Source organism: Melospiza melodia, chromosome 15 (assembly GCF_035770615.1).
Source record: "Melospiza melodia melodia isolate bMelMel2 chromosome 15, bMelMel2.pri, whole genome shotgun sequence".
In the NCBI taxonomy this organism is placed as follows: Eukaryota; Metazoa; Chordata; class Aves; order Passeriformes; family Passerellidae; genus Melospiza; species Melospiza melodia.
In genome coordinates this window covers 8,090,116-8,378,473 of record NC_086208.1, presented here as the reverse complement: position 1 = coordinate 8,378,473, position 288,358 = coordinate 8,090,116, and the positions used below count along the sequence as shown (strand labels likewise).

Genomic DNA, 288,358 nt, shown 5'->3' with positions numbered 1-288,358 from the left:
AATTAGTATTATCTTTAAGGTACATTAATTCTCCCCTGAACACTGTAGTGCCACCTTGCTTTAATCCTTTCTCATTTCAAAACTGATCAAATCTTGGACAATCCATATTTCAGCCCATAACTGGTGTTGAAATGACTACAGATGGTTTCTCAAGGAGATACTACACACCACAGATTGTCAAACCTGGCTCCTTTCTGAGTAGATTACCAATTTCTTTCTAAATCTCATGCTGGGTTCTGCTGGACAACATTGAGTCTAAGTCTATGTGGTTTTAAAATGAATAGAGATTTACAATTCATTGGTTTCAATTATTGTAACATATACTGGTGTTCATTTCTCTGGAAAAGATGAAAAGGGAATGTAGTTCAAATCAGGTATATGACAGTAGTTGAACTCCCAAGGAATCTTGGAGGAGTGGAGTGTGCTGAAATATAATCCCCCAGACATGGGTCCTATCCGGGTTCTGAGATGACTTAGGGGACCTGACATGGATTTCAGACTGCACCCTTTGACTGAAAATTAAATCTCAGCAGTGTTCCTTGGGGAAGGATCAGGGGACTGTTGGCAGCTGCCCCCTGTCAGCACAGGCTGCAAGATTTGGAAATCTCTTAACTAAGCTGACAGGCCGCAGAGACGATGAATCAAAAATATGATACACGGATCAGCACACAAAGATGCAGGAGGGTACAGAGAAACCAGATAAAACAGGAAGGAAAATACCAAGTGAAGAAAGATGTTTAACTCTTTCACTAATGAGGACTTTGCGCAGGTTATGTTTGTGCTGTATACGGATCAAGCTCACAGTTTGCTTAAAAGATCTTGGTATTTAGTCGCACAGAATGTTTTTAATCAGCTGTGACTCGATACAATTTATATTTAATTGTTTCCTTTTGGGATTCATTTAATAAATTTCGTAGATGTTCCATAACGAGAAAGATAATGAAACTACATGAAGATAAATCTTTCGGTTACCAAAAAGGATGCACTTTATGGATGTTCCTGTATTTAGCTGAATCAATGTTAAGAGTCATTAAAATGAAATAATGATTGTGAGCTGATTTAAAGGAAAGAATCAAGCTATTTAATGCCACCAATTTGCTTTCCTCCAGAGATACGGTGTTTAAGTGTCCACTGCTGCATTCAGCTGCAGTATATACAGTACTTCTAATTTTTCATAATCTCACGCTACCTTCAAAGGGTCAGACATCGTACATATATTAAGTAAGCAGTGTAGTCCAAAAGTAATTATAATGAACTAGTAGTGTCAGCTTTCTTTTTGGTCATAAAGCCTTTATCCTTTTTCAGACCTGAACTCCTGATGAAAGAGGAAAGGATAACAGCTCCACACTGTGACCCCTGGAGGTGACCATTAATTTGACATTGCAGCTGCTAAAAAGGAAACAGCATTACAATCTGCTTTTTATACAGACCCAAAAGCTGTGTCAGATTTATCACTTGATACTTGGTGGTTGTCTTTAAATGCCTCTCACCTGGACTCTCAGACTCTTCCAAGACACATCTGTCAGATGTATCCTCCACATCTTGGAAGTTTGCCGACTTGGAGCTCTTGTCATGCTTCAGCACACTGACTGCTGCAATAAGAATAAAACAGAGGGAGAAATGTAATGTATGCAGAAACCAACACTTCCTGCTTTTCTGCAGAGCCTTCAATGCTGAAGACATAATTTGTAAACACAAATAATAGATTGAAAAAAAAAATCCCAGAAACACAAACTACTTATATGCAACCACAGGACAGTTGAAAAATCTAGAGACAAGAATGTGTGCAGTTTGAGGCATCAGCTTAAATGAGGTCTCTTTGAAGTAGTAAACCAGTTTTCTCTTACAGAATCCTAAAATAATAAAATAATTAAGAAGGCATAAAAAATGCTTATCTGTTTCACCAAAGAAGCCAGTAAACAACGTAAAAGATCAATCAGATGGTTTTGTAATTACTGGAGTCATTCAGCAGGGAGAGAAACGGTGTATGTTTTAAAATGAAAATATGTTGTATACAACAAGCTGGAATGTGTAAGAAAATTACTCATAATTCCAAAATGCAGTAAAACCCAGACTGAGTTGCAGTTTAAGGATTACCAAATTTGGTTATATGTTTTACTTTACTAAAAACATTTCCATTTCTGAGCATTCAAATATTTTCAGGGCAACAATTACCAGTCTATATATGACTTTTTAACTCACTTGGCTTTTGAACAAAATCTCATGTAACTTTTCTTGAGGAGAAGTGGAGTCCTTCCTTTGTCAAAGTCCATTTCCCTCCCTTCTTCTTAATATCACTACATGGAGCCACAAATACAGCTTGAAGAAGGAGTACAATTATAAGTAGTATATTATAGAATACTAGCACAGTAAAGACTAGATCTCCATTTTGCTGTTCTGTTAAAACTCTTACCTGATCCTATTTCCTAAGATAACAGCAGTGGCTAGAAAACACTTCTTTTTGTGTAATATCTAGAAAACCAAGCCAAATTCCAGACTTCTGGGGGATGGAGATACCGATGGCTATGCACAATCCCCATGTTCTTCTGTCTTCTTTTCAAAAGAGAAATTTCTTCCCTTATAAATTTTGATAGATTTTTTTTTTTTAGAGCCATTGAATATTTGCTGAAGGATTATGTAATTTGAACACCTATTTAAATTTTCCAGGATTATGAGTGAATCAACAAGGCCTCAGGGCAGTATGCAGACATGAGGAGCTCAAAAGACACATATTCCACTTCAGTGCTCTGTGCTTTCCATGGGTTTGCAGCTATTGATCCCAGGTCACCAAAAGGTTCCATCATTCTTGACTCTTGCAACTACACAGAGTCTGTTTGAAGCAATCAGGGCTTCAATACTATTGTGGAATTAGAACATTGAAAATGTAATATTAAAACATAATATATAAAAAAATCTATGATAGTGATACCATGCATTTCACCTGAAAAAAACAAAAACCCAGTAAATTTTGCTTAAAAGGTTTGCCTTGGGTAGCAACAAATCAGTATGTAAAACCCTGCCCAGGTAAAGCATGAAGTGTTGACATGATAATCTGCATGGGGTGAGTTGACACTGAAGAACAATTACAGTAACAAATAACAAATGTTCCTTTTCACACATAAAAAACATCACATGTAAAGGAAGAAATGTCTTTAAAGATATCTGTGCTTTTCTCTCTTTAAAACATTTAAATAATTTTTAAATACACTAAGTGAATATTCCCCCTTCAAAAGAAAAATTGGAATATACAAGTATTCATATTATATTTAAAAACAAAATAATTTTATGCCAAATTTTAGAACACTTTTTTCTAAAACAGTTCTTCATATAGTGGAGTCAGCTGTACTGCGCTAAGTGACAGATTGAGTCATTACAGCTGCATAAATTTAAAAGTCAGAACTACTCAGAAGTAGAACAATAGGAAAATTTCCAACAGAGTACCCTGTGAAGAGAGAGAGAAAATAAAAAGTACAGCTATACCTTTGGAGGGAAAGCAAAAAAATCACAAGATCTGTCTGTTTTGGTCTAATAGTAGTCACCTAAAATTCAGAATCAGCCTTTCAAAATGAGCTGTGTATTTTTACCCAGTCAAGAACTCTCATAGTGAACCAAAGAGGGAAGACACTTCCAGAGCGCCAGAATCAGTCCCAGGCAGGAGCTGGCAGAGACTTCCCTAACTGGAAGTCTGTGCTGCAACTGCCTGCATGGGACTAAAACAAACCTGCTCAAGCGCTCTGCTCCTTCCCAGGCCACGTCAGCACAAGTCAGCTAATTTCAACTGAACAGCTGGATTTTACAACACTGTACTGAACAGTGTTCTTAGTGAAGATACCAGATTCAGCTGAGCGATAACTCAGAGCATAACAAATAAAACCCAACTAGAAGCAGGTCCATACACAGATGAGGTAGCTCACAAGGAAGGTGTGAAATGAGCAAGACAGAAACCAAGACAGGACAGCAAGATGATTGGACAAAGCAGGAGGATTTCCAGTTGGTCTATCTGATTAGATACTGCAGAGATTTGGGGAAATCTGGGAGAGGATGGCGTCATTAAAAGCCAAGAAAATAAGAAAAGGAATGACAGGCAGTGCTGACAGAGCTGAAATATACCAAAAAGCATGAAACGCAGTAATAGCTGGTCATTAGGAACAGTTTAAGGGGAATGGAAAGCAGGGGTGGACAGGGTTTTCGTGGGGGACAGAGAGACAGAACTCTGGACAACTTTTGCAAAAACAGCTGCCAAAGAAGGCAGTTCAGCAAGTGTGAGTGAAAGGAGGGAAGTGCTTGTTTCAGAAAACCAGGAAACAGGCTGGGATGGGGTCACTGGTGCGACTAAGGGAAGTCTCCCTCAGCCCTGTCACCTGCTCAGAAGGACACACACCTCCTTAGGCAAAACCAGGCAAATAAACTTCACACGACCCTGGTTTATGAAGTTACATAATAAGTACACGCAGTGAGCAAGAAAGGGACCAAGGCAGAGACCTTCAGATCTTTCTTTTCTGAAACATCACGTTATATGCCCAACTGGAAAAAAAAAGTTTCTTAAAAATATCGTAGAAGAACAAAGGGAATTGAAAAGTTAAAAATAAGGAAAGTACAGTCTGGCCCAAATAAAGAGTGAAAGTAAAAATGGCATTATATAATAAAGGGAAAATATAAAAAAAAAAATCTCAGCACTAACGCCTATTTTTCTGCATGTTCTCTTAGGGGAATAGGACTTTATGTACAAATATCAGCCAGAGAAAAAGTGTTCTGAATTGTTTATACTGAGAATGCTGATGGAATTTAGGTTATTTAAACATAAACAGTGTCATCTTTATTCAGAAGACACTCTGTCCTACTTTGGGTTTAAATGGACCTTAAAATTACTTTTGCTTCCCTCTGAAAGGTAATATCTGTAGTCAAAGCGACATATATAGAGTATAAATGAGCCCCAAATCTACGAGTCCTAAGCAAGTTAAAAACTATATCTGATGACTCCAATAATATTTTCTTTCTATTCAGTGCAGTGTCATTTCCATTGTTACATGGACAGTAGAGATTACCTTTGTTAGCATGGAAATGAGGTAAAAGCACAGATTTCATTGAAGCAAATGACCTTGAACTTAGCATATAAAGATGCACAGGATTCTTCATTGCACAGGATCAATCTTAAGAATTGTAGTATTTTTTTCTGATGTTTCTTATTGAGCTCTTAGGATTTGTTTACTGAACTTGATACCCATTTTCTTACATTATTAAAACAGAAGAAGTCTGTCTGTAATATAGATATGGGATTTAGAATAGTAAAGCAGTGTCATAGATAGTAGCATTTAATGAAACATTTATGTACCTAGTTTCAAAATATTTAAAACAATTCTACACAATAAAAGCAAACAATTTCCAAAAAGATACTGGTGAGATGTCATTAAAAAACAGCCTCTGAAGAAACTGTTGAAGCTATTCTTTGTGAACATAGCTTAATCACAAAATACAGCAACAACTCACCATGGTCATTTATTTCTACACGTTTGGTTGAAACTCTGAAAAGCCTTGTTCCACTCTGCAAATATCCTACACTTAAGTTTAAAAAACATGCTCTGCATACCAATTTTTAGAGGGCAGACACAATGGAGAAAGAAGTTTGCATAACTCAGGCAAATAAAACATTTAGCATTTTTCTGATAAGATGCCTGTGTTATTGATAAAGTGGATTAGTGACTTAAAGACAGTCTGTCTGCAGGGAAAACAATAGATTATTTGTCATTCAAAATGACTGGATAGGGCAACAAAAATTATTTTTCATTCGAAGATGTTAGGCAAGAGAGGATTCAGGTGATAAATATATTTAAGCTTCAATATGAAATACAAAGCAACCTGAATCTAAATAAAACTGCATGGAAAAAAAAAAAAGCTGTAAAAGGGAAACAAAATGGTGGCATTTTTTTATTTTTGTAAATGAATAACAGAATTGTGATGCAATGTGACTTCTGAGCTGTTTGGCTTCTAAAGGCACTTACTGTATTATACTTAAGAAGCTTGATGGAGCAATAAATGCTTTGAGTACTATTTTAAAAGCACATTTCATAGATATCATAAAAATATAATGAAAAGTTTAAGAACAGCCATATTTGCTGAGACTAGAAATTATCAGTTTAAGAGTCCAACAACCATAAAAAAATATTTCATCAGAAATTTCTCCTTAAGCCCAATCTGAAACTCAAGGAATTACAAAGAATTTTTGCCCCTCCTGTAATACCTCACAATAGATACCTGTTTCATAAATTTCTTCAGTTTTTCCTTAAATGTGTAATTTTTGCATCCTTTACATCCTACACCCTAAGTCACTTTGAAATGGCAAACTCCATAGTTTTCTCACACAGGAAGGCACCTCATTTTGTCTGTCTGCTTATTCCCTGTTGGCTTAATGTTCAACTTCTCGTTTGAGAAAAGGCACAGGTATGAGCCCAGCATACTCTCTCCATAACCCCTGTGGCTAAAATTCTTAATTTTCCCTCTTTTCCAGACTGATGGTTCCTAATCCACTTTGCTTTCTCCATGTATTTCCAGCCAAACTAAAAGGGTAAGATTATTTCACAAATATTACAAGAAAAGCAGAACACATTGATGAGCTGCCAAGAGAACTACCAGCAGAAGCTCTGCAGTCCCAGAGACACAGGAGAGGCAGACAGGGAAGTGGCACGGTGCAGATGGAGCTCCCACCCTACCCCTGTGCATGTGATGCTCCTGCCCAGCAGGCTCCCAGCAGGCAGGAGTCTGCCCGGGTGGGGCTGTGCCCCTGGTGCCACCAGTGCTGAGCACAGCTCAAGGATCACTCACAGTTCTCCAGGTGACACTCCCCGGTGTGGTGCTTGCTTTTGTTACCACGCCAGGAATGCTGTTGACTCATGCTCAGCTTGTGATCCTGAGAAATCCTTGTTTCCTGAGAAATTGTTATCTTGCTTTTTCTTCCCCATCCTGTCTCTTGGCAGAAGATTAATCCTACCTCAATTTAGATCCCTGTCCTCATCCTTATTGAATTGAACCATATTTTCTTCCTAGGCCATTTCTCAGGCTCTACAAACCAAAAATTCATTTCAGTGACAGAAGACATCAGATGCTGGTCATTTCATAAATTTTAGTGTAATTTGAAAAAATCTGCACAGATGTATGTAGTTGTCATTTAATTGAGAATGGCTGGTTTTTATCTTCTGATGATTAAATATCACATTGGCCCAATTTCCATTACATTTTAATTTAAAAAAAGAGATGAATATATTAACCTAAAGAAACATATTATTATTCTGAAGTGAATGCTGCAGTACATGGAAGTTGAAATAAGCCAGTAGGGAACCAGCCAAACTGGAAGGTCCTGGACTTGAATCCATTACAATGAATGCAGAAGTAGGACCTGATGGCAGAGCTCAGCTTGCAGAACAACCAACCCAGGAAGCCTGAACTGGCTCTTGCACTTCAAAGCCACCTGCAAACCGAGCTCGTGCCACTCGCCAAGTGAATTACAACTAAAGAACATTTTTTCTTCTGTATGTGAGAAAGGTTTTAATATATCAAAAAACCCCTCAAAAGTCCATTTTCCTCTCTCCCTATGTCTGTGAGGGCAGCATTCCTCCAAACAGAAAAATTGAAATTTTCAGCAATTCTTTTCCCAATATACCTTGAAGTTTTATTCACCCAGAGGGACTTCTCTACTTCTCTCAACTAAAATATAATGGCATGTAACAAATTATGCTCTCAAAGGACATCCCATTTTTGTTTCATTAGTGCAATGAAACATTCACTCAATTTTAAAGCAGTTGTCTTGATCTTAGTTGTGATTTATAGCAGATTCTGTCCATGTATTCTGTGTAGTATATATTATAAAACACCTAACTAGTTAAATTTGTCTCTGTGGGTTCTGCTGCAAGAAATAAAATACTTTCCCATAAAATTCCACACAGCATCTACTGCACAGCTCTAAAGCACAAGCTTCTACAAAACTTGGGAGGATTTTAAAAAGAAACTGCAAGCCCAAACTGCTTCTTATTAATTTTTCTATTGTTATATACTGTTTCTTCTTCTCAATGTCCTCTCTGGATAGAAGGCCTAAAATTCTCTTTTCCAATTTCCCTAAGTGTGTCATTTAATCAAACATGATGTAAGACTGAATTATTTGATTAACATTGTTTATCCCTCTCTCATTTTTTTTTTCCAACCAGTAATTGGGAGACAATAGGGAAGAAAAATTTGATTACAAAATTAGTAAAGAAAGCCAAAATCTGCTAGTTACTAGATAATCAGTCTCCTTTTTAATTAAAGTACATAGCATTTCCTCACCTATCCAAATTTCTAAAAATATCACAGAATATGCTGAGATGGAAGGGATCCACAAGGGTCATCAAGTCCAACACCTGGCCCTGCACAGCACCATGCCCAAGAACCCCACCCTGTGCCTGAGAGCATTATTCAAACTCTTCTTGAGCTGTTTGGTGCAGTGCCCACTTCCCTGGGGAGTCTGTTCCAGTGCCTGGCCACCAATCACCAAGAATGAAGAACCTTTTTTACAGAAATACAGCAAAATTTCCCCTGGTTTCTGTACTTTAGATCAAAAGTGCTGCAGAACACACAGTGCAGATGTGAATCCCAGAACTGTGTCAGTAGCACCCACAAAACCAACAAAGAAATACTTCCTATTTTTAAAATGGCATACTTGACAGCATAGATATTATTATTTTCATGACTACAGATTGATTTGGTATTCAAATATAAAATCATAAATCAGGAAGCTTGCTGAGGATTCTGGTTTCGTTCCTTTGTACAGAGAAATTCTTGCTATAGATTGCATCAATTTGCTTTTAAAACCAAAACTAAATGAATGTGTGCAGCACGGTTATGACACTGACACATCCCTGTGCATAATATGAGTGTTACAGCTTTTATAGTTTTCCCATCTCTCGATCAAAGCTGTCCAAATAGCTTAATCCATGGAAAAAAAAAATACACAGAGCCTCTTTATTAACCTCTTCTGGCCAGATTATTGTTATTCTTTTGCATTATGGTCTTGGAGATGTATTACTGATAGGGAGGTAAAGCCAACAGCAGCACAGCATGACTCTGCTGAATGGCTGCTGTAGGAAAGTGGAAGTACTTATTTCCAAGACATTTCTGTGATGCTCCCTACTGTTAAAATGTTATCTGACTTTAAAAGATTTTCAGTTCAATTGTAAGCAATAAGTAAACTCAAGCAGTACAGAACCGTATACCAAAGAGTTTCACTAGCTGGTCAAACAGGCATTATTCCAAGACACTAATGTTGTATAGGACTGCTTCCTGGTGGCTGAGACCTCTGATTGGCAAAAGACAGTGGACTTTTCAGTCAGCAAGCTAGTTACCCATGGATGTGGCTCAAGGCTGACACACAGATTGACTGGTTCACACTAATTTACTTCACACAGATTCCATTTATCTCCTAGAAGATCCCCTGGCAGCAGCTTATAATGGCATATCCTAGGATGCCTGCCTGCATGAGTTTTTAAAGCGGCAGAGCTTGATGAATCTAAGTCCAGAAAACAGTTCACAGATTGAGGACTAGGTGCAATCAAAAAACATCAAGTAGCACAGCTGGGACTTGCTAGCTTGCTTGACTGGTTTGAGCAGCTGAGCATTAACTACGCTTGCTTTCCTGCTGGCAGCCCTGTGTCACTAGGACAAATCGGAGCACTAGGACAGAGGAGCAGAAAAGAGAAGGAAAAAAAAGAGAGGAAAGGAGAAAAAAGAGGAAAGGAAAGGAAAGGAAAGGAAAGGAAAGGAAAGGAAAGGAAAGGAAAGGAAAGGAAAGGAAAGGAAAGGAAAGGAAAGGAAAGGAAAGGAAAGGAAAGGAAAGGAAAGGAAAGGAAAGGAAAGGAAAGGAAAGGAAAGGAAAGGAGCACAGATTATCGCATCGCATGGCTACTATTTATAGATGCAGGAATAACTGCATCTATAGATTTAATTTTTTTCCAGCCCTAGGATTAATAAAGTAAATAATTCACTGTTACAAAATAATGCATATTTTCAGGCTGCAAATGTGGAAAATTTTCTTTTGGTCATTGTGACAGTTCCTGGGAAAAAGACCTGAATGAAACTAAAGTTGTTCTCATTTCTTTCTTATTGAAAACAAAATATATTCAATGTACAATTCATGTATATTGAAAAATAGTTATCAATATAGTTGATTATTCATTACAGCAATGTGAGCTACACGTCAATGCATTGCCTTGCCCCGATGGAGAACAATAGACTTCAATACATGCAAGTTTGTAAGCAGTATTTTTAAAAGGACTAAAAATAAAAGGACTGAAAATACAGTCTTACACTCTAGCTCTCCAAACTCAGATAGAGCCTATTCTAAAAGTACTTTTTAGAAAGGAAGCAAAAATTAATATTATCAGAGAATAATATTTGGCAGCAAATGTATTGTGAGAGATCCAAAGCACATTTAGTACTTAGAAGGTTAAAGACTCAGATGTAGTGCTAGTTGATGAAAAAGTAGGATTAAGGCTTTAGTATGAGTCTTGACATGATCATGTTGTCTGCCTGCTGTCTTAAGCTTTGAAAAACAGCTGGGATCATCTTCTTATAAGCTCCAACTCAAAGATGTTTAAGCAGTTCCAAATCCAATTAAACAGAGGTAAATATAAGGAAGGGCCCTACTGAGCCAAATAATCTTATTTTTTTAATGAAAACCAGCATAATTGCAGGTTACACAACTCCTTAATCTCACTTTAAACCAACAGACTGCTGCCTTGCAGTGCACATGGCAAGTCCAGTTAACGCAAGCATTCTGTATTGGTGCGCTTAATTTTTGATCATTATCCTTTATTATGTTACTTGTAATCCTAAAAGCCTATGATTGTGTCCAGATATTTGGCAAGGATTGTACCTGGATATACAGGGATTCCTCTTCTAAGAGTAATGGATTAATTGGATAGCACCGTATGACTAGTAGATGGTTTGCAGTGAAACTGCTGCGCAGTTTTTAATTTGTGAACTCCACTTCCTTCTCCTTCTGTGCCCATCCTTTAAACAAATTGCCTTTTTGAACATTAGCAGTGTTGCTGGAGTAGCCTATCTATTCTCACCCCTAAGGTGACAATGGATTAGCAATAACACTGCCTTTTGGAGTGGGCTGCTTACTAAAATCCTCTTCATAAAAATTAATGGAAGATATGGAAATGGTATTTTTCACAGGGAATTGCATATTCAATTTAAAAGTAGCTATCTTATGAACATGACCCAATCAGAATATGATTACTTAAAGGCTTAGAGCATTAGACCCTTTATTTTCCATAGAGTCAAAAGATTTTTGAAATGATCATACTGTACCAAGGTATGTATTTCTTACATTAATACATTTAATACCCTAAAAGCAAAAAACACACATAGGTAATCCTTCTACTTTGTCCTATAAATATGTACAAGGGCATTCTCCAAGGATGAAAAGGCAAAATCTCATCAGGGACTACTTCAAATACAAGCTCATGTCGGTAAGAGCAAGAAGGAAATTTAAATGATCAGGAGCGGATTGTTTGCAGTAGTTGTGTTACATTATGCATGATTCTTGGCTGCACAGGATTTAATTAATGATTTCCAGTTACATGGCTAAGATTTGTAGCGAATTAGTGTTTAGGGCAGCAAACTAACATCTCACACCATAATTTTGTGATTTTTCCCAAACACCAGTTACTAGGGGTTGCTGTCTCCCTTGTTGTTTTGTAGCTGAAAATCAGTTTTGTATATATGGACAATAAATGTGGGCTCTGTTAGAGAAGCATGAGTTTAGATTAATTTCAAGGCAGTTATTCTCCTGATGCAACTTAGAACAAAATTTGGACTTTGCTATTCTCTGAATTAATGAGCAATATCTGTTGCTATGTGTAAATATCAGAAAGGTGCTTGTTGAACTGTCAGGTGATACATAGTTGTATTGGTAATGAATGTGGATCATCTGCTGCAGTTACCACAAAGCAGACAGGTTTGGGAAACAGGATGTCCACTTTCAGCATCACTGAATGTATCTCCAGAAAACAAATATGACACTTCCCTCAAATGAATAGACAGCAAGAATCTGTGAAGTACTTAATGGGTAAAAGATGACTGCTGCCAAATACTGCACCTTCACCTACACTCAGCCCTATTCTTCAGGCCATCAGCAAGACCTACCTGTAAATGAACAAAAGAGCCTGTAGCCTCCCCTTTGGGACAGGTAATAAATAGGCAAGACAGACACCACAGGCACTTCCAGGAAGCTGGACATCTAAGGAGGTGACTGACAACTGTCTCTGTGCTCCAGAGGCTGTGTGAGACCACATGCGCAAAGAACTAAAAAGCATGGGTCCAAAAAAGGTGACTGATCTGCCTTGCCAGGTAAGACTTTGTACAAGATCACATTCTTATTGGAGTTAGGTGGATAAAGAGCCAAGGAGTAGCACAAGTGTGAGCTTTTTCATGAGCTCTTTGATGCATTCAAGTTTCATGAATATGTGAGGCAAAAATCATCTAGATGGAGAAGTGGCAGGATATTTTAAATATTTTAATATGTCAAACTTACTTCACTTTGCTTAAATAAGGTGGTCTAATGTAACAGGAAGATGCTGCTCAATGCTGCCAAACTGAAAAGTCTGTAATCAGTTTTGGTATTGCTCACTTTCAGTGTAGGACTCAAGCCTCCAGAGGTATTAGGTTAAAAAAAAAAAAAAGAAGAAAAGTTTTGTTTAGGTACTGTTTTCACTTGTTTTTTAAGTGTTAGCCTTTTTGGGTCTTGAGCCTTTATTCCTCAGGAAGAATGTCTGATCATTAGCTTTTTGTTACTTCTGAAAATAAACATTTCTATTGCTTTTTTATTGCACCTTGTCAAAAGTATCTGGAATACCTTTATTTAGGTGTTCTGGAACTTAAGTTTACTAGGGTGTTGTTTATATATGCACATCTATATTCCAATTCACATATAGAAAAGGTAGGTATACACCGACTATTGGGAAATTATCCAGTTCTCCACAAGAAATTGCAAACGGAAGTGTCCTACCAGTCTGCTGCAGATACTTCAAACTGTATTGCTGGAATTCTTCTCTTTTACTGGTTGATTGGTTTCTGTTTCTATTTCCTTTCAACTACCAACTTGTCTGCACATTCAGAGGTGAATAAAGGGTCAGTCATATATATCCTTGTTCATATGGAAGGATAAAAACAAATTTAGTGTTTCAGGACACAAAACTGCCAGTTCAGGAGATCACTGAAGGTTGCACTCCAGCTTGTAAGATGAGTGAAGTGGAAATGCCAAAAGGGCTCCTGCACAAAAAAGGTACAAATGTGCAGCAGGACCTTGACTGCAGTTTCAAAAGCACTGTGCAATGGCTGTAGCATAATTAACAGAAAGCACAGCAGTCTTGTAAAATAAATCACAGAATGCTCACTCTCTTCTTCACCTCTGTGTTGACTAGGTGCACTTTTATAAAAAGCAATAGAGCTGCTCTTGATTTAGCACAATCTGAGTTTGGCCAAGGTGACCGAGATGAAGCAAGCAGTGTAGAAATTCTAATGGATATGTGAAAAGGACAAAAACAGATACTGTAACAGTAGATGACTTTCCATAAGTATGTTCAGAAGAACAGAAGACAAGTTCACTTATAACTGGCACTAAGGAATCTGCATAGTATTTTCCAAAATAACCCAAGTAAAATCTGAGCTTCAAAACAGAGCTTCTTATTCCATTGATTTGAGACTGCACAGCTGTAGCACCACAGCATAACTGCTTTCAATTGTTAATTAAATACAGAACCCACTGAAACTCACAGGCACCCCAGTCTTTGCACATCTTTTATCAGAAATGACAAATGCAGGTGAACCTCTAGCCATAAACTGCTCCCACAACCCAAAGCTTTTTCCACAGCATAATAGCCTACACCTCTGGCAAGAGAGCTCCACACTTTTACACTGCTGCAGAATTGCAAGAATTCTTGCGGCAGTCTGTGAAAAAACACCTACTGCGCATATGGCCTGTTGCACTTCAAGAGGGTGCAAACAGATCCACAGCTGTGTAAGGCATTAGTACCTAGGAGTATTAACTTAGTTAGAGACCCTATTTTTCTTAGAAAACATGAAAGGCTAAAACTAGATTTAAATAAGTGTTACAATGGGAAATGGTAAATTAAGTATTAAAAAATTGGGATCAGCAGTATTTACCATACTGTATTGTTATGAAAAACATTACCTCTATCTACCTAACACTTTTATAGTTGCATACACCTGCTGCCACCTCAGGTTCCATTCCCAGGGAATTACTCATTCAGAGCTACAGGAAAGTGAAAATGTGGTTTAGAAGAACAAATTACTTGATTTGTTTCAGCTCATGAAGACAGCAACAGAGTGTAAATGAATAGGTAGGGCTCACTTTCCTTCTTGTCTTATTTTTTATTCTAATAATGTCACCTTCTAAAAAACTGGTTTTTTAAATTGGTTTCTTTTAGACTACACCCTTTTTTGGATACATATGTTCTGCATGATATTAAAGGCTGGAATAGGATCCAGGGTTAACTCACATATGGCAGCACATGGCCATGTTTCTAGAAGATGCAGAGGGAACATTGAGAACTCTCCACACAGTTCACCTGTACTAAAAATAGGTTACTTGTTTGGGAGCACAGTGTGTATGTAGAAGCAAACAAAAATGATACATAAAATTACAGAATACTTGCAAGATACAGATATTATTTATGAACAAGAGAAACACTGCACTTCAAACACAGAGCAAAATTCTGCATTTCATTAATACCAAATGGCTTTAACTTTCAGTTTAAAACAACCCAACCACAAAAACCCTAAACGTGCCATCAAAACTGCAATGAGTACAAGGCTGTTTTTAAAGCTAAGGAATCTGTTAAAAGTACTCCTGCACCCTGTTACAACTCTCCCCACAACAATCAGACTTTCATCTTACCATAGTTAGAAGAAAACACTTCATTCCAACCAAATGTTATGCACACCTTGACATCTTACTAGTATACACTTTTTCTCTCCTACAAGAAATATCAAAAGAAGAGGGCTAATAACCTTACTGAATACTAAGGAGTGACAGAGCTGCATTTACAAAGGTGATTGACTAAAGGTATTTGAAATGCTAGAAATACAGTATTTGCAACAATTTGAGTATCTACACAAATACAGATGTTCAGGGTTTTTTTAATATAACCTTATCACTACTTTTTCATAGCAATTTTCTTCATTTATGTGCATATGATTGGTCATATTTAAGATAGGTACAAATACTATTATTTAAAGAATTTATTTTACAGCAACACTTAAGAAACCATAAATTTATGTCAGTATTACCAGAGGAAATCAATTTCTATGAAAGCTGCATATTTTCAATGCATTGTTGAAGTATATATTGCATTAATACTTCACTGTGCTTCTAAGCGTTAATATAGGTTATTTGTTTATTACTACGTCAAGGTTATTCATCATATGCAGTGTCAGAAAGCACAAGCTGACATCTCATATTGTCTGCTTCAAGGGCAAGACCAATGTGACCTTTGGCTCCTTCTTTTAAAAAGGATGAAATCATTCCAGAGGGATAATGCTGAACTGCACAGCTCCCTTCAAGAATCAATCTGCCATTTATGGTTTCCAATTTTCCATACTGTAGTATGGCTTGTTAAGATCTCATGGCTAATTTTCTCTTCAAAGTTTAGTGTTCAAAAATTCCCCAAATATCTTTCTTACTGCAATGTCACTTATGCTTACTATTTTAATCATCACAGAATTAAAATTTCAGATCATCAGCTCTTTTTAATTTTGCTAGGGTGCTTCTGGATTCTGTCTGGACTAAAATCATGCTGACCAGTGACTTCCTAGATCTAGATCACACCTTGAATCAAAAATATTTTAGATTCAATGGTTTTTTTCTTTCTAGATTCTGTTAAAATCTCCAAGAAAAAGTCTTCTTATTTATTGACTTTTCTTGCTTTACCATGCTTCTAAGCTCTCCTATATTCAACTGACACAGGTGTGCAAGTGATGGTAGAAGATACAAGTGAAAACCCATCAGAAATAGAAATAGCTAATAGGTAACTGTGCAAAAATATGGGAGTGATAAAAATGAGAGGTCATCTGTTAACTATGGAGCTGTGCCTTCAGCTGCCTCTGTAGCACACCAGGGGAAAGCAGATGCACAATCAAATCATGACCTAGATGTGAAGCTACGTGTATTATTTCACAAGGATGACAAGGTGCCTCCAGGATCTTGAAACATATTTGAACAGGCAACTCTTCCAACTTCATCAACCTCAAAGTAAGTACATTTTTGGAGAGAGAGGGATGAGATTAACATGTATTGGTAATTTTATTATCTGTGTGTGATACTGATTTCACTATAAAATTCGACCAAGGAGAATTCCGCATTCTTTGACCTAGCTGATAAAAGGTCAGAAAGCAATTTTGAATAATAAATGAGACCTGCTGACCTCATGACCCAAGTCTGGCAGGGTCAGCAGCAGCCCTCTCACCAGATGCTGATGGCAGATATACAAACGCAGACAGCTCAACTAATGAGCTTCCCGGATAAAGGTTTTAGATCCAGTGACATTTAAGTGCTATGCAGTATATAAAATAAACTTACAAATAATCTGTGCCATAAAAAATTAAAGTGATATTTACAGTGAGGTGCAATATGACGTACTTTGTAATCTTCACTACAATGATTATTTTACTGCTTCTCCTAGGTGGCCATTAACCAGAAAATATAATACCTGACTAACACTTCCTCTAAGGTCTTTTCACGCTTATATGGTTCCCATTCAGTGGATGTACTTCGAAAAGACAGACTATGATAGTACATTTTCTTGGCACCTCATTCAATAAAAGTCAACAAAAATTACTTTTAAGACAAGTTTGAATTTATTTTATTTAAATTCAAACCAACATATTTCTCCCTAGTGACTAAAGGCAGGCTTAAGGTATTGTAAGACCAAGAACTATTTTCTTTGTATTGCTTCATGAACACTTCCACACAGAAATGAGTTACACAGTACATGGTTTCTGGAGAGGGAAGTGTGCTAAAATTCATTCTCTCCCCTACCTTATATTTCACTCTGCAAATATCTTATTTCATTCCAGAGCTCAGAAATCCTGAGTTTCAACAGCACCCTGGGTGCTGGGTCTGAGTTCCATGAGCTATCATCTCATTCCTCAGGTATATAACCACTGCTTGTTTGAATTTGTAGGAATATAACTATATATTTATGTTCTGCATGAACTAGCAGTCTAAGGCCAAATTTCTAAATATCATTTTTGAGAACTGATTTGTAAGGAAAGATAATTGATTAGGTTCTCTTCATCAGCAAATAATTCACCATGAATACAAATTAACTACAGCAACCACAAAAATTAGTTTTTTTGTCTTTTTAAAGTCACTATTATTAATTATATGGAAGATGTCTTTTAGCCACTTACTGAAGTCTAGAGACTACATTAAAAATGCTACAGAAAAATTATTGTGCTCTATTCAATTCTGTGTTCCTTTGCATAACTAATTTTAACTTATACAACTGGTGTTTAAAAGTCAGAAAAATTAAAATACTAGGTGGAGATGGAGGAAAAATACTGTCCCATTTCATTGAAGAGGAATCTGAGACACTAGGTTACATGAAGAAATATTTTCTTTTAAACTTCCTAAAGTTTCAGCCTTTCAATTTAATTGCATTCCTCCATGGTCTTGAATTGTGAAAAAGGATAAAGAATGATTAGCTGATATAATTTTGTCAAACAATATGTATACTTCTACAATATTATTTCCCATTTATCTCCTCTTTCAGCTAACCAGCTTTTTAAATTACATTTATACTGTTAATTTTTCTTGCCTGTATCTAAGGTGTCCTCTATTTAGGCCATAGCTTTTCAGAGTCAGTAAAAAAGAACATGAGCTCTCCAAAAGGCCTCCCAATCAATGTACACAATAAATTTGCAATATCTGCAGTGTTATTTACATTCTTCTTATATCTTCACTGTACATCAGCTCTTCTGAGTGCCACTGTACAACTTTTGACTGAAATGTTACCCCTGACATTTATAGATGGAATTTACCTACCCACTGGTGACTGGCATACCACTAGGGAGAGAGCATCTGTATCCTTCTGATCCAGGGGCTGCCAGGAGCCATTCAGATCTTTTTAATCAGTGCTGATTAAGGCAAGTCAGATGACTACCCTGAAATTTATCACCGCTTCTAAAGACCTTGTAGCTGCCAGTAGCTTGGGTAGCTCGCGCAAGGGATTGTCTTGGCCACTCGCCTTTCCTCTGCACTTGTGAGGACTTTGCAAGGGGAATTACACACTGTCTCTACATAATCTATCCCAATTTTTCACTGAGTCAAGTGTGTGCTCAGAATACAATTTCGGGACTTCAGTACTTCGTGCAGATACCAATTAAACTCATTGTTAGTGAACCCAGCTTCCAAATCTTAGTGCATTCATTTAGGGGACCAGTAACAGTAACCAGCTCCTGCACTCTCAGCCTGCATGCAATTGAAATAGAATTTGATTATAAACATATTAAATTATAAAAGTTGCTCAAAAATCTGCCTGCAGCTTTGCCTCATGTATTTAAAAGAGCAGTAGCTTCCACTACCAAGAAAGATTTTCTTACTGCATCTAGTGCATCAGTAAAATGTACTCAGTCTTGATGCTTCAATTTCTGTCTTGCCGCTAGACAATTAAGTGTATTGTAAGTCTGCTAGATTTCCTTAAAACATTACATTCAATTTGCCTTAAAATGGCTTCTCCATTTCATAACTATAAGAGTACAAGGAATTTTGGAAGTCAAGAGCTGTTCACAGTAGCTTCATACCAATTTTCCCAGAACAAGACACTACAAAGCTGTGCATCAGCAGAACCTTCTGCCTGGCAGAGTAAATCTTTCATTACATAAATCAGCTGGACTTATGTTAATTATTTACTGGTGAAATAGTGCAAAGCAGAACAGTGCAATCTGGAATTAGATTCAGGGTTTGGAGATACATCTCTTAATGAACACCTGAAAATGTAATCAAAGAGAGAGAGGAGGACTCATGAGATCCATCCAGTGGGATCACCTATGAGCAGAAATTCCATTTAGCTTTGCTCAGCAAAAGAAAACAAATGCAAATAATAGAGTTGATCTCACTACAGGCTTGCAAGGACATATGTATGGAAAAGAGAATCAGAAAAATTACTGTACCCAACTGGTACTATAATAACAGGAAACTGTTCTCTTTCAGAAAACCATCCTAAACAGGTAGCACACACTAAAATTGTTAAACAAATCTAGCTGTATTTTGACGTACCCTTTGCCCCTGCACCATTGTAGTGACAGCTAATGCATGATGGGCTGCTCTTTTCCACTGCTTGTCCTGCTTTTCATGCAATACAACACCACCATCCCATTTCATTTTTTATTCTGCACATTTATGCTGTGACTACATCCACCAAAGGATCCATTTTACCACTGTACTCTAAATGAAGAATGTGTAAATTAGTTCTGATCACTAAAAATCAACATGCTTTTCAGAGTGTACAATATTTATTCTTTTTAACCTGGAATAGCTTATTCCCAAAAGCAATTAACATGCCTTATGCTCTTTCCTCTCCTCCTCCTAAACTCACTACAAAGAAAACTAGAAATTAGATTTTCATCTTGGTATGTTTTATCCAAATACAGGCCAAAAATCAAAGCCCTGGCTGCCAGAGTTCTAGCAAAATTATGCTTGAGAGGAGTCCTGTTCACTTAGAGCAGCTTCTGCTGTGGCTTTCATTTTCTTTTAAGTAATTACATATGTCACTTTTCCTTGAAAAGATTGTTTTATTTTGATTCTGAATGTGTACTACAGTTTTGCAACCTGAATGAACTAATGAGTTGTGAATTTTCAAAGTAGAACTTGTACATTATCACAGTAATAAACATACTGTAATAATTTTTCTTTTTTTATTTCAAAGAAACAGTTTCTCTGCATATAAGTTCCAAGATGTCTAACAACCTAAAACGTAAAGCTTTTACTTGTATTCTGGTTTAGGGACATTAATTACTATGACAGATTTTATAAACATTTTGTCATAAGTCATCATATTTTCTCAGTTCTTACACTGCACTTAATTTTTAGTCTTCTCTTTTGAATTTCACTTAGGACTGACTCACATACATACATCTAAAAAAGTATTAGAGATTTATACTTCTTGTTCATACAGATTCCCTTTAATTTTATTCTTTATACTAGGCAGCTTATTCACTGAGTAAAATCTAGTTTTCTAGGAGTCCATTGTATGTAGGGAAGCTTTCAAATATTACCATGGCCACAGGATAATTGAAAAAAAAAAAAGATAATCAGAGCCTCTGGAATGAATAATAATGGGTAAAAAAAAAACATTTCTGATGAAAACAATTAGTTACAAGCACTACGAGTTGAAATTCAGTTCAGTGTTAAAGAGACAGTTTAGAAGCACATGGTACATTTATCACAGCTCCACAGACAAGTTATTGAGCTGTCTGTGAAAAACAGAGCCAAACAGGAAAGCTTTCAGCAGAAAGCAGTGGTTGAGGTCCTTGATTGATAGAGTTAGATGATGCAAAGCTGTCTGATGGCCTTTCTGCAAAATAAAGTGAAGGAACTCAAGGTCTTTCATGACGATCTCTGACCACAGATGAACAGCTACTTTATTACAGCACAGATTGAGGTTGCACCTTAGTCCATATTCTGCCACTTTTGGATGCACACGGTTAACTTTACCAACAATCCACTGTGTTTAACATAAGTGTCTGCCATCTTTATACCATTTTAAAAGGGCAGCAGATTGCAGTAGTTAGAAGCTTAACCTCTTTTCTGTTTAACAGTGGTGATTGAAAAAATATAATCAGTTTCATCACAGGGTTCTTATTGCAGTGATAGGGCTGATTGTTCAGGGGGAATTGCTTCATTTAAAAGATAGAGATAAATCCCTGCTATGTGTAAGAGCCAAAATCTACCCGTGCTTCCTCCCTCAGAAAGGAACTAATTTACTTTTTCCAAAATGTAAATCCTATCTTCCTAAAGATTTGGCAGTGATTCCAATCTTCACTGATGTGATGCTACAGGTATCATAGAACACATCTTTGCAAAGCCTGAGAACAATTATAGCACATTTGCTTTCAGCAGAAATTGAATACTTATCTCCATGATTGTGATGTTTCACAAAAAATTTTTTAGAAAAAGATACTACACTACCTGACCAATATAAAGTACTTACAATCACCCAAACAACCCTGACTTGGGGGGCACAGTTCAGACAAGAGCAGTGACTTCTATTCACAGTAGAAATTGAGGATATTTTGTCTGGGGTTCTCACAGCTGCCTGTGATTCACACTGGCTAAGGCTGCACTGCCTGCTTCATTTCGAAGTACAACCTAGAGACAAATAGTATGACCCAGTCACTTCTACTCTTACCACACTGACTGACACTTCTGATTTTAGAAAAACAAAAAATTCCACAAAGAACTTTTGAGTACAGGGGTTTAACTGAGGGCTATATTCTAGTTAAAGTTTCTATTAGCTTAATTAGCTAATGGGGTCGCTAAAGCAACTTTCCAGAAGTTACTCTCATTCACTCTCTTCAAATGTCCTTTGAAGAAAAATATGTTTCCAGATATTTAAAGTCCTTTCTCCTTAATTATAGGTCTCTTTCCCTCATTGACAAGGCCAAAGTAGAGTCCTGGACTAAACAATTGCTGTAGGCTTCTTCCAAATGAACTATTCCAGTCTAGGGCAATTTATATTTGAAATGCTTCAATTCATCCTCGCATTCATTTGTAACTTTGTTCTAGGTTTACTCTCTCAGCTCTAGTGCTCCACTGTGAGCATCCTCAGAGCAGAACAAGTTACATTAAAGCAGAAAACATCTCTCCCCAGGAAGTGTCTCAGTAAAGAACCAAAGCGTCATTGATGGCAAAAGCCTCAGTTCTAACAAGGACAGGTCCATATATTCAGACACTGTCTACAAGAATTATTCAGTTTTCTAACATTTTCTGTCCTGCAGTGATGAGTCTTGCTAATACCAACACATCTACTCCCCATGTCTTTGACATCCTTGGTTTTAAAGTCAGTGTTAATCACTACTCCCCAAACCCTCTTCCTCAGAATACCTTTTTCTTTCCATTACCTTAGTTTAACATTTACTTTAGAGGCTGCTGCCTAAATTGTCTGGATATGGAATTCAGTGTGTCATCCATCAAAGGACTGACAAGACGAAGTCTGCCCTGAAATTCTGACTTTTGAATTCACAGAACTGCCTAGCTCCTTTTTCATGGTTGAAGTGGTATACAGATACTATGACCTATGTACTCAGCTTTCAACTCAGTTATTTTACCATTTTTACAATACAATACACCAGTAGTAGTTTAAAATTTTAACATTTTAAACACCTCACTTGATGTTATTTGGTTGGATCTATTCTGAGTGCTGAAACAAATGCTGCAAGACTTACAGGATTTTTACGCAAAATGAGAGAGCATTATCTAAGTTTTTCCTCCTGTATCATAAAAGACTCCTGAGCACAGTGCCACCTAAAACTTCCTAAAAAGCAAGATGCTCTCAATTTCCTAGATTTGATACTGGTCCAACAGAGTTGAGGAAAATAAAAACAACACTGAGTGTTGTCAGTAGAGACAGGCGCTGGGGAAAAAAAAATATTTCCGTCTTAAACTTCAATCTGATGTTACATGTTTCTACCCACAAAACTGTAAACAACTTTTAAAGCATTTAAGATGATCTCAGAGTAGTCTTTCTCTCTGATTAACATTAAACACGTTTTGACATACTAGAGGCTGAACTATGAAAAGGATTGCTTTACTATACCTGAGTTGCGGAAGTTCAATCTTGAAATAAAAAACCCTTTAAAAACAAAACACCATGTCTGATTCATATAAATAAAGGTGTTTTAAAAACATGTATTGACTTTTCCATGTTATTAAGCTTTTTAGATTAATCCAGTTGTTAAATGGTTGTTCTAGTAACTGGCCTGTCATCTGGAAATGTTCTTAGATTGTTTTTTTGACACAATGTCCCTGCAGAAAGTTGGGCAGTGTGACACAGAGAGCACAGGTTTGCCTATCACACTGATTACTTGATGTAATAGTAAGCAAGCTTAAGTGAACTGTGTGTCTTCAATCTTTCCAATCACTTAGGGATGGGCACCAGAGGATACCATCCATCATCCATGGCCTGAAACATATGGTGCATCAGCAATCTTAGGCTGACCTAAATGATAGTAAAAGCTGCTATGCTGTTCACAATAAGGAATTGTTGTGCACTGAATTACAGGATTGTGATTAGATTGCTAACACGGCCAACTTGATGTATAAGTGAAGTGTCCAGGAAAGATATTCCCTAGGATCCTTTGAAGATTAATTTATACCCTTGAAATGTGCACCAATCACAGAATGAAAAAATATGTCAAGGTATTTTTCTTGTGAACAAAAAAAGCACTGCAGTGGTAACAGCTATTAATTTATTTTTGGCAGTTTTAGCTAACAGAATTCAATAAACAAGGTTCTTAAAGGTTTTTGTTTTGTTGCAAGGTTTTTACTGCTTGACTCCTAAAAGCATGGAGTTCTACAACAATATATTTTATAAGGGGTCAGTTCCCCTCACATTCTATTCTAAAATCTCATAAAGAATTGTAAGTATTACACAAAGGCAGCAAGAAAAAGACTGAAAATTCTTCATTTTGTATTATTGTATTACTATGTAATGGGCATGTAAATACACTGCAATACTATGTACTTATTTTTAAGCTAAAAAACATACACACTTGACCACTGATCCCAAAATTATCAATTTTGTCTCTCCATAAATTAGATTATGCTTGTCATGTTATTCATTCATCATTTTAGGAAAAAATAACCCACATCACAGAGCCAAGGCTTCAACTGCATTATGAACTTCGGTGCAACTTGGGGCAGGGGGCAACAAGGAAAAGGGGAGGTATTTTTCTAGAGTAGCTCTATCCCTTAAATCCTCTTTAATTAGTAAAACAGAGATAGTGAAAAGCACATTTTCGGAAGCACAGGTAAAGAGTGAAAAAAGAACATTATCTTATAAGAGATATGAGCTGTATTAAAATGTAACTAAAAACCAGCATACATTTGTGCTGACCATCCAAGACCATTCAAAAACCAACTTAGTCTAGGCTGAAGTACATTACTCCCTTATAAGATACTGAACTTTAAAGAAATTGTTTTGCAAATATGTCAACCATATGCAATTATCATGAGAAGACTGGAAAAAATGCTCTTTTCTGTCCCATCTTCCAGTCTATTTTTTTATTTTTTTGGTGACTTGCTTTGCTTTTCATGGAACATGTGAGGCAGATGTGCCTGCTGTGCCTGTTAGCTCAGACCTTCTCCTGGTGCATTTACTTTATTTCTAATGTGCTTGTAACCAGTGTAAGTCCTTAACCATGTACAAGTTCTATTTTAAAACATTCCTAACCATGCAACTGAAACATGAAATTTCATTACATAAAAGCACAGGTTTAAAGTCATGGACTTTTTTTTTTTTATATACTATTCCCCAATATAATCTGCTGACAGAAGTGTAATTCATATAATACACTATATATCACACCTTGACACAGATAACAATGGTCACTAGTGAAAGGAAGCCCTATTGAACCTTTCAAGAGGACATACTAATTAAATAATAAATTTCTTCCTGTGCATTGAGAATGGCCTTAATCTGCTAAAAATATCTGAGACACAGCTATTAGAACAATTTGCCTAAAACACCAAAATGCTACTTTTCACTTAAAACACAAGCTAGGACCAGTGACTGCTTAACTTACATTAAAAAAAAAGATTGTATTTTCAGTCAAGACAAAGACTTATGTTCATTGCCAGCATTAAACTTGACAGTTTGGTGAGATGCAAAACCCAGACAGCACTTAATGTCCAAAAGAAACAGAATAATTTTTAGCATTACCATATTATTAGTACATTAAATTGAGCTTGCATGCTTTAATTATGTCAGATAGGTTTTGCTTCTCTCTTTTTACACTTCTGAAGAGAAAAAGAAAGGAAAAAAGAAATCCAAAACCTATTCAGATAAATGAGTGGTAGAGAGGAAAGAACACACAGACAAGGTACTAATTATTCTACAGGAAATACTTCCTGGATTCAGGTTCCTACTTCACCCTCTTCACTAGGCTATCTGAACATCTCCTAGTAGTGCAGCAGGTGATGTGACTAACATCCATCATAGGAGAACAATAGTGGCACCTGGTCTTTAGGGAATTAGTGATACATATCTTCAGTGTGATATAAGTTGGATTTTTCCAAGAGTAGGGAGAAAAAATTCTTCAGCTGAAATTTCCTCAGATACACCAGCAAGCTTTCTGTATTCTTTAATTCTTACTTCATTTGAATAGTCATCTTTACCAGCAATGCAACTGAAGAACTAAAACATGATGCTGAAGTAAGATAGGATACTTGGTGGACATAACTTTGGTCCTTAAAGCATACAGGGAAACGTTAAATATGAACAAGCCATGAGAGAATGAGAAAATACTGAACAACTTAAGATTCAAAATCTGGAAGTCATTGTGTGCTGATTGGTTCCACGCACCATGCAAATATGAATTACTATTTCTCTTAATGATGCTCATTTGTTTTGAAACAACACTGAGTTTACTTTTATATAACAAAGAGAAACAGATTCTATCTACGAGACAGGAAATACAAAGAGATGCATTAAACCTTCTAAAAATGTGTACAGGTGCAGAAGTGCACCTAGAGATGAACACATGGTCCATCCTGAAATTTAACAGCTCTGTTGAGAGAGATTCTAGTGGTGATGGATATATGTACCTCCAACTGGTTCAATATTTTCTTGATAAAGAATACTTTTCTTGGTAGGAAAGAAAGGCTTGTTTTGAGCCATTTCCATTTTTTGTTTGCTGAGACAGGTGCCTTGATCTCATTATTAGAGACAAGCACTGTTCAGTTGTGTCAATTTGCTGCGTGCTAGCTGGGAATCTCTATTTCCATACTAATAATGACTTGTATAAATAAAGTAGTTTTACCTTTCAGCATGTTTTTCACAAAACATGTAATGAAAAATTTCCATCTTACTGAAAACTATTGGGAGCAGCTTGAAGTAATTTCTCTTTCTGCAAGTTTTTTTTAAACAAACAAAACTATTAAAACATTTAACTTGTCTTACTGCCAGATAATATTAGTAATTCTGTTGGTTCGATATTTGCATGATTAATTTTATAATTTCATTCCAAATAAGGTAGGTGAGTCTGTTAATCTGGAATTCAAGGACAGAAACATTTCAAATATATGCAGTTATAGACCAAGTTCAGGAAGTCATTCTGTATCTCCTAAAAGTTTAAAAAATAGAAGATGCAAAATTCAAAGGTACCTTGCTTCATGTATCATAAAAAAAATCCCTTAAATAAATTGTATTCCCATTACGTGACAGAAAACTAGCTAAAGCACGACAAAAATTGTTCACTGCACGCTGCAGATTGTTCTGCCTTCACTACTGCCCAGTAGAAGCCATAGGTAACTGCAGTCAAAATGTCTCAGATTTTATTCCCCATGATAAGGAAAATTCAGACAACAGAGCCTGAAGAAAATATTGCCAAACTCTTGCAAACATTTTTCATGCGTTCCAGCAATATAATCATATGTTGTTGAGAAGAGAACTTCTGCCTGGGGGTCATCCCTTTATCCATGCTGTTCTGAACCACTCCTCTCTCAGAAAGGCATCCAGCTCTACAATCTTTCTAAGGTAGAACCTATTTAAGTCTTTCCTGCCCTATGTGCTCCCATAGTATCCTACATAAATATCGAACAGCAAAGAAATTAATAAAAATAGTATCAGGAGATTACAAAACATCAATACAGCACAGAAAAACTCTAGATGATGTCTTATAAATATCAACAAGGTATTCTAATACTGTGTTACCTATGGCTGTTAGCACAGAGCTCAGTTTCAGTTTTAATTATGGACTATACACAGTTCTACTTTTTCTCCCACCTCAGCCTGCCTCTCATATTAGGCCCATCTAGAAAATCTCCAGCTTTGCAAGAACTATTTGCACAAAAAATTTTAGGGGAAGCGCTAGAATTTAAGTAATCTACTTTTGCTATTTTATTCACAAGATTTTACAGAGGCCGAGTGAGCAAAAAAGCACAGAGAAATAGGGAAACATCACTAAGGCCATCATTCTGTCCTCTTTATTGTCTACACTCCTTAACAGTGTGGACAATAAAGAGGACAGAGTCTGAGCTGTTAGAGATTACTACCAAATTAAAACAGCAGGACAAACTTCAAAATATAAGCTAACCAAGGTGCAAACCTCCAGGTTTTGCTCTTTCTACCTTTGTGAATAAAATCTGTGAACACTGTGTTCAACTAAGAACAATGACATAGGCAAGGAGACATTCAGACTAAGGAAACAAGATGTGACAAGGTGTGGCTCCTCAAAAAAAACCCAAACCAAAAAAACCCAAAACCCTACAAAAGAAGAAAAACAAACCAAAACCAACCAGTATAAAACAGTCTTAGAGGAGACTAAATAACAAGGAGTATTTGCAGTTCCTTCACACATTATTTTGAAGCCCCAAGTCAGAACTGTGAAATCTAAGATGAGCATTGCACTTTACCTCACCAAATGAATTTCTAAATAAGCAGAAGAGATTAAAAATGAACCAATGATTATTTTATATGTCTGTATTAACAGCTCCTCCCCTCCCAAAGTATTTATCTTTAAATATTTAAGTAGAGCATTAGAAATTCTTTGCATTCAGTAAACACTGAAAAAGCACATAGAAATCAAAACTGACTAAACTTTATTCCGCATTTGAATTTAGAATATATATGTGATCCTTATGCCTCCTTGACCAGCGAATCCTATCTATCCTAATGTTTTGTAGGAGTCTGAGATGGCGCCTTTTGAATTTGATTTTGTGTAAAAATACACACCAAATCTGATTTCTTCTACATTAAGGAGTCCTCTGGTAAAATATATGATGCATGGAATGAAATAAGCTGTAGTTCTAGAATGAGTCTTTAAGCTTACTTCCTTTAGTACTTGACCATTAATATTAAAGACTACTGGATCAAACTACAGTTTTAATTGGACATATAGGACATGATACAGTGGTATAGTTAAACTGCAAGTTAGATGCTAAAATATGGCATTGATTTGTATTCTTTTACTGGAAATATTTGTAATATGAAACTAGGATACAATATACTCATTTGTAATGCATATTCCATACAGAGGAAAGCTACTGCTGTCACCAGGTTATGCCCAAAGTACATTCTTCAAATAAATGTTAGATTAATTGGTTTGCTGTTTCTCAGTCTAAAATGAGATTACAGATTAATCTAATTCACAGTAATAATGATGAAATGTTGATTATACAATTCCTACACTACTTATTGCTAATGCACACACACAAAACTGGCCTGCACATTATTTTTCAAAATAGCCTGATGTCTAATAATTTAATGAATTGTTACACATAGGAACTTGCCCAAAAGCACAAAATACAAGCTCCACCTAAAACCTTTGTTTTATTGGATGAAATGTTTGTGCTAATAAGAAGACCAGATTGGATAAAGAAATTTCATTTTGGAGATAATTTACTGATTCCTCAGGTTCTGTTGGAGTTTTCTGCACATTTAGTATCTCACCAGAACACAAGCAATATAAATTATATAAAAGTGTCTATAGTTGAACTGTGTCAGTGCATTTATCCCCCAAAAAGTTGCTTCCCCAGCAGCCAGGCAACAGAAGTTTTCATTGAAAGCTTGTATAACTTTTGTTGGCATCAGTGATCCAAATGGGTTAATGCTCCAAGTCAGGATTATCTTTTGGGTCTTTGATTGTTCAAATACAGAGTCAGAATGCATATCTGCACTACTATGAAAAGGAAGTAGGTTATAACAAAATGACAATGCGAAAGAATATATCAGAGACAGAGCAACCCTCCTCTTTGGACAAAACCTTCAGACAGCAAGCAGGCAAGGAGTTTCATCTGCTATGTAAAAAGACAGACACAGAATTATTTCCTAAGAGCTGACATAAAAAAGTCATCTGCAACTGGACAGGTTTCTGAAAGGCTGACAATGGAAGTGTTTAAAGCCCTGTGCCGCAGGTCACTATTCCTCTCTAGCGAGCAGGAGCTGTTATATCCCGCCCTGCATTGATTTACCATTACTGAACGGATTCCTCATTTTAACAAAACATATCGTTAGATTCTAGGTAAGTCTTTGACAATTCTTTACACTGGCCTATGGAATTCAATTGCCACCATTAATTTCACTATGGTATTTATCAGCAGAAGCTTTTTTCCTGCATGAACCAATTTATTTAATTGAATAGTTTAAAGGGCTCCAAAACCACATACAAAAGATGAGGTTATAGCTAACAGCTTTCAAATATACTTAAAAGCTTGAATCATTAGCAGTTGCTTAAACTAGGAATTTTTAAGTGCAAGCCAGAATTTATTGCAAACTAGTCTCAGTGTTCTGATTTTTTCACATTTCATTTTTTCACAAATACATCAGGCAGTTAAAATATTATGCTATATTTAGGAATAAAGCCTATACTTTGCTGTCCTTCCACTTTTCCAGTTTTTGGCACTCCTGGAATATCACATGCATCATTTCCTCAATTTATTAACTGAGTATTAAGTTCCTAAACGCATTTATTCACCACAATTTTTTAAAAATGGTAAATAAATCCAGTTCCTCAAATTTGACAAAAAACTGAGGCACACAGTTCCAAAAGAAATGGAATGCTGTAATGCTGTTCCAGATAAGAAATTTTTGGTTCCCTATGTATTAGAAGAAACAGGCATCAAAGGATGGCACATGGGAAACTGTTTCAGTGCAGTAGCTATTGGGAAATTGCAGTACTACACACAAAATGCACCTTAACTGTGCAAATATTTTGATATTTCCACAAAAAAAGGAAAAAAAAAATCCGTAGATGACTCATTGCTGAATGCCCTGAGGATAAGCAATGAGTTACCACTGAGAAAGATACAGGTTCAGATCTACTCCAGGAGGGAATATCCAATTCCTTGTGTCCAATCAGTGGGCTAGGGAATGACAACAGTGGTATTATCCCCACACTTCCTCTGATCAAAGAAGTTCTGCACGTGACTTGGTATGGATTAGGTATGTATGCCATAAGATCAAACACTACAAATGAAAAATGAATGCCAGCATAGTTCCCCTTAGCTTTATGCTATGTGGATATAAAAGTGGATAAATAAATTTTCAAGACCTGAAAATCACTGCCTGTGACTCACATGAGAGTAGAAAACAACCATACTGACAACCTGTTAAATGGTACTATTAACCTGAGATTATTGCTGTGTAGAAAAAGGCACGAAGGGATAAAGTCCAATATACTTTTTCAGAATTATGATGAATGTCAAAAAAATTAGGGAAAACCTAAGCTTCTTTGAAGAACTGAAGAAAACCTTGCAGAAATCAATAGTAAGATTGCTATCAATATGTTTGGAACAGGTCCAAAATTATTATCTCTGACATTAACATAAAGAAATTGCAGCTGTTTGCATTTATAATTCCTTTTAGCAACAATGGAAGAATGTACTAGGACAGAATAGAGTTAACCCTTTCTCTGGCATGCATTACATGCACAGTTTGGGTTTTTTAAATTCCTTATGCTGGTTTCTGAAGAAATATGAGTTTGGTGACTTGGGTTTTCTCTTTTGTTGTGGTTTTTGCTTGTTTGGAGTTTTTAATTCAAATAAGCAATTCTGTCTGTACGGACCCACAGAAAGATATGGTGTTTTAAATTATTCATCAAGTGAAACTGTTGTCTACATTTAATCACCCTTAGCCATGAAGTAAGGATGCAGGAGCTTCAAAGGAATAAGTACCTTTCTAAAAAAAAAAAAAAAAGCCCTAATTATATATTATGAACTTTAAAGATTAAAACTGAATGGCAAATTCTAAAAGTTTGTATTAAAAAAACAAAAAAACAAAACAACCTTCTATTCACTTCCATGGAAATTTGTTGAGTTAAATAAGATTAAACATCTCTAGATCTAACTTCTTAATTCCAAGTAAAGAAAAATGCAATGCAATACAATTCAATGATGATGGCAGCCAAGATTCAGATTCTTTTACTTTGGATCAGAGGGCACAAAGCCAGTCTTGAACTATAACTTAAAAACCCAAAACAATATTTAATCTTTACCTTGATATTGCACAAGATGCCAACTACTGTACAGCCCATAAATACAGAATATTTAATAAATTATGACATATCTATTCCACTGGTCATGGACTTACTCCTGCATGGGTTTTTAATAATTTCTGCATTTCATTTCAAGACACAAATAATTATACTTTTTCATATATTAGTAACCATAAAATGATTTGTTCAATTCCCTATAAACTCATCAAGTTTTACAATACGTATGTCAAAACCCTACAAGCCAAAACAAGAATACTTCTGCTATTACATAGTGATAAATAATGGAAGAAACATAAGTGGAAATGAAAACAAAAAGAAGTCTAATGTAATATTAAATACAGTGCAAAATCTCTTCTCCAGTCATTCTGTATGTTTTCTGCCTCTTTCAGACTACACTAAATTCTGAATATGTAAAAACATCCACTCTTCTTTGCAGCATGTATTTACATAGTTCAGATCATGAAGCATGAAAAATTCATAGCCAGTACAAATTTTTATGCCTGTTGTTCTCCTATCAAAGCAACTTTCTAGCTGTTTTTTGAATAACCACAAATAATTAGGTTAAGAACAAAATTACAGTAAAAACTACCTGTTACTAGACATACAAAAAAATCCCCCTTTCAGAGAGTGGAAGTAACTCCACTGAATTCATAACCTGTTTGAGACTTAATTAGAATTAAACATCAATCGACTACTAAAATCATACCAGCACTTTTTATGTAACAGAAATGTTTTTTTCATCTAGTACAGGAAGTTTGGAAATAAACCCAAAAATCTAAACACATTTGGAGTTTAAAGACACCTGTATTTTCAACTTTCAATTAGTTCAATTTTAACTGTAAATCTCTGTCAAAATACTTGATTGAAATATGCCCTGAAAATTCAGGAAATTGAAAATTAGGTCCATACATGAGCTTTACAGCTGGGGCTGCTTTAGTTACAATGCAGGTTGAGCCAAACCACATAAAAAATGATTTGAAACAATATTAAATGTAAGCAAAGTATAAACTCATATATGACAATCACTTAAAGTGTTTTTCATTTCAAAGTTATAGAGACACCTCTTTGTATTGTGGCCTGAAGCAAGTCTCACTGATCATTTTTAGTATGCTGGAACAAGGATATTGGTAACAAATTTTCATGACAGACACATACACTCAATGAGATAATAAATTAGTTTCCCAAGTGAAGGCTCACTAATAAGATTGGATCTAAAATTTAGGTCACTTAATTTTAAGACTCAGCTAATGGGCTAAAAAAAAAGAGTATAACTTCATAACATAAATTCAGGTTCAATCTTTTTTATCATAAACATTAGCACCATTGTAAAGTTACAAAGAGTAAGCTTCTTGTAAAATGAAATGATCTAATTGTAAAATGCATTTGATATCTCCTTGCATGGAGGTTATTTCTAAAAGAAAAATAAAATATTCTGTATTACATTATGAAGTTATAAAATTTGAGCAATTAATTTTTAGTGCTGTGTAAGGTCTGATGTCACTGGAAAGATAAATTTGTAAAACTTCTTTCCAATATGATTTATTGATTCTATTTCAAATACAGTGCTTCTTTTATTTGCAAATACCAGACCTATTATACAATCAAAGAAACTTTACCTTTTCTTCTTTAGTATTCAGAGGTGATGAGAGAGTGTGAAAGTCCTTTAACTCCTTGACAATCATATGAGAAAACTCCTAGCCTGATAAACTCAGAAATAGGCCATTTGGCTTGTCTCACACAGAAATAAAGTATTGTGAGCTCTACTCCCACCTTGCTCTGCCTTCTAGAGGAAGTTCTTTTAAAATTATATACCAACAAATTTTCCACTTACAAAGAAAAGAAAATTTTATGAGAGGGATGTTTTACAAGGTTCTATAGTGATAGAACAAGGGGGAGTATTTAAAGTGAAAGAGGATAGATTTAGCTTAAACATAAGGAAGAAATTCTTTATTGTAAATCTGTGAGGCACTGGAGCAGGTTGCCTGAAATTGGGGACGGCCCATCCTTGGGAGTGTTCAAAGCCAGACTGAACAAAGCCTTAAGCATCCTGGTCAAGTGGAAGGTGGCCCTGCCCATGTCAGGCAGTTGGAACTAGATGATTTCTAAGGTCCTTTCAAATCCAAACCACTCTATTATTTTTAATGTATTGCAAATCCCTCTCCTCAGTCTTTGAGAGTGTCCAAAACTTACCATTTCCATTCTCTACTATGGCCAATGGCTGTCTGCAAATCGCTGTCTTTCTCAAAGGATTAATAGTCCTCTGAACTTCTGCCAGCAGCACTGCTTGCATTGCTTCAACAATCTGTCATAAATGCAAATTATGATTGGATTATATCAGTATCCCAATTATTTATCAAAGTATTTGACAATTTTAACCAACTTGCACAAACTCTTGAGATTGTCCTGGTGAATGTCATTAGAAAAATCAGTCTTTCAGACAGTGATAATCATGTGTGTCTACATTCACACTGAGGAAAAAAAAGGTTACCTAGATGGCAATAAAATAGTGTATGTTGTCAGTCAGGACTGCTTCCCAATAAACATTCATTTTCTTTAACGTGAAATCTAGAATTATTCACCTACTGCCTCCTTGATTTCAAGGATAAACAATTAGTAACAAAATATGCTAGTAACACACAAGGTGATAACAGCCAACAAGTACCTTCATTCTTTCTTTCTGATGTGTGCAAAAGTGCTTGATAGACTGAATAATGACCTTGTTGTCTCAGGGTGACTTTTGACTATTTTAGAATTTCTGGCATCTAATGTCTCTGATAAAATTAAAGAACATTTTGTCGTTAGGAGTGATGCTCTGTTCCTCTAGCTCAAACATAATACCCCCAAATTTTTTGTCTAACACAGAGAGAAATATCATTCCTCAAACCCCTCTTATGGAAAAGAAACATCCACTGGAGTTGTGAGCAGCCTGTAAATGGCACTTGCAGTAGCTGATGTACCTCATGCGGGCATTAGGACAGTGCAGTGTGGACACCGTCTGAGTTAATACTACCCTTCACTCTAGCAAAGGGGTACCATATAAACTAAGGACATTTTAAGATGTAAAGACATTTACAAAGCACATGAAGACCTTAGACAAAAGATCCCAAACCTTTGCAATTCTTAGTCTGAATTTCAGCATGGTGTACCTTCCCTGCATTTGGTATTTCCTTCAGAAAAGGAATACAATTTTTCCCATTTGGGAAGGTATTCATGCTCAAGTACAAGAAATTTCCTGAAAAATGGGGTGAATCTAAGGTTTCAACTTAAATATGAATTTAAATGGAACACAAAACCTTTAAGTTTAATATATGTTATTATAAGCATTTTAAGCTTATACACTATTTATATTATAAAAAAAGCTATTAAAATTATTTGAGTTTCACATGGCTAAAAGCTGATATGCAGGATCCTTCAAACTGCCTGAAAGAGAGATTGTTTCAACTCACTAATCAAGTACTTGCCCTCAAAAATATCAATAACTGCCCTTGTAAATTCAAATCATCAAGTGGAACAAAGGCTGTGGGTGTCCTTTGTGACAAAATCCTTTATTGTAGACAAATATACCAGAGTCAGGTCCACAATGTAAAAGTTCACTGCGAGTGAACCCAGCCCTATGTGATTCAATATAGCACAACCCTTCATCTTGTTATAATAGAACTTTGTTTTACAGGGGACACTAAAGGCAGGTTCCACTTCCTCACATCTATACAGCCCTGAGCTTTGGGGATTGCAGATCCTGACTTTGCAGCAGACTCTTACAATATATCTATAATAATTAAGAAAGAGAAAGAAACACGGACACATTTTCATTGTCCTGGGGAGTTCCACACAATAAAAACAATTCTTACAGAGGTACACAAAAGAGATCTGCAAAGAACCTGTCACTAATCTGGATCAGATGCTCTTTACTTGTATCACTGCTGTGCATGCCAGGCAGCATCTTAAATCAAAAAACTGTAACAAATGGCACAACACGATCTTATTGTAGAGGCACCTGTAGATGTCTCAGCATGTTTCTTGACTGTGTCTGTCTTTTGTCAAATGCCATCTGCATTTCCACATGGCTTGGTGTGGTTTCATGTTTAGTTTTGTCTTCTCATGGAATCTTACTCTAAAATTTATATACCTCATAAGAGCATGATATTTGCAGTACTTGACAATTTCAGTGTCTTACATTTAAAGTCTTTTCAGGTGAAAAACTGTGGAGCAGCTTATTCCATACCTTATCTTTCAGCACACTAACCTCCTGTGCTAGATAAGATCAGTATCATTGTATACGCCGGTCATTTGCTAAATGCACTCAAAAATATAAATACATAGATCACACATAATCAGTTATGCTACAAACACAACTTCATAAATACATTAACTACTTTCTCAAGACTTCCAGTGCCTGACCAGGTCAGCAAAAGATTTTATGCATTCCACATGACAATTGCAATTATTAAGGTTTGAAAAGGAAAGGAAAGAACTCTTATTGTAAGAGAAAGGGGAGAGAAAAAGAATTCAGAAGTAATATGGAAGATGTGCAGACAGCAGGAATATAATAAACAACTGATAAGCTCAAGATAAAATGCTGGAATCAATTGAATGTGAATATTTGCAGGAACTATTTTTGTCTAACAGAACAGGGGACTATTACTGGAGCACCCCTGCAAAACTCAGCTCTGGAAAATATTCTTTGCATTTGAAGTAGCAGAGAGTTGCATTCAATTTCAAAAGTAATATCATAAACTAGATTTGTAGCAGGTATTTCCCCTTTCTGGAATAAAATCCATTGTTGTCAGAGTATAACATCTTGAGTTTTGTATCCCTGAATATTAACTCACTCAAACAACAACACAACTTTATTTAAATGCATATTTCTAAAATGAAAAATGGTCTCTAGATTTCAATGCTTAGATTGTTTCACTGCTGCCTGTCAACTCTCAAAAAGTTATTTACCTCTCAAGAGTTCAGATTCTTCACTAATAATAGGGATGAGCATCATCTGACCTGAAGAACTCATAATTATGACCTGCAAGTTGTTCTTAAAGACTGTTGTAATAATTAAAGACTCAGGATTTTTGCTCTTCACTAAAGCATTTTCAGTCCCTTCTATAATAACACATTAACAAAGGACACTGCTCTTATTCTGGCCTTTTGTTTTCCTGGAGCCAAAACCGGCATTTTTGATCTAAGTTACATGTGGTTGTTAGGAAAAAAACTCATTCCTTAAATAAATGCTATTAATAGGAACACTTAGATGAAAGATTAGTAGAAGAGTTAGTTTGTCACATCTAAACATTTACTTTAAGGCATACTTCTTACTGTAATGCTAATCTGCTTTCCACAGACCTGAATGGCATGACTTATGTAATAGTTTCCCCATAAATTATAACTATTAGGTCACATTACTGATTCCAAATACTAAATTACAGCAAATGGCACTTAAGGATAACATTGCTACAACTGACACAGGCCATTTCCTACCTTTACAGATTCGTCGTTCCAACAACAAATGAGTTTCAGCAGTGAAATGCTCCCCAAGTCTGGGGAATGATATCTACTTTTACCTGAAAAACACAGATAGTTTATGAACTGACAATATATAGAGAAGCACACAAACAGGAAAATATTTTAACATCTTTAAATTTTCATCAACATACCTGAAAAGATCTGAAAAAATGTGATTTCTTAGAACAGGTAATAAACACAGTGTTCAGATAATCTATTGCTTTAACATTTATTCTCATTCTAAATTAAATTAGTCTTGGGTTTTGGGGAGATTTTTTTCTGGTTTTTTTTTGTTTGTTTTGTTGGTTTTTTTGTGGGGTTTTTTTTGTGGGTTTTTTTGTTTTTTTTTTTTTTTTTTTTTTTTTGTTTGTTTGTTTTTGGGTGGGTGGTGTTTTTTTTTTTTAAGAACTGATATCCCATGGAGTATTCTTTCACCACAACTTTCTAAATACAGTAAGAATACTTTCTGTTTTGGACTACTTACCTATGCATTCCCTATTCTGCTGTCCAGTCTGTCCTTGATGCTAAAGAACAAGTTGTTCCTAGAATCTCTGCTATCTGCAAGTCTCAGATCAGATTTTAATTTGTAAATCTGAACAATTGTATGAACTAGGAGATATGACATATAAATTAGATTACCTTAGAATTTTTATGTCACTCAGTAAATCTATTTTTATGTTCCTGAACATTTTAGTCACCATTTCCATACATTTCCACTACTTATTTTCTCTTGTCATTTGATTTTATGTTCCATCTCTTTTTTCCAATATATATTTCTGCTATCATTTTAAGTTCTACAGTTGAGGTACATATAAGGCTCAGAGAAGAAAAGGTAACTAATTTTTGATTAAGGTATTAAGGTTTACCTACACGGCACAGCATCAAGATTTGATGTAAAAGAAATTTTCAGTCTAGACATAGCTTATTCTGTAAGGGGAACACTATATTTTCCAGGTAATATGTGCTGAAAAATGTCCATATTCTGTTTAGGTTTTTATTTAAATGTTTTTTGGTTAGTTACATACTGCAAACAAACCAAGGCTGGCTTGCAAAGCCAAGACTGACGAGCGATGGCCTGTGGGACATTAACAGGAACAGATCACTTTATTCTGCCCTGAGCCAGAAGTCTAAAGGCATTATTGAACAGTCTCTTGTATTACTAAGGCAACAGTTTGCTTGGAGGGCTGTATATATTATTGGGTGGGCACGTAATGGTGATGAGGGAGATGGGGGAAGGGGGTGAGGGCAGTGTTTGTCTTATTACATTGTTCTTTTTCTGATTGCTGGAAAGTGTCTTTGGAAACTCAACTAAACGTCTTGTCATAACAGGAAAAATATCATTGATTCCAGTTAACACTTTGTTTACACATTTTTCATGATATTCACAAAAGAAACAGTAATTCAGTTTCTCTGTTTGCAGATTGGAAAGCATAAAGAGCAGCATTTTTTATCATTATTGAAATTCAATTCTATATTTTATCAACAAAAAGCATGCAAAACCAGAACACTTCAAAGTTAATACTGCCAATTTATGTACTTACTGCTTGGTAATTCTGCATAAAAATTGGGGCATGAAAGTGTTATGGCTTCTACATTTCGCCATTTGTCATGTACAGATTCGGGTTTCTGTGGACTTAAAGAATATGAAACTATTAAACAAAATCTGAATACACAGACAAGAAATCTTATGTACTAAGGAAGGTTTGGGGTTTTATTACAGTAGGTGCTCTGATATCAATTATTATCAACCCCAATTAAGTTTCTCCTTAGAAGTCATTCTTCCGTCTACAACTTGGTATTGAAACATTCATAAGTATATAACAGTGAAAAGTCCCATCCAAATTCAGGAATTTAAGTCTAATTAACTTTGAGCCAAATGCGAAGCTTTATTTTGCAATAAAGAAACAAATTCATATATAAAGAAATGAATTAAAATACCATTTTCACAAAAGAATTTGTATGGTTTTTTTCCTAATACACAGGACAAAAGTTCCAGGGAAACTAAAAAGCCTTTTTTTATAGGTTTCCCTTTTTTCCACAGTGGTAAATAATTTAGAGTATCATTACAATACTTGGGATTTCAGTGGATGGCTACAATTTAGGAGACTAGCACGTACATATGCTTGCTCTTTCTGAGTAACTAACTCAGCAACCTAACCCTTGAAAACAAAGGATATGGACGGTGGAGAAAGGGAGTAAAAAACCACTGAAAATCCTTGCACAATTTAGAACTTTCTTTCAAATAAATCACTATAGTAACCTGCATAAACTACATTTATGTGTCATTTTAAAAATAATATATTTGCCTTTCAAATTCACTACAGTGAACAGTGAGTTGTAACATTTCAAAAGACTTTACAATACCAAACCACTCTGAAAGCTTTCAGCTTGAGAGCTGTAAGCTCGAGACACAAATGTTAAAAAGCAGGAGAAAACAAATTTGTTGAAGATCTTTTCTTCCCAGCTTCTTCCTATCTTTGTCCTACTTTTATCATCTGACACATTTTGCTGCAGGTTCCTTCATTTTCACAGGCTGTGTCAAGTTGCAAAAACCAACAGATAGACAAACACCATGCAAGCTGTGAGAGTTGTCCTATTACCTGCTTCTGCAAATACTGTGGTGAATTAGAATTCAGTATCTAGGTTTCTTTTCCCTTGAGCAAACTGTAGTTTTGGATAAAGCAACTGTCCAAAGAGATTTGGCTGCATACTGTACTTTTTGAAGGAAAACTCACCAAAATAACATTTGTTAAAGATGGTAGGGTTTATATCTTCATGAATCCTAGAGAAAACTTTAAAGTATATAGCATTGTTCTGGGGGGAAAATCAAAAAACAAACAAAAAAAAGGGGATTTTTTTTTTTCATTGCAGCAACTTTAATATTTATAATTTTACAGGATATATGTCCCAAAGCCAGGATGTCCATGTCTGGCAAAAATGCTTGATTTTGGTATGCTAATTAATTTCAATTACACAATGTCTTTCCAAAAGAGTGCTTTCCAAAAGGCAAGCATAAAGTACTTTTTTGCATGGAAAGGAATTCATGTTCAAGCTGGAATCCCCAAACAAGTATTAATGTAGGTGTTTGTATTGAACACGGACCAATAGGCAACACGATTAGCAGCAAAAGTAAATGAGAAATGTGCTTTTGTCCTGCAGGACGGTGCATATGTCTTGAGAGAGGCTGAGTGCCTGGAGCTTTGTGGGAGATGCAGATATTTGCTGCAAGATCAATATTTTCTGTCCCCCCTTCTTGCCTTGGGGCCATAGCATCACCGACACTGAAGTTAATTGTCCCTAAAAAACTAAATACAGACCAACACTATGTTTGCCAAACAACAAAAAATTCGTGGACAATATCCATTGCCTGATTAGCATGCTCTATTTGGCTTGGTGAAATAATGTTGAGCATGTTATTTTTCCTTTAATGCTGAAAAAGCATTTAGTCAATAAATTTGCTTTGAGTAACATAAATGCTATTTGAGATGGTTTTCACAACATAAGGGCTGATGAGGCATTCATTCCCAGGAGCTGCCATGATTACTGGGGGCATTGTACTTCAGATAGTATAACTAGGGCAGACTATTCTTCTCTCTTATGTTTTACTTATCTGTGAAGTCAAGGGTTCCACAGCAAAGAAAGTATATTGCTTATAAGGAGTGGAAGTTTAAACAGCACAAATGTGCTTAATGCACATCTCGCTATGTGCCTAAAGAGACCTCATTGTTCTACTTAGTTTGAACTGTAAGGAAAAGAGTGATCTCTGAAAAACCTGGGTGTGAAGCCAGATAATTCAAGTTCTTGCTCTTATGAAAAAAATATCTTGCATCAGTTCTCATCTGTTAAACAGAAAAATGTAAAAATTTCATCCTGATCTCCTTTTCTTCAAAGAACATCTGTCAAAGAGCTCTAGAGAAAGAACACAAGCTCCATTACAGAAGTACATATTTAAGAAAAGTTTGGTTCATTTTTCATCACTACAAAGGAAGAGAAGACTCAGACTATTCTTAGCTGTAAGGGACCCAGAAGGATCACCAAGCCCACCTCTTAAGTGAATGGCCTATAGAGAGATTGGACCCACAAGCTCAGTGATATTAGCATTATACTCTAACCAACAGAGCTAATCTCAGAGTCCTACAGGAGTGCAGAAGCTGAAAGTATGGAGACTTAATTGTTGAAGATCCTCTTCACAAAAAGTATGTGACTGTGTGTGTTACCTAATAAGCTTTTCAGAGACAAGGTTTGGGGTAGGAATAATACTGATTCAATAATTTAGGCTTAGAGATTACTCTGCTGTGTTCAATTACTCTGTGTTTTTGGGACAGAAAAGTATAACCAGGTGCATTAGTATGACTAGGAGGAATTAGGTTTGGATGTAGAGGCATTAGAAAATATAATCCACTCATAATGAAGAAGTTCTTACCTTTCAATTTCATCTGTAACTGCTGAAGGTGTGTTAATTATCCCGTAGATTAAAGATATTCTGCTAAATAAGAAAAATACTGTTTCCAAGTCCCTTGTTCCATAATCATTATTCTCATGTCCATCCTTCTTTCCAAATTGTCCTTCAGTTGCAGCAAGGTATTTATTTGATAAATCAAGGACTCTTTTTGAAAACAAATTGAAAACTCCATGTTCTCCTAGCACACCACAATCAGTACATTTCCATCCTGGCAACATCAGTGAGAGGTGGCTTTCATCTGACACAAGTCCAAAAGAAACAGGACACCGAAGCCTCAAGATGTTCAGGTGTCTTGCACAGAGATTGTCTATTTCTTTATCTACACCCCATGGTAGGAGACATGACAGAAGCAGTTTGGCCGTATCAGTTGCCATGTTCACATCGATGTTTCCTGATGGCTGCATTCTGATCTTTCTTGAACTCTTCATTTTTTTCCATCTTTTTATGCCACCACCTTCTTCCATAGGCCTAGTTGCATTATTATCCCTGTGAACTTGGTCTGAACAAACAGTCTCTGACTGCCCATCTACTTGAGGTACAAAGGCAGCAGTTTTATTTCTTTTTAATGTCAGTGCCCTTTTCTCAGTAGTACTTTTAGCTCTTTCTAGAGTGTATTGGTTGTGGAATGATTTTGATGACTTTAATCCATTGAGTTGAGATGAGAGAAGTTCCTCAAGTTTTTCCAGGTCAAATAAGAGAATATGAAAGTTTGCATTGTTCCATTTTGTCTTAGCTGGTAAAATAGTAAAGGGCTGTTGGATGCAGCTGGTATCAGTCAACTGAAAGAAAAATATTAAATGTCTAAACAGTTCTTTGTAATTTTCAAGATATCAGCACAGAATTGCCTATGGAATAGAGAAAATCTATTAACTCCATTAAGATCAATTAAATTATATGTATTCAGTTTTGATTAAGTAAAAAAGATTTGCTTCCAAATAGCTTAAGACACCCAGAGATATCTGTGTGTAAATACTATAAAACAGGCTCCTTCAATTACACATCCATACTGTAGGTAGCACATATCTTTGCAAAAACTCTAGGCTGGTATTTCCTCTGCTAAGTCTCATTTCAAGTTAAAAAGATTTTTGGAAAATTTTAAAGCATGAAACCTTTTTTATTTTCAAAATAAAGCTAGAGAAGCAAATGCTACAATGCTGCAAGTTTCTTACAAACCCTGAGTGTCCGTATGCCTTTTTATAATTTGCTGTATGGGACATACATATAGAGGATTTGTATGGGTATATAGAGGATTTGTATGGGATAAAGACTATGCCTTTTGCTATTTCAAAACATGCAAAGCCACCTCCTGACATAAGTCACAAAGCAAGAACAATAAGGAACCTAGGTAAATAAATCTCCACACAATTAATTCACCTTAGTGCCTTAGCTGAAAATAATTAAGAGAAAAAGTTTACTAAAATGTTTGTGAACATCTGACTTTATCTTGTGCCACCTTATTTCCTACCTGCATCTTTTCTAGAATTTTCCATACTTTTCCCCCAATTTTGAAGCCCGTTCACAGCAATGGCAATTTATGAAGCATAATTTCAATTCTACATACTAACATAATAAACACACATGGCTAATTACTGTTGTTAATAAATGATCAAAGAACACAGTTTTGGAAACCAGAAGTTTTGAGAACAGCTACAGCTTCTCTCAACTTTAGAATCACATATTAAACCGTAGAAGTAACTTGATGATGATGAACTGTCAGCTAAACATCAGGAAATGTTCAAAATCATCTTCAACAAAAAAAATTAAAACTTACTCCATTTTAGCCTTGCAGTTTCATTGTTTAATGATAAATTGTCATTAAGAAGAAAAGTTTACATCTTTTCTTTTACTAGTGCCCTTGGCACAAGGGGGACATTATGCTGTGACAAACTCCAGTGGAAGGGATGTCTCCAGGCACTTTGAAAATGACCTGATGAGTACACAGAGTGACACAACATCTCATATCATAATCCTGCAGCATCTACCAAAGTATGTTTTACCTTCAGGGAAACACCAGAAGTGAGGGAATATAAACTCCTTGTTAACATTTCTGCCCTTTTCTTTAAGCGTTTATGACTGGCATGTTTTTATTGTCCTGCACAAGCTTATGCTCTCAGCACCATGCTCAGCCTATTTCACCTCCACAAGCAGAAAGACACATCAAGAAGCAGCTTTTCATCTCAGTAATACTTCTGCAAACCATCATGCCAGCTTCCATATCACAAATGATACAGAATCATCCAGATCACTCTTAGTTTTAATTTTCTTCTGATAATTTGAAGCATTCCACTAATACAAAGAACTTTCTGTTGAACATAGTTAAATTTCGAAATAACTCACCATGTGTTAGTAAACAGAGCAGCTCTGCTCTTGCTGGAACGCAACGTTGTTTACCTCATCTTTCTCATGACCACCTTACCCAACTTCTTTTACATTACAAACTATGATTTTATAGGATTAGCTATTTTAAAACTGTTAATTAGTGTTTTCCTTGTCTTATTAGTACAAATAACACAAGGAAAAAATTGACTGCATAAACTCTATGACGTGACTATTTAGTTTTGGGCAATAATATAATTTGGCTTTTTGTTATTTAGGGAATGATTCTCCCAACCAGATGAGAATGTACTCTAAATACATAATCTCATTTAAAGATCTCCATAGGGAGTCATAAGTAAGAGATTATAAGTGCTTGTTCAGATTTTTTATCCCTTTTTAAAAAAATAATACATTGCAGTTAAGTACTAGGATTATTTTAATCTTTAATTATGCTGTTTCCTAATAGATAGAGAGAACCCCATGGAATGCAAATACTGGAATTCACAGGCTAGCTTTGACATTAATTGAAGCTATTATTATTTAGCCTATCATTTTCTTCTTCTACACACTTATATATGCTTGATTAACACTTAAAAACCTTTAGTGAAATCAGCATCCAAACAAAGGAAAACCCAGTGACGATGGCAATCCATTGAGACATCTGGTGATGCTACTACATGTGAAGTCACAATAAGTATTCATGTTTTATTGGCAATATGAAAGCTTATTGACATTGATCCTAAAACTGTCTGCCAAGTTAGCTCAGCTCTCTGCCACAGGCATTTCATTCCAGAGCAAGAAGGTGGGCATCTAAAGCTTTAGACATAAAATGCCATTTAGGACATATAGGCAAGCTATTCTCTGTAATAGAAGAATACAGAGAATGGAAAGACACCCATAAACCTAAACACAAACCAGAGAGCTGGAAACGGAATTTTTTGAATACTGAAAATCAGATGAACAGATATTTGCATTACATATTGCACCTTTCCTTTTCTAGTTTAACCATTTCTAGTTTTTAAGTTTATTTTTGACATGGACAGCCTACTGTTGGCTTTAAAGAAGCAAAAAGGCTGACTATAGACTAAAATTATATCCTGAAACTTGTGAACCTCTTGTACATCACTGACCCACAGCACAAAATGCTTTCTAGATCCAGGAAAGAGCAAGATTCAGGGAGGCTTTGAAAAGCCAAGCTATTTTCCATGCATGGCCAGCATCCCCTAACATCTCTCCAGCTTGCCACTAAAGATGTTTGAGCCAGGATCAGACAAGAGCTAGAACAAACTATTTAAGTTGGAAGGGAACTACAAGGATCATTTAGTCCAACTAGGCTCTCCAAATGCCCCTTAAACACTCACTGGCTTGGGGCATTGTACACATTTCTCAGAAGCCTATTCCAGTTTTTTGGCATGCAATTCATCACTGCTCCACAAGTTACAACCCTGTTCATTCCTCTACATCTTTTCCCCTTGACTCATTCTTAGCACCCAAGGAAAAGTTTTCCTGTGACTATGGGGAGGGGGCAGCAGGGGCTGTGCTTACTGTGGACCCCAACGGCATCAAGACATGCCATTATCTTTAACAGATTTAGGACAGACATATCACATAAAAATTTCATGGGAAGTACAATTCAAGTGTTATTTTACCTAGCTGCCTTCTCATCTCTAAAGGCTTTTTTCCACTGGGATCCAACTTGTTCTGGGAATGGTATTCCACTTAAAATACACACTTCCATTAGCTGACAGGAATTCCCATACTTTTTCAGCTCCTAATATGTATGCACTTGCTCCACGTACCTGCTTTCTTTACCAGAAGTGTTCTATTGTGGGTTTTGTACTAAAAGCAGATTTGACAGGAATGATCTTGACATTCATTTTACATAAAGGAAACAAAGTGGTAAAAAAATCACAAGGTAGAAATTTTAGAAGGAAAAATACCAGCACCAGCATTCAAAATATACTCAGAATACTGAGTAATAACACTGAAGAGCAGTTGCTCAGTTCTCACAGCACAAGTAGTACCAACCCCCATGCCAAGCAAGTCCTGAAGTATTAAATGTGACTTTTCTTCTAGACTTAGACTTTATTCATTGCACTCTCACTTGTCCCAAAACCTAACAGGACAGAAGTGGCAGAAAATTGGTCCCAAAGTTCCCAGTACCCGCAGAAGGAATCACAAGGCACAAACCCTAAGTGAGAGCCATCCTGTTGATAGGTCATATGCTGATTCTAAGTAAGTTTTTAAATTATGTAATATTTAAGGTGTTTAATTCTGTTCCTTTGAGCTTTCCCCTTTGAAAGAACATACTTTGATTCATAAACATTGAACAGGTTCAATCCCCTCCTTTATGCATTGCTTGCCACCTGCAGGAAAATATTAGACAGAAGTTGAACAACTCTAATGGGAATTTTTAGGTAGATTAGGCAGGGGGACACTGGAGAGATGCGTGGAGTTTACATGAAATAATGCCAAAGAGACTGGAAGGTTGTTTCATTCACAGAAGGTGCACCACTGTTTTATTTTCCTTTGGGCCAGGGATTTTCTACTTCTGATTTGCTTGAGAGGATTTTTTTTAAGATATATACACCTTTATATTTTGACAGCAATTAGGCCATTGGCTTTTAATACAGATACAATACAACAGCTCACTAAAGGACATGATAAAAGAGTAAGCCTTACCCAATGGACTCTTTGAGAGTGTTTCATTATTAAATGTATTTACTATCAATAAAATAATGCAAACTTAATCATTAAAACACCAGCACCCAATTGTTTGCTCAGTGGAGCTATTCTGTGAATATCCAATTGTGTGAAGGTCAAATTGACACATTTTCAAACAAGATTTTCTAAACAAAACCCAACACAGAATCATCAAAACCACCGTATCTTATAGGCTCCAGGAAGTTTTTTGACATGATAATTTTGGAAATATCACAATGATGTTTGATAATATCAATATGCTTATTTCAATGAAATTAACAATTGTTTTTGTTATCTGTCTTCACTGTGGTCTTTTTATGACACTAAAAAGAAAACAGAAACCGTAAAGACATATATAATGTCTGAAACAGTCTTCATTAACAGTACACATTTCGCTTTTAAGAAACTGAATTGTGGAGAACCTGCTATAGAAATGAAAGAAGAGGGTAGTAGAATTTGTCAAACAAAATTTATTGATGGGTGAGAATTTTTTGTGTCTTGATCAGGCCAGTCACAGGATTGTCAACAGAAGTTCAGAAGTCATAACTTTTCCGAATCACATCTCATCACTGATCTGGCTCTGGGCTCACAAAAAATAAGGACAATCACACCTGCTTGTAAAAGCTATTTAGGTACTCCTAACCTCCTGTTACATTTGCACTTTGTGGAGATTGAAGAACTCTTAACTGAAGCATGGTTACCACACCTAAAGGTCTTATACATTACATTGCCAATGACAGCTCTATTTTATTCTACATAATGTTTTATCCTTAATAGTGGGAAGGAATATATCTGTTAGCTTTAGTTGGATTTGAATTTGCATTTTTCATCTGTTTTTAACTACTGAATGGGTTAAAAATCATCTTTTCTTACAAAAATATTTTTCTCTTCAACCTTTTTAATGGAAATAGTAGCGTAAGAGTACCTGCAAATGTGTCCCCAAAACATAAATCTATCTCAAGCATAGTTTGCAAAATAGGAAACTTGTAACTGTCTCTTGAATTGTCACAGAAAACAAATACATAAACAACGCACAAAATGGCTGGCACAGTGTAAATTAAAGCATTAAATTTATTTCTAAATCCTCTGAGCCCTCAGTTGCTAGAGATGGTAGTCGATAGGAGTAAAAAAAAATTGCCTCCTTGAAATGTGCTTGGTGAACAGCAGCTTGATGATTGGCAGCACAAATAGAAGACAAACGAGAAAGCCTTCAATCTGCAGCTGATGCACAGGAAGAACATGGGGAGCTGAGTTTACAATAGAGAAAACATTACCAAGCTAATGGCACAGGCAATCGTTTGACCACCATGCATCTCTGATAGCAGCAGGGCATCCATTTTCAGTTAAGTGTTAGAGTACCTTTTTGCTTTCTCTGACCACTGCAGGGGTAAAACAACCCAGTGCGTGAAACCCACTGACTGGTAATAAATTACTATATTGGATACTTTTTGTTTTCTTTCAGCAATGACTTTACTGTGTATTCCTGCTATCATTACCAATTAAAGTGGAGCCCACGTTAGCAAGCTGTATCTAACTGTATATCAGTCCCACGCTCCAATTGCTTTGGCAAGAACCACGGGGTCAAGAGGCTCCTTTGACCTTTATCAGCTACGTCTCTCTGACCACTCACTATTTGAAGCAATCTCGACTGAACAGATGGACACTTCTGCAGACTCTATAAAGCTTAGAATATAAAGATAAATGAAATTGTGTTTGGGGCTTCAAACTGGTTTATGAGCATAAAATACAGTTAGCAAGTTCCACAAAAACCTCAGATTTCAAATAGCACATCTTAAACCTATGCCATGAATGGAACACCTATTTATCTGCTGGGAAATTTTATCTCTTGGATGTGTCTTCTACATATAAAATGAAAAGCTTGATGTAACTTATGTGTTCACTTAGCATTAAGTCACTTCCAAATTTAGGAAGCCTAATTTACTTAGATACTGAAAGACTAAAAGCAAGAAGAAAAGCTACTATTACCTTTTCCCATGACAGCACAGCATACAGCACATGATCAAACATCATTCAGTGGAACAGTACTAAGAGAGTGAACACCACTCATCTATTTTGTGACTAGAATTTTGATGCAATTATTTAAAAAGCAAGTTCTGTAAGAAATGTAAGATAGAGAAATCTGAAATGGGGGTCCAAGTTTTCCCTAAAAGAAACTTCAAATTCTCAAGGTCATGCTTGAAGAACTGTTAACAATTAGATAGAAATATGGTCTTTCAATCCTATTTAGGTATTTGTAGCTTAAAAACAATCTAAGCATTGAATGATGTCTTATTTCAGGTAAATCCCATCAGCAGAACTGCTTTCTTGAGTTTATAATCTTTTTGCAAATACACAGCTATCTTATTTTCTTGCTCTGCTGAAAGGTCAAGCAATCTAGGATATGTGCAAAGATGCATTTATTCAAAAATAGTTACAAGCAGCAGGTATATAATTGAAATAGCACGTAAACATACACCATACAACATCTCTAAAATAACCTGCTGAGGAAGAAAGGATGCAAATTACTGGCTAGACTTTCATCTCCCCATAAAAACCATATGGACTTCCTAATCCAATATTAGCTCCTATCAGCAGCCCACATATCACACCCCTGTCTAACCCTGCCCACATCCTGAGCTTCAAATTTAGGGAGCATGTGATGAGTTTCTGTCACTAAGAGTATCAATGCTCTCCCAAAGGGTACAAAGAGGCCAGCCTACCTGCCAGAAAGCAAGGCTGGCTTCTTGCACAGGGTGTGCATCACACAGTTACAGCATCACTATCCCAAAGTCATTCATATTCTTTACCTTAAGACACCTCACCTAGTCATAGGACATAGGATCCTTTGATGGGAGCATTCAGAACTTTTTTCTTTATCATTTGCCCTTTTATAGCTCAGTACTCACATAAAAAGGACTATCTGTAGAAAGCCTGGAGTCAGTAGTAGTGCCCCAGTTTGCTTTCACATGCAATTTATGCTTGACCTGAGGCTTCATCATTTGGACAATGCAGTCTTGAACTAATGTGTCAATTCATGATGAATTTTCCTATATGAACTAGTATAACAAGCTGTTTTGAACTTGCCTTGCATTACTTTTATTATGGTATTCATTACAACTCTGGTCATATTACTGAGGATAGCCAAATCCTCCTAAGAATCCAGCTCCCAGGAAGAAAAGGCTACATTATTTTTTGAGTTTGCACCAGTGTTTATCTATCAACTTAATTGCAATATAAGCAGAGTTACCTTCTTTCCTCTCAACTCTGTAATCTTTCTTTTTTCTTTTGTTAAGTCCCAGTGGAAGGCTTTACTATGCTCACAGCACTTTGAACAGTAACTGTAGCATCACTGCTGATGCATCTGTGGCACAATGTAAGTAATTAAGCCAAGGAGTCTTCAGACTCAAGCTGTGTGATGAATAGTCTAAGCAACTGAATAAACCCTCTTTTTATCATGTATGGAAGGCCACTGTCAGGCAGATTGTAGTCCAGATGGATCTGCTGGGCACAAAAATTTCAATTGTTCAGGAAGAATTGCTAACACATCTATTGAATTGCTCAATGTGGTGGTCTGGTATCAAAATTTAGTGTTTCGCATATTCTGTTTTCAACCTAACACCCTCTCTCTCTGTTAGACTCATCTTAGAGTTTTCTATTGGATTTAATTAAAGTGTACATATAAAAGTGATTCTGGAGACAAATCTTTAAAAGATATCAAAGACTAACAGGTAAGTAAAACTGACACCCTGAATATCCTTCACAACTTTACAACACTAGGAAACAAATCTATCCTTTATTTTTCAGAAAAATATTTGAAGAAATGTATGACTTTTTTTACAGACAACTTTTGCTTTGCTCTGGAATTCATATCTCTGGCTGTCTGGGCAATATATCAGGCAATTCTAAACGCAACACTTTTGACAAAATCTTGTGTAATAATTTTATCATAGAAAGAATATAAAAGTAAACTGTAAATCCACTCATCTCTAACATCCATTTCTGGCATGAACAGTCTTGGCTGTGAAAAGTTTAGATAAAGTGAAGGAATAAGATGGTGTGTAAAATTAAGTATTATTTATATACTCAATATTCAAATACTCTGCCTACATCTTAATATATTCATTATTTTGAATGTAAAAGTAAATTTCCTAACCATATCTTTAGAAATATTTACAGCTCAGTGCCGTGTGGTATTGAAAAATTTCCATCCTCACTCAGCACTTTAGAAAAAAAGATGGAACCTCTCCAAAGTTTTCTTGATCATCAACTGGACAAGGAATGCTACAGCAATCCAAAGCCACAGACTGCTGGCTCAGGATTTAGGAATTATCATATTGAACAATTTACTGGATGAATGAACATCCTAATATCTGTGAGATATAATGCTGAACATAGAGATACTGCCAACAGGACCTTAACAAGAGCTTGAGAATATAGCTTTGTCCTAAGAAGGACTGATGTGTATAAAAATTAAGTTAGCAATATATGTCTGAGTGCTGACTCCAACTGAAACAACATTTTCCCTAGGCTGTTCTGAGTGCATTTCCCATCTTGAATTATAAGAGTCCCAGCCAGAAAATTTACCTACATAAAAGTTCTAGATCAATTCATAAGCAAGTGACTTTCTACTAAAGAAGAAGAAGCAAAACCCAAAAAATCCTGTGTATTCTAGAAAGTGCCATTCTTGAGATTTTAAGAATAGGCAGGCTGGACTTTCCTCAGATCCTATAGCATTCTGAGATATATGAGGATGGCAGCTAAGTTTCTGTACCCATAGATTTCATACTGTTCTTTCCTTGCAATCTGTTCAGTCTCACTGCAGAGACTTCCAAAAGGACAGGTTTTGGAAACATTCTCAGGTGTCTGCTTGGATGACTCATCCTTTCCCCTAAGTATTGCAAGAACCAAACCTGACTACTGGAACAAATTAAAGTTTGAGTACTAATATACAAAAATAGATATCAAGAGAATGGATGTATAACCACTGCTGTTGCTTTGTTTGTTTGAAAGCAAACCAAAGGTTAGCCAAGGATTTTATTTCTGCTCTGTAACTGAGACAAGAGTTTCAATTAGCTATCAGAAGGAAGCTAGCAGATAACAAGTCTTCCTTTTTTGTGTAAGATTTGTTTTCTGCAATTCCTGTTTCTAAGTTGCATGTAAGATGATGATGTGCTTCTGAAAAAGTCACTGCTTTTTTTTTAAATAGATGTGTGAGGCAGAAACCTAGGAAAAAGTCTCACACTGAATTCATTCTGAATTCTTATTAATATTTTTCTTCACTAAAATAATACTGATTAAACTATAAGAGGCCAGAGAATTAATGCTTAGAATAGAAAAGGTGATTATCAGAACTTTAAAGATTCCACCATATCACTAAACCAGTGAAGAATTTAAGGAAGACTATTGAACAACATGCAACATGAAAATATAAAGGTTAAAACAAAGATCATGTGATTTATTCTAGAATTAGGCAGAGCACTTGGAAGGAAAATCAGGCTGATCAACAGAAAAGTCACACCTTCTAAACTACAAAAGTAGTAAAGGTAAAATCCAAGATAGGAAAACTCAAACTGTGCCCAGCTCCACAAACAGACATAAGAGAAACAGTCCTAAGTGGCAAATATGTCATGAACACCACTTCCATAAGAGAGGAACCGCATGTTTTTAACTATAAGTATAAATCCCTAACCAAAATGCAAACTTTGCAAAAGATTCCAAGAGACAGAAGGGAATTGCAGCATGGCAGAGGGATGGGAAAAGACAAAGACAACAATAGCTAGGTTAGCTTCAATAAATCATCCTTCAACATGAAATACTTCACAAGGACTGTTGATATTGACCTTAGATTTATTTCTAGGAGGATACTATAGCAGTCTCTTTAGCTTTATCACACAGTCCAATTAGCTGTCTAGGAAGGGAAAGAAGTTTTAAGTCAATCACCTCCAGTTTAGTCACAGAGTAGAAAAGAATCAGTGTCAGAAGTGCTGAAATAAGTAGTTAAGACTTATTATTAGATTTCTGACACCCTGTGTAAATTGCTATCCATGTGTGTAAGTTTAAAATGTGCTACAATATCACAATGGCAATGTTTTGGTTTCATTTTGCTTTGAGGCAATCAATGGAGAAAACACAAATCATCAAATTCTTGACTTGGTGTGGCAGTTCAAAAACTACACTAACTTCCATAAAAGATGGCATGTGGTCAAAGCTATCAACATCCCTCAGGATCATGGCTTTTTTTAACTGCTCCCAATTTAATCTCATAACTCCCAAGTTATTACTTCACTGTAGTTATGTTGCTACCTTGGTCCCTTGATAAAATACTTAATTGTAAAATTTCACTGGAAATGTAGTACTAAAATGTTTTGCAACTGAATTACAGAGAAAAAAAACCCTGCATATATTGAGCCCTTTTTCTTCACTCATTTTCCTATTACATTTAATAAACTACTAAATATAGCTGCAGAACACTAGTTCCAGAAAAAAGAAACAAACCCTTGCAGCAGCAGTGTGACATTACCAATTTTAAGGAGAAATACTCTACTACTTTCTATTTTGCTTTGTCCTTAATAATCCACTCCACATAAATCACCGAGATCTGTAATTCCCCATAATAATGCTCTAAATATTATAAAAGGAAAGAAATTAAAGGAATCCATGTCTGTGACACCATTGTTTATGGTACCACTCCTGATTTCCTATTTGCTAAGTATTATTTTGTATTTGTGCTTGTATCTTATTTCCATTTTTCTATCAATTTTTCTATCAGTAAGATTTAACTAGCAGTGATTTTCCAGACTTCCAATAACAATTTTATTTTCAAATTGCTTCTCTTGCCATACTAAAACAAATAGCTGCTATTATCCTACAATCTTCATTTGCCTCTTACTTATTCTATGCAGCAAAGTAGATCTTTCTTTTATTATTTACAACTTCTGGACATTCTTCCCTTTACATATTTTTTGCTCAGAGCAGAATATGTATACTATTATGTAAGTGTATATCAAGTTCTAAAGGACTCCTATTTACAACAGATTTTAAGAAATTGCTGAGTTAATATATAAAAAAATACATATAACACGTCCACATATAAAATAATGTTTCTCTCCCCCATCTTTGTCTTATGTACACAGTAAAAAATTCTCTTTTCTGATCTAGATTTTCAGTAGTATAATTTAAGAGTTCAAGCTTCAGCAACCATTGCACAGATTTTTATAATCTTCCCTCCAATGTTTTTATCCAGATCATTCTGATTACTGAAATCACGAGAAGCATTAGTGCATGATAAACACAGGCTTATATCCAAAATATTGAAGCTGAAAAGGTAGGAAACTTTCAAACATGAAGGGTTTCTGGAACATCAGGAAAACAATTCCCAGACACATCCAGCTTTTTATGTGCATCAATGAAATCTTCATATGATGCACTGGAGCATTTCAATTCTTTTTTTTTTTAAATCAGTTTTTCACACAGCTTCAATTTTCAAACAGAACTATGACTTAAAGCTATAATGAGAGCTGGTTCCATATGAACACCATGAGCACAGTCTAGTGTGTATTCTATTGTAATTAAGAGCCGTGATTCAATACCGATTGCTACTAGCTGGGTATCATAGCAACCTTGTGTCACTGAATACTGCTGGAAAACTGTTCAGCACTAGCAAGACCATGCTTCAGGAAAATCTACAATGGCACTACAGATTGTCAACATCTGTGGGGGTTGTTACAGGGAGAACAACAAAGAAACCTGCTTTAAAAAAAGCCCATACTTAGAAAATTGACAGGGATTCTACAGTAGCACTACAAAAAGAAAAAAAACAGAGGAAGGAAAGAACATTTTTTGTCATTCGTTACACAACTTATGCACCCACATTCTAACATCTACCCCTATAAATAGAGTTGCAATAATGCTGCATCATCACATTGTTTATGTATGTCCACAAAGCACTGCCTTTTACTTTTTAACTAAACACAAGCATCATTCACCACCAACATTATTCTGGAAATAAAATAGCCTCACTTTCAAAATAATATTTAAACTTTCACAAATGAACTCTAGATAGTCTTGTATAAATCTGCAAAAAAAAAAAAAAAAAAAAAGAGAAAACAGGTTACTATGAACAAGAACCCAATATTGATTTTTCTGCGGTGCAGTAAAGCATCTCCATTCTATTTGGCTGCTGTCAAAGCCACTCTTTAACAGCTGGAGTCAAATTGCACTATTTACAGCAAGAGCCCTTGTCAAGTGGACCATAAGTATTCTAACAATACACTATTCAAATGGCACTTTGCCACACAAATTGCTGACTTGATGAATACCCTATGTCAATGACTAAGGCCAATATAAAAGTTTCATTTTTATGAGAGGTTTTACATTCACATATTAAGTAAAGCTTTCTTGAAGAACTATTAAGCTATATATTTTGGGTCTTTTGACATTAAAAATAATTAAAATCTGTTTAAATATATCAAGGGGATTTGACAACATTAATATGGATCTTGTGTTAACTGCATTTGTCACAGTCATCTGTTATTGGTACTCCCACTGGCACGTGCAGCACAATAAAAGAATTAAAATGGTCAAAACACCATGAAATCAAAACATTCTGCTTTTGTATCCATGATTTACATGATGGCAAAAGTTTTGAAAGGAAGCCTTTGGAGCTGGACTACTATGCGAGGATATTTATCTTTTTTAGGATGGAGGAAAGAGACCATTATTTTGAAAACATTCTTTCGTCTTAACTATAAGAGGAAGGGTAAAACAATTTAAATATGGCAAGAACAAATGCTGAATTTTACTTGCAGTCCTTGTGTGGATCACTCATTGTACAAAAGGATCACTGTCATTTACAATACCAACAGGACAGAATACCCGCTCATTTTTCCTGTCAGATAAATCTTCTGAAATTGAGTTCCTTAATATATACTAAAATTGATGATGGGTTTTTTTGATAGAAAAGTTATGAAAAATTTAGTATGTTGTTAAATTTCTAATACACAATTTGCCAAAGAAGGAATTTGAAAACAAAACACTCAGTCGATATTAAAACCCTCTGATAATCAAAGTTTTTTGATATTTTTATGTGTGTAGTAAGTATATGCTTTAAATTAATAGAGGATGAAATGTTAACGTCTGATAGCCGCAGTTGTCACACTAATTAAATGGGATCTGAATTTCTAGACTATTTCAATATGCTAAAATACAATGATGTAAAAGAGTCAATACAGCACTTTTTGAAAAACCTAATAAAAACTTTTCTACACAAAACTTAAGAAAAAACCAGACTTCATAACAAGCCTTCAATTTAGCAATAACAGACCAGTGCTAAAAAAGCTGCAGAGTTCTACGCTCCTTTTGTGTAGCCAGCCCTGGGCTTCTGCAATAGCACTAAGGGGACTTCCATTGTTATGTTTTTCCCTGGTTCAGCTACACTAAATACATTTAGGCTCCAACATCTCCCACACCAATCTACAGAACCCTCTCCAACGCAGATACAAGTGGGAACAATCTCTGAGTGTACTGAATGACCCACACTTGATGAAAGAAAATTGCTTTCCTAAATACAAAACTTAATTTATTATGAATTCAGACAAACCTAACAGGTCTGTAGTGACAAAAAAGAATGTGAAACAAAAAAAAGAGATTTTGACATAAAAATTCTAAGAGACGTCAAGAGTATTCTTAATAAGTTTGCATTTGGACAAGGCAATTAACGAGAAATATTTAAAACACAATGATAGAAAATTATTTTGCTAAATCAGAGCAGACAAGATGTATATCAAATCAAAAAAGCATTACAAATTACTATATTTCCAGTTTCCTGTTGCGGTATTTCTCTCAATTTAAGATCATAATTCCCAAAACATGTTAAACTCCACATTTTAAAGTCTACAAAAAACTCTTTTCCCATATTCCATAATCAGCATATTTTCATTCCTCCCACCTTGTTAAATCCATGCAATTTTCAATTTAATAGATATACCTAAAACTACTTACCGAAGAACTACCAAAACTTTTTTTCTTTTGTTCCTATTTAAGAAGGCAAGAAGAAACTATTCCTTTTAACAAACTAACAGGGAGATCAGATTCTGTGTCAGTGGCCAACTAGTGCACCATCTGCCCCACAACATGCTCAGCAGGATTACGCGCTAATAAGACTTTTCAGAAAATGGGATCAAAAAGAACTTTAGAAATCAGACTAAGGTTAGTAAAAGGTCAAAGAAAAATATTAAGAGTTAAACTACAATCATTAGAAACTCAATGTTATATGTAAATTTGATACAAGGAAGTAAACTTCAAATTCCAGAGTGAGGACTTGGATCAAGCTGTACTTTATCAGTTTTGCAATACCTGCTACTTCATTTCCTGTAATTAATAAAGCTGTAATAAAGGCTAGAGACCATTCTGAAGGCTTTTCCTATGTGTGATTGAGGGAAAGCATTTTTTTTTCTCAATACTTGTGATAAAAAACCTTCTATGTACACTGAGGGTTGAGGAATAGCAGACATGACTTCTCTGTATTGCAAAGAACAGAATTCCCAAAACTCATTAATTACAAAGTGGTAAGCAAGAACAAACAACATAAAAGCCCTATTCTTAGGATACACTCCAATCAAGAGTTCAGTGAATATATTACCTCCTGATGCATAAATAGGGTTTAAGAAAATAGTTTTGTACCATTTTTTCCCCTACATGAAAAAGGCAATATCCATCTCATTGAATTTGAGATCGTATTAGAGACTGTTATAATTATCAGTTTTATAATTAGAAAATTCTACATTAATTTTTAAATATCTACAAATAACTGATAAAAGTATAGATTTATCTAGGCCACAAGAAAATAGAGTGACTAATACATTTTTAATCTTCTCGCGATTTGATGTCTCAGTATTCATTTTCTCAGTTTTAACATCACATTAATACTACTTTAAGCATGATATTTCCTTCTATTACTTATTCAAAACAAAAAAGAGCACATCTTCTCCATCAGTCTCAATTAGTTGGTTTAACAGTTTTGGCAGGAAAGTATTTCTAGATAAAGCTAAACACAAGTCTCACCCTGGCCAAATCTTTCCTGAAGATGATCATATCCATTTGCAGCCCAGTACCTCATACAAGCATTAATTTAATCACACTAATAAAAACATAAGGCACTTGCCATGCATTCTGTGATGATGCTAAGAGAAAACACACCAAATAAAAACTACCTCTGAATGACAAGAGGGATCTGTGGTCTCATTAGAAGAGCAATAAGAGAAAGTCCATCAGCATGGGATCTCTATGTGCTTGTTCTCAAGACATACACACTTGAATAGGTGCAAGGTGTATTCAGGGTACTCCTGACAGGTGCTGTCACTGCCAGAGGCATGAGGAAATAGGATCTAACTACAGGTAACAAGGTCTGAGAAAATCCTTTTGAGATTAGCTACTAATGACCTTGCATAAGGCCCTCTGCCAGAAGAAGCCTTTATAAACTTAAAACCAAGCCACCATCCCATTTACTCATCAGTGAGTGAGAGGGTAAAGAATTGGAATCACCACTAATTGCTCTGAAAAATGCTCTACTCTTCACTCTTACCTTATCTGAAGTTTTCTCTGTATGAGCTGGATACGGGCCCATGCCATGCTTATATGAGCTGGATTGTTTGTATCCAGAACTCTTGTTGCATTTTGACTCCTGAGACACAGGAAGTAGAGCACCTGCCACTAAGTATTCTGAGTCTTCAATGGCAGCCAGAATTGCTCTTGCTGTGTCACCCGTTTCATGTCGTTCCAGTGTGCCTAGAGAAACACAACAGAAGTTGTAACTTTTTCAATAAGCTATCCCATCACATCTCCGTTTATCATTGTATTAATATTGTACACTACATATAAGCAAATAAATCACAAAATATTTATAGATGAGGCAAATAAAACCACTTTTTAAAACTAAAAATATATTATACACTAGTACTACTATAAAAATATAAAGCTCAATTTCTAAAGAAATCACTGCAGCAAATAAATTTGTAGCTGACCACAGGCAGCTCCAGATATTTTATACATTTGGAGTGAGATGCAGTTTTCAAAGGGAGCCAAAGATATTCACAAAAATATCACCTGCCCTAACTGTTCAAAACAAATTTGTTTTCTCCTCACAAACCCCTCCCAGAGCACCTATATCATTAACAGTGTAAACAACAACACATTTATGTAATATTTTAGTGCTGTCCTCTAGTGTTCTGGATTAAAAATAGCAAGAGATAGCTCAATTTTTTTTCATTACATTCCTAAAAATTTTCAGGCATAAAGAAGGTTTCTACTTAAATATACATGTAGCTTAGTCATCAGGGATATGAATGTGATGTTTCAGAGACTATATCTTCACTTGTGTTATTCTCTGGAATCTAAATCCTCTAGATGTTACAGCCAGTTATATTACTTTAGTAAAAATTTTATCTAGCAATAATTTTAGTAATACTATTTTAATTATAACTAACATTAAAAACATCAAAACTGAGCTCAAATGTACTTGAAATGAGCTACTATTACATACTACGCATTTCCTATAGGAATTAAAAGAAATTGCTGAAATAGCATGTTTCCTATAAATATCAAAGATAAAATACATCTGAAGGGTTTTTCAAGTATTAAATATCAGCTATAAAATGAAATGTTTTTCCCTTAAGTTTGAATTCTTTCTACCCTCAAGTAATACAACATGAATTTTCCCTTTCCCTGCTACAAGAAAAAAATGTGTAACATTGAAGTTCTATCAGTAACACCTGCTAAAAATATTGGACTGGGATTGAGGGATCTCACACAATAAGTGTTTGTGTGTATATGTGTGTATAAAATCTCTTTATCTGAAATTATTTCTCTGAAACCCATCCATTTCTTTTCACTGCAGTATCACCTCTACTACTTGTACAACAAAGTCTTTGACTTCAGAGCAGAAGAAAACAGGGCACCTCATTTTTTGTCCCCTAATAAAAATCAGTTGAACACCACAGATGACTGCAATATTACACTTAAAGAAATAAGAGTCAGCCCCAATTGTTTTTAGTGTGCTATTTTCTTAATTCCTCCCCAGGACTGCAGCCAGTGCCAGGGACCACTACAGAGCAGGATGGTTATTGAAAGGAAAGTAAGTGGCCCAAAAGGTCTTCATAGTTAGACTGTCTACAAAGCTCCCAAGCACTGACACATTCCAGGAACACAAAGACCATGCTCTACAAGGGATGACTGTACAGTTCACGCTGGACACGAGCAAGCATTCTTAAAAGTACAACAGCATTTAGCAAAGTGAAGAAGTTTGGAAATAATACAGTCACTTAGCTAATATTATTTTGGCTTCTTTATATAAGTAAAGTTGCTATTCAAGCTATAAACATGCCACAGAACTATGTGGATTATTCAGAGTTCAATATGAACAAAATTCAAATAAATCATTGTTCTTCTTACTTTTAAGTGTAGGGGCTGAAGCTTTCTCTATCCCTTTCTGTGGCAAGTCCACTACACAGTGAATCTTTGTATGCATGTATACACATACATTTATCAAACCTTGTTTTCTATAACGCTCTCTTCACTGAAATTCACTGCTCGGGTCCTCAAGACTATCATAATTATCTCTGTGAAATTACCAGGTCTCATGTTCCTTTTAAGAGAAATTACATTAAGTTTTTAATAAATCCAAGACTTCTGGGGGCATAGTATGAAATTACAGCAACCTGACTATGTATAGTCATTGGTACCATACAGAACTTCCAAACATGTCTTGGTAGCACCACATGCATATGAGTGCTTCAGCAGCAGTCATTGCCCAGAGTCAGACCATTCTGTGGGATAATCTGGTGGATATATAATAGAATATAATTTAGTTAAGGCTATCATACTACAGACAGACTTGGGTTATTTTCCATATATCAGAATGGCAACAGTTTCAGGGCCAATTTTTCAACTTCTGGTTGAAGAGAAAAATTTTAGTTGACAGAAAAAGATACACACCAGAAGTAGTAAAAGGTACAGAAAATCTGACAGCTGAAATTAACCTTGGGAGGCAATGGCCCAAAGAGAATATGCAGGTATTCTCAATGAACATTAAAGCAAATTCATGTTTTATGTATTTAACAGACATCTTATTCCAAACAGATGACAGATATGCTTCTATGTATTATAGATTTAGTAGATGCAAAGTGAGAAGCTCCCAACAGGTTGTTGGGTTACTGAACATTTCTGCTGCTAACAAACTCTTCTCTAAGTGCATAAGAACAATGCCATTGCAAGCATACCATTTTTGAGTAGTTTGGAGAAAATTAACATATTATCAGCTGAAAAAAGCTATTCTGAGTTTACACTAAGCAAGAAACAGGGCTTGTCTTTTCACATAGAGAACTTGCAATTGGTTTGTTTTTTAATTTTCATTTTTAATGTACATTTATAAAGAGAAACATTGAATAGCAAATGTCCTGGACAACCAGCTTATTTTCTTACTAACAGAACATTATGGCACCCTAAAATCAATTTGAAAAACTCTTGTTACATCTTTAAATCATTTCTCTATCTCTCATAAGAGCTATCTGAAATGCCTTTTAAGTAGCACCTTCCAGAAGATGTCTAGTTTCTTTAAAAAACCCCATCCTTTCTTGCATATACTGCCCAATCCCGCTCCCTATTATGAACACCTGTATGTACAGGTTTGTGTGTACAGCTGGGGCTGCAATAAAATGGCACAAAGTACATAGGAAAATGTGTGATGATGAAAGTGTTATTCATATTATAAGTTTAACTTTAATCTTCTGAATAGCCCAAAATATTCATTTACAGAGCAAATAGTTGGCAGAGACAAAATAAAGGAAGATATCTATATTCTGTGATGCCTGAGTACATCTGAGAAACAAACAGGGAGGAGGAGGGGAAAGGATTTAGAAACCTGTATATATGACGAAGACCTTCTGACTACTACAAACAGGCAAAATAATACTGGGGCAGGGTGCTTATTGGTCAGAAATTGTTATTTGTTAGGAATATGCTTAAAAGAAAATAAAAATAAAGAGTAAGAAAACTCAAAGGTTGTAGATCAGAGTACAGGAAAGAGGACAGAAACAAAATTCACACTCAAATCTGAAGTATTTAAATACAAATAAGTTGAAAGGATTTTGACTGAAGAGCATAAAATAACAATGGATGAACAGGAAGAGACAGGGGTGTCTACACAGCAGCAACACCACTGCTATGACCCCCTACTATACATACAAAATACAGGAAAAGAAAGTCTTTATCTCTCTAAAGCTGTGACCATGGCAACCAAGTCTCAGGAACAGACAAGAGTGGAGTATTTCACTCTCCTGGGCAGCTCTGGACCACCAGATGTGACTGGCGAGAGACTGCTACAACATCTTATTCTTCCTGTGGACCAAGTACTACAAATCGTGTCTCTTGGTGTTAGCGCTGTCCACACAGTTCTCTGGGTTCTGCATACTGAAGGATGCATTTTTACTGGAGAGGTCACACAAATCTTCCTGCCTCAAGATGAGGCATTCACTGCTATCACATAACCTGTCATATCATCAGGCTCCAGTGCTCTCTGTTTGCTGTCACAGCTAAAGTATTGAAAATCCTCAATATTGCACTGCTGCTCTGACCTAGTAACTCAGATGACTCTTACAGCATAACAGTGCTCTGTGAATGAGAAATTATTTCAGAATTGATTGTATTTAAAAACAGCATATGGTTGAGAACAAATCCTTTCCTTTACTAGTAGTCAAAACAGAAAACTCAGCATTCAGAGCAAGTACCATCTGTAACATTAGCTGGTTTATCTTCTGTTAATATATATTCTCTATAAATACCAGTTTCACCTGAAAAAACCTCTCCCAACACACTTTCTTCTATGATGGTAGAGTATGGCATACAGAAACGTTATGTTCCGTGCTACTACAAAAAATGCTTGAATTTTACAATACTACAATCTTGCTCCAAGACAGCTGGCAAGCACTTTGTTTAAAAAATTTCTCCTTATTGCTAGTGCTACCATTCCACTATCAATTGGCCCAAAACAGATGGAACAAACATTGCATTAAGAATATATATTCTAAACAATACCAAGACAAAAGTAAATGCCATCTAGCAAATAGAAATGGGATAGATTACACAAAATCCAGCCTATTAAAACAGTCTAATAATATTTTAAAAGTTATTTTACTTTAAGGTTGAGATTAAAAATAGAGATGCCCTGTGATGTGTCTCTGCAGACCCTCCTTACTCATTTGTGCATTTGGAAGATTTCTGTCATGTCCAACTCTGCATGTTATTGACATTCTTCAGAATACACACTTTCAGAAAAGCATTAGCAAACTACTGTCAATATCCTTTGGCTGAAAAAAAGCAATGAAAATCAACACAAAGTAAACCACTGAAATGCAATTTATAACGTTAGTTTATATATGTGGGTAAAAAGAGCAATTCCCCAACACAGCCAGTCCTTACATCAGGATTTCTGCTATATATATGTATATACATATACACACATGCAGAAAAAAACCCCCTTTATTCTTAATAAGATCAACTGCCAGCTGGAGGGAACAGATACATACAGCTAAATTCCATACATGTTCCCCCAAGTATACATAAAGTACATAAACGTACATGTCTGTATGCACACAAAGATACACTCTTGTACACTGGCAAGAGTGAGGTATCCTCAGCTTCTGCAAACTAGGGAGAAGATGACACTCTCTTTATTTTTTACCCTGAGACACACTTTCCCAAGCTCCACTACCTTTTATTATTCTACATCAATAAGTATTTACTGAACAATGACTCAAATTTAGAGAGCTATGAAATATTCAAGTACAAGCTACAGATTGACCTGAGGCTTACACATATAAAATATAAGATGCAATTAAAAAAAGGCAAAACATTAGTGAAGTTTTACCTTAAGACTGACAAATTAAAACAAATGGAAAAAAGCCCCAAACCCAAATGCTAAGTTCCACAAGGCATATATATTCATTTTTAAGTCTTATTTTGAGATTTATACATCTTGAGGCTATGCAAAACTCATTAAAAAGAAACAAGAAGGTAGTGACTGCTATGACTTCGACCCTACATCATGGCCTCCAGCAGATGAAACAACTATGGGATTTATCAGTTACGCCACAATCACCCACTCAGATCTAATTCTGACCAATGACCTGAAGAGAAAAAGAGAACAAGGGAGGGACAGGGAAAAAGAAATCAAAAGAGACTGTAAATCCCTAAATTTTACAAGGAAAAAAAGTCACAAAAATCATAATTGTTGGTTCTACAATTATCTAGGCATAAGTCTTAAAGTAATGACCAAATTTACTCTGAGTTCAAAGTTTCATTAAAACTATACAACTTATTTTCTCACAGCCTTAACTTTCTAAACAGTTTAATCCCTAATTTCAGATGCATTAAATAAAGGCCTACTTAGGAAAAAAAAAAAAAAGCCAGCCAAACAACCCAAAACCTGCCCCTCACATTCTTCAAACTCATGTGATACTTGCTGTTTACTACAAGTTTAGAAGTCTCACTGTTGGCACCAATGAAAAAAATATTGGAGCATACATAACTACAAAAAATTATCTTTAAACAGTGTTTGAAAACCTTTCAGCATGTTTGACCATTAATATGATTCATCCATAACATCACTATCTGCAGAGTAATTTCCTTTTCTCTATGGCAGGTGGACTTCTGAAACAGCAGAGGTTTTATGCAAAGGTTTATTGATGCGGCATCAAACGCAACAAGAATTACTTTCAGAGTATTTCTGAACTCTCTTCTATTTTTCATAAGGTTTTTTATGATCATACAGATGGATTTGACTAATTTTAGACACTGCATATTTTATTAGGGCTTAAAAACTCATTAAAAGACTGGTTTATTTTATTGATACCTCTGTAGCTTTTAAACACTTGAGGTAAAATTTTCCATGATTGACAGCTATCTTAAGGTGGTATGACTTTTTTTTTCATTCTCAGCAGAAGTGTCTCAAGCGATTAATCATTCTTGCTGAAGTCATGGAACACAAGTGTTTCAGAAAAACTTCATGCCTTAAAGTATGGACTCAAAGCTGAACATTCACCTTTTGTGAACCGAGCCTCCAAGCTGACACCTTGCTCCCACCAGAGTGACAGCACTGCTTGAAGCACTGCTGCTTTTCCTGCTTGCTCAAGGAGAGTTCCATACAGACCATTCCACATGGTGACAAAAGATTCCTTACAGTGAACAGACTCACCTCTACCAAAAACCCTGAGATAAATACATCAGTATCACCCTGATGCTGCATTTGCAAAAACAGGTGGAAATAGCAAAGAAAACCTCTGAATTGAGGTAGCAGTTACTTCTATGTACACTCTCTGGTATACTCCATATATCAAAAAATGGAGGGTTTAAAACTACATACCAGCTAGAGAGTTCTCAGAGTAATTCTGTAAATAACTGTCATAGGATTTCTGGTATGTTGAGATGCAGACATTAGAAGCCAAGACAACTGTAACACTTCTGCACTTATAAAGAAAATGGCAGAACTATTGTTACTAAGCACTCAGATACGGTGATAACAAACATGTCAAAATACAAGGAAAAGTATTCTATTGGGAAAAGGATTTAGGTACAGCACAAATAGGGAAAGTGATACATGAACAGTGCGGATAAAACAAAATACTGTATATTTAGTTATTGTCTATAATTTATTGATGATTTTTGACCTTTTCTAGAAAGGATGGTAAGCAGGGTTAGTTTTGACTAGTCAGGAAATCTGACCTCATAAAAATATTTTTAGGCATATGTTTCAATGTTTTTTTTTATGTTTGAGCTAGCAGCATGTAAGATAGCTCTGAAAATTTGCACTCCCTGGGGGAGTATGAAAAAACCACAAGATAGTCAGTGTAAAGCTAAATATGTAGTATGAGAACTGAACAATAACTTGAAGTTTTATTAAGTGATCTTATTCTATCTTTAAACCCAAACTAAACATATCCTTGATGAAACAGAGCAAGGCTTGCAAAGCAAAGTAAAGTAACAGGAAGTTAGTAAATTACTTATTCTGCAAGTATTATGAACTTTGAGCAATAAATTCACTTTAAACTCATACTAATTGAAAAACAATTTATCACTGAAAAATGAAGATTATTAACTCTGAGCAAGGAAGATTGCTATTTAAAGCCCACCCATTCATTCCTCACTCTTTATATACTTTGGATCCAAAGGCAGCTTGGTAGACATGCTGCCATGTGCTGCACACAGTAAGCAAAAATCCTTTGATCCTTTTATTACTGTATCTTATTGTAATGATATTTACTTTTCTAAAAAAGCAAAGATACCAAATGGTTAGGAAAATGTAAAAGCAATACAGATAACAGCTAATTTCCTTATTGAGGGGGTTTTCAAGTGGTGGCTATTGGAAGAAATATTCTGCACTTTAATTAGAATAAAATTTGTTATTGATTTTCATATTTGTCTTCTAGAACACAAGTTTGGAGAATATCCTGTACACATACTATATTAATATTCCAAATGTATGATTAGATCAATATTCATTGTCATGGAAAGATATTCCACTGTAATGGAAAGTTGCCGTATCCATATATTAAAATTTAGGTAAAATGCATTAAACTACACTGATGATATCTCATGGCCTCTGTATTATTTTCTGTATCACTACCCACATGCAGATGCAATATCAACATTTAAACTTCAAATAATTTCACTTCGCTCTTTAAATCAAGGGAATAAAGGATTTAAATGAATGTACCTAATTCTAGATCTGTAACAGCAACAGGCAGTTATCTTTTTCCTTTTTATCCCCCACCTTTTTTAGACTTGGTTTGTAGTCAGTGGAGAAGAGATACAGACTTAAATTACACTTGAAGTCAACCATACTCCTAGTATTTAACATTTCAGCATAAGCTATGCTGAAAATCCTATTTATTTAGAAAATACGTAGACAATTGTTCTCAGAAAACTTTCCAGTGATCACATAAAATAAGGCCATCTTTGTAAATCTCATGGAAAGTGAGTACGAGTCATATATGAAGTAACACTGGTTTAGAGTTTAACCTAGGACACAAAGTTTCTTGTGCCTCAAAGTGATAATCATGAGAGTCTGTTGAGACAAATATTTTTAGCTCTTTTGGAACGCTTTCTGTACAAATGTGTCAACCTCTGTCACAGGAAACTGGACAATGACAAAATCTTCCATCTGCTCCAGGGGCTACCCTATTAATTACATGATGGAAGAACCATTCTAGAGTCAAAGGGGTACTAAGTCTCTAAACTTTACTAAAGTCTCCTGTCAAATTCACAGAATTATTGCTGACTCTACAACAGTGTAAATACTGAAATATTCATAGAAATTTCTTAATCCACAGCCTGAAATTCTAAACAGACTGGCTGTTTTCCCAGCTATCCATTACCTTTTGCACAGGAACACTGTTCAGATCCATTTTTTAACTGCACAGTGATATATGAGTCTGCACAATACTGCACTGACTTTAACTTAGAGGCAAAGCCTAAGTCATGAAGCTAACTGCATAGCCAGAAGAAATATAAACACTTTTTGACTGCAGAAGCAATAAAAGCTATCTTATGTCCCTTCCCATAACAGAATTCAAGCACAAGGCTACCACTCAGATTTTATCGTATTTAACTGAGTTAGGGAACATGTTCAGAGGAAGCTGTGTAGGCAAGTGGGACTGCGTGGTTGCCCATTTATTTGCCAACAGATAAATCCTAATGAAAGGTGCTGTGCTCCTGCAGAGGTGCCTCAGTGATGCTGTGGCATCTCTGTCACACATCTGAACAATGCTTTGTCTGCCTGAGTGCCACTGAAGTATCTACATAGCTCTTGATCTAGGTCAGGCCAATTTCAAGGATCAACGCCATGACCTCTTGTGTTCTGCTCCAATACAGATGTAATTCAACATTAAAGTAGCTACAGTATATCCTACTAGACTTTTCTCAGGTATTGACCCTAGATGGCACCTTTTAGTCAGCAATGCATAACAGGAGCAACAACAAATAAGATTTGTTAATTGTTACTGTAGAGCAAATAAAAGCATCTCTTCCTGTGTGAGGTGGTGACTGTGGCACTCATGCTTCCGTGATACTCATAAAGGCATACTTTTAGCCATCTCTACCCTGTCTGAATATGTAATATGCATGAGCAGTGGTATCAATTTTACTTCCTCTTTAATCTTGAAACAGGCAATGGTTTTACGAGTAAAAGGGGGACAAGTTCAAATATACTCTAATTTTTCCTGTTTTGTCTAAAGCAAACAGCGTAGATAGTGTGTTGTAATAACCTGTAAAATACATTGTGATCTCAGGGCTCAGTTAGCAAAATTGCATTTTGATACAGTTTTCACATGCTGTGCATTTCAGTGGCTCTGGACTCAATGTACCTCCCTCCTCTCAAGACACACAGCTCTGCATTGCCTGCATACTCGTAGTGCCTAATGCCATTATAACCCCTGATAGTCCTGTCTGTCCAAGCTCAAGTAAGTACATTTATTACCCATATGAATCAGCACTGCATTCTCAAATCACCTGGGAATCTACAGTTTAACCTGAAAACATTTACCTTTAGTTTTGCTGTCTACACAGTTATGAGCTTTGCAATTATGTCCCACTATTAACTGATCATCAATTAAATCAAAAGATCCAAGATCATGAGTTTTTGGAAGAAAGCACAACTTTGTTCTTCAACTTGGGACAGTTTAGACTGAAAACATCACACTTTTTAATAAGTTCAGTTTTTATTTATAGCTGTCAGGAGTATTCTACTCAGTTCACGTTTAGCCACGTCAGCTAAACTTCTGACAATCAGGATGAGACTTAAGCCATTCTATTTTACTAGCGGCATACCTTGAACTGTAAGAAAATTTTCTTTTTTTCTTGCTTATATAAACATTGAAACTCTCCCATTCATATAATCAATATGTTAGCATTTCTACTAATGTTTTGGCCTTCTATAAATAACACCATGGGACAGAAAAACCTTCAAAGTGACCAAAACATCCAAATAAATAGGATGACCCTTTGTGTTATTACCTGTTTCAATTTCCCAAATATAAACTGAATTGTCTTCACATCCAACAATTAGCACATTCTCAAGAGGGTCAAATTTTATCTTCTTCACAGGAAACAGATGCTTTCTAGCATGTAAGAGACATTGTCTCTTCTGGAGGTGTAGAATTGCTACTGAGTGGTCACTGCACAGACAGCACACTATACTCTGGTCTTTTAACTGCAAAACAGAAAACTCCAGTTTCAACACTGCAACCACTATAATTCATAACCACATCATTTAAAAAGGCCTAGGAAGAGTATTCCAGTGATTTCCTTCCCAGAACATACTAATTTTAAAAAAATTATATGTTATGTCAGCCAACATCTTCAACTTGTTTTAGCAGGCTGACTATACAACTAATTTCCTGACAGGAAAACATACCTCCATCTTTTTTTTTTCCAGTATTTTAACTATAATAATTTAAATTCCATTTATTCACAATATTAAGCATATCAAAGCAGTGATTATATAACCAACTATACAGTAGCAGTTGTCCTAGAAGAGAAAGTAGTAAAAAAATTACCTTAAACCAAACTGGTGTTCATGTGATATAAAATTATGTCAGGTCTAAAAAGCCAAGAGTAATGTATTTCTAAGAAAAAAAAAAGTTACAAATTCCTTTCATACTGTATGGATCTGATACTGCAAAACCTCCCCTTCCTGCAAATAATTTTTGGTGACACACAGAGGAATTCCCCCACAGCACAATTCAGCTCTTTAAACAAGACTGAAACACAAGCCAGGCAGGCACTAAATCCTATTCAGTCTTCAGAATAAAGAGTAAAAGGTGTTTTACAAATATTAAAAACTTTTTTATTGGAAACCATTTTTTGCGTACTTTATCTTGGCATGTAAGTGAACTGTGAGTCATTGCTAAGTATCAAATCTGTCTTTGAAGGCTTTGTAAGAGGAAAAATTGAAATTCCAGCCCCACAGAATACATAGTTCAAAAGTTACATAGAACATTCAGTGCAATACATTTTCACCTAAATTTAACTTCAAAATTTAATTAATTAGAACACAGCTTTAAATTATTCTAAATATCATAAAATGCAAAAACATACACACAAAGGACCAAAAAGATGTGTCAGGAACCAAAATGAAGTGTATATATTTTGAACCAACAGAGAAGATTAAAATACTGTGTTCAAGCTCCTAGCCTCACTGAGTAAGTTTTTAAATTTCAGGAGGAGTTAATCAGATTGACATATAAGTCAGTAATCATGACAATAAAAATGGTGAATAGAATGTTAAGAGTTTTAATTTAATATGTTACAAACTCAGAAACTCAACTCCCTGCAATTAAAAGCAACTTTCAAAGACAACAAATAAGTGAAGGTAAATCAAGCATAAAGTAGTGTGGGCTAAAGTACTGCCAGATAGTGTTTTATTTTCTCTTGCATATAAATATACACACACAGATGGGTATACAGAGGGTTTTTTGAGACATCATTTTTTATGCTTTTACTTACTCTGTAGTGTTCTGGGGACCGCAAGAGCTCTGTCACTGCACCAGACTGCAGATTAAACAGCTGTAGGATGCCTCCAGTAAATATATCCCACAAGATCACAACAGAATCCTGGCCCCCTGATAACAGCCAGCTGGGATCAAATCTTACTGATTTGTCATGTGGATAAAGTAAGCAAGTGACTCTGCTACTGTGACCATTCAGAACCTTATAAGGTAGATTATCTGAAACAAGATGACACATTATTTTTGCTCTTTAAGAGTAGGAGTTCCATATTTTACAGCACATTTCCTGAAAGTCAGGATAAATATAACCAGATTTTACATGTTGTCAAAGAATGCCAAAACAGTGACATGCCACATATCTCACTTCTAGGGGCTATCCAATCCCACAGCCATTCCCAGATTCCTACTACTGGAATGCACCTCGGTAGTACTAAGCTGTGATCCAACAGATCAGTTACGGAAGGAGAGAGATCATCATAATCTTCCATTTTCCTCATTCCATTCCTGACTGCCAGCCCTGCTTTTCACAGAATTTTTACAAGGATCACTGGAAGTGATGCCAGAATTATGAAGTCTCCTGTGTTTGAGATGAATCTGAACAAATTGCTAAAACTTACCTTTAAGAAAAGATATGTTTTCTAAAAGTCTTGCTCTTGCAGTTTCTAAACCTAACGTTACAAAAATTTTTCCATTTTCACATCCACATACAAGCTTATCAAGACCAGGTATGTACACAGAGGAACTGACAACTGCACTTCCAAATCCATCTTCAGATCCACAAAGTTCATGAATAATCCCCTCTGACATGGAATGATGTTTATCAAAATTATCCTGAAGAGTCCACATGGTTGTAATTGGGATCTCTAGAGGGTAGAACAAGAGAGGATTTTTTTATTTATGCAAAACAAAATATAAAAAGTCAAACTAAACAAAGTACACCTTTTCATCTCTTGATCACTTCCCTTATCCTTTCTGCAGTCTAGGGTTGGAAAGCCAGCAGCTGCTACTTCTCCTAACGTCAAGCAATCACTACACAATGAATGAATGAGCATCACTTTCTAGTGTAAAAAGTTTTTTATGAGAATTTTCATTTTCATGAAAATTGACTCCAAGACATAATGAAATAGATGGTAGTAAGGAGCCAGAAGTGCCAAACCTTTTGGAGAACCATCAAACGTTGACACAGGAACATCAGGAACGTGCCACAAAGTGATCCGTCCTGAAACTTCACCAGAAAAAAGAACCTTGTAGAAAGGCTCCTTTCTTTCATTCATGAAGCCCATGACAGAAGGAAGACTCTGGCAAAAACAACAGTAACTCAATATTTAGAAAGAAAACAGATAATATAATAATTGTAAATGTGAAGAGGGTTTCTTTCATCAAAAGCCATAAAATTACAGAATAAACCACAGCTGATTGCTTATCTGCCACTAAATCCTGCTCAGACCAAGTCTACTCTGCCTGCTACAAACCCCTCAAGGATCACCCCTGCTTTGCAAGTATCCTTGGCTAAACCCATATCCTAAATGGAAAAGTAGACTGGGAGGTCTCTCCAGGTTTATAGTTCCACCAGCATAAGGACCAAGGGCAGGCTGAAAAAACAATGCACTGAAATATTGACAATCTTTGCATCAAAACAAATTGAGTAAAACTTCAGTCATCACAGCCTGCATGACTACAAATAATGAAAGGTAAGAATTATGCTTTCACACAGGTAATAGCCTCTAACACCATCATTCAGTCATCAGGTGGTCAAGCATTTCCAAAGAGCAATGAAGCTGCTGCAGGGTGTGGAGCACAATCCTGATGGGGAGCAGCTGGGGGAGCTGGGCTTGTTTACCCCAGAAAAAAGGCCCAGGAGAAAGCTTATCACTCTCTAAAATTACCACATAAACTTATTACCTCATTACCTGATAAACTTAACAGTTTTACAGATTTTTTTTTTAACAGATTTCTGATAATCAGTTCCAAAATAATTAACTGCCCTGTAAAATAGTTTGGTTTATAGTCTCAAAATGGAGTTCAAAACAGATCACACAGATGATTTGGTTCTCTCACAAATCTGCTATAAAAACTACCCAGGCAGTAAGACAAGTATTAAAGCAGAAATATTAAAAAAGAGCAGGTCATTATTTTTTAAAAAACATATATTTGGGGGGAAGCATATGTGAACTTGGTACCACCACCATAACCCTATTATTTGCTAAGCCATGTGTTTTGGCTGTTTCTTTTCCCTCACCTTTCCTGACCTTTTGGCATCCTTCAGCAGTTATCCTATCTGATTTTTAGATCACAGCATTTGGGGAAAAGCTGAATGGCTTATGTTATTTCCCTTCAACTGAAAATTAAATCTGTCAGGCTTCACAGGATTATGCAACAAGCATGCTTTCTAAAAGCCTACATTTGTCAATAGAAAACACTAGAAAACCTCACACAGGTATATATTTAGCAATGTTTCTAGTCAGCTACATGTAAAAATCTGTTTCTGTTGAATATTTTCAGAAACTGCTTAACAACCTGCTTGAACTGTCACACACACTCAAACTAAAGCAATTTCAGGCAGGAATTAAATCCACATCTTCCAACAAATGTAACTTCATTAACAGCATTAGGAAAAACCCAACAGAACCAAAGCTACACAGGATAATCTGTTCTATTTGCTCTGGTTCATTTTTTGCCCAAATAAGAAGGCCTCCCACATATCTTTCCTTCCCCCCATTCCCCAGCTTCCCAATTACCCAATTATAATGAATTTTCTTCTTTTCAAACCATTGGAGTTTCCTTATTTATGTGTGATCACACAAAACGCAACATAAGTGAGTGAAGATGTAGGTTTTCCAACACAGCTGTGTCCATTTGCGATACCTGTCTATACAGTAACTTCAAATTTGAAATTGGTGTGACATGCTCTACTAAATATAAATTCGCAAACAAAAGTGTAGAGATGATATACTTATTCAGCTTCCTCTTTTCTTAACATTAGAGACTTCAACCCAAGACCGTGGACATGAAGAGAGTCATATGTGTCTCATTTTATGCACTCTGGGTACATCAGTCTGCTCACAGTGCAACAAAGTTCTGCATGCGATTCTGCCTCTGAAGGCTGCAGCCCACAGTACTCTGGATAAAATGCCACAGATTCTGACCATTCAATTTCAGGTGGATACACAACCTATTTATATTGTTACATTGAAACATGCATACATTCCTTAATAAAACAAGAACTAAGTAACTTCCTCACATTTTGCTCATGGGTTACCTTTTTTGATTTTGGTTTTAGGGCATAGTTGTACTTGTTGGGAGATTTTATTTATTTTATTTGAAAGCAGAAGCTTCCAAAATATTTTAGACCACATCTTTGTTAAAAATATTTTTCTTTTTGCTAAAATTAAAGAAGAAAAACAAGAACCAGTCTGTATAGAGTCAAAGATAAAGGCTTTTTTTGACTGTGAAAAAAACCCTAAATATAGCCAAAAATCAGGCAAAATATGTCACGAGCCTCTTCAAGTTTGTAAGCAACAATTTTAAAATGAAGGAATAAACATTACTACTTGTTTTTATGGAAATTAAATCTGCTGATGAATTCATAAGTTCTTTTGGGATTATTCAGGTTATTGTAAACAGACAATAAATAAACTTTCAAGCCATTACAAATTTACCTTATTTTCCTTCATACCAGTAAAGCTGAGTAAATGAGGATAAACTGTTTCCTTCAGTGCCTTCCCATCAGCAGGGTACATGCTTTTAGAAAGGCCACTGTATAATTAAACAAGAAATTTTAAACATACAAGCTTTAGAAAGTCATTTTTCAGAAAGCAGAACAGTAACATCCAAGATTCACAAGTTCAATTAAAGGTAACCAAATAAGTAATTACAGGAGACTTTTTGAAATCACAGCACCAGCTGCCCAAGTTCTACATGGCTAATCTTATTCCTATGTCCCCTGCTGTGTCAAACAAAGACTGAGGGCTGTCAAACTCAGGGTAAATCTTTGAGTGCCAAAGTGGTTTTGTTCTGGTTTTTGATCATTTGCAACATGCAGAGATTTTCCATAGTAACCCTCCCAAAGTTCATCTTGTACCTGAACTTTTTGTGTGAATTTCCCATCTGAGCCCACCTGTTTAGCAGCTGGTAGATGTAACTGTGGCCATCTTCTGTCCAGATGATAAGTCTGTAAGCTGCCAGCACTTCCCCACCAGCAAAGCACTGACCACTCTTACAGAACTCAGTACAAAGCAAGGAGAAATCACAATAATCATAGACCTAATTCAGAAAAAGAACAAAACATACACAAATATTATTGGCAAATTCATTTTAACCTAAACTGGGTTTGGGTAGTGAATCAGAAAGTAGAACATGAGTTCAACTCTTCATAGTTGAACAACTATTTTTAAAGCCTAACATGTTTTGATAAACTACTGCAAAGTCAGAGTCAAACCATACAGTTCAAAGTTAAAGAAACTGACAGTTAAAAAAAACCCAACCAAAAAGTAGCATTAGGGTCTTATAGTCTCATTATAGAAATTAATAGAAATCAATGGATGTTACAGATATTTTTCCATTAAAAGTGAAAAAGCCATTCTACACATGAACTCTCTCAATAAATGCTTTTGTATAGAATTTAAGTAGCCCAAGAGACATCTCAAGGATAGTCTACAAGTACATTATCTGAAGTTAAGACCCAGATATTTGTGAATTTTTTTTACCCCCTCCTGTACCCACAGAGATGTTGGAATCAGGTTACATGTTAAAATAATTCTGATTAATGTAAGAGAAATTTTAGCCTTGGAAAAGAAAAATACAGATTTTTTTACAATAAGTTTCAGTTGAAATATATTACTTTTTCTCTAAAACTGTTATTTTTTTTAATTTTAGTTACTTTATTATAGCTTCAAGAAAAAGAAATATAGCCTGGGGTCTTTAGTTTTGCTGCTGCTATCAACAAACAAAGGTCCCAGACTACTGAGGACTTGCCAATTGTGAGTACTTCTGTCATACTTAAACAGGGATTTTTATTCTTTGTCTCCCTTTCAAATGCACTGTGGAGGGGAATATAATGCACTCAGTGGTCTAAAACTGTCCAATACTTAAATCCCCCTTCTATCCAGCCAATTTGGAGTTAAACTTTTACAGCAGAAATACATTCATAAAAAATAAAGACTTCATCTCTTTCACACAGTTAAGATAAGCCAAGAATTGTTGCAGGCATAATTATATTCGACAATTTGTGAATGCTTTCTTTAACATAAGGAGATAAACAAGTATCTGCATGTAAAAAACGTATTAGCTTTTCAAAATTAACAACATTAACAAGAAGTGTAACTCTCAATAATGTACCTGCCAGCACATGGAGGACACAACAAGAAGGAGCCTTTCTGTGTAAGTACAAAATCTTACTGCTTGACAGTTTATGCAGTCCAGAGATTTTGATTCCTTCTCGCACACACATTGTTTCTCCTTTACAGCACAGAGGGGGAAAAAGGCTATAAAATTTGTTTCAGATATCTGAGCTTTTAGTACAGAAACAACCCACTTTCAAAATTCAAAGCAAGCGATAATTCTCAACAATAGAAAGACAACTGGTTCACAGCTAACATGTAAACAGAGCAAGCTATAATTCTCAATTAACAAAAGAAAGAAAACAGGTTCACAACTAACATGTAAACAGAAGAATGTAAACATTCAGTGTGGCTCAAACTATGATCTCACTTAAAGAAATTATAATGAATGTGGAGAAGGACCAAAGGCAGGCCATAAATACAAACTGCTGCAATGAGTATCTGCCAGGTATTCTTCAGTCAAAAAATAGCTACACTACCCATAAAACAGAGGATCAGATTCAAAAAAGCTGATGAATATTTTACTTTCCCACTCATTCTTGTTGCAACCAGAACAGTCCAAGATGCTGGTGTTGCCAAATGTCCGGTTTGCTCTTAACACCTTTAAAGGCAGTGTAAAAGTAATTAATTTTCTTAGCTTTGTTTTGCTACATGTTCTGCTAAAAACAATGTATGTATTTTCATACTTTTTGTAGGAATATCAGAAATATTAAAGTAATCACACTCAAAATTATTATCTTGGAATTACAGTTATTAATTATTGATTAAATCACTTTAAATGGATATTTTCTGTTTTTTAAGATACCAACAGTCTCAAAACCTCTCAGAGAAGGGCTATGTATGCTTGGAATCATGCCTATAAAACTGAAAGCCATTTTCTAACATCTTGAAGCTTCAGTTATTCCAAGTAAATCCAACAATATTTATTAAAATACTGCTCTTTAGAATTTAGCAGATTGTTGCAAACTCTGCAGCAGTCCCTCCACAAAAGGTGCCCCCAGGCAGTAAAAAGACTGCACCACACCATATGTTCCTCTGACATCTGTAATCAGTTGTTAGAATCCTCAGAATTTTTACAACAGAGCAGTGGGGTTTGCTCTAGGAATGTTGAAAAGATGCACCCCAAAACACCACAGATAAATCAAAACCACCAGGATGGTATCAAACTGGACAGACTCTCCTCAGGGGCCTGATTTGACCTATAAACAAGTAGTGCTGCCCACACCCTGCAGTTTGTCCAGGCAGTGGGTGAGTTAGCAACATTCAGAGAAGTCTGTTGATATTTTGCCATTTCTGTCTCACTGTTGAAGCCCCTTTGTGAATCTAGCTTTTAGAGTATAACTAGAACACAAAAATTGCATCCCAATTCTAGCACTTGCTCATAGAAGGTGACAGCTGCTGAGAATATTAACCCAAAAAAGAGTGAGTTTGAGGGTAGAAAAATAGGACACTTGACACAGCAAGAGTGAAGACAGCATTGTGAAAAGCAGACCGAGGAAAACAAAATCTAAAGGACCATTTTGAAGAGAGTAACGAGGGCGAAGAGGGAGTACAAAGGCCAATATTGAAGAGCTTTGAGTTTAAAGGACAGAATGAAGGGGTTCAAAGACATTATGAGGATAGCAGGAAAGCATTGCAACTTAAGCATCCTGGAATACGAAAAGACAAGAAGCCTGGCCAAAAGTTAGTACAGCTGCCGAGGCAAGAGCTGTCCAATGGGCCAATTCTAAATAATGCTATGAAGACATGTTTTCACAATTTTCTAACAAAAGTAATAAAATCTATTTCATACACATCCAGAAGAAGGAAATTTATTCATATTCTGTTTCAATACAGCCTTTACTTGAGAACATTCATGTTAACACTGACCTGAATGCTACTCAGAGATGAAGACAGGTCCCATACTTTGAGAACTCCAGCTACAGACACTGCAACTAAAGAGTCCTCTGTGAAAAGTTAACGTGAAATAGTCAACATGAAGCCAAGTTCAAACAGCCCCTATCTGTTCAGCACCAAAACAGGGATTCTGCAGGACGCCGCTTAGATGAAATATCAGTTTTACACACAAAAAAGTAAATTATATACAGAAATACAAAAGATGTAAGCAAGCAGTGAATAATGTATTAACAGAAGGCACAGAACTGTGGTATTGTGCTTTTAATTTATCTGATATTACAAAACTTATTTATACTTAAATCAAAGAACTGAGCCGCTTACAGCCCATATAGGTGTTTTTTCTCTAAAAACATTAAATAAAACAGCCTCAAAAACACCTCTTGCACTATTGTACTAGCAATGAAACCTTAACATCATCTCTATAACATCACTGTTAAATGATTTGATATTAAATCAAGCAGGAATATATCATCTATGCATAAATATTTGATCAGAATTTAATTAACCTACATAAATATATGTAAAACATATACCTTGAATTCTTGCAGAGTGTACAACACACATACATTTTATCCAATCAGAGGACTGAGATGATGACAAAGTGTGAAGAACACCCAAAGTTTTAGCATCAATAATAAGAACATCTTGATATTCTCCACAACAAAGAAGCCAGCCTTCACCTGTCATTCGGAATGAGCAATGGTAATACTGTCCAAGTGGAAAGCAGAGAGTCAGCACACAGATACACAAATGGCATGAAGATTTTTCACACTGAACATGTCATAATCAACACTTGTGGCATCACTAAAAAAAACTAAGGCATATGTCAAACCATACCCAATATTACTAGTGACACTAGCAAGGCACACAGCTTAGTGAAAGGTGCTTCAGACTGAAAGCAGCATCTGTCCTTCCTAAATATTAGGATTTCTGTAATTTTTGGAAGGAAGTCAGGTGTTAATTTTCCCTATAAACTGCTAAAGAGTTTGAGACTTGTTTTTCTGAGAGGCCCCTCTCCAAATATTTCATAAACCTCCTGTCATCAACAGTTGTATGAAAAGGAAGAATCAGATGCAGAATATTCATAATTAAATTTTTCATAATTAATTACTGATTACTTTCCAGGAAGGATTTCTACTCCATAGGATATTCTTCATTCTGACATTAAACACCCTAGTGCTCAGAATCTTCTGAACACTATTCTCAGCAATCACAAAGGGAGAAAAACCAACAGACAAAGCAAAGGGGACGGAGTGCAGAGTGACTATGAGGATTTTTTTTTGCTGGGTGTTCTATATGTGCAATGACATCTGCATTGTATGTCTAGCTGTAATTTTAAACAATTTCTATAAATGCATACACAGCCACCTAAAAACAGATTTACATTCATTACTAACTTTAAAGGGAACAATCATCTAGTCAGACAAAAATATCAGACAACCCAAAAAGCCGCACCTCATTTACAAATTTTCTGTACAGTTTTGGTTATATAATAATTCTTGGCTTTTTTTCAGTAAATTAACTGAAGTGTGTAGTAAAAACAACTGCAAATAGGATAAATAGTACTACAGATATTATGAATAAACAGAGGCAGAAATACTTAGAAATTACAATTACTGTTACCATTAAATTAGCCTTGAAATAGAAGATTTTTATAGTCAGTAATTCCTCTGAGAAATTCCACACTGGTTAAGAGCCACAAATGTTTAAATGTTGACCCCGGTGTTGAATTTCATTTCAAATGGCAAATATTCAGTTTGCACTACTTGACATCTGCCATTCATAGTTAAATCATCTACACTAAACAAAAGGAACCTACTAGAGCAGATAGGTTAGTAGTTCAATTAAAACCAAACATTAACTACAGCACAAGCAACCATTCCCCACAGAACAACAAGGAAAAAATCTACAACAAAAAACAACAGAAAATCTGCAACAGAAAAACACAATTTATTGCAATTATCAGAAGAAGGCATTTTAAGAATAGTTTCCCCTCCTGGCAACACCTACTTTTCCCTAAGCTTTCCTGTTAGATGTTCCTGTTTTCTATTTTGCCCAAGTTATTAAACAAATATAATTATTAGCCACAATTAGGTTTAGCACATTTTAAATAGAGAGGAACTACCAATTTTCTGCAAGTACTTGCTACACCTACTTGAAGGGTAAGTAAAAAAAATTAAGAGAAGTTAATTTTTCATAATTTTTGTCAGCAATATATCCAAGCTTTTTCCTCTTCCCTTTACAATGAACAACTGTATTTAAACTCCTCATATTAACCAAAGCAGTGTCAGGAAAAATATTTTCTTCTGGAAGGGTTAAAAACTTTGGATTCCAAATTGGCTGCGCTTTGGAGTTACATGAAGGCTCGGATACCCATCATTTGGAGCCTTAGTTCCACCTTAGACTTCCTCACTGAAGAGAATGAGCATTTTAACTAACACAGGAATCCTGAGCATCTCCTCTACTAACACATCCAGAAATAAACCATGTCCCAGAATCAAACCTATAGAAGTTGGGCCCCTCAGTCTCACTCACAAGTGTATTTCAAACCCTCCCACACTTGAAAATCTAGATACTTATTTTACCTGGATATAGTTTCCACTGGAGACACCTGAATTATCCAAAGCAATATTGAAAGTTTCTGAAAATAAGAGATTTGTCCTAAAGTTCTGCAGTGAATGAAAGTGTATTTTTGAAAACAGGGTGAATTATTTTGGAGGTCAGGAGTTCAGCACCAAAACCATTCAAAAGCTTAAAAATAAGTCTTTCAGCAGATTGTATCACCATGTTTGGCCAGATTACTTGTACTTTTAAAATGTCATGAAAAAGCCAACATCAAATTTGAAGCTTCCACACAATTTTAACAAGACAAGAGCAAAGACCATTTTTCACTTGGCTACCTGATGCATAAACAGTAAGTTAATCAATACTGCATTTCAAATATTTGCAGCTTAAAAGTTATCAGCCTGATTTGATTAAGGAATGCAGAGAAACATAAAAGTCTCAATTCTTTTCTTAGAGGAAAAAAACCTGAAAAAGATAAAAAATACTTATTTTGTGACAGGGTCTTTTTTTCCTACATTACAAGCTATACGTTTAAAACTGTTTCTGAAAAATACCATGTTAATAAAGCAAAACTCTGGTAATGAACAGAGAACCCATGAAAAGCTGCTATACTTACATGGATTGCTGTGTGCCTATAAGGAAGCTTTGCGTTCTCAATGCACTGTCCACTAGTGACATTCCAAACACACATCTCCCTGCCAAAGATAACTTCATATTATTCTCTGTCATTTCCACTCAATTGGCTGGAATAATTTTGTGCCACCAAGTTTTTCTTTAGTGCTGTATTTAAGTGTAGTCTGGTCATTTATAAAGCTTTTTGTTACAGATTGCTGGGTAAGAAAATGTAGTCATTAGCAGGGGATGACATACAGTATCTGTTTCTTTTTGTTTTGGTAATTACACCCTGCTGCCTTGCAACCAACCTGACTTTAAGACCAACTCTGGTCTACAACAAATTGTAGGTATACTGCCATTACAGCTCGTCAACATGTCACTGTAACTATCTGTCACTGGAACTACATCCTCCTGAAAATGATTCATTTCACTGAACTTAAACCAGACGTTTCAAAAAGCATCATGCATCTTCTCCCACATCAGACTTCAATTCTTGAGAAGAACAACGTTTGTGAAGAAGAAACAGTGCCATCATGAGGCTGTTCCCAAAATCTGCTCTCAATACACTCAACCACCTGAGTACCTGTGCAACACTACAGCTACATTTGGACACACTTAAGGTTGTTTGAGGAGACTTTGGCACACATGATTCAACATGCTGTGGGACTGGATTACAAGACAAAATCAAATTAAATGCTGTAAATGAGGCTGTATGAGATATCATAGCTCAGCAACTGAATGGTAAACTTTGATGCATTTAGATTTTATTAAAAAACAAGCACTACTTCCAGAACTGAAAAACTCATTTAATTATTTCTCACATTGCATTGTAAGAAATCTTCTGTATCAAGACTTAAAAGAATACACTGGGGACAGCATTTTATTATATAAGAAATACTACTTAGTGATTTACATTTTAACCTACCTACTTTCCCATTTGATGCTAAACTCAAAGCATTATTTCTTAATATTTTTCAGCTGAGCAATAGCAGCATCAAAGTTGGTAGATCCAAAGTCACAAATTAGGTGAAAGCTTTATACTGTTTGTGAAACCTTTCAGAGCAATGCTTTTTTCCTTGTTTATATGAGAACAAGACAAAGTCACTTAAGAAAGCCCTTAAGGAAGCAAGCAGGTAGCTCTGTTTCCAACAGATGAAATCCTAACAGGTCTTCAAAACCCAGCTGAAAATGTTATCAAATACTCTTAAGTGTAACTTAGCAGAAATGTAGGAAATAGTTTGACTCAAGTGACAGGCTATGTCATAACACACACATAGCAGACAAGGTGCAAGATCAGGGCCCTCTGAAAGTATATTCTCCAAAAGAGCACATCAGATCTAAATACAGAAAAGGAGCATATGCCTTTAATTCATGCCCATTCTGTTTCCATAGGTACTGACTGAGGAACCATAAACTCGATCAGAGTACATTAGCCTCTTCTACTGCTTCAGTTCTCGAGTCTGAGCTCAGGAAGAAACACAGAAAAACACCATGATACTCAAATGCTGTTGAATTGCTGATGCCCCCCAATAACCCATTAATTTCTCTTTGAATAGGGTTTAGTCGACCCCTTGAAATAATTCCTTTTTTCTGAATACTAAGTGGATATGTAAATCTGCCAAACCTTTCTGTTGTCCAAGGAACACGCTCTTAGTTGGACTATTGTATATTAACAACGTAGTCACTATCCTAAGTAGCTGCTATCATTTTAATATCATGGAAGTGGACTGAAACATTTCTGCAAATGCATAATCTGACCTACACTTGACACACATTTCATAATTTAAGAAATGAGTAATTGAATATTCAGTTACCTACCCATTTTCAGTAGCACTTACTACATATGGCTGTTTCTCAAACTCTCTTGCTTTTGCCAAACAAGTTACAGAAGCAGTATGGCCAAAGAGCATTTCTTTAGATGAAATCTAGGAGAACAATATAATGATTTACCTTAAACAATTTCTATATAAACTAAGGCTATCTAAAACCAAGAGAACTTGTCCATCTATATAACTGCCGATCTGCTTCATAGTCTTACATTCTTCCATCATGTTTCTGGAATGCAGAAAGATGTGGAAGAATTTTTATGGAATTTGCATAAAAGCTAAGTTTTTGTATTCACTGCATTCATCATCTGAAGAATGGCTGGAACATCAAATGTTATAAAACAGGCAATGTGCAGGACATCTCTGGCCTTATCCCTACAGCATGCACCAAAAGTGGCACAGTGAAGTAGAAACTGGTAAACCAAAGCTCTTAAGCATATGTTTGCTACCACAAATTTAAATAACCTGATTATCATCACTGCATGCAAAGGTCTTAATTGGAACAGGTAGTCTCATAAAAGGGCAAACTATCAGACTGTATTTGAGTCCAAATGGGACAACTAGATATAAAAAAATATAAACATAGTTCTAGAAACACAGAAAAAAACCAAACAGGAAGTGTTTTGACTCTGCTCCATTGTGAGAAAAATAAAGCAATAATTTGCATCTTGGTTACATCAAAAATAAAAGTTTCATCTTGCTGCTTCCACCTTAGTAGATTTGGTTTTATAAATATTTTTTCTTTAAATGACAGGTCATGCTTAGCAATGATTTACAAAAGAAAAAACCTTCACAAGATGCGAATCATGATAATTGTATATATTTACTTGCTGTCACTGCTCAGAGCACAAAGTCTCAAATTATAATCCACTGGGTGTGCTAATCTGTGAAAAATTGTCCAAAGTCTGCAAATTACAGGTTGCTTATACAGGCATTTCACTTTCTGCTTCATGAGTTTCCCATAACAAATATCACACTACCTTTTAAAATTCATCTAAATAAGCACGAGTCTGGATGATCCTATTGCCAATACTAAAAGATAAAACTGCTGTCTATTTGGCAAATTTTAGCACAGTGGACACAAACCTGTAAGTCTGATGAAAGATCCCAGAGACATATTTGTCCTTCTTGGCTCCCTGTAACTATGGTCTGCTGGTCATCTGTGATCATCACAGCAGTGATGCTGTGAGAGGGAGCTGTTCTCCCCCACACAGCCACAGCTGGTACTGATGCCTTCATGATCAACACCTGAAAACAAACAAGTCATGATGATCCTAAGTGGGATTAAACATAAGGAAAAAATCACCTAGAAAAAAGGGGGAATATAATCAACATTACATTTCTTACATTAATTTCCCTAGAAAGGGAAGCTATAAAATATTGCTGTAAGACACTGATAAGGCATTGAAACATTTTCTTGCTTTTGCCAACATCACACTAACAATTTCAGGGACCAGTACTATGAGAACACTGAATCATCAGCAGCAAGAGTTGTGCTGCCCCACACAGCCTGGCTTAGCTCTGAAAGGCTCACGTTTTTCTCCCCTAACGGGGCTGGTGGAATACACAACATTTTCCTTGTTCCCTCAAACCAGCAGCACTGCTCACTGGCAACAGCAGGAGCCAACTGCTGGAGCAGAGGTGGCACAAGAGCAGGGTGCCAATAAAGACTCTGTGATTTCAAGGAGGTTACCCTCCTTGACAAGAGAAACATAATATGGCCAAAATGAGAGAATGGGTGGTCGTGGGTCAGGGAGGAAGAGTAAAATGAGGCCCAAGATGGCAAAGCTATATACCTAACTATATACCAAATCATTCTGTGGCACATCCTAGAGACAAGAAAAAAAAGTAGGGTGACAGCAGAGTTGCAAGCTGACAAACAGAGAATGAATAGACTTTGTTGCTCAAAACATGAGTCCCTTGCCCAAAAAAATTTATCTAATAGATTTCTCCCTACTAAAAAAAAATTGATTTAATGGGGTTGTCCATCTGGCTGAGAGCAGTTTTGACTCCCATCAGCTGGGCAATAGACAGACTGAACAATGTCAAGATTGTTTGTATATGTCAATATGTTGTTCTCAGGTGTCACTGAACAAGAAGGAACAGATTTTAAAGCTGTTTCAGATTCACCATTATCTAAGGTCACTTAAATACTTTAATTTTTCTTTTCAAAAGTACTGTATGTCACCTATGTCATCTTTCTTTTAATCCAGACAGCAATAATATGATTGAAGGCATATTTCAGAGCAACCACTTTGTAGCCACGAAGCAAAATTCACCTTTCAGAGAAGGTGTGCTCCAATTTGTCCTGGACAAAGAAGAGACACCAGAGCCCTTTGCACATCCTTAAGAAAGAGGTTCAAAATGAAACAAGATGATACAGTAGTGCAACTGGGACAACTCAGTCAAAAAACATGACAGCAAAGTTAGCTTTTCTGAGGAGAGACAGGAAGTGGGCAGAACAAAATCCATGACAGCCAGTGAGTCCAAGGAAGTAACACAGGGATTATGAGAAGTGACATGAAGAGCAGGTCCTGTGATAATTCAGAAGAGACCACAGGACAGAAATGGAGCACAGAAGCAGCCTTTTAAGTTATGCTTAAGGAAACTGTAACCCAGCACAACAGCAGTTGAAAGCAGGGACACGGACAAGAGGTATCTTCATGACTACTACTAAAAGCCTAAAGTGACACAGAACTAAAGGAATGGTCTTGCTTCCTGACAAGAAAATGAGATAAAGGGCTCAGCTACTGAGAAAAAAAGGCTGAAAAGACTGGTATGGCAGACTATTGAGGTCCTGCCATATAACCTCGACAGGATGCTGAGGGCAGAGGAAGAAGAATCTAAGAAAAAATTGAGGTCATGAGTTCATTAGGCTAAATTCCCCTTAGTTCCATATAAAAGCTCCTCATGGATATATAAAAATACTGAGACATTTTTTGTTCCCAGCATTAGAATCTGACTTTTCTAAAACTTTTTTTTTTTTTTAATCAACAGTCATATGAAGCTACTGGTGAACACTGAAATCCTTTTATCTTGCAGTTTATGCCCTGAAATAAAAGCTGTTCTGGACAATCTTTAATGGCATGTTTTTAGTTATCAGGTAAGCTAATAAAGGTTGCCATTTTCAGAGGGCTTATAAAGGGATGGCTGCCAAAAGAGTTTGATGAGCCAAATCCTGCATCTTTAAAATGCATTTGCTTGCATATCACGTAGTCTTTTATACTTGTATCATGGGAGGGTTCAATTAGTGTAAAACAACACAAGGAAGCACAATTCAGGTTTGTACTGCATTGAATATTGAGTCATAAATTATATTTTCTTATAAGGGGAGCATAGAATCAAGCTCAATATTCTTAGCCAAAGACCTACTGCTGAGCAAGTGATTTGAGAGAACTCAAATCAACAGATGTTAAATAGAAAACAAGCTGATAGAATTTGCTAATGTGGAGATGATTTATCTGCAGACTTTAGTTACTCATCAGTAACACGAAGAAAAAACTACTGCTACTGACAAAACACTGGTTGTAAGAGAATTAATTTAGATGGAATGTTACAGGAATATTTTGTATGCTTTCCTTTACATTATGACTGAAGCCCAAGAGAAGGAAAGCAGAAATTATATGAATTTTTGCATTAATACAGTCCTTAACTTTTTTCTCCACTTGCTTCTTGGTTTTTTGGATTATGATATTTTGATGCACAAGCAGTTTGAATGAAACCTTTGCTTCTTAGTGTAGCATGACTTCACTAGAAATACAGCATATCCACATGGACACATTTTGACAATACTTAGCTTTATGAATTTTTTTAGTGATACTGATGGCACCTAAAGCAAACTTTTTTGAAATAAAATCAACAGATATTTATCAGACTGTTTCTTTTAAAAAGGTAAAAGCTGTTTTCACAAAGTCAAATATTGCCCAAGGCATATCAGAGCTGCATGTAGCTTATCAGCACGTGTCAAATTCCTCCAGCTCTGCCCACTCAAGCATGTCTGATTTGCAGTATTAACCCATAATTCAACTAGAAATCACATTTCTCAGTCCTACTGCCCATTTCTCCCTGCTTACAGCCTAATAAGCTTAGTTGTGCTGCCCTTAAAAGCATACTGCCAAACAGTGCTCTCTCATTACTGAAAAGCTCTGGTTTCAGTTAAAACCATACCAGCCCATCTCACCATTAACTTGTTCCATCTCTACTGTTCTGTCTCCAGTTCCTTTCACACTGAAACCACACCATAACCATTGTTAACTTGCAAAATCATCCAAATTTGCACAGCTTCAAGGACTTTGATTGTACTACTTTAGTAACTTTGGACCATTTGTGTAGTATTAAATCTTAATTTGGAAAGCTAAATACACAATCACTTATTCTACAGGAGTCATGAGATATTTAAAAGTCTAATCAAAAGCTTTAAGAGGCCAGAAAGCTGAAGGTCTGACCCTGAATGCCTTACTAAGCACATATTTATGCAAGGTCTTTTCCTCATCACTCAGCTTTTTTGACTAGGACTGGTCATGAACTGATGAGAATGAAAAAGGTCAGATTATACCACAAAGAATCAGTGCCATCATAACTTAACATATACTTCCCCCATATATACTACTTCCCCCATATATACTAAGTGTATCTTGACTTTGACTCCTCTACTGACCTCAAAACAAAATGAAACAATTGTTAGCTTCTCTATGGGGCTCATCTCAGACCTTCCAATCACTGCTACATAATCAGTGCTTAACCTCAGGCACACATCCCTTCCCTGAGCTGCATTTTCTCAAAATAAAAATTATAACCTTAAAGCCAGTGGCCTGGGAACATAAGGGGTTAGAAGGGCAGAGTGGCTGGGGTCTCAGGAGCATGCACACCCATGCACTCAGGGGTCTGAAGTGAGAAATCTGGGCTCTGTTTTGTCCCATTGAAGACTGCAGCACACATTCTCTCTAGTGCTTGCTCAAGAGCCTAAAGGAAGCTTTACCAAATGACACATCCTCAAGATGTTAAACTATTAGCTACAGTTGTAAGAATGACACTTCTTGATAAGGAAAATAAATACTCTGATCTTTCAATGAATTCAGAAATAACATTTCTGATAAATATATATACACCAAGGTCCTTAAAATGAGGAACTAAACTTCCCCCAGGGACCTAATCTCAAACAGTTCACCTTATAAAATGCTGGTTGTGACAAATTCCTTTCTCATCACTATAACCCATAAAACCCGCACCAAATGCAAATTTATAGTTTATTTATAAAAGGAGAAAGGCTTCTTACAACGCAACATCACTTTACAGGTAACAGTTAACCTGTCAAAACAACATTTTTGAATTTATAGCCACACTCATTTGATGTTTCCTACACCTTCCAAGCTGTCAATTGAAGGTCACTTTCTTAAAATCCCAGTTAAATGTCAGGCAATCCATGCAGGCACAAAACAAAACCTTGCAAAAATTTGCTTGCAGACCTGAAAACGTGAAGATAATAGCAGAATTTTGCATTGGATTCAATAAGCACCCCCCATGTGCACACCATTATATTCAGGTTTGTAGTAAAAGAAATCTTAGGAATTAAAATTTAGGTAGAGCCTAAATTTTTTAATGACCAATTCCTATGGTTTTAGTGCCTTTAATCTCATTCTTCTGTTCCTGTCTGTTCTTTGATTTAATCTGACACATTCTTTGTTTCTACACAAGAAAATAAATTAGTTTTACTCTTAGTAAAAAATGAATATTTTTTCTTAAAAGTAGCTTTGCAGTCTGCTGGTCCATTCTACACTTGCACAGCTTCCTATATTTTGTGATGTAAATGCTGCACACTATCTCTGGTAATCCATTTTAGGATATAATGGGACTTTCCTCAAGACCTGTTGGACTTCGCCCTGGAGGGCTGGAGGCACTGCTGAGTGACACCCACAGCTCCCTGGGGATGGGGATGTCCTGCTCCTGCAGTCTGAGGGAGCAGGGCGCTGGGACCAGCAATCGATACAAGCCATTTTAACTAGCAAGAAGCACCTGGTAATACCTTGTTTGTATTTCTTGAACGAGTGACACAAGAAACACTTATTTCATTCCACACAATAATTCACCACAATCAGAAGGAGCACAGTAAGGGCAACACCATCTCCCAGCTGCTGATTACATCAAAGGTTTGCAGCACAAATTCAATTTTATGATGTTAATCTCAACCTGCCACTCAGAAATTTTCTCTGAGGGATATGACTTTTTTTCTCTGGATTTCATTTTAAGAATGATTTTCTTCTTCTACAATCAATAAAGATACGTTTTCATCAAAAGACTCTATCTTGGCAGAATTCAATTGGCCGTCTCAAAACCTTTTGGTGACACAATATTAATTAAGATAGTTTATGTTGCACCTAAGCTGGAAAACGGGGCAGTTGAAAATACAGCAACTCAACATTTGTGCTTTTCACACTGTCATAGGATACAGTAAAACCATCTTCACTTCCTTGAAGTTCTTTTTTTACCTCATAAACAGTTACATTATATTAAGCTCCCCAGAAAAATATCACAGCATGCTTTTCTTGCTAAGTAGATAAATCAGAAGTGTATCCAAAGCTATAAATTTCCACTTTCTTCAATGGTCATTAAAGGCTTCAACAACATAATAGCTGTTTAAACACGTTAAACAAAAATTAAGGCATGTGAGCAAACTTGGTTTTAAATCCCATGTATCAAGGATATAAGCTAAGTTTAATAAAGTAATAATAACATATCGAGCTGTGAAAGAAATCTTCTCTTAAAGAAAAAAAACCCACCACATTTACTGTCTGAAATAAAGTGTCTGAATGTCCTATCAGCTACAAGAATGGATATGTCCAGGAAATGGAACCTTGCTTAGGCACTATGCAGAACCACACAGGTGAGTTATCTCTCACTCCTAAAGCATCAAGCATAGAGAAAGTGTCACCTTCAGCCATCTCCAGTGCAGTTACATCCAAATGGTGAAATGCTTTGCAGCAGCAGACTTTCCATCAGGTTTTAGGACAATCGCACACCCATTCTTACAGGAAAGCACATGTGACAGGAGAGCCATCAGTCTTGTAGAACATAAGCTTTGATTTCTGTGAAATTGCATTTTATTCAAAGATTTTACCCTCAGTTCTATACATGTTCAGTCATGCCTGGGTTTATTGAAAATAACAGTTTTCCCTGCAAGAAAGTGCTCCATCCTTAGGCCAGTAAAGAAACATCTCCTTACATTTTCTTACTTATACAGTGTTTTTTGAGCAGAAACACAGTTATGCCCTTTAAAGAGTCCATGATGCCAACATAATCCCATGTGAATCCAAGGACCTACTAAATTAATGCCGTCTCCAAGTTTATGGCCTCCAAAACTTCAAAAGTGTAGGGAGTGATAAACCTTGGGGCTGTGTCAAAATATCCCACAGATGTAAGCAAATTCACTTGTAAATGACAAAAACTTTGACTGACTTGCATTTTTAATGGAATATCACAAATTATGGCCAGTTCATTACAGAACAAGCCATAATGACAAAATTCACCTTTATTTACACTGCTATAACACAAAAAACATACAATCTGGTAAAGCCAAGACACATGAAAGCTAAAACCAAAATTTACAAGGATCTCAAACTGACAGGCAGGGAATACGAATCAAAGTTTTTACATTAAAAATTTCATCTCCCTTATGTGACCTTGAATTCATTTAAGACAAAACCCTGTTGATCAGAGAAAGGTGATGTTTTTGGTTCAGCTACACTGTACCCCAGAATGTTTAAATAACAAACAAAATTGGAATCAGATGGCTAAAATAAAACAACCAGAACATTTCTCCAGCCCTTATTTTTTCAACTGTCATGTAAATAATCATTAATCAGTGGTGTAAGCACATCACAGTGAGGATTTCTAAACTCTGACAAGTTACTTTTTTGTCAATTTCACTCTTTGGATACTCTCAATTAACAAACAGATCTCTCTACAGTGTTCTTTGCTACAGGTCACGCAGCTGTTTAGTGTAAACAGCTCTGAATGACTTGTTATAGACACAGTCTAACCTGCTCTAGTAAAAAGACACTGTTTATTGGGAAGCAGGACTGAAGTCCAAAACTTACTCAATGTATTGCAATGCATGGATTGCAGTTTTCTCGACTGTGAACTTCAAACTCTAGCACTGAAAAGTCTTTAAACAACAACACCCCCTAAATGTCATGTAATCAATCCTACTGACATAAACCTTTTGAGCAGACCTACCTCAACAGAACAGCCATTTTTGCCACGAGTAAACCCAAAAAGACCATAGTTCTGTACTGGGGACATCACTGACATTTTAAAATTTCATTACATATTAAGACAATTACTACTATTTCTAGCACCAACTAGAAAAGTAATCATCACAGAAATGCCCCAAGACTTATACAATGCCCCCTAAGTGAGCCATCCTAATTAATTTTTAATTGAGCAAGTCTCAAAAACATCCCACCCTTCAACCAGAACTATTTGCAAGAGAAAATGAGACTGCTGAAAAACAATTTGTACGCTAATGCTTTGCGTATACCCAGTCAGGAATACTCAATAATGACTCACCAAATTAGCACAAAAGCATTTTCACATTTCAAGGAGCTAGCATTTTGCAGTGTATGTGTTCTCACAATACTAGTTTTCTCCAATAAATCCAGTGAACAGATACATGCCGAGGCAACCAATGGAATCTGTGAAATTTACGAAACTACCCTGAAAACAGAAGAAACTGACATCTAACGTGACATACCAGAGCTGAAAGTTACAAAGCCGATGCTACACGTGCAGCAGACCAACAAAACCTCCCAGAAACAGACGAAATTTGCCCAAATAAGAAAGAATAAACACTGCACCGGCTAAAAAGGCTTCTCACCCACTAAAACAGCTCTGGGAAACCCACTATTGCCAAACCTGACCTGAGGAAGCGGAGCCTTACGGCCGCACAGGGCACCCTCAGCGGGATGAGGGGCTGAGGGGCAGCTATCCCGGCAGGAACGAGCGGGGATGAGGGGCAGCTATCCCGGCAGGAACGAGCGGGGATGAGGGGCAGCTATCCTGGAGGGAAAGAGCGGGGATGAGGGGCAGCTATCCGGGCAGGAAAGAGCGGGGATGAGGGGCTGCAGCTATCCTGGAGGGAAAGAGCGGGGATGAGGGGCAGCTATCCCGGCAGGAAAGAGCGGGGATGAGGGGCTGCAGCTATCCCGGCAGGAAAGAGCGGGGATGGAGAGGGACAATGAGGGGCTGCAGCTATCCCGGCAGGAAAGAGAGGGGATGGAGAGGGAGAATGAGAGGCAGATATCCCGGCAGGAGAAAGGAAGAGTGAGGGGCAGCTATCCCGGCAGGAAAGAGGGAGAATGAGGAGCAGCTATCCCGGTAGGAAAAAGGGAGAATGAGGGGCAGCTATCCCGGCAGGAAAAGGGGAGAATGAGGGGGAATGAGGGGCAGCTGCCGGGAGCTGCCCTTACCTCCAGCGGCTCCCAAGCACCGCACACGGGGCAGCGAGGCTGCTGAAGGGATGAGGAAACAGCCGGGACAGGTTTTATCCCGCTCGGGAGCGGCAATACCCGGCACGGGCCGGATCCGGCTGGCTGCTACCCAGTGGCACCGCCGCCCTCAGCCCGGCGAGCTCAGGAGCTGCCCCGGCTGCTTGAGTAAATGCGTAGGGAAAAGCCCGGCTGCAGCCGCCGCGCTCCCCTCACGGGGCCGCACCCAGCGGGAAGGGCAGAGAGGCCCAGCCTGCCCCCTCAGAGCTGCCCCACAGGGCGATGAGGCGCAGGAAACTTCTCCTTTGCCCGCCCTGCCTTAAATACGGCGGAAAGAACATTTCTGCTGGCAGGAGGCGGGTGGGGTGTGATTTCCCGCAGGTGTGGGAGCAGCAGCAGCAGCTGAGGGAGCTCGAGGGCCTCACCCAGCGCGCTGTGTGTGCACCTGGCGGCGTGAGGGCTGCGCATCGGCCACGGTGCGTCTTGTAAGTTTCTCTTTGAAAATAATTCATAAACTGCAGTGAATGAATACCGTAAGAATGTGAAACGTGATGTATGTTCACGTTTCTTTTTCTTTTTTGTTCAAAGGTCACTTTCAGAGAAGCTCAGGTTTGCAGGAGATTTTTGTGAGGAGCGGAGCTGAATGGGCTGTGCAGTGCACAGGTGAGTTCATCTTAACCACAGAATTATTTATTCACAGTCTCATCTAGGGCTGCAAACGACATCATGAGACTCATTATATTAAAAAAAAATTCTGTTCTCTAAAATCGTATCTTCCTACATTTGTTTGCCTAAAATCCATAGGGAATTGAAAGGATGTCAAAAGATTTAATTATTTTTATTGCCTATGGTTTTCCTATTTTAGTTTAATAAATTTAGTAGCTGAAGTATGCAATATTTTTATTTTAGTATTATTCAATTGATTTACACCAAGACTATTTCCCCAAGATATCTGCTTTGACCTAAATAGTAATGTTCTCAAATATGCTAATGTGATTATAGTCTGCATCAATAGGTTATGTTTTCTAGGTAAGTGAATGCAATAAATAAAAACAAAAGCATGTAAAGTTTGTAATTTTTTGAAACATATTTCTTGCAAACTTTTTTCCTAGCACTTCTGGAGTTTAGATTTCAAAATATTTTTAATACACTAAAATAAAAAAACTTTGAAGATGAGACTTCTTAAATCACTTCGCCATATGAATAATTTATGTAGACAACTTATAAGTTATGAAAATAGAGCTTTAATGTAAAGAGTGACATTTGATTAAGCTGTATCAAGCCAAGTATTGAACACTGAAATATGGTAAGACAGTTGAAAACTTACAAAGGTACCTCTTTTTGTGGCCTTGCTTATGGAAATTTTAGTAACAATCATATTGAAAGTAAAATTAGATGATTCAAGTCAACATACTTTAAGAACATTAATACTATTTTCTAAAAAAAGGTGAACACTGAACCTAAGCTAAAGTTTTTGTAGTCAAAAAATGCTATCAAGAAAGTGAAACAATTGTATGAGACTGACTAACCTAATGGATAAACAAGATATTGCTTGTGCTTTTTGACACCTCATGTGAGTCTGTGAATTCTGCCTGTGAACCTAAATAAATTATTTTGACAGCTTCTCCTTAATCATTGATACATGGAGGTTTCCATAACACAAACTGTCACATATGTTTTAGCACAATTTGACATAAAGGGAAGGTCACACCAAAGACCTTAATTGCATCTTCTGCTCAGACAGGGTCACAAAACTGTGTTTCTATTTTGTCTTTCAGCATGGCAATTGTTGTCTTGGGAAAATAACTCACTCCATAAGAGTAGTACACATTAATACCATAGAAACATATTTCATACAAACCTGGAATGGTTGGGGTTGGAAGGAGCCCTAAAGACCATCTAGTTCCAAGCCCCTGTCATGGGCAAGGATGACTTCTACAAGACCAGGCTGCTCAGAGCTCCTTTCAACTGGGCCTTGAATCCTTCCAGGGATGGGGCATCCACAGCTTCTCTGGGCAGCCTTTTCCAGTGTTTTACCACCCTCATAGAAAAGAATTCTAGTTATTTTCTTAATTTTTAGTCTGCACACCACTTCATCTCATTTTATCCAAACATAATTCTACATAACAGAATGTGTAAAATGAGGTTTTGGGTTGGAAAATTATTTTTCAAATTCTTTTGTTGAAGAAGTTTTATTGTGGCATGATGACCTACTGCTTGATTCAGAAATGCAATGTTATATTGCAGACTTAAGTGTTCTTATACTTGGCAAACACTGTGTAGCATTTGCACATTTGCCTATCAGTGGTTTACTTTTCCCATCTCTAATTTTATCAAAAATTATATTTACTTCCTTTGTGTGTAGGAGGATAGAGTACAAGAAAATAAAGATAGTGTAGAAAGGAATCTTACCCCTAAGGAGTTGCAGCTGGGCCAATTAGCAAAGATTGGGAGCAGGCCTGACTTTAACAGGCCACAGCTGTAAGCAATGAGAAGAAGATGCTATAAAAGAGGGGGTGGCTGGGTGAGAGGGGAACTGGGGTCAGTTGGTGCTTTTGTGAGCAAGGAAAGAGTTAGCACTCTGAGGAGATGCCTATGAGAAACACCACGAAGGTATGGAACCCTTGTAGTAAGATGACAGCAGTTGTAGAAAGCTTTGCCAGCTATTAATGAAAAGCACTTCAGACTTTTGAGAAAATCTGATACAAATACAAAAAACTGAGCTTGTTTCTAATTATTTGGGGTTGTATAGGTACCTGTGCGTTCATACTTCTCACAAAAAATAACACTTACTAATTTATGAGTCATTCAGACAATATATTAATTTCAATTTCTGTTTTTATTGTTATAATCGCCCAATAATTAATTTCTCTAGTTTTCTTCTCTTCATCTTCTTTTAAAGATTTTTCTCTTTATCTGACTGGGTAGCAAAGCAGTTTCAATAAACTGAAATATTTATTTGGTCTCAATTAGCAATCAAGACATGTTTCTGAGATGAATAAGAGCAATTAGTGGTTAACAACATTGTTGACAGATATCACATACTGAAATATGAAACAGCATTAGCTTAGATTGCATTACAGGATAGTTGTCAAGTAGTGAGAATTTATTGTATTATCTTATGTATAACGTGATGAAATATTGATGAAAAAATGTCACGTTTCATATCAATGGAGGTATTGTTTTGCAAAGATAAGCTATGGGTGTGTTCACCATTGGCTAGACTTCTGGAGAATACTGTTGATTAAATCAGCAAACCTTTATGAGAATAAATGTAATTTCACAAATTGTTGTCAGATAAAAGGGTGAGATAAGCCTGTATTTGTTACATTGTGGGAATAAAGCCAGGCAGCATTAGGTAATACAGAATTCAACATCTTAATAATTTTCTTGTTGTACTTACAAACTGTAGGGGGTTTTTTTGAGTTTTTCCCTGAAAATGATAAAACTGTAGACACTAGAGTCGTCAGAGGGATACGTTCACAACGTTATTAATTTTAAAATATGAGTAATAAACACGAATTTGTTGATTTATTGTGATTATCAGGAGTGTTGTCCTCAGCTTTAGCCACGAGAGGGAGCTAAGTGCAAACAGGGAGGAAGGTAAAACCCTCACTAATTCTTTCTGTTCGCCTGGTGACTGGTTATTGTTGAGTTGCAGTTTAACGGCATTCGGAGCTCGCTCCTTGTTTTGTACTTCTCGTAAATATTTTTAAGCGCTTTTTTCTTGCTTTAATTCCTCGCTTCACGCTTTTGCCTTGCGATATTGTATGTACAAAATAGATGTATTATTCATTCTTTGTGCTTTTCTGAGGAAAAGTATAGAAAGGGGGGAAAATGTAAAGGAATTTTTGTAACAACCTGTCCACATTTAAAAATGTCTCATTGTAAGGATCATGATCGTGCCTTTTCTAGTATTCTTGATCCTGTAAGACCACATATATTTGTTTTTAAGAGTTCCTTGCTTAATACTTTGTGGGACATGAGAATCCGAGTGAAAGATATTATCTATTGTTTTTCTACAGAAATAGTATGGGACATATTTGCATTTCTTGTAAGTATATATTTAAGGTGGCTTTAGGGTATAAAGTATTTTTTTAAAAAATAAAAGGCTGAGCTATTATGGGTGCTTTAAAATACTAATTTAAACATTTATTGTTTATTTATTTAACAGATACAGGAAGTAAAGAAGCTTCCAGTTTTTTTTTGCTATGGTTTCATGGCTTCTTTTTAACATAAATATTTTAAAGTAAGTTGAAGAGATGATTATGATCATAAAAACATGGGTACAGAGTTGATGTAGATAGAAAGCATTCATTGAGTGTCCCAGGAACTGAGCATTTTTGTTAGCATTAAGAAAAGGTTTGTTAAATTTGCAGTGAATATAACTAATAGTAGACAAATAAGATTAGGTGGGTTAACTGGATTAGAAGAAATTCTGCTAAGTATCGGCGTAGTCAACCTCAAACTGTTTGTTTGCTTTGGGACTTTTTTTTTTCATTTAAGATGGGAGAGGAAGGAATTACTGAGCCTTACCTTACTTTTTGGTAGGGGCTTTTTTCTGCCAACTTTTTTCTCATACAGAGCAATACTGACACCAAGAGAGCTGGTCAGGTTCAAGCACTCCATTGAATCGAAAGTTCAAAGGAGTGTATGTGTACAAACATGCATGGAACAAGGAAAAATGGCATCTATTTGAGATGATTAAGACAAGATACAGAGGCCAAAGTAATAAATCTAGTGCACAGGATGAATAAATTTGAAGTTTCTGGAGAAAAATAATTAAGGTCCATTTTCTATGGTATTAAAACAAAATAGATATGCTTACTCCCTGGGTATGAATTTCAAGAAGAATGAAAAAAGGGATGATTTTTGTTGCTGTTGTCTCAAACTTTTAATGTGTACTATGAAATAGAGTTCTGTGTTTTAGTAATTTCTTTTGTGATGTTAACTGTTTACTATGCTATGGTTTAATAGATAAATGAGATCTGGAAACCCACAAAGTTGATTTGGAAATATGAGTCATTGCTGCTTTCCAGAGCAAATCAGGCACAAGCCACTAGGTGTCTCTAAATGTAAAATAAAAGCAGTCAAGAAGGTGGGTGAGGCCATGTAAGGGCACATGGAGCCGCAATGGCAGAGACTGGAAAACATTTCCTTTCATAGGTAACAAACTGACAATCAGTTTCTGAGCACAAATATTTGATCTGGCCTCTGATAAACTAAGATTGCTTTGAAACTTTTTCCTTCTTTATTAATACAAGTACAGTTTAATTTTTGTGTGACAGCAAGCAATTGTACATAAATCATACCAATGAGTAGCAACGCTAACTCTCAAAAATAAATCTTCAGAAAATCTTGGTTAGCTTAAAATAGGTTGTAAAAAAGAAAACACCTATTTTTACAAGATTTATATTTCCTTGTGTTATTTAAGGTCATTTTTTCTGACCCAATGACTGCATCATTGAAGAGACAGAGGTCACAGGGGGGTCAGAACTGTCCCCAAATTTAAGGACCATAGTTACATACTTTGAGTAGGTGATCCTCTGCCTGGTTAGTGTAGTGGTACAATGATAGCTTTGTACCTGTTCAGTTTCTATTCATGCAAAATATTAAAAATGTTTCTCTTTCTTTTCAATGCATTCTTGATTAGAAGATCCAAAACCACTTTACAGATAGTAATTTTAACACTATTTGCAAAAGATAGATAAGTGGTAGTTTTCTGAGTCTTTCTCAAATTTAAGTCAAGGAAGCGACATGGAAAATTTGTACGCAAAGCCCCTAAGGTTAATGAATGAATAATCTATTCATTTCTAAAGTTTAGGACCAAAATAAAAATTATGTGGTCTTCTCAATGCCTTAAAGTATTCAATTATACAAAATTCTTAATTTGAGACACTTATTTTTAGTTTGAATACCGCTTTTCTGCAATATAGTAATAAACTTGTGAGATAATCTATTTGTAATCTAACAGCCTATTATCTCCTGTGACTATCACAAATATGACAGATACAAGAACTTGTCATAGACTGCTATTCTAATTTTGTTTATGTTAAAAGTTTAGAATTTTTTATTGCTGTGGCTTGACTTCACTACAGTTTTGGAGATTAATAACAGATACTTCAATAAAATTTATGTTCTTGATGTTTAATAATGCGTAACATTTTGAAGGAGGACCCTTCACATGTTTCCTCTTGGAAAAGGGTCAGTGGAGGGCTTTGAACTCATTTATCAAGGTGATTCTTGTGAAGCCCAGAATACATAGTTGTGCCTATCTTTTAGAGGCAAGGACAAAACTGATCTAATTTGTAGTTCCTATCTTCAATATTGCTCATGGTATTTCAGGGTCAGAAATCAACTGATTGATTTTCTGCTTCTCCTGTCACTTTGATGATGTATCTCTTGATAGCATATTTTGTTACAGAGTTCATTATTTCTATCTTTTATCACTTATGAAGTCTACTGAAAATTATAGTATACACCTGGGAATGCAGAATCTATATTTCTGAAGGTAGAAATGAACTGCCTGGGAAAAGTGATTTTTTTTTTTCCCTTTTCTTGCTTTGCTGGTTGAATTCCTGTTCATGGGTTTCAGGTTTCTGTGTCAGAAGGATCACATAATGATAATATAGCTATTTATCTTTGAATTTGATCAGAAGAGTGTGTCACTTGTTTTTATTCATACCAGACAAAATTCTTCTCCCACTAGTTCTTATTTTAAGCCAGTAACTGGCTTCAAGAGGGATGCAAAAACTACTTCATGACCCACTCTTCTCAGATGACTGGCATGTTTCTTCATGGATAAGTGTTATGGAGGTTCTGATGAATTTTGGTCAGCTGAAAAATTCACTCTCTGAATTAATTTGCAAAGGAGCAAATTTGCTTTTTCCTCAAGAGAAGAATTTCAGAACAAAGACAGTTAAAATATTGGTGTTCCAAGGCCATAAATTCTTTAAAACCAAACATGGGTCAGCATAAAATTAGCCAAGAAAAGAGAGCTTCATGATTGTCTCAGACAATAATGTAGGGGATGTAAGGAGACTGTTCCTAACGCTCTGTATTTGTAGTAACAATTGAAATTTGAAATTTTTTTTTCTCAACAGTGTTTTTTAAATATTCTCTTCTACAACTGAAATATCTTTAAACAACAATATGCTGTTTTCCTTTCCCTGTGAAGGTTGGGAGGTTGTCTTGCACATTTTTTCACAATCAGTATTCAAATGTGCTCTGTTTTCCTTTTGCAAAAGAGCATATTAGAATCTGTGAGTTCATGACTTAATTATTGCATTACAAATATCCTGTAGAGAAGAAGCTTCCTGAAAAGAACAATATGTGGTTTTAATGCCAAATAGGTGAATCATCAGAGTGAAACACCCTAATAAGACGTCTTTAAAAACAGCATTATACCTAACTAGTGTCTTCTATGGAATAGTGAACTGAAACTATAAGCAGTTTTGAGGTAATTTAGTTTAAAAATGCAATGTAAACAATTAATTTTGCATTTTTAAATTTTTTTCTAAATTCTTAATTCTGCATATAGGTCTGTGATGTTGGGAGCTTTTAACTGAAGCCAACATGTGGGACTGAAGTATTAGATCAGGCATTAAACAATAATTGTAATATTGAAAGGGGAAAACCTTGGGGAAGGCGTGGCAGAGTGATAGGGTAAGTACTTCAGGTACTGAAGCATGGATGTTGTCCTGCAGCTTCTACTCTTATGCCCTTTACCAAACACCATCATGACAGCTTGTTCCAGCACAGTGCTCCTCACTATTCTTTTGTTAAATATAATAAATGCTTTTTCCAAGCAAAAGAGCATTTGTGCGTGCCCTGTTCCCAGTCCACAGTGACCTTCTGCCTATGTTTGGGTGTTCTCTTCTTATTTATTACCATAAAATCATAACATCTTTCTTAATTGCTTATGTAAAAAATAATCATGGCATCACGGTAAAGTAAATGAACAATAATGGCCACAGTTGCAGCTGCAATCCAAGGATTCAAGGATGAAATCATCATTCCATGTGATGGGCCCTGATATCTGAGAATGGGCATGGAAGAAAGAGCCAGGTTTGCACAGTTCCAGATGGATACAGAGATGCACCTGTGTAAGTCTGATTCCTGCAAAGGCTTGCTGTAAACTCTGCTTACCTAACCTTACTAAGCAGGGATTAGGTTTTTGTTCCAAGTAAATATTGTTTTTCTTGGGATCCAAATGCAGGCTTGGCATCAGTGTCTCATCCTGTGTGTACCAGACTAGCTTTGGTAACTTCACTAGAGCTCCATTGTTTGTGTAAGGTGGAAACCTGTCTCTAAGACTATCAGTCTGCTGTGGGAGACTTGTTCAGGACAGAACTCAGAGAGAGATATGCAAATATATTAATCTAAAACACAAGACCAAAATGTAGTAGGTTAATAACTTCATAGTATGGCATAGTAGCATGACCCTGAAACAATATAAATACTTCTTATGACATTTCAATGGAGGGAAAAACCTGCACACATTATGTATAGAGACTGTAGGCTTTCATCATCTCCCAAATTAAATTTACTTCAGTGTTGCTCTTAACAATTTGACCTTGTGGACTATCACAGAATCACAAGTAAGGAAACTCTCAATATCACCTGGTCATAAAACAGGGTCAGCAAGAGCAGGTTTGGGTTCAGTCATGTCTGGGGTATTACCAAGGGCAAAAAATCCCCACAGCCTTTCTGGGCAACCTATTTTAGTGTTAAACTACTCTCACAGTAAAAAAAGGTTTCTGTGAGTTTCAGTTTGTGCACCTGGCCTGTTCACCCACTATTAGATAATAATCAGAAGAGTCAGTCTTGTTTATACCTCTCATGAGGTTTTTATAAACATTGACTAAACTCACCCCACCTCCCCAAGCTTTCTAACAGCCTGGCTAAACAATCTCAGCTCTTACCTGTGTTTTGGGGTGGGCCATCTCCAGACCCAGTTTCTTCAAACTGCAGATAGCCCCTCCTGAACTCCCCTCTGATCTAAGGACACTCCCCTACTTGAATTCAAGACCTCAGCCTTCGCATATAATATGATGGACACTCAAAAATTTACAAAGCAAAATATTCTGTCTGTGGAAATATATATACTGTTACCCACAATTAAAAACAAAACAAAAACCAAACCAAATGAAAACAAACAAACAAAAACTCCAACGCAATATAATGTGAACAAGTAGCCATAAACCCCACAGTTTTTGTAATAATTCCAGTGTTGTTGAGTTTAATAATTCAAATATTGTTGTAAAAGGTTTTAGCATTTCATGAGACTTCATTATCTTATGAGGTGCTGTAACAGAATGAGAAATTCATTAGATATGATAAAATTCAATTATTTGTGCAATATTTATTTATATTGTTTTATAAAATTACTTTTGCTTAGCTATAGCATAAAAAGTGTTTTCTGTGGCTCTGCAGTTAAAGAAAAAAAGCCTTTAGCTTTCTGTATTCCAAATTGGTTGCTTTGCAAGTATCAAAACCATAGCTTAAGACTTCCAAGAGAGTGTTCTTAATAACAGAGTTGCACTGAGTTTTTTACTTCTGGAAAAGGTGGTGTTCGGAAATGTGCTTAGACTAGAGACGGCTGCATACAGCAGATAGAAGCTGAGGAAATGAGGATAAGGAAGCAGTTGTAATATTTCTCCTTTCCTCTTCCATGTCTGTGTGTAAAGAGGGAGAAGCAATTTGTCATTTCTGCTCCATCAGTTGGTTGGCTTCCCTCCATGTGAGCCATGGGAGGAGCATGCTGCAAAAGTGAAACATGCGGTGAGGGAGCAGCAGCAGAAGAGTAACTTAATTCAAGCCAAACTATTTCTTTTCTTTTTGTATTAAAAAAAAAAACAAACTGAATTTCAATGTGTGGTCTTTAAAGTATTTTTCTGCTGGAATGGAACTTCTCTCTGTAAAAGGTAGGTTTTTCTTATCAAGCTCCTTCATCCATGTGACAAGTATTTAGTACGTAGCTATAATAAGTAACTTCAGAGAGTGGAGTTGTGCATTGCTTGTTTATATGAGAATAGTTCTTGCAGTACTTCCTCCAAGGGAAGTGTGTAAATTGTGCTCTCTCATAGAGCAGTTGAATTGCTGCAGTGTTTGGCCTCTGTAGCTCAGCAACTCTTAGGCCTCTCAGCATTTTCGTTGAAAGTTTCCTGAGTATGAGACGTGATGGAATTATTCAGGCTGACAGACATTCTGCCAAATATGGTGCAGTTCCATAGAGTTCCTAGGGATATTTAGGGAGAGATGAAACCAAGAATAAGTAATAGGAAAGTACATGTGATTAAACAAATTGAAAGGATATTGGAAAACAATGGCAATCTCTTAGGAATCTTTACATTGTAAAGTAGAGGACTCATAATTATGTTTTATTGGCAATTACTAGGTCCTAAGTATAGCAATAAAGTATAGGATGATACATGAATATATTCATAGAGCAGGTTTAATTATTGTAGGACTACAGTGATGTTTCATTCAGATTAAACTGAACTGTGGTACATGTATTGACATGGCAGGGAAATGGAAAGACTATTGAATATTGTTTAAAAGACTAAATTTACTGAACTTTATTAGTCAGATATTTGATACAAAATTATGACTTGGTTAAATTTTTATACCTATGACTACCTGAATCACAATCCTGTTAGATTCAGAGCATTTTTCTTTAGTGGAAGAGAGATCATAATGTGGAACTTTAAGCTGTTGAGCAAAATCAGAATTTGAAATGTTCACTTTTTATTTGGTGTTTACTCAAGTATGTCCTTTGTAATGGGCAGAATAAATACTCTGTAATAAAGGATTCATTTTAAAATTATAGAAGTTATTTTAGATTATATATAGTCTTCTGGGATTATTATAGGGAAGAATTTAGAACTTGCATTATGAGGTGATGAATAATAAGTATAATACCCTTCCTGGACACCTGACCTCCGTTCTCCCCTCTGTGTTTATTAAGTTCCTGTAAAGTACAAAGAGTTTTCACATGTCTTCTTTCCCAAAGAATTCCAAGCAGTCATATTATCTTCCCACAGTGATACTTTTTTAAGATTACTTGTTTTCATTTTTGGTTGAGTTTTTTAATACCGCATAATTCCCTTAGATTTTATTATTCATAAACTTGTTGGAAAACAGTGTTAAGGTATTGTCTGAAACTAATAACATGGTTTGTTTGATTTTTTTTTTTTTTTTTGATACAGTGAAAAAAGGAAGGTTGGATAAAACAGCTGGTAAGTCTGGTTCCCTCTTCAATTTCTACTTTACATTTTTCTTTCTTAGGCATGGGGCTCTGTGTCACACTGAAGAATCATTTAAGGCTGGGACTACTTTGACACGTTGGATCAATAGTACAGTACAAAATACATGTGTAAAGAATTATGCATATATTTTACAGATCAAATTATCAACCAAAGTTGGGAGCTGAGACAATTTTTAATTTTAAATTATGAAATGTTATTGTCTTGTAAGCTAGTGATATTTAAAATATATTTCAACAAGAAAATTTTAACATAATTTGATTACCTAAATTGGTCAATAGAAACTTTTTATAACTAAGGAGAGTACAGTATTTTAGCTTGGCCAGGGTGGGGAGGAGAAGGTGTCTGAATTTTCTAGATGAGGAAACACAGACAGGAGACACTGATGGAATCAAGTATTACCCTAGGCAATAAATATGAGCAAAACCAAGCTTCCCAGGTCTACACAAGTCTGTCTTGGACCTTCCACCAGGACCAAGACAGCCAAGGTGGAAAAGAAACCCTGTTTTGGGTTGAAAGCTGAAGATATGAGCAGGTGGATATCCTGCCCTATTTCTTTTCACAAAAATTGCATTATTTGCCTCCAGTTTTCGACAGGTAAATAGTTGGAAGTTGCAATAATGGCCTTGTGAAAACAGCACTTCTAATCATGTAGCAAAATTGACAGCTCCTCTCCAGTGCCAGGGTATTGTAATGATATTCACCCTTGACTGTGCTATTCTTCAAGGAGGTTACATATTCAGTTATTTAAAAGGTAGAATATCTACATTTTCTTTTTTGACATAACTCATGGCATTTAAAGAGGAGGGTAAATTAGTCCAAAAGCACTGAAGGGTAAGATTTAGATCCAGAGAATAGCCAAAGAGGCCAAGGAACTACTGGAGAAATAGCTATTTTCAAAAGGAGATGACAGGGTTTCAGGCAACAGTATAAGGCAGGCAATCCAAGATATTTTTTATTTTTCATGCTAGAAAAGGAGCTGCAAAAGGATACCAGGTGATTAGGTTTGATCATCTGGTGTGGCACATAGCAATGTGAAACTTACAAATGGGAAATTTGTAATTGAATTTAGAGTTAAATATGAAATAATGCAACAATGAAACAGATTTCTGCTAAAATTGTGGGCTTAAGTTTCTACATCATAATTTATGGCTTCATTTAAAGGAGATTCATTTTATTTATGAGGGAAGCTGGTATTGTAGTTTTAATTTACATGGATGCTCTAAATAGCTGAAGTTAAACATTGTAGGTTGCTATTTTTCAGCCAAGCACTTTAGAGTTCTTTTGAAAATTTCTCAAACTTTGAGTTGCAAGTTCTCCCAACCACAAAAAAGTTTTGCAACTACAGAAGATTTTGCAAATTTTTTGTTTTGTTTGCCTCAGTTACACAGAATGGTGGTGTGTGAACCATGCCTTGTTGATGCCATTTCTCACACATAAGTCACCAGACTCCTAAATTCATATTGACTTTGTCACGTTTTTTCAGTATAAAAATAAAGTCGTGTTTGAGAAGACTTGTCCACTGAGTTAAAGAAAATAAATAGATAACATTGGGCGCTGTTGACTTTTTGTATTAAAACAAAAAATTTCCGTTACATGATATCTTTAGTTCTTTGCTCAAATATTATAATCGGTCCTGATAATAAGATCTACATCCAGGATGTACACAGGCAACGCTTCTCCTTCACACCTTTTGTTAAGTGCAGTGTAATTTGATACAACCTATTCAGTGATCTATTGTAGCCACTGACAGCTTCCCTCCAGCTCTGAGTGTTTGATTGACCTCTGGTAATCCAGACAGTTCACACATTCTGTTCTTGGCTATGTCTTGTATGTATTTTGGCGGTGCTTGTATTAAAAAAGTCTTTTTTTCAGTCATGTGTCCATGTTAATCCTCGCCTAGGATGCTGGAGGGTAGTGAAGGATGTGTTGCATGCATGCAAACTAAAAAGCCATGTTCATTGAGATGCTAGAATGTGCCTTTGCAGCCTTAAATTCCTGTGTCAGGCCCTACAGGATAGAGTTTGCCCTCAGTTCTGCTTTTTTCTGTCAGTTATATTTTCAAGCACTTTGGAATTTTAAAAATTTTATTCTTTTTGCTTGTTAGGCCTGATTTTATGAATACTCACACTGTGCCTTTACAGAGGCGTTTATAAAAATCTGAGTTCGTTTGGGACTGCACATGAAACCCATTTTGCTGCTGCTTCTATACACAGAACTCAGTTCATGCCCAAAGACTGAATTGCACGTTTTGAGTCTATGGCCTTGCCTTAATTGGATGCAAAACCCTGTTAGATGTCCCCAGTATAATTGTATCAATTAAAAGGCAAAAAAAAAAAAAAATCCTAATTTGCAGAAAGTAAGTGTAAACTGGTTTCTTGTGAGAGCTTCCAGAGGGATTGATGAACAGTAAAAAGCTGTGTCTAGAACCTGATCTTTAAAATAGTCACATTTAGGATTATATTCTCTCCCACCTGTCATGGGCAGAGGTTTTCCTGTCATAGTCCTACTAAAATTAATAAGAATTTCCTTGTTCACATCCACGTATTTGACCCACACCAGTGGAGGGTGTGTATGAGGGATGTGTTAAACCCTTGCTGCTATATGGTTGTGTTTTCATTTTCTGGAAGGAGCTAAAGTGGAGTTAAATGTGCTGGTTATTTGTTTTTCAGACACATCCAAAACATACGTTGTTTTAAAAGTCCAAAATTTGAAAAGCACTACAATAGATCGAAGGGGAAGGGAGCCTTGCTGGGAACAAGACTTCATGTTGTAAGTAAAAAGGAATTCTTATCAATTGATGTTGTATCTTTGATATACTTGTATAGTGTAGAACAATTTAGTGCATGTGAAGTCATGTACAGAGCACAAAAGCAGGGAAAAAGTATCCAGTTCAGAGAAAAGGTGCCAGACTAATTCTGGGGAGCACAAGTTAATTTTGCAAGTCACATGGCAGATGAGGGCCAGCAGTCAATAAGGGGAAGAATTTGTCTCCAAATATAATTTCATATATGAAATTAATTTAAATATGTTTTAGGAGTACAAGGAATGAGACAATAAAGAACTCCAACCTATCCTCACACGAATTGATTTTTCTTCACTCAGTTTCATTATGAATTATTCTAATTTTATACATTAATTTATCTACTTAACAGCCAGTTTCGGTACTTTATTTATCATTGACTCATACTGATTCTCACTTCTGTCTGCAGATCTTTGCCCACTTTATTCTTCATCTTGTTATTTGGTTGCTATACTCTTTTCTATAAACACCTCACTGGTCAGGATGGTCCAAACACTTTTACACTGACTGACATTCTGAGGAAACCTGCCTTCAACTTCCGAAGCACTTAAAGCAAATAAATATAATCCAATTAGATTCTGAGTTAGTACATCAATCTCCAACGTTTTTGTTCCCTCCTTTTTCCCTGCACAAATCTTTGTCTGTTATCATACTGTTGTTGTAGAAACATAAATTTTATTCTTGCGGTCTACAGATGGTTAAAATATGTTTACAGAATTAAACATTTAGTTTGCTTTAGTTATTTCTATGAAGAATGTCCTTTTTACAATTTTAGTTTTTTCTAGTCCAAGTATTTTAATATTGTTGAAAGAATGAGTTGTTTTGCATCATTTTTCCATACTTTCTGGTTATCAAAATCTATAAATATATTTTGACTGTATGCTGAAACTGAAATTTTGATTGAAATAACTCACTCCTTCCTAATTTCACTTTATTCAGTATTAAAAATGGAATTTCTAAAAGCTTCTCCGGTTTTTCTTCCTAGTTATTTTGCATAATACACAGTGTTCTTAATCTCCTTTTTGAACCATATCTTCATCATAGTTTTTTTCTGAAGATAATGGTTGATTAGAGAATATTCTTTTGGTTTCATGCAACTGATTTCTTGACAACTGTAGCAAACTGCTGTCTTGCTTAGCTGGAGACTCTGAGTTGCTGAAGAACATTAGGTCAACATATGTACCTTCATTACCTGCCATTTTCTGCATTTACAGAAGACACATCATAAAAGTTATAAAAAATTCTGACTTCTGACCTCATCAAACTAATCTTAATCTGGGGCTGACTCCTCCCCAGCACTCTGGTCAGCAGGCTTCTCCAACACTGTTCAGAGCCACAGCCTCGATTATCCAAAGAGGAAGATCATATCTGGCTTTGAAAAAGTTACGAAAAGTTGTTATCAATAGCTGACCTTTTTAAACACCATTCTTATACTGCAGCTTTCACTTGCAGAAAAGATAGTCATGTTTCGGTGTAGAGGAATCAATCCTCTGTGATAATACTCTATGATGATTATTTCAGAGCTCTGCAGATTTAGACATAATAGTTCTATAAGCCATTGGGCATGGATCAGATGACAGTGTAAAAATTTCTCAGGAAGTAGATCAGTTAAACTTCAGCACTTGCCTTGTCTGTTACCTTTTGTGCAGGAGGCAATTTAAAAATATTTTCAAGTGAGAGTGTGTAACCTAACCTCTAAATTTTCCTGAGGAATGTGTTATATTATTATTTAAAACATTTTATTTGCTCTTGTTTATATGCTTTTGTTCATATTATATGTAAATGAGTGTTCCATGCAGTCATTAAAAATGACTAATTTATAAGGATTATTTTCTTAATTTGTAGTGTACTAATTACCCAAGAATACTAAACCACCTTTGTAGCAATTGCATTATGAGGTTGCTGTAGCTCCATCTGCTGCCTACTTATCTATACAACACAGCAGATTTTGAAAAAGGATTATAAACAAGCTTTTACAAATATATTTATCTAGATTTTGGTAAGTATACTATAGTTCATTATTTTAAGGACTCTCACTCCATGTCTGCAGTAAAAACTGTTCCATTGCTTGCAGACATTACCTGCTTGCATTTTAAAAGTTGCTTATTGCCTAACCTTTCAATCTGCAGTTTCACTATTCAGTTGTCAGTTTAAAGGTTGTGGTCTAAAAATACTAGAACATAAAAATGTGCAATTTGTCTTTGGTATCATATTTGTAAAGAAAAAAGCTGAATAAAACAAAAAAATTCAATATATCTATTCAATTGCGTGAAGCAAGTACATCAGAAGATTAGACCTTGAGGCAGGATAGTTTTTGAGAGCAATGTGATGATTTAAGCAGTTGTCTCAGAGGTGGCACCTGCCATTCTCTGATGTAATTTGTTCTTTTCCTGATGACTTTAAGTACACAGTAATGCTTTGTGGTACCCCACACAAATAAGTTGAAGATGAGTTTTGCTACTTAACAGAGATTACATAAAATAAGTCCAGGAGAGACACCAGTATCTACTTTATTATATTGTTCATATTTACAGAACTGGTCTGTAATGAGGAGCATTCCCTGAGGAAATTACCTCTCTCTTAATATTGTCCTGAGGGAGTGATATGGCCTGGTAAAATTTGATTTTGACTTCTTGCAAAATAAGGTTGTGATATGGTATTTTTTTGGTCAAAACTAACTAGTAATAAACTGCATGTATCCTTTAATTACAACTAAAATAGTATCTGGATCTGCAGCTTGTGAAGTTGAGAGATGTTTTCCCATTGCTCCAGCAGAACTGTCCTCATCATTTCACAAGGGCAATCGTGAAAAATAAGACTTGAGATTTGGCTTGTTCAGTCTCACATTTGTGTTCATCCTGCTAGTTTGTATTTTACAAGTATACTGAAAAACCCCACCTCTGTATCTGCTGTAAGAAGATAAGAATAAATTGCTATGATAGGTTGCTGAGCAGTTGAGGTTACATTTTCATTTTAATGATCTCTGTTCATTCTTTATAGTGAAATCAGTGCTGATGGAAAGGGCTTCATTATAGAGCTGTGGAAGAAAGGCTTGCTCTGGGATAGCATTTTAGGAGTTTTATGGATTCCTCTTGCCACTGTGGAATATGCAACAGATGTAAGTTGACTTTCTGTGGAAATATAAAGCGCTGAGTAAAATCCAATAAATTTCTCATTCTTGGACTCCCTGGATAATAACATTTGTGAGCAGTGTATGCTTCTAACTCCTTTGCTTCAGTTGTAATATCAAGGCATAATGTACACGAGGCTCTCAAAGTGACAACTGGTGTGCATTAGCTGTATGCCCTGGAGAAATGGCTCAGATCCCAGGCCAGGTATAACACAAGGTGAGTTAAGGTTCAGCAGAGCTTAGGAACAATTAGAGAGGCAGGCATGTTTGGTTTATAAGATTAGAGTGAAAGAATTTTAGATCAAGTTCCATGGTCTGGCTCTTCATTTTGTGACCTTGGGTAAATCTCTATTAAAATGGGCCAAATATTGTTGTTCTCTTTCTCATGGGAATTGACCATGGTCTCAGAGAGGAAAACAGAAATGTACCCTGTGGTGCTACAGAAGAAATTAATAGTACAGTGAAGACAAAGGAAAGGGTAAGTGAGGAAACTGGGTCAATACAGGGGTTACACATCCACCATAGTCACTTGGCCACCAGAATGGCTGTACTTGCTTTCAGTATTTTATAAAACATTTTATAAAATAAAAAAAGGTTTCTAGGAGTATGGAAATACTGAAGCAATCTGCAATTGATGCACAATTTTATAAATTTGAAAAAGGTAGAGGTATTCTATTCTAATAATCCACAATTCTCCCAGTCATAAATATGCTTTCACATGTATGGTCCCTGTAGGCTGTTTTTGAAGTAACTGTGAATTAGAGAAGATGAAATTAATCCTTGCAAATAAAAATTGTTTGCCTTCTTTAATACTTACGAAACATAAAGGCAATTGAAGATAGGGTAAAGGTAAGAAAATCAGGGAATAACTTCATGCAGTATCTCTCGTCAGACTCTGTAGCCATTTCTTTACAGGAGCTAATAAATATTAATGTATACATTGAACTGACATTTCAATGATTCTTCTCAGAAAATGGAAGCAGAGGAAGAAAGTAATTCCTGCTTAAATTAGAAGAGACTCTATCACAGCTGCCAAGTGCCATTTCAAGCCCCAGGGCAAGTTGTTCTGCTCTGCTGCCCAAGCTGTTGCTGAGTTACAACTTGCTGACACAGAGGTTGTGGCTTGCTTTTAAGTACTGAAACTTTAAGCAAACAAAGATGCAAGATAAGAGATTGTTTTTAATTTCTTCAGATCCTCTAAACCTTCATTTATAATTAGTCCACTGTGGAACATTCCTTGTTATTTATCCTTCTGGTCTTAACCCTGCAGTTCTGTTCTGGGCTTTATAACTCAGAAAGAGCCTACAAGGGAGTGTTACTTTAGAAGCTCTTTTCTGGCTTGGTTATTAACTTTGGATTGTTTCAGTCTTGCTAGAGTGTACTTGTTCGGCACCAGTTGAAAGGGGAACTTGGAAAATCTTTGTTGATAAGAGTAATTTTCAATGTTCATATTTCTTGTGTCTTAATCATCTGACAACCTTAATGTCTATTTGTCATGCAAGTGTTATATTTTGAATTTGATGACTGAGAAAATTTGAAGTCCTAGCTAGTATATCAACAAAAGCTGGAAAATACTAAAATGGTGCTATAAAGGTGCTCCTACTGACTTAGGGGAAATTTCTTTCAGCAAAAAGTGGATAATGCTATAAATCCTGCCCAGGTAATTTCCATAACCTGTTTTTCCTAGGAAGGCCCAGGTTCCTGGTGGAGATTGCATTCTGAAGTAATAAAAAATGGAAGTGAGATTCAAGGCACAAAAACACCAACTTCTCATGAGATCTTACTAGATATCTACTTTGCATTACCATTTGGTGAGTTACAGATTAAGGTCCAGCATTCCAGCCATTCTATTTCTCTCTAAATTCCTGTAATTTCACGTGAGTTCCTGAAATACACCAATAAATAGCGGTTTTTTCTATAGAATCCTAAATGCCTCTTCATCACTAAAGTATTTTCACAATCAGTACTGGTCGTTGTCACTGGTAAGTATGAACCACATCCCACAGGGAGCTGGATGAGCAGTTTCAGTAGCTAGTGGGGATCCACATGTGCATTGGAGAGCTAAAGGAGGCAGTACCTCCTTCAAGGTCAATACTAGAGCCTGTGTGTTACAGCTCTGCAGCACATCAGCTTTGACCAATGCACAATGTAAGTTTTAATAAAATCCAGGACTTCACAGCATTTTTTTACCTTCCTAGCAATGGTTGTCTGCCCTTATTTTTAGTGCATATGAACATGGAAACTATCTATATTTCTGTATATATGATTGTGGTGTAAATGAGGGTAGAAATTGAAACTGAACTTCAAATAATACATCATCACACATTGCTTCCAGATAAAATACAAGATTGATTTTACTAAGATTATCAGTCCATAGACTTGGTCTATCTCCAATTAAGGTCACAAGCATAATTTGCTTAACATTTTACTCTTTAAATACTTTAATGAACTGTGTCTGAAAAGATTAATCCTAAAATTTATGTAAGAATAAAGTAAAGTGAAGAAGTGTGAATAAGAAACTATATGAAAAGAAAGTCCAGAAGTTATACCAATAATATGCTCTTTGATTGTCTGATTTATTTTTAAAATGCGTTGCCTTTGATTAACCTTGGTAAATTGTTTTTTGGTCCAGTCTGCATGACTATATTCCTATTAATACATCAGGTGGAATACATATCTTTTCACAAAGTGACTGTGGGCTACTTTTTAGTTTCTTACAAGCTACAACATAGTCTACCTTTTTTTCCCCTTTCTTTTTAATTTTCTTTTTTTTTTTTAAACAAAATTTACTACTTTGCTAGTTGGCCAAAAAAATTTTGAGCTATAACCTCTTCCCTAGTTGCATTCAGGTTTTTGTTTGCTTTGTTTGTTTGATATGTTGAATTAGCAGAATGTTTTATGTCCTTACGTCATGCTCATATCTAGAAACCTATTGTAAATCTGAAATAGGAACTCTAATTGTGTGTTTACAATATGTAAATTCAGACTTTTGCTTATTTCAGGCTGCTTCTTGGAGAGACTGTTGGTTTGTATGTTGAAGCTTGTATTCTGATTTCAAACAAAAATATTTGAAAAAGTTCCCAAGGTAGGCCCTGGGACGGTAGGCACGGAGTGCTGTGAAGATCCTGTAGAGGTCACTCTTACGCTGTAGTTGTGTTCATAGAGGCGAGAACTCAAAATTATTGTCTAGGTTATGGAGAAAGCCAGGATTATCATCCACCTGGGGTTTGGCGAGGGCATTTTCATTGCTTGTCCTATTGAATGACTCAGCTCAGTTATGAGCACCTGAAGATCTCTCATTGACTGTTGGAATCAGTGCAGCCTCTTTATTATGACAAATAACACTGGAAAGGTAGAAGACTGCAGTTACTTTTGACAATTCCTGGAAGATGTTCATTTGAGAATGCCAGATAATAGGCAGAAATATAAGAGCCTCCCATTCTCCTTTAATAGTATGACTTCATTTGGACTTGAAATCCTGCATCAAGTACTGTGGAAGTATGTTCTCATCAGTAGTTCAGTGCCTTTTCTAGAGGTATCATTTAATGTCAGTTATGGTAGCTGTAAAGTAGACATTTCACTGTTGCCAGCTAAACTGAGCTGCATTAAAAGGCTGCTAAGTAAAGTGAATACCTACTATATTTAAAATTCTGCAAGCAAAGTCACAGTAATAAAATACTGACTTCAGATAAACACTACAGTGAATTACAAATGTTTTTCATGTCTCTAAAAGTCAAAATTTTTAAAGGGTAATCAGGAATTTATGAAATAAGATAATTTTCCTTCAAATATTTTAGGTGTTTCTTTGTAGGTACGCAGTTTGTGTTAATTGGGAGTGGGGCTGTGGCCAAGCCTCATCCCTAATGAGCTACAGCTGTGAGCAGCAGGTGAGCAGCATTGACAGCAATGAGCCATGGAGTGCCCAGGGGCACTGACCAGCACACAGGTGCAGTGCATCAACATCAGGGGGATAAAAGGTTGGGCTAAAGAACAAGAAGTGCAGAGGCTTGCAGCCTTCTGAAGTGGCAGGTTGTTCTTCTGTATGGGCAGAGGCCTGGAGCCTTCTGATGGGGTATGGTGTTACTGTGTATGGGTGAAGAGACTTAATGCTTAAAGCTTGCTGAAATTGTATGGTGATATTTTGTGTATCATGCTGTCTCAACTGTGACATTTCTTGTAAGAGACAACAGAAGAAAATTTAAAGGACATGTCTTTTTTTCTCAAATTCAGCATTAGAAATAGGTAGCTTACTCCTTAACACTTTTATACCTTACATAAAGAGTAAAATCTAAAGAAATTCAAGGTAATTTTATTGAAGTAATTGGTAATAGCTGTCATTTGGAAAATCATTTCTGTGTCTTGGGAGTGAAAATGTCATTTTGCCAAGTAGCCTACTAAAAGTTGACAGAACTTTTACTTCATTAATAATTTTGGAAAATACCATGCTGAACTCATGTCTTAGGCTTGCTTTTAATTCAACTAATTATCTAAAATTGCATATGCATTAATTAGCAACTGAAGTAACAAGAACAAAGTAGCAATGATGAGATTTAATCCCTGTTTCTGCATTAGTCACCATACTAATGCACTGATATGCCAAGGGATTCGCAAGTGAGAAAATTATTTGTTCTAATACAACTTTGATCAGCAAAAAGCAAAGTCCTGAAAAACCATAATATACTGACTGTGAAAACTCATGCATCACTGTATAGAATTCTAAGTACAGACCACTTTAGTTAGTATAATAATTGACATATACTTACAATTTAAAAGTCTGCATTAACATATAAAGGAGGAAAACTGAAAGATTCTGTTTTCCAGAGTGTTGTCTTTAGTTTTTGCATGTTTTGCAACAGTGCTGTGTTCACTTTGAGCAAAAGATATTACATAAATTTCTGGCAGCTTACCTAGTGATGGTAAACAAAACATTGTTCCCAATCTGTAAGCGAAACTTTAAAAATGAAAAAAAGAGGTGGGCACACAAATTTTTATCATCTTTATGGAAGAAAACTTCTTCACAATCAGGGTCAGATGGTGAACCCTTTCCTCTCACTAAAGCTATAGGATGATTTGTAGCACAAAATGTTCTGCAGGGGATCAGTTTGTACCTCCAGTTGCAGACTTGTTATGTTTCTCCCAAGAGCCTAGAGCTGGGAGGAAAAAAAGCCCTCAGTTCTAGACCAATAGCATGTGGAATTAAAGTAGAGCCTGATTCCCTACATAAATACAGAAAAACCCCACAGAACCAAAATCTAATCAAACCAAAAAACATAGATCTCAGAATGCTGTGCATGGTGCCAAAAAAAAATACATGGCAAGTTGAACTGGAAAGCTTTAAAAAATCAATTTTCTTCCTAATTCAGCCATAGGTAATTTTTTAAGCTGTAAAATTAACTTTGTATAACAAGAAAGTAATTGGTCTAGGTCTCTAAGTTTTTAGAGTGCCAATCAGAAGATTGTCTTGGAACTCTTTCTACTGTCCTTGTAACAAGTGATTTAATCATTACAATGTTTGCAATGGATTTGATAATTCCCTGTTACTATTGATTTAAATCAATTAAGATAATTAACTTTATATATTGCTTCCTCTTTTAGAAGTAAAATGGGCTGAAAGATTTCTAGCAGCTTTTTCCTTCTCTACAGATACCCACAGAGATTTAGATTGCAGAGGCTGGCACAGAGAGACACCCCTCCAACATACAAGATATTCACATCAAGTTACAAATGACAGTCAGCCATCCATGGACAGTGGGCTCAGCATACAAGAAAGCAAACTCAGGTATTTTACCTTGTCACATCAGACCTGTGTGATATCATTTGTTGATTTTAATTTTTTTGGAATATCTGAAAGTCAGCATGATACTTACAAAACTATTTTAAGCAGGAATATGCAAGTCTCTTAAGCTTGTAAAGAAAATACAGGTATTTATTAGCTTTTCTATGTTCTTTTATGGCAAATACATGTCCACCTCTCCTGTTCTCATCCCTGGGCATGTGTCTACATAGGGTTCAGCAATTCCATAGTGACTTCTTGAAATACTAAGAAAGGAAGGGAAGCAACTCCTGACATGCTTGGGTATTGTAGCTATTCTATTTCCTCTGGAAAGCAGGAAAGACATTTGATTCCATTTTTGAAGCTAATGTATTTACCTAGACAGGCTGCCTGCATTTCTGGAAGTTTTCTAGAAGAGAATTAATATTTCCTATCTATTTCTTCTGAACAAACAAGAAAGCAGTGGAAAAAAAGAAAGGCAGGGGAAAGATAATTGCTGTCTTTCTGCTTCTGTGAATGTGCAAAATGATGATCCATAATGGTGGAAGGGGCAAGGAATAAGATGGCAACAGATGTATTATTTCTCTGCCATCACCTTTTGCTCAATGGAGTTGAATGCTCAGGAGGGAGCCCAGTCAGCCTCTAAGAACACTCAGCAGTGGTCTCTGAGCAGGGAGAGCTTTCTCTGTGTTGGCATAATCACTTCTTTTGAAACGCAAACTGGTGAGAAAAAAAGTTCCCTCTACTGTTCACTTTGGCTTTCATAGCAGCTGTCACAGACTGTATTATATTTCATTCATGGTGTCTTTTATCCGTAGCAGTGCAGGAAAGGCACTGTGAGCAGCTGACACTCCAAAAGGTATTCGGCCTTGATGAGGGGTAGAAAAGGCTCTTGGGAAAGGCAGCAAGAATATTTGGTGTGTCAGGCACTTTGCTTCTGTTTAAATAATGTCTAACAGCAGTGGTACTAGAAAATAAGCTCAAACATGAGAGAAAATACAATAAAAACTAATACGTTGTTAAGTATTCTCTGAGGCAATAACATCTTGATGCCCTTAAACCACCTTTTCACGCGTACTTTAAAAAAGCAGGGTCCTGGAGCATGGAACTTTTACACAAAATTAGGAAATTAGAATCTACAAAAAGCTCAAACTCCAGGAGGCAGTTAGGGACTGCACGTGGCCCGGGTGCCACAGCGTTGCTTGGGTGCCCGTCAGCCTCACCATGTACATTTCCCAGTCAGCCCTTGCAGGGTATTTACAGAGAAGTACAAGTGCTTCCTCAGGGTGAGAGCTGTCAGTAATGGCAGCACTCAAGAGCTGTTTCTCTGTGTTGTTCTAAGCACATGTCCAGTCATTAGCATATCATCTGTGCTGACGTGTCATTTTCAGCAAAGATCTGAGCCTCTGAGCAGGTTAAGCTAAACCAAAAGAAGCTAACCGAGTCTGACTATGGAATTCTTTACCCTCTTTGTACCAAATAATTGTATTGAAATTCAATGAGCTTTTATAATACTAAATTGAGAGTCAGCACTAAACTATTATTTTTAGATGAAAAGTTTTTATCTGTATTTATAGGTATTTTATCTTATCTTTATAGGTATTTTCAAAGATTCTGAACAGAAATATGATTATTTTAAAACTTAGAGATGTGTATTTATTCCAAATAACTGCATTTATACAGAAAACCTGGCATGTGGATGAGACTATTTCTTTTGAATAACTGCATTAAGCACCAAAATTAACTGTCCTGTAAATATTTAAGTATTAATATATTCCAAATTTCTTCCTTAAGTGATTTTTTAGACTGATATTATTCATCAGTTCTTTGGTTATGTACATAAATCATGTTTTTGGCTACTGACTTTGGGTGTAGACTAATGACTAATTAAGTGTAACTGAGTAACATTTTTCCATAAAGCAAAAGCTCGCTAAATCAAAACTTGAAGGTTGTGGTAAATTAAGTAACCTCTTATTGGAGCAATATTTTTTCCCTAGAGGCTTAGAAAAAAAGACCAAAAGAGAAGGGGAAAATATTAGTAAAAAATACCCCAAAACCCATAAATCATCTGAGTTTTTCTATAATGTAATTAATGAGTGAATTGCTGAATTTTTAAAAATCAGCAATCAATTATTTATTGTATACTTCATTGCACCGCTCCGTAGTAGCCATAGGATAAATCAATTTGTTCACACTTTATGCATTATTAGTATTCAGTGCTGAATGCTACTACTTGTAGGAAAAATAATTTCATGGTTAATCTCTGGTACTACTGAGGTAGAAATAATGTTGCTGTATAGCCAGAAATGTACAGATATACCTGTTAAGCATAAACTAAAACAAACAGCATAAAATTGATTAGGGACATTTCCAAAACAAGCAAAGTGGAGCAAATATTTCTTTTAAAAGCAACCAACTAAACCCAAAACCTAGGGAAATACAAAAACAGGGACAAGGATCTTTCTTTTTAAAATATTGATTTGTCGTGTGATACTTGTTTTCTCTGTAGAGCTGTAAAGCAATCATTGAACAAAGAGAAAAAAATATTACATTAAAAAAAAGGCAACTAAAAATCCATTTTTTAGATAGAAATAAACATATATGGTTTATTATATTTCTGCCTTCATAGCAAGTGAATGGGTGTGATGTATACCTACACTGGAAGGGATATGCTGCCCACAAAACATTACTAGACCTACACAGATTGTATTGACAAATTTGGGGTTGAGTATCTTGTTCTAAAGTGTTTGGCTTGATCAGTGCTTCCTCTTTTCTAATGGCTTGGGTACTGTAACTGCTGTGTTAAAATGAGTTATATTGCTAAAATTTGACTTCATGATCTGCAGCCACTAGCAAAGTTGATTTTTATATAATCATTAAACCGATATTAACTAACATAGTGATTTGTGACAGTAAAATGCATGTGTATTTTCAAATGGATGAAAACGGAAAAGAAAGCTTCAATGTGATAGTATTAGAAGTTTCTTAGTGCTTGAAATGTCATGGGCATTAAATGGCCTCTTAAAAATGTAATTAATCTTTCCTGGTTTTCCATAGAGAGAGAAGCAAACAATTGCTGAGGTCTACATTAATTTGAGGTGATCAGTTTACAGCCATTTTTCCAGTGATTTGTTTCATTATTCATGCCTAGATAACAGAAAAAATGATAGACAAGCATAAAATTATTTCTAAACCATGAAAATTTCCACCTCCACCTCTTGGCTACAGGTTATGAACTCCTTAAACAAAAGCCATATTTCCATGCATATCCGTCTGTTTAAACAGATAGTTTTCTGAATATATACATTTTTCTGTTGTGATCATTCAGTAAGAGAGTCCTCAAATTTAAATTACAGAATAGGTAAGCATAACTGATTTTCTATAACAAGGTATTGCTTCTTATTTGCTGCCAAAACAAATAAGGTCCAAAAGAGGCATTTAACAAAAGATGTCTATCACATGCAAGGCTTTTGGCTATGAATATCCCCTGGTTCCCAGCTTTCAGAACTGGCAGATTATTTTCAAAATATAGAAAGACATTGACATTATAATTAGTGATTGGTGGTTTTGCATTTAATTATTATTCATAGGCTGTTCTCTAAACACTTGTGTGTTCCAAAAGCAAGGTAAAAGAGTTGTTTATATCAAAACCCATGAACCAAGAGGCTTCCCTGAGTCTGAGCTATTTTCACATATTAAAGATCATTCCTCTGAGCTCTTTGGCCTCCTGGACAGCTTTGTTCTGCTTGAGTTACAGAAAGCAGTGTGGGTAGGAAGGTATTCAGCTTGAGGTGATGTTTACTCTTGTATAATAAATAATTTAAAACTGTAAATAAATGTTATTAATTTATGTAATTACAGTAATGCAGATCTTTTCAATGAAAGTCTTATGTAAAATTAAACCCTTTGTGTACCAGCACAGTGCTGCGAGTTCATTCCACTGTACCCCAGGCTTAATTCTCATCTGTCACTCAAACTCACATGCTTATTGATGATCCTTCCTGCTCTGCTGCCGTTTCCTATTTCAGTTCCACCCTCTTGCCTCTCTCAAATGTGTTTCCTTCACATCTTCTGTGGCCTAAAACTATTGCCCTTGGTTCCATTAAAAGTAGTACTTTAAAAGACGATTTTGAAAAAATGTTTCTAAATAATTTTCAAGACTGTTACAGTAGCTCTGTACAGCAGAGGAAATATAAACAAAATTTAAAATCGGGGATGGAGAATGCTAAATCTCATATATACAGTGAATTTCAAGTTCAATCAATTTTTATGGGCTTTTTTACAATTTACAATTGTTACCCGTTTAATTAGTATATTTTAAAAATTTTTGAGTAAAAAAGTGGAAAGCAAGATAAGTTAGCAGTTCACAATATATAGAGAAAATATTTTACTTGAAAGAGATTGAGGAAAAGGACACTGAGATAACTGAGAAAAAATTAGGGAATTGAAGATTTGTGTCAGAAAAAAACCCAATTAAGTGCATATGAAATTGTTAGGAACTCTAGTATGGAAGCAAAGAGATTTATTTTGCAAGGCAATTTGCAGTTTAGAACAAGTAAGTGATGGTGAGCTGATGTGACATGTTGATGTACATTTTCTTTCCTGAAGTTATCCCAAATAGATTTTGGTAAGTTATTTTTGTTTGACTGGTTTTAAAGTCTAATGCTTTAACTAACATCCTGAAGTTCTTGGTACAATCTATTTGATGTTTTTTAGTAATTATGAAGTATGCACCTAAGAATCCAATCTTTGTGGCACATCTGAAAGCTAGACTCTTCATCCCTAGGTGGGTTTGTACAAATGTGCAGGTTTGAGGCTGTAACTAAGTGAGGATGAGCTGCTGCTCCCAAGGGAGGGGCAGTGAGGCAGGATAACAGGGCAGGGCCAGGGCAGCCAGTGCCCCAGCCCAGTACCCCAGGCAAGCCTGGGAACGGCAGCAAGGGTCAACAACAGTGCTGAAGCCTGTGCTGATGGAACAGCTCCGAGGCCAGACTGGCAATTCCTGGAGCTCGGGGTCAGGGCCAGTGGTGCAGCCAGGGCAGGGCACAGCAGTGAGCACCAGGCAGGTCCATAACAGCACAGCAGGATCAGACTCAGGTCTGCAGTGACTCCAGGACTGGAGCTTCTGCTCAGTGGGTACATAGGCAGAGCTGTGCTTGAGCCAGTATTCCAATATAGGAATGAGACAATCTTGGAAAAACTTCCAATAAAGGAGGAATAGGATCTAGCTCTGGCACAAAATATACAGCCAAATTTTATGTCCTGCTGTATATATGAAATAACCTACAAAACCCAATTATAAAATGGATTACACACTAAAATAAAATGCAAATATCTTTGGCACATAGCAGAAATTGCTCTTGGTTTCTTCCAGTATCCATCCCCACCAGTCCATACTGTTTTGCTTCTTCCAGTTATCAGATCTTATAAGGTTCTTTACCTTTCAGTCTTTTCACAAGTGTCTGTTTTGTTTGTGGTTATTGGGAGTGTTCTGATGATTGTTTTGCATCCTAATATGAGCTGATACTGAGCTTTAATTGGCTCCCTTATTAATATTCATAGTTTTGTGTTGTTTGCTATGGTGACAACTTTTCATAATAAATGAGAAGTCATTATGATGCTCCCTGAGATTCTGTGTAATGTAACATTATTCATTATAAACTCCTTAGGCTTGAAAGGAACACGAAAGACTTTTGAAGTTTTCTTTTACCTAGACTAAGTTCTATGCCTTCTTAGAGGTTTCTGAGATTCTGTGTAACTGTATTAAGTCTATAACTGTTCTGCAGTTATCTTGGGTTCCCAAAAGGTTTACTTGCTATAAAGGTTGACACATTTTACTTAGACCTTACATAATAGTAAATTTTTAAGGTAACCTTGTTGGCTTCTGGGAACTAGTTTATCTAATTAATGCTTATAGCTGTGTGTAAAAGATTGAAAAGATTCAATCTCTGTAAAAGTATTCCCTTGAAACTACTAGAAAATTTGTTCATTTATAGAAAAGCTAAAATAGTTGTCAGACATCAATTCTTCTGCAGAGAAATTCCCTTTCTCTGTATGACTTGAACTCTAAAAACAACAGCCATTTCAGGGGGGAGCATAAGAACTCCACATAAAGAGCTACACAAAGAGAGAAAAGAGAGTTGCTGTGGGAAAAGCAGCATAAGTTTATGAAAACTTTGGTTGGGCTCCTACGGCTGTGTCATATTTCATCTATACACTGCTACCCTGAAAGATACCATTCTATTCAGAAGCAGGATGAACTTCACTGGAATTAGTTTATTATACTTGCATAGCAATTTATTTTGTTTGTTTATTGCATGCATATTCAATCAAATACTTTTAAAATACTGATTTTAATGACTTTTTAATAAAATTGAAATATTAGGCATTGGTTATGAATAGAGAGGTGCTGTACGAGAAAACTGAGTTTAGTTGATTGAAGAAATATGCCTTTCCAGTATATATTAGGGGAAAAAATACAGATACTTTTGTTTTTTGAGTTGGGTATATTAGAGGAAAAAAAGAATTAATGATACATTATTGAAATAAGCAAGAAATTCAAATAGGTGCATAGTGGCAAATCCAAGCAAAATCTGGAGAAATTCACTGAGTTTCCCTAAGTGTCAGATAGACATTGTTTGCTTTCTGGGAACAATCCAAGATGACACTTTGACAGATTCAAGATTGATTAAAAGCTGCAACTTCAGTGGACAGCAGAACAATGTCTTGATAATGTCTTATTCACATCAACATGTGTTTCCTTGTGTCACCTGTCTCCTGCCATAGCCTTTGGTCTTGTCAATCAGTTTCTGTCCTAATTGCATGTTCCTTTTGTTCAGATAAACATCTTGCAGTTTGGAAATCACTAATGTAGCTACTGCAGAACTGAGGAGATAATATATCTTGTAGGGGTTTGTGGGGTAGCAGCATTGCCTTTAGTACTTCTAAATCCATCAGAAATACCTGGAAGTTACTTTGTAAAATGTTGATTTACTGTCCTGGCAGGCCTTAAAAAATGGAATCTTTCTCCAAAACTTCTGTTCCATGGCAACATAGGGGGAAAGATGAGTTATTATCTACTGGCACTGCATTAAGTGTACAAGATGAGTATCACAAGCTGTAGTTTTGATAGTTCTAAATGACAGTTTACAATCCAGTTCATAGCTCTGAGTGGTGAGAATTGCAATTTTAAATGATTGTAATTTTAAATTGATTTCTGTAGTTATGGTGGTCCTTTAGACAATGGTTTAATAGAATTGAATAAATTCCTCCTATCATAATGAAAACAGGATATCACCCTATCTTACAAACCCAATCTTTGAAGAAAGGGATATATTAATGTTTGGGAATAATAGTTAATCAGATAACAAGAAAATCCCACTGTGTTAAATCCAAATTGCCTCTACATATTTTGAAGTTGAAACATTTGAAGTGGCCTAAAATGAAATAGTTATTAGTTCCTTTTTGCAGTCCTCATTCTCAGCTACACAGAGGAGTTTCCTATTTCTCTATCTGTGATGGAAAAGAATTTTTTTAGGTGATATTGTAAGTCAGAACACTCAAATAATATTACTGCAAAGTAACTGTTAAAGCAAGCTGGGACTTTCTGAATCAGTTTTAGCAGAGACAGCAGCATCCCTTCAACAAGTCATGCTATGGTCAGACTTCAGACCTATCTAAGGAGTCAAAAGACAAAAGGGAGAGGGAAGTACTTTCCATGCACCAGATTGTTAATTGTGCACATGGAGGGGAGTGGTGGTCAGGCTGCAGTAATTGATGGCTTAGCTTTAGCAGCTGTGCAGACTTGGCTCAGGGGTATTTCTAAAAGCAGGCAGGAACAGATCTTTTTCTTCAGGAAGACAGAAAGATCAATATCAATGTGAATTATGCCTATGAAAATATTGTGAAGAACTGGAGGAAAAATTTGAAATGGGAGAAAGTGAGAGTTCTGTTATGAGGGTTAATGCACACCTTCAGGCTTTTTTAATTTGCTCTATAGGTGGGTCAAAAGTTGTAGCTCTTATAAAAGACTTAAATTCTTAATGATTAGGTAAGTAACCTGTAAAGGAGGGCTGGAAGGAAAACTGAACTAAAGGAGATATGCAAGCATATTTTAGTTTCTGTTCATGCGTTGCTAAATTTTTTAATCTGAATGGCTAGAAAATAGATTTTATTGCTGTATTATGTGTTTTAGGTACTTAAACAAGGTTATCTCTAAGAAATCCAGAAGTGCTATTTTGTTACTGTTGTAATGTTCTCAAAATTCAGACTTATAAAATTTAGTACCTTGTCCCAAAGAAACTAGGAACTCTTAATTGTAATTTTAGTTTCAAGAACCACCAAGAACTCAGAACTGTAAATTGTTTTAAGTGAAAGCAGTAATATAAATGTATGATTGAAGATTATAATATTGCTATGGAAACTTACTATTTTAGACGATAAGAAAGCAAAACAAAAAGAAAAATGTGTGATCAGATTTAACACTAAAATTTTACTGTAGGCATGAATGACTGGTTGCTGACCTATAGTAAGTTTTGTTATCTGCTCTGTTAGTTTAAAAAATAAATTTTCAAGAGCAACTTGAACATCTGTGAAAGGAAACCAGTGTAGCGATGTAGATTCAGTGCTACCAGAAGTAGTATCTTGGAGGAAACTTTGCTTTCTTTTGCCACTAGCACACCAAAATAGCTATATGAGGCAGTTGGATGATACTAAATTGGATTAGTCTATGCAAGACTTTAAAAAAGTAAGTCTCACTGTCACCTAATTAACTGTGGAATGCCTAGATCACTTAATTTTGCTTTGCAATTTTACCACATCATTAATTTCCTATAAATGTGATTATAGCGAAGATGGACGAGTACTACCTACAGTTCTTAGTGTTTTACCAGACTGCACAGCTTTTTAATGTTATAATTATTTTTTTTTCTATACTGTATAATTGAGGCCTATAAAATTTTTAAAATTGAATTCCAGTTTTATAGTCTAATAACCCTTGATGGGATACCATTTCTATAGTTCCATATCCCAGACATATTTTCCAGTAAGAATAGTGTGCCCTTCTACCAAGTGCATGAATTGAGGTGAAAGCTAGTGTTGTAAACCTCCTTGTTTTCAGCTGGAAACTATTTCAGTGCAATCAGCTTCAGCTAATGACCAATGCTGGAACAAGGACAGGCTTTTGTAGCTCAGGTGTATGGAATATTGCTCACGTGGCTTTAGCCTGGTGTGCAAGACTGTGGTAGCATCTGCACCAACAGATGTTCCCAGAGAACTTGTGCTGCTGCAGTCTAAATTAGCAACAAGTGTGTAAATCCTCACAGAAGTGTTTGGGGGTATGTTACAGACTTACTGCCAATGTTGTACATGTTACAAAAGTTACAGTACTGGAAATGATACACTTGAAAGTACCATTCTTGTATTCTAAAAATCAGAGAAGCTGATATTCATCATTTTGTATTCTTTTCTATCCCCCTCCTGAGCTATAAAAGAATGCATAAAACTCAAAATTATCAGCCTTATCACAGATTTGTACAAGAATGACCATTACTAGAATATTCTGGAAAGCACATTTAATGCAGAAAAACTCTGAATTTTTTTGTGGCAGTGTACTATCCAAGTATAACTCTACTTGATATGTCCATTGGAGATTGATTTAAGCACATTATTTTAGTTTCAGCCTGGCTGTTGCCAGTGGGGAGTGGAAATTGCCAAATAAAAATGTCATAATAGAATGTAATTATTTCAATTTTTCTTCCACAGTTTGTTTCAGTTATATTCAAAGCTGATGAAATTGGCTTCAGTGATGAATACTTGGAAATTAATGCAGATGTTCAGGATTGCCTATTACAAACAAATAAGCATTCAGAGGATGTCATTTTTTGTCTGTATGTGGCCACACTACAACTGCTCTATAATTAACTGCCTTACAATGAAGTCTGTAGTGAGATTAATTTTACAAGAGATACCATGAAAATGCAAATCATCACTGCCAATACTAGAGCAATTTTAATGTATTTGGCCAGCAAAATTAAGAGGGAAAACATCTATTAAATAAAAGTGCCAGTGTAACTTTTGTTTTCTGTTTAAAATCTTTAGCTTTTGATAAACCAGACTGAAGAGCCCTTGTGTTTATCTAGCCTGTGCATTCCTTTGCATGTACCTGTCATTGGTTGGTATACAACTGCGAGATTGGTTATTTTCATCCTTCTGGCTAAGAGATGTGAAAGCCTACTGAGTTTGATGCAAAGTGCATCAGAACTTTGACCTGGGCTTCTTGCTGAGCTGACCAGATCTGAATATTGCTGTACTGCTCCTGAGGTGTCCTTGTAGTTTTCCTCATCTTGTTCTTGTGGCCTGCACAGCATCAGAGAGCACAGCTGGGCATTATGTTGTAGGGGTGGTGAATCAGTATGATTTTCAGGCACTCTTTAAGGCATTTGTCATTTGTTTTTAAACTTTTTGTTGTTCAGTCACTGGGAATTTTATGCTCTTCTAATTATCAGATACAATTCCCTTGTTTTCTGGCTTAATGTTTCTGTGAAGTTCCCTAATCCGCTGTTTGTGTTGTTTCGAAAAATTATAGTAATGCATTTGCCCAGCACATATGTTCCTTGTGACAGTTCAGTTAGCAGGACAGATGATTCACAGCAGTATCTGGTGGGCTTTGTTAGCTGGGATTCCTGTAAAGCACATGTCATCAGAAGCTTTGTTCGGTATTGATAAAGCATTTTTCTGCCAGGTAAATAATTACTTTAACTAAATCTGAATAGAGCATTAACAACCACAGTGATGAGTCCAAACTGGACTCATCACTGTGTCAGCAGGAAGTGGACAAGTAGAAACAGTTCCTTGCTGTGTCTGTGCTGAGTTTCTAAGTGACATAAGTAGTGTATTCAACTACCTGATCTGATTGCTCTGCTCAGCAGCCGGATCAGAGATTGGTGATTTCCTAAAAGTACTGCAAACCAGTTAAACCAGTTTTTGTCCCCCTCTCTACATTATGCCTCAAAACTTAAGAATACTCTTTTCCCTACTTTTAGTTAAGGCAGAGAAAGCTGTTTCTCTCTGTTCCCTCTGAATCAGCGCTGACAACCCTATCTCCATCTGACCTTGAGGTTAATTGCCCTGGTAATCCCTAACGTTAATTATTACCCAGTATTTCCAGTCTAGTTAACAACTGCAGTGTGGGGCAGACCAATTACTAGTATCACTTGGTTGATTTACCTGAAAACAAAAGCCAGTTGAGGAGAGCAAAAAGGCTGGACCAGCAAACATGCAGCTTCAGAGATGAGGGCAGAAGAAGGCAAGCCTCTTCATACTTAGTTTGCATCATGTGCACTCAGCTGTGCATATCAGAGGGAACATTTTTCTCCTCAAATAAAAGAGCACTGTTCCAAAAGTCCAAGATAATTAAATAGTAATGTGTAGACCAAGGGATGGCACTGATGTAAAATATAAATATACTGCAAAAACTTCACTTAGTAAACAATCTTCTACTGTCCTCTGTAAATTTTGTGTAGAATTTTACTGTATAATTTTTATTCTGCAACTTTACTGGTATTGTACAAGGTAGTGGCTTTTGAATGACTTTAGAATCTTGCAGGAGTGGTGGAGTCCACACTAATTATTTTAACCTGTGCTTAAAAGCCATTAATGGAATTAGTATTTTTCAGTTTGAACCAACATTCTCCACAGGTGTGGTGAAATAGCTGAATAATGAGCCCTAGTTATAATTGGGCCTGTGCAAGTGTGCGACTTCTGTGTGAGGACAGCCAAATATGCAACAGATTGTATTTCCAAGGTTGGTTGGAGTAAATGTTAGTTTTTGTCTGGTGGTACTTTTTGGGGTGGAGGGAGTATTGTTTTTATGTTATTTGGCTTCTCAATAACTCCTTAAGTGCAGTAGGCAAAGACTTGGTGACAATGTCTCTGCCTCACAAGGATAGGCGGAAGGCCTTTACTGAGGAAATTCATAGGTTTCCTTTTTTTTCACTGTCTTGGTGGTTTGGATTTTGTAGTTGTTTTCTGCCTCTCCTCCTGCTATTTGGTGGTAAAGACTTTGTAATCCTGATTTATGAGCCACTGTAACTGGGAAATGTATTCCTTTGCTAATGTTCTTTTACACCTTGATTATACGAGGAGCAGGGATTGTGTCTTTTCAAGCCAGTAAACTCTTAGCTTTAGTGGAAACCTCTGTAATCCAAAGATGACATTGTGAGTTAGTGATGGGTCTGACTTTGATCCACTCATCCATAGGTTTATCAGATTTCTTTTAATTATTTATTTTCTTACTTTTCTGTTCTGAGTACTTCTTTTTTTCCCTACTTTTCTTCAGGCGAAATACAGACCAAGGTAATGGAGGTAATTTTGCAAGAGCAAGATGGGCCAGGGCTATCCAGAAGGTAAGAATGACTCTTAAAACTACTGATGTATCACTGTATTTAAAAAATTTTCTCGAGTGTCGAGGAGAATTTGAATTCATGTAAGCAGGACCTGAGGATGTGACTGCCAAGTTTCTGGTAGTTGAGACAATTTCTTCCATTGGTTCTTAAATCTGTGCCGTTCCATCACCTCATGATTTTTTTATTCTGAAGCACAAAAAGGGTGAGAGTTTGAGCCTTTCTTTAGTCTCAGAGGAGTGATTGCAGTTTGACCATCTTACAGGTGTTGCATATTAATCCAGATACCATAACATCACACATCTTTGTCTAAATAATTTTTGTTACTTAGGAAGATCAGTACTTCATTGATAATTAATAAAAATTGTTTGAAGAACATTTTCTCCCAGAAAAAAAACTTGTAAATTCTACTGATATCACTGCCTCAACATGGATTTTTTTATTAGTTGTAATAATTAAGGGAAATTAGCATGAACACTTGGTGTTGTTATTGGCCATATAAAAGACCAAGTATTTTCTTTCTCACTGTTGCTGTTAAACTGCAAACCACTACCTCACATCAGTCATTGGGAATTCACATGTTAGTTTTTGCCCAGTCTACCTGCATAGACTGTAGCGCAAAACTATTGTTGATAACTTCTGAGAATCACAGCAACTGTCTTTGGTGTGTACCTGTGAGAAACTGAAGAGTCACAGACTTCCTGTTTCATTTGTGTGTAGGCCTTTTGGAAATACTGCTTATTCTCAGGTGGTGTGCTGTAAAATATCTCTTCTGTGCTTTAATGGCACAGCCAAACTTGATTAGTGTAAATATGAGTCAAACCCCATCTAAAATACAGCTTTGTCAATTCATTTTGAGCTGTTTTTTTCCTGCTCTTTGGGGACCAAGTCCTATTTATTTTTTACTGAGTTCTCTTGTCTTTATGATAATCCATAGACTTTGCCTGTGTGAAAAGAGTCATAGGGGGAAATCTGTTTCTACTGGGATAGTGTGGGAAGAGTGCTTACCTGATTCATGTGATCTCAGTTTCTGCATCCAATTCTGTCACTTGTTTGATGTTTCCCTTTTTTCTGCCAGTGGTAGCTCAGGAAGGAGACAGGCAGGAAAAATCCTGGTCTCTAACCAAACATAATGGTCAGACAAGTCAAATAGTCTAGTTTCTTCTTGCAGACAGATGTTGCAATAGCCTTAAGATAAATTCTTCTTTGAGGAGTTTTCCTTCAGTGTGTGCTTAATTGCCTAGGCAGTAGGATAAAGTTATTTCTGAGTTTAAAACCAAGTAACTAATACTATACAGTCAGCAACTTTGACTTAATGAATCAACTGAATTTTGCTCAGATGTTAAAAAGTGTTTGAGTAAAGCAATAGTAGCAGTAGGAAGAAATACGATTCTGTTCTTCAAAGTAATTTTGAGGTCAGGAATTAAAAGATGGTAAAGTAAGAAAGTTAATATGCATTAGCTGGAATCTTGGGCTGTCACTGTGCCATTAAGTTGTTTTCTGTAGCAAAGTAGTCAAAATATCTTGGTGCACTGAAATAAGAGCAGATTGCTCAGCAGCTCATCTAGCATCAGTATGGGGTTGAAAGGTGTTGGCGAAGTTATTGTGCAACTTTTAAGAATTTGAAGATCAGGTAGATGGGAGATGTAAGCACATACCTCATGTGAAACTCTTTTTGAAGAGGGAAATTTCTATAAGTATTTAAAAGGCTAATTTAATTCTGGAGTAATTTTCATTTTATTTCATGACAGATTAATTTAGATAAGGTTTTTCTTCTGATAAAATTATTGTCCCTGAAATGCAATTGTCTTTAGTTCTTTACGCTTCAACCTTGTGGGTTGCCTTGGACTTCTTGCTTTGTCTTTTCTCTCTGAAGATAAACTGGTTTTCAGAAACAGTACATTGGTATTATCTCAGCATTGTTTTAGCACAATTGATGTGATATTAAGTGCCATTGTTTGCCCAGAAACTCTGAGATGTATGAAGGATGAGTCTCTGCCAATGCCTAATCAAAATAAACTTTACACTTGCAAATATTATTGGGGCTTTAAAAGGCAATCAGTAAAAGGAAATCCTATGCAGCACAACAAAATCAGAACACTAAAAAATCCTGACATGGTTTGAAGAAGATACGTTACTCGCATAGGCTCATAATGGAGGCATGCAAACAGATAAATTAAGTAGTATTCCACAAAAAGCAATCTCTTTCTTTAGGTAACTGCTGTAAAATACAACCACATGGACAGAACTGTCTCTAGCCGTAAGGAACTGGAAAAATAAATAACAACCTTTAGTAACCATGAGGGAGATTTTTAGGCATCAAAGCAGGCTTAGATAAGGAACCAGTCCCTGGAAGCTTTTAAGAACAGAGGAATAACAATTTTGGGGGGTTTTGAACTATTCTTGGAGGTTTAGGGAAGTGGCTTTAGCTTGGAACAGGGGCAGGGGGAATGTAGTTTGTTCAGGTTGATGGCCTTCAGGTATTTCCTCACAGGTGAAACAAACATGAATTCTTACTGTGATAGAAAATATATTTGTGTCTTGGCTTCCAGTAATAATATTTGGAATGTATGCTTTTAATGATAATCTATGTAAATACGAAATTGAAATAAGCTATTCTGATCAAATATGAGATGACAGCCCAGTGGTTTACCAGAGGCATTGTAGCTGATGAATATTTACTCAAACATTGACTAGATAGGAAAAGTGCCAAACTGTTTTGGAGACTGTTTCTTTTTAGATAATGAATTGCCTTGGTGCATATTTGAAATAGTAATAGTTAAGCCTTCTTCAATACATAGGATCTAAAAGTACTAAAATAAAAGCTTTAGGGAAATCCTTCCTCTCTTTGAGAAGGGGGAGAAATTGAGAATTTGAGGTAAAACTTAACATAAATAACACTTAATATAAATATAAAATTTAATAGCTTTTTAAAAGACAGTGCAAAACTAGATAGGATCCTCTAATTGTGCTTCTGCTGATTGATTAAAAAAAAAATCAAAACCACAATTCTTTTAAAATGATCCCATCTCAGTGTCTGGTTTTCAGTTTCATGTTCACTGTATTCCAGGAACATTGAGGCTTTTATTATTTGCCTTAGTTTTCTAATGGCTTTGAAATAAGTGCTATGAAGTACTGACAACAATTATGAAAAGATGCACTGGGAGAGTTTTTTTTCTTGTAACTCAGTGTCAGCCATGAGTAGAATCAAATGGGTTTTCCCCTCTCCCCCCTCCTACCCCAGCTGTATGTGTCACTTTGATTATATCTCTAGCTACTAATCCTTAGTGAAGTAGAGACTGTTTTGCTGCTGAAATATATTGGAATAAATAAATGTCACCTCTCTGAGATGGATATGCTTTTTTATCAAATACAAAGCGTAGTAATTCATCCCTAAGGCTAACATTAAGCAGGATAGTACTCATGTAAGTTACCCTTTGTATCATTCCACAACTTTATTTATTGACAACGGTGAATGTTGGAGACAAAACCAGTGACATAGTGGCACTGTATTGAGTGGTTTTATAATCTGGAGATCAGCAGTGAGAGTGGCACAGATCTGCCTTGGTAAATCTTCCTGACATACATTATTCCTGACTGTACAATGAGCACAGCATATCCATAGCTAACTAATTATTCAATAAATTAAATATATTGGTGTGTTCCAAAATTTAAAAAATATTGGGTAGAATTAAATAGTCACTGTGGATTGTTGTAATGCTGTTCTTTGTGATTTGTGGTGAATTACATGATGGATGCAGTGGTGATGCTCAGTATGAGAATGGTCACTAATAGAGAAGTTATCAGCAGCTTCATTTTGTCAGCTCTATTGATTTACTGTCTTATTCAGAAACAGAACTTGATAAACTAATACTAAAGCAGATATTACACAATGACAGCAGTGGGAATTTAAGGCTGGGAAAGCAGAAATCATTCTTTGTTTAGGAGCCACAGGGCTATGAGATTAGTGCCAAACTTCTCTTTAAAAAATATCAATAGACCCAAAGCATTTCTTTTTTTAAAAAGAAATCTTTTAGTTGAAAAATTTGTTGTATTCCAAGTAATGCAAGCATGTCTTGAAATGGAAACAAACAAGTATTTCCTTTTCATAAAGTATTAGTAATAGATAGTTTGCATCCTGATTCAACTAAAAAGTAATTATTATGTTCAAGTGGCAATGAGCATTTTTACTGGGTGAAATGACTGTCAGCAAAGAAGCTGCTTTATTAGTTTTTGAACTTATTTCAAGGATTAAATATTTAAACAAAAAGTGATAAACAATTGGAAAACAGAAATGAAGTGTGCTTTTCAATTAAATGAGTTCATCATAAGTGCAGATTTGCTAAGCGGCAGATATTTTGACAATTATTTGAATGTTAATTGGTGCATGAGGAAAATCACAATAGACCTGATAAGCTAAAGGAATTTCTGGGATGTTTTTGCTTTATAAATCACATTTTTAATACATATAGGATGTGAAGGAAAATTACTAATGGGTTACATCAAGCAGTCCTACTTCTATAATATAAAGAATTTTGTCTATCTTGTGTCTGATCTCTGAGTTTACATGAAGAAGGTAGAAAGTTTGGTGTGAGGCAGTTGGACCAATAGTCACAAGATCACTTCATAGTTGCCTTTAAGGCTTTCAGAAAGTGGTGCTAAGAAAGTTTACTTTGACAAAAGGATAAAGGCAGAAGTTCAAGATTGTGTTACATAGCAATTCTGAACAAATTTATTTTTGCTTCTTCTATTTCCTATCATTTTAGGTAAACTTTGTTCTTCCTTTTCCCTCTGAAATGACAGCCTCTGAAAGTTTCTCAGGGAGAAATTACTTCAAAATTTGATATAACTGTGATGAAAATAAAACAGAGATGTCTTTTTATCTGACCAGAGTTACAGTTAATTTACTTGAAGACTTATGATAACTTAGATATTCCTACAGTATTTTGAGTTTAGATATTCTACCCTTTACTCCCTGTCCTTCCTGACTTAAATCTATGTGAAAGTTGAAAATTGCTTTCTTCAATTAATTGAAGGCATTAAGTGTTATGGACCCTAGGAAAAACCTTTTTGAGCTGCTGTATCATTGTTTGAGGATTCTGTTAGCCAAGCTCAGAAAAAGAATTATCACTGTTTTTCCCTTTGAAAGGTGATATGTAATGACTCACAATAGAGGATAAAAAAAATCTAAGCTTTTGCTTTTGACCATTATTATAGAAAATCAACAAACAAATGTAATGTGCTCTCTTCCACAATTAAACTTCAGTTCTCTCCTTTGCTTCAGAGTTCAAAAGGGCACCATGATAACATTTTTTCTCTTCCTACTGTTTCAAGTAACCATGTTTTAGCATTTTGCAGATTGTATTTGAGACTGATGGTAAATTATTTATTACTGATCTCATTGCTAACCTGAGGCTAAGTCACTGTGTTATAGAATTATACAGCTCTTGGTGCACATTTTTGATTGAATTATTGAGTGTTTTGTGAGCATTTGATGGAATGCTTACAAAAATACTTCCAAAGACTGAAACTCAAGAGGGTTCTCATCAGAGAAAGTTTACAAGTGACCGTGGATGTTTCACATAAAGCAGGAAAAATGAGCCAGTTAGTATGAATCAGCTGGACTGATCATCATGGGCACCCTTCTGTAAAGGCAAAAGCTGCCTTTTGGAATGTAGTGAAGATAAATAGGATTGTGAAGGTGAGAATGCGTTCCATTAGAGAGAATTGGGATTGTTAGTTATGAGGTTTGGCAGAGAACCTCTCAGTGCAAAAAAGGGAAGCAGGCCCTAGGGTGAGGAGAGAAAAATACTGGAATAACCAGCAGTCATTTCAGTGGGAGATGTAAGATAGGCGAGAGAGCAGCCAAGAATGGAGCACTGATGAACTCTGAATCCTAGCACAAAGAGTGGCAAGTCATACACTGAAAAACTAATGAATTCTATTGATGGAATCCAGGCAGTAACTGGAGGGAGAAGGCCTAGGGGAAAAAAGATCCAGGAGAGTAAATTGCCTTGCTTCCCAATGCATTATAAAAGATGTGACTTCACAACTGTTGAAATCACTCATTTTCTTAAATCCTTGCCGCATCTGCCTTAGAGTCTGTACTTCATCAGTATGGATCTTTCTTGTCATCTACCTCTCTTTACCTATTTTCAAATTTGCAGGGTTGAATGTTTTAATTCACTACCAAATTACTTTTGAGTTTGGAGGTATGCTCTTTTTCTAAATATTTCTATGCTGCTGCCACTCTTGACAAGTCTTGAGATGGTTCTTAATTAGCACCTTCAGTAGCACTGTTAAATATATTCTTGAGTTTAAGTATATGACTGAGCACCATGTTGTACGGAGATGCTGTAACTCTTCCACTCTGTCACTTCTGTTTCAATTATTGTGGTTTAACCCCAGCCAGCAACTAAACCCCAGAGAGTTGATCATTTATTCTCCCCCAGTGGGATGGGGCAGAGAACCAGAGGGGTAAGAGTGAGAGAAGTTGATGCTTGAGATAAAGGCAGCCTAAAATCACTTCCCCACATGAGAAGTGGCAATTGAGTCAGATTCTTGATTTTTAAAAATTTTAGCAAGGATTTTACCTTCTTAGACAAAAAAACTGAAACAGTTTCTAGAGTGAACACATTCCTAGAGAATAATGATGAATAAAAAAGTCATAAGGAAAGAACACAATGGGGAATTAAATTTCAGAGTTAAGGTATATTGTTCTTAAATTAGTACTTCCAATCCATTACACTTCTTTAAGTGCTTGATAAATCTGAATGGGGAGAAAACTCACTTTTCCCTCCTGGGTAAAAAAAAAAAAAAATTATTGGTATTTCTTGATGTGTTCTTCAGTTATTGTTGGGCTTTTGCCCCTGTATTTGCTTTTCAGCTATGATCCCATTTTATGATTCTGTCTGAAATCAGGGCCAAATTTTGATTAAATTGTAGTTGGCAGGAAGACATTTTTACATTGGTTGCCTGTTAATTGGTATTTTAAAAAAATCTTAAATGTGATTTATTTCAATTAATAGAATTTAAACTGCATAATTTTATAAACTTAGCAATTGGTTTTTAAAAAGTCTGGAAAATTTTTCATGTGGAATAAGAAGTAGCTTTAGCCTTCTTAAATTCAGAATCTTCAAAGCATTTTTCACAGTCATCTGAAGTAAAACTTAAAACAGCTCACAGGTGCATTATGAAATACAAGAGCAGTTATTTTCTCTTTCCCATTCTTAGTGCAAACCAAAACCCTTTGTGGAGAGGAGCAGGTACCGACCCCCGTGCGTGCCTCCCGGCGGAGCGGGAGCGGCCGCGCTCGGGCGGGTTCGGGGCGGCGCGGCCGGCAGGGGGCGCGCGGGGAGCGGCCAGCCCGCCCCAGGCTCGGCGGGGCCCGGGCGCGGCCCTGCGGCTGCTCCGCTTCCCCGGGGCGCGGCAGCGCGGACCGAGAGCTGCCCGCCAGACGGCTTCCTAATTGACGGGTGGGATTCCGGAACTGACAGTTATTGCCTTCCTTTGATAAACGGGGAGATATAACCATCCCTTAAGCAAACTGGCGAGGTGATGTGCAGGAGAAAGATTAGTTGTGAGACAGCTTTTCCAACTTTCAGGCTGAAATCCATCATGAAATGCAAACTGCTTAAAGTCGTTCTCTGTTTACATCTGTCACCATTCAAGTATTACAGAGTAGAAATAGTCAAATAATATCTAAAATATGCTATTTAATGCATTACACAAAAGTAATAATGGAAATTACTGAAATATTTTCAGTGGGCAGACTTTTATTTCTAAGAATTCAAAGAATCATCTCTGAAAGTCATGATCAAGTAATCCTGGAAATAGGCACAAAGAATAGCTGCTTTCTCCATGCAGGCTTATAGCTGCCTATTGGGGTTTGGGTTTTTTGTTTGGGGTGTGGTTTGAGGTTGGTGGTGAGAGTGTTTTCTTTGTGGGGGTTTTCATTGTTTTCTCCATTAAGCTACGGAGTTTGGCTGGAATTGTGTAACAAGTTGCAACAACTCTATGCATATTGTATGTGTAGATATAATTACATGTATCTCCTTCTCTTCCTTCTATGTGTGGAAGTTACTTCTTTGACACTCTGTTTGGGAAATAGAGTAAATCAGTGTGAATCCTGAGTTCTTCAAGGGTAACTTTATCAACATGTCAGGTTACTGCCCAGTAACCACTACAATGCATGGGGCCCACACACACCAATTGCTCTTTTGTTTTACTTGTTCAAAAACGGGTGTGGATGTTTTCTTAAGATGCACAGGAGTTTCATTCCAGTCACTGACAACTATCTGGGCTTCCAAACCTGTGAGAACTTCAGCTGTAACTCAGAATTAAAACATCTGCTCATAGAATTACTCTAGAAAGTCATCAACCTCTTGTCTATGTGAGGAGTGTGTGAACGGAAGTACAACGTAACTTCGTTATGAATTTGGCTAGCTTCACTTGTGAGTAATTGGTATGTATTTATACATGAAATTTCATTCTTAATTGGTATTGTTACAAACAAAGTCACCATTTCACTGGCTTGGAGAAGTTCCACACAGAACTTTAACTCCAAGGAAGACAAGCCATGATGGGTTCTGAAGGTCTTTGGATTCATATTTGCTTTTTTATTTCCTTCTGAAATATCAATTGAATAATGCATCTGGTAGAGTAAAATGTCCTGCTTATGATGGATTGTCAAATAAGTTGAATAAGTTCACCTTTCAGCTGAAATATGCAGCATGTGGTAACACAATACATAAGCATAAACAGAGTCAACACTTAGGAGCTTCCTTGAAGATGGCAACATTAATCCAAGCATTCTGAGTTAATGTTATTGGTAAACCCATTTTTTATTAAATGACGAAACTTTATATTTTGGGAACAGTTCCAATATTTACTAGTTTTACTGTCTGTAGTCTTAAGGCTGTTTGTGTCATCTTGCTGAAACAGATAGTTATTTCTAAGTTTGTGACTACTACAGGTGGGCATGCTTTACTAGGCAGCCTAGTTTTTCCTTCTTTTCATCCTTATATAAGCAGTCCTGTTGATGTTGAGAGGATTTATTATTGCATCTTGTGTAGTTAGGACTATAGCACTGAGTATTGATATCAGTGGAATATTTTTCATTGTGCACTTACAAGAAAGTTTTATTATATATATATATTTTTGGCATGTAATATGGCAGTTTTAAAGAATGAGTTTGATTCAGTTTAGACAGAGTATTGAGTAATGGCTGCAGGCAAATAACTACAGTAGGATTTGAATAATCACACATTCATTCATCTGTTCTTAACTATAAATCTAATTAGTGGTTTGTTTATAGGTGGCATTCATGTCAGCAAGACATAATAAATATAATGATCCATAATTATTTTTATAATGATATGCAAAAAAAATTATTAATTTACAACTTTACATAAGAGATCTGATTCTAGAATTTTTCTGTTTATAAATTATACATAAAACAGAGTCCCAGGATGACAGTACTAACAACAGCAGAAGGATTGCAGAAAGTGAAAGCTATTACCTGTAAGTTTTAAGTATTACTAGAAATTGTTAAACACTCTTCAGTGCTGCCTTTTACTCAACATATCATTCAAAGAAAATAACTGAATTGCAAACTTATGCTACGAATGTCAGTTCTTACAGACTATCCAAAGTTTGAGGTTTAATTTTTATACAGAAAAGATTACATACTTTAATAATCACTATGGCATTCCAGTCATGCTGTCTCCCAAGATTAAAGAGCATAATCACATACCTGAGGGTTTATGCCTGTACATATTTTGTGAAACATTTACACTCTGGTGTGTGTACTCTCTGTGGAATGGTTTTACATAGGCTCATTCTGGCTGCATATTTTTAGTCCTTCATGTGTCAGTTTTAAATATATTTTCAGTATGTGTAAGGCTGCATGTGGCCTTACACTACTAAACCTGTTAAGATTTGGAAAAACACCTGATGTATTCTGTGCAGGATAATTTACTATCTGCATGCACAATAGTAATCCATTCTGCTATTTGAATTGCAGTAAATAAAAGGCTGATTCCTACTGCCTAGGTATTCACTGGGGACATATAAGTGCTCTTCCTGGAAAGTGAGTGATGTATTTCTTATGTGGAGAACCCTTCAATCATCATGGAATGATAGTAGTTATGTAGGGTGTTTAGCAGATTCATTACAAATATTATCAGCTGTTGATGAAAGCAGTGCTGTAAGAAACAGCTACACAATCGTTTCAGTGGGCCATGTCAGACTGATAAATGAAAGGTCAGGGTGGAACACGGCCCTGGCGAGCAGGAGCCGCTGTGTCCCGCTGTTCCCCTGCGGGCACGGATGCGCACCTGGCAGCTCCCCCGACGCACTGCATGTGTTGTTCCTGCGAGCGAGGCTGCTCCGGGAGCCTGAGTGGCTCTGCGAGCAGAGGGGCTGCTGCCGCGCAGGAGGGCTGTGCCTATTGCAGCGGGTGCTGCATTCGGGAGCGGCGGCAGGAGAAAACGGCAGCGGGGGAAGTTCCCGGCACATAAAGCCCCAGGATGATTACTGTTCTCTCGTGTTGATGTTGTTTTTGAACCGAAGTAGGACGCTGACTCCTGCTCTGCTATTACAGAGGAGAAACAAGCCTGCGCTGCAGAATGAATTAGTAGCTAACATCACGATTACTCTTAGCGGTTAGCACAAGTTGTAGGAGGGGGAAAAAATGGGAGAGGAAGAAAAAAAATCCCCATTTAATGCTGCCTAGGGAATACCGTGGAATTTAGAGCAGATACCGTTGCAGACTAGCAGCATGCCTGACTGCACTTGACTTGAATCACTGGGAAGCAGCCTCATGTTGTATCATTTAAGGCTGAAGGAAGAACGGCAAAATAGTAATGGATTTGTGTACAGTGTTTCTGCATAAATGGAAAATAATATAAAGATGGTGGTATGTAATTTGTGTTTTATTTTTAAGAAGAATTTAATCCAGGTATGTATGCTCTTTGTATTTTTGTCTAGTCTGCATACAGTTTTCTGTTTCCTTTGTTTCCTTTGCTTATTTTCATTCTGAATGTACCTCCTGCTGTTCTTGCTAATGCAATGCATTGATTTGTAACTGATTTGCTTTCTAATGCTATAATGTTGATGAAACTGTCTGGGCTTCTGGAATTAACACTTCATTAAAAACTGGGGGAGGTTATTTTGTAAGGTTGGTAACTTCACAGTATAAGTTGAGTAAGACAGTATGGTGTTGGTCTTTTCAATGAGTTGGTGTGTTTAAATTGATATTAAAATATATAGAAAATAATTATATGAATGCATGGTGAAAATACAGTATGTTTTGCTTATTTATGTCAGTACCTTTCTCCTAATTTGTGACAGGATTAGCAATAAATTGAGCTTTACGGATGCTTATGTATTTCTGGGTCTTGATTAATCTCCAAGATGAACACCCTGCAGCTTTCTTTTGAAGAGGCAGCTTGCTTAGACTACATGTTTGATTCTGTTCCACAGCTAAATCTGTGTTTTAGAATGCCCTCTATTACGTACCTTCTCCAAGCCACAACCTAAAAACCACCATAACTATTTCATACATTTTTGTCCATCATTTAAACTTCAAGAAGATAACATTAGTATTTTCCTTCTGCAATTTCAGAGGCTAATAGTAGCTGAAACTAATTTCTTACTATGAGATTGATGGTTCATTTTGCTTTAAGAGCAAGAATTATGCAGATATAAAAATATGACTGCATTCTTTGGGTCTCACCTTTCTTCAGTCACCTGCCGACTTTGCACTTTCTTATTAATATATTCTTTCAGCTGACATATTAACTAAATAGAACACAAAGCTATGTGCTCTTAAACTAAGGACATTGATAGTTATCTTATGTCTAGTAAAAATATATTAAAACACTTAATGCTTATTTGCTTTTTCATTAGTCTTGAAATATCTTAAAACATTCTGTTGCATGTGTAATTTCAATGTAGCCCAGTTAGAAGTAAGATTTTTTTTTTTTGATAACATGATGATCCCAAAAGGTTTAATATTAGTTCTAGCATTATAATACTGTTGTTAACCCCTGGCTGGCAGGAACTCTTATGCCTTAAAAACATTAATTGGTGTAACATCAATTGCTTTGATGTGAGAATAAACTGTCTGTAAAGTTGTAGCTATTTTTCACTGAGAGAGTGACACTGTACTTGTTTCCTGTTGGTGATTATATAAAATAGATGCCTTTCTTTAGCGTAATACACAACTATGATTTGGCAATTGAAAATGCAAGGTTACTTGACACATACAAATGTTCCAAAAGCCAGTGCTTAATCATCTAAATCAACAAACATAGTGAGAAAAGCAGTGAGAGAATGCTGTTAAGTCTAAAAGCACTAAGATGAATGAAAAGTAGAATTTAAGGTTTAAAGCATGTTTCATTCATACAAATTCCTTTTGTAAGGGATATAATGTTAGGAATTATGATTATGAATTAAGATTAGTTGTCATCTCAAAGACAAAAGCTGTGATGTAAGATAAATGACAGTTCTTTAAGGTGAATATGCACAACTTGGAGAGTTGCATAAAGGTTTTCTGTCACTATACCATTTGCTTGCTCCTGCAGTGATGTCAGCACATTACCATAATGACTATATGTTGCTGTGAAAACACTTAGGAAATCTCAGGTGAAGTACTGGGATTCCAGAGTGTTACACAGTAGGAGAATACTCATAGCTCAGAACATCTCCCAATTCACTAAAGCATCAATGAGGACTGAAAATTCCAAATTTTCATTTAACTGTAGTGTTGTGAAAATCCAGGAAGAATGTAGTATAATAGCTTCTGCCTTGTGAGACCATTACAGCTCTGAAGCCTAAAAATTCTTTGGCACCTAAGAAGGCTGTTACATTGGTTTTGTTTTTCTCATTTTGTCGTTCACTTAGGTTGGTAGCAGAGGTTCTTGCTTTCAGGTACAAATCTGAGTATCACGCTTGTCAGTATATTGAAGCAAAGAGAGCCGAGGGGTTTTTTAATAAACTTTATTAAATTTTTTTTAACATCAAATTTAGAAACGTGTTTGTCTACCATCCTTATCAGTGAATGTCGTTTCAGGTCTTAAGCATGGTTTCTATCTGTGTCTGCCTACTCATCCTAGTGTATGTTGTTGTAAACAGTACTTGTAGTCATTTGTGCTTGTGATATTTTTCAAATCAAATATCAGAGACAATGGCTACCATTTTTCAAATGAAAGACCACTTCATCAAAAACTTTGTTTTGGTAACTTTTTGTTCAAAAAGTTTGATGTAGCTATTCGTTTACTAGATTTTAGAAATGTGTAAAATCTCTGTGTGCAGAGGAATGGAATCCAGAGGGCTTACTTTGCCCATATAAAGTTGTTCTCGTACTCGTAAGTAGTTAAAAAAATGCCCCCAAACCCTAAAGAAAGAAAAAAATCAAAGCTGTAGAGTGATGTTGTGCACATGTGGTCACTTAGTTAATGGTAAACTGTCCAACAGAAATCTAATTCGGGGCAGTGAATTAGATTCCAAGGCTCAGGCAAGTACAGTTGGAGGATTAAAATTCTTACCTGAAAGAAAATGGGATGGGGGTTTTTATTTGTTTGGTTTTTTTAATTATCTTTTCTGATGGAATTACTGTCCTGAAAAGTTGCTGAAATTTTTGAAATGTTAGTATTAGAAGAAACTTTGAGTACACTAAGTATACTGTAAATACAGTCTCTGCATATATGCTATGCTTCAGTGTAAATTAAATCAAAATTAAACCTTGGGTTCCCAGGATGTAGTGTTTAAAACACAGCAAAACTAGTGACAGAACTGAGATTAAGTCAAAATTTATGTTGATACTTCCTGGTTTTTAATAGGCACTAAATAGGTTCTGATTATTATATAGTAGCTCTTTTATTTATGGTAATCTGACATAATAGCAAGCTGTTAATATTCTAACAAAGCTATTATGTCTGGTACTGACTTAGTTACACAGTAATCTCCATATAGTCAGCAAATAACTTTTCCCTCCCCATGTTTTCCATTCCTTTAGTAGTCTGTATTTAAATAAAAATGAACTATTTGGTCAAATTGTCTCAATCTTAGCAGGTTTTGAACTGAATATTGACTAAAATCAAGTTTTTGAATGGGACAGCATATATCATGTATACAGCTGTAGGAGGGGGAAAAGGTCATTATTACTGCCTGGTTGTACACGACAGTGTAATTTTTTTTTTTTTATTATTTTTTTTTTTTTTTTTTTTAGTTGAGAAGGTCAAGGAAACAACTAGCAAGACTTAAGAGAAAGAAGTCAGTACATTTAGTCAAATAATATTGAAGCTGCTACCCAAATCATCTGCAGTCACTTATTCTTGTGTGCACATTCAACTGGCCTACATTATCTGTGGGCTCTCCAGATGGGCCACAATTTACCTTTAGAATCTGTTCTATAGCTTTTTACATCTCAGTATTAATCTACTATATTTGGCACATCTCTCCCTGTTTTTAGTCTTGTTAAGGCCATTGACCTTTATGTACAGGCCATTGACCTTTATGACCTTTATGTACATTGCTTCAATTGCAAGTCTTCATGTTTGTAATGTAAATACCACACTATAGATTTGTTTCTAAAGAAATAGAATTTTAAATGCTTTCCACAATCTTATAACAAATTACTGAATTGCAATAGCCTCATTTGCCTTAACAAAACTTTGTAGAGAAAACTGCAAATATTACAAATTTGAAGATGTAGAGAATAGTGTAACTAAAAATGTAATTCTGAAAGTTATTACAAAATAGTGGAGTGTTCTTCAATTTGTCTGTCTTCAACAGTAATTGCAAAACAACCATTTTTTTTACTGAACAAAAAAAATAAATCCTCTCTTTTTCCATAGTAGTTATAGGGAAGATGACTTTTCTCTCCAGAAAAATTACTCATCCAAACTTGCTAGGAATTTACATTTTCTTCTTAGCTAATCTGAAGACAATGTTCTTCTATACATTACAAAGTAGTTTAATTGCAGCTGGTTAACTACTGAGTTAATTCACTAATGCAATAAGTTCTCTATATATGATTTCTAGGTTAGATGTTCTAAATCACAATGAGCCAGTCAGGTTTAAGCATGTGCTGTTTCCATCCTTTTTCCTTAAACTCTAAGTTTTATGCTGACAGAAGAGATACATAATGGACATGAATGACCAGTCTTGCAGTATGACTGTTAAATTTTTAGATTGGAAGAAACTGTAGGATGGCCCATGTGCAGCCTCCTCAGGACAGCAGTAGGCCTTGTGGGTTGAAAAATAAGCAGATTGTAGGCCCTTAAGACTGGGGTTTGAATCAGCAATTTGGTGCTTAGTTTTACTTTTTACATTCTCATAAATATAGAAGGCAACACATTTGGAGGGTGGTGAGATAGGCATAAATAGCAGGATCCATAAAGAGGTATTATCAGGTAAATAAGCAGATATAGTAAACTTTGCAAGTAATTTTGAAGAACGATAAGAACAGCTTCCTAACCTAAGGGTGAGAGTGCTGATAGCACTCCATGGTCTTGTGTGAATGTTGGAGGGACTGGAGGGATAGGCAAAAGTCTGCTGCTGTGAAAACCTGAGGAATTCTTGGAACAGAGTAAAGAGTGATTACAGAGAAAAGAGTAATTACCCAAAAGAAAGCAGGTCTCTTCATTGCTCTTGGCCCTGCCTCTGCCAGGGTCTTTGGGCAGATCATTCATATAGCATATGCAGTGTTAAGAAAAATGTCATTTTACCTTGAGACTCACAAATTACACAGATTAAAAATGTCAGTAGTTAAGACTACAAGGAGAATTTAGGAAGAATACAGAGGAGCAGATAAGTGCTCTAAATTAAGTTCTTCTGAATTAGGTCATTTGAGATGATTGTCAGTATAGTGCTCCTGTTATAATAAATTAATGAAGCAATGTGAAGTGTACGCTGTAATGCTTGTCAAAAGGAAGGGAGCATAGGTTTCACCCAGCAGACCTGAGCTGAGGGCAAGTACACTTATGTCAAGATAACCTTATCCCCAGGCAAGCATAAGACTAGAAAAAGACCATAATTAATAAATCTGTATATCTGAATTCTGTTAGTGTTTCCTTATGTACCTGATGGTTAGAGAACCTCTCTTAGCCTCAGTTTCTGCAGATGCAGGGTACACACTACACTTTTTTTTTTATGTTTAATTAATTAATTTCTGGGGAGTATTTTGCCTGTCACAAAAATATATTTTTGTCTATAGACTCTATTTTGGCAGAAATACAGGTTGGTATTGCTCCAGATAAAGACTTCTTGGTTTTGTTTTGGTTCCCCCTACCATCTTGGTGTTGTGAACATGAACTGTCATAGGGTATTTTTGCAGAGAGAAAATGCACTTCAGTCTCCTCTTCCTGCCTGCTCCCTTTCAATACACACAGACCCCTTGTAGTTGATTAATAGTGTGGAGGTTAAGCAAGGCTATGGTGCTGCATGGCTTTTGCTTTATAAGAGGACAGTCTGTATCCATAAAGCTACCTCTTACTGGAGAGAGGTGCTGCTCTGCAGCTTCATTTACTAGGGTCTGAACAGAAGCTGAACAGTGATCTAGCTATTCTATTTAAATACAGAAATTACATTTTTAAGATGATTCAGTTGTCTTTTTTTTTTTCTAATAAAGGGCTGAATTTGTTAATAGAATTTTTTGAAAGGGGGGTCTGGTGTTCAGATATGTAACTAAAATACTCTGTTTGCATTATTTAAAAAGCTATCATTTTTAACTCTGCCCACTCCTCCCCCCTTCTACCTGACACATTAGTTTTAGACTTGGAATAAGATTCTTTATAAATGATGCTTCCAACTGACTTTTTTATTTTGACAATGCTTTGTTATCAACAAATTCAGTTGAATATCCTTGAAGCCGGTCTACATTATCTGTTCACCATCAAGTTGATTGACAAAGCTATTTTCAGATTTGTATTGGTCACAAGTTGATGGACGTGTCAATTTGTCCTTTCTTTATAGAAGAACCCCATTAAGAATTTATTTTAGTTCTAGTCTCCCAATCCATAACACTTTCCAGTTTCCTGCTCTATTACCATCTAGCATGAAGTCCATACCTCACTGCTGTAACATTTCAACATGAATCCTTATGCTTAGAATGGGTTAACCCAGTAATGTTGAATTTCATCATAAAAACTGTTTTCATTCAATAGACAAGCAAAGCGACAATTTCAAAAGTTAGATCATAATGGTTTATTGGGAGACCTGGATAAAACAAGAAAGTCTCCAAATGACAACTTGCAGCTCATTCAAATAATTGCCTTAGTTCTATGTGCTTCTTGAGAGGCTTCCTTATCTTACGGAGTTTTTAATTTTCATTGGTTTTAAATGTTAAGAACAACCTGTGCAAATCTTTACAGAAAGAAATGGATGAGACCTGTAATGACTCAAACTTGATTCCATGTGTAGATATACTATTGTAGAAAAAGAGTTTTTGACAGAGCAATGGTAGGCTGTAAACTGATTAACAGATCATATGACTAATACAGCTGAGATGGAATAGAACTCGCATGAGAGAACATAAATCTGCTCCATTTAGCAGATCTCCCTGTGTTTGTAACAGTACAGCTTTTAATTCAGTATGGCATTGTCAGAAACTGGGTTTAAATAAATTCAGTTCTGAATGTTCAGCTATTTGTAATACTTTCACTTACCTCTGATAAAATCATTGGTTAGACACTGCATAAAACACACACACACACATATATGTATATGGCTTGCTGTGAAATCAAGATTCTTCTACAGAGAAGCATTAAACCTTACTGAAAGTGAATGGAAATGGTCCAGATTCCAGTGATAACTTCATTATTTCTTGATGCTTTTTAGACTGAGACAGGAAACAAGCCTTCTGGCTTGTTTATACATTCTTGATTTGAAGTCATTTGAAGAATGTCCAAGTCATATAAGTGAAGTTTATATAAGAAGGCACTTAAAAATCTGTGGCTATGTGGACAAAGGAGGTAGGCAATCACACTTCAAATCTTGTTCGATAAATGGTTACAAGCATTCAGTGTAAGAGCTGAATGGTTAACAAGTGTTTTTACATCCAGAAACATGCCTTTGACGTTGAAAAGTGTCCCAAGATGGTTCCTTTCTCTACTAATAATATGTGAAAACAAGGCAGCCTTGGCTCTAGTGAAAATTTCTCGATATTCTGAGAGATGTCATTTGCATTCCTTGAAAATTGCATGCAGTCTCATTGACCATTCTTTTGCTTCCAAATATTGCTTGCTCTTAATTCACTCTTGATGCTTTAGGCATAAGTCTCTAAGAAAAAGTGGCAAGGACTATGCTGAAGCATCTGTGCTAAATATGTGATTCGTGTCCCACAGATATTTCATCTTTTTGTTAAATAATAAATAGCCACTTTGGGAAGAGTGAAGAATGTTTTCTATTCTTCGGCTCACTCTGCATCCCAGTTTTGTTATAACTGGAAAGGAAATGAGTCTGTTTGCATTCTCTATTCCAGGATTCCAGAAGCCAACCAGGCTTTTATTGGCTTTGCCTGTGCTCTGTGCAGCACAGTGCATTTTGCTGCTGCAGTATTTATCAGGTGTTAGTGTTTATTATTTACCATTACATATGTGTGTATATGTAATGAATAAATATATAGAGTATAATAGTAAGGTCAATGAAGACAAGTTATGCAATGCAAAGATCATTTCTTGAGGTATGTCAGTGGACCATGATGTTTTGTAGAGTGCCAGGATGTTTGCAGACAAGGACAGTTCATATTTTTAACTCCTCTTAAGACATGACACAGCAATTTTTAACCATTTATATACCTTTTATCTAAACAGACTTCTTATTCTGCCAAAGAATTTTTAGCTGCTTTAGATACTAAAATGGCCATTTTCAGAACTTCTTCTTTGATGGATTTTTCAGAGCTTCTTTTTATTCCACAGCTTTGAAACTGGGAGGTGAATGGTATGCTGTACAGAAGAATACATTGACATGTTTAAAATGTACTGACTACGTTTCTATGGAATGCAAGCTTTTGTAGTATGGAATAGAAACTTCCAGATACCTCATGGAAGCTTTTTAGACTTCTTTAAGAGCAAATAGCTTTCCTATCGTAATGGCACCTGTTTATGTCCTGCAACTTGTAAACTATGTTTTGTGTAGGTTTGCAGTGGGGTGAGTGGAGGTGATTTCTTTTAGCAGAAAAATATTAAATTTTATAACCTGGATGAGAATTTCCATTAGTTGTCATTATTTTCTGTTGCGCTCAAAGTATTTTATTTTACTTCTTAAAGAAGAGATATCAAGAAGATAAGCCCACTTTTGAGTCCTGGCTTATCATAGCCTATTAAAGTCTGGTATCAAAGCAACTATTTCACAAACTACAGTCATGTACATAATTCAACCTCAAGACAGAACAGCACTTCATATATAGAATACTCACTTGTGCCTGAACCCTACCTTGTACCAAAAGGTGAAGCAAGAGAAAACTTTCTACTTTTGTTTTATTAACTAGTAACCATTTATTACCCTGTCAGGTTTTTTGATCACTGCTGTGTATCGTATGGATCTAAATTGAAATGTCAGTACTCTGAAAGAAGGCAGAGAGCATTTTAAACTGAATGTCTCTGTTAAAGTCGGAGAATTAAACTGGATGAAGAAGCCGGGAAATAAGTATAGCTTATTAATTGTTGTTAACAATATTGCCTGTTTTCAGCTTCAATTATTCATGAAAAAATCTATTCAGACAATTATGGGGAATCATCTGTGTTTTCATTGTAACCTAGTTAAAACATCATCAGTATTATTGAATGATAAGTTTACTTGACAGCCATTGTAATGTCATTCCCTCCTTTTTAGACACTTCAAGAAGCCATGTGCAACACAGTGAGATTTTGCAAGACATACAAAACCTCTTCAGGATTTTATTTCGAACAAGCAGATGTGTGATTCTTTTTTTAATTTTTCTGTCACATTCTTCCAGAGCATCAGTAGTTTTTATGGCTATAGTGTCCATTGAAACATTTGCCAATGATCCTCTTGGAGATACAAATACTTCTCTGGATCAAAAAATGTGTTTTATGGAAACAGCTTAATGTAAATTGCGCTCCATGGTTTCTGCTCTCTTCAAGGGCCTGATCTCATCTTATATATATAAGATTTGCAAAGGAATGTTTACAAAGAAATCGGGAAATAGTACAAAAAGGAAAGAGAGTTGTCAGAGCAAAAAGGAACAAGACTTAAGTCAGATTGGACAAACAAAAAATCCAAAATTTTCCAATACTTTAAAAAGCACCGTTAAAAAGATTGCCAAGTGCCCATCTGCCCGCAACTTATCAACTGAAGAAGAGGAAAGCAACAGAGAATTTTCACTTTCTCCAACATTCAGTTACAGAGTTGCTATTGCCAATGGACTGCAAAGGCATATTTTTGTAGCAAACACTAATAATGAAGATATAGTTCAAGACCTGTCTTCAAATGATAGCTCTTGTTCTGAGTCATTAAGTGAAATAAAATCCAATAGCAAGAAAAGCGAGTACTTATCCCACACAATGCCCGTGCGACGCAACAGGAAAAGCTTGAGCAGCCTTGCAGCCTCTGATGGAAGTTCGGATGGAGAGCGCACTTTACACACACTGAAGCTGGGAGCCTTACGAAAACTAAGGAAATGGAAGAAGAGCCAAGAATGTGTCTCATCAGACTCAGAGCTAAGTTCCTGGAGGAAAACATGGGGGTTAAGAAGTAAATCTCTGGACAGAACTGGCCGTCACCAGAAATCAAACACTCTTGAACCTGGCTTTAGTTCAACAGGTTGTATTAGCCAAACCCACGATGTTATGGAAATGATCTTTAAAGAGCTTCAGGGAATAAGTCAAATTGAAACAGAACTCTCTGAATTAAGAGGGCATGTTAATGCTCTGAAACAATCAATTGATGAAATTTCTAGTAGTGTAGAAGTTGTGCAAAATGAAATTGAACAATTGCGAACTGGATTTGTACAGTCCAGAAGAGAAACTCGGGACATACATGACTACATTAAGCAGATAGGCCACCCAGGAAACAAAGCAAGTCTTAGGTTTCTAAATGTGCCTGAAGAGCGGCTTGAAAAAGCTGAAAGCATAGTTTACAAAATATTAATAGAAAAAATGGGATTCTCAGAGGCACAAAGCACCATTAAAATTGAGTTTGCCCAAAGGCTTGGGCAGCAAAGAGACTGTCCAAATGCAAAGCCAAGACCCATTCTTGTTTACTTTGAGTCATCGCAACAGAGAGATTTGATTTTGAAAAAGTCTTATAAACTTAAGGGAACTGGCATTGGAATTTCTACAGATATATTTTCCCATGAAATAAAAGATAAGAAAGAAAGAGGACTTCCTTCCTCTCAGACATATGAAAGCATGGATATGAAACATTTAACTGTGGAGACAAAATCTAAAATGCATGACTGGGAGTCACCTGACAGTGATAAAGACTTGGAATCAGATATAAATAAGAACAGTTATGCAAAAATATCTAAATCAGCAATTCACATAAAAACAAGCACTACAAAGGGTACTACAGAGTCCCCAAACACTAAAGACCTTGACAGAACTGCTGACAATAGCACCTTTTCACACAGAAGTTATGACAATCAGTCACCAGAATTTGACACTATGGAAAAACAATCAAAGGCCTATTATTCAGATGTGACTCCTTTATGGCATTTACAGAATGACTTTGCAACACCAAAGCTTAGCCGTTCAGAATCAGATTTCTCAAAATTGTGTCAGTCTTACTCTGAGGATTTTTCAGAAAATCAGTATTTTAGCAGAACAAATGGCAGTTCATTGTTGTCTTCCTCTGATCGAGAACTTTGGCAGCGAAGGCAAGATGATTCTCTGAACTGGTATGGCAGTTCCCAGGAACAGACTTTTGCCCAAGACATGCAGCAGTATCCAGAGCAAAATGAAACAGGGAACGTAGAAACTGTTGATAGTGGAGTAAGCAATGGAATAATCCATGTATCTGGAGATATAAACCATTATGATGATAGTCAGCTTTCTTTACAGGACGATCTTTCCCCGTGGCAAAACTGGAATCAGTTGGAACAAGGAGCAGATTTGGGCCTAGACTCATCCACGCAGGAGGTTTTTGTGTATGATATGAGCAGCCCTTCAGACCAACAGACAGATTTTGGAAAGGGCCAAGGTTCTGACCTCCAGTATGATACTGAAAGCTATGATTTCACTCTGGATGGTACTTCTCCGTCTTGTCCGGGCCTTGACAGCGAAACACAGAGTCAGTGGACTGGTCAATACGATGATTATCAGGAAACAAATTCTATCTCCTCTTATCAGAATCAAAACAAATTGCCTATGATGTACCGAAGTCAAAGTGAACTACCAAGTGACGACTCAGAGGAAACTGCCCCTAAATCATGGCACAGCCGATTAAGCATAGATCTTTCTGATAAGACTTTCAGCTTTCCTAAATTTGGATCTACGCTTCAGCGTGCTAAGTCAGCTTTAGAAGTAGTCTGGAATAAAAGTACACAAAGCTTAAGTGGGTATGAAGACAGTGGATCATCTTTTATGGGAAGGTTTAGAACACTGTCTCAGTCTACTGCAAATGAATCAAGTACAACACTCGATTCTGATGTTTATGCTGAGCCTTATTGCTACAAAGCAGAGTATGAGGAAGAATTGATTGAACCATCTGGTGAGAATGAAACGGACTATGTAGAAGTAATGGAACAAGTCCTTGCTAAACTAGAAAATAGAACTAATAGTAGTGAAACTAGTGAGCAGGTCCAAGAGTATGAACTGGACCAGTCTTTGTATGAAACTCCATATGCAATGCTACCAGAGGAACAATATGACACACAGTTTGACAGTGTGATCAGTGAAGAGATATTAGAAGTTGAAAGTGACATGGTTCCTGAAGTAGAAATAAGGGAGGATGAAAATCAGAATGTCCCAGAGGTGATTACTGAAGTCACTGAAATTCCAAAGAAAAAAAGAATACGACCATCATTTAAAGAAGCTGCTTTAAAAGCATATAAGAAACAAATGAATGATTTGGAGGAGAAGATCCTTGCTGGAGGTAACAGTGTTTTAATACTGTCCTTTAAGTAAAACATTGTTCTCATTAGAATTGGACATTGATATTTGTATGGTACCTTTTCATGCTCCCATTGAATTCAGCAGAAAAAAAATCTGCTTATGTCTGGTTTTGTTTAGAGGGTAAAATAGTTCCATAGAAATCAAAAGATTAAATTTCCAACGTCTTTCTGAATATGTTTAGTCAGACATGCTTGTAAGTAACTAATAGTAATATAGTAAGTAACTATTCTTTGAATTTCAGTAACTTTAAAATTAAATTTCACAAGGTTTAAGTCTTAAAAAGAACTAAATAGTACACTGTTCTTGGTTTCCTCATAGTTTTATAAATGTGTTTATAGGAGTAATACAGAGTGTTCAGATGCTACACTCTTGCTTTCTTCTATAGTTTTCAAGGCATCGTTGGTTCTGTATTCATCCTGATGGGCAGTGTTCTCTATCCAATATGCAACCCATAACTGGTTACATACTTACAAGAGTAAAAGTTTAAACTGATTCTATGTCTGTTCTTACTTTGATTCTGTCCTTATTTGTACTCCCAACAAGCTCTCAAGAGTAGTCAGTCCCCAAAATGAGGTGAGAAGAGTGTGGAAGAAAGACAAGAGTGTAAATAGTAGCATCCGTGTATGAAGAAGTTACTTTAGGAAGGAACTAAATTCACAGGAGGGTTTTACACTGATTTTTTCATTATTTCTATCTTCCATAGTATCAGACTTCAAAGCAGACAGTCATATATATTACTTTAATAATATACAAAGTAATTACTAGTAATAGACAAAGTAATATACTAATAATATACAAATATGGTGATATTCAATGTAAACATTGACTGTAACTCTAATAACATTTCAGTATAATATTGCATGTGCATTTAATTGGGAGCATCATAATGACTGTAACTAGCCAGATGGTAATTGTCACCTTGACTGAATCTTTCCTTTATCTGCCTGGGAAAAAGATGAAAAACTGTGCCTTTAGCCAAAGATTGTATTTAGTAGTAATGAGCTTGAGCTACTATGGTGTTTCTTTTTGTAGATGAACCACTTTTACAATAAATCTATAGTCAACTTGGAAGTCAATTACAAATGCATATAAATTTTGATAGTAGTAGAGTTTACTTTAAAGTCTATTTACATTTAAATAATGACACTCAATTGTATACTTGTGTTTTGCAGCCGTTTTTCTACAGTACTCTGTTAGATACTCGGTGGTGTGTATATGAATGAACAGCTATCAATAACTAGGATTTTCATTACTTTTTCCTGATTTTGTGAGGCAGGGAGAAGGGAACAACATTCATTTTACCTAGTCACAGTACTATAGGAATATAATGGTCTCAGCACTTAATTACAGAAACCACACAAGGAAGACCCCAAATTCTGACACTCAAATTGGTTCTACTATTTAAAGTCTGTGTGTTTGTGTGTATTGGTAGATAATAGTTGTTAAAAAATGAGAACTAACTTTGATATATCCCATGCTATCCTTTCTAGGAATGTTAACCCAGCAAAACGCCTTCAATTTCTGTTTATTACTTGAATGGCACAGTCTAAGAAAAGACATTTTATAAATCAGTTCTTAAAGGACTTCTTCAAAACTCCCAAAGCATATTTTTTAACCCCTCATTTTTGACAACCTGCCTTGTCTTCTTTGTGTATGTAATTAGGCATGTCCAGAGAATACTTAGTTTGTCATTTAGCAAATAGTTGTTTGAGGTATTCAATCTTCATTTTAATATTTGCTGGAGCAATAACAACTTTTTTTAAAAGTGACTAATAGCTGTTCTAGGGTTTACATTACTTTTACTTGGGTCTTATTACTCTCTTGCCCCTGTAACTGATTCACAGTCAGCTTCAGATTTCTTACTTTTAGATGGAAAAGCACTAGAAAGAGAAAAAAATTCCTTGAATTAATCTTCATTATATAACCAAACACAACCTATTCTTCAATGAATTGTTTCATCCCTCCATGTAAGCAAGAGATGTTAGACAACAATCTGTCCAAGCAGAGGTAGAACTGTATAATATTGTAGTTTTAGTTCTCCAATTTAATACAAAAGAAAGTTTTAGAATTATTTGATTTTCATTCTAGTAATGCATAAGGTAAGGTAAATAAATCTTTGGTACATAAATAATTTGTTAGTGTACAAGAACCCCATAAGATATTCCTATTCTCTGTCACTGTCTGGAGGAAAAACACACTCTGGGCTGATTGCTTATGTATTATTTATTTTAAAAAGTTTTTGGAGGCATACTGGGATGACTAGGTTATACGAATGAGAAGACACATGAGCAGTACATGAGCAATCCTCAGATTTAAAGTTCTGTAAGGATATAGAGACATTGCTTGGATGGATGTGTATCAGTGGAGGGGTTGGTGGCTTTAAAAAATTAAAGAAATGCTATCCAGTAGTTTGTTTCTTTGTACACTGTAATTGAGAATGACTAACACTTTTATTCATTGTTCTAGTCCTCACATTTTATTTTCTAGCTTTCTTTTTCCCTAATGGTTTCTTCCATTCTGTCCCTGTCTTATCTTTTACAGTCCTTTTTAATCAGTTTGCTTTTGTTAGAGTGAAAGTACAGTTTTTCATGTTTTGGGAATTCTTTGAAATCTAAGCACATTCTGTTCTCATTACACCTTATTTCTTCAAGTATTTTGTTGCTAAAAATTGAATATAAATTTTATAAAATAAATAAAAATTCAATCTAAACTGTCTTGAACTAATGCAGCTTTCAGTTGATACTGTATGGACTTACTTTATACCATTGAGGTGTGTGCTAATGTAAACCCAGAATCCCCTAAAGAGGCTTGAAGCTGAGTTATGGCCACAGTCTAAGTTGCCTGGAAGTTTAGCCTCACCTTGTTCAAAGTAATGAATGAAACACTATTTTATGTGATCTTTTTGAGAAGCTTTTCCTGCACTCAGCCCAGTGGCATTTTGCATCTTTCTAATCTCAGGCACAGTCTGAGGGGGGAAAAAGTGATGGAACGAACGCAATTAATCTTTGTATCATTGGGAAAGAATAGTCCAGACAGAAACACTGAGAGTTAATAAAAAGTAGCAGCAGTATCAAGCCTCAAGATTTTTAATTTTGCTTCAAAACATTGGAGCCACAGTATTTATTCATACAAGGTTTTGTGTGATTTCCCACATCTTGTTTATTTATGGTTTGTTTGGGGTTTTTTTCATAAGAGTGATAAATTACTTCATTAATATAAGGACTGATTGTGCATTCCATGTGGCTGATGTAGTTCATCTGCATTGTTTAAGGAAAATTAATATATATTCACCTAATGTATCATCCATAAAGAGATGGATTTGGGGACAGAATACTTTTCAACAGAAGTTGATTAATCTATTGCTCTTCTCTTCATGTGTAAATAATGTAAAAAGGCAGAGAGTTTTCCTCTGTATAACTTCCCTTCTCTGTTTACATCAGAAGATGGTCACAATAGAACAAATGTATTGTGTAAGCAGGCTGGAGGAGAAATGGTTACTCTTACTATACATTTTAATAGAGGTGTACTGAGGAGACAAGATTGCTGCAAGGAATCTATTTTGGTGCTGTACTGGGAATGATAATGCACCACAGAAATGTAATAATCCAGTTTTTTCAACTGTCTTGGTTTTCTTTTTCAACACCATGTTTGTGTCTGTCTTTTCGTCAGGTAAACAAAATTATGCATGTCTTTAACCCTTTTTTGGGGGGGAGGGGGAGGTGGTGCAATAAGAAGCTGTAGTTGTGCAGGATGGGTGGTCACAAGATACATTTTCAGATTATGTGGGTAGCAACTGATAAATACAATATTCCTGCACCCAGACTGGTTAGCCACATTTCCTTTTTCACATGTGTATGTGTGCACTCGGAAAATCCTCTACTAATATTACAGGAGGAAAAATAGTGTTCTAAAGACTTATTAACCACTCCATGAATTCAATCAGGATGGTGCTGATGAACCAAGGTAGATTGATTTGACTCAGTTTCCTGTGCTTGTTTTGTTCACAGGAGAGTGAATGCATTATTTTCTTGCTACTGGTTTCACTGGAGTAAGTCATAAGTCTTTATGGCATAAGTCTTTATACCCTTCCCTTCCTATTTCTCTACTGTCCTTTGATGGAGAAAAGAGATATCAGAGACTTAAAAAAGAAAATGGCAGTCTGTCCAGCTTGAGATTAATAGATCTGTAGAAAGGTTGCTTTTGAAAAATTATGGCAGGAAATATAATCAGTTAGTCATGAAGATGATACATCCATCTTTTTGTCTGTGAAGAAAAAGCAAGTAGTTACATTCACCAGCAAATCTGAAGTTGGTGCTTCATGAAAGGATGCTCTGCATCAGTTGCTTGCTACACAGTCTGTACTTTTTCCCCACTAGTTAAGTGAGTGAAAGGATTAAAAAACCTGTTTAATATCTCTTCCAGGAGACATAATAGTGTTCTTCTGGCTTATTGTGTTTTAATTCTGTGGTTACAGCATTTGTTCTTATCAGGAAAACTTAGATTATAATACTGGGTCTCTTTGTAAACAGGATAGTAACCAAATAGATTGAAGAGCAACAGTTTAATTTAGCATAGTAACTCCTGCTAAATCAGTATGCATTACATCAGGGAAATGTATGTCACAACAACGTTTGTGTAACAGTCTCAGATTCAAAAAATTCTGCTGTTACCAGATCCCTTTTCCTAGAATAGCTCCACCTATTTTTTAAGCATAGAAAACAAATAAACCAACCGGGTAAACAAACCCAGACAACACCCCAAACAAAGTCAAAAAACCCAACCAAACAACAACAAACCCAAAAAAACCACAACTAACCACACCCCTCCCCCCACCCCCCACCTGCCCAACATCCTTAATCCGTAATGTTTGGCAGAAATCCGTATTTTAGCCGTTTAATAAAAGCAAGTAGACAAACAAAAAAAAAAAAACCCAACAAAGCAGAGCACCCCAAACCTCTTCTGTTAGAGAATGACTTCTGTTTTTAAGAAAAGTGATTTGCTGAAACTGCTGGTCTCCTCCATAAATGAAGAAAGTCTCTGCTACTCTCCTCCTTATGAAAACAGGAGGCCATTTAACACTATTTTAACTGACTTTGGAATTCATGTCGATTGATAAATATTCATGCACTTTGTGTGCTCTTTTTGAGCTTAAACAGATTTAAAGCTGCTAGAGCTGAGAGGAAAGCTGACCATGAATGTCAGTTCCAAGGAGTTTTTATACTGGTTTTGCTGAGAAAATGAACACAACATTGCATCATCAAGAATGAAAAATATTTTTATTTCCAAAATATTTAAGCATTTTCTTTAGATTGTTGTGCTTTGCAAGTGTAAATAACACTGCATAATTTTTGAATGCAGCTTTGGGATAAAGGAATCTTGTTAAAGCATCAGGCTGAAAAAATATCTAGACATGCATTTAAAAAATGCAATGACTTGGAAAATGTGAATTTACAAATAGGCTCAAGTCTTCCTCTCATGTATTAGTGAAGTAGAGTATTACAACTGAGTGTATAAGAGATTCTCTGTTTTGCTGTCAAAGGGAAATTCTGATTACTCCCATAGGACAGGTACCAGGTTTTTTTCTTTGTGCACATTTTCTAGGTGATCAGTGGAACACCTGCACAGTTGTCTCTCAGGAACTCAAAATAGAAGGAAATATCCAAAACCTCTCTAGTTAATGCTGATGCAAAATTATTGTTGATACTGGCAGAATTTTGCTAATTATGAGGACCTGGGAGTATTCTTCGGATGGCTTGCAAGATAAGTTTTAGTAAATCTGAAAATGAAGACCTATGGTTGTGTTGATGACAGAGCCATTTAAAAATGTCTTGGATGCTATGATAAAGAATATGGTGTACAACAGATACAAGGATACAAGTTAGCTAGAAAAAATACCACAGAAAATACCACTGTAATCTGTTTTTGCTAAATTAGTAGTGGCAAAGAGCAATCTGCTGACTGACACTCAAGTAGCTTCTCTGAAGTAGATTATAGGAGCAGCAGCAAGTGATTTGTCAATGCTGTCACAGGCCCATAAACTATGGATTGCTCTGGATATCACCAGCGCAGCTGCAGCATCACCAAAGGAATTCTTGTTCTTCAGCTGCATATATACTAAGATGGAATAAGGAAAGTCAGATGTGATGGATGTACTATCATTGAATGTAAAAATGAACTAGGAGAGACGAATATTTATAAAATGCACTTTTAAATCTTATCCTGTAGCTCTTCCTGTTTCATTTTGTACAAACAGGGTGGAGCTGGTGCTCCTCTGAATCCATAAGGCAAGGAGGGTACTGCAAACACAAAGTAGGGGAATTTTCCTTAGGAACTGTTAAAGGCATGTTGGGTGAAATTTTCTTTTTCTAAAAAACCGTGAAAGTAAAGGACAAGGAAACATGTCTTTTTCTATTAACTATAAAAAGGGATTGAGGATTTCAGAAGGATTTATGAGTGTCCTGTCAAGCAAAAAAAGTCCAAAAGTACCAAAAGTCATCCTTTCAATTCCAGTGTACCAGTCTAGAGTTCCTAACATCTGTGTCTCTTTTTGGTGTTTAGGCATAATTATTTCAACTTGTTATTTCAAGCAGAGCCAAAACTGTAATTTGATTTTGAGTTTACCTATAACATAAAAGATGACAGTAAATAACCATTTTTAAGGGTTTAATGCTAATCATATTATTTCAAATATTGTTCTTTTCTTGTATCTGTTAAGATAGTTTCTTATCAACAGAAGAAAATCTGATAACTTTGTCTTATCTCAGTAATGTTATTAGCTTGATGTCATCTTTTTATTTTGTATGTGATTATACTTTGACTCATTTTTTTTTCATTGCTGTAAGTCTTGAAATTAGCTTAGCTAATCTAAATATTTTAGCCTTCTACTTTGGGGGTTCTGAATATTATAATGTTTAAACGTGTTTGAGATTGTTTTAAATAGTTCCTAAACCTTATCTCGGAAGTGGAAACAACTCCACAGAAGAAACAACTTCATGCCAACAGCAGCTATGAATATTATATCCTGTGAAATATATGTCTGTTTCTCAGACACTGCATTCTGATCCTAGCTGTCCGTGTTATTCTTGCTCTTTAAGAGTACTATATTTATATGACTTATGAATGTGTCTCCATTATCATTTTATTTTACAACAGGGATATACTTTTGAAGCAAATCTTTGTCTTCCCAATTCACCACATTTGCTTTGATAGCTGGAATGACTGAGTGGGATCTATGTGTTTTACTGATGCAACCAAGCCAGATGTTGCTCTTCAAGATCACATCTGATGTGCTCAGCAGCTAATGGGCTTTCAGTCATTAGGGCCAAAAATAGAAGCAGTATGAAGTAAATGCCCCAAAACATTTTTGCTGTGAGCACTTGTGTCTTTGTCACCAACTGCTTTGACCTTCCGCTCTTATGGCACTCAGCCCTTTGCTACTGCCCTCGTGTTCTCTGTGGCCCAGGGTGGACAGCAGCTCACCCCTCTGTCCCAGGCTGCCACTGAACATCCCAACCCTGCTGTCACTTCTGTCTGTGCTGTCAGGATAAACTAGATTGCATGTCTCAGTTCAATCCTCGTGTTCAATGCAAGAAGAACCGAGGAACATGGTTTTTGTTTGTTAGAGTCCAGAGGAACTGCTCTCACATTTGTTGTCCAACCAAGGGACTGTTTGCTTGGATTTCTTTGGAAGTATTCCAATTGGACTTCAGCTTGCAGCTGAGACCATGATCTAGTGATTCATTTGTGGCATTGTTAACTTTGTGATACAGAAAGTTTTGCAATAATCAATTATCTATTTGTTTTCACAGCAAATAATTAATTACTTGGTTGCATGTACTGTTACCACATGTATTGAGGGGGATAAAATATGCCTTTTCATCCCTTTTGAATAATCTATGTTTTATCATTTTAATGCTTTCTGGTGTGAGAAGAGAGTGCTTAAAATGCCTGCTGACTTTTACTTCCTACCATCACTCTAACAAGCCAGAGATTGTCAAGAGAGCCCTTTCTTTAAGAGAATGGTAGATTTTTGAGCTCACCGCATTCTGTAATAAAACAGTTCTCACAACAGTCTATAACTTACTGTTTTAGAGATAAGTTCTAGAATTTGGTAGAAGTGTCTACTAGCTGTTGAAAAACAATGGAAAACAAAGCCATTAGAAGTCTACTAGGACTCAATTTCTAAACACCAGCGATGTTTTTAAAGCATGTCCTTTTGTTTCAGATTTGCAGACCACTTTATTATTAGAGACACAAATGCAGTTTTCATCTTCACCCAACTGACCTCCTGTTTTGACTCTCCATGTATCCGCTAGTAATTTTTCTACATCACTGCTAGTAAAGTGCTAGCAGCAATTCTTGTATTTCTCCTGTCAACCAAGCTTTATTCAAGTTTGACCTTCTCTTTGTCAGACAAGCATCACTCATCTCTTATGATGTGCTAGCTTTAATATTATCTTTCAAGCGTTATACGCAGTCTCCATAGAATAAGCTTCAGCAATACAACATCCTCTGGGCTTACACAGTGTAATGTTCTGTTCTCTAGTGGCAACAATAGCTTCTGGGTGCAGCATTTATTATTTTAGCATGACTTAATTTGTGTCATTGTTTTGGCCAATCTACTTCTTTAATGTCCTGCTTCTATTCAAACCTGGTTTTCATCTTTTATTTCCCTTTCTTAGCAATAGATGCTAATTAAAATTGTCCATCTCAGACTTAAAACTACTTCTGACTGTGGGTACTTTACACATGTTATTTTCATGGAACAGCTGTATTGTTATCTAATTCCAGCAAGTATTTTGTCTGAAGGCTTTGCTTCCAGGAACAACGTAATTATCAGTCAGTTTGACGTTCTTGCAGCCATTTTTCAGAATTAAATATTGAAATGGTACTTTGAGAGAATAATGAACTTTAATTCTTTTTCCTATTTGGTGTTGTGCAATAATGCACTCTTACAAGAGTGGAAAATCAATGTTTTGATTAATTTTGATCCTAGGATTTCCTAACAGTTTAGATTTTTAGAACCTTGTTACAGTTCTTGTGCTATGGTGCAGAGTGGAGAACTGAATATTTGCAGTCATTAAAGAAAGGGGAGTGTATTGGGACATTGTTCTGCTGCTCAGAAAAGTGCAGAAGTGAAATAATGACACGAGACTTCTGAAGGAAGGTTATGACTGGGGAGCAGAATCACCTGAACCTCTTTGATGGAAATACCTCTGCTGACAGATAGAGCCAGTTGTATTTCTGATGGTGTCACAAGCTACGAAAGCAAAGTCTGTCCTGACTTCCATATCTTCATTACTAATGTACCTTTCATGCTCAGAAACTCTGGCTTTTCAACATCCTTTATAGATTTGTTTTTTCCTCAGAAAATTGGGTATAGAAACTGGTTGTCTTGCATGATTAATTTCTATTTTGTTTAAGAAGTTATAGGTGACAACATTGCTAATAGAATGAATAAACTGGACCATGACTGAAAAGTGAAAACAGTTGATAAAAATGTAAAGTTAAACTTTTCTCAGATCTGTTAATTTTAATTCCAAGATTGAATAGCAATTATGCAGTATTAATAAACACTTGTTGGAAATTTTACTTAGCCTACATTTAAACTGGTAGGTGGATAGAAAATAACCAGGGGGCTTATTTGAGGGTACTGAAAAAATGACAAGCCCCTCTCACTTCATTCCCCAGCCATACCCATGTGCAAACTATTTTCAACAGAAGGCAAGATTTAGTGGCTATGCTGAGAATTATACAGCTTTTTAATAATTGGAACTTATTAAAGGAAACTTAAAGACTAATTTTATCTAATTTCCTGCTTAGTTATCTAATTAAATGTAATTGACTGCCTTAAAAAAATAAAAAGGGCTTGTGCGCACTTTCCTTTTGCCTTCAATATTTGACATTAGTAAAAATAATTTTCAGTAGTATGTAGATAGATGACCACCCTGCACTTCATCATTCTGCTACACAGGTTTGTGAATATCAATGGGGACTGCACTGAGCTGAAATAGCAACAATTAAGGAGCAAAAGGATTTTTCCTATAATCCTAGTAAAAAATACCTTTCTCTTATCTACACTGGCCTTTGGTATAAAGGCATGATCTGAAGGCTATTACTGGTATTTCATAATGTAATGGATTTTCAATTAAAATGTAAGGAGAAACAACTAATTAAAGTAAGAAGGGTGAGCTATAAGAACTGGTGTTTCCACTGCTCCTAGGTGCACTCATTACCTTTTTAGGTTACTATTTTGACTGTGTGGATGACAGAAGTGAGTTACATGAAAATAAGCTCTTTTAAGTAAATCATTGTCATTCAGCAGTATAATCTGAGATGTCTAGCCTTGAATCCCTGATTTGAAAATACATTCAGTGGTCTCTTACATAATCACAGTTCATTTCTTATCTACATCAAGGAATGTTGCTGTCTGTTCTGGTAGCCTAACGACTACTAAAGTGAATTGCTTGGTGACTCAGTACACTTCCCGATTTGGTGCTCTCATACAGGCAAAGAACACTTCCACAGTTCAGATTATTTCACTCATGGTGAGTTCAGAAGAAGCAGTAAACAATGAAGTTTTCAAACTAATTTTGTCTCTGAAGTTGCATTCATTTGTTACAAAGAAGAGATGTTCTTAAGATCTCTTTTTTGGGAAATTTGCATTACTTGTCCACTTTATGCAATTTCTATTGAGAAAAGAGACCATTGGATGGGTGCATTTTTCTTTGTATGTAGTCACTACCAAGAAAAGCAAGTTAAACCAAAAACATACTTTTCCTCCTTCCTAATTTTGATTGTCACTCTCCTCACTAAATTTAGGTAAAATTAGGTTCCAGTAAAGGAAATGTAGTGAAATTAGATTAAGTTGGCTGAAACCAAGACAGGTAAAGAAAATTTTATATATCTATCTATCTCTCATGCTCTGAAAAAAAAAATCCATTTTATGTAGAAGACAAGTCTCAACAATTTTTAATATAATTTTTTTAAAGTGAATTAAACATATAATTTGTGTGATTCTTTAGGCATCTGATATCAAAGTATCTGCCAACTATTTAAGAATTGCCTTCCACATAAATAATACTGAGATTTGTTCTGTGCCTTTGTATGTCAGTATTACCAATTTTGCTGTGATTAGATAGTCTAAAAGAAGGTGCAGGTTGCATGAAAATACTGTGGTGAGGCTTCTTAAATTGCAAGTAGTGCCTTGCTTAAAACTTCCCCCAGTCCCCAGATTTTTCTTTGCCTTTCGGATTCTTCCTTTTTTACAAGTTGGAGAATGGATGCCTCTGTCTCTCCTACCCTAAGTTCTAAGTGCTGTCATGACTTTCCTCTCATTGATGTCCAGATGCTGCTCCAGCCCTCTGGGTTTAACTCCTCTTTAGGTCTCAGAAAAGCACACCCCACCCTGTTGCCATGGCCAGCCCAGCTTACAGTCACCTATTTCCTCCTGGTTTTGCTTTCACCCTGCTTATGAAGTGCTATAATAATTTTGGGGTGGGGAGGTTAGATCTTATGGTTGTCCAAATATTCTTTATATGCTTGAAAGAGTAGCCAGTACTGTCTGATATTGTGAAACAAATCCATTTCACAAATAATTATTTTAAAAAATAGAATATTTAAAGAGTAAGCTCATTTTCATAAATCCAGTCAGTCAAATGCTTTGATCATGTAAGCTGCCTCTAAAATTAGTGGCAGAATAGAGCATTTTAGTTCCCTGATTGTCACTACTGTTCACTATGCAATTTACAGTTGCCAGTATATTTTGGATTTATGTGTTTGAATGTCATTTTTCCTGTATATAAACTGGTTTAAAAATTAAATGTGGCACATGTTTAAGGTGTAAATTGTTATTCTGTGATGTACATAACCTGAGATATCTCTGAACATCTCGAGAATATCCACATGATTTAAAGGGTCCTTGAGCACTCCCTTTGGGGAGGTGGGAAGATCAGTAAGGTGACAATTAAAATAATGTTGTTTCATGTATGCGCTGTACTCTAAATTACAAATGTGACAAGACAATAAAATGAGGGTAGTTTTTTCTGTCAGCAAATATTTTCTGTCTGATTGTAAATTTTCACAATGTGCTCTTACATTGAGCAATTTATAATTATATATATATATATATATATATATATATATATATATGAAATAACTTATACTTTCACAATTGTAGTTCTGTTAGTATCTTGGGAGTAATTTCTGTCATTTTATGGGTAGCTGTGATAGAATAGTTACAGTCCAGGAGTTGAGCTGGGAGGTGTGTTCTTTATATCCTTAGAAACACTTGCCTTTTCCTGGAAAATAGAGCATTATTTGTTTAAACACTGAAAATATATTAAATATATATTAATTATTATTTAAAATACATTTATTAAAAAGCAATAAAATTAAAAATCCCATGGAGATGGGGTACAGTAGGTGAAATGTGTACTGTCCACACTGTCTTTCATAAGTGGCAGGTCTTCTTATCTACCAAGAACATCTTTTTGTTTGTTTAAAATGTAGTGACAGTGATCTCACACCAATTATATGGCTAAGCACAGGTGTTGTTTGGATTCTGGTCTACATTAACAGATTAAAACACGGACAGATTTTATAGCATGAGATTTTTTTCATAGACTGGTTTTTCTAACCTATATTCCCCTTCTTCCCAATTCTCTTTCAGATAGCGGTTCTGTGGATGAAAAGGTTTAAAATCACCTATTTGCTATAGGGATCATGTATTTTGTTGATGTTTGTCTGTGACTTATTTGACCTGTTTTGTTCCGTCATTTTAGTTGTGAAATCTGCATGGTTTTTCCCAGCTTTCCACTCTTTTGTTCTCCTTTGATTGTATTGCAAATGTGTTGCATTTATATACAGGGTAACCCTCACTGTTGTGCTTACCATAACTGCCAACACAGGGGTCTGCTACTGTCAAACATGATTCTGATTTTTGCCTCTAATTATCACCTACCCTGCATTCTCTATAGGATTTAAAGGGCAAGGGTGTTTGGGAAGCAATACCTTACCTTCCCATGGGTTCTTCCACTGTGTGTCACTAAATGCTGAATGCTATCAAAATGTTTCCCAAAGGAACAGTTAGTCTAGCTTTGGCCTGGAGCTGACCCTGCTAAACATTTTCATATGTCTTACATGTTTGATGCAGTAAAATTGTCTCCAAAACCTACTAAAAGCAACCAAGTAACCGTACTTTTTTTGATGTCTGTTAAAGGCTCGGTTGGTAAGTGCAGGTTCCTTGGATGCTTCCAAGCTTTATGCAGTCCAAGCATTTGCTGGGTAAGTAAAAGTATAATTGATAATTTTTTTATTTGTATCTGCAAATTATTCTTACAGCATTATAGCATTTTTCCTAAGCTTTCTGTTTTAAGAAATTGTATTATTTTAAAAGGAAGATAGTTTTATTATGTCATCCCCTTTTAATTTTTTTAAATTCGTTATTTTCTGAGAAATTAATACAGCAGTTCCAATGGTGAGGTCAGTTAGGTAACAGATTTTACCTCTTTGCAAATGAAATAAGTCTCCTTTAAAGTGTAGCCCAATTTTGTCTTTGTTCTGGTAAATGTACAGTACTGCAATTCTAGCAATATAATATCTCTCTAGTACTTGAAATTAAAAAGTCAAGGGAAAAGATCTTGCAGTGGCTGAGAGTGTATATGGAAGAAACCTGTACATTTTGGTTTTTTGTCTCCAAATGAAGTTATTGTGCATCCAGTTCAAGGGATTCCTTCCTATTCTGAATACTTTCTTATTATTTAATCTGGAAAGGTAAAGAAATAAAAGCCTTTGGTAAAATTTATCAGTTTTATTAGTTACCTAATTAAAAAGGGTATTATCCTCTTGCTGGTGCACTCTGTAAGTACTTTTTTTACTGTAATTACAATTTATTACAACGACAAGGTGATGAGATTAAATTAATCATTCATCTTCAGCTTTTATATCTGAAATGCTATCCAGTTGACACTGTGAAGTTTTTCCTGTTTAGATTCCGATTTTGAGCAGAGGTGGGTGTCACTAAAAGGTAGTTATGGCATTAATTTGCTTAATATTATGCACTACGTCATATGGCTGGCAGCAGCTCAATATTAGCTCATGTTCTTAGATGAAACCTTGCTTCTTTTGCTGACAAAGTTTAGACCTGTCCTTGCCTTGCTTTGCTGTCCACAGTATCTTTATTCAAGCCTCTGTTTTACTAGGCCTCATTAAAAACAGTTATGCAATTTTCATTTCACTCCTCATTCAGGCAAAGAATGCTATCATTCCAAAGACATTTGTGGCTCTGTTTTAATCACACTTCCCACTCTACTCCTTCGTGCAAAAACTAATGCTAATTTCAAGGATCCCTCAGTCTTTTTACTGCCAGCACAACTGAGTGCAGTTAGCTCTGACTCCTTCTCCCTCTTAGTCTCTCCAAAAGGTTTTGCTATTTGAAGTGAGGGAGGAGATTTCTTCCCTCATAACCATTGTTACCATGCTTTATCTATGCGAAAATACCCCAGCTGACTCTCTTCTGTCTCACTCTTCCCGCTCTGCCATGCTGGGACCCCACCTCATGCACCAGCACCCCCAAGGCCATGGCAGGGACTGCAGCTCTCCATTCTCTGCAATAAGCTTCACTTCGTTGCATGAAATGAGAGAACCGCCCATGACAAGAAAATAAAGGCAAAGACCAAAGACAGCATTTCTGGGGCTTCTCATGCAACTTCTCTGTTAAAAGGCAGAAACACCACTTTAACTGGTTTTTCCATAGCAGTATCACGTAATAACTTCTTCATTTTATTTTTCTTCACTTTCTTAAAGATGAGGCACTTTAGAGCTCATTATTTCCATATTTTTATAAAGTGAAAGTACGTCAGCTGGAGTTCTCATCATGTATATGGATCCTGGGTAGTACTGTTTTACTTTTTCCAGAGACTTGCTCTTGTATTCATTTACTGCTTCCTAATGAGTAGTCAGAGACTGATAATTTTACCACATGGCCTAATCCATTCTGAAATTCAGTAACGATACACAGATGGTGCTGCATGCAGATGATTACTCCTTTCCTTCAGTGGCATTGTCTCTATGGTAATCAAATTTATTTTTCTTGAATTCTCTGACAAATTCAAATAGATTACTGTTAGGCAGAATATTTCCAGAAGCACCAAAAAACAGTTAAAATGACAGGGATTTTTTCCGTGCCTTTAATGATAACTTTTATCAAATTATTATGATTGCACTTCATCATCTTCTATGTCAAGTTATTGTTGAGTTATAATTGGAAGTAGGGAGGAGAGTAGACAATTCAATGTATAACCTACATTAACATGAAAATTTTTCCCTTGCTATGTTATTTCTTAATGATGACTAAAAGGAGTTTAGTAAGAACTTCTCTTTTAGTGATACTTTATGTTATACAGCAGAATAATAGATGGAAATCCTTTTACAGATATTGCCTCTATGTGAGCACAAGAATGCCTTGTACACGATAAGTTTTATTTGCTGTTGATGGAACTGCTCCTGAGTAGCAAAAAGCCCTGAGTTTATTTCTTGGTCTCTGTACATTTACTTTTCACAACCTCAGAAATATTATTTTATTTCTATCACACTTTTACTGGGTTTGTAAATATGTCTGGAAGCTGCAGTTTGGGTCTACTTTGATCTTTATGTTATTGAAAAGTATTCTAGTATCACAACCCGGCACGGAAAAATGGTTGTGGGAAAATATAAAGGAATTGCATAAACAGACTATGAATTCTTTCCTTTTGTTAGAGAATGGTGTGAGTGGATCAGAAGGAACTGAAAAATTCTTCACTAATTTTAGTTATATCTCTTTTCACATAATAATTGTAACAGGTGTAAATAAACTTAGGGCTTTCAGATGAAAAACTCTTTGTAGTGAACTCAGTTTTTATATACACAGAGACAGAGATATAAGAACTGAAAAGGTATCTGAGGCAGTGCCAACAAAGGACCTTGCAGAGGAATATGTTAGGTCTTGAAAAGTCCAATATCCCAGCTTCTCTGAGAATTTCCAAGTGTCTGTAAATTAGAACTGACAAGGTAGATGGAGATCTTCCAAACCTTCTGTGGAAAAAGTTCAGGAAGATACCTGTGTTAATTGTTTGGAATAGTCAGAGAGAATGAAGCTAATTTTTTATCCAGATCAATATGTATTCTTTTAAATTCCGTTGGTGTGTCAGCCTTTTATTCTTTGAAGTGACTCCAAGTTGTTCTTTATTGTTGTTTCCAGGCTCTGTGTGAGATCTAACTGGGGTTTAATTCTGTGCTCAGTTAAAAAGCTCAAATCAGGCAAGAGTAAAATAATGATGGTCACCATGGAATTATTTTAAAATGTGACAAGTTCTGTTTTCCACAGTTGCATGGAGTTGAGATGTGATTATGTATTTAGCTAGATATTTTAAACTTTGTATCAAATTTAATACAACAATATTCATTGACATCAATGATGTTCAACATGTAATGTTGTGCTGCAGCTACCAGATATACAAGACCTTATGATGGAAAGCTTTTCTCATAATTTCTAACTCAATGGTAAAAAAGTTTTAGGAGATGTTAAGCAACCTTTTAGCTACTCTGCTTTGGGTGAATGCCAGAAGAAAAAGCACCAAGAACACTCGCACTGGTTTTTCAATTGGAGCACATGCCTTTGGCTGAGAACTGCTAATTTTGATTTTTAACTGTAAATAGAAATACTATAAGCAGTTCTTAAGGATGTAGTCTTATAAGCTCCATGTTTTTATTTTCTTCTTTGCCTTTTTATTTTTTAGTCGTGGACTGTATGGAATTGACAGCATGCCAGACCTACGAAGGAAGAAATCTTTTCCCATTGTTCGAGATGTGGTGAGTAACTTCTGAAACTGTTGATTCATTTGCCAGTTGTGCAGGTCTTTCTTGTAATTACTATTGTGCATCAGAATGACAGTTTGCAACAATTGTTTTATGGAAAAAAGAAGTCTTGAGAGAATAGATTGAGGGCAGTAAAAGTCAATGAGGCAGTTGTTATAATGTACTAGATAAGTCTGAATATCTCATTGGATATTTAGGTATTACTGGTGTAATCAAATAATGTGCATTTCATTCAATAAAAGCCACTCATTTTCACAAAGATGTTGTTTGGGATATTGTTTCACTTGATATATTTTGATACTGAAAGAGAGAGGAAGTTCCTTTTAAAAAGCAGCCCTTTTCACTATTAACATTTTAAAGATTTATGCATACTTAAGGTACAAGATGAGGTAATCAGGATTTCTAACAGTCATTGTAAACAAGAATAATTTAAGAAAAGAAATTTCAGTGGAAAAGAATGGCAGTTCCTTTGAGATTTACTCTGACTTCCAGTCTAAACAAGATTAAGAAGAGTCTCTCTGCCTCGAAGAGTTTCAAGTGCTATTCACATTTCTCTTTTTCGGTAGTATAGAATTCAGAATTCAATAAAATACATATTTAGTCTCCGATGATGATGAGCTCCCAAACCAATCTCTCACTACAAAGAAGTGATTGGGTGTTAGGTTAAGTAAATGATTGCTATTATTGTCATTAAAAGATCAGCCTTTGTCTATTATTGCTCAATGTTTTCTCAGTTTCTGTGTTCAGTTACTCTGTGGTGATCTGCCACACTGCCTGAGCAGTCAAAAAGAAAAAGCACAGCAACCATTTTAGAGTAGAATTCCTTCTGAAATTGGTGAAAAATTACACTGCACAGCATAGTAGAGCCTGCATTCATTTAAACCATCTTTTTGACAGCAGCTTCTTTGCTATTAGTTGTGTTAAAGAGTATAGTCTATTGTCCTGCTATAATTCTTTAATGCATGTTAAATGGCACTCTGCTTTGTTCTTAATTGTTGGAAGCGCTTACAGAAAGGTATAGCTCAGAATACATTAAGACATCAAAATAAATGTAAATGATCCTTTCTTATGCTTACTTATGACTGTTTCAGAAAACCAGAAATAATATTGTTAGAAAGGAGTGCTAGACTCTTTTGATGCTGACTAAAATAAATATAATTTATTTTCTTTTTTGTGCGATGAATCTGACAAATTAATACTCTCTATAATTTCTTTCCTATCTTGTCTGGATTTTTAAGGCTATGGTAAGTACTTCTTTCTATTTATTTATAAGTGCTCTGAAATGATCATAGTAACTGTTACAGATTTCATTAATGTTATGTTTTATTATGACCTTCTATTGAAAAGTTAAAATTATTTTACAACCAAGAATTTAATCATAAGGAAAGTGATGCTTTATGTGAATGTGTTCTCCTCTGCATCATGTATAGAAAAATTGATGGAAGAAGTTTATGTTAAAAAGTTGTCATTATATTCCAAATATCTTTCCTGATGATACAAGCACAAAGTTTAGGTCTCAAGCATGAAGCTTCCCCTGTGGTATTGGAAAGTCTTAGGCACCTAGAGAAAGAGAAGTTCAAAGTGTTCCCTACTTTTAAGTTCTCTTGTATTAATCAGTTTTAGTTTTTCTTATTTTCCTAGTCCCTCTGCACTTCCAGTTTCACTCCATTATTTTCATGCTTTCAGCATTGTATCTCAATACAATGTTTACCAAAATTCTGTATGTTTTCTTAAGATAATATCTCTAACTCCCATTCATTTTCATGAATTCACATTTTAAAAAATCCAATTTTCAACACGCAAGCATAGAATATGTTGAGGTGAAAAAGACCCACAAGGATTATCAGGCCCAACTCCTGGCCCTGTGCAGGATCATCAGGCTGACGCTGTGACCACTGCCCTGGGAACACAACCACCCTCTGGAGGAAGAACCTTTCCCTGATCCCCAACCTAAACCACCCCTCTGACACAGCTTCAGGCCATTCCCTCAGCTCCTGTCACTGTCACCAGGGATCAGAGATCAGTGCCTGCCCCTCCTCTTCCCCTCCCTGTACCTGCAGTGGGCTCTGCACTCAGTCTCCTCCAGGCAGAGCAAACCCAGTGCCCTCAGCTGCTCCTCACAGGGCTTCACCTCCAGATCCCTCACCACCTTACTGCCCTCCTTTGGATGCTCTCCGCTTCCTAAACCACTGAAAAGTTTTTGTATGCAATTGCATTGTCAGTCTCTGCTTATTTTAGATTCAGTCATTAGAGAGGATAAGGCAGTGAAAATCCACCTGCAGGAGCAGTTCTGTTTGCTGCAGTCGTGTGTCATTATTAGACTTCTGGTAGAGCATATCTGGGACAGGAGAGAGAGAGAGTGCAAGGAGAAGTGATGGTTCAAGTGCAGTAACAATACAGAGAGCTAGGAAAAAGAGTCCAGGGCACTTGCTGGTGGAATTGCTGTAACTTCTGCTTTTAAAAAAAGATATTATCTTTTAGATTCTTTAGAGCTTGAGTTGAGGTGAGAATCAGGGAGAGAAATAATAATTGTAGTGGAGCTTAGAAGTTTATATCTCAGTGGCCAAATAGGTGTGGTGATCTGCCCAGCCACAGCCAAAGGTAGATCTATTTTACTGCCTTTGCTTCTGTTAATGAAGATTCTAGAAAATTCCTGTGTTCAATTTAAATGTGATTTTATAGTGTATAATCACTGTAATCAGGCCAGTTTCTTCTTTTGATCAATCTAGACTGTATTGCGCCCTAGCTTTATTATTTGATTATAAGAACATAAAAATAACTTGTGAATCTTTGCTGCTGTTGTAAAGCAGTCTGTCAAAGTGAACACACCAGATGAAGCAACTGCTTGTTTCAGCTAAAATGATAATGCACTGAATTTTTTTTCTGTAAGTGTCTCCTCAATAAAAACATTTATAGAGGCTGGAATTCAAATATGGTAATTTAAGATTCATATAAAGAAGATATTCATTTAAATTGCATATGCCATATTCTCTAGTTTTGTATGTTGTCAGCTAAATACCTGGACTATTATACATTAATTCTGCTATGAGTAGTCCATTAATTCTGCTATCAGTAGTCTTAACTCCTTTAATCATTGATAGGCAAGTTCAGTTACATTCCTAATAAAAATATTCATACATAAAATAAATAAACCATAGCATAATAAGTATTTGTATATTTGTGAGGGCTTTTTTAAGTCTACTAAATGGAAATCATAACAATATAATTATCTTTGAGGCTGGACAGATCATGCTTTTTTGTCTGTGCTACAGATATGAAGAAAAAGCAGATGATGACAGTTATGTCCAGTAATGATTGTGTAGTGGAGCTGAATTGTTGTTTTTTCTAAATCTTCTTTCTGCGCTCAATGCTGCAGTTCTGTTGAACATTTCTGTTGAATATGCTCCTCTGTGCTGTTTCAGCTGTGCAAGACACAGTTTGCCTATTTCATTATGATAGAAGACTTCTTCTCTTTTTTTTTTCTCCTCAACACAATTGATCATTTAACATGTAATTGTAGCTTGAATCCAATTTGCTTTTACTTACAGTTACCATTTTTCAATGTTTTTGCTACAACGACTTCTAATTATATTAATTTATTTATTTAAGCTGCTAAGGCAAATTTGGAGATAATAAATTAGACAGTGTTGATACAAGTTATTAGGTAGTCTAGAAGGCCTTGGGCATAAAGGAGACTAATTTATTTTAAATCCTGTATTAGAGAGTTTCAAAAAAAATTTAAAATTAAGTAGACAATGGTCTGCTTTATAATCTCTTATTGTTTGGGGGTTTTGCTATGATTTTGGTTGTGACAATTTTTTTCATATATTCATAATTCAACAACACTTAAAGTCCTTACACTCTACAGGTCAAATTTTTACCTAAGGAAAGACATGAGGTACTATCTGGACATCAATTTGAGAGGGTACACAAGTATAAACTGCTGACAAGTTCTGTGTCCTGTTAAGGGAGGTGTGAAACACTGCAGGATCCTGTTGCTCTCCATGTTCTTTTGATGTTCTGATGTTTTGGACTTGCTGGAAGCTCCAGCTGATGAGCTGCACTTCCCTTTCTTTCTTGCTGCTGCTTGAAAATAGAGGCAATAGGGGAAGAAGTTTTCTTGCTATGTTCATAACCTGTCACCTTGTTTCCCATAGATAAATCTGCCAGCTTTTTCCTCTTTCTTTTTCCAAATTGCTCACTCCTCCTTGTTCTATTCCATACTTAAGAAGTGACGCTGCTATGTGTTCAGTGCTTCATGCTGTTGAATTATCACCAACTTCATTGTTTTAAAATAGAAGCATTGTATGGGCTTTCTCTTGTAGATGTAGTTTGTTCTGACAGTGATACATAAATGGAAATAATCCTTGTGGGTTTTTTTTTTCACTAAAATCCCTGTAAATTTAATCCATATGACTTTTAAATTTACTGGTTTGTCACAAATCCTTCTAGATATCACTGTCTTCCAACATGACAAACACTTTATTGAGAACAGCCTAATTATCTGTTTCCTATTAGGTTTTGTTATTTTATATAGGGCACTGTGCTATAATTTTAGACACATTTCTGATTAAGAAGAAAATAGTAAAGCTCCATGATGCCAAGGGCACCCCTTGGGAGAACTGGGCTTGAAGGACACATGACAGGGTCAAAATTGCTTCCCCATTTATTTTCTCACAGGAAATAGTATCTGTTTATTGACTTACAGGGATAGCATGAAACTGCAGTTCTGCTGGCTCATGTTCTTTGGTATTGCTGGAGGACAGAACACAGCAGCAGTCATTGCCCTATATTTGAGGTTAATGTTCTTATGCCCTTTGTGCTCCTGTCCTGACAAGTCGTTCACATTGCTCTATTGCTTGGAATGGCTAGGATTATGCTACTGAGACCTAGAAGGGTCAAATCCCTTCCTAAGTGTAGGGGACATGGAAACTATAAACTAGCATAGTGCAGGCAAGTGAATCTACATGGCTACTTGTCAAGACTTTGAGCAAAAACCTGTGCTTCAAGAGGGATCAAAAAGTTGATGCTCTTACAGTACATTGTTTTAAAACCCAGAACTCTACTGATAATGAAAATTGTTTCTTTTCCTCCTAATGATCCAAAAGCATTTTTGCTTGCCATTTTTAACTTTGATATGTGGGTCTTGTAGCGTTGTGTTTTATACAAAAAATGTGAAAAAACAAAGCATGAACGCTAATCTTTCCTTGGGCAGTCAATCTCACTGGCACATACCCATGGCATTTCCCACATTGATAGAATTAAAGGACGGTCACAGAGAAGTAAACAGAATTATTTACTTAATAATAACAGAATGGAGAATCTGGTAGCAAATTAATGGCATAGAGTTGGTAAATTCCTGACTTTAAAAGAGAAAAAAAAGGGAAGGTTCTTTGTAATAGAAGATGAATCAAATACTACTAAGCCAAGGATGATTTCTTACCCTATAATTGGTTTCACAAGGTTAATAATTCTGTGTCAGTCTGCAAGTTTAATTATCATCAAGAGAAATGTATTGAAAATTGAATTAGGGAAAGTGAACATTTAAAATTAAAATTGAACAATCTTATAAATAAATAAATAGAAATCCATTTTAAATATACCAGTGTTTAAAATTATATAATTGGAAAAAATTGGAATTGTCTCTTCATCCAGAGACTAATGATGCAGTTCCTTTGCTGATGTAAGCCTAAATTTCTTCTGGCCCAGTATGCATTTCACAAAAATAAGAATGTCACATACAAAGTATCATTTGAATTTTTGCTGTGATAGTTCTGTAATATGGACTACAGAGACCCACATCACAGTTAGTTGAAAATCTGTATCCTCACAACAAAGGCAACAACAGACTTGTGGTTAGTGGGTGGTATAATTGATCCACACGCTGCTAGACTGTGAGGGCAGCAAAGCATGACAAAGCAGATAGTGGATGACAGAAGAACAGAGATAAGGCACAAGTGTACAAACACACTTGGAATGATTTAGAATAAGAGAAAGGATGAATGATAACAAAACTCCAGGTGCAGTCCAGTAATATAACAGTGTTATGGTTGATATTGTGCACAGTGAAATAAATCTTATCTGTCAGGTCAAAAGGATTATTGATAGCAGAAGTGATGTTCAGATTTGAAATATTATTTGTAAAACACACAGAACTCATTCCCCCAGGGTCCTGTCTGGTCATTACACTCACTAGTTAATTCTCAAGGACCCATTTAAATTTCTGGAGTATTGCAATAAAGAATATAAAATTTCTTTGTTTATTGTATATTAAAATTACTTATTTTTCAGTCCCTTTGTATGTACCATGCTAGCTCAAAGGAGTTCATCTCTACAACCAAGTAAATTGTCTTCAGAAGCAGAAGTTTTCCATATACCAGTAACATCATGTGGCCAAATGAGGACAGATTGACACAGAGTTCTGGTCTCTTTTCCTGTCTCAAATAACCAAAGTATTTCTCTGTATAGCTATCCATAGCACTGAATTAATATTTTCTTTAAGGAAAATAACACTTTAAGATTTCTTGAGGTCTTTTTATTTAAGTAGCATTTTATATACATACACACCATTTAAAAATGCTCAGTGAGTTACAAAAAATTATCCAGACTGACAACTTGAACCATAAGACTACTGCAAAATGATCTCCCATGTTGCTGCAGGCACAGTCAGCTTCTAAATTAGGGCAGGATGCCTATCCTTGTACCACATTAATTTGGTTGGCAAAGCAGAAAAACAGTGACAGCCTGTGGTTTAAAAAAACTGAGACACAAACCTCTGAATTACAGGTTTTGTATTAGAAATGGCAATTCAGCTGGGCACTGCTGAAAGAAACAGTAATGATGATGGGAAGTGTACTTCCATTATGTACTGAAACTCTAAAAATTGTGAGCTGCAAACATTAACTGAAAGATTTTGTATCTTCTACAGTTTTGTTTACATCCAGTAGTATAATCAAGTAGTATTTGCCTTCCATTCAATTCAACAGCTGCTGTTACTTGTATAATTGGTGACTCTTTTGCATTTGCCTTAAACAGACCCTTGCAGCTCGGAAATCTGGTATTTCCATGGCCATGCTCATCCGGACCTCCATAAACACTGAAGAAATGGTAAGTGTTTTCACTGACAGGTTTGAGATATTTAGGTAACAGAAATTTTTGTTCACAGATCTCTAAAAATTATTTCAGCGTTACACACTCCAAACTGGATGAAATTGAATGTATTCCATTTATTGTATAGGAACTTTCAGGGAACTTGAGCAGAATTTGCTGCCTGATCCACAGTAGCAAGACCAGGTTTGCTTCTGCTGACTCACATCCATGATGTTCAGAGGGGACTAACCAAGAAAACCTTTGATTTACAACACAGCTATCTGGGGAAGCCTTTTGTTTTAAATTGTCCAACTGTACCATGTTTACCTGCAGTCTTTCATCATCTTTCTATCTTCATCACACTGTGAATGCAATTAGAATGACAGGGCTCTGCAAGGTGAGTTTTTATGATCATTTTTCCCAGTCCTTGGGATAATACTTGATTAAAAAAAAAAAAAAAAAAAAAACTCATGCTAATAATATATGTGATTCTAGAAGAAATATTTAATTCATACAAGAAGTAACCACAAGAGTCTTTCGAAAAAACATGCTGTCATATCTAGTAAAATGCATGAGCTGTGGTTTTCCATTACTGATTTCACTTAGATTTGACAAAAGACATTTTTTTTTAACAAAAACACAACAGGTGCCATTTTCTTCAGGAATACTTAAAGTGTGACACAAGATTTATATATGAACTAAGCAAAAGCAATAATTTGAAGGAATACTGGCCCATTTTGTGTTCCTCAAATTGCTAGTGCATACGTAGCTTTCTAAAATACATCCTATTCTGAAGAAAAATGAAGAGTTGGATTTTTCTTACATAGTTATCAAGGTGCATAGCAGAAGAATGGGAGAACAGAAAATACTGACAGGTGTTGTGGGAACTGGAACATGCAGTACAAATATTGATATCCATCATTCTTACCTGATTTATTGTGAACTTTCTGTGCTTATATGGTAATAATGAAGTTATGATTTGGTGGTGCTCAGGGATAGATTGCTGAGGTGGAAAACAGATGGTGTTTGAAATGTTCTTCCAGTAGGGGCAGTAGTTATTTTATTTTGCTATCTCAAAATAGCAGCAAAGTTTGATAAAATTGAGAACTATGGGATCTTAACTACTGAATTATGATTCAGGAGAAATGGAAAAGGAAAATTCATTTGAATGTATTTTTATACCTCTGTATTCTTTGTCCTCCATTTGAACCATGTCATTTGAAAAACTGTGTACCAGAAATAGTTGTTTCTTAAGCAATCTTGAAATAAAAATTTAAGTCCGAAGGCAGACAGCAAATGTAATTTAGACACATGAAAGTTCATTTGATGAGAAAATGTAAAAAGTTAATTCAGAGTAGAGGTGAACAAAAGAAGCCAGTCCTATGCCACCCTCATTACACATACCAAGGGCCAGGGAGTGCTCTTTCCCAGACAAATCTAAGGGTACAGCCCATAAAGCCTCTTGCAAGATATTTTAAACAAGGGAAAGGCATTACTTCTCTACTTCTCTAAGTAGCCAGCCAAACTTAATAACCTAGGGCATCATTACAGTGGGTAGAGCAAGATTTGAAAACAAAAAGGACATTTTCAGGCATAAAAGAATTCTCCAGATACTCTCCACAAAATGAAGATGTGAAATGCATATCAAGAAATGGAGTCACCAATGAAATTCAAGGAAAAAACTTCCCCTTTGGGCAAGTTATTCCTCTGATTAGGGCTTTTCTAGTTTTTATCTTCCCCCAAGTTTTTTTCTGGAGGGAATATTAATGATTCTGGTGGGTGTGGGTTATTTGGCTGATTAAATTCAGTATGAAAATTCTTTGAACTAATGCCTTTATTAAAACTCAAGTGCCACCTACTCAAAAAATTACACCCTGAGGTTAAGGCTTTGAGCTTTGCCACCTGTCATTGCTATCCTTTTGGTACAACACACTCATGACACACTGAGTTTGTGTGTTCTCAAGCACAGAGCCAAAGACATTTTAAACAGTGTAATACTTAGACATATGCTTTCAGTGGAGCACCCATTTAATTGCTTTGTTGAACAAAGAGCTGTACAATTTTGAAAATTATACATCAATGACATCATCAAGTAATTCAGGTAGAATATGACAGAAGTAAATTTCCCTTTAGAGGATCAGCAGATAACTAAATAATCCTCCTATATATTAGTAGTGCTAAATGTTGCCAAACCAGTTATTAGTTATATAGTTATATTGGAAATTATTAGTGCCATGTTGTTATGCTCTATAATTCACATAACAAAAACATTTAAACAGAGAAGAGTAATAGGAATGAAAACCTCTAGACAGTAAGAGAAATAAAATTCTTCTTTGCAATTTGCTTTATTAACAACAGGGGAAAGAACATGTTCAGCAGCAAAACCAATCTACAAATTGTGTCTTTCAGCTGAAAACTTCATTTACCCTCAAAGGTTTATTTTAAGGCCTGTTGAGGGTATATTTCATTGCTTACTGACATTTCAGAAAAATGTAAAAGTTACTGGAAAAATTCTGAAAGTATTTATAATGTGAAAAATACTGAAGCTGAACAGGGTGAAAGGGCATTATTTGTACTGAGGCTACATGAGCTCAGGAGTGGGAGAGTGTAATCAGTGGTTTCTGAGAAACACTATTCACTCAGCAAGCTGTATAAATTCACTTTAGGTTGTTTTAAAGTTTCCTTTCTGGTCTCCGTAACATGGAAGGCAAAACTGGAGTAATATACAAAAAATTAGTTCTCCAGAGTTAGTTGGTCATTACTATCGCAGTTCTTGGGTTCTGCCAAATCAAACTGGTGCACACATTTGCTTGCTTTCGGGGAAGTTATTAGGATAGGCTGAGAATTACCCTGGAGGGCAATTCAGTATTTTTTTTAGTCTTTTCTGCTGTATCAGGTTTTTTTCTTACTTCAGTTCTTCAGGGTTCTCAGTTGTGCTTAGAACAGATATCCATGAAATGTCTCACCATATATCTTTGGCCAGGCTCCACAGGACGGATATTGTTTTCAGCAGTAACTACTAGCTTCAGTAAGTGCTGTTGCAGCCTAAGCTACCTAATATTTGGTTTTATTATTTTTAGTGCTTGATCCTATTAATCAATGGCTACCCTATGGCTACAAGGTACTGGTTTTCCTGTGGTAGCAAAAGTCCTTTGATTGATGACTTTGTGCAAGATTGTGCAGATATGCACACAAAAAGAATATTTGACTTTTATCAGACAATCTATTATTAGCAGAATATCTCACAGTTTGAGTAGAGATGCAGGTACATGAAACCAAGAATATGTCAGCATATTTTTAGACAGGTTAATATCTTCCATTTGGCATACAATTACCACAGCTGAATATGAAAGATAAGGGAGTGCTAACAAATGTTTAACTGAGTAAGTTTGCTTTTCTTCCTATATTTTCAGAGCTGTGGCAGTGATGTTAAAAAAAATTAGAAAAACCACACAAATTCCAAAATCTTATTCCCTTGCCACAGCTTTATAGCCAGCATTAGAGCTACCTTGCATAACATCTACACCAGAGGAGGGCAAGGTAGGACAGGCAGACTTTCAGAAATATCCCACTGTGATATGTTTTATAATAGGGTTTCTTCTTTCTAAAATAAGAATATCATGATATTCTGATGATAGGATTATTGTTTTATTCTAAAAAATTAATATGGTGATATTTTTTGTAATACAATTTCTTCTTTCTAAATGAAACAATTATTCCTTTCTATGGGAATCTAGAACTTCTAATACATTCATGGCAGTCACATGTGCATTTAGTGAACACCCACCCCCTGAAAAAGGCACAAACAACCTAAGCTTGGTGCCAAGTGCTGCATACAAGCTGCTGAGCTCTTCTTATTCCCAATAAATTGCCTGGACCTAGAAGATCAGGGTGCCTGAAAAAAAGCTCAAATAAACAAACCAGAGCATTGTGCCCATATAAGCCAAGGTCTTGTGTGCAAAACTACAGGGATTGCTTTGTTTTCATCTTATTAAGCACTAAGGAGCTGTGACTGAAGTTGTTACAATACTAATCAGTAAATAACCAATAACTGTTCTTGTAGTACAGCTAGTCATGGGTTTTAAGCCAAAACAGTCCAAGAAATGGGTTTGGATTTTTGAGAGTATGGATCATTCTTGTCTATAGTAAAAAGCAAGTTGATGCTTAAAAATGAAACAGTAAGTATGCTATTATAGGAGTACAGATAAAATGGAACCCTACAATTGGCTTGCTTTTATTTGATGAGGTTATATAGACACTTGGTATTAGAGGATAGTGTTGTATATAATCAAAAGGCATTTTGTGCAATATGTCTAAGTCCCTATAGGAAGTATTTAAATTTTCAGAATTAATGTTCGGTCGCTACTCAATATGCCCCAATGAATGTAATGCTGCCTTTTTTTTTTTAATTTCTGCCTCAAAATATAAAAATATATTTATATAAGACTTTGTATTAATTGAATAACTTTATTCCAACTTAAAACTGCTGTTTGTGTAATCAGACAAAACAGTCAAGCAGAGTTCTTTTCAAAGTGTAAAGCAAAATGAGTAAATCACTATTTTACAAATTATTTTATACTTCTATGTATATTCTGATATTTTCTAACATTTTAGGTGTAAATAGCATATAGTTTGAAACAGTTCACTTGTGATACACAATACAGCTGAAATACTTCTTTTCTTACCCAACAGAAAATCCATGTCTTCAAGAAGACCCTGCAAGCTTTGATCTATCCAATATCATCAACTACGCCTCATAACTTTGAAATCTGGACAGCTACAACTCCCACATACTGTTATGAATGTGAAGGCCTTCTTTGGGGCATAGCCAGACAAGGCATGAGATGCACAGAATGTGGTGTCAAATGCCATGAGAAGTGCCAAGACCTCCTAAATGCTGACTGCTTGCAGAGTGAGTATTTCATTATAGCTGAAGTGTTGTATTAATTCACACCTTTTGATTTTGTGTGTATGCTCAGCAATACCTCGAAATGAGGGACCAGATCACCCAAAATCAGTGAAGGTGTGTTGATGCTCCTCAGTTGAGAAGTTAGCCAGAGGCTTAAGAGAAAACCTACTGTTAGAAAACCTACTGTTAGAAAACCTACTCATTTTGCTTTTGTCCTTGAAGTCTGTCAAATGTTGCTGGGCTTTTACAAAGTAATGCTTGCTAACATCAGTGAATTATTTACTTTCCACTGTCTATGGCAATATCTGGAGCAATTTATTACTTGACATAAACCCTCTTTGTTTTAGGTAACTCAAAACACAAAAAATGTCAAAGGAAATATTTTTAAATTATTCCTGCTACTTACTGTAGTCATATTGATGTGCTATAAAGTAGTCAAAAATATGAAACACTAAGTTGGATCTTCAAAATACTAAATACTGTATGTGTAAGGGAAAAAAAATTTAGTCAGTACGCCATTTGGCACTAGAATTAAAGCAAAGCAAGCAAAAAGCTCCGCTTGGTTCCAGCCACCGCACATTGTTCTGTGAAAATATATCAGGTGTATTGAAACAATTTTTAAATTACAACACGATTATTATGCAAGATTCTAAGCAATAGAAAATTAAGACCTGGAAGTTTTCTGATTTGGAGTGGAATGGGCTTCCATACTCTGGAGTTATTCAACACTGTTTACTGTTGATATGTTCCAGAGCTTCTACATGAAGGAAAACTACAGAGATATTTCACTCATTTCTTCCTTCTTTTCACTGTATTCTCTGTGTGAGGAGCTGTCATGCAGGATGGATGCTCAAGGTTTGCACTGCTCAGAAATCAATTAAAATTTTCCAGAGCAACTGACCCCATGGACAATAAATCAGTGATCAATGTCTAAATCAAACTTCCTAACTGTGCTTAATTGTGATTCTGCACTGTGGTTGAAACTGGACTGCTGTCCCTTGGCCCAGATCACCAGCCAAAACAACTGAGTCTTAAAAGAACAAAACCTCTAGAGGGCAAATTGCAGATAAAATATTTAACAAGCCTAAGGGATCCCACTCTTCTCATTAGTATGCAAATGTTTCTGAGCATCCTGTCATATTTTTTGCAACAGAGTAATTGTTCAGCGTTCATAGTATACTAGTTTGAAAATTTCATGTTCTTTGTTTCCCATTGAAAAAGTGAATTGACCAATTGGTTAAATCTCTATTTCTGAGAAAGCTGATGCTAGCAGTGTCATAAAGTGAAATGTAGTTATTTTTATCATAGTCATTCTTTTGCCCACCTTGTAATCAGTAGGATGTATTCACCTTCAAACTTCTGTGATATATTTTTTTAATATATAATCATTGCTAATGTAGGTGTAGAAATGAATTCACATCTCAAGATCTTTGAGGTCAATATATAAACTTGTTCTCAATTAGATTTAGAAAAAAGCCACTAGCACTTTCATTAGCTCTCTCATCTTCAATAAGATATCCTTTCTAGTACTAGGTGCAATATTAAATTAGAATTGATTTCAATCATGTTGAGTTTGTATCAGTCCCTAGGGTGAAAGGAGCGTGTTAACTTTCTGTACAATGTAAGTTACACTATTGTCTTAATTAGTTTGATCAATACTGCATGAAAAGAGTTGTTGATAGACAGCAGTAGAGGTTGTTAGCAATAGGGGACGTAAAACTAGTTGCAATAAATGAGTATAAAGAGAAAGATATTTACTTAAAGGAAGTTGTATTTTAACACATATTTCAGTGTTATCTGTACTCTCTCAAAAATCAACAAGGTTTCTCACAGGAATATGTTATTGCCATTCAGATTGTGCCCAGGGTTTATCATTCAGTTATGTTGTTGCATTTCTACTTTTTAAGGAAGGGCAGAAAATAAGAGAAAATTTTAAAAGTTCCCTCCTGCATCTTCTAAGAATGACCTGTCATGTTTTCCAGACAGCTCAGCAATCATCTCTTTTATAATAAAATCACTAGATAATTTTTTAACTGGTGTTTTGTTTTATGGTAGCACATAATTCTGTTTCTACTAATTCCTAAATTTTCAGTCTCGATAATCTTTAATCGCTAGAATTTTGGTCTTCCATATTCAAAAATATTAGGTACTCTGACGAGGAGATTTCAAGATTTCTCAAGATTTAGTAGCCGCAGAAAACTCCTTGAAGAAGCCATGTAATTCAGCCTTTTGGCAGTCTGAGATCACTTGTATCTGGTATTTCAAACCACACTTTTTCCACAGTAGTGATTGGCACTGAATAGTATTGGTTCAATAAATAATTTTATGTATAACACATAACACTGATGGAAGATGACTATTAACCCCTCATGTTAAAATAAATCAACTGGTAATTTTATATATCACAAAGAATATATATATGAGGTATTATTCAGGTGACAGGAAGATCTCCTTCAGGTACTGCTGTACCAAGAGTTAACTGGAAACCTTAGAGAGGAAAAAGAACAAAGTTAATTTTCAGTAACAATGGTGACCTTTTCTTTCATTTCAGGAGCAGCTGAGAAAAGTTCCAAACATGGTGCAGAAGACAAAACGCAGAATATTATTAGTGCTATGAAGGAAAGAATGAAGATTAGAGAGAAAAATAGACCAGAGGTGTTTGAAGTGATCCAGGAAATGTTTAATATTTCTAAAGAAGATTTTGCACAATATACAAAAGCAGCAAAACAAAGTGTTTTGGATGGAACATCCAAATGGTCAGCAAAAATAACTATCACAGGTAATTTTCTTCTGTTCTAAGAGCTCTTTCTTTCCTACTCTCCTAATTCAGGAGCAAGATTTTTTTATAAGTAGAGCCAGACTGTGTTCAATTGCATACTTGGTGCATATAAAAACAGTGGAATTTATAGGATGCCAACTGCAAGAGTTGAGTTTTAAGTTGCCAAAACCACTTTATATTCTACTGCTATAGGAAGGAAGACAAGGAAAAATAATGTATCTCCTCCACCTCCTACCAATATCTTCTGTGATAAGGATGAGATTTTTGCCACCAACTGCAAGAGTTTAAGTTCACAAAAAAAAAAAAGGCTTTGAGTGATTAAGAAAACCTTTGAGCTTGCAATTCCAGATCCCATTGGTTTTGAAAATTATTATCCCTTCACATTGCTTGACTAAGGGTGTGTTCCATTTTAGAGATGCTGATGTTGAATAATTCTGCTCACTCCAAACATATTCCAGATGACTTCCAATTGCATTAGCCTGGCTGCTCATGAAGATTTCCAGGTCCCCTGACTTTGACATTTCAGTTTTTGAACTAAAACCTCAGCATAAATGGAGGCTATTCTGAAGGTTGAGAGGTGGTGCATGAAACTCAAAAGAATAATTGTGGAATTTTGGGACTGTCACCAAGCACTGGGGACATATTTAATTCATATGTTTATTTTTAGTTCTACCTCTAAAGGATACTGAAGGCTGTCTAGTGTTCAGGACACTATGCGCATACAATTTAATCCTTGAAGACTTTTACTAGGCTGTCCCTTCATTCTAGTACGTAAATAGAAGAGTGATACTTCCTTGCCTTCTAAAACTTTCCCTGTGAATTTAGAGTGAATGGGGAGGACAAAATATGCTATTTTATTTCTAAAAGTGTTTTCAGAAATTGGATGTGTTAAAGAATAGCAGAATTTTACTTCTTTCACTAAAGTCAGCACATATGACTGAACCCACACCAAGCTCTGATCTGCTGAGCAAGGTGCCATTTTTAGCTAATCATTTTCTGAGCACACCAAGGAAGCTTCATTATCCAAGATGATTGACATTAGAGAACGTTAACTCAATGTTACCACTGAGATGACTTAAAAAATGTGTGCAAAATAACAAAGCCAACTGCTGCTGAATGGTAAGAGCCAGAGCAAGTGTTTTAGCTGCAGTTCTCTGGTTTGGTAGGCTGCTCTTTGAGAGTTCTGCTTTCTCCTGAGATTTCCACTTTTATGAATTATGATGGAAAATCAAATTGTATGTATTTATTTTTGCCACTAAATTCATATCTATTAACTATACACCCACACTAACTGTCAGAAAGGATACCAAATACATAAACAGTTGATGATAATTTATCAGAACTGTCGCCCTCTCTGTGATAGCATAAAAAGTATTCTAAAAGTAATGGTTCATCTCTTAAAAGAGCAAATGGTGACCATGTCCCTCATGTGTAGTTCCATAAGCCACAGGGAACTGTGGAATATATATTTTTTATATTATTAGAGGTTTTACTTTGGAAATGTTAGTTTGGCTCTTTGGAGAAATTTTGGAATTTTTTATTTATTTATTTACTGGGGGCAGGGAACTTTAGGGAACTATCAGACTCAAGACAAGTGATGCAACATTATATTCCTTGCCATTTTGACCAAACCAAAGTTTGATAAAAGTATTTGAATTATGTGTGAAAAGTATTTGTTTGGTGCTCAGTAGTGAATCTTTATATTTATTACTCTATTAAACTATACTTTTAAATATGATACAGTCCAGAAGGGTAATTTAGACAAACCTTGTCAGTCTCCAGAGTTACAGACATTGGGAAATGCAGAAACCTTTTCTTCAGGATCCATCACAGTGAGGCCTTTGTTTCCTGTTGCTGGTGTCATTCTCATTTACTTCTTGGCAATAAAGGCTATGAGGGCTAAAGCACATTTCTCTCCTTTGTTGCAGTTCTTTGTGCTCAGGGCTTGCAGGCTAAGGACAAAACTGGCTCAAGTGACCCATATGTTACTGTGCAAGTTGGCAAAAACAAGCGAAGAACAAAAACTATTTTTGGGAATTTGAATCCAGTATGGGATGAAAAATTCTACTTGTAAGTAGAGAAGATGCTGTTGATATTGCTTTTTTTAGTCTATATTTAGATCATATAACTCTACCAAGTGAAATGTTGGCTTAATTTGAAAACATGTTTTGTCTGCACTATACATATTTATAGCATTATGAAATTAGCAAGTTCTGAATGGAGAGAGCATCAAAATTTACTGTGTCTTTATCTTATAGTGATCATGCAGCTTATAATTAAGTCTGTTTTGGGATCTGTTGGTGGTGTCCAATTATTCTAGTCTTTAAGGGAACTTAAATAAGTTTTCATACTTCAACCTTACATACCAAGTATTGTCATTAGAAATACTTTCCTATATGCCAGATACCGACCATGCAAGGTGGATGTGTTTTTATTTGACACTGTGATTCTCTGAGGTGTAACTGGGGAATTTGGCAGTAACTGTTGTGCTCCAGGCTCAGGGTTGGTGTGTTTGTAATGTCCATACTTTTAGAGAGTGTTGTCTGAGTCAAATATGGAGAGTACCATATGATGGCATTGTTTAGTTTATTGTAATATTTCTTTCCTCCTATAAAGAGGGAAGGAGTTCTCACTATTCCTATCTACATAAACTGTGCAGGCAGTTTCTTTGAGGGTTCAGGCATTTGAAATAGAGCCCTGCTTTCTTTGAGAAGGTGCAATGTCAAAACATGACAGGTTAACTTCTTACAGTCTGGTACTTCCCTGGTTTTTGGCCAAAATCTGCTACTATATTGAGAAGGAGGTTATTCTTTCAGTAGAGTGTGAAAGAGTTTTGGTCCAAGATGCTGCTTCTATTTGTCTGGAAAAGGAACTAAAGAATGCCAGCTGAATTAAACAATGTATGCTATTCCTTTGACAGATTCAAACATTTGTTTAGAAATGAATAGGTACTTCAGAAAAAAGAGACACCCAGAAACTCTTTACAAGCTTCTTCTATCCAGAAAGCATTTTCTTTTTGAGTTAACTGTGTTACAGTGGTAACAGTTGAAGTGTCATACCTCCCTGAATGGCTTTGAGTGTCCAAAAGCAGGTCATAATTGCGGTCTGGCATTTTAATTGTAGGAATTGCGTAATGTCAAAACTTGGATGAGCAATTCAGAAAATTTTGTGGAAAGTTTGTTGAATGTAGTTTATCAAAGATGTGAGCCAAGCTATAATAAAAGCCCTTGAAACTTGCAAATATTTAATTTTTTTCCCCAGCACTATTATTATCATCTGCTGCCCTAGGAATAATATTTATTACCCCCCCCAAAACCTTACTATAGCATGTACCTCCTGAGCAACTGCTTTTCACCAAATACATTTTCCAACATTTTTATAGCACATGTGTTTTCTGAAATAATCTCCTTGACTTATTCAATGCCTTAGATTTCAGCTGAAAGTACATGAGAATTTCTAAATTGTATTAAAAAACCTATAAACATTTAACCAGAAGATTAAATCTAAAGTAAATCAATATAATTATTTAATTGACTCAGGAAGTGTTATTTAAATTAGGCTCTATTAGTGGCAATTGATATTTAAATCCTGTTGAAAATCCAACATTAACCATCACTATAACTTTTAAATTATAAAATTTAGAAATAAGATGTCTCAAAAATCTTACAATCTAATGCATACTTACCATACCAAAACATGTTTTCAAGTCCTCCCATTTGTTCCAAAATGAAGACTTGGAAAAAACATTGGCTCCCCACTGTGCATTTGCTCTGTCATAGCACATGGAGTGAGGGCAGTGTTCCTGTTCTTAGAACCACACGTGACCCAGATATGATTGCATGGTAACAGTGAGAGAATGTTTCTGACAAAATGCACTCTGACCCCCTGCTAAATGACCATGGGACACTGGCCTAGGTTTGAACAGGAGACCTCATAAAGGATAACTAAAATAGAGCTTTGTGGTGCACAAGGTAGAGAAGTAAATAGGCCAGCAGATGTTCATTTAATGAATGTAACATAGGTGCTAAGGGCTTTTATCCTTTCTCCTGGCATTATTAGAAATGCGATAACAGAGAAGTTTGGGGGCTTTTTCAATGAAACATCAGTGATAGGAGAGTTTCTTTCAATGCCAGAGCAGAGTTCTGCAGCTGTCACCTTCTCTTTGTGGTTGTGTGGCATCTGATACAGGAAAAGAGACTACATTTTCTTTTTTTTTTTTTTTTTAATTACAGGAAGATATATTTGGCTGTATAGTTTTCAGCTTTGTAGAAACCTTTTTATTGATACACTATAATAAAAGTCTACTCTCATTCTTTTCTTGACTATTTTTAACAGTTGGTTACTGACATACAGAAATCAGTTTTTTTCTGACAGTGTTGTCTAGGGTAGCACACATCTCCAAATTGCCCTGCTGACTTTGCAGGTACCACATTTCTTCTGATCATTCATAAATACCTCAGATACAATTGTATAATGTAGACATCTTCCAAATAACTGGATGATTATTTACATTCTTTATTTTTCCTATTTTGGCTGTCACTAAGACAGCATAAGGGTTCTAATAAATATCTTCATTGGATTTATATTGCTACCTTCAGTGGATGAAAACATGTGCTCAAACTGATTTCAGTCATCCAGCTGTAGATGATCTTTTTTTACAGTTACTTTAAAGCATGGCCCTCACACAATATTGAATCTTAAATAAATTATTAGTGGATTCATTTTAAGCAATATTTACTGTCAGTGGCCAAGAGGACTTCACCAAAGTCCCTTTCAACTGTTATTTTGTGCATTCTTGAGCAGCTGGACTGACTTTTAAAAAATATTATCTTCACTGTACCTGAAGATAACATGGTTTGTTAACTGCCTAAATGATGCTTCAGTTTCCAGTGCTATTTAAGCAGAGTTTTGTGAGAATTGTTGAAATAGCTCAAGGATTGCCTCCTAGGCATGAGTATATAACAAAGACTTGTATTACAAGACTTGTATTATAAAACTATTTGAGTAATAAAACCTACACATTAGTTTACTATACTCATCCATTCCAAAAGTTCTTCAATAATCAGTCTGAGACATTCTGCTCATTAAAATAACTGTATCTCACAGCCTCAGCCCAAATCAAGAGAGCAGAACCCCTCTAAGAAGCAATTCCAATGATAAATTGTTTGTTCAGTGATGATATTTTTCAGGTTTAGAGTACAGCATGCATGGTCTGAGTCTTTTTTTCAAACTGCCGTCAATCTAGATTAATTATACAACTCTCTTTTTGTTATGACAGAGTAAAATAATGCAAGAAAAAGCATAATTAGTCTCATTCTACTTTATCAGAAAGCATTGCCCGTGACAACACTGCTAAAGAATTGGGACTGTCCAGACTAGAGAAGAGACAAGTAGTGGAGGTAAGGATGTCTTTAAACACATCCTTTCTCCTGCAAAGAGGAAAGGAATAATCTATTTTCCATGCTTACTGTTGCAGTAGAACAAGAATAATAGAACAAGTAATAGTATGGTAGAACAAGTAATAGCCACAAATTACACTTAGAGAGTTTTAAATCAGACTTCAGAAAAATTTTGCCAACAGTTGGGCTAATGAAATTCTGGGAGACATATCCTGAGGGACCATGGAACTGTCTCTGAACACCTAAGAACAAAGTGGACATAGCAATGATGTGGATCTGGTCCTGGATTGCAGTAATGGCAATAATACTACTAATAAACATGAGGGTAATAATAGCAATAAGTGGCTTCCTGAACTTACTGAGGGTGGCACACTATCACTTAGTTGTCATTTTAGCACTGGATGCCGATCTCTCAGGAGGTATGTACAATAACATCATGCCAGTGCATCTAATATTAAATTTACATTGGGGTACTGTTGTAAAGATACTTTTTTATTCCAGTTTTATTACTCTAACCATCAGAATAAGCTGGAATTCTATGAGGATTATTTCATGTCTGTGTGGCATTCTGGAAATGCAGAAGTAATGTAGTGTCACCAGATTGTTATTAAATTATTAAAACTGTCTCTTCTGTCTTGCATCTCTGAATAGACTGCAAATTCTCTAGTTTTCAGAAGCATCAGTACCCTCAATTCTCTGTGTGCTAGAGAACAATGCATTTTTCATCTTCCTCTATCACACTTCTGTGAATGCTTTTACTGAGCACATAAAGCAGAGTGGTTAGAAGAGGAACACTGAAACTAGCATATGTTGTCTAGCCTTTAATTCCCTGTGCTGATTTTCCTGGAGTAAACAGAAGTAGGAATGCCACGCAGAGCTTCTGGACAGATGTTAGCAGTGACTAAAGCAGAACCTGCATGTCATTCCAGAGGGCTGTTTCTGAGTCTGGGCAGGTGAGCAGGATCATTCAGCTCTGGAACTTTAGCAGTCACTCCCTGCAGTCACAGTGCCACGGGCAGGCCAGGAGGAAATATTTGCTCATCTACTCTTCAGTTTTTAAACACAAATCCATGCTATTTTTGTGGTCCTGTACAGGAACATTACGAAGGTAGCAGAGCTGACTCTGTTCTGACGCTTTGACACAAAGAAGAGCATGAGTTAACACATTGGTTGGGTCTGGTCTCACCACGTTTCACTATCCTAAGATTCAAGGAGAAAAGGATGCTGAGGACAACTGAGGTGATCAGGGAATCCTGACCATCTGAATAAATACTTCTTTATCAACTAAGTATATATCAGAGGGAAATTTATGTTGTCTCAGAAGAATAGAAATATGATGTTTGTGCTGAAGTATACAATGACTTTTTATATGCAGCATCTGTCAGAGAATCAAAGCAGGAATGCCATTCTGTGAAAAGCACAGGTATGGTGAGGAGGGTCACATAAATACTTCACCAGTGACAGATCTCCCTATGTCACTATAGAAATCCCCTGTCAATTATTTCTGTGGGGTGCACAGCTAAATGCGATGCTGGAACTTTAGCAATGTTAAGTAGTAACTTAGAGCTGCATTTTAGGAGAATTAAATAGCCTAGTTTCTTAAGGCCGCAATGCTTATTTGGTTCACCTCTATTTTCCTATATTTTGTATGTTCTTGCCAATAGCCTTTGAATTTTGTGATCAGTCAGAGAAATTCCCCATATTGCCAAATAGTGTGTCTGTAATGTTCTATGAAAATATGTGGTTAGAGAGAGATGAGATACTTACTGTCCTCAGTATGACCTCATCCTATAACAGATACCAGGAGTTCACATAAAGGGGTAATTTATGAAAACCCCAGCTATGGGAGAAGATTCAGCAGGTGATTGTAGCTGGTTGGATATCAGGGAAGCCAGTAATAAGACAAAAGGAAACTGCACTCTATTAGTTTTGCTAATCACAGAACAATGTGCATTTTAATTACCAGAATTATCTGCAACGTTAAAATCTGGAATATAGACAGACACAAGGATTTCTGTGATATTGAATGATGTCACAGTGTGGCAGAGTAAAAGCTGTGCATGCCACTTTTAGTGTCTGATTGGCCTTGACAATAATAATACCATTTACAGCACTTTATACTTCCAAAGCCCATTACCACCACTAATTAATTCTTAGAATACCCCTGAGGGGTTCTGCTTGGAAGATAAGTTGGAGTATTACTGTTTTAACACTGGAAACAGAGACAGATCACTAAGTAATGATAGTGCTTGGAATAGAATTTGAGTACAAACTCTTAATCAACTGTGAAAGTAATGCCCTGCGGAACATGAAAATTTGCAGCTATGCTTCAAAGTCGTATTTAAAGATAAACAGAGGTATGTAATACAAAAAATATTTCTGTAGCACTAGTGAATGAATATTAAAAGCAATACTTCATATGGATGCATGAGTATGGTATGATTTAACTGATGCCAGCTCTGTACTAGTCAAACTTCAGCAGAGAGTTTTTCACTAACCCAAACCTCTGCAGTCAGTGTTGGGATATTCCAATCAAGTCATCAAAAGCCATCACCAACAAATAGTAAATAGTCCTCACTGTGCCTTATAGGAATAGCAGCAACAGAGTTTATTTTACATTTCTGTGCAAATAAATGCCGGGTGCAGCTGGGAGTAAATTTTTTTTTCCACTGTGTACTCTGTAGATTGAAAGTGATGCCACTTCATTCCCTCATACATCCAGCACTTTCTCAAATCCACTCAACCCAGAAGGGGTTAGTAAGCCACTTAAATTTACAAGAATTTTTTTAGAGCATGGCATGGTCCCTACTCTTTCTCCTTACCAGGGAATGAGAGGTCTTGAAGAACATTAATATCTCTTTTTAAAAAAACAGGTACTTATATTCCTGGGTTTTTCTGATTTCCTTTCTTTCCTTGATGAGATGTTTGTGCATACTTTTTAGTTTTTAACAAAAGCTACCTGACACACACTGGAAATATTCTTTAATTTTTTTTATTGCTTTTTGTATTACTCCAGAGTACTACTATGGTAGTTTACTGTATGTACTACATGGCATTCCTAAACAAATAAACCTGACATAACTGTATCTTTCCTAAGATATTTGTTACATAATAGCATAAAAAGTATGAATTTCAAATAAAAAATTTTAATGAGCAGTTATTGACATTCCTAAATACAATCTTTATGTATATATAATTCAATCCATTTATTCTCTTTATATGTTATAATTCACATATATTGAGAAAATTTTTTGTCTCTGGCAGTCTGGGTTGGCCTTTTTTTCCTCTGGATATTGCGGATTGTTTGTGCTTTGACATTTGGTGCAGTTAAGCAAGTGTGTGGAGATTGAGTTTAATGAATTAGACAGCAGTGCAGAGTAATATAGTTTATATACCACTCACATTTTGTGTTTTGTTTTTGTTTTTCCAGTGAATGTCATAACTCTACAGATAGAATAAAAGTAAGAGTATGGGATGAAGATGATGATATCAAATCTAGAGTAAAACAGCATTTCAAAAAGGAATCCGATGATTTCCTTGGGCAAACAATCATTGAAGTAAGAACACTGAGTGGAGAAATGGATGTATGGTATAATTTAGGTATGATTCTTACTGATTTTTTTAAAACAAATTTAGGTAGAGTATTACTGTGTTTTACTTTGTGACTTCAAAATTTGTAGCTTTGGTACCAATGTATGACTTTTAAAATATTAAATATAGCAGGTTGATTTGAAAATGAGAGATAGAATCCACACTGCCACATCCCACTGTGCCACTGGCAGGGAGGGGGTAGAGAAAATTAGGAGTCAAGTAAACCTGTGAAGAAGGGATAGGTGAAGGGAAGGTGTGTTTTAAGATCTGGGTTTATTTTTCATTATCCTCCTCTGATTTCACTGGTAACAAATTGATTTTCCCCCAAGTCAAGTCTGGTTTTGGCCATGGAAGTAGTTGGTGAGTGATCTGTTCCCCATCCTTCTCTCGACCCATGGGGCTTTCATTAGATTTTCTATGCCCTGGCCGGCAGAGGAAGGGAGGTGATAGAGCAGCCTTGGTGGGCACCTATCAGAATCAACCCATCACACTCAGAGTAGTCCAGCTTGTTGGTAAAGTCTTCATAATTAAAGGAAAATAATAATAATTGGTACAGATGTCAGGTAGAAAAGTACAGTAATTTCAGTTGAGAAGGGGAAAGTAGTAAATAAATAGCTGTGTAGCCTTGCTTGAATGTGGGAGATAAAATAAGAGATTCTTTACTTCATAGTTAGTTATTCCACTTTGTGGCCTGAACCATGTGTGAGGTATTAAAAGACATTCTTATTTTCAACAGCAGGACTCTCTATCTTTCAAAGATTAAACTAGAATGATTTATGAAAGCTTTTCATATGACATACATGTGTTCTTCGTAGTTAACTAATGTATTATTTTTCCACTCTTCAGAAAAGCGAACAGATAAATCGGCTGTCTCTGGGGCCATTAGACTGAAAATCAATGTTGAAATTGAAGGAGAGGAGAAAGTTGCTCCTTATCATGTGCAATACACCTGTCTACATGAGGTATGTTGGAGAGTTTGTAGTATACAGTATAGAAATCACTGTTCAGTTGTTGCATGGATAAAGAAATAAGGCTACAGAACATTAGAGCACTGAAACAAATAACTGCTGCTGTACTTGAGGACAAGTTTGTTTTAGATTTCCCATTCTGTATTGCTCAGGAAGTACCAGGTTCAGAGGCAAGGGTAGAAAACGTAAGACCACCAAACAGATCATTCCTGCCAGGAGGTGTTAGGAAAAGAGGTTGAGCCAGACAGATAAATTCTACCTGTACTTTTATTTTTATTTAGCCCTTTGATACCTGATTGTTATCATCGGGAATACACAAACATTTCTATATATTACAGATGTATGCTGTAAAGTATTTCTTTTGTTTTACAGTAACACATATTTTGGAGAGTGAGAAAAAGGAGAAACACAAACTCTATAAAATCTAATTTTCCTTTCATCTAGTTTGCTTTTGTCAACATTGAAAAAAATAATCACTGATAAATAGGTGTGTCTTCTGAAAGATTTTCTTTGTAATTGATTATTCTTCCTTCAAATAGTCATCCATGTAGAAGTTCTATTCTGGAAATACAAGTAGTTTCTGAAAGCTGATAGCTAATACATGGCTGAAGGTTCACCACTAGCATGTAGCCACAAAATCCCATTGCTCACCATTTGTAAAATCAGATATTTAGGGCATTTGTCCTGATCAATTTTGACCTGAAATTGCAAATGTTGGACTTAGGAAGTAAATTACAATATTCAAATGCTTTAAGAGAGTCCAAGAGACAGTTATGGGCTAATTAGCAAAACTGAAAGTATTTCGATGTTTTAGGGGTTTTTTTTCCAATCACTGAAAATAGGAAATAAAATCTGTTGGATTTTGTGGATACCTATGAAGTTGTAAAATTTGTGAATGCATATGGAGCTAGGCAATCTGAGAAGAATTCTATGCCATGAATGTCAAGTCCTAGCTTTGCTCCCAAGGGTACTAAACCTAAGTTTTGTTGCACACCTTGCACAACGAGAGAGGCACCCGCAGTATTTCTGTTAGCTCCCTGTAACTGAAGGGCTTAAATAGTGAATTTGAAATTTATTGGTCACAGATACAATTGAAATTGAAACACTCTGTAATAAGTATTATAACATCATGATTTCATTCATTAACAAGGGCATATAAAAGAGAAGTTTCTTCATTATTTTATGTTGCATTCTGTGCCAGTTAACAGGAATGACTTTGTATCAAGAAGATACAATGTGCTGAATCACAAGCTTGCTGACTAGTTTGAGCCAGTCTTTGGAAAAATGCTTCAAAAATTGACTAGCAACATATTGAAGACTATTTGTAGGATGTATTTCAGAATGCTTCTTAAAAGCCAAACTTTCATTTTTGAAACATTTCTTACTTTTAGAATCTGTTCCATTACCTGACGGAAGTGAAGTCGAATGGTGTGGTGAAAATCCCCGAGGTGAAAGGTGATGAGGCCTGGAAGGTTTACTTTGATGATGCTGCACAGGAAATTGTGGATGAATTTGCAATGCGCTATGGAATTGAATACATTTATCAAGCTATGACGTGAGTATCATCATGGCTGGCTTTCTGCTTTGCTGTGAACAATGTGTTTGAGGGAAGTAACGAGTCTCAAGCCTTTGTGAATTCATTCACTGTTTCTCTTGCATTCCTGACTTTAAATTCTTATCACTTTGTCCATCTGATTCTCATTAAAGTGCTTCTCATCTGCAGTGGCTTTAAGATATAAGCATTTTATAAGCTGTTACTGGTATTGCTGCTAATGCATTCCTTAATCCTTATGACACTGATACATAGCACAGTTCAGAAAGACTTCCAGTGTTCCAGATGCAGCTGGAACAGGGTTTCAGAAGCTCTTTACTCTTTTCTACTACTATAGAAGCTCACTAGCGGCTACAGTGAGCTTCCATAATATATGTAAATAATTTGTGCAAACCATTTTTAACAGTACTGAGCCCTATTACTGCATTCTAAAGTAGCTGTCTGAACACCTTAGAACACAGCACCATAGAACCCAGACATGTGAGATTCATCTTGTGTTCTCAGTTTATCCAGCAAAAAGTTTTCTGGTGAAAAGGACTATATTCTGCTAGAGCTGTAGAAAAACAGGAGATTGAAGTGATTCCTATAAATAAAAATACAGGCTTTTCTCTCACAGAAACCTGGTAATGTGGGATTTTTAATCAGAACATCTCTCATATTTTTGCATCTCTTTACCTCCTAAAAAGAAGAGTCTTATAATAAGTAAGAAGGTACCTAAAAATCTCAAGTTTTCCTTCATTTGCAGAATATATTGACACCACCTACTATTGCAATGAGCTTGTCAGTGAATTCTTGTATTGTTCATCTAATAGAAGTTCAGGGAATATATTTTGTAATATACATGTTTATAATGATCTTCCTTCAAGGAACTTATTCAGCATTGCAAAGAATAATTAATGATTGTATGTTTAATAATAATTAATTCTAACCAAGCCATTTTAAGTTAATTGACCTATTTTGCCTTGTCCTCTCTTTGTTCTTACTTTCTTCTGTACCTTTTCCCCCAAATTTCCTTGATGTTGTAGATTGCAAACCAGGTATCTGAGGGCAGATGTAATGAGAAAGTGAATTTAATATTAGATGGTCACAAGAAATAAAAGCTAAGATTTCATTGTCCCCATACCCACATCCTTTTATATTTTAAAATGTTTCATGTCAATAATGAGCACTGCCTTTTTGAGGGAACGGCCCCAGCCTGTTTAAGTTGGGAATAAAATCAGTGATGCATGTAATCTCATGCAGTACTTGGAGAAAAATATATATTCATATACGTTGTTTTGCTGAATCATCTGCAGACACATCTCAGAGCATTCAGACTTCGGGAAGAAGAGTAGTGAGGACACTAAGTCTATTTGTCATGAGGAATTTTCTTTTGGACTATTATCTCCTGGTTTTATTCTTTTTATGAGATTACCTTTTTCTTCTGGAACAATTTTAGTGGCTGAAAGAAAATGTGCAGCTTCTTGATTTGGAAAATAGAATTATCAGATTGCATTTTGTAACAAAGATCTTCTACTAAAACAAAAGCAATTTTCCAGTATACAACAGAAAGAGAATTTGAATATAATCACTTTGCCCAGAGGAATATTGTGTAAGAATTTTTTGCTTGAGAATCTAGTTGCAGAATACTTCTACTGCATGTCTCATGGTAACATTGGAAATTAAAATGTTTGTATTTGTAAATGCAAAACTGATTAAGCTTTAATACCCTGGGATCCAGACCCCAGAGAGCATCTGCATTTTATCAGGCTACATGAGTTTTGGGATGCTGTATTCATATCTGTTTTAAAGTTAGCTATTATAAAAAGTTCCAGGGCTACTAAATGATAGTCAGTCTTGACCCTTTTAAGATGCCACATGCTGGAGTAGGAGCATATGCCTTTCTGCATTTCTACACAACATAAACCTGATTAAGTTTCTCTAAAGTACCCCTGTCTAAAGTGATTTGGCATCCTGTTCCACTACAGCAGTAAACAATACCATTTGTCTATTATTTCTGGTTCATTATAGTGGCTTTGTCATCTATTATCTCTTAATAAACCCTGAAGATTTCCTTCTGGCCCTCAACAGTTATTTCTATCTTCTCCTTTAGAGCACAGAGATAATATTTCAAAAATTTAGTCTTGATTTTCTAAACACAGTGAATATATTCATACTGAAATGTGGGAATCAGACCAGGAGATACCACACAGGTTACCTGTCTGCTCTAATCATTGTCCCTACTTAGACCTTTCTCACCAAACTTAGAAAGATAATGAATTCAGGTGTGATTGCACCTCTTGCTGGGGATAGGAGCATCTCCACATTTTTATGAGATAAATGTAGACACCTTTTCCCTAAAGATGCTGACTTAGAAGGGGAGTTTTACTCTCAAGATACAGATTACCACTGTACAGTTCCTGAGCAAGGAAATCTGCTTTAAGGTACAAATGTGTAATTCATGTGAACAGAAAAACAGCCATTGACCCAAAGTAAAATACAGCAAAAAGACTGATTCTGTTGCAGTAATTGCAGCTCTTTGAAGTCTTGACTGTATAGGTTACATAATCCACTCTTCTTTCTTATGACTATTTTATACTGCCATTCCTCATGGAGTCTGTACTAGGAAAAGAAAAGCGAGACCATTACAGCCATTCTTACATAGTTCAGATGAGAAATTTTTTTTGTTTTTTTGATGGGTAACAGGCAGACAGACACTGTTAGCCACACAACTGGTATGTGTAACTCCCAGAAGTACAAGCAGGGATGTGTGTGACAGTAGGGAGGAAAATAAGTATCACAAAAAGCAGGAAGAAAAAGTAGAAAAACAGCACAGTGATCCAGCTGCCCTTTATTTTGATGACTTTTGGGGACTGATGGCAGTTTATGCTGTAAATTCAATGTCTAGAAGGAATCAAACTGAAATTTTATTTACCTACATATATTAAGCCACACTCTGCAGTGAAGAAAAAGTAACTTTTTTCCTGTCATTCATCTTTCAATTTAATATACTTCTCTTTAGAAGGCAAAAATCTGAGCACGTATTGCAACAGTGTTTGACTAGACGCTGAAATTACACACAATATCAGCAGCCTGAATTTACTGTGTAATAGAGTCAAGTGCAATAAAAGCTCTATTAAGATCTTTACTTCTTACTGGCAAGAGTCACCACAGGTAGAACCTAATGGTTCTCAATCAGCAACATAGCTCTCATTCCTGCAGGTTAATGGGCACTAACTATGTCATCTTGTTCTCCTGCTAGTTTTCAATTAATGTGGCAGCATTACAGAAAGCACACAAATCGCCCATTAAACTAATTTTTTATTGATAGCATTTGCTTACTGATGAGTACAGCACATCAATTAGACTCCTTTCTTTGCTAATTCATGCTAACAGAAATATTGGAAGAATCCCAGGCACTGTCTATTCGTCAGAAAATTGCATAGTAAGAAAGTTGGAGCAAGCAGGCCTGGCTTCAGCTTATGCAGTGCAGCCTTGCTCTAAAATGTGTGAGACTTAGAAATGGTTGCTATGACATGATGTGCCCACTAGAAATTGTTAATAACTCATGCAACTGGCTGCTGTTTTCAAAGACCTGCAAAAACAAGGATAGGTGTTTACTTTGATTTATTTATTTTAGCAAGCAGAAGGAATCCAGGTATCTTGAAGGTAGCTGATAACCTGAGTTATCAGCACTCTGAGTCATGACCTATATTGGGTACTTAATAGGTCCTGTGAACATTAGAGATTTTAATTAAATGATGAAGAGAAACAAAAATCTGTCACACATGCTTTATCATAATTTTCACTAAGCACATTACAGGTGAAACAGTGCAGTGATACAATAAGGACATAAATTACAGCAATTGCTTTAAATTTTCCTTGTGAAAAATTGGTACAATTAGGGTCTAGTCTAAATATAAGAATTCAGTACAGGTAGCTCATTGTGAAATGCTTAGAGTAACCTTTAGAAGACGCCTTAAAATGTTGACCCAAACGATATTTCCATGATCTGTCATGTTCCCTGAAGGCAATTGAGACAATCTCAGTGATTTCTTTGCTGCTGACAGCTCCTTTTGCCTCCCTTCTCCCTCAGAGGAGCATGTGTTACAGGTATGGCTCTAAGGCTAGTGGGGTTATTAGTGCCTTTTTGTCTCCAAATTGATGTTACTCATGCACTAAGGACCTTTAAGTCCACTAAAAGACTTTTGGAAACTAAAGGTCAACAGTATTAAAAGTATTAATTATTTTGTTAATTTTTTGATAATTTGCTCTGATGATCCCTACATATATTTCCCAAACTTACTCATAGATAAGGAAATATTTCTATTAGCTTTAAAGGTTACCTTTATTGGTGAGAACCACCTGACATCACCATTGTATTTTATTACAAAGGAAAGTATTATTCTTCTGCTTGACAGAAAACATGTGACATATGTTTTGAAAGATTTTTCTGAGGGGTAGAAAACTGTGTTTTTCTTTTGTTGAATTCGCATTTCAGTCTTCAAAAGCACTTCTTTAAATTACTGGCTATGAATTAAATTATTAGTTTTGGTAACACTATTCCATGAGTACATAGCTGGGAATACTGGGCTCTAGTCCTGGTTGGTTTCTGAGTACTTTTGAGCTGTTTCTCTCAGTTATGTAAAATGCAGATAATAGTGCTTAATAATTGCCCCCACAGGAAAACAATGTTGAATAATGCCTTAAAAGATGCTTTGGGCAGTCACAACAGTTTAAGGGTATTTGGCTTAAGTTCAGCAGGAAAGTTAATTTTTTTCTTGGAAGGGCATTAGTGCCCAGGTGGTTCAGGCCCAGCACACTGCTCTGCCTTATGGTCCTGAGGAGGAACAGGAGAGAGCAGCCGGAGACTCCAGCTAAGAGGAGCATGTGGCCAAATCAGGACCTTCAGTCATACAGAGCCTGATTGGAATTTCTTAATCCTCTTCTGTTTTTACACCCATTTTTACCACCATCCTTTCCCAATCTCCTTCATTCTCTTTCCTATTTGTGTACATTTATTCTTTATCCCTCTCTCTCTCCCAGTCTTGCCTAATTATTGATCTTGAAATTAGGAATTTATGTTTAAAATTATAATGTTCACTCTCCTTTTGTGTCAGATCTTTCATTCATTTGTACCTCTCAGGTTTTGTTGTGTTATAAGCCCTTTGTATGCTTCCAGCAGGCATCTCTTGTTTCATTAAACAAGTAAACAGTGCTGCTACATTGCACCTCTGGTTTTGGCTGCTTTGGGTTTAACAGACTTGTTACCTAAATTTTACTGGCCTGGATCAAAGTGGAAGAATTTCAGTTATGGCCTAATTCAAATCAAGCTGGACCCAGAAGCTGAAGCACCTTTCATTAATAATGCAGGGTAAAATAAAAGCCACACTAAAATGCTGGTTTGAGTCTTTTAGTTGACAACAATTAAATCTTTTTCTACTATAGATCTCTGTGACTTTCCATGATGACGAGTTAGAGTTTGCTTTTTAGGTTTTCTTTAATAATTAATGTTTTGTTTAATAGCAATTAAGATAGTTAAGCCATGTTTTTGTATTTGGGATTTACAGCGTGAGAACTGAATGTGAATCTAATGTGGCTAGTTTGAAAATATCAGAGTGCAACAAGTGGCAAATGTGTCAAACATGTCTGGATTTTCCTCATATGCATCTGTACAATTTTCAACGAGGTAGCCTGAAAGTTACATCATTAGAGTTAGAAAGAAATTATAATGGGAGAAGAAGCAGATTCCGTGCCATCTTTAATAACTGTTGGTTTGTTTGAATTTCAGGCACTTTTCCTGTCTCTCTTCTAAATACATGTGCCCTGGTGTTCCAGCAGTTATGAGTACATTGTTGGCCAATATAAATGCTTTCTATGCTCACACAACAGCAGCAACAAATGTTTCTGCCTCAGATCGCTTTGCAGCTACTAACTTTGGGGTAAGCAGATTTTCTTTTTTAATAGAGTTCTAGTAGTTTTCTTTTTTTCCCTAGTATATACCATATTAAGTTCTACACTGATTTTTTTTTAATTGCTGATTTTAAAAAGTGAGGGTTGTTGTTAGCTTTTGAAAATTTTACCCTGACTCTTTAAAATTAATCATCACAAAAGCCAGAGGAGATGCTGCTCAGCTCCTTGTGAGGCGTAGAGGCTAGAAAGCACTGGCACACGTTCACAGCGCTAAAATCTCCAACAAAGAGGTTTTTGTTTTATTGCAATGAGCCTTGCAAACTGCTAACTGCAGTAGACTAAGTATTGGATGCAATTCCTTTCTTGGGCTGTGTCATCAGTGAACTCATGTTAACCTAATGGATGTGGCCATAAATGCTGCTCTTCTCACAAGGATCCATAGTAATGGACTCTCTATGATTTTTGTTGAAATTTTTGCTGGTAAATTGTCCAAGTCCTGGTTTCAGGAATTTTAGGAGGAATAGTAGCATTTCAGGGATGTGGTAATATTTTTATTATTGCTAAATTTTCTTCTGTGGATAAGTATCTCACAGCGTGGACTTCCTAGTCTTTGAACATGATAATAAATAAAGATTATTCACTCCTTATTCTGATTTCTTCACCTACTCTCAGAGGAATTGAGAGCAGTAAGGCAGAGCAATAATTCAAAGAGGTTGCCATCATAGCTCTGGTATTACGCATGATACAGAGGGTATAAACACAATCTTATGCTGAAAAATGCGTTTATTCTTTCCTTTTTTATTTTTTTAGTAAGGTTTTTATTTGCAGGGTTGATATCAAAGATAAATTTGATGTAACAGTTTTCATACAATACTATTTATTGACCTGAAATAAAATATTAATTGTAATTAAAATTTATTAAATACACATTAAAATTTCAAATTTAAAATTTTATTTGAAGTAGCTTTAGAGGTACTAGAACTCTTCTCCAGTATTAGAATAATAGAGGAATTATGAATTTCAGATTTTCAAGATAAAATTATGAAATTATACATTTGGATGTGTAAACCAAGAATTACTTACTTGTTGAAACAAGTCTTCTCTTTTAATGTTCAAGCTTTATTAGATCTCTGACTTTGATGCCATTTTTGAAATTTAGAATGGTTTCACTGGATTTTTATCCTTTTTACCCATTTTTCTAATGATCAGAACTACATTTGTCCTCAGACTGGGCAGAGATTAAGTCCTTTCTCTGATGGTAATGCCAGTTTGCCTCTGACGCAATTCCAATCCAATTCATAGTTCAACAGATGGATGGGAGAAGAGTAGTAGGAATCACTAAAAGAGATTTGGAGCTCTTTTTCAAACAATTGACTTATAGGCAAAATATGAGATTATTCTTCTCTCCTGGTCAAAAGGCATTTGTTAGTGAATAGCTGCACATCATTCATCAAAAAGAACATCTCAAATTCAAGTCCTCAGGCTACAGCTGGGAATGATTTGGCTGACTGAATATTTCAGTAGGGCTTTATAACATGACAAAAAAGTTCTCTTGATTGATCCCTTAAAGGAACTGTGCCAAATTAGTGGGGTTTGGTGTAGGTTAGAACTCCACTGATGAGAGACCATGCACAGACTCTATTTTCAAATTCCTGATCATCACATTTGTATTGTACAGATACAATCAGTGCACTCTGAGAGCTATCAGCTCCTGCTTCTTCCAGAAGTCTGCTGCTTTCACACAGGCTGAGATTTCAGAGTTTTGTGCAGTAGACTATGGAATATGTTCTAACATGGTAATTAGAAACTCATTATTATTACTTGAGAATGGCACAACTCAGCTGGAAATCTCACAGCAAAATAATTTCACTGCTCCTTCATCTATCAAGATAACAAGTTAATCTCCATATTTGAAAGGAAAAAATATAATTTCATTGTATTAGTATTACTTACCTTATTCCTACAAAAGCCACTGTTTCAGAAGTATAATTTTCAATCATACTTTTACACCAAATTCTGTAGTAAATGAGCATCATTTCTTACTTATTAAAGGAAGGGAGAGGTGCTTTCTTCAAGAGTTTAATCAGTTGCAAGGCAAGTATAAGACAGGAAAATGTTGCATTGTAAAAATCTTTGTGACCTCCCTAATGTATTGCACAGCTGCACAGTGTTTAATGCATACCAGGTATACAACATAGAAAGGGAAATAAAGTGAATCACTTGGCCTTGAAACACAGGTGTTTCAAACCATCACTTGTATATGACATAATGGAAAACAAGTTTCTTTTTAAATAAGTTAAAAGTGGAAAGAATCTTTCTAAAACCCCAACAATTACAGGAACCTGCAAATTCTAGTGCAACATATTTTTTCTTTTCTTTTTACAGAGAGAAAAGTTCATAAGGCTGCTGGATCAATTGCACAATTCTCTGAGGATTGATTTATCTAAATACAGGGTATGTACAACATATTCTATTTGAGTCAACATGAGACCCCCCCAAACCCTTTGGAACAAAAATTTAGAGAATTTAAGTTGTTTAACACCAATATTATTCCAATTTGTCAAAAAGAAAAAACTTGGTATTTTCTTTCCAAAAGCTAAGAATGGGTCAAGAGGTTGTCACATATTCAAGAAAGAGTAGTATTCAACAATTTTGATTAAATTGGTCTATAACTAGTCTTAAGTTGATTAAGTTAATTCATCTGGGAATTACCTTTACTGACTCAGGTAGTTCAAAGTGCAGTTACTGCTGTATTTTTTCTGGGAGCCTGACATCTTTGCTACAACTTGCATGCTAAGATCCTGGAAATGTTGAAAAAGTCTTGTCTCCTTGTTTTTCTATTTGGTAGGAATTAGTTTCATTTCTGCCTCATGGAATCTCCTTCCACTGAGCTGTGCTCCAAAGCCAGCCTTTCAGGAGAGCAGGCCCTGGGTACCTGCCATCTACCATTTGGTTCTGAACTCCCTCTCCTTCTCCAGTCCACTGGATCATGAAACTTTTGGACAATACCTAAGTTAGGGCTTCATTACATGTGGCTCTCCTTTCAGCTTCTAGGAGTGGCAGCCTCCAGGTCAAGGATTTGTCTGTTCATGTGGCCTGCTCTCCAAAACTGGAGGAGAAGAGGAGTATTTAAAAGAACCCCAGGGCATTAGAGAGAATGGAAATTGCACATACTTAGTTTTTAAGACTATATCCTTACTGAAGGAGATATGTTCGTGCTAAGATCTTTTCATTTTGAAGAATGCTGTCCAGACAGTATTGTAGCATGAGGCTGATATTTCAATAGTAGGAAGTTATTTAAATAATACTGCTTCACATCACTCTGTTAACCCAGAGATCATTGCAAAACTTGAATATATTATTTCTACATTAAGCTTACTACTGCATTTATGCCTACAAATTATATATGTGCCATGTAAAACCCATAAATTATTTTCATTAGCAGCAGTTTCCAGACATCTTATAACATTTTTTATTCCATCCATGTTTTGGAAATATCACAATATTTTGAATTATTCATGTTACAAGTGTAGGAGCATTATCAAAGGTGTTCCTACTCATGTCCAAGGGATGCTCATCATTAACTATCTCACGGGCAGAATTTGGGTAATATGAACATCTCTAATCCTTCTAAGCAGCACTGTATGTTTTCTTTGAGGGTTTTTAACTGATTGTTCAAGGATTTTACCTGCAACTCAAATTTTGCATGATTCCTCTTTCCCTGATTCACCAGGATAATTTTCCTGCCAGCAATTCCGAAAGACTCCAAGACCTGAAATCAACTGTGGATCTGCTTACCAGCATTACTTTTTTTCGGATGAAGGTATTGTCCTTTACTTGCACAAATAAATTTCCTGACAGAAACAAAAAATTTACCTTTTTAATTAGTTTAAAGTCAAGTCACATAAAACATTCTTAGATGAACTCATTAGAAGTAATATATAAAAAGGGGTTTGTACTGATATAATAAAATCACAAGTCAAACAGTAAAATAGATCTGATAACTATTTGCCTTAGTCTCTCTTAAGAATGAGATCTAAGTGGTCAAGCATGGAAATATTTTTGGAATGGAATGGTACACATTAATATTATTGAATGAAAAAAGAAAAACACAAAGCAACCTTTAGCATGTGATTCAATTGCATTAGGCAACTACATAAACAGAATTAAAGTAATCCACTAAGTTAAAGTTTGAATTAATGTATCCTGAAATGGAGTAAAAATATGAAGTTTTGCTTTAAATAAATAACTGCTATTTGGCTTGATATTCTAATTCAAAGGAAAGCACATATTATACACTTTAGTTATTTCTTAAATAATAAAAAAAACCTGATAAAATGTAAAACCTAAGATTTAAAGATGTAAACTATTGAGCACACATGCCTTTTTCATCATATAAGTACTTAATTTAAATAAAACTTAGTGATAAAGTCTAATTGCATGTGTTCTAATGTATCTTTGAGCTAAATCAACCTTGATTCAACACAATTTTAATTGTTTTTATCATTGTTTTATTTGAACACTTTTCATCCTGTATAACAGCTCCATTCAACACTTGGATATTTGTGTTCAATCTAATTCTGACTTTCTCCCATTTATGAAACATTTAATTAGGTCCTGGAATTGCAGAGCCCCCCTCGAGCCAGTACTGTGGTGAAGGACTGTGTAAAAGCCTGCCTGGATTCAACTTACAAATACATTTTTGACAACTGCTATGATCTCTACTCTCAGTTAGTGGATCAGGTAAGGTCAGAATGAACTTGTTCTGTGCTTTTGCTCAATCATTATTGTTAGTTTGCCTTTAATAAACAGAAAGTCTTCTGGTGTTCCTTCATATCAAAGCACTCAGGTTTTCACTTTATTTATGCATGGAGGAGCAACATACCATAAATACACCCACAGACAGCTATGAACTCTAAAATGTTTAACATGAGTTTCAAAATGGACACATTACCTCATAATGTAGTCACCAAGTTGGACATGACTGTGAAATTGTCCAGGAGTTTTGGGGAAGATGGCATTTGGTTGATTACTGTTAATTTAAGATCTGTAACAGGAAAATAGTTATTTAAAATCTAACATTTCACTTCCGTAACTTTTGAAAACAATTTTTAATTTGCTGAAAATGGTATAGTCTTTCCAGCCTTATATTTTTGTACCCATGATGCATACTTGGATCCAAGCTTTAGTAACTGCTTTAAGAAAGCACAGGATTTCTTAATATTAGTCTGTCAGGTTGAGCTATCAATGCAAAATAATTATAGCACTTTGTGTGTTCCAAATGTCATGCAAAATCCTTGAGAATACTCTTTATTTTTAATATAATATGGCTATTCTATAAGTAATGTTAGAATTAATTACTGTCTTAAAGGAGCATCACTTCTTTATCATATTATCACCTGTACCTTGTATTTGCTTGTATTTGATGGTACACTGGGAAAATGGTAGTTCTGTGAGTATTCCAGCCTTGAACAGAATTAACTAAGTTCTTTGGCAAATGCACTTTTTTTGTGTGTGTATAATTAATAAGAACACTCATACTAATAATATAAGACTTCAAATGAAAATTATTTGAATTTATTTATTTATTTCAGTGAAAGATATATCTCTTAAATCCAGAATATGAATTCCTGTGTTTTAGGAATGGTGATATTTGCTGTTCAACATTTCTGAAATGAGAATTTATTTTCTCGTGTTGGATTCCTTTTCCTGAGAAAACTTAACTGTAGCTTTGAATATAAGAATTTCTCACCAGCACCAATAAGCCCTCCACACTTAGCGCTGATGTGTTTATCCTACAACAGATTACATTGTAAGTTGAGTAGGAGTATAAATTAGTGGAAGGAGCAGCTTCAGGCATCACATCTGTTTACGTCATAAACTGTTCTGTTTTCTCGCTAACATTTACTCTGCAGCAATTTCTTCTTGTCTGGTAAATATAATATGAAGTGCTGCTAGACTGGGTATTACATAAGCCTGCAGTTTATCAGTAGATTCTAGTACTCAGTAAACAGCTAAAAGTGATGAAGTCTTACCTCTGCAAACCATAGTGGCAACTGCAAAAGATTCTCTGTACTCAGAAAATTCACAACTTTTTTATGTGAATCCATACAGTCATTTAGCCTGTCTATTTTAAAACATGGTTTTAAAGTGCGGAGATATTACAGCTTTTCTGCTTGGTAGAGATTGTAAAACTTGCTTAAGTAAAGGTTCTCTCCCTCAAATTATATTTGAGGCAAAACAGGCAATGTTGTTATTATATTTTTCTCTCACACAACTCTACTTAATGGTAGAGAAATAAGAAATCTTGAAATAAATTTTAAAAATCCACAAGTATTCACTCTGTTGGAAAACTGAGTTGACTGCATCTCACTGTATTTCTGCACGTCTTGAGTTCTTGTTCACAAGATTTCCAGCAGGGCCAGTTTTATGTGGAAACTTTAGCAGACAATTTTCTGTACAGTTACAATCACAAAGCAGTGCAAGAAACTTTAGTGAAGAAGTGTAAAATGCAAAATGTAAAATAACTAGATCGCATTCAAAATAATTTATTTCTAACAGCAAATCACATTAAAAAAAATTCAGGCAACAGTCACATATAATCTTAATGTCAGACAGTAAAACTTTCTTTCCCAGAAGATGAGAGACAATTCTGAGAAATATAACTGGTCTAACTTTAATAGAGAGATCAGTAAAATTAATTCAAAAGACTACCTGAATTCTGCATCAGCTCTTGAGTTGTACAAGGAGACTTTGTTCAACATGGTCCTCTTACGGTTTCCTATCAGTATATCCGAAAGTGCATTTTGTTTTAGGAACACTCAAATATGCAGTTTGTTTGAACCTATAGCTCTTGAGGCTTTCCAGTGAGTCCAGGTGACTGGTTTGTGGTACCACTGTTATAATAATGAAGCAGTAACCAGTATTGTAATTAACATTTCATTAGCTTTGTTTCCAAGCCCCTTAGATTAGACCAGATTCCACCATTAAGCCTTCCTCAGTACCTTCCCTTATCTCTGCTGTCTCCCCATCAGGTGAGGTCCCCTCCCCTCAGAGGGAGGGAGCTCATCCTAGCCTGGTTCTGCACACAGGAGGTTCATGTTTTAGCTGCACAGCTGAGCTCTGGGCTGTGAGACTGAGAACTGAGCCCCAAAGCAACAAGGAATGGTTCTTATGTAGGTCAGCACCTGCTCTCACTCAGGGGAAGGACTGGCAGATGTTGTCCTGCTGAGGCCTCTGCATGCCCAGGGTGTATCTGTGTGTAACTCAGGGTAACCACCTTCTGCAATTGCTTTTGGCTGCAACCTATAACTCTCAGAGATGCCTGCCACAGTATTTTGAGAAAATATGCTTCAGGTCTGATTGTGTGGGATTGTTTAATTTTGGGGTGAAAATTGAGCAGTGACTGTTAAAATTGAGGGGCTTGAACTGGAGTTTTTGGATATTTGCCACTGTGAACACAAAAATTAAATCAAAAAATATGCTCAGCAGTCTCCAATTCCTCTTTTTATTACTCTCTACCTTTCTGTCAGACAGGCAATCACCGTTAAAAAGCTAATGTCTTGCAGCAAAATATCACCCCTGAGGATATTTCCTGGGGTGAAGCATTGCAAATGCTAACAGCATGCAAAAATGTCATACTACAGTTCCACACCAGCATACAAAGAACGGCTGATGGGAAAAAACCAATGACTACCAGAGGCAGTAAAACATGATAGCTTGACAGTCTCACTGCCATGTATATTGCTATCCTCATTATTAGAGACAAAGCCCTCTGATGAAGGACTGTCTAGCCCCTTATGCAGCATGTGCAGTATTTTCTCTTTTGAATTAATAGTTACCTGAGTGAAGTGCTTAGCTACCCTATGTTAAAAAGACATATCCTGGAGAAGTAGTTTAGGAAGCACTTTGATAGCTTTCTGACTCAGTTTACAGATATGTCACTCTTTCTGTTTTCTTGAGAAAACAAATTTTGAAATCCTGGCTGGTGCTCACGGAGACTGAAGTCCCTTCAATAATTCTTTTTGCAGTCTTCTCCATTGAGTGACACCAATGAAATGCAGACCATACCCTTTCATGTTATCTGAAGAGCTCTTCATCAGTACAAATAATTTCATGACTGATAGCACCAATATACTGGAATAAAACACTGGAGTACTTTATATTTGACAGCAGCTCATCAGAACAGGCCTGATATTCTAGCTGATATTAGGGACCTTTACTTGGGTCTTATCTCAGCTCTGCATGTTGTCACAGCACAGCTTGGTGCAGACAGGAGGTAGGAAAGAGCAATTGACTCCTTCAGGAGCCAGGGGCGGTACAGCTGCAGCAGCACACTGCTCTGCCCTTGCCATTCATCTTTCACAGGGGTACAGCACCTTGGGCTGGGTTGATAATGAGCAAAAAACATCCCAGATCTGGAAACTGGAGCTGTGGATGAGCACATGGGTGGGCCTATGCTTTGGGAGCTGGCTCAGTTTTGCTTTACTCAGTTGGGAGTCCCTGGTCTTTGGGATTTGGGAATGCAAGCCTCATAGTTGTTTTTGAGCATGTACTTTTTTCTCTTTAGTATAAATGACAAAAAAAAAAAAGGTTAGATTATTAATTTCTTATAGAAATACTGCAAGAATTGAAGCATGACTATGATCTGTGGTTTTCAAACACATTCAGAACTATGAAGTGGGAAATAAAGGGCAGTAGCAAAAGCTGTTTACTACAGAGAGTTCTATTTTTCAGGCGTGGAAATTTCAGTGTCAAGTAATAATTCTTGTGAAGCCCTTTGTTATATTTATGTATTGCTTTAGATTCACTGAAAAGGTTCTGGCATGCAGAGGGTACTTAGAGATCTCTCTTTGTGTTGCAGCATTGTGTTTGATGGGCAGCATGTTAACAACAGTAATAGAAAAACATTTGGTAAATTACCTCAGAACAGAAGGATGCATTTTGTGCTATGGCATTTCCAACTCCATTCTGAGAATTCTCTGTCAAAAGAAGACCAGATCTTACAGATATAATTTCTTCTTAGCAGCTTGTCTGACAACACTGGTTAGGAAGTCAAAGAGCTTGTGATAAGTGAGGGGCTCACTTTGATCTTCCTCCACCTACTCCCTGCAGTAGCAGAACTTTTCTGGGTGGGTGGGTCAGGTCAAAACCACAGTATCACTTGGCTGGCCACTGCAGAGAGCTATTCATGTTCACTGCCCTAAACAGACAGACCAGTTAAACCAGCTCCTTTCACCTGCCAGTCCTTGAAGGAAAAGGCTGACAATTCTTGATGAGAATTAATCCAAAAGAATTCTGTTCCACTTCAGATGGTATACATAAAGTTGCTTGGAGAAGGTGTGGGTGCCCCATCCCTGGAAGTGTTCAGGGCCAGTTTGAATGGGACTCTGAGCAATGTGGTTTAGTGGAAGGTGTCCCCTGCCCAGAGCAAGAGGAATGAAAAATACAATCTTTGACATCACTTCCAACCCAAACCATTTTGTGATTCTATGGTGATTCTTCAAATAGGGTTTCAGTTTCAAAGAAGTTAACAGTTTAGGAGTTAGTTACAGTGTGACAGCGCTGCGCAGGGAAATCCCTCACAGGTTTTGAAAGCATGTCTGCAAGTGGTTTCTGGCTTTAGGCTCTGTTGAGTAAATTCTGTAAGGCCGAATTTTCATTTTTTTAGATATTAAAAATATCTTTTAAAATTATATAAAATCCTAAAAATTGCTAGATGTTATATGTGAATGTCTACATATGTGTGTATTTTATATATTTTTTTTTATATATAGTGCATAGTGTACATTTGCTGGTGGTTCTACATCAAGTAATATTATATGTAATGTAAGTAATAAATATGCAGTTTAAAATATGGAAGAATTGTTAAAATTAATATTTCATTGTCCAAGACTGATCTATAAAACTGCCCTCTGCAGCCTTGTGCTGATCAAGGCCACTATGTTAGTTTCCATTGAATTTCCACGGTATCATTATTTATATAGAAAATTTTGTATTCTGAAACCTAGCTTGGGGCTTGCAGGAGACAGCAATACATAACTTTCTGATATCATAGGATTCAATTTATCAAAGTCACACAGATAATAATGGATATTGATTGCACAGAACATAACAAAATAAAAGCAAAGAAAATTAAACCAGACATTCATCCTACGATCTGGTAAAATCAGTGACGGGAGAAGTTGAAAGCCCTATGTTTCTTAGACTAGGCTTTACAGATTTGTCTCAGGGTAATAGAGATGTAGATTTTAATCTTGCTTCACACTGGGTCTGAGATTGCTTTCTCCAGTCTCAGCCACTTTTCTAGAGTACAAAATGTTTGTTTGTCAGCCTTTTTTTTTTTCCATTAAACTCAGAAAACTCCCTCTACATTTTATTTTTCTCTTTAAGAGAGTATCAAAACACCAGTAATGATTTTGGAGGCTCTGTACTGCATAATCCATTGCTTGAATATGAATTTGGTGAATAGGAAATTGACATTAAAAGGGAATTGAGAAAAACATGATTCCATGCAAATAATTTATTTCAATTCATATCCTATGAAAAACTGTTCTTACACAGTTCCTCTTTCTGATTTTGATGTCTTCTGTCACAAAAAACAAAGAGTTATCACCTAGTTTGGATGTTGCATTAAAAAACCCACAGAGAATCTCCAGTACTTAGTGTATTTGTGAATTTTAAGTGAATAATATGACTTTTATTGTAAGTTGTTTGCTGCCACTGTAGGGTGATCCTAAAGACAAGAAGCACCCAAGTCAATTAATATGAGAGTATAAAAACCTGTCTTTTCTGCTCTTATTGCTTGTTTGATCTGCCAGCAGAAGCCCCTTAGAAATATCATTGTTGTGCCTTTGGCCAGTCACTCATTGAGCTTTTAAGCAAAGAATATCTTGTGGCATTTCAGGGTTCTGTGCATGTGGGCAGAATTACCATCCAAAGTGATGCTACAGGAGGTCAAGGTATTTTAAATAACCTTTCCTATGTGAAAAAGCTCATGGAAAAGAAAGTGATTCTGCTAATTGGCAAACTTTCATTCATATCAGTATTTGGAAAGGTATCTTGGTTACTGGATGAGCAGTCTGTGATTTGAGCTTATTCAGTGCTGTATCAAACAAAAACAGAAGACAGGAAACTTCAGCAACTCATTTATTTTAAAATTAAGAACCATTAATAGCATCAGTTTAATTAATGATTTTGTCATCTTGCTATTTTAAGAATTTATGTTACTCTTGAAATTTTTAGTTGTATTTTTAAAAAATTCTCATTGTTATTATCCTCTACAATAATAAGCAGTATTTAGAATCTCCTGTAACTTTTCACTGTATTTGTTCCAGTGTGGCACTAATTAGGTATATCAGCTATTTAGTTGATGCTTTTACACTGACAGTTTCTTCCAAATGGGTGCAATGAGAGTGAAAAAAAAATCTAAATGGCAATCAAATTTCCACCACTGTTTAACCTCATTCTAACAGCACCGTACCAAGCCAGAGCTGGGGTAGCACTGTCAAACACACAGTGTGGTTTTGGGCATTGCCCTGTGCAGGAATCCAAGGGCTGGACTCTGGTCCTTGTGGGCCCCTTCCAACTCAGAGTATTCCATAATTCTATAATGCTTCTACAAAGGCATCTGCTGTACATAAAGCAAATAATAGTGCTGACAATAATGAGGTAAAAAGAGCTTGTATGAGCATGTCTAACACACTAAGTAGACTTTAGGATAAAGAATGGAAATAACAACTAGGGATGGGCAGAGTATGCACTTTCTCTTCAGGACATAAAACTACATCTGTAATGTGAGACTATTTTAAAAATACCTTCTCTGGGACTTTTATAAAGGTCATACAGATTTTAAAGAGATTTCTTTTCCAGAGAATTATGGTAGAAAGGACCTCCTTGTGCAACTATTACATTGTAAATGTAATACTTTTTGCTATCTCTGTTAAAGAACTGAATTTTGCATTCTGTGATTCACATTCACAGCCATGAAAAGCTGTCTCAGCTACATGTCACTTGCTGTGAAATACAGTTCTTGGATAAGATGCTGAGCTACATATGAGGTGGCTTTGTCTTCTACAGCTGCCTTTCAGTTGGTTTGATTTAACAAGCTTCTGAGAAAAAAAAATGGTCTATTAGACCTACATCTTTGATGTAGAAACAAGGCCTTTTTATTAAAAATCTAATGTATACCAGGAAATGCTCTTATGAGTGACATTAATGCTCTAATGTTCATTTCTGTTTTGGAAAGCTCTCTCATTTGCATGCACAGTTGTTAATTGTTGATGACACCAGACCCACCATCCTTTGACCTCCTTCTGAGCTTTATTTCTGTTGCTTTATACACTGAGGCGGTACCCTTTGTAGATCATCTGAGTATGCAGCAGTGTGATTAATGATACATGTCTAAAATATTCCACAGTGGCCACAAAAACAGTTTCAAATAGGTGTTGTTGAAATTCCCTTTCTGCCATTCTAAATGCTATTCATACATAAAAGTCAATTGGGGTTAAATTAACATTTAATTAATTCGCTGTGACACATATATAGTGTTAGGCATATTCAAAAAGATACCAGGTCCTTTGAAGTGGTCGTAGTTGGACTAGGAATGAGAAGTACAGGGAATATGTGTTTAAACTTGCAGGAGCACAGGCATGTTTATTTTCTGACTTACTAGCTGAGACCCCTTTCAGTCTCACACAGCAGTGTAGAAGAGCATGTGTAGATCAAGCATGTGCAGACAGAGCTCTGTGTGGCAGAAATTATTCATGTATGTGGCCGTACAGAATTAAAATATTTCTTTTCATATTTGGGTCCCTACAATGAAGTTATTTATTGGACTCTGATGAGGAATCTGATCCTTCTGCCAAGCAAAGGAATGCAAAATACTTTTTTAGTATTTTAGGACTAAAATTTTAGGAAATTTTAGGTTAAGAATTAATAAATAAAAATTGTAGAGACAAAGTCTGTCTGTAAATGCATATTGTAGTAAAATTAAAGAATATAAAATTCTCAATAACATAAAGGGTAATTCAACTGCTTCTTCATTTAGACCATACATCAGAAGCAGCTGCTAGGCTGAATACCTTCAGCATATAATTCAAAACAAAACATTAAATACTCCTCAGCATTGATTTTTTTGAGTCTTTATTGTGTTGGGTATAAAAGTTCTGCCTCAACAGGCAATTCTACCTGTGCTGAGTCTTAGCACAGCAAAGAATTTAATAATGTATCTAATTACAGCGTGAGCATGCAGTAAAAACCAAGTCTCTATTGATCTCCTTTGCTGACATGACAATCTTTGCACTATGGTTCTTAATATTTGTGCACAGCCAAGTACAGTTTTTCATATGTTCTGCTCTGTTGGTTAGCCAGTCTTGGTCCAAAATTTCTAAAGATTCTTAATATGTCACTCTTCACAACCAAGGAATGATCTATAGGTGGGACTCCCATAGTATTTTCTCTAATAAAAATATATTCAATCTTGTTTTAACAGAGTAAGAAACAAGAAGTTCCTAAAGAAGAACAGGGACCAACAACAAAGAATTTGGATTTCTGGGCACAGCTGATTACTCTGATGGTCACCATTATAGATGAAGATAAAACAGCATATACACCAATCTTGAACCAGTAAGTAATTACTTTCCCAAAAAAATTAAGAATCATGGATTTATTAAAATAAGTATAAGAAATACACCTGAATTAGAAGTTATATTTTAAATAGATTCTAGGTAGAGATTTTTATACAGAATATTGTATTGACAAAGATTGATAAAAATTTAGTGCTCTGATAATGGAAAGAAAATATTTTGGTTTAGGAACATTAAGGACTGGTGATATATGAGTCATCTCAAAACTTTAGGTAGCAAACTATGCTACATGAGATATAAATGGATAGAAGGGAAATGTCAGTGACATTTCAGTGCAAGGCATTTTCAGTATGATGATATTGATGGTATGGGAGCATCATGGCACACATGGTGTTCAAATCTTGCTGAAACTCATTTAGGTATGGTTTCCAGGCATGTAATTGTAAAAAAAAAAAAAAAAAAAAGTAACTTCACAAAAAGATCCTATCTGAATTTATAATTGCCTGGCCAGACTGACTTGAAAATGTATGAAGTGGAGAGCAGTATCCCAGAAATGGAATTTCACTTCTCAGAATTGAAGATGTAGCAGATGAGAGAGGTACAATCAATAACCAAGACAAATGAAATAATTTAAGGTTGATACATGAGTAGAAAACAGAGAAACAATTGATAAATGCAGGAAAAGAAGGCAGTGCTAGGCTTTGAACATGAAATATTTAGAAAGAGTGCAAAGGAACATGTTTCACATATTACAGCTGGAGAAATGGGCCTTGCACCAATTGAAATGTGACGTGATGAAGCCCTGGGGAAATTTTTTAGCTCTTTGGAGCCATTTTACAGAGAGATTGCAGAAAATCTGGGCATAGTCTGGCTGTGATGACTTCTGCAAAAGTTAACATTGAAACCTACATCTGTATTATGACTAAACAATTAATAGAGGTTTCTGCAATTGCATTTAATTGAATGCTCTGAAGGGGAGCAGGAACAATCTGGTTTTTTCAGCCAAAATAGGTTAGATACTAAAAGGCACTCTATACATTGAGATGTGCTCGTCTGTTGATGAAAGGTACTATTCTATTTATGGCCCCACAGGAAAAGTGACAAAGAAACCTCCTGGTGATAACCAGAAGCTGAAAGACTTTGAAAATCATTGACTTCTGACTCCTTCCTTTACTTGAAATAAATATAGTATCACTTCAGAACTGGATAATAAACATTTCTTTGTTAATTATTTGTTGCACTGACCCTGTTAAGGAATAAGCTCTTACCCTATAGAGGAAAGAAAACATTTCCTGTTTACTCCATTTTTATGTCATGGTGCCAAGTTTCTCCATTAATGAAAGCTCAACCTTTTGTCAGACAGGCTATACAAATAATACAGTAAAATATATAACTGAGACAAAAACATGTATGTGATTCATTTCAGTCTCTTCATTGAAATTAAACAAGTGTAATTATGGGTTAAGTATCCTAAACATTGTTCTAGCTCTATTTTTATACAAATTTGAGGGAGAAAGTAAAGGCATAAAGAACAGAGTTCCTCTAAGGGGATTAGCAGGTTCCCTGAAGTACAGATGAATGATTGTGTAAGATGTGAAGAGAGAATCAGGAGTGGACGGAATTGGGACAGATTAAGGGAGAGAGCTTGTGTCTCTGACTTCTCCCTGGTTTTTGCTGTTGTTTTGTAAGTGAAAGAGTGAACATAGGGAATAGCATTTCTTTTAGAAGTAGAGACATCAGAAGTAAAAGATGAAGAGACTCTAGGTGGAAAAAACTTGAAAAACTGTTCAGAGTTGCTTTGGATATATTTTTATTTAAAAAAAGCTTCTCCTAACATAAAAGCAGCATGTAAAAACTATTGAGACAGTAAGGCAGCCTCTTTCCCCCCATTTACCCCAGAAAAGGAAATGGGTTAAAATAGATGAATGGGAAATATAACTTGAATAAACAAGAATCCTGCAAAAAATATTACTCCTTATTAGAAATATATGGCCATGCAGTGTCTCAGTGGAGTATTCAAGCCTGCATCAATTTGCATCCTATTTTAGAAATGAGGTAACTGAAGATCCCCAGGAGAGCATTCTGATAAAAGTTTTCACAATTGTATAATATTGCTCAGAATTCTATTCCTCAGCCAGTTTTGGAAACCCTATTTTTATATCCACCTTAGAGGCAAAAATTACACTGTGATGGAGTAGTTTGAACTGTATCAGGTTATGAATCCAGATGAAACATGACATGATGGCCTCAGCAACACTGCAGTCACTGACAGAACACACCAGACCAGCCAGTGGGAGTGTGGGGGCAACATGCAGTTCTTACATGACATGAGAAACTTGACAAGTTTGAGGGAAAAACATGGTCTGGTATTTATTTAAGTTATAAAATCTTCATTCTAATAGTTAAACAATGTAAATTGAGTTAGAAACCTGAATCACAGGCAAATCCAGGGCTTCCTGGCACTTCTAAATATCCAGTGAGGCAGGAGAAATTTCTATCAAAATAAAAATCTATTCTAATAAAAGGAACATCAAATCAAGGACAAAACCTTCAAGTTAAATATGCTTCTGTGTTTTGAAAGCAAGATCTAAACTTTGAGCCCCTGCCTTTTTTTTTTTTTTGCGCATATACTCAAAAAAGTCCAGTTGTCACTGTAGTATAAGTTTAAGAAACAAGACAGTTCTAATGGGACTTTTAAATTTGTTCTTTACTGCTCCTCAGATCTTTGCAGTGTTAGGATCTGTTTTCTCTGTGATCACATTGTGTTCCACACAGTATGGAAAGGACTAACACATGAAATCTGCAGGAGCAGATCTCCTCATGCTTCTGGAGCTAGGATGTTTAATACCTCTGAGAAGTTGGGGATAGTAACTTATATTGTAGAAACAGCATAATTGTAACCTGCATGTCAGTGAGTTATGAAATATAGGCCAGTGGAAAAGAAATTATGGAAGTGAAAAAATCAGAGTACATTCTATCATGAATTGGGCTACATCAGGCCAACTTTAGAATGTTTCTTTCATGATAGAAAGTGTATCTGATGTGGTTGTGTCTTGATGCAGTGATATTCCTCATTACAAATTACACTTTGTGGTAGCATGTGAATATCACTGATTTAATTGAATTTGTGAACATTATCCTGTGAACGAAGCTGTTCTCATTCTTTCCCCATACCCACTGCAGCTTCTCATGTAACAATGTAACACTGACAGACCAGGTTAGTTATATGGACTATATACAGCACCTGTCTTGCCCATTATTTTTCATTCAGGGAAAGGAGTGTTAAAAATAAAGCTTTGGATAGATGGAAGATAAAGCACAAAATGTAAGAATAAATGAGCTCTTTGCTCACATTTAAATGGAATACATCTTTTCCAAAATCAAATAAAACTTTTGTCTCTAAGAGTTAGTGAAGCAGAGGCCATGGCCAGCCCTCCACAGATGGTGTGATCTATCTTCCTGCTGCATGCACAGCACAAAACTGAATGTATTCTCCCCCTAGGACTGGTGAGATTTAGCACCTGGAAGAGACTTAGCCACCAAGTATGGAATATGAGCTTTTCTGGGAAAGTGCATCTGAGGTTCAGAGGCCTTGATATTCTCAAGATGTAGCAGACTGGAGATTTGGCAGCACAAATTATGAAAAAGCATTTTTAATTGTCATGATAGAATTTTCTGGCGTTAGGGTTGAACTAGAGACATGCAGTACTGTTTGGGATAAATGCTTTGGGGGTTATATATGTTTCACTTATACATTGATTATTTTCATTTTTTTTTAAGCTGAGTTCAATTTCATTCCATTGATCTGTGGTTTTATATATTGCCCTTCATTAGAACTAGGCAATGAGAACTGTTTTCACTAAATTTTTGCTTAATTAAAATCAATAGAGTGAAGATATATGTGGCTGTCTTGTATATGCAATTTAGTATTTTTGGAAATACATAGATATGATAATGTACAGGCAACATAACTCTTCTGGATAAACTGAGATTTTATATAGTTCCAAGAATGACATAGAAATTGGGAAAACTATGGCCTGTGAGGCAGTTATAACTGTAGCAAGAGCCAGCTAAATGACTGACACAACCAGAACTCTGCTGGTTGTCCTTTTGCTTCACTGAAAAATGTGAAAATACATGGTTTTTACAAAGATTAGAAAATGTAATGTGTAGAGACTTGCATGAGAAATTTCTCTGATATTTTGCTCCTTAAGGATCAAAATTTGAAGTAGTTTGAAAAAGTTTTCTTAACTAAAAATAAGGTGATAAAATACAAATAATACAAAATACCATACTTATATAGCTGCTTTAGTATTTGACCTTTGATTATCCCTTCCCTTTAATAAGACAGCTGCTTCTGTTACCATTTATCTTTAGCATATGGAATGTCCTGTGTGGTTCTGTTGTGCTTTGGCTTTGTCACTTCTCACATACAGTAAACTGCAAGGACACCCCTGGTAGTTCCCCTGTGCCCATGACTGGCAGCTGTGCAATGCCCACCAGTCTGTTTGAGGCATAAAAACTGGCACCAATTTTAGACTTCACCTAACTGAAGCCAGGTGGGATGTGTTGAACTAATTTAATCAACATTGCTAATTGCAGTTTGTGTGTGTGTGTGCTTTCACAAGTTAAAATGCATGGACAAATCTATTTATCACTAATCAAACAAGTGCATTTTTATCAGGCCCAGCCTTGCTTTATGGCCAGCCTTGCAATATGCTCAAAAGACAGTGTCAATATTAAATCAGCTGTTAAATATTTCCTCAGAGCCACACCATCAAAGTTTAAGTCTGGTGCTAAGAAAGAACTCAGAGTGGATTGGAGGTAAAGAAGTTAAGACAGTTGAAATACATTTCAGTTTTTGAACAGAAATTAATTTTGTGGTAATAGAATTAATATGAAGTTCTTTAATTGAGCAGTCATTAGCATAAAGAGGGCTCAGTGAACTGAGCTAGCAACTGCTTCCTATTGAAGTGGCAGAGCTAATGAGCTGTTTAAGTACTTTTTCTTTGCAGATGTGATCAGGGTCAAATAGGTCTCTAAAATGAATACATTACTTAGATCTTACTGCTACCACTTTAAAGTTGCACATAATTCTCATTCTTTCTATGTCAACAAGACCTTTAAAAATCTTACATTTTTACAGAAATTATTATGGAATATTTTCTGAATTTGATTAGTGCTTTACAAAAAGGTCAAAATACTTTGTATCTAATTCTCTGCTAGTGTATAGTGTTAATAACCTCCACACAAAAGCCACACAGCTCTGTGTATTTCCTCATTAATACATTCCCTTATTTTATGTTTCCTGGTGAACTGTGGGTGATTTGTGTGGCTCTCACTGCATCCCTGTGCCATAAACAACTGCTTTACCCCAGTGGGAGGTTCTAGGTTCTACTTTCTGCTCTTCATCTGCCTGACCTGCTGGCTCTGCCTCTGTGTCCTGAGAATGGCTCTTATTAATATCAGTTCCACACCTGCATTGGACAGCTCTTTTTTTAAAACAAAAATGTGACAAAAACACAGTGTTGATCACTAAAATGCCAGCTTTTGCTAGTTGCTAACAGTGAAAATGGTAACTCAAAGATCAAGGCGTTTCTTTTGCACTGAATAAGAAGCAGCTGGGATCTGTGAAAAATTTGTGTAAAAGCACTTAACTGATAACAGCAGAAAGTATCTAAAAAGGATTTCTCAAAGATGACATGAAGCATGAGACCAAATCTAAAATTTTGAATCTAAATCTGCATTTCACTACTTGTTATAGTCTTTGTTATTTTATCCATACATCAAGGTGGAAGTCTTGAGTGAATTGGATTCTGTGAGTATATAAACCAATATAGCTTCACAGACAGCTTCACTCTTTTCCACTGTCAAAAGGGAATTAAGGAAAACCTGTGGCTGCTAAACATCTGAGCCAATTGTTTCATGTTCTTCCTAAGCCATCTGATTTAACTAAAGTTGAGGAATCATCTGCAAGATAGATGAATGTTTCTTGATTTAAAATGTCATATGAAGGAAGTTTTTATTTGAAGGTTGGATGGTTTATATAATTGTTACAGAACATAAGATACAGTAAGTGCATACTAGGGCAATTATTTTGTGGAAATATTTGCCTTTTTGTTGTGCAGCTGTAACATCATTCCTAGCAGCAGGTGAACTGATGTGATGTGATTGATTGCAGGTTCCCTCAAGAGCTGAACATGGGAAAAATCAGTGCTGAAATCATGTGGACTCTGTTTGCCCAGGACATGAAATATGCTCTGGAAGGTAATTAGAACAAACTATTAATTTCACTAGTGAGTTCAGCAAGACTGATTTCCACTGTAAGTGATACCAGGCATGAGATTTCTTTGTGTGATTAGAGCTTTCTGGTGTACTTGTTTAAGATGTTTGTGAGTTAGTGAAAAAGAAGGGTTATAAGGAATCAAATCATTTCACTGTGAATATATGAAGTTATCTGTGAAAGAAGAACACAAAAGAATTGTGATTTGAAATGCTGCTTCTTAGATCTGATAAAAACCTTCAGTGTCCAAAGAGACCCACATGTGTTTGCTAGAGAGCCCTGTAGATATTCCGATTTTTCTCACTAGCTGAAATTTCCTAACTTGCCCATAAGGAACATTTGTGGAATGAAATTATGGAGGAAGCACACACTTATAATTAAATCTTTTTGTGTTCAAAAGGCAGGATGTATTCATTCTAGTTCCAGCAGAATCAAATACAGTTTCATTTTATCTCTTAAGATATTGTGGTTAACCATTGTTAAAATATATGGGGTTTTGCTATATAGCAGATTGTCTCCAACTAATGGCTTCAAACACACAATAAAATATAGTTATTGCAGCAAACCAAGTAAAAATACCTGCATGAAACTGGCATTGTCTTTAGTCAAGTCTGCTAATAACTACAGAGTAAGTCTAAAAAGGGTGAGAAAAAACACATGAGGTTCAATTTTAAAAACAATGCAATTCAACAGGCATAAAGGATTAAAAAACCCAAATATTTGAAGATACACTTCTATATTATTCTCTCCAGAATGTCTAATGGGATAATATCAGTGCAGTGGTGCTCTTGATAGCATGGCAGATTTTCATGATGATAATTGAAGTAAAAAGATGAGTGGCTAGAATGGCTATTGGTGGAAGAACTGTTTTGTTCCTCTGCTGGTGTGTTTCTTTATTTTGTTAATTGTGTTATATGAATGTGGAACTTCCTTACTAAGCAGAGCAGAAAGGAAGGAAGGTAATGAAAATATGTACAAAAACAACAGAAGATATGAGACATCTTATATGTGGGTAGGAGAAGAGATGTTCAAACTATTGTTTCAAAGTGCTGTTCTGTAGTCATGTCAGAGTGAATCAGAAATGCAAGTTTGAGAAGGGATGTCAGGCAGATCATCCTTTAAGAGTGATCAGTGAAAGCAAAAGTTTCCAAGAGCTGAGAAATGTGAAGACCATGTGAAAGCCACTGGTTTCACTTAAAGCATAATCCTGGTGTCATCAGGGAATCTTCTGTCTGGAGAGGCTGTCAGTCAGGAGCAGCTATCAGAAAACTGCTGTTCAGTAACTCAGTGTTGTGATTCCCTTACAGATAGCAGCACAGATTACTGAGGATTTCTAATAGTCACCAACTGCCACGACTTCATGACCTTGGGTGTGTAGTTATACTCTGCACATGGACATCCATCCACATGAGCACCCAGGGCTTTAGCCATTGAACTATAAACATTCTGCACTGCAAAGAAATAATCCACAAAACATCACTCACTCTATTTGTTCATTAGAGCACACTGATCACTCAAAAGGCAGCTTCAGAACAAGTCGTGGCTTGTTTATTGGTTGTAAAGAATAGAACAAGAAGCTCATAAGAAAGATTTAATTGTACAATATATAAAATGTGGATGTTAGGACTGAATCAGGATTTTAAAATAAATTTTAATGTTAATATTAATCCTTATTCTGCAGAGAGAAATGTAGAAGGCATTTGACTTTTATGTTCCAGACCAGCCCCTGAATGTGGTCTCATTTCTGTGTTGCTGTGGATACTGACTTTCTGAGGAGAGTAAATGCCATTGTTGGCATTAGGAATTCTAAACTGCTCCCAGAATCATTAGTGAAACAGTTCCTGCATATAAATAATAATTAAAGGAAAATTAAATTAGTATAAGTTATTATTTTGAAATTAGTATAAATTATTATAAATATACAAAATTTCACCTTCTATGATTTCATTCCTAAGCAGGAACCTCAATAAATCTAGTAAAAAAATATAGATCAGTATACTGATCCTCTACCCAGCTTTGCTGGGATTTGAATTGTGAATTCTTTCAATAGATATTCTGCAAACGGGGTTTAACTCAGTTGTTGAGGGCAATAATATTTTTTTCTTTAGATTCTATAAGATTAGAAGCAAGCTCTTAAATATGTTCACAGTTGGTCCTCATGGTTTTAATGGAGTTCATTAAAATGCATTGCATTCTGCCATGCCACTCTCGCCTTCCAAGTTATTAACATACGCTACCATCTGTTCATACCTAGTGTCCAGGGCTGTGATTGAAATCTTTCCCTACTCTAATTTAGTATTAATCTCCTGAAGCAGCATCTTTTGTGCTATGAAGTTGATTCCTTTCTGCATCCAATCAAGAAGCAATGAACTGGTTCTGCATTGTTTGCAAAAGGATTCCTCATGTGATAAAAAAGATTGGATTAGCTCATCCAAGATCCTGTTTCTGGTTTTACCCACTTTTTTGTATTCACAAATATATCCAGCCACACACATTAGTTTAAATTCAGGAACCAGCAAGACAGCAAAAATTGGAGCATCCACTTTCCATTGTTTTTCCCTTTTCCTGAGCACGGTTCAAAAAGGCTGTTCAGGCTCTCTCCTCTCCCTGTGCAGCTGAATCCCTCCTGGATCTGCTCAGGGGTGTGTGCACTGCAGGGCTGCTGCTCTCCAGCAGCGCCCTCTGCCCACATCCTCTTGGAGAACAGCCCAGCAGCCCAGTGAGAGGCACCAGCTGGCGCCACACACCCTCTGCCTTCTCTCCTCCCTTGGTCCTCGGAGGACACTCCAGCAAGGAGGCTCTGCTGTGGCAGGGAGAAGTCGGGGGAGAGCAGCTGCCATGGCAGAGGCCTTTGGCTAGGGAAGAGCAAAGCCACGTCGTGAGAGTACCAGGGCACTAAATTGGCACTGGGGGAACTGCTCAGGGTTTTGGTGAGGGACGAAAGGCCATCCCAAAGCACAGTTCAGTCTGCACAGCTGCCAAGATCAGGGCTACGCTGTGCCAAGCTGACATGCCTTGGAAACAAACTATACTAAAACCTGGTATTGAGTTCATAATTTCATTCTAGATTTTCTTCCAATTGAGGTTAATTAAAATGTTTAGCCTTTGGATAGTGTTAAAAGTTTTATGCAAACTTTAACAAATTGAGTTCACACTAGTTATATTCCTTTATTCTGGTTTAATGGATTATTTTCATGCGTAGATTTTGCATGAAAAAGGTATCACATGCTTCTGTTTCAGTGTTGTCTTCATTAGATTTTGGGCTCTTTGAAGTTTTTTGTCCTTCTTTGCAGGCTGTCCATGAAGCATCAGTGGTTTGCATGATGCATTATAGATTGTTGTTTGGCGTTTAGTTTACACAAACATCTGATCTTATAGGAAGGTAATATTTTTGTACTCTCTGATCCCCCAATTATTTCATATTTATGCTGCAAAAAAATGAGAACAGAGAGTTTTACCAACAGCGCATATGATGTGTTACTGATTTCATATGGCAAGAAATCTTTTTCTTTACAAGTATGAAGATGCAAAGGTTAAAAGATGATGAGAGAGTAGTAAACTGAGATTAGACATACAATTGCAAAGTATCTTTTTTTTTTTAATTTTCTGTCCTCAGAAATTTCTTTTCTCATATCTTTCAGATCTCTAACTTTTGAATAGGTCAGATCAAATGTCTGAAAATATCCAGTCTTTTAGAAAGAGAACATCCTAATTGCTGTTACTATGATAATCTAATTCTGGTAGTGGCCAGAAGTCAAGACCAGAATTAGGTGAGAAATTAGATGGCTACTGTGTAAATAACAGCAACAGACAGTCTCCATCCTGCACAGCTAAGATGCTAAAGGCCTTATAAAAATGGGAAAAGGAGATTGTCATTCCACCATTTTATGCATTTAATGTAAGTTTGCTTTTCAAGTTTGCTGTTGTCTTCAGTACTTAAGGAAATATTATTTTCCTGATTCTCTGACAGATACTTCATCCATGACAGAAACTGATGAAGTGATTTGAAAGAGAAGAGGCAGGTCTGAGCACAGAGCACAGAGACAACATAGAAAAATCCAAAAAAGGCTAATGCTGCCCAGAGAAAGGTCACGCCATTTGGTGGCAGATTTCAAGTCTATTTTCACTCTAAATTTACAATTTACAAAGTTCTCCTTAAGATGGAATATAGTGTTGGTTTAGAGGGAGGCTACAGAGGTGAGGGAAGGTGAGACTAAGGTTTTATAAAGGACAAGAAGGCAGTATCCACAAGAATGCAGGATGTCATCACTATCAAAATATAAAACCTTTTTATTTTATTCAGTCTCATTTCTGCATTGGCACTTTTCAACAAATGTATTCCATGCTTATCTTTTCAGACACCTGAGGAATTAAGAGTCCTCTATGGCAACTCAGAGAGTCTGTGAAGGCAAAGTCAAGGAGATTACAGCTGGAGTTAAACCTTCCTTTGGCAGATAAGATAGCATGTTGCTGTGATTAGAGGAAGAGGGGAGTTAGAAATGTTCTTTACTCACCATAACAGACAGGGATGTTGTTAACAGCAGGTACACTCTGTACATCCTGAGGGGCTGAGCTTCCTAAGTATGAGAATCCACCTGTCGAGGGCAAAGCAGAGCTCTCCAGGCTTGCCCAAAAAGCACCACAGCCATGCCAAATGACAATATTTTTCTGGCATTTATTAGACCCAGTAATTAAGACAGATGAAATGGACAAAACTGCTCCCAGGGGCTGAGTTAATACTTCTTCATATTGTGCTGTAGCACTGTATCATCTTGCTTGGAACTACCTCAGAGATCTCTGATATGGCACAACCTTGCAGTTGAGACTGTTATATCTATAATTTCCTTGTTCTCTAACCCATTTTCTTGGATTTTACACATTGAACCACCATCAGAACAATGAGTAGTACCACAGTACAAGTCTACAGTAATCTTAGTAAGTTCAAGTTTCTCTGTCTCTGACTGTAGGTGTATGCATGTTGCCAGATTTGCTAGAAAAAAATTATTGCATCAGGGAATGCCTGTCTTCATTGTTCAGTCTTAAACTTGTTGCTCAATGCTAGTAGTGTATATTGTCCTATATATTAAATAATGATAGATGTGTCCTTATTTATTCTTTTTCTAACCAATGACTATTACTCTTGTTCTTAAACACTGTTATTAGCTCTTACCCAGGTAATCATTTACTATAAAAAAAAATGTATATAAACTTTTCCTGAACATTGCCTAATTGTGACAAAGGCAATTTTTTGTTAGTCAGCTTATACTGGTACCACCATGTTGGATAGGTTATGACTGATTAATAATTACAGGTTATTTATAGCTCACATGGCCCTGCCCTTTCCACAAATGAGTGAGCTGCAGGGAGAAGTGTTTTGATCAGCTGAATGGGCTGTGTACGACCTGTAGCAGCAAGGGCAGGCAAGACCTCCTCCAGAGTTTGTAGATATCTCAACCCAGAAGAATATGTTGCTGCTTCTTTCTTATTGTCTTTGATTACAATTCATTATCACCAAGATGATACCACTTTATTCCATCTCATGTTTTTACAAAAGCTAGACTTATATCTTTTGTCTGAACTAATTTTATGGCTGGGGAAGAAAAACAAAAACCCCAAACAAGCAAAACCTCTAAGCAAAAATGTGACTTTTTCCTCTCAGACAGTCCCTTAAAGGACCAGCATTGTTTAGTGCAGTGCTGCATCTGCTGGTAGGGGAAAGCTTTTATCCTTTTGTTCTCTCGAGGGGTTTCTTCCCCTTATCTCTGTCAGAGTGAAGCTGCATAATTCTCACACTGCAGCGGTGGAATGTAGGTACTGCACCTCTTCCTGCATTCTGTGAGCTAATCACACAATGAATCCCCTTGTATTTTGGACTTCCTTCATTGAGAAACAGTGACTAATAACAGCTTTTTGGAAAAGAAATACCTTTCTTTATCAACTAGAATACAATATTTAAGTTAAAGAAAATCAAAAATAACAAGCAACCTTTGCTATTTTTAATCATGCCGATTTTTACTAAGACACTGCTTTAAAGTTTTCCTCACACAGCAGCTGTTCTCCTAGTTTCTGTTTTCTTATATTGAACTCTCAGTCTTTTACTTTCAGGACTGTTCCATAGAGTTTTACTTGTGTCTTTTTCTCCTCTAGAATCTGAGGTCAATTTCCTCTTATGGGGAAGTGCATTAGTTCCAAACTTTAATATTTGATACTGCTTCACCCCCAGGAGAATATGATAAATCTGTTAAAACTGCTTGTTTCCACATTATCTTTTAATAAGCCTTAAGTGCAGTTTGCTGGGTGAGAATTAGAAAACACCTCTCTGGTTTTCCCTTTTCAGGCAGAGCCAGATTGAACACAGGTAATTATTTAAGTGCAGCCTGGCATTTATCTTCCTGCTGGATTCTTCCTGGTTTGTACTTCATTTTACTAATTGCTTGTAAAATGCAAGCATGCCTGTTTGATAAGGTTTTATGCTCACTTTGCCTACTAGTGATGAGGCAAAGAGCACAGAATCAGATCTTTATGGAAAAACACATTTTTTAAAAAATTAAGCAGTAAGTAGATGGAAGAAACCTATCACAAAAATTACATTGAAGATGCAAAGCTGAGTATTCAATAGTTACGTTCCAATGCTATTGAAGTGCTCTTTGTTACCTTTATTCAGTTTTCCATCCCAGATTCAAGCATTATGCTATCAAATCATAAAAACATGGAATGGTTTGGGTTCAAGGGGACCTTAAAGATCATCCACTTCCAACCCCCATGCCATGGGCAGGGATGCCACCCACTAGACCAGGTTGCTCAGGGCCCAGTCCAGCCTGGCTTGAGCACTTCCAGGGATGGGACATATATTCTCTGTTTTGCAATTTTTATTCATATTAGAGTTTTATGAGAGCTTAATCAATATAAATTGGATTCCTATATTAGTATTACTTTTCTTCTTTTATTACTTCATTATTTTTGTTACTTTTATTACTTTCTTTTTTATTACTTTGAATAGATGTTGAAATATCAGTACAAAGTATTTGAAATTTCAATCATATTCTTCAGAACTAGGACTTTAATTATCATCATATCAGATAGGATGGACTATTTCTTCTGCTTCATTTATAGCTTCCATTTCCTTATGCATTCCATGGTCAATAAATATACAAAGCAAGAATTCCATCAGCTGTAAAAAAGCACAGTTCAAATTATTCCACTCACTGGAAGTAAGTGCTTATTTCTTTTTGTATTCAATACAGAATTTTGTCTCCAAATGTTTATTCTTTGAATATTGTCTATTTAGTATCACGGTATGTAAATTTCAATCTGATAGAATATTGAAGGGTGAAATTTGTACTGAGGTTGATCTTATTCATTTACTTGTATTCCTGGCATTTTTCTTGTCAGCAAGCAAAACAGAGAAAGTTTATGCATTATCAAGCTGCACATCTTGCATTACCCTTTTGGTGATAACCCATCCACTTTTCTGGCACTTTTGTGGAAGTATTTGGCTTTGGAAGTAGTAATTAGTTGATGAGACTAATAGAAGTAATAAGGACTAAAAAGAAGCAGTAAAAAATCAACTGATTAATGTTAATAAAATATCAAAGTTAATTTGCCTAAGTAATCTGAAACACTTAGGCAGTATAACACAGTAGGTTAAAAATGTCAAATGCAACGTTTAGAGTAGAAGAGAGGGTAGTTTTTAGCAGGTTCATACATCCCTCGTGATATTATGTGTTGCATCTCTTAAGTAGTATATGACATTGGTGTTGATGCCCTTGAAGTTCCCATGAGACATTTATCTCTCCCAAGGAACCACGTACATCTCTGCCTTTTCTGACACCGAGCAGGTGCCCCTGAGCTCTGCTGCACCTGCTGTGAAATGTCAGGCAAAGCAGAGCACTGAGCACACGGCCTCCTGCATGGAGAGCTTCTCCTTGAATGTAAAGGGCAATGTCACATCAGCTTTTACAGTGCACTGCAGTAACGCAGGGATTGATTAGCAGCATCCACTGCAGGCAAAAAGACAAAAAAGGAACAGTGAGCATTCTTCCTCACCTTTCAGAATATGACAGCCTGTCTTCCTTCCCTGTCTCTGTCACAGAATCACAGAATTTCCAGGGTTGGCCAGCATCTGTGGAGATCATCCAGTCTAACCCCTCTGTCAAGGCAGGGTCACCTGGAGCAGGAATGTTTCCAGGAGGGTTTGGAATGTCTCCAGAGAGGGAGGCTCCATGACCTGCCTGGGAGCTGTTCCAGTGCTCTGCTGCCCTTAATGGAAAGTTCTTCCTCACACTGAGATGGAACTTCTTGTGTTTTATTGCCATTGCTTCTTGTCCTGTTGCTGGGCACCACCACAAAGAGTCTAGCACCCTTCTCTTGGTGCCCTCATTGAGACATTTATATGCATTAATGAGATCCCCCATGAGTTCTTCCTTCTCCAGACTAAACAGGCCCAGCTCCTGTCCTAAATCTCTCTTCATAAGAGAGATGTTCCAGACCTCTCATCATCTTTGTGGCCTCCACTGGACCCTCTCCAGTAGCTCCTCTGTCCAGGGAGGAAATATGACTCCATAGTAAGGAATCTTTGAAGAAGATCTACAATGCCTTTCTTGATTTATGCATCTTGCCTTAATAAGTGTACTTGGTCTCTTTTTTCTTCATTTTCCCAGTTGCACAGCTTCATTACCCCCCAAATATGTTCCAGGTACAGTCCATTATGTTTGTGAACTGTCCAAAGATATTTTGATAAAAATTTTCAAGTAAACGCAGAGAAAAGGTTGTCTGTTGTGAAAGATACAATATATTTTTTAAAGGAGCATTAGAGGGGAGTTAGAGATAAATGTAATCGAAAAAAGAGGGAATGACAGAAGTTTTTCAGGTTTTGGTTTATTATATTCAACTTGACACAAAGAGCCCTTTCAGAAAGGTCAGTAGTATTTCACATTATAAAAATTAATGTAAATTATACATTATTATCAATTAGTTGTGTTCTACTGTGTATTTCAGTTAATACCCGGTGACTTCCATTGCCTTTAGCAAAGTACAAGAATCCTGGGATGAGATTGTAGTGGAACGTAACATTTTCTTCTAAATCAGTGACAAACTATGAGTTAAATTTTTTCTTCATTTGTGGCCTGTATGCTGTTGCATTCATACAATCAGAGGCTTCAGGTTTCTTTCAGCAGTATAGAGATTAAATCTAGAGCACTATAAGCATAAAAGAGGCTGTGGCATAGCAACTGCTCCTGTATTGTGGGGAAATGGCACTGGGATCAGGTGCATTGAACATTAACTTTTGATTTTATCCAAAACAGAGGTGCATCATTCAGTGTAACATTTCCACAGTGATTCAGAGGGAGGAATACCAATGCATACCCCATCCATATCATTCCTTACTGGAGCTTTGCTTCCTCTAGCTGTACTCAGTTTTGTGTTCCCAATTACCCTTCCCCATTATATGACTGCAAGTTTGGAAATAGGAGGTTTTCTGAAACAGCAATTCTGGAAGAAATAGATAGCATCTGGCTGTCTCTAGAAAGATTGGTAGGTAATTATTGCAAATAATATGGAATTATGTCACAATGGTTGAGAATAACAGCTGAGTTTTGATGGGAAAATTTGCAGCTAATCCAAACACAAATCCCATAGGCTTAGTCTCAACCATTTCTGTTTAATAAACTGTAGAGCAGTAGAATGCATGTCAGTTAAACAAGCTGGTTGTGATGAAATTAATTTACTACACATAGATATTCTTTATAGTAGTTATTAATCCCTGGAACATTATTTATAAAACCTGAAAAGTGTACACGTTTGGTTTTTTTAGAAAAATCTATTTATGTGTATGTAGTCAATTTGTTAAATTTTACAGACTAATTTCCTTGAAGTTCTTGTTCATAAAGATTTGAAATATACTTTAAAACCATATTATTAGAATCTTTCAGGCAGCTTAACTATATGTTTTTACAAAAATATTGGCTTGGAAACTGCTGTAGAAAAAAAATTGCTCTGAGTTTTTGTACCCAAATAAGGAAAATCAGAGTTGAACAAAATATCAATTTGATTATCTGAATATTTAACATGTTCATCTTTTATGAAGGTTTTTAGATTACTCTTTTTTCCTTTTTTAGCAACTAATACATATCAAAAATTACGTGGAAACTCAGAGTGATGTTATTACCTCAAGGTTAAAAAGAAGAAAGGATTCTGCAGTGAACAAGATTCTATTCCAGTTTGTTAAATGATAATGTCCTTAGTGTCATGTAGATATTTCTGCTTAGTGAGTCATCATTATGACTTTTATTTGTTGTTTTAAGAAAATCTTCCCAGCTTTCTTCAGCAGTTGCTGGAAAACGAACAAAAACTCAAGCATTATTCCAAAGTACTGTTGTTTGGTTAGGCCTGTGAGGAAAGTACCTTGGATTATAATCCTTCCTGTTATGTTTCTTTATAAATTTTTCTCTAAAAGAACTGCTGCCTGCAATTAAATTACATGCCTGATACAGCATAACCAGGGCTGTGCTGATTGCATCACACACCAAGTTCTTTTCCATGTATTAATGCATTCCCTGTAATAGCTTTTAAAAACAATATCTGTTCATTCTTGAGTATACAAATAACATTGGAGCAGATTTTATCTCTTTTCCTTCAGTGCTGTTGCTTACTGGAGGTCTCCTTAAGGGGATTCCCATCTCTGTGATTGGTAGCAGTGAGATGGAACAATTCCATTCAGTTTTCAGTGTGGTTGCAGTGACAGTTCCTGTTGTAAAAGCACATGTGCATTACAGCATCACCCCTAAGGAGATGTTCCCCCCCTACCCCAAGTGGCATCAACAATGTAAAAAAGTTACACTTGCTGGATCTGCAATTCCCAAAAGTAGCTGAAGTGCCCCATACACACAACTAAATTTACAGATGTTACAAGAATCTTATCAGTTTACAAGAATCTTATCAGTATTTTCTCATTGATGCATGACACAGTGATATGCATATGCCAGCATGGGAACTGAACATGACCTCTTTATGAAACTTATTAGATGAGTAGATGCTATTAAAAATATGCTGCACTATGAGGAATGTGTCAGAAAAGGAGCAGCACAAAATAAAAAACATTATCAGCATTAGGTTTGCTATACTGGAGATTTCCTTACCTAGAATCAGTTATGAGAATGGTCAGGTATTTCTGTTATCATCTCTCCTGAGAGCACATTTGCACACAACTGGCAGGTTTAGTGCCAGACTGACTCTGTAGGATAATAATTTTGCAAAGCAAGAGTAGAGTTTTTCAAAAAAAGTTATATTGTGCAGCTACTACATCTGTCTTCCAGAAAGCCCAAAATGGATATGTCTGTATAGGAAAAAATGGCACTAGCTTTCTCTCCAGGAAAATAGACACAGATTTCCAAAATGCATCCAGCTATCCTGTGCTCACATTTATATTAGCTTGTGCAAGATGTTCAGAAATTAAGGAAGCAATCTATTGGTCCTGATCTAAATTCAGAACACCTACAGTGATGTTGCTGCACTTTGCAACCAAAATCCATGGTTGCCATGGATAAACCCATCTATTATCCAGTTAAAACTGTCACTGCTGACTCATCTGGGCACCTGTTTGCTCCCTTCTTTAGTTTATATGAACTGAAGAGGTAAAATGCAGGGATACACAGGACCTCATATGTCCTGTGAAGTCTTTGCTGATTATGGAAAATAGATTTGTAGAAAATTTTCAAAACTTGACAGAAGGCTCACATAGTATATATTTGTGCGTAAATTTTGAGGTACATCTGTTCTCTTTCAACAATGTCTGACCTATATGGTAGTATTTCTAAGAAATGTTGACTTAGAAATACTACCATATAGGTCAGACATTGTTGAAAGAGAACAGATGATGTTCTTATACATTCATGTCAGGGATTCTGGATGTATTTTTCACTTATATGTATTCTCCAAGTAATATCCTTGGAGACTTCAAATATTCTCTACAAGGCATAAAAGCCTGCAGAAAAAAGTTCAGTTATTCCTGCATTACTTTTGTGCTCATTTTTAATGTATTATAAACCTTAACCTTAAAAAGAAAATATTAGTCATTGGTATGTGTAAGTTGCATCCTCCTGGACAAGCTTGCCAATTAGTGGCAGTAGCTCATTTCTAAAATTGAAATAAGCATTTCTTTGGTTTGTGATACTATAACAAACATTCACAAGTTACATTGTATGATCTAGCAACCCATTTATTGAAAGCTTGAATTAAAAAAAGTGCTATTCATTTCAGAAATTCCATTCTTTTGGGATGCAATCTAGGACAGATTTATAACAATGACTTAAGCAGCAGATGTGCAGTGGATTTCATAGAAATAACATCATTTTTGTCAGTGAAAGGCTGGTCTACCTTGTAAGAATACCTTTTATAGAGCAAATGTCTAGCTTTCTGTACTAGTTTATGAAAAACCTGCTACCTAAAAAAAATGATTCCTCAGAACCATGATAGAAGGCAACATCTTTCTCTCTGTGGTCCTGTTTAATGCTAGTTACAGTGATACTGTTCTGGGGAGAGTTTGTAGTACTCTCAAGTAGCATGAACATGAATAAATGCAATATTTAGACAGAAACTGATTTAGTGATTTTTCTTGAGTGTGATGGAAAGGCAGTGAAGGTGAAAATGCTACTGCAATGCTAAAAAGGCAATAAAAGCCCACAGGGGCACTTTATAAGTCGATTTGCACAAAACTTAGTAACTCACTGAATAATAAAATACATCTGAAACACTTGTTGGATGGCATGGTGTGCTACTGGAGTGCTGATTTGGCATAATAATAAAACTGAATATTTCCTTCCTTAATGTAACTGGCTAGATCTGAAAACACAGAATGTGTCATTCACAGTGCATTTTCACTGACAGACAATCCAATGCTACATTCAAGTGTATGACAGAGGATGAGATGCTCCTGCTGTTACAGAAAATTAGGTTCCCATCCAAATATATGAGATTTGTACAATGCTGTGTTGCAAAGCAAGCAGAAGTAAGGAGCAAAAAGGAGGTTTGAAACTGGTAACTTCTTAATACCTAATATTTACACAAGAGCATAATTCCTGCTGAGTGCCTGTATTAGGCCATTTTTTAAGGGAGCTGGGAAAAGAAATTGCTCTTTTGCTTAGGGAAGGAAGAATGTGCAAGTGACATGACATCTCAGACAAATGAGATCTGTGGAGATTTTAGGAAGCTGTGAGCAGTAAACAAAGGTATGATTATTCTGCCCAAAACTTGTGGATCCCTGGTTTCATGCTGAAGGAGAAGGAAATGAAAGATTTGAGCAAGGATAAAGAGAGAAGGAATGGAGCTGTCCAGGTCTGCGGTGGCTGGGTGAAGAATGCAGAGCATAGGGTACAAGCTAAAAGAAGATCAAAATCCTGGAAGATGGACATTTGTTCCAAAAAAATTAAATCAGACTTTAAAAATGCAGAAAGTGGTAACAGGTGGCTGCATGATTTCTGCCACCCACCTCCATCTGATTATTCAGTATGTGGAAAACACGAGGACACTGAGAAGGTGAAGTCCATTTGAAAAATTTCAAAAACGCTGTTAAACCATCTTCTCAACTTGTGCCATAAATCAGATGCCTGTAGAGCTGTGGAGTTTTCTCCTCTTTCTTTTTCTTAACTCTGATAAATGCAGCTTTCACAGATTCCTGTAGGACTGGCATTTATAGCTGTTACTTCCTCTGGCTACTACACAGTTATGGTTGTCTTTTCTAGCTTGGCACACAAAAGCTTCCTAACCATTTTGTAAGAGCCTAAGAAGGATCTAAAGAAGGGGAAGTCATCAAATTTGTGGGGTTTTTCTTACTGCAGTGAAGAGATGGGAGAAGCTTCATTTGTGGACTGGTCTTTAGTTTGTTTTGTTTTTCCTAAGGGTACTCAGATCCTGAAAATTGAAATGCTGGGTATTACTACATCGACAAAAATCAAACCAATTATGCTTTAAAATGCAAGTCCTGTGTTATTATGTCAGCAGTGCACTGAGGCTCAAGAATGTTATTTACTGTTAGAACGCTATTAAGTGCTTTTATTTCCACTCCTTCTATTACAGAACATGAAAAGCAGCGATTATGCAAAAGCACAGATTATATGAATTTGCACTTCAAAGTGAAATGGTTTTATAATGAATATGTGCGAGAGCTCTCTGCTTTCAAGGATGCAGTGCCTGAATACTCTCTGTAAGTGCTGTTTTGGGGAGGTTTCTATGAGGCTGGGCTTCATGTAGGGTTTATTTTGGTCAAATATTTATGCTCAGGTTTGTGCGAGATCTCAAGGTGTGTAGCACCAACTATTTTTGCACTTCCTTCTCTTTAATTCTTCATTCTATCAAGTGAAAGGGTCCAGGTGTTAAATGTGCAATTAGCTATTTCATAGGTTTCTACAGTTGTTGTAACTACAGGTCTTTAGAGATGACAAAATGACAAAATGCTTTGGTGGGAAAATGTCTGAGGAAAGTGATTTTGCATTTGTTTTATAACCAAATTTGGATAAAGCTGTAATGCTAACAGGATACTCTACTGAAGTAATTCTTAATGGGTCAGGTTGTACTCAGCGACTGGTTTTGTTTTCACCTGTCTCCCTGCAATAAATATATTCAGTCCTGTCCTTGTATCCGAGCTATCCTTAATCTTCTGCAAGTCTGCTGGTTTACTGAGATGGTTTAAACAGCTGACTTTTACTAAAACAAGGTTCTATACAAGTTATTTTATATGCAAATAAAAATAAATGTTACCAAAGAGCCAATATTGATAGAAGGTGCATACCTACCATGCTTCACTGGTAGAGAATTGGCTACTCCTAATTTTATATCACCAGGGTACACCAGTGAGAGTATTGTGAAACTTAAGCCTGAAAAGCCTTTTGGTAGCTGCAGCATTTTGGTGACAAAAAATTTTCCAGAGTTGTTGAAGTCTTTAGCAATTACAGCATACCTGAAAACACAAGGTGCTGAACTGCTGGGTATTATAAGATTTCTCCTCTTTATGAAATCTACCTACTTTACTTTACAAAATTGCTTTTAATTTTCAGGTGGTTTGAACCATTTGTCATACAGTGGCTGGATGAAAATGAGGATGTCTCAATGGAATTTCTCCATGGAGCACTAGAAAGAGACAAAAAGGATGGGGTGAGCCCTTACTTTTTAAAGAAAAGAATAAATAAAGTATCAATACATACATTATTACAAAACCAGAAGTACATTTGGTCCCACAACATTTTTCTTAGACTTCAAGAGATAACAACTTTTGGAAGATACCTTATAGAGAAATTCCTGTTCTAATTCCCTCTAATTCCCTCTGCCTAAATCCCCACAGAATTCATTCTATGGTATCATTTCATTAACCTATGATGTGATAATGATGTCATGAAAGAAAATTCTCATTTTATTTTTAAAAGATTCAAAAGTATCAGAAAAGAAAAAAAACACATTTCTTAGTATCACCAGGGAGACTTCTTTTTTCCTTTATTACTTTTTATGACTCTAGGATGAATTTCAAGTATAAGAATCAATGAATGCATTTTTGATCTCTGAACAGATATTAACATTTGAATGTTCCTCTCTAGTTTCAGCAAACATCAGATCATGCCCTTTTCTCCTGCTCTGTGGTTGATGTCTTCACACAGCTCAATCAAAGCTTTGAGATTATTAGGAAATTGGAGTGTCCTAATCCAGAAGCACTATCTCATTTAATGAGAAGATTTGCAAAGGTAAGTTAAAGTCAATGCATCTCAACTAAGCTTCAGAGAGAATGACACTGAGTTGCCATGTACCTAAAAGCTAAGGGATTCCAATGCTTTTTAGAATCAGTGTTTTCTGCCTGATTAGGATCCTAAGAAATACATTCTGTCTGTGGCTTAAGGCTGGGTTTTGTCTACTTTGTCAAAATGGTTTACCAGTTTGAGAAGTTCTATCCTCTCTGAGATTTCACATTTATGTTTTTTATACACATATGTATGCATCGTTATCTTGCTAAGAACCAATTGCAGTTCCATTCAGTAAAATGCAATTAGCTAATTATGCAGTGCAAGTGAAGGAAAAAGTCAAGGTATGGCAATAAAGTATTTTTGTTTGAAGTCTTGATGTGGTAGTTATTCACCTGCTGCTTGATAAACTCAACTCTGCCAGCTTTCTGTTTGGATAGTTACATTTCCTCACAAGCTCTGAATTTCCATTATAGTCCTGCTGGCTTCAGAAAAGTTCACATTTACATTTAATTCTGTTCTTTCATTGCAGCAATTCTCCATTTGCAGGGTTCTTATTTACATGATTATTGTAAGGTAACTCATATTGCCAGGCTTTGAACAGTGCTCCTTTTGTCTTACATTTCCATTATATTTCTAGTCTACGTATTGTCACCCTGGAGGATTTTTTGAGCTTGCTACTGTTCTATTAATTATGTGGTACATTGCAAGGAGAGGAGTTCTCAGTGCTTCTCAAAAACAGTAGTGCTAAAATTAAACTATCTCTGCTATTGAAGATTGCTTTACAATTAGATCTACCCACCATCTGCTGTGCAGGGATTGAAAATGTGCTCACAGGATTGTTTATATTATATCTAAAAAATATAATACACTATGTGTGCAAGCACCTGTAAAACCTATCATTTATACAACCTTTTTTTATTATTTTCGGTTTACATTATGAAATTCACCATTTAAAAGACTCTTCTCCTCTTCTAGACTATCAACAAGGTACTTGTTCAGTATGCTGCAATTATTTCAAGTTACTTCAGCTCCTATTGTGATAAAGAAAATGTGGTGAGTAAGAAGCTGTGGCTTTTTTCTGCCTCAGAAATTGCCTTTAAATGACTTACTGTACTTTTTGAAAATGAAGTCACTTCTTTATATGAAAAAACATGAATGGAGGGAGGTCAGCATGTTTTCCTAGCTGCTTACTGTGATGTGTAAAAAGCTGCAATAAGTGAAATTAGTTAAGAATCCTAGTTAATTTCAGTATTAAAGTTATAAAACAATTACAACATGGCTACAAACGTGCAGTGGATAACAGCCTAATACTGTGGTGAACATGGTGAATGTATCTTCATCTTGTTTCTCAGACAGAAGTCAAGGTCTTTGTTTAGGGTTTTCACTTGGCATTGCCTCTCTGTATCAGTTTGTGCACAGGAGAGTTTCTAAGCTCCCTATTCCCTGTGTGCAGGGGTTTCTGCTGCTGCTGCTGCTCACTGTACATTAGCCCTGCAGAGGGGAGGAGAAAATTTGTGCTGTTTGTTGCCTCACTGCTTACAAGGGAGTCCCTAATGAAGGACCAGATTGCCATGGACTCAGAAATAAATGAGAAATGGACACTAAAGATGTAGTTGAGCAAATGGAAACCTTTTCAATACTTTAACAAAACCAAGGAAAAGTATTCTTGGGAACTGGCTTTTCAATGTTATTGATATTCAATCAAAGCTAGTTCTCCCATGGCAGGCAGCTTTTAGCAGTATGTCTGTTGTATTTGGTAGTATTTTGTTCAGCTGTACCAATCTGCAGTTGGATCAATAACTGCAGCCCCATCCTCACACTGTTCACCTCCAATGGTACAGCCCTCAGCCCGTCTCAGATCTCCTTGTCCTTGTGTCACATCCTGGCCATGACATCTGCCAGTGCTCTGTATAGTTAGGGCCAGTGTCATGGTCTACAGGTCACCAACATACACACAATAATAGGATTTAGAAAGACATCTACTGCAGCTAAATATCAAATATTGAGTGTTCCTATGAATTTAATGGTAATATTAAGTAAAGCTCACTGCTTTCATGAAGAAATGAGTTCGAATAAAGCACTGAATAGTCAAGTCTGTTTGTGCAGTCCTTTGGCCTATTCAGTGGGAGGTTTTAATTATTAGAGTGAATAATTTCGCAATAATTTCTGAAGTCATTCTCAAATACCTATCTTTATTAAGGCTTTAGATGAAATTAATCTCATTATGAATTAAATAGTGTCTTGGGTTGGAAGGGACCTTAAAGATCATCTCCTTCCACCCCTCTATTGTGAGCAGAGACACTTTCCACTAGAACAGGTATAAAGTATTGTATCAAATGCCTTTGATGGACATAACTTTTTTTAACAGAATTTGTCTTACATACTTTTATCTTAATAAAAATCCATTTGATCTGGTAATTTCAGCTACAATAAATGTTCCTCTGCAATAAAGTTAATAGAAGAGATTAAAATGAATACTTTTTATTATTCAAATTAGATTTGGCATTCTTTTTCAAGTTAATACTTGTAGTAATCTAACTAAACACTACAAAATGTGCATATAAACTGTTCAAATAAAAGCATATCAAAGATGCTTTTCATAAAGGTATTTATCTAATGTATAAACAGCCTCTTATCTTCCACCTCCTGTCAGCATTTACAAACAAATATGGGTTATGCTATTGTACCTGCCATCCTCTTTTTCCTGCTGTTGCATCTGTCTGATTCCTGTAAACTGCTGCACAGGCTATTCTGAAGGGTAGGAGATAATGAAATACAATGAGAATATTTTTAAGTAATGTTCTTTACCTGACAACAATAGCAAATTTTTCACTGAGCCAAGGTAGGCTTAGGCTCTGAAAGAGCCACCTGAGCCAGCCTCAAAGCAAACTTTGAAACTGCTTTTCTGTCAAGTGTTTCTCTCATAGCTCCAGTGTATTGCCAAAGGTAGTTGCATTTGTTTGGAACAAAAGGAACAAGATGTTATATTCAGCTACTTATATACCCCATCACAAATCATAATTCTCATAATTACTGATTTGTGATATTGCAGATAATTTCCAAAATAATTCCTTTGTTAGAAGTCAGGAGATAGTACAGGAAAAGAGAATGCAATCTTAGTGATTGTAAATTAATGGAAGGTAGACAAACAAGTAGAAGGGGGTTTTTTTCAAGAGCTGAGCAAAGAGGTGACATTTCAGCTACACAAAGCCAGCTGCATTCTGTAGGAGGAGGAGCAGCACGCTTCACTGGGAAGGAAAAATCTAAGTAGTAAGAAGTTAGACCAAATCTCTTTTTTTTCTTTTTCTTCTTCAGTTGAGAAGGACTCTGACACCAAATTCCTATGACAGTAATGTATTAATAATTAAAGCTAAATCATGTTATTGAGCCCATCATGCTTCAGCTCTACATTGGAACATGCTATTAACTAGAAAGGTACAAATGAGTATCAATCATTGTAATAATTCCATCACCATCTTGTTGACTGAAAAAAAGTACACGTCTTAACTGAAATGCATTTCCTTAGTGTCGAAATTAGTCCAGTCACACACTAGAACACATTGGCCTTGGCCACCTACAATTCTTTTGGTAAGTATTGTCTGATTGCTTCATCTGCACCATAGCAAACCATCATATAAAGTTATGTCAGTACACAAGAGTCTAGTAATAGATTCTTTCTTCCATTATTTTTATAACTAGCTCCTTATTTTTATTAATGTCTTACTTTTAACCTTATATGAACACAGAAATTGCTGTCTTTTGCACAGTGGCCCTCTTGCACAGTGTTCTGCCTTCAAAAATTTAGCTTAAACAGCAACATTTCTAGACTAAAATAATATGATTACAGAGTTCTATTACCTAGTTTATTCATCAGCTTTTCAAGTAATGCAAAAATGCAGATTTCTAAAATATCATTCTGTTATTAACAGAACTGCCTCTTGATTTATTCAAATACTTAAGCATCAGCCATTAGCTGGGTTACAGTGTTGTCACAGTTTTCTGCAGAGACTGGGGCTAGCAAGCAGTGTGGCAACGCCTTTCCTGCAGTCCCTGCCAAAGCACTTAGATCATTGTTGCCTCTGCTCTCCATGGGATGATGATGTGCTACTTGCATTAATCCACCAGATGTAACTGTACTAGGTATGACTAGAAATTACCTGGGATTGCGCAGGATGTGAAATTCTGGGATCTGGAACCTGTCCAGGTGACAGGGAGATGGAATCCAGTTCCCTGTGGGGCAGCAGTGCCCTTAGTGGGCAGTGACAGGCTGAGCAGGCAGAGAAGGGTCAGTTAAAGGGGAAAGAGAGGCAGCAGTGGACAGAAGTTCCTTGAAAAACACAGCTGTATCAGTGAAAGTGGGCTTAGAAATCTTTTCCAACCTTAATGTTTCTATAATTCTATGAATGTAGGGCTGCTGAAGAATTGGTTGTGCACAGTCTCACATTTGATCTCTCTCTGTAGGCCTGTATCTTGATGAACAACATTCAGCAATTAAGAGTCCAGCTTGAGAAAATGTTTGAGTCCATGGGAGGGAAGGAGGTGAGTCATACCTGTTTCCTGGTTCTTTCAAAGCTCCTAAGAGATCATTAGCACCATGTTTGCAACCCAGTCAAAGCTTTCACTTCTACTTGCAAAGAAAATCAAAATGCTTTAAAAAAAGTCTACAAGACCTATTTACTGTCCTGACAATACTGGAATGACATAACTATTTCACAGACACATGCTAATGATCTGTAATGTTTTATCAGCACTGGGTGTTTTGTGTTGCAATCTGTAGTGCCAGCTTTATTTCAATGTTTGTATTGGACTATACTTTGCTTTTTATGTATTGGTACGTTTTGTCTGTAATGTGTCATTGTCTTTGTCTAATGCCTTTGACTTGCAATCCACTGAGCAGAAGAAAGAAGGAGAGAGATTCTCTTATGAGGTTTGTGATAGTAAGCATCTTTTATTATTCCTGACCATATTTTCTAAGGCTAAAAACAGCCACATTTTCTACTTATTTCCATTGATGCATCTGTGTAATTCCCTATGATCTAAAATCAAAAAGAGCTATGCTTGGGCATTCAGTTGACACTAAACTTGAAGTTTTACTATGCAGCCACTTTCAGAGTTTTAAAAAATCTATAAAACATTTTAAGTGCACTTTTCAGTATCTGAGGGTTCAAGATACCATTTCACCAAAATCTGTTACTCAACAGTTCAAAACATCCACAGCTTTACCCCCTTTTTCATTTCAGAAGATTTAAAAGAGCCTGAAGTCCTTTTCCAACAGCAAAAGGACATAGACAGTGCTTCAGTACTTTCCAGGCTGTAGTCTTTCACTGTTCTGAAACATGATGAAGAAATTAACATATCTTCATAGCCATAGAAAAAGTCCTGTCTACTTGTTGAGAAGCATTGTTTAGAACATGAATACCCTACCCATTTTATCAGTAGCTGGCTTTAAAAAATAAGTTATGCATATATCATCCTTTTTCTTCTTGAGGCTGTAGCTTGATAGATTCCCAAAACTTTGATCTAACGTGGCCACACTATATGGAGAAAACTGGAAAACACAGCATTTCATATTTCCACATCCACAGTGGGACCCTGCAGAGGTGAGATGGGTCCCCTATGCCACACAAGGAACTGAAGTCTCCAGATGCACCCACAGAGTCACTCCAGGCTGTGGAGGGTCTGCTGAGCCAGGAACAGCTCCTTGAAGCTGCTCCAGATAACAGGGAATAAACTTCTGCAGCCTTGTCAGTGCAAATTTCCTACCAAACTTTGAAAAGAGATATTCATCATCCAGAAGTGGCTGTTTTTGTGATTCCTATTATACCCTTTTCCCTGTCTGAATATTACAAGTAATCATGTCCTCCAAGCTTTTATATTCTCTGCAAAGTACTTTTGTATTAGGTCTTGGATCCAAACTTAATTTTTAATGCCATGATTCATGAAAACATGTAAATGACTATAAATCAGGATAATGACAAGGGCAGAGGAAAGATGAGTCACATTTTATATCTATTTCTATAAAATTATTTTCAACCAGAATATTTGCCTGAAATATTCCCATTTTCCCCAAGAAATGTCCCATTTTCCCCAAGAAAATATTAGTTTTTCATTTGCTCCTAATGCCTTATATAATAATATTTTTAAAAATAGGAATTTTTCATAGCAACTTTCTTTCAAAAGTTCTTATGACTTCTCATCCTTTTTGGTTTCCTTTTGATGTTAATGAGGATGAATTATTAAGGTTGTTACAGTATCAAAGCAGAATTTCCTACAAATATGGTGCGACATGCAACCCATGGAGACAATTTGGATATATTTTCTATAATCCTTTCACTAGGTGTCTTAAGTGCATCTCTGATTCACAATCTAAGACAAAAGATCTTAAAAATACATTCAGACTTCTAAGGCAATTTCTTGAAGAAAGCACATTCATATTCAATTTTTTTTCACCTATATCAAGATGCCACTAAAATGTTTGTCCTCCAGTTTGAATACTTATTCCCCTCACTATTCCAAAGGCACAACTGCTAATGGCCAATTTGGCTTATTGAACTGGTACTTAAAGAAACAAAGCCAGCAGTAAAATCTGTAAGCAGTTTCCTTGAAGGGAAAAAACAGTTTAATATTTCACTTGTGGAGGGCATAAAAGTCAGATTATTTTCAGCAAAATAATGAGACCTATTTCAGTAGAAGCAAAACTAATTCTAAGAAAAATTAAATGCTGTTAATCTCCTCAGTGCCACACTGTGAGCAGTATGTCTTTCAAACTGTGCAGTCAAAATAACCACAATCAAGCAGCAGTCCCTCTGTTCAGAGTAAGCTTATTGCACATTGCAGGCAGGGAACTCTATAAATAGAGAAAAAACTGGTTTCTCAGATCCCCCACCATTAAAATAAAATAGTCTGAACAAGATGAGCTTCTTTATTAACTGTCCTTTTTTGCTGCAGCAAAGCAGGAGGGTACTTACAAATCATATCAATGAGAACAGTCTGCCATAAGAAAGAGTAGTGAAGTGCATCCAATCCACTGTTTGTTTGGTTTTTTGTAAATCAGGTCCAAAAACATGGGAACAGATCATCATCATAGAATTTTGGTTTAGCTCCTCTTTGTTTCATCCAAAAGAAATGCATATATTTGCACTAAATATTTTTTCATGTCTGACAAGCTGGAAGCTGATAAAAGAGAAAGAAGAGAAGCCAATGCTTGTGTTGCTTTACACCAGATGACAGAACATGGCAGAAATGAGTTACAGTAATTAGGATCAAAAAAAAAGGTGTAAAGCAAAAGGAGGATGTTTATGTATGACAGTATTATATTAACTGTAGATAAATCATATTCCCACTTCAGTAAATTCAGTTCCAGCTTTACATATAAACCTTAGGAATCCCTGTGGGAATCTCTATGTGGCCCTAAAGACTGATGGGGTGGCAGAGGACCAGACTTCAGCAGAATTGTTCTGATGTGTCCACCTTTACATCTTGTCCAGAGGCCCAAGTTCTCTCCAGTGCACCAGAGCAGTGGCAGCCAAACATCTCACATCTCACTGTCCCTAGGCTGTGGGTGGAGGAAGGGAAATGTCTGTCAGAGACAGAAAGAACACCTAAAGTGATGGAGCTGTTAAATACCTTTGCTGTATCTTCCCCAGATATACAGAAATATGTAAAACTATTTTCTGAACAGAAGTAACCAGGTGGTCCCATTAGGAAACTATAAGTAATTAGACATGTGAATTTGCAGATAAATGGGATTCAGATTAGAGAGATTCCATTTAACTCATGCAAAAGTAATTTACATCTCTGTAGTTTGCTGCAGAAACACCACCAAATTTGCAGTTAACAAGATTATGTCCATACTAGCACACATTAAATTACAGCAGGAAATACCTCAATCTAACACATTGAAAGCAGCCAAATTCATCAGATTTTTAACTCTTTTCCAAGACTTGTCTGTATAAAAAATTTCACAGTTTTAGACAGGCAGAATTTGGAAATCATGATGTTCAACTATTTCTTCTTTTTCAGCTATTCAGCAAATGTGTTGTCAGTTTTTGTGTAGCATTCAGAAAAAGTCAAATTTCTAATTATCTCTTGATAATGCATAATCAACAGATGTGCCAACAAAATAATGAGTATATTTCCTTGTGGGTAAAACTTAATTCTGCTATTTAAGAACATGTTAAAATAACAGAACTATGAGCCTCAAAAAGCCAAGAATATTAAGAATTTATTAAAAGGAATGATTTACACATTATTAATTAAATAAGCTTGCTCCTTTAAAAAATCCAATTTTGAAACCTGAGCAACCTACCCCAACGTATTTTAAAGCTACTCCACACATGCTGCGAGCTGTAAATGGAATCCAGAATACAATTGTCCAAGGGATAAATGTGTTGTCTTTTCTCTTTTGTTTTTAAATTGGATATGGTACACTAATGACACTCATGGCTGAGATTTACTGTTGGTTTGTTGTTTTTTCTTCCACAAATAATCAGGCTCAAGTAAAGCCTTTTCTTTTTATTTTCCTGAAATGTGTTCAGGGAAGTTTGTTAGATTTTATTCCTTCTTCACCAAACTCTGTGAAGCAAATGAGACCTGAAGAGAAAAAGAGATGTCCCCAATACCATAAATACTTCATTTTCCTGTCTGTATCTCCCTCTCTGACATCATCTCAGATGCTGATCAGCATTGCCTCTCACTTCCATGCTTCCATCTTAGCTCTGCCATATCAGGAAACAGAAGAGGTCATGCTCTGGCACATTTGGATGATGCCTGAGGACAGTCATTAGCACACAGAAGGCACATGATTAAGAAAATGAAAAGTGCACATTTTAGTTCTGGTGAGACACCCAAATCACCATATTTTCCAGTACCTAGAGAGAAGCAGCAATTGAAACTCTTGCTGGCATCTTGTCAGTGATGCCAGCATGGCCAGGTGTGGCACACCTGCCTGGGCAGCCCGCATACCTCTTTGTGTCACAACACTCCTCCCCGTGCCACTTCATCCACGGGCATGAGCATGTGGGCACACAGGCCTGGGGGCCTGCCAGATGCCTCCAGCTGTGCACACACAAACTTGTTCATGCAATTTGTGAGCACAAAGCCTCTAAAATCTTTAACAGTTGCATGCACCCTTCTATAATGTGTGTAATATCCACAATCTGGCGTTAGCATTCAGTCCAATTTTGGCTGGACTAAGTTCAATTCCAGGTGAATTTAGCAGATACATTGTGTTTTCTGGTTATGACCACAACCTCTGGTAGAAAGTAACTGCATTGACCTCTATAGGCCGGGTAACAAGGTGATTCTCTGGTTTGTGCATGATCTGCTAAGAAATTTTGAGTCTTCTGCTTGCCTGGTATTTTGTTTTCCTTGACATGTATCATGTTCAATGTGAATGCTTGTATGTTCAGTGTTTGTTAAATGTCTATATTCTAGTGGTCTTAAATTTGGGGTTTGTGTATATCCCTCCAAAGGAAACAGTATGATTCCCTAGTGAAATCCATTTCCTGGAAAAATCGTTGCCTTTGATAGCAAAGTCTTAATTTGTTTACTGGTATAGACATTGCAGTAAAATTAGCTTTTTAATTCCTGCTCTTCATATGAAGGAAAGCAATCATTTAAGTGTATGAATTGTCAAAGTGTATCTGCCAGGGACTCTACTAAGATATACAGAAGCTACAGAAGTTCTCTCAATGCAAAGTAATTCAAAACTAAATCAGTAAGTAGTCACAGTAAGTACTTACAGTAACAAGTAAAGTATGAGCTTCTCAGATTAGAAGAGAACTACATGACACCAAGTATCTTCTAAAGGATGTGTGGTAATTCCCCCTTGCCACCTATTTCAGGTTCTTGTCAAAACCTGTAGTGAAAATCTCAGATTTTCTTTTATTTTAACCCACACATAACCTCTGAGGAGATAAAGGATGGTCTGAGATTAAAGTGCCATAGATCTTTGGATTTATTTCGGTTTGGTTTGCTGTAGAATTCCTGTGTAGTCTCAAGTAAATTACCCAATGTGCTGCAACAACTTCCCCTTTTCTCTAAAGTGTGATTGGAAGAACTGACCTGCTGTACCACAGTACTCTGAAGCACCAGAGGAAAAATAAGCACCAAACACTACTCATGCAGTTGAAAGACAGAAAATAGAATCAGCCCTGATTATATATTCTAAATGTGCAATGTCCTTTGAAATTGCAAGAAGGTCTGTACCTGACCTTGCTGCAGAACAGAGTCCACAAATTAAGGGATATCATTGGAAATCATTCCTGAACACTGTGATGTATGCAGCTGAAAGACCTGGAACATCAGCTATTAATTCACATTCAGCTGTTGATCCTGATGATCATCCATCATATCCCAGAATGGGCTGTAATTATTTTTTCTGAGTGCTAAAGATCAGGGAGATAAAAAAAAATATTATTTTTTACTTGAAAAAGAATCCATAGCAAATAAAAAAGTTTCCTGATCAATATCAATAGGGTACCTTTTTGATTAAATATCTATGCATGTATTCTCATCCCTGTAAATGTAAAAATATATTTCTCCCCTGCATTAACTTCTTCCCTATGTTTAGAAACCCTGTATCAGAGTATCAGAATGTGTTGCTCTCTGCTTGAATTTTGTTTGCCCTAATGGCCTAATGGCTTTTAGAAACAGCAGTACTGAAATTTGGTAGAGTCCCTTCCCACATCCTCTGTCAGTAGAATTGGCATGGATATTCTTCAAGCCATCTTTTTCAGTGCTGGCTGTTCTAATTTTACACTGCATTATGGAAACATATGAAATATGGAAACAACTTCAATGCAAATCACCAGACAAAATACCAACAATAGTGAAATGTACAAAAAATAATAAAAATATGAAGGCATCTGCATTACTGTTAACACAAGCACTGTCTTTTCCTGCATCCTTCTCTTGGTGTGCCTTGTTGAATACCACTGGCCAGGAAATGGTAGTTCTCTTCTGTGTGACTGCCAACACAGTTTCCACAGTCCCGCAGAAAGTCCTTTTTCAGTGGCACAGTTTTGATTTCTAATATAAATATTCCCTGCTGTAATCAAAGGGTTTTTTTCATTTTTTTAATGGCAATTGTATTTCAAAATTATTACTAAAGCAATTCAGTGTCACAACAGCTGTTTCCACATTTGATTTTCTGTAGTGCGGTGTATTTTTGCACATAATTCCTAATTCATGGATTGTAATGGAAACCCCAGAAACCTAGTGTATAAATGAAATATAATGTTATTTATCTCTTTGCAGCTGGATCCTGAAGCTAGTGTTGTTCTCAAAGAACTTCAGGTGAAACTTAGCAATGTATTGGATGAACTCAGTGTAACGTATGCTGCAAGGTAACAAACCCATTTTACTGCAAACATTAGAGGAATAGTCCTGCTCAAAAATCTCCCTCGTTGATGAAGTCTGGGTGGTTATTTGAATGTCCTGAAGCATGGCCTGCTTCTGCCCTGATGGAGTGGTGTGAATTTGTGTGTGTATGTGTTTAGACTCTGAAACAAATAAAAGCAACCTCACTGTAAAGACAACTGAACATCATCTGTGAGCATGAATGTGTTACAGAGGTGAGGTGGAAGGCTTTTCTTCTGCTTTTTGGGAAGCAAAGTCACTGGGGTTTTTTGCCTGATGCTACATTAAACTTTCCTCTCTGACCATGTTAATGTTACTTCCTGAGACTGACAACTTTTTCCAAGTGGTCTGCTTCAACCAGGGATGTCTGCCTGTGTTTAGCCTGCTTCAAGTGGTCATTGTGTATGGCCTTCTTGGGTCATTTGCTTGCCTGTGGCTTTTCAAAAATTGTCTACTGAGCCTTACTCTCAAAACCTTTCATTAATCAGAGTGCACACTGCAGTCCTGAATGTGTATGGTGCTGTGCCAGCAGTGCTTGTGGTATAAGAAGTAGCAAGTTACTTTTGCTTCAAATTAGAAAGAAATCTAAGAAAGAGGGATTAGGGCTGTAGTGGTGCTCATTAAGCAAAGTCTGTAGTTGCTTATTTAATCCATTGCTGGGCAGTCTGGGTGGACAGTCTGCTTTTTTCTGTGTGTTACTTTGCTGTATTGTTTTGCTGTACTTTTGCTCCCAGGCTCTGCTTCTCGGATCATTGACAGTGCATGAATATTATTTCTTTCCAGGGCTTCTTTCTGAATGAGCCAACTAGGTTTCTGCAACAGCAAACCCAGAATAGCTCAGTGTAGGATATGCTCCAGATAGCTAGAACATTCCTCATGGGTCAGTTTACTGCTTGGGTCTGTGAGGTTAACAATGTTGGAAAGATGTCTAATGTCAAGAAAGGCAATGCATTATTTTGGCTTTTGTTGGAGAGACTGGTCCCAAGAATTTCCATGAGTAGTTCCTCTAGCTGCCTGGGGTTGATTTTATCTAGGGCTTTAAAGTAGGTAAGTGTACTTCCAAATGCATTTGGAAAAGTTTCTGATTTTTCCAGTGATTTCACATGGAGGTTTGTGTTCTCTTTTTACAATTAGCTATGTCACTGAACAGCCAATTGTTTCTTTTCTCTCGCAGTAAATTCTCTTCCACTTTCCTCAGGTTAATCTTTGCCATTTATCTTTTCAGCTTAACAGGCCCATATATTTTTGGCCTCTGCTTTGCATTTCTGTTCATAAACTAATCTTAAACCATTTCAATCTGTCACAAATCAACCCATAAACCAAATTACTGTGTGTGCAGAGACTCTTCCTGCCTCTGAGCTGGTGACTGATTAAGTGCTGTTCTGCTTTGTGTCAATATGTTGTCCAAAGATTATCACATCAAGAGCACTTTAAGACTGTCAGACACTCAACCAGATCAGTTAGGAAACAGAACAGTTTTCAGAAAAGCTGAGCAGATACAAACTTGAGGAGGAAGAATGTGTTCACAGTCGCCTTGAAGTGAAAAAGATTCCTCCCAGGAGGAAGAGTCTCAGTGCTTCAAAGCAAGGGGGTTCTTTGCAAAAGGATATTTTAAACAGTCCAAGTGTTTTAATGCTGTGTAGTTGCAAAGAAGTAACAATCTTTCTGAAGGCACTGACTGTGTGAAATCTGGAAAAAGTCAAATTGAGCCAAATAGGGCAGAATCAGTAGGAGTTTTTGATTTTACCTCAAGAAGATTATCAAAGCTTGGTTGCTATTAACCATCAAGAGAAAAATTATTTATCATCACCTGTTTGTATTATCCTTTCACACCAAAATTAAAATCTTGAGAAGTTGTTCCTAGCTGTCAGTCAATTACATCTAACCTATAGAGTCTGATACATCTGTTGCTTTCAGAAAATAAATATTTGGCACATCTACAAGGCTATGAAAATTGTGGCTGAATTGAAGGCAGGGAAAAGATCAAAACATGGCATGAATTATTTATATGAGCTATGATCCTCAATAGAACTTATTTTCTGATGGTAACACAACAGTATCTTCAATTTTGAACATTGCATCATTGCAGAAAATATTTAAGTCTTGTTGAGGAACCTGATGCAAAATCATCATTATTGTTTTCTTTCCCAGAATTCTTTCATTCTCCTTTTTATTCTCATCCTGTAGTTTCCAATTTGTTATTGAAGATTGTGTAAGACAAATGAGCAATGAACTGAATCAAATGAGAGGAAATGGGAATGCAGCAGCCAATAAGAACAGTGCAGCCATTGATGCTGAGATTGTGCTTCGGCCTCTCATGGATTCCCTGGACACAACGTGAGTGTGCCATTGTGTGGCAGGTTGGGAACTGGATGCTGCAGTCAGGCACATTTGGTTTTACTCTGAAACACTGTTGGTACCTGGAAGCACTCTGTAGTATTTTTAATATTTCTAGTATTCACTGTGTGCAGAATCCCCTGCCTAACCTGTTTACTTACACTGAGCAATTTTTACATAAGCTCCAGGCTTGTCTTTCCATGTCTTGTCATGTTTTGAGTCATTGAAAATGAGCCAGTGCACGGTCGCTCCTCCACAGGCTGTGTTGTGAAGACTGTGCTGAAAAAAAGAACAAAAGAAATTCCTACACTGAATTGTCTGGCATTTGTTTTATACTTGTGCCCAGTGTCACACTGCTTATTGATATGCACTTCTGTGTCACCAAAACCAGGTCGTCATCTAAACAGCAACTTGATTTTTTTTTCATTTGGTAAAATGCTAAGTTTTGAGAGGATCCTGCAAACTCATTCTTGCTTCTGTAAGTAAGCATAACTTATGCTGTCATCATTCAGCAATGACACATTCTGAACGGCCATGTGCAGCACAGGCACATCTGTAAGCACATTGGTGTCCTTGGTGCTTGTCAAACACCAGTGGCCTTTTGATGGAAGTGGCTGTGAGGACAAGCAGCCTGGAACTGACCCTGTACTCGAGGTCTCCAGTCACAAGTTACACATCCGTTTGGTTCCTTAGGCAGGTTTTCTCCAGCCAGAAATTTTCAAAGTAAAGATGCAAAATGTGCCCTAAAAATTTAATTTAATATTACTGTAAGTAATAGATAGCAAGATTGCTCAGACATGTCAGTATATAGAAATAAATGTTTCCAAACAGTAGCTGCGAATTTGCATTAGCTGTCAGCAACCAGTTCTACATCCCAGTAGAAATGCAAAGTAAGAGAGACAGTTGCTCTTTATTTTTAAGACATAAACAAATTGTATACTTAAACTTTAATTTAGGGGCGTGGGAGTGCTAAATTGTATCATCCATCAAACTTTTAACTCATCATGATTTTGCATTTTCAATAAATACGCATCAGTGATATACTAAGCATTAAATTAGATAGAGAAGATTTATTTAAGTTTGTAATCTGCAAGTCTTTTTGCCAAAAATATTTACTGATGAAATAGCAAAATAATTTAGCTACTAAGAAATTTTTATTAGTAGAGAAAAGATAAACCTTAATGGCTATTAATCTTAGCATGATAGAACACCTCTGAAGCCATAATACTGGTTTTGGTGACTGTTTTGTGGTTCTGTTTTATTCCAGTTTAAGTGTCTCTGCAAAAATCTGTGAGAAGACTGTTCTGAAACGGGTTTTGAAAGAGCTCTGGAAGTTAGTGTTAAACAAAATAGAGAAACAGATTGTGCTTCCACCACTGACAGACCAAACCGTAAGTGTTCCAGAGCAATTCTCAGTTGATACAAAGGACTGTAATAATGTGCCTGAGCAGGTGGTGCCAAGGGTCTGACACTGTCCTGTTCTGTACCCTGACCACGGGGAGTAGCACCTGCACTGCAGGCAGTGCTCCTCTCTGGTGTCTCAGTCATGCAGCCAGCTTGCTCTAAGCTGGTGAGGAAGACTTCACTCCTTCATTTACTGCCTCATCCAAATCAGAGCAGTTTTTATGAATGCAGTCATGTGCTCTCATAAAGGGGTTTCATTTAAATCTGATTTCTCTCTCGGCTTCACTGTGCACAGGAACATGAAGAGTGTTCCTTGCCCTTCCTAGTCACATCACAAATTCAATCACTTCCATTTTTGTAGGTTTGAGAAAGCCAGGGATGCCCCATCCCATCCTCCAGCCCTGCCTGCTGTGCCATTCCTCATCTTGAGGCAGCACTTAATTAACATCAGGAAGCTTCAGCCAAATATAGCACTAAAGATGTGGGGGATTTTAATAGCAGCCTTGACAGGAGGTCCTCTTTGGGCAGAGCTGCATTTCCAGCCTGCTGAGAAGAGGGAAGGGAGCTGTCCTCACAGAAAGTGGTGCTGCACAGGAGCCTCTTGTGGGGCATGGCCTGATGTGAAATCACGTCAGGGAAACAGTGAAATCCTCCTGGCAAAGGATCACCAAATCGCCTGGCTTGGGGGCCTTTTCATAATTGCTTTTTTTTTTTTGAGAGAGATTGGGATAACATAACTGTTAATTCTTCTTTTATTCAATCTTGTTTAAAATAAATTGACCATCTATCTTATGACAAGTTAATTGTGATGTTGCCAAAGTGTGCCTTTGGCAACTTCACTGTTGCACATCCTATGGTACCACTTCAGCTGCTAAAAACCTGTTGGTCAGCATCCATAAGTTAAAGGCATATCATTAAATCTTAATATAATATATTGAAGATGCATGAAACAATATTGCTGGACAGGCAGGAAAAAGCTCTAATAGAAAATGTATAAATGGTGCAGAGATAAAAATGAAATTACCTGAACTATTAAAAATGCTAGAGTAGAGCTGATCATGGCCAGGACTCCAGTCACTGAATTGGTTCATATGTACTGTACTTGTTAACTATGCATAATTAAAAACAACCTCTCTTTCAATAAGTTTCAAATTTACTTTTGTGACATCTTTAATTTGCTTTTCAGATTTTTTGTTGCAAATATCTGTCAATACGTGGGTTGCATTTCAGTTGGGTAACTGCATTTTCCATCATCTGTTAGGAGCATTTATTAGCTTTATGCAGGATCAATTATTCATAGCACAATACATTCAGAGGGGACTTTCCTAAGTGGTACCCTCTATATAGAGTGTTTCTGGTAGGCATTCTGAACTATTCAATTTATTTTGATACTTTTGTTTACTACTGAATACATAATTAAAGAGAATCACTGAAAAGTAGGATACTGTGAGAGATTTTCTAGCTCTGAATATTTCCTTGTGTTTGAGGTTGAGAGGAACAGGCATTCAGAAACAGGGTTTAATTTTTCACAAATGTATATATATATATACACGTATTTATCTTACCTTTCTTGCTACTAAAAAATAATGAAGATTTAAACTGTAGTTCTATATTACATTTTCTTCAACTGAAGCATATAGAAAGCAAAATTATTTTTGGAAAATGAAACTCTTTGGAACAGAAAGTCTAACGAAAAATTAGTCCAGGGTAAGTTGGATGAACCTGTTTTTATGAAATCCACATCATCAGAACTATGTCTTCCTGAGCTGCTGTGTAACTGCACTGGTACTTATGTTGCCTGTAGTAATTGTGATAAAGGACGTGAGCATGGAATTAAAGTAGGATTCTGTTTCTCTAAGACAAATGTGTAGGCATTGGCCTTTGGTGTCATGCCAGGATTTGGCTATTGTAAAATATTGCTTTAAGTTAATAACTTTTCAATATCTTTTCTTTAAAAAAGGGCTCTGGCTCACAGTACACCATTGTGCTGTGGTTTACTCAGCTGAGGATTCCCCCTACACAGGCTTTTGCAGGTTCCTCAGGGCTGCTGACTTCCCAGCATAATTGTTCATGTTAGCCCAGCACCTGAGAGCTGCAGTTATGGACAAATATCTCACTGACACACACTGAGAACAATCACAGCCTTAGCTTTCAGTATTAAACACAAAACGAGACAGCAGAAAGGAGAACACAAAACCACTCTCAGCAGAAAGTGCAATATTTGTATCAGCTATAGAATACTGGAGGGAATCTTGCTGCAGGCATTCAAGCACTTGGCCTTATGAACTGAATGAAAATGTGTCTCCTGTGCAACTGAAACTTTTATTTAGCTTTGCAAAACGATGACTTTGGCCAATGTCCTAGCAGAAAATAAGATTGTGTTGACATAAAAAGCAAACATGCTGTCGTGAGCCTGTTTCCTTAATTTTCAATGTGATTACAGGGGCCCCAGATGATATTCAGTGCAGCCAAAGATCTTGGACAACTGTCAAAACTCAAGGTAATGGAGCCAGATGAAGTTGTGACTGGCTTGCACTAACAAAAAAAGGAGGAAATATTGATGACTGTGAGGCCTAACCTCATGCTCCTTCTTGTTCTTATGTAGTATAATGAGATTAAATATGACAGTAACTACTCAGAGGTGAATAATTATTGTACAATTTCATCAAAACCAAGTTATGATTAGAAGACTCTATGCTTATATGGTAAGTGATCAATACATGTGTCAAGAAGCCATCAGTCCCATATTGCACAACCAAGCCTTACAAGCATTGCACATAAAAAAAAAAAAAAAAAAAAAAAAAAAAAAAAAAAAAAAAGAGGGGTACCTTTGTTTCTGTAACCAGTTCTGGAAAAGCCCTTAAGGTGAGAATACCAGCAATTTTCTTTCTGTGGACTATTTACGTGCATTGAAACATAGTATGTACCTCTGCAGTAAAGTCTTCAGCACTGGAGTCCACTTGATGGACAGAAGAGATGTTTGAGAGTGATGTCAGTTGTTTGCCAGTCAGTTCTGAATTAGGATTTCAGATTTATGCAGAAATGTGATATTTGGCGCCTCTATGAATGATTGCTCAGTTTGCTAGAGGACTTAAAATATTACCTAAATAAATCACTGACTGCTTATTTAGGCAGATTTAACAGGAGTGTAGTCACTCTACGTCTAACATGTTGTAATAGGAATCCTTCTTTTTTTTAAACATAGGGCATTAACAAACATCCGTTTGTTAATAAACTGTCATGTTTATTATTAAAATTAATTACTTCTATATCATCCAATTTCATTATTTTAAGTTAAATTTTAACCTTTCCCCCATCCAAAACAGAGAAATAATGCATCCTAGTAAAAGAAGTAATGCTCAGTATTAACCAGTGAATCTGGTTCTCTGCAGTCTATGATTTCAGGAAACAACACAATTGCTCTAGGTTATAATTTGTTGTGAAAGGATTCTGAATTAATCCCTGTTAATCATAGTCCTTGGGGGGCATTTGGTGGATGTTTGTTTGTTTTGCAAAGAACAGATACTCACAATATTGTCTCTCTAAAACCAAGTGCACTCTTATCTCGCTGGCAGGACCACGTGATCCGCGAGGAAGCCAAAAGCCTGACCCTGAGGCAGTGTGCAATAATGGACGTGGCCCTCGTGACCATCAAGGTACAGCTTCAGGTCTTTCCTGCTCTGTGCTGCAATGCCCAGCAATCACTGATTCGTTTTTTGATAAAAGGCTGGAGACTTCCACACAGTCTTCATGGCGTTGGTTTCTGAAGTCAGAAGAAATGGTTAGGAATATTTATTATATTATTAATTAATGTATTATTTAATTTGCTTATCAGTCTTTTTCACATTTTCCTGGATCAGTAGTTGGTGTAAATAACTCTAAAGCAATCAGTTTCTAGAATAAGAGCATATTTTCCTGTCTGCTGGGAAGGGATAGCACATCAGGAAAGTAAGAAGGCAGCTACTGAAGTATAAAATTGAAGCTATAAGTAAGAGGAAATACTTATGATCAAGTGTTCTGCAATAAAACAGTCTCTAAGGCAAGCAAAAAGTAACAGAGGGAGCTCCCAATTGCTATTTTTTGCATTTGTAGTGGAGACAATTAATTACAAATGTAATTTGACATTTCTTGCAGAAATAAAAATAATTGGGAATTAGTAATGTTGTGGAAGCAAATTGAACAAATTGAAAAATGGAACAAATTGAAGTATGTTCCCAAAGTAAGCTGCATGAAGTAAAGTATGTGAATCTAATGATTTTCTAAACTTATAAAAGCTGGGGGAAATGTAAACTCTAACATTGCCTAAATTTCCAGTGCTTAAACTCTTACGGATGGAGAGAGAGGTGTTGACCATTTTACTAAAAATGTCTAGATTTGGAGGGAAAAGATTAAATAGGGAAAATCCCTTTGTTAATTCAGGATCCTTATATCTGTGTGCTAAATTATAATAGTTAATTCATAGCATTCATTAAGTGAACTAAAGAAAGCTTTCTGAGAAACCATTTTCAAATTGTAAGGCAATGACTGTGTGCATTGTAACTGCCTGATGTATTTACGAGCTGATATGGCAAAATCATTTCCAAAATACTTAACAAATAACCTTGATCATGCAGAAATTTGGCTTATACTGGTAGAAAGTAAAAAAAGGCAACCTTATGAGTTAACTCAAGAAAAAAAGGCTGCTAAGTTTATTTAGGAATGTAGTTGCTATGTTAATGATCAAAATATTGATTTTTTTTGTTTGTAATGCTTAGTAAATACAGCTTATTTAAAAGCAAAAATATCATGGCTGTCCAGATAAGAATAGGAGAATGGTAAAAATGGCTTGTGGTGTGTGTTCAGAAACTGGGTAGCTGATTAGGTAACAAAGGGTTTTGCAGGGAGGAGTATCTCCACTTACAGTCTTTTTTACTTTTCCTTTCATTTAATTCACTGAGAATCGATCATAAGTTAATAGTGGATGGTGTTATTAGTCCTTTGACAAATATAAATTAAAGTAATATTTATTAATGTAGAATATATATAGCATATCATCAATCTTTGTATTATGTAAAAAGAACCATAGCAATTTATATAACTATTTAATATTTTTCAGCTTAATTTGCAATTTACAGTTAGGAGAAGTGGCTTTCTGGCCTCAGTTAGCCCAGACTGAGTTCTCTGCTACCTCATTATGTCAGCCCAGAGACAATGTCCATTGATAATGCTATCCCAGTTCTCTGTACACCCAGAGACCCTCTACAAAGAGAAAGCAGCACCCAAAGGGGCTTGGGTGGCATTTGGCAGCTTTGGGCTGACACTGCAGTGGCTCCAGCACTTGACATCTGCCCCTTTCATTTGTCAGTGTGACTTTGAAATCTCTTGTGCCACTTACAAACCTACAGAGAGGAGCAAGAGCAGCAGGGGAATTAGTTTAAGTTTTCCATCTCTAAGGAACAGGGCAATAACTGATCCAGCTGAATCTGTAAAACCCTGTTTACTCATTATTTTTCTATATTCAGTTCCATACATTAATGATAGGTTCACATTGCTGGCTAGCTTGCAAAATTTACCATTTAAAAAGTTTAAAACGCAGGAAAACAAGGGTCAGGTGTCTTCATTTCTTTCTGTGACTATTAGCTTTCATGGAACTTTCAGCCATGTGCAGCTGCTGCTGCAGATAACATTTTACTGGGAGAGACAACTTCAAAAAAAATCACAGTAATTGTCACAATAGCAGGAAATATTAACAAAATTTAACACTTGCTTATAAATTGATTATAATTCTTAGTGAAATCATGACAAAACTCTTGAGCAATTAAGATGAGAGTTTTTTGGAACATATTGTATGAAATAATTTGCTTGGAAAGATAGATTTATTCAGAACCTTTTAAACTGACCCTAACTGTCCCCATAGTATTAAAACAATATAAAATGTTGCTGCCTGATAACTTCAAATCCCCTGTTTTGCTCCTACAGATGTTTTTTTCCCTTTAACAGTCAGTAGACAGCAATACAGAAATGTAAATAATCGTTATGAAAAATTTATTTTGCATCTCCTGCAGAATCTTGAGAACTGGAAGATGAAATGTGTGCACTAAATGCAAAGGGCATATGTGGACTGTAGGTCTGAGCTGTCCAGATAAGCTGGGATACAGCATTTACTGGAGATGTGTGTGTATGTGAACTGGAATGTAGATATTGCATTTATTCCTTTGGCAACGCTGCAAAAAGGCAGGGAGAGTAAATTCTGCTTACAGTCCCCAAGATTCCCTGTACACAGTGGACCAATATTGCACCTCATCAAGTAGTCATTCTGTTCCTGAAAAACACTGTTTATTTTTACTAATTAGCCATTAATGGGAGCTTTATTGATCTTGAGACCTAGAACTGTAATGGAGGTTGCAAAATGCTTTGCAATGAAGGTATGTAGCACATTTATCTTTTCATTGTGGCTAACATGTATTAATTCATCAAACACTGTCCTGCACAAAACTTGAGGAAAAATTCTTCTTTGTGGGAGGAAAAAGGGAAGAATCTGTCCCCTGATTTTTCTGAACTCAGCTTTGGGATTGAACACATAATATAATATATTTATATAGATTGTTTTTATCTATATAGTTCACATAGTCAGCATGGCATCAAAGTCACAAGCATATTTGTTTTTCCAAATCTAGCTGTGCCCGTAGAACCAGAAGTCCTCTTCTCACACTGCTACTCTAAAACTTCACTCTCTGGAGTATTCTCTCTGAAATTTTTTACAAAGTTCCCATTTCCCTAAAAAGTAATATATCCTGTATATTTTACAAGCACTGGCTTGTAAACCATGCCTTCATTTGAGAGGGGTTTGTGATGTTTTCGGGTTTTTTAGCTAAAGAATTAAACTTCATTCTACTCTTTGCAACCTAAAAGAATGCTTCAATTATTTTCCAGTTTTGGCAAATCAATGCTTCATATCATGAAGACCAAAATCAAAATTTTGTATATTTCTTCCCTATATGCTTAATTTTTTTACCCTTGGAAAGAAGCTTTGTACTAGAGATTATGACAGTTATCTCAGGAGCTATAATGAATGTAGACATGCCTATTGCTACTTCCAAACATTCATTTAAGAATTTTACTTGGAGTTGTATGTCTGTAACTGAGGCCTCTTTGTTCCCCTGTGAACAACCATATTTGTTTTTCATTTTAGCAATACTTCCATGCTGGAGGAAGTGGGCTGAAAAAGAATTTCCTGGAGAAGAGCCCAGACCTGCAGTCCCTCAAATATGCTCTCAGCCTTTACACACAGACTACTGATGCCCTGATAAAGAAGTTTATAGCCACACAAACTTCCCAGAGTAAGTGATCAGTAAGGTACACAAATGTTATTACATTTTAAATGTTCTAAATTATTGATTGCAGATTACATTCTCTACCCCCTGTGGTATTTTAGAGTTTATTGACACAAATTTGTCCATGTGATGTTATTGCTGTTATCCCTTCTCTAATGCTGATTTTGGGGCTTACCTGAGGGCAGTTCCTTTGTGGACTTGTGACTGCACAGGAAGAAGAATCCCTGAGCTCTAGGGGCACACTGAGCACCAGGGTTATTTGTAGGAGCACTGCACACATCATATTCCAAGCTGAATGTTTTTTTCATTCTGAAAACTGAACATTTTTGCATCATAGTAATCTTTACTAGATTTCTTCTGAATGTAATGAGCATTTGTAAAAAATGACCTGCCTGCCACTTCATGTCTTTGGGAAAGAATACAATTTACTAATATAATGAATTACCCTGCTCCAGCTCATAAGAATCAAAGTTTTAATTGGACAGCAAAGCTGGAAATAAATTGCTTTTACTTCTGAAGTACAATATGTTACTCACAGTATAAAAAGTATGAAACGTGAGTTTTGCAGTTTGTCCCAAGATTATTTCTGAGGAATGATTTCCTAAGCTGTTTCCATATTAAAACTGAGATCTCTCTTAGTAACTCATATATTAAAAATGCAAAAATAGCTATAAAACTCTTATATGTAGGCAGTAGAGTCCTTTTTTCCTCCCTCTCAAAAACAAAGAATTAGCAATATAGATCCAAGCAGAAAATTGTTACTTCTAAGATTATTTTGCTTTTCTTTAACACATACCTTTATTGTAGCTTCAGGTGGAAAAAAATAGTTAAGTTGTAGCCATCAGTGATCTTTTATAAATCCTGAGCCACAAAATTGCATTTTCTTATTTTCATCATGATTTCAGCCTGAGGTCTGTGCTCATTTCTGTGCACACATTACTATTCCTATATTTGCACACCAGTATTGTTAGAAATGTAGCCACTGGGAATGAAACTTAAGGAAAAGTGACTCAAAACTTTTCATTTTCCTTTAATGCCTCATTTAAAATAACTAAATCCTCGTCTATTATGATTTCCAGCCTCACAGCTATAACTGTATTATTAGCTTTTAGTTAAAATGACTCAGTTTGCAAATCAGAAATCTTCTCTGTAATATAATTAGATATTTGGCCTATCTTTTCCACATTGCCAATCCATTATCAATAGACAGTTGGATATAATTTTAAGCTCAAAGCAATGGAAAGAAGAATTTTGTAAATGTAAAGAAAGTATCTATTGTATAATAACTATGACTGTAGATAGAATTGGATGCTTGTTTTTCCTGTAATGACCACAAGAATCAGACAACTACCAGGTTACTTTTATCCCCAGGTTAAAATAATTTCTCACTCACCATGACTAAGCTGAAGTTACTCTAAGAAACTGAAGAGCAAAAATTTGTCTGATTGGCATGAGAAGGGGGAGTTAACTCTACACACAAACAGAAAGCCCAAGGTTGGACTTCATGATCTTGGAGGTCTCTTCCCACTTCAATGATTCTCTGATTCTGTGATAATGGCTCTGTTAAAGTGTGTTATGCTCCTTGATACTCCCTGTGTTCATGCAGGATCACATTCAGTAGGAATAACCAAATTATCCAGCACTATGATCCACACTGTTCCTAAAGAAGGATGTTTGCTTGAACCAGAGTTTTGTTTCCCAGCCTTTGTTCCCACCTATTCCTACAGATCTTGGCAACATGGAAATTTTCATAAGATAATAATAATAAAACCATTCCTAACTTTGAAAATGGTGGCTCAGAGATTCATACTTTGCCCTGTGGTGGTTTCACCACACTAAATAGTTGAAAGCACAATTCCTACTGCCTTTTTCAAATGCACCATGAGACTACATTGTTATATGCGCTAAAAGCAAATTATCACACAACAGGAATAATGAAATTAACTTCTGTAATCTTACCCTGATGATGTTTCTTTTCAAAACACCACAATAGATTCTCAAGACTTTTTAAAACAGACAAGTGTTGGAATAAGTAAATGACAATGAGGAGCATAATCTGGCAGTAACCTTTTCAGTAACTGAGGTTTTCTATTTTATTTTTCTCCATATAATGATTTGTCATGGTTGAAGTTCTTTTCCAGCTGTAATGATTCTATGCTGATGAAAGTTGTAAATTTAATGCTCACTCAGTGTTGTGAACACAAATCTCTAACCAACACTATGAAAATTAAGGATAAAAGAAAAATGTTGTCTAATAAGTAGAAATACAGACATACAGGTACTAGATTAGCTTTATCAGTGACGTGGCTTGTTAAATACCTGCCTTTCTGCTTGGCAGAGGAGGAGGGAGAGGCTTCTCCTCAGCTGTTATCCCATATCTGCCACACAATTCCAATGTGTTTGTTTGGAGATTAAATCCTGTTGAAACTCTGATCATTACAGATTTTAACATTGGTATCAATAGGATAGTGAGGGGGATATATCTCTGACTGCCCCTTTGTAGAAACATTTCCAGAAAATTGCTAAGCACTTGTCCTGTTCTATTCCCAACCCACCACTGTGTAAAACATGCAGAGCAGCATTTTCTTTTGCAAATAAATTATCAGTATTGTTTGTTGGGTAAATTTTTTATAATAACACATAGAATGATTTATAAACTAGTAATGAAATTTAGTTCCACCTATCTGAACTTCACATTTAATATTACCTAGGCAGGATTCAGCTGATTCTGCAGTGCCTGTTGTAAGCACATTCATCTGGATCAGTTTTCTTATTCAATCATACACAAGTGCTGCCTCTGCCAAGGACCATTCCATGGAGCAGGCCACTGCTGGAGTCTCTAAAAAGGACATGGATACTGACTTAAAGGATTTTGCAAAATCTGAAGGCAGTTTAGTGAGCAGAACTGCATTCCAAAGACTGAGTGACCAGTATTTAACACTCCAGGTGATCACTGATACCTCTGCAAAGAGCACATAAAACACAGCCAGATGAGAATAGTGTGCCATTAGTGCACCATTAGCTAGCAGATCACTGAAATCCAGATCTCAGATTGATTTTAATTACTCTGGACTAAATTGTCACTTTATTTGTGCAATAATAATAATAATAATAATAATAATAATAATAAACATTAGCTCATGCTGTAAAAGGGTTTCCTCTCAATTCAGTTACAGGATAACATTCTTGAATACAATTAGATTATTATATGGATTGCTTTCAAAAGCTTTTGTAACTAAACCATTCTTTGTGTGCTTGAGCCAAGCATGAATCGGTTGTAAAACAGCAGCAAAGGGCCAAGCCTGACCTGCAAAACCCAGCTCGGCTGCAGGAACGTTTTGGGGGTTCAGTGCTGTAGGGCTGAGACCCCATGGCTGGTTCACAGCTGAAGGCAGGCAGCAGCCAGCCCAGAATTTCAGAGAACACTCCAAGGCTTCTGCAAAAGACCACATATTTTGTACATTGACAAGAGCTCTATACAAATTGGACAAATTTCAGGTCAGGCAGGACAAGATCATTTTAACCTGAGCTAATTTCAGCCACATTTTCCCAATCAAGACAGAGCTCCAATAGCCGAAGGATAAACTCTGACTATACTTCTGCTGGCCTACTGCATGAACTCTCCCACTCCATGGTACACTTGACTTACCCTTAGTCTGTGCTGAGACCAGTACTGGTGAAGCTTCTCTTAAGTCACTCCTGAAAACAGAAGAGAGAAGTAGACACCTTTTTAAGTTGTACCTTCCCCTTTTAAATGACTTAAAGCATATCAAAATTAAATGGCTATGGTTTACTTTGGCAAATGCCATGAATCTTCAGTCATTTTATAAACTATAGCCAGTGCTGTGACTATTTACACTTGTTTAGCATTAACACTAATAACATTTGAACAAATACTACTTTAATTTTAGCAAACTGCATAAAAAGACAGTCTCAAATAGAGTTTCCTGAATTAGCTCTCATTTATTGCCACTAATTTCTCCAAAGTAAACACCAGTCTTGCATGTAAAATGGTTATTTATTGGACATAGGGAAATATTTTTTCTTACAAATTTTACAGCAGCTCCAGTTCACAAATGTTGTTAGAGAATAATAAATACATAATGGCAGGAGTCTGCACTATATTTTTTGTCTTGACTTAAAATAGTTTGTATCACTTAAGCAGAAAAATCAATACTCATCTCACAACACAGAGCTCATACTGCAAACCCTACCTGTGTTTTTATAAGAAAAGGCTCTGCAGAAAAGGCTTTGCTTTGCTTCAGCTGGTCTGATTCAGATTTCTTCATTCTTATGCCAGAGAATTGCAAACTAAAAAGGCAAGACATACCTGAAAACAAGAAAATATAATACTCACTTTCATTAGGTAAATATCTCTAAAAGTAACTCCATCCTTTTCTTGTGAAGTCACCAACACAGGGAGGGACGTTACACATTCAGAAATGAAGACAAATTATTTTCAATTGCCAAGCCAAATTCAGTTCTGTCTTCCATTGCAACTTGTAATTGTACAAAGAAAAGCATAACCTCAATATTTCATAAATAAATGGAATCACATTAAAACAATAATCTGATAGTAACTATAGTTTAAACAAGCAGATAGATGACATCATACTACAGAAAATAAAAATTGCTTAAATTGTTTAGCAGCTCTTATAAGTGAAAAAGAAAGACCTTTTCTTCTTTTGCTTGTCAAAGCCATTATATTATTAACTGTCATATTTTGAAAGCTATACCTGTATTCTAACAGGAAATTTAAGTCCTACAGAGCATTTCCAGTTCTCTCATAACCCATACTTCAGACAGAATTTAACTCAAGAAATAATCCCTGCTTCATCCACTGTAGTTTCAAATTGAGGTCAGAACCATGTGTTACACAACCTTATTTCATGCAAAAAAAAAAAAAAAAAAAAAAAAACCTGCATTGCAAGCTAAAGAAATCAGCACACTATTGCAAGCAACAAACAGGAAAGATAAGAGGAACAGAGGAACTTGCTGAATTACATCTAATAAAAGTACTCCAGCATATGCTGATAGCAAAGCAAATGCACTCAGAATAATGGCAGAAAAATAATTGTTTTTAAAGTACATATAGTTAAAACCAGACCACTGGTAAAGCAAAAGGTCTTTACAAAAATACTCACTTAAGAGGCTTTCACATTTGAAAATTTCTGGTTGTTCCTTAAATTAAATAGTAAAGCACCTAAATTAGAAAAAGTTGTGTATCAGTTTCCTCTAGGTCTTCAAGAAAATAAACACAAACTACAGGTATCCATCAGTTATATGATATCATTCCAGGTGCTGAATAAGGAGGGATAAAAGCCTGACTTCTAGGCCTTTCTAGTCCCTGAGGAGCAAGCATCTTTGAGGAGATATTTTTATTCTTTACCATTTATTTGCTGCAAAAGAATAACTGCACTTTAAATGCACGTGATCACTTAACCACCCACCAGTAAGAGGATGCTGTATTTTGAATAGTATAAATATACCAACAAATAAAATATAAAGCAGATATTAGAGAGCAAGCAGTAATAATTAAACATCCATAGGGTTTTCAAACATGAGGCAGAATCATTTATGAGTTTGTTAGCCTTCAAATGAGTTATATTACAGTACTAAAGGAAGAAAAGTGCAATCATCCTCTGCAGTGCATGAAGAGATTTATTGTCAGCTAAATTGGCTTATTAAATGTAGTAGGATAAATGGACCTTTCTATAGTGCAGTCAGAATCACTAATTCCTGCAGTGACTGTTCAAGAAGTGGTAGCATAAAAGAAAACAAAACAGCAGAACTAGACAGATCAGAGGCTTCAAAATTAAGTACCCTAGCTTTGAATGTCAGCAAGAGATGCTATAAGCAAATACCAAATGTCCTGGAATTGTATCTCTAGTTTGTTCAGCAGGTTAGAAAGAGAAAGATGGATGGGATGATTACTGAAAGAAACCAAGTTTATGTTCTAGACTCCACTAGAAATTGTCTATGCTCACTGGGATGTTCTGCAAAGTAGGTTTTCTCAGCAATACTGGATGTAGGGTCATTCCAATGTCAACTGCTTTTAGTATAAAACTGGATGATGTTTTGCACAGATGTCTTTATAATCATATCCAGCAGCAGCACTGTACATACAAGACTATTCATATATTTGCAGTACTGCTTAGAGCACTGTTGTCAATTATGGACTACCAGGAGAAGGAAAGAGACACTTATTAGGAGACCTTTGCAAGAATATATTTTGCATAAGTTAATAAAAAAGTTGAAGAAAGAGAACAAGTCTAATCTTACATATTTGTAGATTCTTGTCCTGATGAAATCCTACCTGACATTATTAGAGGTTAACACTGCACACTTCACTACTACCACCATCCACAGGCTGCTCTTAAGGCTATCAAATAAAAATTATAATTGTCTTCTTCTAAAACTTTCCTGGGGTTTTGGGTTGGGGTTTTTTTTTTAAGCTAGAGGCTAAAATACGTCATTTACACCAGCTGATCATTTCAGTGATATTCAGGATCAGCTTAACTCATCCTCCACTGCAATCAGGGGTATATTATTAAATTCTTTAAAAAATTATGTGATATGTATTGTGAGCAAGCCATAGAATGATTCACCAACTCAGAGCTTCCATATAGTAAAGTTTTAAGTAATTATCCAAATACAAGAAACTTAATTACTGCCACTGAAGCTAAACCTCTTGTCATTAAAAAACTAATAAGTTTCTTATTTACATGTTAGTGGTGGTCCAGACCCTCTGACTCATAATGAAATACATATGACAGCAAAATTTGTACAAGTACCCTGCAATTGCTATGTTTGAAAAATAGGTTCACAACAAGTCCAAGCCAAACTCTCCCGAAAGTTTGGAAATGCACAAGAATGTTTAAATATTCTGAGCCTGTTAAATAATCTCTGAATCTCCACATTTTGATAGATCAGGGAACAAAAGGCTTGTTCTCTGAAGCAGTAACACCTGGGGTAAGAGTATTTGACCTTGCAATGCTCATGCCATGTAGAGAACATAATTACAGATCAGGCCAAAGCAGTGAATAAACATCACTGTAGAGCTCATTTCTAGAAAGCCACTGGTGAGGAAATCCAGGAAAGAAAACACTGCATGGTAAGAGAAAAAACTACTCTAGTTATAAACTAATTTAAGGAGGAAAATCACTTTCCCCATTATTATTACACAAGACACCCCTCTCTCTTCTCTGTACCCCTTCCCTAATTCCTATATGAAGTGCTGGAAAAATTCTAAAGGAATGCTTGCTTCTCCTCTTGTATAGAGGGATAAGAACCAATGGGTAAGGAATTTTTGTATAAATAAGAGGAATATAAAATCTTTTCTCTGCTACCCACAGAAATAGCAGCCAGTTTAAAGGGGTAGAAATTTGTTATGTGTTTCACAGGAGATTACGCTAGGGAGCAAGTGCAGTTCACAGAATTCAACACTTGCAGTCATCCAATCAAAGAACAAGTAAACATACTCAGTTTTATTTATCTTCTACTGTTACAATCTGATATATTGTGGTACATTTCAAGACAATATTTAAAGTCCTTTTAAAGATTCATTCTGTACAAACTGACTTGCAACCTCCCCTGGTTCTCAAAAGCAAACACTTTAAAAAATAAGCTCCTGGTTCTCCTGCCATCCCTCAACCTTCTTTCATTTTTAAGCCCCTCTGTCTGTGCCAGTGCAGAACTGCAGTAATTTGTTGAGACAAAACCTTCAGCAAAAGATTCATCAATAGAGATATAGAAGTAACTTTCCAAACCTACATTTAGCAGTAAGATTTGTGGAAGGTACATGAAAAGCTTGACAAACCCACCAACTTTGGCATTTCGAGATGCAAACACATCTAATGGTAACCAGAATGGAAAGTTCCAGATGAACACGATTTTTTTATTTCACTGAGGCACTTTCCACAGATATTTGCAATTATCCAGTTTTTTGTGGCAAAATCATTTATGAATCTGTAACTGATTCTCACTGAAATGTGAAACACATCAGAAATTTTGAAGTGTTTCTAAAGGAAAGTACCACTCACCTTTGGGTGTCTGTTTCTCTGGATGCATTGAGAAGCCAGGTGTGCTAACCAGTGATTCTTGTTTCAGGTCAAACTGCTAATAATTCAGTGGGTGAGATATCTGTGCAGGTGGATGTCTCTACTCATCCTGGAACTGGTGAGCATAAAGTCACTGTGAAAGGTAAGTTTCAAACAGCCAACTTTAAAAAGAAAGCAACAACAAAGACCAAACCTCCAAGCCCTACATCCTAAGTCAAACATACCAGTACTAAAATAAAAAATGACAGGTATTATAGTACTTGAGAAACTCTGAGTACACTTCAGGTGATTAGGAGTGCACTTTTTCCTTGCTCAACATCAGCAGAAACCCAGATTATGCAGGCAAGTACTGTCTATGCTTCTCTGTCTAGATAATTTAAAGTTATTATACTAAGTTATAGACTTATAAATTAAAATGTGCCAAATTATACTTCTCAATTGCTTGTACATAATTCAGCTTTTAAAAACTGTAGCAAAGCTGAGTGGTGAATGACTACACCAAGTCTTATGAAGCTGCATTTTTAATAAAATGCCTTTATTCTGCGCAACCTGAATTTCAGAAACACAGGATCATTCAGATTAGGATAAGCTGATTTTTTTTTAATTGCAGTGAAGGTAGCAGGTAAAAAGAAGCTGCAAATGTAAAGGATTTATAAAATACAAGTTTACATTTGATACTTTTGAACCTAAAAGTAATCAGACATCTTCACTTGGGAGGGAAGGGACAAAGCATCTCCTTACCAGGTATTCATATTCCATAGGAAGGCTCTCAGGTCACCTTTCACTGGCTATACCAAGTCATACAGGGTAATTAATTGGAACACCTCCAGTGGAATTGCATCTAACTTCATTTCTTTATAGTTGTAGCAATCAACAACCTAAACTGGCAAACAACAGCTATGTTCCGGCCGTTTGTGGAAGTTTGCATACTGGGTCCTAAATTAAGTGACAAGAAAAGAAAACATGGAACCAAGACAAAGAGCAACACCTGGTCACCAAAGTACAATGAAACTTTCCAATTGTAAGTCTTTTATCCCTAGGAGTTGCATATTTTTTGAAAAATTCCCTAAAATCCTTTTGCCTTTAAACCATTAATAACAAAAAGCCATCCTAATATAGATATATAGACTCCATTTCAAAATTATTTACTCATTTGTATCTTTGTTGTATATTAAAATGAATGGCAATCACCAAGATTTCAGTCCTACAAAACCTGGTTAAAAAGTATAATTAATTTCCCTACAGAGGAATAATTATTTCTATCCCTAGGAATCTATTGGCCTAGGTATTTTTTTGGACAGATGCATTAGTTATTATTTCTAGATAATGCCTGTAGAGATATCAAAATGTTTATTGGGTTATGCATGTGTTAATAGTATTGTTTAATTTAATCCTTAAATCAGTAAGAAGCTTCCACCTAACCTAGAGTTTTAAATTTAGTACTCCTCTGCCCTTTCCTGAGACCAACTTATTTTCCTCTCCTTACCCTCCAACCCTGACTAAAACGAGTTCATTGTGTCTCACCACAAAGCCCCTTTTGATGCCTGCTACCAGGGATTTTCTGTGCATTTTGAAGCTGATTTAAAGTAATGGTGCTGACAGCTGGGGAACCAGCTGAACATTTTTTGTCCTTTCCAGGGAAAGGTAACTGTCTGTTCCAGCTATTAAAGGAATTCTGTTTCTGTTCAGGCTGCTGAGAACAGAGGCTCCATCACCAATCCATCTGAGGGGGTTACCTGTGTAGAAAGTTTAAAAGTAGATAACCTGTTGTAACAAAATGGAACCACAAAACTTAAAATACCACTCTCGCTTTAATTTGCCCAAGATTTCTAGAGCAAATTAATTCCTTGGGGGAAATTAAACTGAAGTCCTTGTTCTAAATTCCTATTGTTAATCCTCCCAGCCTGCTGGGTAACGAAGATAAGCCAGGAGCCTACGAGGTGCACCTGTCAGTGAAGGATTACTGCTTTGCGCGGGAGGACCGCGTTATCGGCATGGCCGTCATCCAGCTGCAGGCCATCGCCGACAGGGCCGGCTGCGCCGCCTGGTACCCCCTGCTCAGGAGCCTCTCTGTGGATGAGACTGGCCTGACAATCCTTAGAATACTCTCTCAGAGGAACAATGATGAAGTTGCTAAAGAATTTGTAAGACTTAAAACAGAAACGAGATCTCCTGAAGAAACGGCCTAAGACACCCAAGTACTGCAAGATTGTCACCGCCAAGAACATAAATACAATGCTGTTGTCTGACTAGTGCATGCATGTGCAAATCTGTGGGAATGTTTAACTATGTTTTCAGTGTTTGCCAGTACTTATGTACTATATTTGCAAGGTATGTCAAGAAGCTGTATATCTTTTATACTTATTTTGGTCTTTGGTAAAGTAATTGTTCCAATGAAGTGCCAAAACTAAGATTAAGAGTAAATGTTTCATCATATCTTTTTAAATGTTGATTTCACCTCATCACAATTTGATTATTTTTTACCATTTATTAATAAGTAAGTAGCTTTTTTAATTGATAATAGGTTATCGCGGTTAAACTGTGTTGCTTATTCTAAATTAAGTTACATCCCTTACTCTTCTTTTAAAAATGAGGTGTACCTAGTTTTCTTCAAACTCTCATGTTATGCAAGCCTCATTTTAGGTGTCTTACTGATGACTTTTTCTATCATTACTACAGATGCAGTTACTTATAGAAAGTGTTTGTAATTTTATAATTACCAATATAAAGTAATGATTTTTGCATAAAAACTGAAAAGGATGGAAATATTTTATGCTAATCTCTTTTTCCAACCTTTCATAAATATCACTGTGAAGAAATGCTGTTAAAGCAGGTTCTCAAGAAGCTGTGCTTATCAGAGTTTGTTACTGATGTTTGATATCTTGCGATAACTTTGTTCTTCAAAACTGCCACGGTAATATCATATTTGTATTAAAAGAGTAAGTCAGTATCTGTAGAAACAGGTTGCTGTACAGTACAGTATATGTGCTTTCAAAAAGTGATTTTTTAAATGATATGGTACTGTACAAGGGGTAGTAGTTTGGAATTTGTAATGCCGGTTTGTGGTTTGTTTCTAGAAACTGTTTATGAGAAGAAAAGATGCTGTTAGCATTTTCACTCAGAGTTATTAACGTTGCTTTACATACTTAGCTGTAACATCAGTTAAGTGCTTTATTTCTTTAATTTTTTTTTAGAAAAGTTCAACAGTTTGTACTTATGCAACATTAATATGTATTGCACTAAAGCAAACTCTGTGTCCTGTAAATATATTTAGTGAGGAATTGTAAAATAAAGTATGCAGAAACTGCTTTCCAGTTTTGTCCTTTGATATTATTTATGTAACTCTTGGTTTTATGTGCATGTGAAGCCCATGGAGTGGGCTTACTATATAGCTTTATAATATATTAAAGTATGATTTGCACTGTCTGGAATCTGGCTGTTTTATAAGTGTTAAATTTGATATATCAGTGTCCTAAAAAATATAATGAATTAGGTAGGTGTATATATATATACACACACATATTAAAAAATGGTGTGTAATGCCATACCTTTGTCACTGGTTTTGCTCACGAGTGTTTCTCATTACACAGGTTGGAGTTTTCAGCTTTGCTTAGGGAAAAAGTAGCTAAGGGAAGGGAGAACACATAGTTTGTATGCTATGATAATAGATGACTATTAATTAATTAATACATGACTCCACACATATAAACCAGATTCCTTCCAGGTGATATTGGTTAGGTGTTTAGGTGAGATTTTAAGGTGTTTAAATATCCTCAGATTTCTTCCTTGAATACTAAAAATTAGATTTATCATAAGTATATTTAGACATTTAGAGAAGTTATGCAGCATCTTTAGAGAGTTAAGAACACTCCCCTAAGATCATAGATTCCAAATTGTGTTTCTGCCAGGTATAGCCCAAAGTTTCAACAGTAGGCACAGACTCTGTTTACAGTTAAAAAGATTTGATGTAAGAAAATATCAGCAGACTCAGTTTCAAATTCAAAAGGAAAATAATCAAGAGATGAGGTTGTTCCTGGTACAGAACACTGTTGTGGACAAAATGCAAAAAGAATTCCAGAATATGTCATTTTTAGCCCTGTGAATTAAACCAGAAAGGCTAGAGTAAACATCTTCTGGATTTTTTACCTGGAGCACTTTCATCATATTTTTCTGTGGTTGTTTATTCTACTGTAAAATGGCACACATTTTAGTGCATAATGTAATCACCACCACTTAACTGTTTATCCCCGGGACTGGGGATGAAGGAATAACAATGAAATCAGGCAAGGCAGGCAATTACTGCTTGTAGTGGTCTCCCTCAGCTGCACACAGCAGAAGCAATCAGGCAAGCTGGTAAAACCATCCCTTATAATCCACAGCTTTACAAAGTACTTCAGTGTTTCACTGTTTCTGACAGAGAAATATTTATAGATCAAAAGTTGCCATGTGGAAGATAAGAGGAAAAAGTATTAACTCTACAGCACAGGACTGCTTTAAACCTTGTTATGAATCAAAATACAAGTACATGCAACAGTGTAGCACAAACACTGGACCTCACACATTTCATGAAGTCAAAATGATTGACATGGAAGAGTTTTCAGTGCTGTTTTAAAAGCTCTTATAATCTATTTTAGGAAAGTAAATATCCCATTTTAAAAAATCAACATATGAGAATTTTCTTAATTCAGCTGAGCTAACCTAAGCAAACTGACAGCTGTTCCTGCAGCTTCACTTCTCAGCAACAACTGATGCAACGAAAATCCTACTTGGAATTCCATTTGCATTGGTGAGTTAAGATAGCAAACATACATATATGCTCTTAGAGAAATAAAGGAGAAAAAAGACAGCAGAGAACAGCAAGATTAATTTGAGAACAAATTTTCCATTCTCCAAGGAACATTTACTACATGGAAACCATTTGATGTGCACCTGAAAAGATACATTCAGTGAAGTCTGTCATATGACAGCTCTTCAAGTCAACTGACAGTTTTACATAAAACTGTTCAATAAAGACTGAGAAATATTTTTCCCTTTTTATTTTGTTTGCTAGGATGAAAATGTAATAGCCAAATATAGAAACTGAATTAAATTTTCCTTAAAGCAATTTTAAGCTAATATCTGACAAAATAAGCAAAGATGTCATGTATTAATTAAAATAATATAAGAAACTAAAACTAGCGGCCATTCTGAATCTCAAACACCTTACTTAAAATAGGTTTTTTTTTCCTAATGCCAATTGAGATGACACCTGAATTAAGAACACAGTGCTGGAACTGGCTTTTCCTTTGCATATGAACACTGAACCCAGGAAACTGCTAAAATATCAAAGGAAAAATCTGCGAGATGGAACTGGATGTGCATAGTTCTTCATACCTTTTATGTCTTCTGGAGACTTAAATTTGCATTAAAATAATCAATTCATGGGTGTTGGACTATCATCAGGAGGCTCAGCCAGTCCCAGCAGCAAAATATGAAACATTTTTTTAAATCATTTTGTCTGTATCCTGAAAGAATCAGGATTCTTTCATAAAGAATTCCTGACATGTGCAAACACCACCATTTGGCTTAGGTAGACATGACTCTTGTGATTTACTTGAGAAGCTTACTGAAAAAAAATATAATAATAATAATAGACCAATCATTTCCATTGTTTTTCTTCCATTTGTTTTACCAGTTTTCATTTATATTCTCATGCTAGTGACTGTAGAAATCAAATTTGTAGATAAATACTGTAAACAGAATAATAATTTACCATTACTGTATTAGTCTGAATTAAATACACATTTCTCACAAATCCCTTGAAATCTAAAGACCTGAACAAATATGAGGAGAATACTAAGTTATTGTATTAAATTCAGCTAGCAGACATAAAATCAAGTTAAATGGATTCAATGTTATTTGTAAAATGCAGCTGGGCAAGTGTTGGAAAGCATTCAGCTGTTTACACATGCTTATTTTGATGGTATTCTCATATTATTTTGCATTTTGGCACCAGATTTGTGTGATTGACTTGTACTATGAAAAATTCATAGAAATAAATCTTCAGGAGGTAAATTCTAATTTTTTTAAAAGAAGTTATAATCAAGACCTGATACAAACACACGACTGAGACTAATACGCAAAACTGGGATATTCTAAAAACGTGTCACTGTAAGTACTGGCTAAAAGAAAGAAAAATTACAGTTTGTGTCTGGAAAATATCTGTTTCTCCTGGGTGTTCTATGCTGAATGAATCCACACACACACTGCAAAGTATAAATGCATTTCTAAATGATGAATCTATAAAAGCTAAATTGAAGATAAACCCAATAGGCAACCAAGTGAACAAAAGTATCTTTTCAAACAGAGTCTGTAGCGGGCAGCTTACCTAAACAAACTTCCTAAGTGACTCAGCCTATGACCATTTCATTGTAAGAATTCAGTTTCATATTTCAAAGACTCCAGCAATTACAGCTGAAAGCCTTCACTATCAGTTTAGCACAATGAATTATTCACTGCAGAAGATGAAATAAGAAGTGGGCATATTGTATACTTTGTAGTGAAAGCCATTAAAACATCATAGATGAATTTTCAACTAAATAAATACAAGATAATCAGAAAAGTTAATGCAAGGAAGCGAAGTCTGCTCTTTAATATTTTTCTGTTTTTTTCTACACACTGCAGTCCCAGGCTCCAACCTGCATTGCCTTGGGCTCTCACATAAGTTAACACCCATTTCTCTACGGGGTTTTCTGAGCAGTAGTAGGAGTTCCAGGCAAAGAGGACAAACCAGGGAGCAGCTCAGGCTACAGAACATCTTCTTGAGCTGTTCCCAGCTCTGCTCTGTCAACTGGATACACACTGTTGTCTGACCAAATACACCAAGGAAAAAACAAACCTGCACTGGGGTAAGCACAATGGAGCTGTTACAGACCACACTGAGGCAAAAATCCGAGATCTCCATCTTTACTTGCCCAAGATACACAAGAGATGCTAACAGTTACTGAGGCAGCTCTAACTTACATTCCATTCAGTTCTAAGAGGGCCTACACATTTTGTTCACTCATGTTTACCCATTTTAGCAAGAGGATTTTTCTTGCCAGTGACAGCACAGACTGCAATGTGAGTTAAGCCTGCAGGCCTGAGGTCATGGCAGTGAGAAAACAAATGTCAATTACTGACTAGCAGAAACAAAAACTGAAAAGAAATTGTGAAAATATGCAGTTTACAGCAGAACACTAATGGAAAACTACAGCAGAGTGAATCCATTCCTCCTCTAGATAACAGCCCCTGTATGATGCCTGCTAGATGGACTTGAACTTACAACACGTGGCAGGGCTTTGTCCATAGAAACCACCCAGTGCTTCTGGGCATTACACAGCAGTCAGACATAAAAAACACTTCACAAGCAAATTGGATGCCCAGAATGGCTGGACTGTATGGAATATATTCAGAGGAAAAGATGGAGAGGAAAAAAAAAGAGGAATGGATGTGGAAAAGGGCTGACAGGGAGTGTGGATTCCAACTGCATTCCTTTACTCCTGGCAGAACCAGAAAAGGCTCTGTGATACCAATATGACACAGAAAGGTAGATTTGTCTGTATTTTTGTCATGTTCTAGTCTAGGTCAAGAGTTACTTCTGTTGATTTTAATTTCAGTAGAGGTACAAGACAGAATTTGATCCCTGAGAGGGTCTCCCCCCTCTTTTTGTACTAAGTGGAGTCTGAATAAATGTGCTCTGCATGTCACTACCCTCTGTTACAAGAAGATAAACGTATTCCCAGCCCAGAAGCCACCATAAACAAGTTCAAGCTACAGAGCCTGCAGATATTATTTCCCTGAATAATAAATATCCAAGATACAACAACATCAATGAGGTGGAATATTCTCTTGAGGAGCTTGAGAAACAACAGCAATTTGGATCTAATGATGCATCAATGTATCAACATGTGAATTTGTACCCAGGAGACAAAAATAAATCAATATGCCCTTAAAACACTATCTGCATTTCCTGTGTAATTTGCAGAGGAACTCCTGTGCCAGACAGATTCCCCAGCACAGTGTCCACTCTGAAATCAGGTCAAGTCCTTCGTTCTCCCCTGCTCAGCAGTAAAGACAAAGCATTGCAGGAACTACTAAAGTGAGCTGGAGTCAGTAGCAGCAGTGAACTTAACTCCTACCAAATATGCTCTGTGATGTCCAACAGTCCATATAAAAACAGCACATCTTCCCTTCACTATAGAGAACTTCATTTCTGATCAGGGAGAAATTTCATAGTAGAAAAAATAGAACCAAAGAATGCTGTTTACACTTCGCAATAACTTACTACACTTATTAGATGGAAACAAGGAAGAGTGTAACTCTAAGTACATATCCTCCTCTGTCAGAAGGAAATAAAACTTACACACAAAATTCATTGCATGAATTGAATCTCTTTAAAAGAATAGAAATAATAAATACATAGAAAAGTACTCATAAACAGCTTTGAATTTTGGCAAATGTTGTTATTTAGACTGGCTGGCTAAATAATCTGTGAGAAGGGGTTAAATCTTTGTCAAACACTCCAAGTGAGCTATTGAGGCTAGTGCCAGCTAAGAGAGTCCTGTCTGGCTGGATGCAATGCCTAGAATCAGCTTATTGAAACACAGACCAGGTTTAAAATCCAGCATGTCAGACATTGCTAATGGAAAAACAGAGTCAACTGCAGTATTTAGAGAATAGCATCTGCTTTTGTGCAGAGAGCAAAGTGATCACAGAGGAGAAGACAATTTTCTCCAGACACAGGAGAAAAGCCTGGAACAGTATCATTACTTACAGCAGCAGCTTGTGGATGACAGTGTTAAATAAAATACTGCTGAACAACAGATACCTAAAAACCAAAACAAGAGACATTGCAGTAGGAAGGGCAGAGTTGAAAGTAAAGGGCCCATGTAACAAAGACTGTGCTATTCTAAATCAGACCTGCCACCTAAAGAGTCCTTTGAGTCCTTTCAGCTGTAAAGTATTGAAACAGACTGATAGAGGATAATTAGCACACATCTATATACCAAGGTGACTGTGAATAACAATAAGAAAGAAACAAAGGAAAAAACCCAAAAACCTCTTCAGACCATCCTGGAAAGGAGTTATAGCAGGAGGAATAAAGTTCTAGATGCATTCTGAAATTCCATTATAAGAACACTTTCAGTATATCTTTAGCCAATAAATAATAAGCAAGCAGTGCAAGAGACTTTTCCCATTCTTTCTGCTCACCCTCCAAGCTCATAAAAGGTTTGTTATCAGAACACCTTTGTAGAAATTAAAAATGGCTTCTGAACTCAGCAGTAACAAACACAGCACAGCAACTTCTACTATGTAAAACTATAGTCATACAACATTATAATACCAAATCAAATTACCAAATCAAAACCAAAATAAAATTACAGGGACATAAACAGGTCCCCCAAAACCACCGATGTGAGTTGACTTTGTCCAGTCAGAGGTAAGAGCAGAGTGAGTGAAGGGGCTGCAGGGGCACCTGGTCACAGCTTCCATAGTGCTTTGATCTTATGTGATTTACCCACAACCACAATCTTCTGAGGCAAGCAATATCCCATCATTCACACACAGAAAGACTGAGGGAATAAGATTAAATTTTTTGTTTAAATTATAAAGGGCAGGCAACAACATCAGAATTTAAACTCAGGCAGCCTTAGATTCCAAATTTATGCTCTAAGCATTGCATCTTGTTTTTCACTCAAGGAAAGAGACAAAATTCTATTACCCCAAAAGGCTGAATACTCTCCAAAATTCACAGAACTAAATTCACAGAACGATTTAAATTCATTAAGCTAGAAGTGCAAATTGGCATCCAAATTTAAAATTAAAAACTGCCAAGATTTTAATTCAGATTTAACATGCTGTCTGAGCTGTGATTATACTGAATTTTAAATTAAGTTGCAAAGAGCTGTGTATAATATTTTCCTCCAAAAAAAAAAAAAAAAAAAACAAGGAAGAAAGAATTATGTGCTTGAGGTTTAGTGGAGGGGGGGGTGTTTATTTATCTTAGCATTTAACATATAGAACAACAAATAGCATATCTGGTACAGCTATCCTTTGCATAGGTCAGCTATGATTTGTAGAAATGCAATCAGAGGTAGATATTTTGTTGAAAAGGGATTCCCAAAGTAGATAAGGCATCAGCCCTGGCTGCCAGCATCAGCTCTGCTGGGTCATTCTCACTGACCAGCCCAGAAACTGAGGGGGCTTCTCTTCACTTCTCATCAATGCAAACTAGAACTAGGATGCTGCTAAAAATTATTTGAGAACATAAAACCCAGAGAACTCAGGGCCACTTGGAAATATCACTGAGCATTTTCACAAGCCCACACACACAATAATAAGGATTTGATAAATCTGTGTCAGTGTTCAAACAGGAATAAGAGAGCCTGCAAGTCTTATTAGTCTGAGCTCTTCCCAAAGCAATTTTCTGTTTCTTAATGTAAGAGAATCAACTGGAAACCAGTCTTCCCTACAATTCTAAAAGCCCCTAAGTCCAACTGAGACAATTTTTATTGTTAATCTTGAATTTTTCCAGTAATTAGATTGTAATGAAATATTAAACATGATATGGTAAAGATGATCTATGAGTTTTGGAGAGCAGGAGGCAAGTCTGCTGGACAGTGAGGACTCAAGGCAATTCTTTTCATTAAAAATATATAATTTTTAGTTATTACCCAGGAGGTGCTCTTATGTTATGAATTAAACTTCACAGAAAATTACTTAGATTAAAAATAAGATTTCTTCAATCATTGCTGAAGTAATGAATTCCCATTGGATGATCCTGGGATAGCAGAATAAATATGTATGAAAAAGAAGCAAAGGCTGCACTCTGGCAAGGTTATTCTGTCAGCTGGCAAGAGTTACACAGCAGAAAAAAAACCTTTTCCAAAATGTGGTGCATTTGAAGGCTAGCTTTAACTATCAAAGTAGTCAACTCCTACACTTGAAAAACTGACATCAGTACTATTTAAGTAGTTTGGCTTTTTTCACAAAATATATCTGAAGCATAACTTGTATTTACACAAAGTGGGTTAAGTCCATTTGGAGAAGGCTGCATCTATCATGTGGTGTCTGGGTACAGATATTTTAGATTAAAAACTTGGAGAAGAAATAAACAAATTTCAAGTAGTGTTTAATCCAAGGACTTGAGAAAGAAAAAAGACCAAAGAAGAAAGTTCAGTTTGAAGCTTGTCAGCAAAGTTATATACAAAATACATTCATTAAAGATTATTATTAACATAGGATTACCTAGCATTATTTCCAACTGTATTTACTTAGTATAAAGCTAGCTTTAAAGTCTTGACTACCCCTCAATTTCTTTTCTAAATAATAACTTAAAGTACTCAGGGATACTGTTCTACTGTTCCAAAATATGCTCAAGGATGACCCTGAAAAAATTCTGCATCTGCCTTTAAAGGAGTATATATGACCAAATAAAAATAAAAAAAAACTGTTTTGAATGTGTTTGTATCATATTGAATTGTTTGTATTACATTATATCTCTCCTTCATTAATCATGAAGAGTCAGAAACGCACTGAGATGGCTCCTACCAGACACATAAATCTGACAGATCTCATTTGATGGTGATGAAGGTGACAAGTGCCAGACTCCAGTTCTGGATGAGCCTCTCCTGCACTCCCAGCTGCTCGTGCAGTTTGGCCAGCACAGGGGAGCCCCAAGAGCTGAGCCTGCAGCACTGCCACAGATAACCCCAGAGCAATTAAAAGGGGGGCACTGGATACATTCCTGAACACCCGTTGGATTTGGAAAATCAAACTCACCATCACCTGGACACAGAAAAGTACATTCTGAAAACCAAAGGGAAATTCATACAATGTTCTAGGAAACAAAGAGAAAAAACAACAAAATTATCAGAAACACATTTTAAAAGTTAAAAGGAAAAAAACCCAGCACTCTCATTGCCTTGAATGACATTTAATAATTCTGATTATTTTAATATATTTTAACATAACTTACTTGTTCATTTATAGATATTTGCTAATTTTGCTAGTAGATTCAAAGAATATTAACTCAAAAGGGAAAAAAATTATCAACCTATAATTTTCAAATGGACAACTCTTACTTCAAAATAGATGTGAAATAACACAGGCTCTACATATAGAGCAATTTTTTCTTCAGTAAATACTATGTTTAATTAATATTACTATAGAAAATCATGTTATAATTTCCCTGACCCTCTCCAAATATGCAGCAGCACAAACACTTTCTTTCTAATTGTTTAGAGAATACCTAATCCACACATCAACCACTATAGCCTCCAGCCACAAGGCCCTCCTTTTGTTGGATTTAAAAAAAACCAGTTCATCATTTCTTCTTCTCAGCTCAGCTGCCATTAAGTCACGCATCAGTTTCCTTTAATCACAACAACACAGCATTCCCATGTCTTCACAAGGGTTTTAAATTCTGGCTCAGCTGTGCTACAGCACTTTACATACTCTTAAAACTATAAATGAGGCAATACAGACTGTCAGTCTCACAAGTAATTGCAGATGCCATCCTGCTAACAGCTGGAATCAAGAGTTCAGCAGTGCTACCCGAGCCCCTGCCTACACCAGGAAACACATTCAACAATCATCTCACTACTGCTCACACCATTTCCCCCAATGAGCCTGAGATCAGTGCCTAGGTCTGCATTTCCAAGTATGAAGCAGGCATATATGAAGTGTTATTTTGCAGGCATGCTCTGAATTCCTGCTTCCCAGAACAGATGTCACTGAGAAACATTCATACAAAACACAAACACAGCAGAACCAAGACACTCATCTTGGAATTTTTGCACCTCTAACAGGCAAATGTGAAAAGGGAGGGATCTTCACATTTACAGGCTATACAACCAAGCTGAAAAAACACCACATGAGGAACTTTTTGGTTTTTTAACACCACTGAGAGGTTGCTCTGAAACTGCATGGCAAATCTCTGAGGAGCACAGAGAAGCTCCTGTGCTCAGATATTCAATGTTCATAGCAATTTCTTAGTGAAGGTTGAGTGGACACCACTATTTCCATCTGGTAAGGGAAAACATCATACAGATAGAATTTCTTTTTTATATACAAGGCCTGACCTATTGCTAGTGATGCTTAATTGAATCTTTTTTCAATAAGCCTTTTTTCACTTGTCACTTTCACCTGACTTTAAACTCTTCACTCCAAGGAAAACCTTTGCCAAAATAAGCATTTTCAAAATAAAGAAACAAAACATTTAGGAAATATTTCAGGCAATTTTTTTTTAAACCAAAGACACTGATTTGTTCATCAAGTGGAAGACAGAAAGGTGATACTGGAAAGAAAAGACTGTCACCTTTCCTTTCTTCTGTTTACTGACTGAGGGTACAATGAATGGTGTTCAATTAAAACCACAGAATGAAGGATGCCTTTCTGGATGTGCTAAAAGCATTGAGGAGAAGTTCTGCAAAGTCAAATCCTCCATAGTGGAAGCTTTAGAAAGAACAATAGTTATTTATAAAGAAAACTTGATCCAAAAAGGTGGATCAGCATCTGGCACAGAGCTTGGGGTCATGTAAGAAAACAACTCTTTCATTCAGGCTCCCTATAACAAAACTACAACCCCGCCATCACAAACTTCTTTCCTGTTTGCTGGACCCACTGTCAGGCTATTTCTAGACATCCAACACTTATCAAGACCTGATTCTTCCCTATTCTGAACTCTAAGAGCAGCATAAAAAAAGGTGTAAGAGAATCACTTAAATTTCTACTCCTCTTTTGTACTCTTCTGTGCTGGTATAGATAACTGTTTTGGTTCAAAGCAGCAGGGAATTATATCCTCCTCACACTGATGGCAAAAGACAAAGGTGACTTTCCAACCTGGACTTCAGCAGCCACCTGTCAGCAAACCTGTCAGAGGCATGTCCTGTTTATTGCATTTTGTACAAGTACTCTTACCCTGCCCTGTGCAAATGGAACTTTATCATTCCACAGACTCAAGGGATGCTGCCTTCTTTTTGAATGTGCCAAAGACACTCACTCCCCATGAGCCTGTGAGGCAAATGCCTTCACCAGGGAGCAGCTCCTCAGGCTGAGCCAGGACGAGCATGTTCACAGCCCTGATGTCAGCAGGTAAAACTTCAGGTGAAAACAATGGGGCACTCCAATTGCTGCCAGAGGCCAAGGTCACTCTGCCCACAATAATATTCTTTAAAAGACAATAGAAACCTGAGTTCAAATAATTAAAGCACCTGAAGATTAAAGGATCTCCTATAGGTTTCAAAGCAGTGATCTTTGTCTGACTGAACCAAATCCAAGACATTTTTCAGCTGCCTGTCCTTGATTGTCTCACTATGTGTGGCTGAAATTTCCCATCAGAAAACAGAATGGATTTCAGCCCTAAGGTTAAAACACATTTTGAGACAGGGATTTCACATTAGAAATGCTTCACTCTGAATGCTGTTGTGGAGTTCCCAGCTGGGAAAAGAAGGGGCTGTGTGACTGAGGAGAGAACGTGTGGGCATCTTGTTTTCAAGGAGTCACTCAGATCCACTTCGAGTTCATACAATCCAGTCTTATCTTTTCATAACCAGGCCCATACCATTTCAGAACAGCCCTGAAATGTGGCACTAAGCTTCTAGATTCAATCAACCACCAGAAACTGAATGTGCAGTCACTGCCTTAGCTTCCTATCCTCAAGCAGCCACTATTTCAGGAAAATTAGGACACCCTCCTCTGCAGCACAGTAGAAACACTGTGCAGTTATAAACAAGGTAATAATGCAGAGATGATGGAGTTGGACACCATTGAGGAGATTAGTTCTAGGGCTGGTGACAAAAGTAATATGCAGAAAATATTGCTGTGTTGCAACACAAAATCCCTGCAAAAACAAGTTATATTCTGGCACACCAATGAAAAAGCACTCACAAACAGTGCTTAGGTTTGGGTTTTTATGATGTGGAAAAATAACATAATTTGATTTCATTACCATTCATTGCTGTGTAATTGCCCTAATTTTCACAGAAGGTCTGGGGATGAACAGAAGACATTCTCATATTATCTGACTCAGTTCCCCTTTACTTTCTGATACTTTTCTCTCCTTTAAGCCCTAAAAAACAGCTCCAGTCATTTACTGCACAGACAATTTGTCACTGCTGTGACAATAAACAATTCTTATCCTCCACAGACCCAGTTTGCTGTGGTAACATTCATTTGCAGAAGGAGGATTTCTGAACTGCATCAATCTGAAAATCTCCCAAGAAAAGACACCTACAAATCTTCCAAGGTTTATGATTCTCCTTGATGAAACACTGGCTCAGGAACACAGCAGGATGAGCCACCCTGTGCCTTTTGAGATATCTCATTACAATGTTATAGATCTCAAGGACGAGCAAAACTTATGCAAGAAGTTTTATTGTGCATTTTCCAACACTAAATAAGAGAGACCACACACAGGGAAGGAAAAAGAAAAAAGAAAGGAAGAAGAAGAAGAAGAAGAAGATCAAGAACTGAATTGTGGTAGACACAGTTCCAAGGCCTGAACCTCTGAGTCAAGGCAAATAAAAGCTGGATTCAGCTGGAATCTATTATTGAAGATACCATCAACAAATTTGCTTTACAATTAGACCCCAGAGCGAAGTCGAAGACTGGGAGTTTAGGACTGTTTGTGCTTTATATAATTCAATTTATGATGTAACCAATCCTGGCAAATATTTGCCATTAGAGATTATATTAGCTGTTCTAGAAGTCACATAAATAGAATCAGTTCTTAATTAGGCTCACTACAACTTACGAATTTCACCATCATTTGATATTCTTGAAGCATGCCCACAAAGAATTTAAGCATCAGGAAATGCCACCTGCTTGGAAAGACCCAGAATACACAGCATCATTTTTTTTTCTCTTCTCCTTTCTTTCAATTTAATTTTACGTGATTAATCAGATGCATGATTCCCAGCTTTCTACAAACTGCAAAGCAAAGGCATTGCTATCATAAAAAGCTACTTTTGCATAATCAGATAAGATTTAGCATGCCATTCATCTTCATTATACAGCTGATAAGCAATTCCCAAGTTGCATGGTTTACTTCTCCAGCATGCTGATTGGCTATTATAAAAATAAACATGTTTTGGAGCATCCCAATATGTCCATATAAATAAGCAAGAGCTGAAATATAAAAAGGCTGGTAAATAACTATTTAAGTACAGTATGTACCCTGGAAGGATATATATGTCAGAAGCAACAGAAGTTTTCCTTTTTTTTCCCAAGTATACCTTTATTTGAACTTCCCCTCACTTATACACAGAGCAGCTCATCTGGCTAATGTGCATTTCAGAAGATGAAATGTGCAGACAAACTTCACATACTTCCTGGAAAGATGTGGGGGGAAAAGTGCAAAATTCACCATAAATATCTACAGAAAAAGAAGAGGCAACCTCAATATCCTGAAACCTCTTGACCCAAACTCCTCTCCAAAGTCTGTCTCAGTGTGCAGAGGGAAGAATAAAACTAAATATTTCTGATAAACAGATAAATAAAACTAAATATTTCTGATAAACAGAACCTAACATATTAATGATTATGGAATCTATTCAATTTAATGTTATAACATGTGCTCCAGATACAGCCAGCATAAAGCTGGATATTGAAAACTCAAGGAAAACCAGAGCAATATTCAGCGTAGCAGCACAGCAGAGGCAGAGTTAACCATTGCTATACATGTAACTTTGGGTAAACTACCACAAAATTATTTCATTTGTTCATACACCTAAACTGTATAACAAGATAATTTATACTCAAACAAACAACAAAAATTCCAAGAGTATAATTTAAAAAAAAAAAGGAAAAAAACAATCCAAAGTATCACCAAGAAGCAATTACCTCTATCAACTTCAGTAAATACTCCTTTATCAGATTGTAAAATATTTACTACTGATGGCTGCCTGTCCTGGGGCTCTCTCTAATCATCACCAAAAAGGTTTCTTAGGTGAAAGGAACAGTGCTATGTTTATTTTAAAAAAACCCACAGTGTATTCATATTGATGAATTAATATTTTTCTCTCAACTGACACAATACTGAATTACAAGATGTTCCTGCTCAAAACTCTTTCCTCACAGCACCTGTGAACATTTCATCTCTCCAGAGACCTGTTACAACCTCCCCAAGCTTTCCTTCCTGAGCTTTATTCTTCTGCAAACTTTGGAATTTAGCCTGAGGAGCTAGACAAATTTGGATGCTCTCACTCTTTTCTCAGTGGCTTTGTGCCTGTAAGTATGTGCTCCAAATAGAGGTTATTTTTAACCTCAATTAGTTTGCTGTATTAGCACAAACAAGGATGTGACATAAGGTTGGATAAGCAGACAAGTGCAGGGAAAATTCATAAACTAGTATTGTTCAAAATAAATGAAGAAAAAAGAAAAGATGAGGGGGATGGGGTGGTTACACACACACCCTTCATCCACTTATCCTGTCATTCTCCTGCCATACCTTTCTTCCTTCCCAGAAAAAAAAATCCCATATCTACAGAAAAACCAGGTTAATTTTCTGATCCAGTCCCTGGCTCAGGGATTAACAAAAGGATCATTAGGCTGCACAAGGACAGGTGAACACAGAGCAGGATTTCCATGCACTTTAAACATCAGAACAGGTTTTCATCCTTCACTGATACCTCTACCTCTTCACCAAGGGCTGTATTTATCTGTGTTGTCAAGCTGTAGTGTATCTATGGCCAATGAGGAAATTAGATTTGCTTGCTAGAGCACACATATATTCAGTTGTTTATTTTTCCTTTGTTTTCTTCCTTAATAGAAGTAGAGCCTGTCAAATTTGCCAGACAGATCATTAGAATGAAATAACATGCATGAGATTACTGCAAAATATTTTTTCCTGTTTTCCCTTTCTTCCCACAGCAGCATTTATTCTAACACTGCTCTTCTGAATGATGGCAGATGTCTGGGGCCATGCAGGTCAGCTTCCTAAAGGAAGAGAAACCAGTGACGTCAAGTCCAGGTATAATTTAAGTGTAACTTGTTCTATTTATGCAGGGTCTCAGTTCTAGATTTGACAACGAATTTACCAAATTGCCTCTGGGTGATCTCCTCCTTCAATAACAAGGCCAACAGCAGTGGGCTGTGTTCAAAGAGCAGCTCTGCCTCAAGAATTGAATTTAATCAGAACCCTGGGCAGAGAGTGAGCTCTCCTGCTGCTCTCACAGTCCCTCTCCAGCAGCCTTGTCACTCCAGTGAGCCTTGCATAACCAAGGCTCAGTGCAGCTCAGCACGCCCTCCCAGCACTGAACATATGGGCTAAGGAAAAATCCTCCTTCAGGACTGCCTGCATCTCCCATCTGTTGACACCTACACAGCCCTGCTCCTCAGCACTGACACAGACAGCCCCTACAGCTCAAGTCAGAGGCTTTGTTGTGCTAGACTTGCTGCAAACACAACCCACACATGACAGCCAACCTCTCTAAACATTCACCCAGAGCACAGAAGCACCAGCAGTTACTCACCAACTTGCAGAATGAGGGCACTTTTACAGGGTTTGCGTGGAGCAGCTCTTCAGATGCATTTTTTTTCAAAGGGGACTTTATGTTTTAGATCTCTAACACAAAACATCCATGCTAAAGTTTCTGATTTGTGTGAAGTAACAATTTCCCTCATTTATTATGAGTTTGTCTGAAAAGGGGGAATATATTTATAGCCAAGATTACCAGCCTGTAGCTGAGCTGAAACCTTGGCAGGCATCCACTAAAGATGACAGTGATCCACTGAGCTATGTTAACAAGGACAGGCCACAGGGAAAAGTGACCACAGAGGCAAAAATACAGTTGAGGAACAAAGCTACTGGATTTTGCTAACCCAATTATACAAAACAGCTCATTATAATGGTCTCTATTAAAAAATTTAAAAAGCACAAACCTATTTCTTCATGATTTGCCAATTTTAGTCAACTCTAGATCAAGTCCAGGTGGAAAAATCCAAGGTATTTCTATCTCTCTTCAAGTTTATGAATTGGATTTCAGAATTAAAAACAATTCTTTTTAGTACCCTAAAATAATCTGTAGACTAAATTGGTCCCTGAAATGTGATCAGTGAATATATTCATGTTTTTTGACTTTCCACACGTGTTAAACAATGTTTAACATTGTGCAGTATTATGGAAGTAGCAGAGAAGGAGGACAGCACTGGAAGGTGTAGCAGCCTGCTAACATATACAGCCTTAAAAACATGAGAGGCAGGGAAAATCATCTTCCCAGACATTCCACCAACAATCAGAACTGTGCACTAAAAACAGTAATGCTACACAGAGTCAAGAAAATTCAGCATCTGAATTTCTAAATTAATTCATTGTCATGTTCACTTCCATAAACATTTTGTATTATTTTATCACTTATTAACTTGAGTGTTACATGAGTCTCCAGTTACCATTGTATTTCAGTGGAAATACACAAATAACAAGGTCAAATAAGGAGAAGGGCCAGAATCATGAGCAGAATTCCTCCTGAACAAGTGACCCCAAGGTCTGAAGTTTTTCTAGACACATCTATATTAGAGTTCCCTTCATGGATAAAAATCCCATATCTACAGAAAAACCAGGTTAAAGTAAAACAATTATTACATCTTAAACTGTTATTTGTCATACTTTGCTGTAGAATACATGATCCCCATTATTGTTAAACGTATTAACTGGTATTCCCAGCTGGTTAAGATTCAAAGCATTCAAGCATATGAAGCATGATCCATTGTCTTTTTACAGATTATTAAATGAAAAATGTTTTTAGAGCCCTGGAAAAAAAATCCAAACTCAAACAATTAAAATCTAGTCTAGTGCTAAAATTCACTAGTGCTAAAATTTGGAACATTAAAATAACAGCAATATGGTTAAACATTTCACTCAGTTGTGTTCACTCAGTTTCTGTTTGAGACTCTTCCAAAGAAAACAACCATAGGTTTTACTGAACCAACCATATGATAGGAACAGGGACAGATGGAGAACGAGGCTGTGGCAGTGCACTCACAGATGGAAGAGGCTGTGGACGATATAATAAAGATATTTTACACCTCTCTGTATTTTCAGTAAACAGTGAAAAAAGATACCAAAAGGCTATCACTGTTGGTGGTAGAAGTGACAGCTCCTATTTGCAGAACCATGCTAAAATCTATACTTGAACCACTTCACATTAAAGCAGTTTTGATTTCTGAAACTCCCCCATTCCTGAGAATTCCCCATTTCCAAGAGAAGAGTTTTAATAAACACTGGAAACAGTGGCTTAATCTAAACAAATACTAGATCAATTAGGGACAGATTCTCAGAAATTCTCTAATCTGATTTCTCTCAAAGGCAGGAATGTCAAAAGTACTGGCCAAAAAGTTAGACACTCTTAAGATGTTACACAAACAAAGAATTATTTCTTTGAATGAAGAGATCACATGATCCCACATGAGATGAATCAAAATGGTAAACTAGTTTATCTCAGCTATACAACAAAATTAAACATTTGCATTGCACCAGTTTTACATCCTAGTGTAATATTTTTTTCTATGTCATTTTCCTAACCATACCCAAGATATTACTGGGAAAGGGTATGAACAAGTTCTCACAAAACATAATGGAGAAAAAAAGTGGATGTGGCTCAAATTATGTTTACTGTAATGATTCTTTCCAGAAAAAAAAAAAAAAACAGTAATTATTAATTTATTTTTTCATAAGAGAAAGTAGAGCATTCATACAAATATGAACACTTAACAGTCTGCATACAGTGAAGCATTAACCCAAACAATTTTCATTAGTATTCATTCTAGGCACCTCAGCAATCTTTAGATTATGCAGTATCTTTGTTTGAAGGAAAAAAAAATGTATTTGGTTTCCTAACTAAAAACACAAAAATTCTGTAACTTTGAACTAAGAGTCACTAAGCTTAATTAAAGAAAGAGTTGCAATTTATACAGATACATTTCATTTTAAACTCATGCTACTCAGGTTAATGACATAAATATATTATACAAATCAATAGTACAAATTCTGGTGTGCTCTAAATTTTTTCTCTAAAAGAACAGAACCTACCACCTGCTTATACATTTACCACAGAACAGTACCTGCTGCAATAGCACCAGCTTTTATGCTTCACCTTCCTGTAGAAGGGAATTGTTATTTGCTGCAGTCTCTTGGCCAGCTTTTACCTTTACTCAGCTGCATTATTTAGTATTTAGTCTGATCCCTGTCCTTGATTGCATTGTCCTTTATCCATCAGGGATGAATGTCAGGTTTTGAATATTTACAGATGTTTACACCAAGTATCCAGAGAAAAGTGAATCCTATCAACTCTGAACTACTTTGGATTACAGGAAGGATCTCATATATTGAGCAAAACTCTGTAGGCTATAACACAAGAAAGAAATTATAGCCTCTCAGGTGGCTTCCAATGGAGTTTCTGAGAGCCACATGTGATATATATGTGCTACATGAAAAACACAAAGGCGCCCAAAGATTGTTCTTTCTCCTACATTGTCAAACACCCTTCGCCTACTTTGCCTACCTCATAAAATCTCACAACTGTCAATAGGTATCTACTCCTACCCCTGTGAAATATGTTATCTTAATAATGTTCCCCATTAATACAAGTTCTTCTGTGGAAGAGCATCTCTGGATGGCAAAGTGCTCATGGTGTGTCATGATTTCAGTTTGATATCAGATTTGATGAAACTTTAGCCCCAGCTTTGGCTATGCCTACATGACCAAGCAGCGAGGACTGAAAGCAGCAAATTTGCAGAGCCAACCCAAAGCCACTAAGGTCCAAACATCCCCAAAACACACACTTCCTAGGACTTTACTTTGTATTTGTGCTGGTTTTGACTGGAATACAGTTCACTCTCTTCACAGTGGCTGCTGTGGGGCTGTGCTCTGGGTTGGTGCTGAACACAGGGCTGATAACACAGGGATGTTTTTGTTATTGCTCAGCAGGGCTCACTCAGAGCCAAGGCCCTTCCTGCTTTTCACAGGGCCACAGGAGGCTGTGAGGAGACACAGCCAGGACAGGTGACCCCCAATGAGCACAGGGATGATCCAGCCAGGTGACATCATGCCCAGTATATAACGTGGGAGGAGGAAGGACGGACAGAGGACAACGGACAGAGGACAGACGACAGGTGGGGCGGACATTTGGAGCAATGCCACTTGTCTTCCCAAGCCACCACTGCAGAGAACAGAACCCTCCCCTCCTTGGTAGGGCTGAGCACCTGCCTGCCCCTGAAAAGCAGTGAATTAATGCCCTGTTTTGCTCTTCTTGTGCGCACAGCTTTGCCACTCCCTGCCAAACTTTTCCATTCCCATTCCTTTACCTGAAGCCATGAATTTTCTAACACTCACTCCAGAGCTGTCTCTCCCAATCCCACTGGTGGGAGAGTGAGTGATCAGCTCCCTGGGGCTTAGCCACAACAGTAGCTTAGTCCCATGGAACATCATACAAAATTATGAAAGTTTCATGGTCCATTTCATGATGTGCAGCAAAGAACTGCAGTTTGGAATGATCAGGAGATTAATTTCAAAAGTATAACCCATCCAAATTTAAACTCTACCACAGGCATAGCCTTTGAATTCTCATTCCAAAAAAATCTAGGTTTCCCATTCTTTACACTTTTAAGATTTGCTTCCTGTAGAACTTGCATAATTAATAAAATTTCAGATTGCCTTTCCACTTCTCAAAACTTCTTGGCTAGCCAGAGGTGCTCAAGATCTGCTATAATAAATAAAGTGGAATATTTATTTCATTCATTTCAGACATGTTTTAAATCTCATTTGCTTTGTTTTATGGAATGAAACACAAATAAAAGCCACTCATGTTTTAGTGCAATTGAGTAGTGGCAGTTAATTTTTTGTTCATGTATTCAGGTACTTAAAGTTATCCAAAATCGCCCAGCTTTTCATGAATTGAAATTGCAATTCATTCAATTTTAATTTATTTATGCTGCAGAGTTATACAGAGTTATACAGAATCACCTTCAGTCAAGATGAGAAATGAAATAAACATTAAACAAATAACTGCAGTGACCCTACCACTCTGACAACTGCTACAATATCAAGGGGGTTTGCTAAATGAGATTAATAACTACCCTATCCCTGTTAGTAGTACAGTAGATCCATCTTTTTGGAAATATCAATATAACAAACTGAAAAATGCACCACTGTGTGGGGGAGGTGCAGAACATGGAAAGACGTGTTACTTCTTATTAAATATTGAACAACTTACAACATAGAAAGCAAATATGAACAAGCAATATGGATAAATATGTCTTTGTTTTGTC

At 36.2% G+C, this 288,358-nt stretch overlaps 2 protein-coding genes across 3 annotated transcripts in view; one reads left to right on the top strand and one right to left on the bottom strand.

The window, feature by feature from the left end:
* The window catches only part of WDR72 (WD repeat domain 72), a 96,233-nt gene extending 4,642 nt beyond the window's left edge, over window positions 1–91,591 (bottom strand). The window contains exons 1-19 of one of the 2 annotated variants that reach the window (XM_063169653.1): window positions 91,498–91,591; window positions 83,120–83,281; window positions 82,026–82,132; window positions 80,209–80,287; window positions 77,561–77,735; window positions 77,001–77,077; window positions 75,130–75,249; window positions 73,910–74,055; window positions 73,452–73,548; window positions 70,949–71,090; window positions 70,410–70,655; window positions 69,791–70,011; window positions 68,300–68,495; window positions 57,822–58,024; window positions 41,183–42,000; window positions 38,301–38,392; window positions 36,736–36,818; window positions 33,454–33,565; window positions 1,491–1,592 (exon numbers count right to left, since the gene is read on the bottom strand). In XM_063169653.1, coding sequence (XP_063025723.1) covers window positions 1,491–1,592; window positions 33,454–33,565; window positions 36,736–36,818; window positions 38,301–38,392; window positions 41,183–42,000; window positions 57,822–58,024; window positions 68,300–68,495; window positions 69,791–70,011; window positions 70,410–70,655; window positions 70,949–71,090; window positions 73,452–73,548; window positions 73,910–74,055; window positions 75,130–75,249; window positions 77,001–77,077; window positions 77,561–77,735; window positions 80,209–80,287; window positions 82,026–82,132; window positions 83,120–83,272 — 3,169 coding nt within the window. In that variant the 5' untranslated portion in view covers window positions 83,273–83,281; window positions 91,498–91,591. Of the gene's footprint in view, window positions 1–1,490; window positions 1,593–33,453; window positions 33,566–36,735; window positions 36,819–38,300; window positions 38,393–41,182; window positions 42,001–57,821; window positions 58,025–68,299; window positions 68,496–69,790; window positions 70,012–70,409; window positions 70,656–70,948; window positions 71,091–73,451; window positions 73,549–73,909; window positions 74,056–75,129; window positions 75,250–77,000; window positions 77,078–77,560; window positions 77,736–80,208; window positions 80,288–82,025; window positions 82,133–83,119; window positions 83,282–91,497 lie in introns of those variants that run through there. The other variant, XM_063169654.1, reaches the window with a different exon arrangement.
* A 45,738-nt stretch (window positions 91,592–137,329) lies between these two features.
* UNC13C (unc-13 homolog C) lies at window positions 137,330–268,500 on the top strand. Its single transcript, XM_063169652.1, has 33 exons — window positions 137,330–137,849; window positions 146,729–149,950; window positions 162,641–162,663; window positions 163,190–163,254; window positions 166,746–166,818; window positions 173,860–173,931; window positions 178,606–178,825; window positions 181,374–181,601; window positions 183,530–183,671; window positions 190,431–190,600; window positions 191,438–191,553; window positions 192,951–193,114; window positions 198,882–199,032; window positions 201,389–201,457; window positions 202,737–202,826; window positions 203,618–203,746; window positions 212,496–212,629; window positions 218,771–218,856; window positions 232,946–233,072; window positions 233,923–234,019; window positions 234,457–234,600; window positions 235,573–235,650; window positions 239,059–239,136; window positions 239,495–239,524; window positions 245,857–245,945; window positions 248,146–248,295; window positions 249,563–249,686; window positions 252,143–252,199; window positions 253,275–253,355; window positions 256,871–257,018; window positions 265,122–265,214; window positions 265,934–266,093; window positions 266,976–268,500. The coding sequence occupies exons 2-33, from the start codon at window positions 146,980–146,982 to the stop codon at window positions 267,259–267,261; spliced, it is 6,645 nt and encodes a 2,214-aa protein (XP_063025722.1). The 5' UTR covers window positions 137,330–137,849; window positions 146,729–146,979; the 3' UTR covers window positions 267,262–268,500.
* The last annotated feature ends 19,858 nt before the right edge of the window (window positions 268,501–288,358 follow it).

Bases quoted from the DNA above. Each gene is read 5' to 3' on its own strand.
- UNC13C (XM_063169652.1), top strand. From the start codon at position 146,980: ATGGTTTCTGCTCTCTTCAAGGGCCTGATCTCATCTTATATATATAAG. The intron at 234,020-234,456 runs GTGAGCCCTTAC...GTTCCTCTCTAG, and splicing joins AAAGAGACAAAAAGGATGGG to TTTCAGCAAACATCAGATCA. The intron at 235,651-239,058 runs GTGAGTAAGAAG...CTCTCTCTGTAG, and splicing joins ATTGTGATAAAGAAAATGTG to GCCTGTATCTTGATGAACAA.